This window comes from Ruditapes philippinarum, unplaced genomic scaffold (assembly GCF_026571515.1).
Source record: "Ruditapes philippinarum isolate M1 unplaced genomic scaffold, ASM2657151v2 ctg260_1_1_1_1, whole genome shotgun sequence".
Classification (NCBI taxonomy): Eukaryota; Metazoa; Mollusca; class Bivalvia; order Venerida; family Veneridae; genus Ruditapes; species Ruditapes philippinarum.
The window spans coordinates 90036-324539 of NW_026861537.1; the positions used below are offsets into that span (position 1 = coordinate 90036).

Below are 234504 nucleotides of genomic sequence, written 5' to 3' on the forward strand. Positions count from 1 at the left end.
GTTTAAAGGACATTTTGAAAATTCAAATGTTGCATGATAGATACGGGCTTTAACACATAGGGCATCTAAATTCCATTATGTATGATTATTCTAAAAGATTTAGACAGTTTCTGTCTGTTGATTTGCAATTGTCTATTACTTTATAAGTTTATAGCATATCTTTTTCTAATTTGACAGGCTTTTGTGGAAATATCCCCTACTTACCTACTATATGATTTACAACTTCTCAGACAAAAACCGTTTTCGATTCAACCTTTAATCAAATCCTTTCCATCACAGGCAGGTTCTATCAAAAGGACTTCCTTTTAGCCTGTATCTTGTTTAAAATATTTACATATTCTGACAGATGCCTTCTCTGGGCTCCAATTTTTCTTTAATTTTCTCTGTAGAAAAGTAGACAGGTATGACAAATAACCAGATAATTAATTTAATAAAAAATATGGTACAGTTGTATATGCCATTAATGGAAAAAGAAATCATCATATAGCTTTTCTGTTACTGCATAGAGGTTAGTAGATTTTATTTCCTAATGCTTCTGTGAAGTAAACATTCAATTTAGCAATGAAGAACATTAATGCGACACTGTAATAGAAAGGATCATCACGGTTAAAGAGAGATAACCGTGTCTTTCTCATAGAATCTTCGTGATCACTCTTAAAACTAAATAATGCATAGGATGTGCTACTTCCTGTGTTAAATACTTTATGATTTTGGCATGGAAATCTATTTTTTTTAATGCACAATGTTTACTACATTTCAGCCAATAGTTACAAAAAGAGATCCATCCAGTAAATTAACAAATAATAAAAGGAAAATAATGTGTATAAAGCTTGTACATTGGAATCAATATGTTCAACATATATAAACAAGAGCACCGATAGAATAACTAGCTAGAACAAAAGAATAATTGTCTTCTTATGTTTGTTCTTAAAGTCTTTAGAAGATGTCGTAAAATGAATCTGAAATCCATAATTATGAAGTTGTTTGATGGAATACATAAATATTGAATAATGGACAAAGTATCAATAATTTAATATAGCATTGAAAAAGTGTTTGTTATATTAAGACGACTACATAATTTTTCTATAAAATAAAAATGCATTTTATGAAAATAAAACTTGAAATGCACACCTCTTATGAAGAAAACAACCAACATTTAAAGTTTACCTTGAAAATTCTTAGGATATCAATTTGTTTTTAAATATCAGGAAAGTTATTACAAAATCAAAATAGATGTGAACTAATTAATTCAAAGAATACAGTGCACTCAAATGGCATATTTAACTGGTGGCACCTGCGTTGTTTGTAGTTTTTGTTAAGCACACATGATATATTTTCATTGGTTAGCTTAAGTAAAAGGCCTTTATAAGGTCAAGGTCAAAAGCAAAATATAATCACAACGTGTAAGCCTTGACATACACTACTCACCATTATTCTGATATAGTTTAAATGATCTTTTTACATTTATTTGCAAAGAAAAAAACATTAACACAGTAAAGGAGAGCAAATCACAATACATTTATATCATTTATATTTATCTGCATTATACATGTAGAAAGATGCATTATAACTAAAATTAATTATCTCCGTTTTGTTTAAGTGTTATCCAAAAACTATTTTACCATGCAGAAAAAAAATCCTTAATAAATAGACGATATTGAATGAGTGTAAGTTCAATACTGAATTTATTGCACGAGTTGAATAAAATTATATTATGCGAGCCTCTGGCGAACATAATATTATTTTATTCAACGAGTGCAATAAATTCAGTAATGAACTTACACGAATTTAGTATTCTATTTATCACATACCCAAAATAAAGACCGTTTAAAGTGAAATAAGAGTCATTTTCATTGACGCGCCTATAGTATAACGCTAACATTCAGCGCGTCTTTACACTATGTTTGTACAACGCTAATGACGTCACGTCAAAATATATGCACGGCCGTGCAATACCATTTTTACGGAGTCGCAAAATCGACACGGGTGTGTGATAAATAGCCATATGAGGAAAAATAGTTTGGTATATCAAAACATATTGCCTCATGACTTATTTCATGAGCACTGGTACACTGTAGCCAGGAATCAATTGCATTGGCATATTAGATCTAAAGGTTTTAATGAATAAGGAAAATCCAACTGTTAAAATACCACATAGTGCTTCATGTACTTCCTCCCTTGTGTCACTGAACCTGTAAAATAACACTATCAATGTAAATAAATGTATATTACATGTTAAATTATGTACAATGTATACTACTGTAATGTACATACAAGTATAGTACAATTTATGTTATAACTAAGTAAATCTGTACATTGTACTATGTACATAAAAGTAATGTACAGTGTATTGAAAAATTATGTATTATGTACATAGAAGTAGTGAATGATTTATAATTATGTACTATGTACATAATATTAATGTACATAACAGTAATGTTCATTGTATGGTATCTTATGTACTATATATGTTTAATATACTTATGTACAATTTGTTAGTATTATAGAATGTATATTATCCCAATATTACATATAATAATGTACATAACATATTACATAAGTACTCTGAAAGGTGATGAACCATGTATCTTGTAGTAATATACACTGTCTCACAAAAAACAATTACACATAAAAGGTATTTTTAACCGGGTTTTTTGACATGACAGGACAAGCAATATTTTTTCAAGATTAATATTCTATGTGATGAGGGTCTAGACCAATAACTTGTATTAAAAGATTTCAGATCTTTCCTTCACTTTGGTTTTCCAGAATAATTATTCAAATGTGAAAAATGACCTAGTTGCAATGCTTTTCAATCAAATCAGGTTAAGAATAGCATAAAACTAGAAATGTGTCCATAGGACACGGGTGCCCCAACACGCTTCTGTTCTGTCAATCTTATGACTCTAGGTCAAATATTTTTTTGGGACTACATGTGCCACAAGTTGAAAACTAAAAATCTTTCAATAAGTAAAGGGCAAGAACTTTACAACTACTGAATAAATCCACACGGGTGCCCCCACACGCCACTGTTCTATCAATCTTATGACTCTAGGTCAAATATTTTTTGGACTACATGTGCCACAAGTTGAAAACCAAAAATCTTTCAATAAGTAAAGGGCAAGAACTTTACAACTACTTAATAAATCCACAAGCAAACCCCAAGGAGGTGCATAAGTACACATGCTGACCAACATTCTTGTAAACTTTCAGGCCTACAAGTCAAATACTTTCTGAGCTATGCATGAATAAGCAACATTCCCGTAAGGTGTCATGACTCTATGTCAAATCCTTTTGAGTTACATGTGAGACAAGTTGAAAATTGCAAAATTTTACTAAGTCAAGGGCAATAACTCTAAAAATACTATATAAATTCACACGAAAATACCTAGGTGCACAACAACACATGCTGATCAACATTCCTGTAAAGTTTCATGACTCTAGGTCAAATCCTTTTTGAGTTACATGCGACACAAGTTGAAAATTGCAAAATTTTACTAAGTCAAGGGAAATATTTCTAAAAATACTATACAAATCCACAGGAAAATACACAGGCGCACAGCTACACATGCTGATCAACATTCCTGTAAAGTTTCATGACTCTATGTCAAATCCTTTTTGAGTTACATGCGACAAAAGTTGAAAATTGCAAATATTCATAAGTCAAGGGAAATAACTCTAAAAATACTAAATAAATCCACACGTAAATACTCAGGTGCACAACTACACATGCTAATCAACATTCCTATAAAATCTTTATAACTCTTGGTCAAATACTTTTTGAGTTATGTGCGACACAAGTTGAAAATTGTCAATTCTTACTAAGTCAAGGGCAATAACTCTAAAAATACTAAATAAATCCACACGTAAATACCCAGGTGCACAACTGCACATGCTGATCAACATTCCTTTTAAGTTTCATGACTCTAGGTCAAATATTTTTGACACAAAAGAGAACAGACGGACAAGGGTAAATCTAAAAGCACCCCCACCCCCCTAAAGTGGGGGCACAAATATAATTTTCAATTTATTTCTGATTGTATTTCTTAATAGTCTTTTATATATTTCTGTTTAAATGTCCCAGCTGAAATATATAAAAAATCAAATTTTATGTTTAAGGCTTTATTGACCTCAGTGGATTTCCTTTAACAAGGAAGTTGCTGTCAGAGATGTTTTAAAAGTAAACAACAAATAAGTTTCTGATGAGATGAAAATGAAGAAAGTGTTGTTAATGCCCTCGTTATCAGCAGTCTTTCACTTTCAGAATAAATATGAATACCAAAATTTGGTAAATGTATATCTTTATACAGATAATATATTATACTCAGACCAATCTGTTATGGCAAATGAAATGTTATGCTATAACCTATATCATTCTACATGTTCTATGCCAATATTTGAATGATAACTGATAATATCAGCTCAACCAATTCATCATATAAATATACAGAGATCAAATGTTAGAAGAAATAAGTTTTAAGGAAACAACTCAGCACACACTTTTGCATAAATTCTCTGCAGCCAAAGTTCTCTGTAATCTACCATTTATATTGTAAGGCTTCAAATAAATGCTTCCCTAGAAATTGTAATCATCTTATGTAACATTAATAAGACTCCTTTTTTTAGTTTATTGGATTTTTATGTCGCACCAGCACAGTCTGTGTCATATTGCAACTTTACTGGTGGAGAAAGACCCCAGGTACATGCCTCTCAGTGCATCAATTCGGGCACCTGAGAATAACCTTTCAGGTAAGAACGAGCAGCTAAGTAGAACCACCAACATGCTAACTAGATTCCTTTTTCACATAAAGGAATCCCAAGTCTTTGACAGGATTCAAACGCTTTGGCAGGATTCGAACTTACAACAGTGAGGTATAAGTGAATTCATGTCAACAAGCTTAACCACTCAGCCAAGGACACCTCCAGATAAGATTCAATATGGTTATAAGAATATATCACATCTCAATGGAAAATGTTTTTACTAGGAATACAAAAACATGTAACGGAACACTTCATTCCCACTAAAATAAGGCCCTACATGATAAGTAATATCTGCAGAGTTCAATAGCTTCACACAAACAACAGAGAGCACAAATTTTACATTTGGAAAGAAATAAGCATGTGTACACCTTTAAAAGCAATGAATAATATTAACCTTTGCAGCCAGTATAGAACCAGGCTAGCCTACACTCATGTACAGGCTCTACACTGTTGGAAGCTCAACTTCTCTTCTTTGATACTGAAATCCCTTAAACAAGAGGGACATGATGGCCCTGAGTCGCTCACCAGAAACAACTGCTTTTCAGGGGTGGAAATTATCCATTGTCAATATTTTCTAATATATAATTTGAGCATAGAATATGTTTAAACAATAATTTGAAGAAATGCCATGACCTGGGGCATTTAAGCTTAAGCTTAAACGGCGCCAATCAAATTAATATGAGCAAACTTGATATCAACTGATAATGGATAAAGATAAAATTCAAAACCTATCGCATGTTCGTAGATGTTATCTTGCATATTTTTTAATAATAATATATGCTTTTTCTGTATCAATCATGGTAATTGTTTTGTTTAATCATGGTAATATGCTTTCTTTTTTATCAATCAGTGTCACTCCTTTATTTAATCATGGTATATGCTCTCTTTTCACTGCATTGTTTTAATTATAGTATATACTTTCTTTTGTATTCATCAGTGACACTCCTTTGTTTTAATTATAGAACATGTATATGCTTTTTCTGTATCAGTCATGGTCATTGCTTTGTTTAAATCATGGTAATATGCTTTCTTTAGTATAAATCATGTTATATGCTTTCCTTTGTATCCATTGTGGTCACTCCTTGTTTTAATCAGGTTATATGGCTCATTGTTTTAATCATGTTATATGCTTACTTTTGTATCAGTCATGGTCACTGCTCTGCGTTTTTATCATGATGTATGCTTTCTTGCGCATTAATCATGGCCATTGCTTTTTTGTATTATTCATGGTTGTGTTGTTTTGTATTAATCATTGTCATTTCTCCATCGTTTTTTTGAAGAATTAAGGTAGATCTAAGACATTTTCTATCATGGTCGTAGCACAATATGAATTGTGATACAATTAACTTCATACTCCACTTATGGTCATAAAAGAAGAAAACAACCTGAACAAATATTTCTTTTTCACATTTTATTTTGACAGACAACACCATTTCTAGAAAGTCAAATACAGTAAAACAAAAACATAGAGGAAGATTCGGTGCAGACAAGCGACTAGGCAAGTGTCTTTGAAAACTATTTAAATTATGAAAAAAATACTTTAAAATCTTTTTCTACATCTACGAATTGCCAACATTATTTAGATTTCAAAAGAAAAATAGTTTCATTCTTTAAACCGGTTAAAGAAATGTTTTAGAAAGTTTATGTTCACGTAATTATTTTACTACAGTATTACTACAGTATTAATCACCAATTCATATATTTTTATTAATATACGTCAGTAACAAAGAGAATACAAATACTAAAACAATATTTCATCATAAAAAGTATCATAAAAATGTGTTTATTACTGGAAATGATAAATTAGTATATGGAAAGCACTATACGAACAACCATTATTAATTATTTTGATAACACAATAGTCATACTAAATATATCTGCAAGGGAATAAATTAGAAACGAAATAATATATAATTAATGACATGCGTTCATGTGTAACTTTGGTTTTTACACTTCTTACAAATTCATCTTTGTCGTAGACACTTGTTTGTCTACTTACATAAATATGTACTTTAATTCATTGTAGCAGTGATGTATGTTGGGTACTTATGAACTCTAACTTTTTGTAATTGTATATATATTTATACACAATTCATATAAAATATATAATCACAAAATTTATGTTGGATTTATACATGTTGGTGTGTATTTTCAGCCGGATGTCTATAAGTATTACTTAAAGTAAACATTTGAACATCCTATCAAACTACAGCTCAGTACTTAAAACTTGCAGATGAAATTTTTGTTATGATACAATCAAAGATTAAGGCATAGATACTTGTACTATTTGATCTGCAATTACTCTTATATATCTGTTTTATAATGAAATAGTTTAAACAACGGTAATAAACATGAAACAATCTTAACCTTTATGACATTAAAATGTAATAACAAAATGTTTTAAAAACAATAAATAAAGTGACGTAAGCAACAGGACTTGTGTAACAGACTAACAGTTATGCACATTTCAAAAGCCATATACCACAGGTTTTGCACAATTGTAAAGCATTTATATATAATATCATTAACAAATAGATCACATGTATCGTTATCAGTAAACAAGAGGGCCATGATGGCCCTGAAGTCGCTCACCTGTATATAGGCCCCCGTAGCGGGGCCAGTTTAAACCCCAGGGCTTTTATTTGAACAAACTTGGTAGACACCCATTAGAAGATGTTTCATGCTAAACATCTAAGGTCTAGCTGGTCAAGGTTTTTCTTTACACATATAGTTAAAAACAATGACACACCTGGGGCAGGGCCAGTTTGAACCCCAAGGGCTTTTATTTGAACAATCTTTGTAGACACTTACTAGAAAATGTTTCATGCTTAATATCTGAACTCTTGTTATTCGGATTTTTTTAAGAAGATTTTTAAGTTTTTGCTATACACATATAAGGAAAATCAATGACCCCCAGGGTTGGGCCAATTTTGACTTACTAGAAGATGTTTCTAAACTCTAGCTATTTTGGGTTTTTTCAAAGAAGATTTTTAAGTTTTTGCTATACACATATAAGGAAAATCAATGTCCCCTGGGGCGGGGCCAATTTTGACCCCAGGGCTTTTATTTGAACGAACTTTGTAGACACTCACTAGAAGATGCTTCGTGCTTAATATCTAAACTCTAACTATTTGAGTTTTTTCAAAAAAGATTTCTTAAGTTTTTGTTATACACATATAAGGAAAATGAATGACCCCCGGGGCGGGGCCAATTTTGACCCCAAGGCTTTTATTTGAACTAACTTGGTAGACACTAACAAGAAGATGTTTCATGCTTAGTATCTAAACTCTAGCTATTTGGGTTTTTTCAAAGAAGATTTTATAAGTTTTTGCCATACACACATATAAGGAAAGTCAAAGACCCCCTGGGGCGGGGCCAATTTTGATTCCAGGGCTTTTATTTGAACAAACTTGGTAGACACTCACCAGAAGATGTTTCATGCAACATATCTAAGCTCTAGCTCTTTGGGATTTTTAGAAGAAGATATTTAAAGTTTTTTTCTTTTGGTTGCCATGGCAACCAGAGTTCTGCATGGAATTAAATTCTTTGAACAATTTTCAAAGGTGACCACAAAAGGAACATTCCTGTGAAGTTTGGATGAAATTGGCTAAGTGGTTTATGAGGAGATGTCATTTAAAGTAAAAGTTTACGGACGACGGACGCCGGACGGACGCCGGACGAAAAGCGATCACAAAAGCTCACCCTGTCACTTTGTGACAGGTGAGCTAAAAAGGTAATTAGTGATAGAAATTATTCTTGTGCATTAAAATAAAGGATAAACTACACAAACCACCAATTTCTTTATTAACTTTCTGATGTGTATTAATGGCATTGTATTTTTACATGTAAGAAACAATAACTTAATTGACAAAATATAAAATGCAATGCCATTTTTCATTTACCATTGAATTTGTATGTAAAAATATTTATATCTGACAAATCAATAAACAATAACTTTCACATATAGCAAACACTGTTATAGCGAATTACTGGTTACAAGACACAATTAGTTTTGGCCCAAAATCTTGCACTTCTTTATTTAATGTAAAAAAGAAATTGTTCAAGTGAACACTGTTATAAAGAATTACTGATTATAAGGAACACAAATTTTAGTCTCAATTGACAAAATACGCTGAAAATAACATGTTTATATCGAACTCCAAATAGAAAGACAACTTATTCACAAAGATGTTTGTTTTCACTGACATGCATTAAAACTGGTTGAATGAATTTGCACCGTTTTCAGTAATAACTTGTATATATTAGTTTTTTATTTATAAATAGCCTATTATGTAACGCATAAATGATATTTGCACATTTTTATCAATTTTGATCCTTTTAACAATGGCATCAATCAGTACAATATAAGAAAAATTTTGTAGAGGTGTGTTTAACTTGAAAAACAATGTATGGAAAAGGTGTCATGATTATTGACTGTTAAACATATTCCACATTGAAGATTGAACATTTTCTATGCAAATCATATTCAAACTAATACATATGTAAATACAGATGTAGTATAAAGACATTTCTCTTAATTTTATGTCCTGTGGCTTTGTTTTACACATTCATATAACATAAACAATCAAATTATTTCAGTATTTTCTTTATATAAGAAAGGGAAATGAGATGACAATCACAAACTAAGATGAGTTTCATTGATACATTTGTACCAATACTGGCTTTTGATAATAAACAAAGGTATGATAAATAATGAGTTATTTTTGTTTCAACTTACATCAACAGTTCCTGTAGCTGCTCCACCAGAAACTGTCAACCAATCTTCATCAGCTTGTACTGCTCCAAATATCTAGAAAACAGAACCACACATACAAAATTTGAAGGTTAACTACTTGGTACAAATATGGAAAAGCATAAAGATTAGGATGTCTAATTCAAGCTTCAACCTACAGTGCTTTCTTGAAAGACATTGAATTACCCGATTTACAGCAGGCAGTATCCTTGCAAAGGTATATCTTAACTTATAGACTAGCTTTTAATCTTCATCTGCTAATTACTTCAAATGGACTTAGCTTTTAATCTTCATCTGCTAATTACTTCATATGGACTTATCAATCTATCATTCCAGGGGAAATTTCCAAATATGTATAGACTGAAAAATGAACAGTGCAGACCATGATCAGATGGCATAAATGTGCAGGCTGATTTTGCTCTTCACTGGACACATAGGTATAATCTTCAGCCACTCCATCATAGAGTTATGAATTTTGGTCAGTGAACTTCACTTATACCATAAGGGACACGATAGAAAATTGTTGCAAAATCTTATAAAAAATTCCTACATGTAAAACGGTAAAAACCTTAAGGAAGACCTGTCTGTGGACAACTCGCTCCACTTTTGTCAGTGCAAAATAGACAAGGGGGCATTACTATGCAAACATGCTTATCAGACTTACCTGCCCTTGAAAGGTGGATAGCTTTTTAAGTTTCTGAGAAAGTAGACCTTAACGAAAAGGTTAACCAACGCTGACACCAACGAAAAAGTGGAAGTGAAGCTAAACACATTTTTGTACGAAGAAGTCTTGAATGCAAAAACCTCATTGCAAAATCTTAACTAAGAATGCTTTTGATTCCCAATGGTTATAAATATGTAAAACCCCATGCTAAAACTGTTTGTCTGGGACAGTCATGTGCATTTAAGATAAAAAATTCCTATATTGTGACAATTTTCATGGCAAACACATAGAGGACTTTAACCTGAAATTTTAAAAGTAAAGGTATAAACGCAATCCACCGATAAATTGTTACTGTGTAACACTTTTCAACAATAAATTGTTACACTTCACTTTGGAATGTCTATCAAAATGTTAAAACACAAAATACAACCAATACTCGATAACACCATTTTCATGAAATGAAAACAAACAAAAAGACAATAATCTAACTGAACATATTTCTTACGTCAGCAAAAGAAGAAATATAACATTCAAGGAAGACCTTAAAATACCCTGTCTTGTCAAAATTTGTTAACTTAAAGGTTCACTTTATTTCATTCTTTGTGGTTTAGAAGACATAGCGAAAATTCCAATGTTGCATGATAGATGCGGGCTTTAACATATAGGGCATCTCAATTCCATTATATATGATTATTCTATAGGTTTTAGACAGTTTCTGTCTGTTGATTTGCAATTGTCTGTTACTTTATAAGTTTAAAGCATATCTTTTTCTAATTTGACAGGCTTTTGTGGAAATATCCCCTAGTTACCTACTATATGATTTACAACTTCTCAGACAATCACCATATTTGGTTCAACCTTTAATCAAATCATTTCCATCACAGGAAGTTTCTATCAAAAGAACTTCCTTTAAGCCTGTATCTTGTTTAAAACATTTACATATTCTGACAGATGGCCTCTCTAGCTTCCAATTTTTCTTTAATTTTCTCTGCGGAAAAGTAGACAGGTATGACAAATTACCAGATAATTAATTTAATAAAAATATGGCACATGACATTAATGGAAAAAGAAATCATCATATAGTTCTTTCTGTTACAGCATTTAGAGTAAATATGAAAGTGCTATAGATTTTATTTTCTGAAGTTTCTGTGAACTAAACACTCAATATAGCAATTAAGAACATTAATGCAACACTGTTACAAAAAGGCTTGTCATGGTTAAAGAGAGATAACCATGTCCTTCGTGATCACTCTTAAAACTAAATAATGCATCAGATAAGTTACGCCTTTTGTTAAATACTATATGATTTTGGCATGGAAATCTAATTTTTTGAACTACCTTTCAATAGTTTCATAAAGAATTCAGTCCAGTAAAATAACAAATAATAAAATGAATATAATGTGTATAAAGCTGGTACATTGGTATCAATATGTCCAACATATATAAACAAAAGAATAATTGTTTTTGTATCTTTGTTCTTAAAGTCTTCAGAAGATATCGTAAAATGAAGTGAATCTGAAATCCATGTTTGATGGAATATATTGAATAATGGACAAAAGTATCAATGATTTAATATAGTAGCATTGAAAAAGTGTTTGTTATACTAAGAAGACTACATAATTTTTCTATAAAATAAAATACATTTATGAAAATAAAACTTGAAATGCACATGTCTTATGAAGAGAACAACCAACATATAAAGTTTACCTTGAAAATTTTTAGGATGAATGCTCCAATATTTTCCAGTAGAATTCGATTTGGTCTCCTCTTATTTCGGATTTCAGGGACATATATATTGCAGGCTTTAATTAAATCTTTTATTGCATCACATGTTCTTTTAGTGTCTATAGAATATGTAAAGAGAAACAGTGGGAGTGTCTTTATCATTTACAAAATGAAACTTGAAGAATGTTAAACCATATTAGTATTTAAATTTGTAACTTTATTATCAATCTGTTTTTAAATATCAGGAAAGTTATTATAAAATCAAAATAGATGTGAACTAATAATTCAAAGAATACAACGGCATATTTAATTGTTGGCACCTGGATTCTTTGTAGTCTTTGCTAAGCATAAATGATATATTTTCATTGGTTAGCTTATGTAATAAGGCCTTTATAAGGTCAAGGTCAAAGGCCTAATATAACTACTAACCATTACTCTGATATAGTTACAAGATCTTTTTACATTTATTTTGCCAAGAAAAAACATTAAAGGAGAGAAAACCACAATTCATTTATATCTATTGCATTATACATGTCTAAAGATGCATTTTTAACTGAAATATTCTGCATTATACATGTCGAAAGATGCGTTTTAACTGTAATATTCATCTATCTTTTGTTTAAGTGTTATCCCAAAACTTTTTTACCATATATGAGGAAAAATTCATTGGCATATCAAAACATATTTGCCACAAGACTTTATTCATGAGCACTTAAGTACATTGTAGCGAGCACAAGTTTGAAATTACAGTTACAGGAGTCAATGAATTGGCATATTAAATCTAAATGTTTTAATGTATAAGGAAAATCCAACTTTTAACATACCACATAGGGCTTCATGTACTTCCTCCCTGGTGTCACTGTACCTGTAAAATAACACTATCAATGTGAATAAATGTATATTACATGTTAAATTATGTACAATGTATTCTACAGTAATAAATGTACAATTTATGTTAAAACTAAGTAAATATGTACATTGTACTATGTACATAATATTAATGTTCAATGTATTGTAAAATTATGTACTTTGTACATAGAAGTAGTGTATGATTTATAATTATGTACTATATACATAGTAACAGTATGCAATTCATTTTAATATGATTATGTACTATGTACATAAGAGTAATGTTTAATGTATGGTATATTGTGTACTATCTATGTTTAATATACTAATGTACAATATGTTAGTATTATAGAATGTATATTATCCCAATATTCCATATAATAATGTACATTACATATTACCTAAGTACTCAGAATAGTGATGAACCATGTATCTTGTAGTAATATACACTGTCTCACAAAAACAGATTACACATTAAAGGTATTTTAACCGATTGTTTTTTTGACATGACGGAACTGGAAATATTTTTTTGAGATTAATATTCTATCTGATGAAGGTCTAGACCAATAGTTTGTATCAAAAGATTTCAGATCATTCCATCACTCTGTTTTTCCAGAATAATTATTTAAATGTGAAAATGACTAAGTTGCAATGCTTTTCAATCAAATCAGGCTAAAAAAAGCAAAAAAATACAAATAGTATTTTTCTTAGTTGTCTTTTGTATTTCTTTCTGTTTTAAGTGTCCCAGCTGAACTATGTAAATAAATCAAATTTTATGTTTTAGGCTTTATAGACATCAGTGGATTTCCTTAAACAATGAAGTGGCTGTCAGAGATGTTTTAAAAGTAAACAATAAAGAAGTTTCTGGCGAGTTGAAAATGTAGAAAGTGTTGTTAATGCCCTCGTTATCAAAAGACAGCAGTCTTTCACTTTCAGAATAAATATGAATATCAAAATTTGGTAACTTTATACAGATAATATATTATACTCAGACCAATCTGTTATGACAAATTAAATGTTATGCTATAACCTATATCAATCTATGCCAATATTTGAATGAAAACTGGTAATATCAGCTCAACCAATTCATCATGAAAATAGGCTGAGATCAAAAGCTAGAAGAAATAAGTTTTAAAAAAACAGCTCAGCACTCCACTTTTGCATAAATTCTCTGCAGCTAAAATTATCTGCAATCTACCATTTATATTGTAAGGCTTCAAATAAATGCTTCCCTTGCAATACTAAACATATTACATGTATGCAACATTGATAAGATTCCCATTTTTGTTTGTTGGATTTTATGTCACACCAACACAGTCTGGGTGATATGGCAACTTCACAGCTTTACTGGTGGAGAAAAGCATCAGGTGCCGTTCTATGCACCAATTTGGGCACATGAGAAGTACCTTTCAGGCAAGAGCGAGCAGCTGAGTAGAACCTAGAACATGCTAACTGGAAAGCTTTTTCACATAAAGGAATCCCATGTCTTTGGCAGGATTCGAACGCTTTGGCTAGATTCGAACTTACAGCAGTGAGGTATAAGTAAAAATCTATGTCAACAAGCTTGACCATTCAGCCATTGGCACCCCCAGATAAGATTCAATATGGTCATAGGAATATAAAACATCTCAATGGAAAATGTTTTTTTACTGGGAATACAAAACATGTAACTGAACACTTCATTCTCATTGTAAAAAAGGTACCACATGATAAGAAAACCTGCCGAGTTCAACAGCTTGACAAACAACAGAGGGCACAAACTTTGCATTTGGAAAGTAACAAGTATGTCTTCACCTTAAATTCACTTAACAATGAAGGTGAATTACCTTTGCAAACAGTATAGAACCAGGCTAGCCTGCACTTATGTACAGTCTGGCCAGGCTCTGCACTGTTGGTAACTTAATTTTGTCTTCTTTTGTTATTGAAATCCCTTACACCTTGAAGAACTGTTCTAAATTCAATGCAGTTAAAATCCATTTACAAATGCCTAATGTTGAGCAGGATTTTTTAATACACCTGTGTAATAGGACACAGAATCGGATATCTTGCTCTATTTTACGTCATTGTAGATCATTCTAAATTCTGCATAATACTAATCGTGAATGGTCTAAGACTTTTTATATAAATGTTATCAACTGATATGGATAAAGATGAAATTCAAAACCTATGGCATGTTCGGAGATGTTATCTTGCATATTTTTTTTTAATAATATATGCTTTCTTCTGTACCAGTCAGTCAGTCATTGCTTTGTTTTAATCATGTTATATGCTTTCTTTTATATCTTTTGTATCAATCATGGTCACTGCTTTGTTTTAACTACAGTATATACTTCTTTTTTATTCATCAGTGACACTCCTTTGTTTTAATTATAATACATTATTCATCAGTGACACTCCTTTGTTTTAATTATAATACATTATTCATCAGTGACACTCCTTTGTTTTAATTATAGTACATGTATATGCTTTCTTCTGTATGCTTTGTTTTAATCATAGTATATGCTGTTTTTTGTATAAATCATAGTCACTGCTTTATTTTTATCATGCTATATGCTTTCTTTTGTATCAATTGTGGTCACTCCTTGTTTTAATCAGGTTATATGGCTCATTGTTTTAATCATGTTATATGCCAACTTTTGTATCAGTCATATTCACTGCTCTGCGTTTTTATCATGGTGTATGCTTTCTTTTGCATTAATAATGGCCATTGCTTTTTTGTATTATTCATGGTTGTGTTGTTTTGTATTAATCATTGTCATTTCTCTATCAGTTTTTTTAAGAATTAAGGTAGATCTAAGACATTTTCTATCATGGTCGTAGCACAATATGAATCGTGATACAATTAACTTCATACTCCATTAATGGACATGAAAGTAAAGAAAACAACCTGAACAAATATTTCTTTTTCACATTTTATTTTGACAGACAACACCATTTCTAAAAAGTCAAATACAGTAAAACAAAAACATAGAGAAAGATTCGGTGCAGACAAGTGGCTAATCGAGTGTTTTTGAAAACTATTTAAATTATGAACAAATACTTTAAAATCTTTTTCTACATCTACAATTTCTCAACATTATTTAGATTTCAAAGGAAAAATAGTTTCATTCTTTAAACGGTTAAAGAAATGTTTTTAGAAAGTTTATGTTCACGTAACTATTTTACTACAGTATTACTACAGTATTAATCACCAATTCATATATTTTTATTAATATACGTCAGTAACAAAGAGAATACAAATACTAAAACAATATTTCATCATAAAAAGTATCATAAAAATGTGTTTTTACTGGAAATGATAAATTAGTATATGGAAAGCACTATACGATCAACCATTATTAATAATTTTGATAACAAAATAGTCATACTAAATATATCTGCAAGGGAATAAATAAGAAAAAAAATATTATATAATTAATGACATGTGTACATGTGTAAGTTTGTTTTTTACAATTCTTACAAATTCATCTTTGTTGTAGACACTTGTTTGTCTACTTACATAAATATGTACTTTACTTCATTGTTGCAGTGATGTATGTTGGGTACTTAAGAACTCTATCTTTTTTGTAATTGTATATATATTGTATATATTATGGTACACAATTCATATTAAAATATATAATCACAACTGTTGAACAATTTATGTTGGATTTATACATGTTGGTGTGTATTTTCAGCCGTATGTCTATAAGTATTACTTAATGAAAACATTTGAACATCCTATCAAACTACAGTTCAGTACTAAGTCTTTTATTTTTTGTTATGTTACATTCAAAGATTCAGGCATAGATACTTGTATTATTTCATCTGCAATTACTCTTATATACTGCAATTACTCTTATACATCTGTTTTATAATGAAATAGTTTAAACAAAACGGTAATAACATGAAATAATCTAAACCTATATGACATTAAAATGAATACCAAAGTTTTAAAAACAATAAATAACGTGACGTAAGCAACATGACTTGTGTAACAGACTAACAGTTATGAACATTTCAAAAGCCATATACCACTGGTTTTGCACAATTGTAAAGCATTTATATATAATATCATTAACAAATAGATCACATGTATCGTTATCATTAAAAAAGGTTATTAGTGATAGAAATTATTCTTGTGCATTAAAATAAAGGATAAACTACACAAATCACCAATTTCTTTATTAACTTTCTGATGTGTATTAATGGCATTGTATTTTTACATGTAAGAAACAATAACTTAATTGACAAAATATAAAATACAATGTATGTGCCATTTTTCATTTACCATTCAATTTGTATGTAAAAATATTTATATCTGACAAATCAATATACAATAACCTTCACATATAGCAAACACTTTTATAGTGAATTGCTGGTTACAAGACACAATTAGTTTTGGCCTAAAATTTTGCACTTCTTTATTTAATGCAAAAAAGAAATATTGTTCAAGTGAACACTGTTATAAAGAATTATTAATTATAAGGAACAAAAATTTTAGTCTCAATCGACAAAATACGCTGAAAATAACATGTTTATATCAAACTCCAAATAGAAAGACAACTTATTCAACAAGAAGTTTGTTTTCACTGACATGCATTTAAACTGGTTGAATGAATTTGCACTGGGTTCAGTAATAACTTGTATATATTAGTTTTTTTATTTATAAATAGCCTATTATGTAACACACTTTAGATCATTTTTACAATGGCATCAATCAGTACAATATAAAGCTTTTTTGTAGAGGTGTGTTTAACTTGAAAAACAATGTATGGAAAAGGTGTCATGTTTATTGAATAATAAACATATTCTACATTGAAGATTGAACATTTTCTATGCAAATCATATTCAAACTAATACATATGTAAGTACAGATGTTGTATAAAGACATTTCTCTTAATTTTATGTCCTGTGGCTTTGTTTTACACATTCATATAACATAAACAATCAAATTATTTCAGTATTTTTTTATATAAGAAAGGGAAATGAGATGACAATCACAAACTAAGATGAGTTATAAATATATACCTTAATCAGAAATAGAAAAAAATGGTGAACATTCAGCTCGTTATAAATGTTTTTGGTTCTCTATAAAAGCGTCTGATATACAGAACTGATTTGTTATATGCTTACAAGTTACAAAAAACTATAACTCCCAGAATAAGGAACATGTTTCGAATGTTACAGTTAGTTGGCTGTAAGCAAAGTTTACTGTATATTAATCTTCTGTAACTTTAACAGGATATTTCCTTTCATGGTCTTTATCATTTAAACTGTTAAATAAATACTTTAAGCACACTTCTGTCCCATTCTAGACCTAAATTTTATGCCAGTGTTGTGTAATTATCAACCAACAAAATAGTTCAAAAACTTTGTCAGGCAGACTAGTTTCCTGACTTCTCCGTGAACTCCTTGTATTTCTTTTCTTGAGCCTCGTATAACTTCATATTTTTCTTGAGAGCTGATTTAGAAAGTTCTTTTCCTTCTGCATCATGAGTGGGAAGTCCCTGTAAGATACGTATTTCAGTCATTCAAAGGAAATTGTTATAATATCAAAGAAAACATAACTTCTGTAAACATGCAGTATATGAAAATATCCTAACGTAACAATTAAGGATTTTTTTCTTTTTCTTGTCTGGATTTATGATTTATTCTAGTCAAACTTTTAATCAGAAAAGGTATAACCATGATTAGAATTTCTAAATCATATCAATCAGTTAAGTATTATCACTGCAACCATCTCACTATCTCTTGCAATAAAATATGGCTGAACGCTTATCATGTGCATTTCACGCATAAGTTTAGGAACAATTTGTGTCAATTCTAAATTTACATCAAATGACAATTTTAAAGTGATTCGTGTCTCAGTCAATGTAAAATAACAACATTTTTTAATTCCAAGCTTGAAATCAAGATTTCAACTCATTCCTTTGGGAGAAGCCATCAAATCGTTCTGATTATTTTTTGATGTTATGGTCTGTAAGTAAAGATCACTATCTATGTAATTAAACAAATATTCTATCACCAGAAATTAATCATAAGATATATCATTAAAATACCTTTTTACATTCAGACCTACCTTTTCATCAAACTTTGAGTACTTGTCTGTCTCATTCTTGAAGAGTTCTGATGGAGGTATTCTCTTCTGGGCTTCTTTTTCTGCCTTTTCTTTCTCTGCCTTCTGCTTTTTCAGTTCTTTTTCTTTTCGCTTCGCTTCTTCAAGCTATGATACAAAAAAAAAAATAAACACTATTATATTTATGTGAGTATGGAAAGCAAATATTACTAAAGTAAAACTCAATACTTTGAGATATGTAAATGATACAGAAACAAATTTACATCATACTCAATCACACTTATCATTATATATTATATTTCACAGACAATTGTAAGTAAAAGTTTCTGAATTCATATCATAAACATACATGTGAATATGTGACTTGCAGTTTGAAAAAGTATTTCAGCAAGGAAAGAACTATTCATTAAAACATAACAGACCTTCATTTTCTCTTCCTTTTCTCTGAGTAGTGTTTCTCTATCAACGAGTTTAATAACTGGAGGTTGACCTTCTTTGTCCTCCAATCTCACACCAAGGTTTGGCAATACTTCATCACGTAGATTGTCACACACTTTCAATACTGATGTCACTGTTGTATATAAATGTATTTCTTTAATTAAACACTCATTCTGAGACTCAAGCAATGCTTCAAATTAGCCCTTATTCTGATGAGCAAATTAAACATTATGCTTAGAAGCTTAGTGAAAAGTTCTTTTATCTTAAATAATGGTGCTAAATTCAACATGAGAAACTTCATTTAATCTCTGCAAGAGCAGGAATTACGACACTGCAGACAGGTTTTGCCTTAATTTTACAGCATCATATATATCACCTTTATTGTCAATGCATTATAAATAATACCTTGAAAAACTTTCAGTCAAATCATTAAGGAATATGTTTTTGATTTTTGAACTAGAAAGACACTCTTTCGTTTATTCTAACCTGAACAAAATCTGTAAAATATGGGAAAATTTTACTGAATTTACTCATAAATCATTCGACCTCCACTATGATTATTTCATTTTATAGACAGAAAAAAATCTATATAATTGCAGTAAAATATATCATTTTTTTTTTATAAATTTGTACCTTTTTCCTCTCTTGCAACTTTTCTTATGTCCTCCCTGAAGTTGGCAAATACAGTCAAATATGGCATCACAGTTTCTTCTACCTAAAAATTAATGAATTACAACAGTACATTCTAGTTCAAGAGCTTATTTCAACCAAAACAGTATAACATCATTTAAAACATAAACAGACTGAAATTTGTTATCTGCAGCTTTTGGAGGAAAAACTAACTTTTTTAAAATTAATTTTGTTTTATTGTCAAAATTTAGAAATTGTGAAGTGATGAATGCGTCTGTGTATTTTGTTTAGAATGGCTACTTAAGGGGAACTATTACAAATTCACATTCAAAGTGTTTATTAGTTTGTATAATAGTATTATAGTATTATATAGCATTCAATCTTATCTCTCTACAAGTGCAATTAGCCATTTTAAACAGTTGAAAGCAGAAGTATATATTTACAATGAAATTTGTTTCAAAAGAAATTCAGTTTATAAAATGGCAATTTTTGTCCACTTTATTCAGAAATAGAAATCTTTGTGCAAAAACTATTGAACTGAATGTAAATAAAGATCACCCCATTCTGAACATTATCTCAATGCCCATTAACTTACTGATAGGACTTAAAAATCTTGAACATATGACAGTTATATTGATAAATTTGTACCAATACTGGCTTTTGATAATAAACAAAGGTTTGATAAATAATGAGTTATTTTTGTTTCAACTTACATCAACCGTTCCTGTAGCTGCTCCACCAGAAACTGTTAACCAGTCTTCATCAGCTTGTACTGCTCCAAATATCTAGAAAATAGAACAACACGTACAATAATTTGGAGGTTAACTTACTACTAGGTACCAATATGGAAAAGCATAAAGAGTAGGATGTCTTATTTAAGCTTTAACCTAAAATGCTTTCGTGAAGGACATTGAATGACCTGATTTACAGAGGGCAGTATCCTTGCAAAGGTATATGTTAACTTACAGACTACCTTTTAATCTTCATCCGCTAATGACTTCAAATGGACTCATCAATCTATGATTTCAGGGGAAATTTCAAAATATGTATCGACTGAAAAACAAACAGTGCAGCCTCAGATCAGATGGCATATATGTGCCGGATGATCTTAGCACCAGTAAAAATCAGGCTTAGAATTAATAACCATTCCACAGGGAAATAGTTATGGTTTGGGTAACCATTTAGGATTGTTTAAACTATGTAATATCATTTTACAAAGAAAAATTGCTGAAGAACAGTATTCCTCAGTTATTAAGGGGGTATTATTCAGTAAAACTGTATCCTAGAGTTATGGATCTTAGTTAGTGATCTACAATAATAATACATGCTTTAATATCATGACATTTTTTCAGGGCAAACATATATTGAAACGTAACCAGATATTTTAAAAGTAAAGGGTATAATGCAATCCACTGATGAATTGTTACTGTGTAACACCTATCAATGATGAATTGTTACTGTGTAACACATATCAATGATGAATTGTAACACTTCTTTTTGGAATGTCTATCAAAATGTTAAAACACAAAATACAACCAAGACTAGATAACACCATTTTCATCAAATGAAAACAAACAAATAGACAGTATTCTAACTGAACATATCACTTTCGTCAGCAAAAGAAGAAATATAACATTCAAGGAAGACCTTAAAATACCCTGTCTTGTCAAAAATTGTTAACTTAAAAGTTATAATCTTTATTTCATTCTTTGTGGTTTAGAAGACATACAGAAAATTCCAATGTTGCATGATAGATGCGGGCTTTAACACATAGGGCATCTCAATTCCATTATGTATGATTATTCTAAAGGTTTTAGACAGTTTCTGTCTGTTGATTTGCAATTGTCTGTTACTTTATAAGTTTAAAGCATATCTTTTTCTAATTTGACAGGCTTTTGTGGAAATATCCCCTAGTTACCTACTATATGATTTACAACTTCTCAGACAAAAACCATTTTTGGTTCAACCTTTAATCAAATCATTTCCATCACAGGAAGCTTCTATCAAAAGGACTTCCTTTAAGCCTGTATCTTGTTTAAAATATTTACATATTCTGACAGATGGCCTCTCTAGCCTCCAATTTTTCTTTAATTTTCTCTGCGGAAAAGTAGACAGGTATGACAAATAACCAAATAATTAATTTAATAAAAAATATGGCACATGACATTAATGGAAAAAGAAATCATCATATAGTTCTTTCTGTTACAGCATTTAGAGTAAATATTAAAGTGCTATAGATTTTATTTTCTGAAGTTTCTGTGAACTAAACACTCAATATAGCAATTAAGAACATTAATGCAACACTGTTACAAAAAAGCTTGTCATGGTTAAAGAGAGATAACCATGTCCTTCGTGATCACTCTTAAAACTAAATAATGCATCAGATAAGTTACGCCTTTTGTTAAATACTATATAGTTTACCTTGAAAATTTTTAGGATGAATGCTCCAATATTTTCCAGTAGAATTCGATTTGGTCTCCTCTTATTTCGGATTTCAGGGACATATATATTGCAGGCTTTAATTAAATCTTTTATTGCATCACATGTTCTTTTAGTGTCTATAGAATCTGTAAAGAGAAACAGTGGGAGTGTCTTTATCATTTACAAAATGAAACTTGAAGAATGTATAACCATATTAGTATTTAAATTTGTAACTTTATTATCAATCTGTTTTTAAATATCAGGAAAGTTATTATAAAATCAAAATAGATGTGAACTAATAATTCAAAGAATACAACGGCATATTTAATTGTTGGCACCTGCATTCTTTGTAGTCTTTGCTAAGCATAAATGATATATTTTCATTGGTTAGCTTATATAATAAGGCCTTTGTAAGGTCAAGGTCAAAGGCCTAATATAACTACTAACCATTACTCTGATATAGTTACAAGATCTTTTTACATTTATTTTGCCGAGAAAAAACATTAGAGGAGAGAAAACCACAATTCATTTATATCTATTGCATTATACATGTCTAAAGATGCATTTTAACTGAAATATTCTGCATTATACATGTCTAAAGATGCATTTTGAAATATTCTGCATTATACATGTCGAAAGATGCGTTTTAACTGAAATAAACTATCTTTTGTTTAAGTGTTATCCCAAAACTTTTTTACCATATATGAGGAAAAATACATTGGCATACAGGGCCAAAAAACCCATCTTTATAGAGGCTGAATATAGGCTGCTTCCCCAACCAAACTAGCCTCTTTTTTCCCCCAGTTTGGTCCTCAAAATTCCCATGTCTTTTGAAATTTCCCATAGAAGTTAGAACAAAATTAAGTGATAGTGTTGAATTAAGGTATTTTACTGCCTTATTAGTATTTCCCAGTGGTTTTTGCTTTTCTTTTTTGAAGAACTTGTTTAAAGTTTGCCCCTTTTCCAAAAGTTTGCCAAAATCACGAACATTTTCCCCAAGAAAAAGGCTGAGGCCCCTTCCCTAAAAATGGTGTTTTGGCCCTGGCATATCAAAACATATTTGCCACAAGACTTTATTCATGAGCACTTAAGTACATTGTAGCGAGCACAAGTTTGAAATTACAGTTACAGGAGTCAATGAATTGGCATATTAAATCTAAATTGTTTTAATGAATAAGGAAAATCCAACTTTTAACATACCACATAGGGCTTCATGTACTTCCTCTCTGGTGTCACTGTACCTGTAAAATAACACTATCAATGTAAATAAATGTATATTACATGTTAAATTATGTTTAATGTGTACTACAGTAATAAATGTAATATAATTTATGTTATAACTAAGTTCCTGAGAGGGGACACATTTTCATATCAAAAATCAAAGCTCAAGGCCTTGTACTTTCAGACAAGAAGATTTTTTAGTTTGCATTTTTTATACTCATTTTCTAGCTCCGTGACTTACTTATGCAACAGACCGGAACCATTTGAACAACTTTGGCAGTCATTCCTGTAAAGTTTGGTTTCTTCGCAGTCATCGGTTTTTGGGGAGGTGTTGTTTAAAGAAATTGTTGACGACGCACAAAGACAGACAGTGGGGGATCACAATAGCTCACCATGAGCAAGTTGTGCTCATGTGAACAAACAAATTTTATGTTTAAGCTCTTTGGACCTCAGTGGATTTCCTTAAACAAGTCAGAGATGTTTTTTAAAGTAAACACCAAAGAAGTTTCTGATGAGATGAAAATGTAGAAAGTGTTGTTAATGCCCTCGTTATCAAAAGACAGCAGTCTTTCACTTTCAGAATAAATATGAATATCAAAATTTGGTAAATGTATACAGATAATATATTATACTCAGACCAATCTGTTATGACAAATGAAATGTTATGTTTTAACCTATATCAATCTATGCCAATATTTGAATGATAACTGGTAATATCAGCTCAACCAATTCATCATATAAATACAGTCAGATCAAATGCTAGAAGAAATAAGTTTAAAGAAAACAGCTCAGCACTCCACTTTTGCATAAATTTTCTGCAGCCGAAATTCTCTGCAATCTACTATTTATATTGTAAGGCTACAAATAAATGCTTCCCTTGCAATTTTAAACATCTTAGGTAACATTAATAAGATACCCCTTTTTTGTTTGTCGGATTTTTATGTCACACCAAAACAGTCTGGGCCATATTGCAACTTTACAGCTTTACATGTTGGTGGGGAAAGACTTCAGGTGCCCATCTGTGCACCATTTCAAGCACCTGAGTAGAACCACAAAAATTCTATATAGCTTGCTCACATAAAAGAATCCTAAGTTACTGATATTGAAATCCCTGATACCTTGAAGAACTGTACCAAATTCAAGGCGGCTCAAATCCATTTACAAATTCTACAGATCAGGCATCATTTTTTCTTAAACCTGTGTATGAGGACACAGAATCGGATAACTTGCTCCATTTTTTTGTCATTCTAGATCATTCTAAATTCTGCATAATACCAATAATTAGCTAGTACAAACAGATGTTGGTACATTTTATAAAAAAATCTGCAATATTCTCATAATTTTCATTGTTGTAATTGCTCTCAATGTACCTCTACTATATATAAACCAATAAATTTAAAATCACAGGTGTGTTATTGTGACAGCTGACTATAATAATCTCTCAGTTGTTTTTTTTTTTTTTTTTTATCTTACTGACAATATATCTGATCATTTTCAATTTTCTTAATTGCATTAATAATACCAAAGGGAAGTCATTTTTGCAAAAGATTCACAGCAATATAATTAATTGTCAAAGGGAAGTCACTTTTGCAAAAGACACAGCAATTTCATTGTCAAAGGGAAGTCACTTTTGCAAAATTCATTGCAATAATGGTACTTCTGTACACATGTAGAATTCATTGCAATATTGTTCTAAAGATCACTTTAACAGACATCATTTCAAAATTGTTGTCAATGGGAATCATTTTTTGAAGATTTCATTGCCATATTGCTACTGATGATTTTATCGCATCAATGATGACAAATTATGTCTTTTCTGGTGAATTTTTATCACAACATTGGTGTCAAATGAGTCATTTCTGGTGATTCTATGGCAACATTAGTGACAAAAGAAGGCATTTCTGGTGATTCTATAGCAACATTAGTGACAAAAGAAGTCATTTCTGGTGATTTTATCGCAACATTGGTGACAAAAGAAGTCATTTCTTGTGATTTTATTGCAACATTGGTGTTAAATGAAGTCATTTCTGTTGACTTTATCGCAACATTGGTGTTAAATGAAGGCATTTCTGGTGATTTTATGGCAACATTGGTGTCAAATGAAGTCATTTCTGGTGATTTTATGCAACATTGGTGACAAATGAAGCCATTTCTGGTGATTTTATCGCAACATTGGTGTCAAATGAAGTCATTTCTGGTGATTTTATTGCAACATTGGTGACAAATGAAGCCATTTCTGGTGGTTTTATTGCAACATTGGTGTTAAATGAAGTCATTTCTGCTGATTTTATCGCAACATTGGTGTCAAATGAAGTCATTTCTGAGGAGATTATTACATTCATGGTATCTATTCACAAGAAAACCATTTGATAACAAAACTTACTTTTGGTTCAGACTAAGTTCCTCAGGTCCCCACTTATCAAAAGCGTCTACTCCAACACCTGGTGTATTTCTTTTGATGTCTTTTAACATGTGAAAAAACTCCTGAACAAAAGAAAAAAAAAGAGAAAATTTCAAAACAGATCCTTAAAATAAAATAACAACATTTGTAAATGTTGAATATTAACAGATTCAAATACCACAGTAAAATCATCACCTCAGTGCAGTAAAGTCTTAACTCCCATTAAAATTTAATAGGAGTTAACCCATTGATGCACTATGGTAATGAAACACCCATATTCAAGTGTTTTAATGTTTTCATAAGAACAATATCAAATCATTATTCAAGGATCATTTATGTATGTAATAAATATATGCCTGCTAGTCATAATCAGAATTGATTGTTAAGCAGTTTGATGAAGATGTAAAGAAAAGACAGATAGATGTATCACTATGACAAATGATGATCTTTAAAATAACTTATTCTACTAACAAGAACAAGTAGCCATTTTAACTGTATTACTCAAGATAAACCACCAGGTTCATTTACATCTCAACAATAATATTGCATTACAAACTAAGAGGTCTGGTTTTAGTTAAATGTACTTTCTCACAAGCTTTGTTCTGTTTTCACAACACTAAAATCATATTGTTGAAATGCCATAGAACATTTCAGATGGCATTGTTCATTATAAAACCTGGTGATCATCAATGCATTATCTTAAGTATGAGTTGACTTGTACAAAAAATATAAAACAACAAATAATTTATCACAAGAAACTGTTCAAGACTGTATGATGCATAGAGGAAATGAGCAAAAGGTATGATTAAACATTTCACAACCTAAATAAGTATTCAAACCTGCTACCTACCGAGATCAACTTCTCATATCTAATTGTGCCAGTCATGGTGTCCTTGCCATAGTCCAATGTATCTTTCCAAGAATGAAGCAAGAATAACAATCTCAGCTGCCTGGCTGTGTGTGTCTCCAAAGCTGCTTTGATGGTAATAAAATTCTTCAGAGATTTGGACATTTTGCATCCGTCAATTGTCAGATGACCAGAGTGAATGAAGTATCGCACCCAATGGTCATTTTCAAAATATGCCTGAAGAAAACAAAAGTATTAATTGAATTCTGGATGTATCACATAATGATCTCCCACTGTGTATTGAATAACATGAAGAAGGTATGTAAATAATTTGATTTTTTTTTCAAAGATTATATCCTTTCAACAACAGCACATTTAAATTTCAGGATAACTTGCTGAGACATGCCTATGCACTTTTGTTGTTATTACACAGAATGATATCTACTTGGGTCTTACATTCATGATACATGTATAAGTAAGGTTTTATTTTCAATTTCAGAAAACAGAAAATTTAAGAAAGTTTAGCAAGTAGGGGTCATCCTATCTAAATGCATGTACATCCCTATGTACTTAAAACAGAGAGGGCAATGATAGCTCAAGATTGCTCACCTGAGATGCATTAATAGAAAATGTCATCATTTTTAAATGCAAAATTAGGTAATTAGGATGTTCCATTATTGACCAAAGAACAACATGATTTATTCAGTTCTTGAAGAGCTTTTGCCCTTGACATAGTAAAAGATTTTCAGTTTTCAACTTGTGCCACATGTAGCCCAAAAAAAATTTGAACTGACAAAACAGTGGAGTGTGGGAGCACCCTTTTCCTATGAACACATTTCTAGTTTAATTCTTATATAACATTCTGAAAAGGCAGTATTCACTGGTTAACAAAATAACTTTTGATGTCATCTGAAATTTAATTTCAGTTTTTCATATATATTCCACAAATTAAAGTTTAGTTGTACTTTAATGTAACCATGAAAGATGTTGGAAGACGTGATTGATGATAAAATGTTTCTAATTCTATTCTAAAGTACACATAGGAATAGAATTAATTGAAGTATGCTAAGAAGTAATCAGTAAGTAAAGTGCTTGACTTCATTTGGGTTATGAAGTATATCCTTTTCTCACATGTTTTTGGCTTTACTATTCATAGAATTGTGGGGTATTCAAAGAATCGTGGGGCAATCCCACTCAACTTGGCAATGGTGTGCACTTTGATTAAGTGTTACTTCTTGTACAAGGATTTATCTCAGCCACTAAAGGTTTTTGCTTTTATTTGCTTGTAAGTTCAAATACTAATTTTCACTATGCAGCCAGTATAAGTTTTGACATTTTCCCCTAAAAATTATCAAATGGTTAGGTCCAGTCTGAAAGATAGGCAAGTCCATTTCAAATATTTAGCAGGTTAAATGTAAGACACTTGGGGAATAAAATCAATAAAATTTCCTTTGACTCAAAACATGGTAAGATCACAAATCTATGTTCAACTGAAGATTGTGTAGTATAAGACAAGATGTAATAAGATCCATAATACAACTTGTAATGATGATTTAAACTGGACAATATCATGATATTCATATGTACCTCTGCCTGTGCCAATTCATTGTCATGATGAGGGAATTTGAGATCCACTCCTCCAGTGTGAATGTCTAGTGATTCTCCAAGTATACTGCTGGCCATTACAGAGCATTCTATATGCCAACCTGGTCGTCCCTGTAAATAAATATATTATATACCGTTTTTAATCTTCATTTGGTGATTCTTTTTGCCAAATATGTAAGCTTTGAGTATAATAGTTTCTTAAAAGTTTTTTTTTTATTCATTTCTAAAGTCTTGTTTAGGCTCTTGTGACCTTCCTATGCATCAGATTGGAACCAAATGTATATAACTTTTGTAGAAGTTCACCTAAGAATCATTCCTGTGAAGTATGCTCAAAATCCATCATGTGGTTTAGGAGGTGATATCATTTTAAAAAATTGTGGATAATGATAACCAGCAAACGACAGACAGATTTTCACCACAAAAGCTCATCTTAGCTTATGGGTAGCTAAAAATATTCACAGAATCTGATGAATCAGGAAATACATGTACTTCACATATACATGTATTACCATACAAAATAGATTTACAACAAGCTAAATCACTTAAATCAATGACAATATTCTTGTATATAAAATCATATATTCACCTTTCCCCATGGAGAGTCCCAGGTTGGTTCCCCAGGTTTGCTAGCTTTCCAGAGAGCAAAATCATTGTTACTCCTTTTCTCACTCATCCTATCCTCTGATATACTCAACTCACCTGATAATACAATAACACGCGTGTTAATATATATTGTTTTAATTTTCATTTTGTAAGCCTTACTCTAAGGATTTTAGTCACACTGATATTAAGGCTGTATAGCATTTACAACTCTTCTGGTGGAGAAAGACCTCAGGTGCACTTCTTAGCATTTTTTCAGGCACCAGTTTGCATCTGATTTAAAAAAACAGAAGAATGGACATCCTTCATTTTAAAGTGGGGATATAAGATATATCCATAAATTTTATAGTGTCAGAAATGTTAAGGAAGCATAATGTGGAAATAAATTTTAGCCGCGTCATGACAAAGCCAACATAGTGCGTTTGCGACCAGCATGGATCCAGACCAGCCTGCGCATCCGCGTAGTCTGATCAGGATCCATGCTGTTCGCTATCAGTTTCTCTACTTGTAATAAAGTTGGTAAGCGAACAGTATGGATCCTGATCAGACTGCGTGGCAGCGCAGGCTAGTCTCGATCCATGCTGGTCGCAAACCCATTATGTTGGTTTTGTTGTGACCCGGCTCATATATAAAACACACCTTCTCCCTCTTTCAAAGCCTTCATATCACCATATGCCTCGGGTACCAGCTTTGCGTAGTAATGACTGGGTGCATTGCTAAAAGCAGTTGTGTCAAAATATATAGAACCATTGGACTCATACCTAGGAAAAGGTAATAAAAGACATTAGCACAAAATATAAAGAACTTTTGACTGGTTACAAGGAAATAATATTCGACATAATAAACAAAGAAAGGTATAAAATTAAATTTAATGTTTCTAAGGGTATACATCGTAACAATTTCTTTATTTTTTTTTTTGCACTAGAAAAATTCTAGCCACTTCACATGCCTGCATTTTTTTTTTACTATTTCATAACTAAATTGAAAATAAAAACAGTTATTATTTATTATTATTCAAATAATATTTTTCAATTTCTAAATTCAAAGTCTAAAAGTTGAATATCTTGGTTAAAAATATTTGATTTTTTTTGTTCTGACCTTGCAATCAATTTTACAAAAGCTTACCTTGGCAATAAAGAACATTGAAAGGTGATTGTCATATTCAAATTATCTAAAATGCAAGTTATGTAGACAATCTATCCATAAATAATTAAGTTATAGCCAGAAATAGGAAATATCAAGCACAATTCAATTGAAGGTCAAGGTCATTTAAGATTCAATCTCAAGTTAAGGTCTTGTCCTAAGAATGTTGTAAGCAAGATTGAAGATAATCTTTTCATAAATAACAAAGTTATAGCCCTTGGAGCAAATTGTCAGAAAATTTTTTAACCTTGACCTTCAGGTCAAATTCAGTCTGGCCCACTTAAAAGGTTTTGTCCAGAGGGTTGTTGTGTCAAAGTGTGAAGGCAATCCAAAAACATAACTAAAATCAACTTAAAAGTTTTCAGAAGGCAAGTCAGCAAAGGCAACATTACCATGACTTGAATTTTTTCTCCGAAAAACAGACAGGAAATATATTTGTACTTGTATTTTTATTTTACCACTTACATGAAAAGACAATCATTGTAAGAAGAACACTTATAAGAATGCAAATTACACTTTCCAAAATAAAAACTATCGGTAGGAAATTAAATGAGAAATATGTCTAACCCGTAGCCATTGTCGATGACTTTCTGCACAAAGTCAACCACTTCTGGCACGTAATCACTCACTCGAGTCAATACATCGGCACCTAGCACCTGAAAGAAACATATTGCTTAAGTTAGAAAATAAGTGCTTTAAAATGATTGCTTATCACATTACATTTTAAAGGCTTTTCGTTCTTCAAGTCTAACTGATTGAGTAAGGTTTCTCACATGCCAAGGCTTTTGGAACAAGAACATGGAAACTCATCAATAAAATTAAATTTCCTTGCTTTTCTGCAAGTTTCAACAAAGAAAAATTTCAAGTAATAAGAATTTCTGTCAATTTTAATTGAATTTTTAAATGGTATTAGATTTGGAGTAACATATCTTTCCATCTTGTGCAGCAGCAATTTGTAAACTATATTCTATTTTTTTTTTTATTTATTTTTTTTTTTTTTTTTGGTGGGGGGGGGGGGCATTTATGCATAATATGATTCTTATGGAAAATTTATATTTGAGAAATAAATCTTGAACTTACAATCTTGAATGTTTGTGGTACAAACGGTGATCAATATTAAATCAGACTATATAGATGATTCATTACCTATTTAATGCATTACATAAACAAATAGAAAAATGTATCATATACATGTCCTCTTAATCTTGAAATAGACAACTAAGAAATCACATTCACTCTGTACTTTTAATAAAATATATGAAATGATTACCATCAAAACTTGATTAAAACTGCAATTTCCCAGAACTGACAAATATTAAAATATTCTAATTACAAAATAACTCGGGTGTGCATAAGTGTGATTAAAACACAGTAGGAATTTAACTCCAAACTCTTGTAAGGCAAACATTAGCTCAGGGTCCCGTTACATGCATGGTGTAGATTTACATCAGGTAAAATGATCTCATCACAAATATAGAAATTCCATCACCAAATTGAAAAAAGCTCTAACACACATTTTATATAATTATTGCTCAGGTCATAAATTCTTCCTAAATAAACAAATCTGGTAGAAATCAAGAAATACATGCATTTCATTTACACAAATTTCAAAAGTATTTATTCATCCCCGTAATACGAGTTTTTCCGTTACATTCTATTATTCCGCACTCTTTACGCACAAAAAATTAAATCCTTTCAAGAAATAACATATGTGGATGTAAATTTTATCAATTATCAAAATACAAACAGATTGTGCTTGGGACATAAAGCAGCAAGTAACAGCAGTAGCCTCATGATGAGCACGCAAATTTTCATAACATCAAATATATATAATTATAGTAAACTCTACTTATAATGATATCGCTTCTTATGATTTACTGCTTTTTACAATATACCACTTATTAGGATATACCGCTTTAAAAAATGCTGTTGCAGGGGTCCTAACTCTTGTTTTCAAATTGGTTACCTCTTGAATATAGAGAATACATGGTTGATGTCGGAATGGGAAATGTTTATCTGGTAAGCGAGTTAGTGTATCTTGGTGAGCTTCAGCCAGCCTAGATTCACTTTCACATTGAACTGGACAAAACTTCTCCATTCCTACAATAACCATGCATTTGATTTATCCTGTTTTTGTCTAGTTTAATCATGGCTTTAGATTTTTAACATTTATTCTTACTTTTCCCTGTTAAAACAGTGCCTATATGTGATTTTGTTTTGCTGCTAACCATGTGACATAAACATGTCACCATAGGTTAATCATGTGACATAATGACTGGAGATTGATAAGTTTAACTCTTGTCTGCTAAAATTTTTAAGTTAAAAGGGACATAACTCAAAATAATTGCTTTGAAAATTGTGCTCATTGTATTTCAACTACACCTTGTCAAAATAAGCAAGCATTCCAAGTTTCATGTTGATACTTTTTGAAATGTGTGAATAATGGGCGACATTAAAGTTTTTGCAGGACAAAACCAACAACAATGATGCTGCTACAGCGATCATAATCGCTTTTTTTTTTTTCATAGAATGGTGTAAGATGTAAACAAAGTCACTAATAACTCCAAATCATGTTCAATATTTACAAAATACATGTATAATGTACCAACAATTTAAAATCATTGCAATATAAAAATGGCAAAATTTTAATAAGCAGGTATTTCTAGGAGCAAAACATTTTTTTATCATCTTGTTTCAGGTACACATAATTATGATCCTGTGGTTTAAATTTATCTTTCAATGACATTTTATTTCAGAAATATATTAAAACTGTTATGTGTGGGTGAGAAGCTTTATTAAGACCATGTTTTTCTCATTAAACTCTACAAGTAAAGACGTAGGTTTCCATAATTTACATCATTCACATCAGTTATAGTTAGTCCAGATATAAAACATTTAAAAAACTGGAAAAAAAACCCAACTTATTCATGTATAAGGTTAGAGTTTGTGACTCAGGATAATGAAATTAAAATTGTCTGTCCTGTCACAGGTTGGGCAACAAATTTAATGAAATAAAAGCTGACACTAACGTACTTATTGGTTTAAATTAGGTTTCTCAATCTTTACATAGAACTATTATGATACGCTATTTTAAAGGGAGAGCACTCACTGACAAGTTGTTGCCTGTGAAATCTATTAGATCTACCAAAGGATTTGAAAACAAGAGCCACCGCCGGGCGGGGGCAACGCTCGACTTTTTACTTTTTCTAAACGCAAACATAGAAAGGTTTGAACATATATTGACGTTTCCTTTTTATAAATTTAGTTGGTCTGTCTTGACACATTAGTTTTGTTTATATATTTTGTATATATATATGAATATAAACATTAATAGCAACAGTACGCAATTTCTTAAAATAGCAACATGACGCAATTTCTAAAAATAGAAAAAAATGACGCAATTTCTTAAAATAGCAACAATGACGCAATTTCTAAAAATAGAAAAAAATGACACAATTTCTAATAATAGAAAAAATGACGCAATTTCTAAAAATAGAAAAAAAAATGACACAATTTCTAAAAAATAGAAAAAATGACGCAATTTCTAAAAATAGAAAAGAAATGACGCAATTTCTAAAAATAGAAAAAAATGATGCAATTTCTAAAAATAGCAACAATGACGCAATTTCTAAAAATAGAAAAAAAATGACGCAATTTCTAAAAATAGAAAAAAATGACGCAATTTCTAAGAACAGAAAAAATGACGCAATTTCTAAAAATAGAAAAAAATGACGCAATTTCTAAAAATAGAGAAAAAAATGACGCAATTTCTAAAAATAGCAACAATGACGCAATTTCTAAAAATAGAAAAAAATGACGCAATTTCTAAAAATAGAAAAAATGACGCAATTTATATATATATATATATATATATATATATATATATATATATATATATCTATATATATGCATATATATATTCAAAAAAAAAAAAATATATATATATATATACATGTATATATATATGTATATATATATATATATTTGATATATATATATATATGTATATATATATATATATATATATCTTTGATATATATATACACATGTATATATATATACATGCATATATATATATATATATATATATATATATACAAACACATTCCTCCATTTACGGGGCATCGGTCTATTTGAGACCATACTTGTGGGGTGTATATTTAATGTGGGGCATACATAAGGCCTCGCAACTCTGGCATGTTTAAAACGATGTATGGGGGCGTAGGCTACCCTTCTTACATAGTGCCCGTAGGCCGGTTTTAGTAGTAAATGATATATGTCCCACAAATGTATATATTTAATATGGGGTTTTATGTTATTAGTCAATATGTTTTCACCTATGGTAAAATCAAATATATAGTTTTATATATATAAATTAGTACCCCTTAGTTCTGTTGTATGGAAATGTTCATTATAGGCCTATATAGTGGCGTATATAAAAACTGACTGCATGAAATAATGCCACTCAACTCGGTCTTATATATGGGCCCCGTAAGTGAAGATATGTGTGAATATATATATATATATATATATATATATATATATATATATATATGCATATATATATTCAAAAAAAAAAAAATATATATATATATATATACATGTGTATATATATGTATATATATATATATATTTGATATATATATATATATGTATATATATATATATATATCTTTGATATATATATACACATGTATATATATATATTTGATATATATATATATGTGTATATATATATATATATATATATATATATATATATATATATATATATATCTATATATATATATATATATATATTGCATATATATATTCAAAAAAAAAAAAATTATATATATATATACATGCATATATATATATATATATATATATATATATATATATATATATATATATATATATATATATATATATATATATATATATACACACACATGTATATATATATTTGATATATATTTATATATATATATATATATATATATATATATATATATATATATATATATATATATATATACACACATTTATATAAATAGCAAAGTTACAGTCAGTTACTGCCAAAACAATGAAAATTTCAATAATTTGACCTTCAAAGACAATGTCATTAATGAGTGAAGGTCAAGGTCTTTCGGTATATTTTTAACAGTTATCTTTGAAGATTATTATGTTCAAGTTTGAAAACAATCCATTTAAAAATAACAAAGTTACAGCCAATTATAGCCAAAAAAATGAAAATTTCAATAATCTGACCTTCAAAGTCAAGGTCATTGATGAGTGAAGGTCAAGGTCTGACTGGTTATTTTTAAGGGATATCCTTGAAGATTATTATGTTCAAGTTTGAAGACAATCCATTCAAAAATAACAAAGTAACAGCCAATAACAGCATGAACAAGCAAAAATTGGACTTTTAACCTTGAAGGTCAAGGTCATTTATGGATGAAGGTCAAGGTTAGTGTGGTCTACTGAAAGGTCTTGTCCCAAGGGTTGTTGTGGCCAAGTATGAAGACAATACACCAAGAAATAAAAAAGTTATGATCCAGGTACAAGTTTTCGGACGGCAACGGCAACGGCAACGCCGACCTGACTATAACAATGCCTCTACTTTTTTTTTCAAAAAAAAAAAAGTCGAGCTAAAAAATGGAACCATTTCATTGCATGAAATATAATAAACAACCACTTAATTATTATTGATTAGTCATTTAACTTATTCTCGATAAAAATTTCCAACGCAGTGTATTATTCCTTATATATAAATAGATTTTAATTAATTTTCATATCGGTGAAATTCATTAAAGTACATCTGTTCTTAGAATTCATAACAATTAAATACAATAAATTTTACACTTTGCATTATTGAATGCCCTTTTAAAAGTACTTTAAACGATATATAAATTAGGAGAACCAATATACTTCTAATGTACTGACATTTTTTATGTTTATATTTCTAAAACTTTGATTAAATTAGTTAACAGTGCGACTAATTAGAGAGTTTTAATGCATTGTCCTATACGATCTAAATGTCAAATAAGAAAGGTCGGTGAATAAAAATACTATAGCCAGACATAATTTCCGGGCTTAATGACAAATAGAATAAATTGATGTCTGCGGTAGATAAAAAACCATAAAGGACAAAGGGAAAGCATTAGGCAAATAATGATGAAATGGATGTAATTTAAGCATGAATTCATCGAACAGAAAGTTTAGTTTTAACTTTGCTGTAAATTGCCAGGAAAAACTGTAGTTCTTGAAATTCACAAAATGTCATAAAATTCTAAAAAAACCATTGGTTAATTCCAATTTTGTGCCATAAGTCAACCAATTAGAGGCCTAAATTTTCACCGAATAAAAGAATAAATAAGAAAACAGTCTGAATTCTCAGTTGTTTAGTTGTTTTCATTTTCTTTTTCTGTTGTGTGTGTGTGTGTGGGGGGGGGGGGGGGGTTGGGGGGGAAGGAGGAAGGGGTGCTTTAAAAAACCTTTTATACATACATTAAGACTGTTCATGTCTTCATGATATTCCTGTTCAAAATGCTGGTACAGTTTAGAGAAGATAGATTTATCCGTGACCTCTGACCCATGCTGATTGTCCAACCAATCAGAGAGCACATCCTTTGAGGCAAGTAACAGTTCCTAAAGATAAAGATAAATGATAATACTTTGATGGAATGAAATATAGTGTTATCTATTACTGTCAATAGTGAATGTCAAATTCATATTCATATCTAGTAATTATCCTAAAATATTCTCTCAGAATATGAATATCAATAGAAGCAAAATCCTTATGATACCATTGATGCAAAACATCCAGTTTTATATCACTGCTCCTTTCAAATTTTGCTGATGAATATGTTTCATATTAAAAGAAATGTCATTAAGTCATTTATTCAACTGCTACCCATTAATAAACTTAAGTCAGTTTTGTTTTCAGAAAACTAACATTTAATCAGATCAATATCTGGATCTGAACAGATTTTTCTTGACAATTTTTTTAAAATGGCTATTTGTAAATCATAAAAGGCCATAATTCAACAGCAATGCCCTTGTCACAAATAATGCCTGTCAAGAATGCTCAGTGACAAGTGTATGTGACCTTGACCTTGGCTACAGGGACCTGAATATTGTGCACATCACTCTAACTAACAATGCTGAACATTTGTGCCAATTATAGAACAATCCCTTAATGCATACAGAAGTTTCACTAATCTTGGGTTAGTAAATGTGACCTTGACAAAGAAACCTGGTTGTTCATATGTGCAGCGCTTCATCTTATGATGGTGAAAAAGTAATACTTTCATGCATACAACATTGCTTCTGACAAAATCTTTAAATTTATTCATTTCTGGTGACCTTGACCTTGTATAATTATATTGACCTGAATTATGCCTGCGATACTCGATCTCACGATTTTGAACAGCTCAAATCAAGACTACAAATTTGTCCATATACACATTTTCATATACTTTATCTGATTTTTGACCTCAGTGTGTAACCTTGACCTTGGCCTCAGGGTCCTGAATAATGTGCATCATGCCCACAGCATCATAATGATGAATGTAACAATTACATGTATATTAAAATCCCTCAATGCATATAGACGCTTTGCAACAGACAAGTATTGCATGTATGTAACTTAAACCATTATATATTAACCATTTTTGCCAACATTGTTTGATTTCTTTGCCAAATTTTGCTGTTTTTAACACAACCTAGTTTTACCTTGGTCTTTTGATTTCTTTAGTCACAAAATATATATCATTCTCCCGACTAATCATACCTGTTTTGCTTCAGCAACACGAGATTCCTCACTCTTGTTATTGACTAAGGCCTCCATGTTAGTGATGGCTGCTTCTATGTTAACTTTCATTCTCTGGTACATTGCAAGTTTGTCATTATCTTCTTCCTTCTCCATTTTTGTTTTGAATGGCTGATTAAATAGATAAATATTTATATCAACCCCATCATTCACCAAACAAGTAATATTATACTTGTCGCCAACAAAACCTTAACTTTTCTGAAGATTTCAACCCTTTAACAGTGCTTAAAAAGCACTCCCAATACTTATGTATTATACTAGTAATCTAAGGATTGCTGGCCGTCTAGGTTCAAACCCTGTCAAAGGCATGCCGTTTTTTACGTGAGCAAGAAACTTTACATATATTGTTTAGTACTGGTTGGTTCCAGGAACAGATTTGAGAGTGTTTCAATAAGCTTATAGCTTCCGACACAATCAAACTAAAATAAATTCATATAAACTAAACTAACCAGCATGATTCAAAAGTGCTTTTTCATAGGACCAAATACAAATGTAAATAGGTTAATTCTCAATGTCTTTCTATAATATATATTATCACTCAGACTGCCTCAGAATTGATGGCTTACAACAAATAAATATAAATAACCCTTCATTGTTTATACCTCCATTGCCTTCACATTATCTGCTATAATTGTATTCCAAGGTCGGTTTTCTGCGATATAATTGTCCCATAAATGGTTCTGTCTCGCACGCTTGATAATCTGGTGATAGGAAAAAATAAATATATATATATTTTCCTAAACAAACATTTACATAAAATCATGCATTTATTGGTGCCACTATAAACCTAATATTATGTTCATATAGAGGATATTTTTTCTATAAATACATAATTTATTTGCATCGAGTGGTATGAAAATAAATATTTCATGAGTGGGGGTAGCCACAAGTGAAATATGATAATTTTCATGCCACAAGATGAAAATTAATCATGTATTTATAGAAAAAACTTGAATTTTCTGTTTATTTTATACATATTTCTCTTTTTTGACATTGCAATTTGATAAATTATGTGTACTGGCAGAATTTAAGAGAAAGTAGTCCGGCAAGAAACCAGTGAAAATATGGAAAATATGTTTCACTGCAGTGAAAAATAAATTTTTACAGTGAAAATACGAAAAATGAAAACATGCATTTTATTTCATCAATATTTCTCAATATTAAATTTATAAGTATATAATAACAATATATCTTTGGAGAGAAGTAAAATATCTATTCCTGAGGTAACCACAGGAACCATGCCATATGCATGCTGGATGGTGTTAATTTTTTTATTTATTCTTTTTTTGGTTGAGTTTAACACTTAAACAGCTTTACTGGTGGAAGAAGACCTCAGGTACCCTTCCAAACATCATTTCAAGCACCATAAGCTGGCTGGTTAGCTTCCTTGCATAAAGGATCCAAAGTCCCTGGCGGGATTCAAACTAGGCAAATGATTTAAATTCAACAACCTGAACCACTCCTCCATGGATGCCCCACATATTAATTTAATAGATTGAAACAAATGCTATATTTAAGTAGCAACCAGTTGACTTTGGTCAGTCTATATACCAATTTACTTACTGGCCAGGCTATACCATCATACTGACAGTTTGCCTCTCATATAATTTTGTCATAACAAAATCCTTTAGGTCACTATAGAAGAGCCAACTTATTTCCAACAAAATATTCTTACTACATTTTTAGGTAGCTTACAAATTAGACCTAGTATAAAATCAAATTTTGCCTGTTTATTCTCAATAAAGATTTCAGAGGGGAAAGTTGGCACTGAAGATGGCCCAATGGTTAAGGCATTTGCCACTCAACCCAAAGATTTTTGGTATTTCCAACTTCTAGGTTCAGTACCATGTTTCCTCAGCACAAAGGAAGTATAGACTTGAGATTAGTTCAAATATGTTTAGTCTATAAAGCTTTCACTCCAGCTGAAGCAAATGTTCAAACTAACCAAATAGACTTCCTTTAAATATCTGTTATCATTTTCTGCCTATTATTTTCTCAATTTTCTCTCTTTTATTTTCTCAATTTTCTGTTCTTCATTTTCTCAATTTTCAAAAAATCCAACAACAGACAAACCTTGTCATCAATATCTGTAATATTCATACAGTATGTTATGTTAAAGTTGAAGTAATCCGTCATCACCCGTCGTAAAATATCAAACGAAATATAAGACCGAGCATGCCCCATATGTGACGAATCGTACACAGTTGGTCCGCAGCTGTACCACAGCACCTGGTTCCCATTCTGAGGCACAAATTCTTCCTGAAAAATAAGGGTACCAGTATTAAGAATAAGATCGCTGGTTATAGAATTTGTCTAAAATTATCTACATGCAACTTTTTCAAAACAAATTTTAGTTCAATCACAAGAACATAAAACAATTTTAATTACTTAATATATCTGGAGATCATATTTTTTATAATTTTACAAGCAAATAAAACATTCTTTTTATCCACTTTCATATCAGAAAATGGACAAAGGCAGACAACCTTTGTAGAATTATTCCCTAAATATCTCAGCATCCAGATTAACTCCCTTGACATGAAGAGTACAAACAATTTGATTGGTTCTCCAATGTTGATTGTCAATACACTGTGCTATAATTAACCCAAGCACATGGCTATCTGTCAGTGTATATTGTAGTTGTTGTCTGTGCTTCATTTGACTGGATTTACTGGTTAAATCATTTAAAACATACACTTTATCTCAAAACTTTGTGGACTTATGATAATTTTTTAAGAAAAAATAAATTTCATTGTTACTTTTTACAAGGAAATTTCTCTAAGACAAGAATCTGTGTTTATATATCCCTGAGGTCAAGGGTTATTGCTCATGCATAATCATAGAGGTTAAACTTTTGTTTTAAAATAATATTTACATATTTATACAAATATGTAACAGTTTTGCAATTTTGTTATAGTGTTAATAAACCATTGTGGAAACATGGGAGTAAGCTGGAATAGCATATTTGTGGATTTACCAATTATCTTCATTCTTTTATTTTTAAATTTTGTGGACAGAAGTTCCCAAAGTCGTGACCAGGACAAATGGGAACATATCTCGAGTAAGTATAATGAATTAATGAATTAGATGATTACTAAATATGGATGCAAATATATAATACATTATTGTACTTTAGTGGAATTTATCACTTCCGTAACCAAGAAATCTCATTAGAAATTGTATCTTTCACAAAGAAATGATTAAAGGAGAAGACAAACAAAGTTCCTATGAAAAATAATACAATTATACAAATTTTTCTCTCTCAAGAATTCAATATTTCAGGTTTTGCAATTTTTACAAAACCAACCATTTCATTATATAGAAGGGAAAAAAGATTTGCTGTAGAATTTATCACAAAGTTAAAATCATAATATCTCACGAGGGTTATTGTCTTTTATACAAACATGTCATCAGAAAAGAGAAAAATTTAACTTGATTAACAAACAGAATGTTTGACAGTAAGATTTTTTTTTAAACTGAATATGTCTCGAGAGAATTCTTCTTTTTCATAATCACTCAATCACTCACACATCAATCAGGTTCAACCAACTCTTGACAAAGCTTTGTACAACACAATGGCATTTAACATTGGACAACTATAGACGGTGAACAACGGTGCAAAAAAAATTAAATTGTTTTATCGGAGGCTTTTTAACACCGTATAACACGCATAATGGCGAGTAAAAACTTTTATACAAAGTCATTAAAGTCAGGGGAAAATGTCCAAGTTGGAGAAGAGGAGTTGTAATTGTTTGGGATTGGATTTCCCGAATGAATAATCTACTTCAGTAGTTCCCATTGTGGGCATAGTATTGTTATTGATTCTGCCTGATCACCTGCCTTCGGTTTATGGCGATTATCTATATGACGGCAAAATAATTGTCATTTCTCCTACAGTCCCGTATTCAGCATTGCAGGATGCCGTTTCGGTATTAAATGACCAATTTGACGCATTGTTATTCAAGCTGAGCTTGATTTGAAATGTAATTTCAAGGAAAAGATCAATGTGTAAATGTCTCGTCATTATGGAAAAAAACGGCCTTCTGTAATTATTAAGTGACAGGTTTTTTAAAAAAAATGCAAATAAAAATCGCCATGTTTACACAGCCTTGATTTAACCATGCTGTTTGTTTACTTTAGTCAGAAGAGCTGCCATTGAATCAGCATGCTTCATATGACTTCTTTACAAATACTATTTGAATTAATTTAACCAAACAGTTAAATGTAAACACTAACAAAAATGGCATTTGTACATTTGTAAGCAAGAAATTAGATTTATTGAGCCAATATTAAGTGTACTAATATCTCTGTGAATGTGTACTGTGTAATTTGACAGAGAAAATACTTTATTTAAGTCAATGGTACCACTTACACAAATGTCAAAGTAAGTCAATATACTGTAATCTTTATTTATTAGTAAATATTGTTAAAGCCTTAGCCTTCTGACCGCTATAGATTCTACGCGGACCAAGATCAGTGGGCACATCAGTGCAGATCTGATCATGGTCTGCACTGTTCGCTTTTCAGTCAGTATACACTTAAAATGCAAATGGTCTTGTCCAGATGGAATGTAGTCTATTTCAGATATTTAGCAGGGTGAGTTATTTGTTCAAGTACATACATGTCATGCACTTTTGAAAATCTATTGACTATTTAGTGAAAGAAGATATTGTTATTGTCCATTAGAAATAATATTAGTCACATCTTAGAATACATCACCATACAACATTATTGGAATAATCTAATCTTGGCCAGATAGGATCCCAACCCCCTCACCCCAAACTAGTTGGACTAGTTGGACACCCTGGCTCCTTCCCACCAAGTTTTTCTTTCCTTTTTTTTTATGTTCAGCTTTCACAGCATAATCATCTCTTGCCCAATGTACTGTATTCAAATTTACAAAAGTTTCTTTAGTGATCTTAAATAATTCATTGCCTATTTTTTCAATCACAAAGAAATCTTATCTGTATGTAATTTACTTCTAAGAAACTTGGTTCATTCACTGCTTTATCTAGGTTAGTATTTACATAAAAATTTTGACAGGCAGTTGATTACCCTGACAACCTATTTCTCTGGATACTAGAGTCTTAGAAGAAAATAACATATCATTCTCGGCATACAACAAACAATCCCCCCTACCTAACAATGAGGACAAACAATGATATTGTCTTCAAGAAAACAGCACAAAACTTGATTTCGCGCCATCCCTCGCCCTTGCCGAGATCATGTCTTAGAATGATACTAGAGAAAATTTAATTGTGTGTTACTCGGAGAGCGGCCTTCTATTTGATTACAGATAAATAGCGGATAGATAGCTTTCCATTCTCTGAACAACAATTTCCTTTACGCAATCGATAAATTAAACTTGTATCATTTCTAACTATAGATGGATCCTGGCTTATCAAACTCTTGCATCCAAACACAAACTCCCTTTTAATGCCATTTGAATGGTTGGTAATACCTAATCAATATTATTTCTTTGACAAAAATACAAAGATTCTGAGATTCTGCTATAGTTACTTTGTCTGCAGAATAGCCTTAGATTTTTTTATTCTTTTCATTATTTCTTTCTTTTTTTTGTGTTGCTTTTTGCCAATAGTTTTTCTCTATAGACGATAATTATATTACTATAGACACACTTGCTTTTCTCAAATTGACACGTGGAAATAAAGTTAGAAAATCAGTTAAAATAGAAAATATCACTGTCACGTCTTATTTACGACAGCATTGCAAAAGTCAAACTATATTTTAAGACCATATCAATACATCTTCCTCGACAAGATTATTCGTCTCGAATTCGACTCAATTGAAATGTGCAGCTTATAAAGCACTGCCTGCGAATGATTTATTCTCAAATCGAAAGATGACAATTTCTTTAATGCAGTAACATACACTTTCCATGCTGCATTTCTAAAACTCGCTATTCAATCATTGGCGATAACCATTGATTGTGAACAGAAATAGTTTTTACACCAGCACCAGATTATATCTGGAACAATTTATGGCACGAATATTATCCGAATATTATCCGTCATGAATCTTGCAAATTATTAAGATCAGGTAAACAATTAATGGGAGTGCTTGAACTTTAAATGATGCATTCAAACTCTTTCAGTTCAAAGTCAGTCATGATCTTTTTTTATGAAGCTGTCCGACTCAATGATCAAAAGGAATTTAATAGTTTAGAGTAACAAAATGTCCGAAGATTTTTGTAATAAAATCTATACTTTTGACATGTTTTTATAAGTGTCTTGTAATACCTGATATTAACAATACACCTCATGAACCAGGGTCATTCAAGAACTGAGGAATTTTTTCTCCATTTTTCAATTAATTTCATTCAGAAAAGGTGTGGTAACCAGCATTTTTCAGTTTTAATTAGCAAGTGACTAAATTCATGAGTGGTTGATATCTTTTAACCATGACAACTTGCAATATACCACTCTTTAGACATCACTTTTATCTTGGTAACAAGATAATCACGTGGGTATGGCACTTTATATTAACCTTATATACAATACATGTTGCGCCAGCGTTTGCACCAGCGTTAAATTGAGATCTGCATTATAAATTCTAATTTCCAATGTAATTCTTGGATAAAACTTGTAATCACTCTGTGATGAACTTTGTCATAATCATTGGCCAAGTACGGCAACATTGATTTTCCTTTTGAAAATCGCTTTCTTTAATTGAGTATTCTGTCTACATTTCCTAAGATTGCTTGCCTCTATAAACCGTGGCAATACAGAATGTCACAAAGCAGAAACAGTGTGCCAAGTCAAGATTGCCCGCTAAATAACACCACAAATAATATGAGATTTATATCTGCGATGGTTTTTTTTTTCATTAATCCTAGAAAATATGTCATTATATTTTATCTCGCTATATTGCCTTTCTTTCATTAAATTTACATCAGATACTGTCAGGGATGTAAAATTATACATTTTCTCCGCAAGAATTAAACATAATGATTTACACAGACCCTTCCAAAAGCACTGACTTTTTCACATAAATTTCTGAGTATTCTTTTCTTGTATGTGTCCATATAAATCAAAGATCTCCAATTTTATGTTATTTCATTAAAATTTTGAGTCGTAAAAATTATCGTAAATTAATTACGATCATCACCCTTGTATTATAATAAGTACTCAATAACAATATATCAGATACAATAAATCTAATTTATTCTTATTTAATATCATAGCAATATGATGAAATGTTGAAATACTCTGATAATTAAAGTAATATATCTCCTATGATATCAATGATATCAAAAAATTGAAAAATCATGAATTAATAAATCTTAATGCGCGTTATAATATAATTTAGACTTAGATAAAAACATCTTCCTTCAAACTCAGAGAGTATGTACCTTTCAGGAGACCAATTTTCGGAAAAAAAATTAGAAAAAAAATCTTTCTTTTAGTTTTTCATTCAGCAATTTGTTTTTTCAATGAAATAGACGTATTTATTTGAAACAAAGAATTCTCATGGGAAGGATAGGAAATGATTGTTACAATATTTGAACATTTGATATTGAAGTGCAGTCTCAAATTGATATTCATTTCACATTGGTAAAGAAAGAGACATAAGAATACATTGCATGTGCTTGAAGATATGTCAGAGATGCATTTTATGGTCTTTTTATTTCTTGTTCTTTAAAGCAACTTGCCTGCAGATTCATGATTACATGTATATTATAGCTAAGCTTTAATGAAAATTTAAAAGTTTTATTAATATTGTTTAAGGCACTCAAAAATGAGAAAAAAGTTTTCTTCTATACAAATTGCAATATACATGTAGGGCGACTGTGGCTGAGTGGTAAAGGTCTTTCTTTTCAAACCACTTACCACTCTGGGTTCAAATCCTGCATGGGACTTTGTGGATTCTTTCATGTGAGGAAGTTTTCCAGAAACAACAGTGATACTACTCGTGTTTTTGGTGTCTGAAACAATGCATAAAGGGGCACCTGAGGTCTTCCTTCACCAGTTTAAAGCTGGAAAGTCACTATATGAACTGAACAGAGTTGTTGGTACGACATAAAACCCAACCCCAAATAAAACGTCATAAATGTAGCAAATCGAACAAAGTGATATATTTTTACTTCCATACAAAATACATAATCACTTTATTTATTATCAACAACAACTACGACTGGATATTTTAAAGTGCTCAATCTGTAAAACTGATAGTTTTAATTCTACACAAAAATAATCATACTTTCTGTTTCTACAGAAGCATAAACAGCTATGAAAAAAAATGAAGTGTACTGCCTAAAATGATAAGCTGTACTTTTCACAGCAGTCTTTTTTTTAATCATTTTTTTTGTTCCATTTTTCATTAGAAACTTGAAGACAGGCATTAAACTTGGGATAGACAGATTGTGAAGATTGTGTCATTTTGAATGATGTTAGTGGCAGTAATCACTTGCACACATACCACCAGTATAAAACTAAATCATCTTACACTGTGCACTTTTTTTACTGCCAGTATTTGACCAGACTCAGTTATGAATACATTAGTAGGGGTGTGGATCGTCGGATAAGTGACGATCCGATCCGAACCGTGATTCAGCACTTACGATTCACAAATCGAACCACAAATCTTTTGTTATCAAGACACCCATAAAAACATGTACAAAAGTTATAAAAACATGTTCATTTAAAAAAACCAGCAACAATACTATACATTTAACATATAAAATATAAACTTTGTTTATGTATTTATTCTTTGGATGAGTATTTTTGTTTTGTTTTTTGAAACCAATTACTACCTAGCTCAGCATCATGGTACATGGTCTTTAACCAGGAAATTGTATTTAGGTAAACTTCATATAATTTATACTCGAATTGTATTTTTCTCGATTTGAAGAGTGTGAAAAACAGTGAATGTATATAAAAAAATTAAATCGCGATCCACGATCTCTGGGCTTACGAATATTCAAACTCGATTTTTCACTTTGATTCGTGATTATCCGAGTACTCGGATACTCGCCCCAGCCCTATACATTAGAGCATCATAGCTGAAGTAAGCATTAAAGCAACCACAGCAACAGATAATGCAAGCTTAGAACATAATTTTGATAACAGTATATTGCCAAACCATCCTCAGATTTATCTAAAATGGCACTGCATGTTTCCTTAGTAGAAACAATTTCACTTGTGTTGAGAAGCAAATTTAACTATGTCATCAAGAACATTTGACTTAATGTTGTCAAAAACAGTTTTACTAATGTTGCCAAGAACCTTTTACTGAAATCATCAAGGCACTTTGACTAAAGTTGCCAAGAACCTTTGACTATTAAAAGTTGCAAAAAAACCTTTGACTAAAGTTGCAAAGAACATTTTGAACAACATTTGACTTAAGTTGCCAAGAACCTTTGAATTAAGTTGCTAAGGACCTTTGACTTAATATTTGACTAATGTTGCAGTGAACTTTGACTAAAGTTGCCAAATGCCAAAACGAACCTTTGACTACAATTACCAAGAACCTTTGACTTAAGTTTCCAAGATCCATTGGCAAATAGAATGGCCATCATATTATCTTATTTGAATGATATCTGGTGATAATAATATACACCATGTCAATGCACTATCTGATAAATGCAATCAGTATGGTTTTTACTTACATACAATTATATACATAAATTACACATTCAGTGTATACCATTTTATCTATTAAATCAATATCATTTTACCTATTAAACATACTATGTTTGTAGTATTTCTTGGAAAACAAAAATAAACACTGGACAAAGTGGTGAAAGATATCATCATCTTCCAGTAGATAAGATAATATTTTGTTACATAGAACTTACGCCAGCTTTACACCGACCATCAAAAATATCATGTTTGTAACATAGGAATATACCCTGCATCAATACAAATAAAACATTCCATTGATCTCTGGCTGCCACAAATTAGATTTTCTATCTACTCAGCAACAACTTGTATGGAATCTCCTTTCTACAAATTCATTTTTTATTTAGCGGCAAACATCCTCTCTCCCATACCAATAGCTTAGAAATTGCCGAGCAGCAAAAAGACAGTGCAAGGAGTATAAATAAAGGGGAAGCACTTTGTAATGGTGGTACTATAGAATTATCATGTGTATAAAGAAAGAGTGTAAGGACATGTCATTGACATACTGTACGTTCTTCTAGCAATTAACACTCATTGCCAACACTTCATTATCAACACAGATATGTTTTTATGACTATAAAAACACCCAGTCGTAAAAGAGAAAAACCTAAGTGTTTATATCTTTTACGCATTTCTGTGGCATGTATTGTTTAGAACAGGAGTGTATGATATTATTTTATATAGATATATAAACATGCATATCATGTAACAAGAGAATAATATAAAATAAGAAGCTATTAGTCATGTTAGTATCACATAATAGGATATGAGGCTTTTCAACAACTAAAGATTCCTATACATGAATTAGTTTATGTTATAAAATTTCTACCAATCAAATAGATAAATTTCAATGTTGCAGACAAAGTTCAATTTTAAAGGTACATTATCTTCCTGCAGGCTTTACAACTAAATGAGCGCTGAGTTCCAGCCGTTTTTAAGCCACGACCATGATTTCTCACATGACACTAGTACTAATTTTTTGTTAGTCAAGAAATTTAAGCTAGAGAACGGGTCAAATAAATTTCAAGCTTTCATCAAAACTGTGAGAACTACATAAGCTCATGGTTAAGGAGTCCCTCTCTCAAGTTAGGGATCATTGGTTTGAGCCGAAGAACATGTCTCCTGACATCTGGTAGTAAAAGTTAAACCAAGAACCTGCCCTCAAGTGGTTCAAGTAAATTCCAAACCATAATTTATTACAACTGTCTGACTTAAAATAATAATTATGCTTAATATATTTACTTAAATAACCTTATAGGTGAAATTAGCCAACCCCAATAATAATAAAATACCTACAGTCCCCTTTAAAAAGTTGTATATAACAATCATAATACAAAGTAGCAGCCTAAAACTAAGTTTTGAGAATTTCAGCAGAAAAAAAAGGTACACCTTGGGCAGGACTTGAACACATGCTGCCACAGTACAATCTGTAATTCAATACTGTGTGCTACAGACTTACAAATTGCACTCTCACTTTCCCAATTTACATTTATTTTAATTAAGTTCCCCATTGTGAATAAAAAATGCAAAGTTCTTAAACAAAATGTACCTTGTATGACATGACACAATGTTACTAAGAAAAGTTGACAGGTCCAATATTCATGTTGAAAATTTATATGAAGCAGCGGGCTGCAAAATTTTCAGACAAGACAGAAAATAATTAAAACCAGCATCATTCCAATGTTTCTTTGTTCCTCTAATCATTTCTCATGGTGATCATGTAGGGTATTTGGAGAACAGAATCAAATTTTACTAGACACTCAGGTCAGGTTCAGAAGTCTTTCTGTAAAACATCATAGAGCCCTGTGGTTTTCCGATGGAAATTACAAAAATCTTAGCAGGCAGTACCCAAATGCTTTCGGTTTAAATTATGAAAACCTTTACAGACTGTGTCCTTTCTGGCCCATTATGATTTAAATTTTGAATATTGTCTTTATTATGTACAAGTAGTTCTGGTTCAGAGAAAATCATAGTTAAAACATCACATGATACCAAATTCCTTAGAGACTGGTTCTTAGAGGTGCACAATGTATATGCTAACATATAAAGTGAAAGTATAATAACATTTAAAGTCAGAGTATGATATCATATAAAGTCAGAGTATGATATCATATAAAGTCAGAGTATGATATCATATAAAGTCAGAGTATGATATCATATTAAGTCGGAGTATGATATCATATTAAGTCAGAGGAGTCAATCTAGCTGTTATGACACTACAATAGAAATTAAACTGACCCAGACAAGTCTTTTTCTTCATTCCAATAAATTAAATGACTTTATACCTTGATTCACCAATAATATTGCAAATAAGTAATCTGAGTTAACATGGTACAACACCGTTGCCATTTGGAATTGAAAGGATTCGTATGACCATGCATAATACATAATGTCTTAATGTCAATGTACAACTGGACTGTATTACAGTGACATTTCACCTTGTTTGGAGATCAAGTTTGTGATTTTTTGTGCGTGTAAATTATGTGGCAATTTATCAGCTAGTTTAATAACTATTCTCACAGTCTGTAAGAGTAACTGACCATAGCATTATGGTGTAAAACAAAAAAGTTTTAAACCCTTAGGCCACTCTGACAAAAAAAAAAAACAACAACAAGATATTAGAAGATGTCAGTGACTGATTTGCTTTCAGTCCTATCAAACTTTCACAAAAAGTTTTTGCAAGCACTTCAAACTTCAGCAATGTTACCCAAGAGTATCGATCGTAATTAATTAATTAGAATGTGCCACTTTTTATATTTGCTGTTCAATCTATCTTAATTAGCGGCAAGTAGAAGCTATCCATGGCCTGATAAAAAATTCTCTTTAGAACAAAAACAGTAGCCATATTGTGCTGAAAACGCCATAGCTCTAGACAACGATGAATTAAAGGATTACAATCGGCTGATTTAACAAGGGCATTATGGGTATGAATTACTGAGCGTGTGCAAAGACCACATGCTTTGTTCATCCAATGAAATTTTACGAACATGTGATACCAAATTTGACACCCTACAATCTGTTGTTAGACAATATATTTAAACAAGATCAAAATTACCTTACTGATTAAATAACAATTGCCCATTCATGGTACAACTTTTTTACACATAATATCATTCCCATTTTAAGACAGCATTTGAGACTTATCAGAATGGAGCTCTAAGCAAATCATATAGACCATGTATTGAATATGCATTTTACTGATAATGCAAAAGTTTGTTTTTTAACCTTGACTTTGCTTTTTGTAATTAAGACAGATTTTTTTAAATAAATTCAACCTTAGTATCATTCAGTTTAACATGTTGTCTACCTTAAATAAATTCTCAGATTAGTTGTGGGAATGGTATAAAAATCTTTAGATATTTCAAGATTTTATAAAAGTGTAAAATGTCTCTTATTTTTGTTTGTTGGTGTTTTTTTTTCAGACTCAGGGCAAATTTCGAGTAATTTAACTTCTTTCAAAAGTGCAAAATGATTCCTTTCTTTTTTTTATCTTCACACAAATGCAACTTTTCCTTCAGGAAAATTACATTACCAATGATGCTGTTATTATACTTTCCAGGAAGAAATAAAAAAAACGAGAGAAGTTTTAATATTATAAAATAGCTATCGATACCCGCACTTATCAGGTTTCCCTGTTACTGGCATGTCACATCAATGCAATATCCCACATCGGCAAAATTCGTATTATACTGCTTATTTAAAGTTTTCTCATACTGAAAGCAAAACTTGAAAAGAGCGAACAAAAAACTTGACATTTTTTATTTTCTTTTGTTGTGATACTGTTTCCAAAATAAAGCAATTACTTGCCGCTACATTATTCCAGTCTTTAATTTTCCTCGATCTGCTAAATATGCTGCAATCCATCATCTTTTGATACAAAATATTTAAAGAAGAACTTAACAAATTATTTTACGTATTTTTTTATTTGTGTGTGTGTGTGTGTGTGTGTGTTTGTGTTTCATTTTTATTTAATTTTCATAAACAGCACCCACTCTTTTTCCTGCTGATTCATGAAAAAAGTTAGATTATTCCATAAATCAATGGGTCTGAATTTTTGTTTTGTTTTTTGGTAAAAAATGTCTTTCGTAAAAATGTCTTTATATCGTGACACTTTTACCAGGGATTCAGAATCATGCCAAACTTTCTTCTCTTTTTTCATGAACATTTTACAATAAAATCTAGGGCAATCAGAAGATCAACAAGTGCAGTGTTGGTAGGACAGTGTGCTCTATTATTCTAAATACTTGTTAGTTTAAAAGCAAAAGCCTGGAAAATGTAGAAGTTCAAAAAGGGCCAAAATTCTGTCAAAGTCCATGTTAGCTTCTGTGAATGGTCGAGCTTAAAAAACTGAGTTAAGACATTAACAAATAATATATGATATATTAGTTTCCACGAGAATACACAATGCATGAAAGTTTCAGAAAATCCCAGTAAAATTTCCCTATTCATTCTGCATTTGTAAGTTCTTAGTCATGCAACATTATCTAATCAGGATTTAACTGACTATTACCTAAATATCAAGCATTATATATATTCTTCCTAATTGTGTAACAGACCTATCATTAATGCTACAAGAAGGAGGTTTGGAGCCATAGTAATGTAACAATACTAATGAATATGAACAAATTTCAGCCTTTTAGCTCACATAGTTTTTATCATTATTTGTGTTTTGTTATGAAGGAGCCTGGAACATGAAGCAGGTATGTGATGCTCCCTCTGTGATTTTTATCATGAAGAAGCCATGAATGATAGACCCATGTCTGTTGGAGTCAACAGCTGCATGGACCTAAAATTCCTATTGATAAACTAATTGTGAGTCAGGAGTAGGGGCTTATGGGGTAATTCCTTTGGGGGTTATCAAGAGCATAAAAATTTGGAAAATTGGATTAACAATCTCTTAGGTCCTATTAAAGTACATGGTTGACAAGTTGTAACATAACTAGGGCTCTTAAAGACTTTATTTCCTAGTTTTAGTAGCAGGCACCTTACTGTGACCTTAACCAATTTGCCATCTTATCACTTTGATCTTACACATAATTATGATCACCTTTAGGCTTAAAATTGATTTTCTATTTTTTTTTTTTTACTTCAATTTTTCTACAATTGCAGATTTATTCACTGATTAAACAAGCATTTCTGACAAATTTCATTCTAAGGTATCAATTTGTTATCAATTATTGCACAGAAATCACCCTCTTTTGTAATTCCATCCAATCCAACTTAAATCACCAGAACATCTATTGGATTTTTTTTTCTGTAAAATCAATCGCTATTTTTTGTCCGATTTCAAAATGTCACGCTACATAATTCAATTAGATGTCCGTCCACAAAAACAAATGATTTTGCTAGTGTTAAGGGAGTCATTATTTAAATTAAATTGATCTTTTTTAATCTGCAGTAAAGTTATAGAAATGTCATGGTATTTGAGCAGATTTTTTGCTTGTTTTTTTCATCATAGAAAACTATAATAAACCAATCCAACTGTGACAAGTGTACAGTGTGACAGAGTCTCGGTGACACCTTTAAATAATTACATGCTCAACTTAAATATTTAACATTTATTCAACTGTCTGTACACTAAGAAAGCTGTCCAGTCAAAATGTTGGTATATTAAAGGGAATTTAAAGATATTTGCAGCTGACTACTTGTACTTATTTTTTACTATCAATTCAAAACAATGATAAATAAGAAAACCAGTTAAAGTTTAATAGGTCTCTGAATTGAATGCCTTTTTCTTTATTTGACATTTTTAAAGCCTTAAACTTTTTTTTATTTATAACATGACATAAATTGACTATTAATCTTAGCTCTGTTGAAAAATAAGCATCTCAAAAAACTATTAATCCATTTTAGATGAGTTTAAGTAATCAAAACATAACTTATTTGTAGCAATTACAGTGAAATATTAAAGGGAAGTCTGACTCAATTTATGCTTTAAAAGTCAAAGTGCAATAACTCATGCTAGAAAAACTTGAAATTAACATCTATCAGATATTAAAACTCTCATTATTAAACATACATGCGCTGTATAAATATCTTGTTTAAAATTTTTTTAAACATATAAATATCTGTTAAGTATTTAAAATATTTCACTTATAAAAGCACTTTTAGAAAATTTACAACTTTGCCATAATATTTATACTCAAAAAACTCTAAAAATAGGCAGAATTCCTCAGCAAAAAATAGTAAACGAACTAACGAATGAAATGATTGATGTACACAGAATAAATTACGCCTTAATTGATGATAAAATTATATTAAACTCATCAAATATTTATATGAAGCTATCACGGCCCAGATTACTTCATAAACACTATTGTCATTGATATAGTAACAAATCCACGACTTGAAGCAGTACAGTCGTAACTCGTATGCAATAATAGATTAGATACAATCATTTGTACCGAGCCATCGATTAACAGTTTCAGCTGAAAAAAACGTGTTAAATCTTCATTCTATATCATGGTGCAATTCAGAAATAAATCAATTCACCATGACATTTTTCTTCCATTCTCCGGTTTTTTTTTGTAGAGATAAATTTTTCACAAGAAGAACTAGTATGGATAATTGACAATATTATTCAATTAGGCACAAAAAATTACACTGTTTTGTCACGCACCTTAATAGCGTCCCCCTCCATGAAGAAACATATAAACCACATGATATTGTTCATAATTACTTGATAAACTGATATGATGAAAGGAGACCTTACATAAAACATGATGAAGCCTTTAGATATCATCTCTATGATAAACATATTATTCTCAAGATGTTTAATAATAAACTGTCCCTAATTATTTCAATTAAACAATGCTTATTGCCACAATTTGCTGGCCTAACTTTATATAAACTGTCATTAATTATTTCAAATAACCTGGCTGCATTCTTAATTGCTACCCATTAATTTAAGCAACATTGTATTATGTTTACTTTTGTGATAAGCAAACACATCAGATACTCCAGAACTCAGCAAATGTGGGTTCTTAGGGACTAATTTATAATTGGTAAATACATTATTCATAAGTCTACAACCTTTTGATTATTGTGAACAATACTTTGAAGGTAAAACAGTTAAAGATTCTTTGTTTATACCTACTATGGCATGCCTATTTTACCACATTTGACAAGTTTAGGTTTAAACCTATTTTGGCATGCCTATTTTACCACATTTAGCAAGTTCAGGTTTACACCTATTATGGCATGCCTATTTTACCACATTTAGCAAGTTCAGGTTTACCCCTTTTTTGGCATGCCTATTTTACCACATTTGACAAGTTTAGGTTTACACCTATTATGACATGCCTATTTTACCACATTTGACAAGTTTAGGTTTACACCTATTATGGCATGCCTATTTGACCACATTTGACAAGTTTAGGTTTACACCTATTTCGGCATGCCTATTTTACCACATTTAGCAAGTTCAGGTTTACACCTATTATGGCATGCCTGTTTTACCACATTTGACAAGTTTAGGTTTACACCTTTTATAGCATGCCTATTTTACCATATTTCATGAGTTCAGGTTTACACCTATTACAGCATGCCTATTTTACCACATCTGATGAGTTCAGGTTTACACCTTTTATGACATGCCTATTTTACCATCAGTAAAGAACAATACTTTTATAAATTTAATTTTACTGATTTGATTTGCTGTATTTAGATGATGAAATCCCTAAAAATCAACAGTAGATATTTCCTAATACAAAACATGAAAAATGGACAAGTCAAATACATTTTAAGGGTCAATTTGCTATCTTTTAAAACTGTTTGGCCTAACCCTTAATGTATAAGGTATAATGAAGTTATTTCCCAAACAAAGGACTGTCCAAATAAGAGATGTCAGTGACAAAGGAAGGACAAAGGAAATTTACAGTAAAGCCAAAATAGTGATGTACTTATTAAAATTTTACATCCCTAGGGACAGATGCACATTATCTGAAACACAAACTGTTTCCCAATCACTCCCTCCCCACACTGCCACTTCCCAATAGCACAAAACGTTGTCAGTTATAAATCAGAGGAAGTGGACCACCTAAATTAATCCCAACACCATTTTTATCCTCCAACAAAGAAGAGCTTCACATTCATGTTTCAATCATAATTAAACAACAAGGAATTACCAGGAATTGCTGAAACACAAAAATCCTATTGTTGCAAATAGCAATAGTGCATCTAATCCATGTTTCCATGAAAATCAAATATTAGGAAAAGATACAATGAAAAAAAAAACAACATTTTGAAAAGACCGAGTTGGATTTTTATGAAATATCACATACAATCATGATTGTGTCTGTACAAAAATCTGTTAAAATTGTTTAAAATGCTAAAAGCACATCTCAGAAGCAGCTTCTCTTGCCAGAAATCAGTTTTTTTCTGTTGTTTTTTTTAAACAAATTTGGTTGTGCTGGTTTTTGTTATGATAAAGAAATACATTGTTCATTGGTGCAAAATATTTAGAAATGAAATGCAGTTAAATAAATGAAAATTTCTTTATTATCATGATACCCAGAGGTGCTGGAAAAAGTTCTACCCAAAAGACAACAATTTTGACAGTCTTAAAGCTGCATGCCTCCAGATGAAACAAACTATTTCAAGAAAATTAAACTTGAGAAAAATGTATAAAAATTTTAAGAAAAGTAAAAAGATTTAAGATTCAAGTAATAATTTGCATGTGGATGCGCAATTAAGGACTGACTTTGCAGCATTTATCATTATATTTCTACTGCATTACTTACACAGACTTTTACGCAGTGCTATTTTTGTGTATTTTGACCTTTTTTGGGGGTAATTTACACGGTTTACAAGTGCTGATTGCAATTTGTAAATTATTTTCTTTATTCACTTCACAATATTTTACTTCTAAATACATTTTAAAACTAGATTGCATTTGTAAACAAGAACGTGTTTGTTAAACACAAATGCCCTCGGCTCAGATTCTTGTCAGTAGCAATACTTCGTAAATGTTTACCCATTCACTCAGTTATCGACAGAAAAATCACCAAAAAATTGTAAACACAAGTTTTATAGCTTGACAAAGTCATGGCATTTTGTAATTGTGAAAAATATAAGTTGCCAAGTCATGCAAGTTATCTTCCTACCAAATACGAAATACATCGGTCATTAAATAAAGGCTGTATGGGCAAAAGTGTAAAAATCTATTTTGAGCACTGGTGACCTTGACCAAACTGACCCCTAACTCTATCCAAAAGAAGAATACCATGTAAGTTATCTTCCTACCAAATATGAAATACATCTGTCAATAAATAAAGGCTGTATGGGCAAAAGTGTAAAAATCTATTTTTAGCACTTGTGACCTTGACCCAACTGACCCCTTACTCCATCCAAAGGAAGAATACCATGCAAGTTATCTTCCTACCAAATATGAAATACAACTGTCAATAAATAAAAGCTGTATGGGCAAAAGTGTAAAAATCTATTTTTAGCACAAGTGACCTTGACCCACTGATCCCTACCCCAATCAAAAGGATGAATACCATGCAAGTTATCTTCCTACCAAATATAAAATATATCTGTCACTTAATAAAGGCTGTATGAGCAAATGTGTAAAAATCTATTTTTAGCACTGGTGATCTTGACCCAACTGACCACTAACTCCATCAAAGTTTATGTTTCTATCAATTATAAATAACATCTGTCTATAGAATAAGGTCAATACACCTGTAAAAATGTAAAAATCTATTTTTAACATTGGTGACCTTGACATTGGTAACATTGACCTTGACCCAAATGACCCCATACTACACCCAAAGAAGGAGGTGTTTGTATTAAACTAAGACATCAACTAAAAAATAAAAGCTGTATGAGCAAAAAGGTTTATATTTATTTTTAAACCAGTGACCTTGACCTTGACCCTAGAGACCGCTTACTCTAAAAAAAATTAGAGGACCATCAAAGGTATCCACCTACTAAATATGAAAGATATCAGTAAAGAAATGAAGCAATTAGGAGAAATTTAAAATAAATCCAACTTGCCGAAATAGGTTAACCAGACAAGGCCCTATTTTCAAAGTGAAAAAAGGGAAATAACTGGGAAATATGGATGACACAGTTATATAACTTGGCAATATCATGTGCTTTGTATTGATAAGTAAGAGCCATTAGTATAGATAGAATTTAAGATATTTCCAACTTGCCGTTTTAGGTTAACCATTATTCATTTTCTAAGTGCTGAAAAGGGCAATAACTTGGTAAATATGAAAGCCAGAGTTATGAAACTTGCCCAGATTGTGTACTTTGTATTGATAAGTAAGTGTGTAAACTTAGAAGCCATTGGTACAGGTAGAACTTAAGAAAAATCCAACTTGCCGTTCTAGGTTAACCTCGTACGGACAGATGGACGGACGGTTCAATCACTATATGCCCGGGGGCATAAAAATGCCATGCCACCGCATAAATACAACACTAAATAGTAATGTAGGAACGCAATTTTTTTTTTTTTTCTATACAGATTGCCATAATGCATAGATCACTTACCTATCTGTTATTCATAATCAGATAAGTACTTTCAGACAATAAGATTTTTAATTTTTTACTTTATGACATAGTGACTGAAAATCAATGATCCCCAGAGGCGGGGCCAATTTTGACATAATCTTGCTAGCGGTTCACTACACAATGTTTAATGCAAAATGTCTCACCTCTAGCCTTTGTCAATTCGAGAAGATGATTTTTTAAAGTTTTTACTATATACATGAAAGGAAAACCTATGCTGCGGTGGCATAAAAAAAATCATGAAAATTAGCATGAACCTGAAAGCATGCTGCTTTACACATTACTGTATATACACGTAAATGATATATGTGAGTACATGGAGCAGGTGATGAGACTCAAGGACTGATTGATGTATCAACATCCTCATTCCTGCCACTATCATAGCTGTAATCTCTCATAGAAAAAAAACCCTCCCAGCTCTAAGTCTATCATATCCATCAAAATTATGTCATTTAACAAGTCAATTTGCATGTAAAATTGTTACATAATTGTCTGAGATGTTCCTGTGATGAGGGGTTTATATATTGCTGGTTTAACACAACATTGCCAGTTCCAAGTCAACACACTGAAGTTAAACTGTTGCCTATAATTTCCATGTCATGTCTTTTAACCCCAAATCTGCTGCATTTGTGGCACTTTGAATTTACAACAGTTCTTTCCAATATAATGGGATTTCAATATCAAAAGTACCCCATTTGCTTTTTTTTTTCTTTTTTCGGCATGACAGTGACAGACTACAAATATTTTACCTAGATTTGTGTACAATTTAATGTAGGTTTGGACTCAAGTTGTAGCTTATGTTATGAGTTATGTCAGAGATAAAACATTAAGATTATGCCTGAAAGATATACATTTCTTAAGCAGGTAGACATAATTTTACAACTTAATAATAACAATCATAATGTTCAAGCTGTATTTGAATATCGCAATCTTGTAATGAGGCAGATATCAACTAAAACTTGATATCAACTACTTGACTTCCATAGAGAATCACAGGCATTAAGGGTATCGGCTTTATTCAATGTATCAATTTTGTACCAGTTTGCAATTTAACTTAATTATGTTTACCCGCTTAAACCCATGGCCGCTGCTAATACCTTCAACAAATTCTCCTCATGCAGCTGGTGCAGACCAAGATCAGTCAACACATCTGTATGGTCTAATCATGGTCTGCACTGTTTGCTGCTCAGTCAGCATAATTACAGCATATAATTTTCCCTACAAATACTGAATGGTTGTATCCAGACTTAAAGATGGACAAGTCCATTTAAGATATTTGGCAAGGAAAGAGTTTACCAGTTTCAAAAGTAAAACAGAAAACCAGTTTAAAAAGTATTAAAACAGAAAGACTCATGACAAACCATGATTGCAAGAAGTATAAAATGATTACTTTGGGGGAAAAACCTTTCACATATCAGTCAAATTCTTTTATTTCTCTTTCTCTTCTTATCTATTTTTTTTAGACCATCATTTCTTGTTTGTTTCTAATTTAATAAACCAATTGTATGTAAATCACCAATATGATTCATACTGCATGCTGAAAATTACAACCGCTTTTATAGACAAAAGGCAAACACAATAAATATCTGTAAATATGTAGTGTCCCGATAGAGTAATATAGCTCTATTTAACATGTTCTGTATTGACAAACTTGGGGAATGAGCAGCCTGGTTTTAACTGCCCATATTCTACAGAATGATACAATGCATGCTGCTATAGAATAACTAACTGCTCACAAAAATCTATACATAGCTATAGAATATAGAGTAGATGAAAATTCAGTTTCATCAAAACAGACAATCATCATATTTACCAGTTACCAACATCATATAGAATTGAACTTATATGTGTGCTGCTTTATACACTGAATTCCAAAATATATTTAAATCATTGTCAAAACTAAAGTAATGAGTATAAGGTGATGGAGGTATAAGGCCTTAAGTATTGTGATTGAAGGCAAGTTAAACTTACATTCACAAGTACAATTAGGTCTTCATTTACCTTTTTGGTTCTGGTCTATTTTTGGTGTCCGCGCTGAAGCACGACGCCCTTTATGGAATAAAATCAGATTTTGTGAAAGGGCAATTGCAACATCTCAGGCATTTTCGTCTGTCATAATAGCCGATCATTCTGATTGTGTTCCTTTGTTATAAGGTCAGAACCAACATTCTGATGGTCTGACCTATTTATGAATGATCTTTCACCTAAAGCATGACCGATGGTATGCTGTCAATTAACCTTACTAAATTTTAAAAAGACCATTACCTTTAAACAGTGCTATGAAAGCCAGATCTTTATGATTTAAAGTTTCTTGCAATAGGTCTAAGGAAATAAGGTCCAATATATAAGACATAGGCCTATATAAGCAATTTATGGCACAAATCTTCACAAATGATCTGCTCCATTGCATCTAAGGCTTGCAGTAAAAATAAAATATCTCATAACCAGTCTTTGACATTCAAATTCTCACTAAAATGTATTCCCAATGTTTTAAAAACAATGACATAATCAAGTAGTTTATGTCATATGAATGTTTAATGATTATATAAGATGAAAGGAGTTTTTAACTCCCCAGACATGACTGTCATCATTAATGATGATGGCACAGATTCATTTTAAAATAATTATGTGATTTCAGATCTCATTAGTAAAATGCACCATTTGACATATTCAATCACATGTACAGTAATTAAAAAACAATAAGAATTAATCAGGTCAAATTCTGTCAGTCACGACAAAGGCGACTGTCGTAATCATTTCTATCAGTTGAGGTTTGGATCTCAGTATGCAATGGCAATATTGACTGCTGCATTTGGAACTCAAAATATTTTTCTTATTATCATCGATATTATTAATATATATATGCTCCGAACAAAGAAAAGTAACAAAGGGCCATCACTCTGTAATTAGTCAAGATATAGTTATGGTTCTTGTGCACTGCACTTCCTCTCAATGTGCTTGACCATTGTATGAAGTTGTATTGAAGTTCTGAATGTCCGAGATTGCATGCCACTATACCAATGCTGTATGGTTAATTTTACCATTTCTGACATTAAAACCCCTCATATTATAATGAACAGTTCCTAATTTAAAACAGGGCAGGTCCATTTGTATGGTTAGGATTAATTATATGACAACATTTTAAGGAAGTCAACTTCAGTGTCAAATTAGTGTGATTAAATTTCTCTATCACACCTTCTCAGGTAATAACAGGAGTTAAGGGAAGTATCACATTCCATGTGAATCAGCCTTTGGAGAAGTCACATTGCATCAAGGTGGTCTTTCCCATTTAAGGCTGTCTAATTTTCTCAATATTTTATCACCCATAAAACATCAGGTAACACTTTATGACAATGGACTTATTTTATCCAAAAAAATGATTCATACTTGGGGGAGAAGAAAACATATGTGCAATTCTCTAGAAGGTGATACATTGAACTCTCTGAGTAATTCCTTAATCCTGGAGAAAATATGGTAAATGGCTTTAAGTCACTTGCTTTGTGAATGCTTGGAAAAAGCAATAAGGACCTTTAAGAGAAAACTGATCATGTTTCAAGAATTAATTAACTAAATTTTCTAGTGAACTGTTGATTCTATTCAATATCCATTTGTATAACAGCATTTCGCACCTGCAATAGCAGCAAAAACAACAACAAACAGAACAACATCTTTCTATTATAGTGTCAACAACACAACACCAAAACAATTAATAGATAATTTTTTTTTCATATGCACAATTGCAATTTTATTGATAAGTCATGGGATCAGGAGAGAAAAAAATAACTAAGGAAAGTTGATCATTGTAATGCCTGCATTATCTATTATGTCAACAGCCATCATCTCTATCAATTCCCATGAAAAAAACTATTTCCATTATAACAAAAAATTAGTATCAATTTAATGATAAAATCGACGTGTGATGGAAGACCATGTTGCAGGAAGACAAAGTTCTCCACAGCTTTCATGATTATCCCTATGAATGGAAAGATCATATCAAAATGGTTGCCAATTTCAATAACAATCCAATGCTGTGCTTGTTCCAATAACATTCCTATTCTCTCAAGCCAGTTTTGTTTTCCATAGCACAATATTGTGTTTATCAATTGGTAAAGATTTTACTGTAATAAAGTCTGCTTTTGTTATATTAATCAATTGGTTTGCCACTTTTTAAGATGACTTCAGTCTTTGAGTAATAATTGTGGAATAATATTTTAAATACATATTTGTATACTCTGCTACAGCAATGTTGAAGATGAATATCATCTTTGATTGAGTTTAACTCTTAACATGATTAATATCTTAAATGGACTTATCCAACTTACATTTTCAAAACTGTCTATTTTGGGAATATTGAAATGAATATTAAGAGCTACATCAGCCCACTCCCATGCAATCTGATCAGGCACTTTCAAAATTGTCCATTTTAGGAATACTGAGATGAATATTTAGAGCTTAAGTCAGCCCTTTCTCATGCAATCTGATCAGGCTCTAAAGTGGTGGCATAAAGGCTAAACACTTTTGGATCCAGCATGATAATGGTAAAATTTAATCATATAGTGACTTTGCTTCTGTCCAAAACAAGAATTCTGTTAATGTATGATACTCTGGTGCTAGCTTCCTGGTGTTGCTGAGCAAAGTTGAAATTTTATCTATGAAGTTTCAGCGACCTTGACAAAGATGCTGTCAACCAAACACACTAAGTATCAAAGTAAATATTTAATTATTAAATAAATAAATTAATGTGCTACAGGTGCAACAGAAAGATCAAATGAAGGACAAACCAGTTTCCTAAACTTTGCATGTATATATTATAATACTCTCTAAAGACAAATATCAAGGTGCAAAAAAAAATGTTTATACTTATTTCTGTTAAATGCAAACAAGGGATAAAATCCTATGCCAAAATTTCACTTTTTATTCAAACAATTTTCTGCTTTGTTATCATGCATCATTTGAGTCAGATTAACATCTACAAGTCTCACAGGAAAATTCAAACTTTTACGTAGTGCTAGTAAAACAAAATGTAAGAAATATGGCTAGACAGCTCACTATACAAGAAATACAAACCCATTAAAACAGTATTGATCTTTATATGTATTGTGAAAACGATACAGAAGCTATTTATTTGAGAGCAACTATTCCATGATAATGGAAAACTGTGAGAATATTTCTTAATCATGAATGAATTTACAATCATGCTTGCCGTAGATCGGTCCCCGAGGGACTGGCCCATGACAGATCATGGAGATAGCTCTAGTATTTGCTGAACACATAAACTTCAATAATCTGCCATAGCACATTTGAACAGATATGCAACATTTTTGTTTCTGATGATATTTCTCCTCTATTTACTATTTTTATTTGATAATGGATTTTTTTCTTTTCTATTTTTTATAGAAAATTGTTGCTTTTTGCTAGTCAATTTTTATTTTTTTCTTGTATTTTTTTTTTCCACTAAAAGATTGTCTTTTCAATTAATATCAAACATAACGTAGAAACATTCAATAAATCATCCATTAAATTGTTCATAAAAAGAGCAAAACTATGAGGGGAAAAATTTGATAAAACTTTTTATCTTTTGGAATATGAATAAAAGCAAGACTGCAGCACAATTGTATTTGGTAATGTTTATGTGTTTGCCACACAAAACGAGTTGCCCTGAATAAAAAACAAAATCTGTTTTAAGGACTGCTCTCAGATTTTATGAGTCTGTAATATAAATTGATATAATTATAGCTTTTATTACCCTTTAATAATATAATATTTGTTGCATTATAACATAATGAACTGAAAGGCTTAACATTATTAGCTGACTTAGATAATTCAAGAACGCTTTACTGTTTGCAATAAAGCAATGTAATCATATTTTGTTTAAAAAAAAAAAGACAAAAAACACAAAATAACAAATACGTCAGATTTCAATATGGCACTCAAATTTCATATAGGGGAAAAATTGTTAAAGGAGTTTGTTTCAAATGTGTTATTTGATAAACATAAAAGAAGAATTTTGCTTGTAAATCTTGAAAAATGCATATAAAAAAAAAATTGTCAGCTTAGAAATAATTACAGGTATAATTAATTATACAGTATTTGAGAATATATATACAAGGACCCATGCAAATAAGAGAGTTTAACTTAACACCTAGTAAATGACAATATTTTGTTAATATTTTGGAAATTGTCTTAAAAATTAAATGTCAACATTTTTAAGTACATGTAACACAGAGATGATAATTTCCTCTTGAATCCAAGCAAGGGCCATCTCAGTGAGGTCCGTACATTTGACCTAAAGTGAAATGCAAGGGCTGTTGACAGAACAGCAATTGCTTGCCTGGTCTCAGCAAGTGTTTTTATAAGACAAAACAGAATGTGTGATTATTGTTTGATAGTAAAACAATATCATTATTTAGATATGTTACATCACACACACTAGAATAACTAAGATATCGACTCGCTTTCCTTCAAATTACCAAGCAAAAAATCATTTTAATTACCCAAAATATTTCTACTTCTAAAATCTTGTGAATTCATGGCCGTTGCCATAAATAATGTGCCTAACTGCATAATGATTTATAGCTACTTGCATTATCTCAAATTCTCTCATATAAAAACTATGATATTCTAAGACCTTTGTTTGACAAAACTTCAGAAAGGCTTAATGCAAAAACCAAATCTATCCCATTCTCAACTCTCCAGATGAAAAAAAGACAATCCGTCTAAAATGCTTGCATAATGCGTGTGCATTTCCTTGTTAAATGCAGAATGGTTGATTTTAATGAACTCCTTCATAGCAAAACAACTGAAATTTCACTAACTGCTCTTAACAAGACCTTTAAAGCAATAAAATTAGGGCAGTGTGAGAGTATTTACAAAAGACCAAACAACCTGGGCATGTAATGTGCTAATAGCTGTTCTTTTATTTCAGAACAATTTGTATCATATTCAGGAACAGAAACCCGAATCAGAAAAGTAATTTTACGCCTTTTTTCCTTATATTAGTTACACTGTAAGGAATATGGGGGGTATAAAATTAAGGCATTTTCTGTAATCTTCAGTCTTGCAATAAATCTAACCCACTTAAAACCAGCAAATGAAAAAACTTAATAAATTATTCATATTCTGTGTTTATCTGGACAGATTCAGCAGAAATCCGCAGCTTTCCGGCAAAATGCGTGTCCTATGTGACTTATAAATTCCTTTTAAGGGATTAACTCGTGCTTAGGCCTTTTCTTTATTGCTTTTTGTACATTTCTTGGCTCGTCTCACTGTCCCTTGTGTCCATTTGGATCAGATATAATAGATTCAGTGACCTCATATTTTCTAGTAATATCATCAAGATCAAAAACTTGTCTTCAGTCTTACGAGTGACGTGTTCTGACCGAATGCCAATCAAAAGAATATTTGCATCTATGCAAGAGTTTCATCTTATCTTTTACGGAAAACTCGCTTTTTTTTTGGCTTCTTTTTCACAGAAATTTATTCAAGAAGTGGTATGATTTCTTCATTATATCTATATTATAGATGTTGCAATGTTTCTTAAATGTGTTTGTCATTTCATAACATCATTGCATTTATAGGCTTATGATTTTTAAGAAATATAACAACCTTTAAACAATTTTTTACTTCATTTACCTTCCTCTTCTAAATGTTTGCAATCTTTACTGCATTTAACCCAATGATTGGTTAAGCAAATGTAAATAAAGGCTTGCAGGGTTACAATCGAGCCAGGCCATTCCCCTCACATCTTCATCTAACAAACACTTACAAAATGCCAGAAAAATAAAATAAAGATGTCATTGGTAGAATTGGCGAAATGTTTAATAACAGCCATTATTGCTGGCATTATTACAGGATGTAAGGTTACAGGAATGTGATCTTCTGTCTACAGTCAGTTGTAAATATCAATCTCCATCTTAGCAAGAACAAAAGCTCAGTAATTAAGGTGACAATTTAATCAAGAGGCCGGCCACAAGCAGCTTGGCATTAAAGAGTACTCTGTGGTCACACTTCATGGGAAAATAACTGCCTTACATGACCTTCAGGGCAATCACAGTTTACCGAAAATGGTCAGGATTCCCCGCAGAATATAAATTATACAAATCATTTCTAGATTATTTGGCTTTGCTTCTTTGGCTAACAATTAAATATGGCTAGTAATTATAGAGCTTGGTCACTAATGTCTGATCCCTTGAGCCTGTCACCTGAATATACAATGACTTCTCCCTACAAGGGGTTGCATTTGGCTATAAGAGAATATTAAAGTGACAGAAGTGCAGATCACAATGTATTGTGGAAGGAAAAAAAAAACCTGAAGTTAATTTGATCACCTATAAGAACATTAGGCTGGAAAATGACGACAAAATTATGGCTACAATGCTGTTGTATCAATTAAAATGGTTTATTTGATAACGGGAGATGTCATTATTAGACACCAAAGGTTGACTCATACAGCCCCTAATGGACCGGAAAAAAATTCACTTAAAGAATCTCTCCTTCATCATTACCAACGTCATGTGAGTGGTTGTCACCAACTTGTTGGAATAAGGAGACATTTTCAGCCCCATTTTTTCTCATTACAAACCATAAAAGTTTCCCCAAAATTAGAACTTCTTTCTGACAACAATGTTTCTGTCAACAGAGAAACACTGCTTATGTCAAATGTAAAGCCCATTAGAATAAATGCAAAAATTATTCATAAATTCTATCTCTATTATTCTATTTAGAGTAAAGACTTATAGCACTTTCAATGGATACATGACGGGGATTTTTTTTTTTAATAATCTGTGGCTGAAAATGAAAATACATGTGATTAAATATAGTACACTTAGAAAGATATATACTAGAAAACATATTTATTGACTAACACTATAAAGACTGCAATATTCCATGGACTTAAAATAAGCATGTTGAAAATAAGCATGTTGAAATATACCAATATTTGGGAAAATTGCTGTGAGATGGACTTAGAAGAATTCTAATACTATATATACTTTTAACACTACAATATAATAATCACTTGTAATCATAGTCTGCAACCAATGCCATCCCAAGGAATTGCTAGAGTATTGCTAGGGGATAGCAGGGTAAATGCGTCAAATGAGTACTTTTTCTATGCTTCACTGTTAGGTCAACATAGCTGAGGATTTGAAGAGGATAATTTTAACTCACAGGTTGGGGCATGGGGGGCCAAAACCAGGAATTTTACTTGTTATCTATCCCCAAATATGACATAATATATAACAAGCACTGAGTTTGAAACTCCAAAAGTCAAAAATACCCACTGTTTCATGGAAGTAAGCGGCATCAGCTGCCTTTGATAGCAAGTGGTGCATCAATGATGCATCTGTTACGAACACCACCAGTTTTAACAGTCCTAAATTTCATGTATTATAAATGTACCTCACATTGTTATGGGTAAATAATCACAATATATAAAACCACAGACAAGGTTCCAACAATTTTCTCTTTTTTGTTCAAATTTTGATTATTTTCCGAGACTCATTCTGACACCATACAAATAGACAAATTCTATTTCAAAGGGATTCTCTCACACAATTATATCAATCTTCAGATGAAAAGTGTATGATAATTCAGAATTTCACACTTCCTTTCTTAACAGATGGTAAATTATCTACAACAGTGTACTAGACTTTGGGAAATTGCTTTTTCAACATTAATATTGTTCTATAGTACAATTGTATTTCGACTACCCTTAGTCATAACATCTAAATTTAAATAAATTCTTTTTTTTTTTCTTTTTTTTTGAAAATGAGCATTTACAATTTTAAACCAGCATGTATTCATTTTATAATGTGCAGCTTCTACCAGTTTCTTATTATTGCATGTATGTTTAGTTTGTTTGGTTTCATTACCTCGCCGACAAAAAAACAACAAGCATGTATGTCAATTTTAAGATGTTTAATAATTATTATCACCAGTCTGGACCATTCCAAAATTCAAAGGAGGGCAAGTCCATTGTAAAAATTTGGCAAGATAAAGGTTATATTGAAATTTGATTACAAGTCTAATAGATATAGCTTTAATTGAGTTACAATACTGTTGTGTCTTGTACTTCAAGCTCATTTAATTTTAAGACTGTAACTTATCTATAACTTATAAACTTTTTTGCTCAAGATTCCATACAGTAAGTCCATTTGAAAATTTTTGAGTGATAAACATGCTATATGTTACCTGGTGATTGCATAATTATAATAAATTATTTCATTAAATATCGATTGTATCAATTAAGCATTCGTTCCACATTTAATGTAATGCATTTGAAAGTTGATTAATTCCATATAATACTAAACATAGGGACAAGTGAAAACATCTCCTCCCTTCACCTTAATGCCCCAGCTCCAGTCAGTTTGGACACTATAATGTCAATCAAACAAGACAAAAAATCAATTTAACCCTTCAAACCATTGTATAAAAGAGCAATGAATTACACTGTATCAGATTAACTAGGCGAGAAAAAAGCCAAGAGTATCGAAATAAGCACGAATTGACAGTATGACGGACAGGATACTGTCCTGTTACACGATACAGTGACATCTTTGGTAAACAGACCTCTGTTATAAAGTCCTTGAATCTAAATACAAAGACGTTGAGATCTGTAAAGAATATATTGATTACACTTGACTCTATATGTAAATGTTTGCACTTGCGATTAATAAGAAAAATCATCAGGAAATCTGCCCTGGCATCAACTTAATGGACCGGCAAATTGTCGCAAAATACTTTTCTCTTGAGCTTATAAAAAAAGTTATTGTGTTACATTTATTTTGCCGTCCTTTTTATCTGAGTTCTCTAAATATCTCTAAAAACAAAAAGCAAGATTTAAATAGATCCATGCAGCTTTCAAGTTAAAGAGTACATATTTAAGTATCTTCATAAAAATGATAAGATAATTAGCTTAAAAATCCAACATAATTTTGTAAATTACCCGTGTACATTACTCTGAACTTCCTCACACTTGTCAGGTTTTCAACTTAGATGCCAAATTGACCATTATTCTCTTATATAAATGTTAAAAATAATGGACAATTATAGACAGAAAAGAATATCTGTATTAAAAATTTTGTAAAATTTCTGTGATGTTTAGGAAAAAAAACACTGAAGTAAGTTCTCTGAAATGTATATTTCATAGATCTATCAAAACAGTAAAAGCACTGACATAATAATTGAAGGGTTATCATTAATGGTAGAGATATGTCAATTAAATACGCATGTATTTACAGCCAGTTCTCTGACTGCCTAATGGCCATATCATGATAGTGATGATTTATGTCTGGAACCCGGCCTTTTATCTTCACTGTGCTTCTGGAACCCGGCCTTTTATCTTCACTGTGCTGTGATAGCAGACAGATAGGCCGGGGAAACAGCTCCCCGTAGCTTCTGTATATACAGCAGTTATACAGCAGTAATCTTGTATGTAATACAATGTGTCACTTAAAAGGTCTCGTGCACACGTGTAATCTCTCACTGTAATTAAATGTTAGATATGTTATAAGCCAGATACTTTGTACATACAATTTTGTAAACAAAACTCATCATTAAACCCTTTAAATCCCTTCAAACTATACCCATTCCTTTCCCATCTAACCTCCCTATATCCATACAATGACTCCTTCTTTTATTAATTGAACTTGTCGTGCCCAGATAAATGACTGGCTAGCTAGATAATATAAGGTCTTATTTTGAATTGGTGGCGGTGGCATTAGTGTTCACTTGGCAAATAACACTCAACACCTTCTGAGTAAAGCTCCCAATATTTGTGTTTGTTTTTCTGATATTAAGGCCTTTTGGACGCATTAATGGTCATACCTTGGCCAGGCTGATCCACCTAACCTATTTATCTGGATAACTAACTAGTATCGCCAATGTCTTTTTAAGTAACCAACTACAAGTCCCACTCTGACTTCTGACATATGACCATTACACTCAATGTCTGAGATCAATTGTCATGGATATATTACACCTGGTCCGAGGAGCCACCTCTGGATTACAAATCAGATGTTCTCACCATTGAGATCAGCTGGTGAACACAGTAAAGCTCCAAACAACCCCCATCCAACCCAATAAATAGAAAAAGCAGAATCCCTAAAAAACGCCCAAAACAGAAAAACTGAAAACATAGCAGGCTCGGTTTGATTGAGTTTGTTCATGGACGGTACTGGAAAGTGCAATTTAACGTCCATGCCCTCTAGAACTCAAGTAAGACTGGCTTTTGATTTGTTTTAAAGAACAGATTTACAATTTCTACTTGCTATCAGTGAAATCTGTGAACTGCAGGAATAGCAAGCTTTATGTTAATCTGATCTGGTTTTGATTTCAGGAAATCATTTATATTCATTTATATAATCTGCAAAATTTTGGCATTTTGAAAGGGGACAGAAAGATATCATATCTTAATATATGAACACTCTTCTGTATGATATAACTGAGCTAAATGCAGTGCAAAGCTGGCAAATAGAATCCCTAATACAGTCTAAATAATCATAAATACATGGATAAATTAACATTTATGTAATTTAATGTATTTTAATATATTACATGAGTGTCAATAAACACTTTTCCTCATCCGCCACACAATGAAGCAACAAAATGTTTCCATATCAAACTAAACCAAAAATTTACAAGTTGAAAGAAGTTCACTCATTAAAATGTTACAGACTGAGAACCAGTTAGAAGATACAAAAACTGAAAATCACAAAGACTTTCAAGTTTAATTTTCATACAAGGTCAAAAACATTTATTTCAAAGGTATAAATATTTAAACTCTATGGGCACTATAATTAATTTCAGTACTGAATAAGGTTTTAATATCTTAGAGGTTATAAAACTTGTAAATAATGTTATATTGCTGGGGATTCTGGTTTTACATTGGAAACAGAAAAAGACTACCTCATTAAAACTATTCTGGGTACTGAATTTGGTATAAATACACAATAAACATACTGTGCATTGGTATTTGATTAAGTTGTATTATGAGATCCAATTGTAGGTAACTATATATATATATTCCTAAGTATTAAAATGTTACACACTACATTACACTCTGAACGCTACAAAAAAACCATAATGAATATATTTATACATTTTTAACTCAATGATTTTTGCAACAACAAATGTATTTCTCTCTTAAAGTTCCTGCATCTACCTTGCAATAACTGAACAGTAAAATTTAATGAATTTGGTATTTAAGTCATGATGACCTTCACCTTTGACCTTATGACCCAAAATTCAATAGGGGTATTCTCGGTAATATTAATATTATCAAAACAATAAAGAGTAAAAGGGCTGTTGGTCAGATGACCCACTTAAGATTAAGCAGAATCTGTATTTTATGTTTTTGATATGCTGACCTTGACCTCTAAACAACTTATGGGTTTATTTAAATTACCATGGTCTACTCATGAAGGGGAACCAATCTTTGAAGTTTGAAGGATGCCTGTAAAATATTTTAGCAGCACTGAAAAGACTTTGTAACCTTGACCTTTCAGTAATAATATTTTATACAACAGAAATGTGGGCAAAACAAAATAACCATGTCTCCATAGAGACAAAGACATTACGAAAGCTTTTACCCAATCCAAAAAAAATTAAAACTGCCAACTTAGATTAAATTAGAAAGACCCATAACTCCTTCCAAATACTGGCAAGACAATTACATTTTTGTAATTTAATTACTTGCAGGCAATGACAAAATCAGCACAGGCCATTCCAGCTTCCGAAAATAAACCTACATAGCAGCTTGCATCAACGCTATTGTTGTAATTAGATTTTCAAAAAACCAGCAATTGCCAAATTGAGAAAGAAATTAGTTCCAAGCATCACTTATATATCTCAGGTCCTACTGTTTAATGATGTATCGTAAATCACAATGCAGGTAATTATTCAATTTGCCGGTAATTAAAGTCATTGCAAATCCTCATGGAGTGTGTTTTATTTAATTCCATTACCTACAAGCAGGGTAAAAAGGCAAAAAACCTTAGAGAGACCGAGGAAAAGTAGTTCCTAAATTAAGGATGAAATAAATCACAGGGTGTGGAATTAAAATCTACATACAAGGGAAATTTACGTGGGCTAAACTCAAAAATAAATTGTCTCCTATGTATGTATATTGTCTTCATAGCGGAACACCAGTGCTAATTCATACCTTTATGTTCTTTTTTTTTCTCTTCTTTATTTTTCTTGTCTTTTCTAGATGGGGTCCAATGCCACACCAAAGTTAATCTAATTTACTTAGTTGGTAAACAACCTTCCCTAGAATTTATCTATAAACTGTCTTTAATCCTTAAAGGTGACTTGACTTTTATTACTCCTTAAAGGTGACTTGACTTACACTCCTTAAGGTGACTTGACTTTTACTCCTTAAAGGTGACTTGACTTTTACTCCTTAAAGGTGACTTATGATGTTACCACTACTTCAATAGCCAGGCACAACATCCATGATGCTGGATATTTTTTATTTATGCACTTTAACCCTTCCCATGCTAAATTATCTTAAGACTTGTCCATCTTCAACTGGACAAAACCTTTTACAGTGAAAGTTGAGAAAACCGGACGGCTTTCGGACCGAGGGTTTTGTCCGGTTTTCTCAGCGGTCCGATATTGTCAATGTCCCCTTCAGCTGTTCAGGATCATATAAACCGAGCAATGACTTACAAAGGATGCTGAACGTATATTTGCATTTTCATGATTATGAGTAAGTATATTGCTAAATAAAGAAATGACAATATGTTTTAATTGTTTTTGTCCCATTATTGCATATAAATACAATAAAATTTTGGATTTAAACGAACAGCAGTTACCTCATAAAGATAAAGTCCGATTTCACCCTCATATGTTTATATTTGGGTAATGGATACTGATTTAACGAACATACATGTAGTTTACTTTGTTTGTTTATAATAATTCCCCAATTGTAATATTGCCTATACCATATTTGTCAGATAAAGATTTTGAAAGTAGGTCTCGGCAAAGTTTCACTGTTTTTAATTAATTTGAATTTGTCACTTATAGACAGCTCTCGTCAACTGATTTTAACTTATCAATTCCTCGTGCATTTTGGCATTTATATAAAACGGTAACATCAATACCTTAAAATAAATCAAACTGTGAAATGAGACATAATTAACAAATCAGACAATCATTGTTCCGTTACCGCTCTGTAAACGTATAAGACACAACCAATTGATAAGTACACAAGGTTATTCACACCTTCGTCGTCCGGTATTGTCAGGGTAATTGTCTATATAATTGACATTGTAGTCCCCTTTCAACCGTCCGATATTTGGTTTTTACAGATTCCGGTATTGTCAATGTTTAATACAATAGTTTAAAGAAGGGAAAATTTGGGACTGAATTATTTATCCGGTATTTAGAGAGTTCCGATTTTCTCAGCGTCCGGTTTTCTCAAATTTCACTGTATAATTTTTTTGGAAACAGTGCAGACCATGATCAGATAGCATTGATGTGCCGGTATGAGTAGATAAAGTTGCCACCAGCAGTAACCTCTAAAATAGCAACCAACATATATTTATATTCTGCTCAGTGCAGTGCCATTATACAAATTTTGTGGTGAAAGTAATAATATTAATAATTTAAAGTACCCCAGTTAGGTTTGAAACAACGAATGAACTCATAATTTTAGCTTTATACATACTAGCTGAAGTACATTTATTTAGAAGCCGAGTGACTTAAGACATTTATCTTGCATAATTACTTTAAGAAGTCATTTATAATAAAGAATTTTAAGCAAACAAAAAACAACAACATTATGTTGCAACAGCAATATCAACTTATTTGCATCCTAAGGCTTATCAGTAGAATTATCTAAGGTGACCAGTGGCTTCAAAGATGTAAGAAAACTGTAATAGACTGTAATCTAGCAAGAGCATGCCCTAACATTAATGTTTAAATGGTATTGCCTTTGATAAACAATAATAAAACACAATTAAATTAAAGAGCAGTTGATTACAAAAGCAAACTGATGCCAAAATGTTTTGTTTGTTGGACTGCCAGAGAACGTTAATGTTGTATGCCACAAGTTAAAAACGTTTTTTTTCATGGACATTTTTATAATTTTTGTTAAAGATATCTCGTTCACATGAAATTTTACAGTAGCCAAAAAACGTGATAGATCCTACAATTAGCATAGATCATTTTTGCTTTATTTCTGTACACATTAAATGTTTGATACAAAGTCTTCTTTATGACCAATAAAACTAGAAGTTGACAAAATGTAAGCTAATGTTCGCATCTCTCCATTATATAAGTTACTGTTTTAAGCATGTTTGACAAATGTTTTAAGCATGTTTGACAAATGACGTACACACAATTAGTAATCGTGGTACAAGACGGTGACATGGATGTATCTGGTGATGCAGTAAATAAGCATGTTAACCATTAACCTCCCGGTATTAAACCTGATTAGCCTTTCCCACTAATCCAGATCTGAGCCAAACCAGGTTGAACTCCTGTGCAGTCTGACCAAGCTCTATATTGGTGATAGCTCAGATTTTTTTGTCTTTTTGAAATTATTAGTACTCAGGTTAACAGCTTGACAGCCTGCACAGGAACGATGCGGTTGCTGAACTGTGCTCTGGTAAATTCAATGTGGCATACTGTCATGATCCACAGTAAAAACTACCAACACCATTATGTTTTTGAAATTGAAATCCTTTAAACTTTGAATTAACAGCTCCAAATTTAAAGTAATCGCAAATCTGGAACGAAAATTCAAAAGGTTATATCAGTTAAAGAGTTGAGAGGTTAAAACCGATTTCCCAGGGCATACAGGGTTTTTATCCCACAGCAACCATGCATTAGTTTTAATCGTTATGGTCAAAATGTATTGTGCCATCACCAACGGTTACAGTAATAAATCACAATCATCTAACATGCATCCACGTCAATTAGACCAATTAAAGCAGATATTCCAGGGTAAATGGGGTGTTTACCATTTAACTTCCTGGATCGTGCAGACAAAGACATCATCATCGCCACTACATCATCTTCACCTTGTATTCTACAGTGACGACACTTTTCAAATTTATCAAACGCCCAATCTGTTTCCATATCGTTTCTTCAGTTCAAACTAAATCACATTTGTGTATAAGGATTTACATAAAATTATATGGTAAAATGAAGGGAAGACTGTGGGGTGGTATTGTTGTAACTGTTCGGATGACGTATGGGGAATACTGGACGAAATTGTAGGGCAGATTGTGATTGTTTATTTAATGTTCACGAGCCCTGTAATCTTGTCAGAAATACCATCAATTAAATCATATGAATGAGATGCTATGCTTAATATTTCATTTGTAATCGCATAGGCCCTTGAAAGCAATTTTTTATCAGAAAAATAAATTCATTTCAAAATGTCGTCATGCTGAATTCGCAAAAAAAAAAATTCTCGACAATTTTCTCAGACTACGATCTGAATTTCTCATCATTTGTGCTGATGTGTATTTTTTGTTTACATGATTTTACAAATCATAATTAGTTTAAAAAATTCAATCTTTAATTCACCAATGAATGATTTAAGATATTAATAGTATAGTTAGCAAAACTGAGTTTAAGGATTTTTTAAGTATTCATGAGAAATAAAAATATTACAACAAAATTTCAGAGCAGAATTATTGTCATAGCCTGTGCATGGTCACCAGATATTCTAAGTTATAAAAAAAAGTACCAAAATTCATATGTACATCAGATTACTTATTCAAAATTTCATGTACTTTACCAAAATTCATATGAACCTCAGATAATACTTTACCAAATTTTTTATGTACATCAGAATACAATGCACTTGACTGTACATATAGTAACATTCATACTGTACATTAGATAACTAAGATTCATTTAAGATGTTAGCACATATTGGCAACAATAATAAATTGACATTAGTTTATATAGCCTGGCATTTGCTTGCACATCAATTTATTAACTTATCAGACAATGACATAATTTAACTCATAGACAATTTTAGTATATACTTATGCTGACATCCCTGTCACTTGAAATGGACTGTTCTTATTTAAAAGAAGGGCAAATTCATTATACAAACACAACAAAGAAAGGACAGGAAAAAGTGGTTAATTTACATGTACAATTAATTATCCCCAACCCCCTTTTATTCTGTATTATGGGGTACAACTGAACAGGGGAGTAAATTTGTATAAAAATCTCTGCTGTAAGAGTAAACAAAATCTAGAAACATTATTATAACAAATACTTTTTTTTCTGAGAACTAAATACGATATTTCTGTCATTTAATTATTTCTACAAGCCACAACTATTAGGAAAAAACTATCATTTTACAATAGAGAGGTGAAATGGTAAACCAAATTCCAATTCCAGCAGGCCTTCAGAGAACGATATTGGTATTACCTAGTCTATTGAATGCTTTATTGACTTCTTGATTTGGAAAATCAATGTCATGTCCCGGAAATGGTCTTGTAAGTGCTTACAAGTGGTGGTTAACTAAGCAAAATGTCAACAAAACACATCATTTTCTATAGAGGCTTATAAATCTTGTCATCTACAAGTATATACACAAACAATACAATATCTGACAATACATGATTATTAAGTATGGTTGATGAAAAGATTTGTTTTTTCTTTTGTCATTCATTCTGATTTCTTTCATTTTTTCTGAGATGTTTTCTATTTGGTATACATTGTATTCATTAGGCTGCCAATGGTTTTAAACTTCAAACTTCCAATTGTATAAACATTAAACAATCTGCTCTTGGTATAATAATTAACAGATTTTGTTGGAATATATTAATGGTATAAAAATTTAACTGGCTGTCAAACTGTAAAATTTAATAACCTGCCTATGGTATAAATTATACCAGACTGCCAATGGAGTAAAATTTTATAGATTGCAAATAAATATTTAAGAGACTTGCAATGGTATAAAATTTGACAAACTGCCAATGATTTAATATCTGATGGGCAGCAGTCAATAAAATAGAATTTTGCAGGCAGTAAATATTTCAGTAATATTTAGTCATGAATATAAATTAAGTCTATGACCTTTCAAATTAATTCAATACATTTCTATTTATTCCAACCGCCTCCTTCAAATTTGTTCAAATCTTATCAAAGACAATTTAGATTCAGAATTACTTCCGGGACCTACAATACTTCAATATTCTTACTGAAAGGAAAGAAAAAAATCTGATTAAAATCCTCTTAAATCTTTTTATTCAACACAAAGAGTAATCACCGTATGTCAAATGAGTAAAATAATGTCTTGTTTAAAGCAACAAATGATTTCTGAGAGTTTTGTCATCCAATACCGCCATCACTTGTAAGAACCCGTCGTAATCCATCTGAACGAGATCGAGGGATTTCAAGCATGTCAACGTAGATTTATCAAACAGTGAAAGTGTGTCACTGTCAAATACTCGGGCTCTGTCTGCATTTTCTATACTTCATTTAAATACATCAGCATGTCAATGCGGGTAATTGCGCTCTCCCCCCCCCCCCCCCACTTTAACAACCATTAACACTGCAAATCCACAGGCTTCAAGCTACTAGCTTTTTTTGCTGTTTTCAATTTAATACATATATTTTCATATTTCAATATGGTAAATACAATTTTTTTTTTAAATATTGAAATTTTCAATATGGTAAATACAATTTTTTTTTAAATATTGAAATTAAAATTAAAAAAACAATGACTGCGTTTGTTGAATAATTACAATACTGAAACATGGTTAAACTTGTTTCTGACTTCTTTCTGTCACCTAAAATATCATAAAATGTGGTCAGTGACATAACTATTAATGATTATGTACTCTAAACTTCACTTTTCTAAAACAATTTGACAAAGAAAACTTCACAAAAGTGAGGACTTTTTTCTCCAAAAATATCGGAAAACTGAAAGTGGACACTATTACTGTCTCATCAATAAAAATTGCGGAACATATAAGCTTCCAGGGGGAGAAGCCATTGGAAGTAACAGTTAATGGAATTCCTCGATTTACATACATTCAATCTGCACTAAACAACCTTTATGACATTATGATAGACAAACTCATATGATGATCCCTTTCAATGAAATTACTGCCCATTTTCTATACCACAGCTAAGTGATGTCTCCAGTATAAGTGGAAAATCAAAGAGCTTAATGAAATCTAACAAATGTGGTCTTCCAACCGAATAGAGCGTTTTAGTCCAATTTGTCCACCCAATAACTTCTGATTTATTTTTACTATTAGAAATAATATCTACGCAATAACTCTTTTTTTGTATAAGAAATAATATCTACATTATGAATAATTTGTGTCTAAAGTATGATGGTAGATATTATCTGTGGTAATTTTTGGTTGCAAGTTTCCTACTTATTTATAAAAATACCATTTGGGTATTAAATAACCCCTGACTCCTATCCAATCTAACCCCCCCCCCCCACCCCAACACCCAAAGGACAAAAAATTCTTAACTTAAATTGAGCCATGTCACAACAGCAAACAGCATGGATCCTGATCAGACTGCGCGGATGCGCAGGCTGGTCTGGATCCATGCTGATCGCAAACGCACTATGTTTTGTCGTGACGCAGTTCAATTGTTTACAAACCTGGCACACATGGGGATAAAAGGTTTGTCATTACTCAGGGCTTGAATATAAAATTCCCATATTATAGTATATAACCACTACACTGAAAAATGCTTTTACATAATTTATAAAAAATAGAACTAAAATATCAGACATGCATTCAGATTTCCATTCACCAACAGAAACACACAAGGATTTTAAAAATAAATTCTGTTAAAGCTTTTAATGAATCTGACAAAATGCCATAGTAAATTCAAATTAGTTTGAATGTATAACAAAAGAACATTGACAACTGTTTCTTGTTTTGAAGAATGTAAAGAATTCTGTTAACTTGACAGCATGAAAACCATCGGACATGCTGACATGATAGTTTTACCTTAAAACCCAACTGATAAGCATAAACAATGTACTGTATCACATTGGATTCCCTTATGTAGTATGTTTTTATTTTATTTTTACAAGAGGAGGAATCATTTATGACTAACCGTTTATTACAAACTACAAAATAATTAAGCATTTTATTGATGTAAATAAAGCATGTTTAAATGATGATCAGGATACAAATTGAGATTTTATTATCTTTCTTAATGCTCCTACATGGCACATAATTGGACAACAACATTGATTTACCTAATAAAGCGAACAAAAATCATTTCTCGAAATTCCCTGTGACAGCATTCAAACCATAAAACAAACTATATGAACGAGAAACAAAATGCAATCAAACGACATCAACCAAGCCTTTAATTTGCCAACAATTTCATTTTTTAATTATTTCATACTCCGTGTTTTGCGGTAACTATATCAAATTTGGTTATTACTTCCTCTTAAAGCATCCTGAGTTAATAATCATGTTCAAAGCTATGCAAAAAGACATTTAAGTCAATTTTCCAATTTACATTCAGTTAAATAATGTTACAAATTTGATAAGATGTTCGTCATCCAATGCAAAAAAAAAAGATATCTCATTCTGATACTGGAATCCCTACAACCCTAAATGGACTGTTCCATATATATAAAATAGGAAAAAATTCACAGTCAAAAATACTTAAACTGGGGTAGCCTACAGTAGGCAGTCTGGTTAATGCAGCCATCAACCAAAGGATTAAACTCATAACCTGCTGGAATCCTTAAATGCGTGTGTCCTGCTTACATTTTTGGAACAGTCTTTTATTAAATTGTTGATAACAAGATGAAAATATGATATTGGTCACCTTACAGTATAAAAGCAGTATAAAGCCAGCATGGTCAAACAACATGGAAGCTGACAAAGAATAATCACTTTTGGTAAAACACCTTGCCATTAATGATAAAAAAAAAAATCTAAAAAGATGTATAATTTTTTTTTCCGTCTTTAAACTAAATCATTTAATTTGAGCAGCTAACAAAATAAACAATATCAACCAGCATTATGATTATTACCAGTATTACAATGACAACTGCTGTCAGGCTATAACAAACATCTGTAAACAACTATGTTTCTTGTGTTTTTATATCGGTGCGATTCAATCAAATACGCAAACGCAACAACTTCCAATCGTCTTACAATGTCATCTAATAAGACTTACAGCAGCTCATGGCTGCCACCAATGTAAAGCTGATTATCATACAAATATTGAATTTTTATATTGATCGATCATACGAAAATCAACAACATCATAATCATGAAAAGAAACAGATCTCCGAATTTCATACACTAGATTCAACTAGATAAATTGAACAAAACTGTGCAGAAATTTCACTGTCACTCGAGATAGATAAAATACAATTCCCGAACAAGTTTACTCCGGCAATTGCTGTGGAATGGGATTTTTTTTCTGGCTCGGTGGGAATTTATTTAAAATGTGCGTTGCTAACTTGTTTGATTAAAATCGGATAACGCTGACAACTTTATGTGCAAATGAAATTAAACAATCGCAGAATCATCACAGTTAGCAATTTCTTTCACAGATTACAGTTTTAAAATATATCAATCTTATAAAAGGGAGGTGATTAAAGTGTCATAACTGATTTATTAGCTGAGTTTTTTTTCCCTAATAAATTCTGTAAGTAACTGTCAATCATAAAGTAATTTTTCCTAAGCCAGTCAGCATTATTCATAAAACTGGAAACTCTTAATGTCTTGAATATCATTCTCATGTACAAAAAAATATAGCACTCAAATTATTATACTATATTAACACTTGTGTAAAAGTGTAAAATCAAAATATAACATTGTGTGCAGCTTAATTGATTGGCAGTATTTATTTTCACTATATAAATATTTTTCGGAATCACAAATTAAATAAGTTCACCTAAAACTGCAAAAAAAAGAAAAAATCTTCTTTTTGACAAGCACTGCATATCCAAATATGGATGCTATATACGTAACCATATACAAAGATCAACCAAAATACAACAGGACCTTTGGAGCAGAAAAAAACCCTACAAAAGTCATGAATATAGGTGCAACTATAAACAATAAATCAGTCATTCTAAAAAAAAAAAAAAATAACAGGCCAATTTAAAAACAAATATTTTTCTACCACGTTCTTTAAAACAAAAAACAATGAGATTTTTTTCCACACCACTCTATATATATATCAAAATACAGAGTATACATGTGTTAGAAAGTGTCTATTGTTCTATAATCACAATGTTCATTATTACAACACGCAATACAATCATTGCCGTTTCAATATATATCTTTTTACACATCCGTATCGGTCATCTATCAGAACCTGATATAAATGTGTCTAGATTTGGTTAAAGGCTATCATTTAAGGCGGATAATTAACATAAGAATACAAGTTAATTGTAGCGCCATCATTGTTCATTGTGGAAACAATTCATCTCTGTTACATTTTACGTTACATTTTACACTATGATCGGGCATTTTGTCAATATTTCTTTAACTCTTTGATTAACCCTAATGAAAGGTTTACACTTCCACGTCTCGAAAAAAGTGTTTCGAAGGAAAACGGATGTGAAATTGTGACAGTAAATCACACCGTGAAATGTTTAGATTATTTTCCGAGAAAACTATATTAAGGCCGCGGAAAAAAAAGGTTCCCGTTTTCCCGTATTGTACTATAGAACTGTAATGAAAGTTTCAGGCAAAACTGTCACGCTTCCCTTTTAAATGAATACAAAATCTACTTAAATAGACGGAATTTTTCTTTTTTAATACATTAGATTTGATAAAATTGTGAATTTATTTTTGCACTCAGACATTTCAATCAAATAAGCATAGTTCATTCTAGCAGTTCCAGAAAGAGACACAGTGTCTATTAATATCCTTACTTACATAATGCTTATTTTATGTAAACTTCCTCTGCTAAAATTGCAGTTTTTTATTATTTATATATTAATGGATTAATTTTGTTTAAACATAATTATCTTTTTTAACCCAAATGTGATAATTTATTTTCTGCTTTAAGCTAATCACAATCTATTTGAAAAACTTAAAGAGTTTGATTCCTGATACTAAACAGTGTATGAGAATACATGGTTATAACTTGGGTAGTGCTTGAACCTACAATCCGTGAGGTGAGAGGCATACTTATTTAACCATTATCTTTTAGAGATTGCAAAACCAATATGCATACCACTTGGCATATAATCTGGTATGCAAAAAATAAAGCAACCAACAGCATACAATCTGGTCCGAATGCTTGCAAAAAGTAAAGTACTATCTCGTTTAAGGTTTAAAATGTTAAATTATTGAAAAGAACAAGTTTACTAGTATAAAACCCTTAATTCTGTTTATGTTTTATATATTTTCAGTACGATATGGATTCTGGCACCACCTCCCGCAGTACAACAGGGCAGCTTTTGACGAGGGCTACACACGACTTAATGATGTTTGCAAAAGTAAGTAAAATAGACCTAGATATAAATATGACAGAGGCAATGTCTCAACCATCAAATGATTATAATTAACTTCTTAAAAATGTTACTTGACAAATTTCATAAAGAACACAATTAAGAGGGAGATAGCTATTTTTTTTACTGTGAAAAAAGCAAAGCTGATTTTGCTCATACATGAAAATCATAGATGGCATCAAAAAAAACAAAAACTATCTGATTGTAACAGAAAACATAAAAATGCCTTGACAGAATCAAATTTCTTTCTATACAATGTCTTAATATAAATAAAACATGATTTTTCTAGTCTTACTCCGATTTTCTTTTTCATTTTCAAAATATTGAAATAATTATAAAGAACATAACATTAACAAAAGAGTCCATGGTAAAAACATTGATGTATAATTCCCACAAAACCTGATGATTTCATTAAAACAAAAAAAATCTAAAATTTTACAGCTGAATTAGAAAAAAAAATCCCTGCAGTCACATTTTAAGGGCAGCCATTTTCCTGTGGAGTATTGACAAAAAAAACCCTGTCAGTTCCCTTATCACTCACAGTGACTCAGTATTTAGCCCCTGGTGTAGAGACATTACTATGGAATCCTGGGAACAATTACCCATAATTCAATTGTCAACAGAGTCATTAAGAAGATTATAATTGTTTTATCAAGCTCCTGGAATGTTGTCCCTAATCATTGTTGAAATCTATTGTTTCTTCCACATAGTTGAAAATAATGGGTGTTCAATAGAGCAGTTTAACAGGGGCATAGAGTAATCTACAAATCTATCATGGCAAAAAACACCCATTAAGGAGCATGCATTATTATAAATTACAGCATACGCTGATTGATGTGTGCAGTATGGAAACTGTTTCTGATTCAACTGTAAACTGCACAATATAAATCTTCTCAAATATGTTTCACTGGCTTTAAGCGTATTGATGAGATGGGGGGAAAATTACAATAATGAGAGAGGGGAAATGTCAAACTGTAACCACATAGAATGAAATACTCATCTAAAATCAAAACTCCAAAGATTATGACTTATAAATTTATTTTTAATTTATTAAGGGTCTGAATTTATTAAGGGTCTGTAATCAATCTACATACAGTGTAGGTTAAATTTTAACTTCAAAAAGGGGTTGAACCTACTCCAAAAGATTTTGACCAAAAACTCCAAGGGATTTTGCCTACAAACCACCAGAAGTTTCACATACAAATTCCAAGAGTTTTGACCTACAAAACTGAAACGTTTTCTTCAAAAGGTTTTTACCTACAAACTCTTAACATAGAAAAAGTTTTTATTTTCTGAGACTTCAAGGGTTTAGTGACATTGGCACTCACTCTATTGACAAGACTTTTCCTATTACAGTTTTGTTTGACATCATACATTGACATGATATTTATCTATGTGTACTTTCCTGCAAAAGATGGCGCTATACTCTTAAGCCATGAACGCAATTTGATTATTATCTGTATAATGCCAAGTTAAGTCTATTTAATGAGTACATTTACAGATGAGCACTTCTTTATGAGTCATGTACATAAATCTTCCATTAAACAACAGAAACAATCAAACACTGGCTACATCATGACTAGAATAAAAAAAAATTTACAACACCTATCGTGATGGAATATATTTTCGAGAATTGAAATTTTGTTCGTGTAAGTCCGAGAGTGAAAATCTGTGTACAGGGAAAATCTTAATCACGAGGACAAGGGAGAAGGGATGTACGCGATTGTAATTACCTTTGAAATGTAATTAGATCAACAATAAAATGACAGTAAACCAAGGTTTACACAATCTATACAAGATAGACATGCAAACCACGGCTATAGATGAAATGTTTCACCTTGATTTAATTACGACAGACATGCAGTCAAAAATTGAGACACGAAATTATACGTAGATCACAGATATTAATGCCATTACAAGAAAAGTATTTCCACGATATAGATCGTGATATTAAAGACAAATAAAAGAAATATCGCGAAAATAATTTCAATTGACATGAAAGTCTTTGTAAAATGCATAAGTTGTTTGCATGTCCTATTGAAAATGTTCATTAAAAAGCTGTTTTCACGCAAGCTGTCAATATACATGTAAATGTATATTCTGACCATGTTTCTTTAAAGTAAATTGCTATTTATTGGCAATATGTACCATTAAGTTTCGTATTTCTTGATGAGAAAACGAACATAAAACCTCATACAAAATACATACTTAATACACCCATGCACATTATTCAGCATACTTCTAATCCCTTAATAGGCAGAAAAACAATCTTACCAGCGGGGCAAAAAGTCAACATAATTTAGCGAACTCTTAATCTCTTAATAGGCGGAAAAATATCTTTTCGGTCTCGTGACATTTAGATACACTAAGATGGATTTGATACGGGATATATATAATGTTAACCTGAACAGCCTCATCATACCAATTACAATAAATAAAATATAAGTCGCTACGGTTTAATCGAACCTTTTAATTCCTATCTAACGGAGTTAAGCCAAATGGCAGCATTTGCGGTCTTGCCTTATTTGAGAACTGCAGCGAATTAATCTAGTCTTCAAGATGCCGAATGCATATAAATGAACTCATTAATAACAAAGTACGTCTTCATTAACAAAAAACAATATTTCATCTAATCAGACGTGTGAATAATTGATAAAGGAACGTGGATTATTACTGATCACATGTCAGTAATTTCAGGGTAAAAAACAAATCTTAAAAATGGTTAAGCTATTACCCCTGTAATTCACATGACATTTACATTTTGAGAGGTTAAAAAACAAAAAGAATAATTAGAGATCGCCTTGCGTACAAGAAAATTTAACTGGAATAATTCATAATTACACGATGGTGGGTCTCTATTTTCGAAAACGTATATAATGTTAACTATGGAGAAGATGATTTTGACCAAGCCATATGAGAATATTTGGGTTTTCATTGTTGTTTTTTGAATGATTTAATCTATGTATCAAAAAGCCCCAATTATACAATCCTACTTATATAAAATTCAACAAACATATTACACTTTAAACTTGCAAATACAGTGTATAAATTTATTATGAACATTCAAAATTAAATTTCATTTTTCAAAAAATGAAGATGTAAAATATATCAATTATAGGTCATCATAAGGGGTCATCTGATTGGACAAGGATACAAGGATGGACCATCCCCTTACAGGATGCTTTGTATTTCTTAAGTTAGGGTCAAAAATAAATAGTAGGAAACAAAAACTCTTCATAGTTTCTTGAAAATGTTCTCAAAAATACAATAATAGTAATACAAAATATATAATTCTTTATTAAGATGTCTATGACTTTATGGACAATGAATTTATTATTTATCATAAATTAAATTAAAGTTTAAAAAAATTATGTTTTGTTCTCTATAAAAGTTATGTCTATGTCTTTATTGTCTAGTCTACAAAATTTTTCCTGATTTTTTTTTCTTTTTTGCTCTTTCAATTCACAAATTCAATGTCTAGCCACACACTGGCAAGTAACAAAAGTTATTGACAACACACAAAATATATTATCTTTGAAATTGAATTAGTTTAGCACTTTAAGAATTACCTTTCCAAGTTTGCTTACTGATTGCTTATGAGTGTCAAACTAACAATAACTACACTTTTCAATTTATTTTATGCCAAGGAAATACCGGCAGTTTAAGGCAATTCTTAACTCTTAGCCTGCTGGCAGAAAATGAATATATCTACCCATACAACCATTGCAGACTTAAAGATCAACTAGCCTATCAGGGCTGTCTGATCATGGTCTGCACTGTTCTCTAATCAGTCAGTAAATATTTTGAAAATTTCCCTCTGAATGACGAATGGTTTTGTCCAGACAGAAAGGTTTTGTCCAGACAGAAAGATGGACAAGTCTATTTAAGATATTTAGCATGGCATTTAAAAAAAAAAAATTACAAAATGTCTTCTGATTAAATAAATTGATGATGTGTCTCTTGAGTAGAAATACTATAGTAACAATGTTTAGACATTGTGTTTTGGCCTTTACAATCATATTATTGTTTTCTGAGGGCAGTTGCGTCCAAGTGGTTTTAAGGAAATTCCAGGTTACAATCAGATTGGTTCCTTTAGCTGGATTAGTCGCTAATAACCGTTACCCCATCTAAATTGACTTATTACTCCCATATTTCAATCTGGACATAACAATTCATCAGCAAAAATTTTTAAAATATGTTCTAACTAAATAGCTTACAGTGCAAACAATGATCGGACTGCACAAATAGGCTGACTGATCATGGGCTCCACTGGTCGCATGGGTAGCTACTGGCAAAACTAACCAGTGTGTCAAAAGAATACGTACACAAACATGCACAAACCGCCATAATACTACTATACAATATAAAGTACAACTTAATCAGAAGCAAAACCATAAAAACATACGTTTTAACTCACTGTGCATTTTAAAAGCTGCTTATAGTGATCAATATACCATTTGTATCTAAAGATAAAATTTGTTACTAGCCTTGACGCCAAGAGATTAAGCAATATTGTGTCTTCTAACATTTACACTTCCCAATTATGGAAAGGAACAAGACTTATGATCAAATTGAAAAAAATTTAAGTGCATTTTTAACCGAGGGCAAGATAGGGTGAAACCCCTATAATTAATATATCAATACAAAAACAGTGTGAGATTTCCCTGGAGACATGAATTATTAAGATTTTATATCTAGGTGAATCATTTTCAGCCAGTTTTATCTTTCATCAGGCAAACTTGAAATTAGAAAAAAAAAACTTTCTGTTGACTCAGAGCAAAAATAGTGTAAGTGTTAAGAATAGAAGCTAAGAATAGAAGCTGATGAGGAAATACTTGAGCTGTTGTGACAAAATGTTACCCCATTACCTGCTGAATTTACATAATTGCTCTTAATTTGGAACAGTCAACTTGTAATTTATGGGATTTACATACTTTAAATTAAGTTACCATCAGAAAAGAGTCTGATCTGTTAGTGCAGAAATACAGGTTGGCTTGGCACTACATAGGTGACATAGGCAAAGCCGATAATGCTGCTACCTAATTAAAAAGTTAATTTATTGAGTTATAACATCATCACTCTGTTTCAAACCTTTGAAGTCTAAAAGCAATTAAGACTGTAACTGTTAGGTACTTGGTATAACCATATTAACTAATTGTTCACTTTTAACCTAGAAGAATTATCTGTACAATCAATATCCACTAATAAGTTATGACTTACTTTTATTTACATACATAAAAAAAGATTTGAAAGGGGAATAATTCAGTTATGCTAGAGTTATGTGTCTTGGACAGAACCCAATCACTATGACCAGCAAGACATATGTATCAGGTTCACATTCACCAATGAAATTTTATTTCAAGTTAAAATCTAGATCATGTTCACAAAATGCTCAAATATTTACACCTTCTTGCCAAAAGTTTTTCAATGTTTACTCATTTCTCCATGATTAAAAAAAACAACAACAAGAAAGGAAAAAAACAACAAGACAAGGAAATGCTAACTTGCTGAAGAAATACAACATTCATGTCCCTGAAATGATCCCCACTGTTTCAGCTTAGCTAGACAGAACAATGAATAGTAAATTATTAACAGCCTCCTGGGAACATGCAAGAAAATAAAATCATTAAATCCTTGAGATCTTTTACAATGTCTGAGAGTTGTTTAAGTTTCGAAACACTAGTTGCCATAACGATTCAGCTGTACTTTCAGTTTAGAGCTACATACAATGTTACCAACCAGTTTGATACCATAATCTTTGTTAACCCTTTAATACCAAGATAAAATATCTTAAATGAACATTTCCATCTTTCAATATGGACAATTCTATTCTCATGAGGAAAATTTCGTAAATACTAACTCAAAATACCTAACAGTGCAGACTATGACCAGATGGCACCGATGTGCTGGCTCAGATCTTGGTCTGCACTGGTCGCGACGGTAAACTATGTTGCCACCACCAAGCTAAGGTTAATAAGTCCTCCCTTACAATCACAAATATTCAAGACAATGCAAAGTGTGCTACTTAATATCAGCTGAATAAAGGAAAACAGAAATATTTGTAGCTTGTGAAGAACACTTGAGTCGATGTTTTAACCTTAGAGAAAAATATCATAAAACATAATTGAAGCCTTGATTTTACGACTCGCAACAAGACTGAAACTTACGCTTCATCAACCAGTGTAATCAGTACACATTTATGACGAGCTGAATTATGACAGGATAAGCCCACTGTCGTAAAAAATACACATGATCAGGCCATGATTGAAGAATTTCTAAAAACAGAACACGGAAAAACTTTTAGGAATTATATTGTCGCGAACATACTTTTTAAGTTTCATGTTGGGAAAATCTCCATTGTCGTCAATTTAAAATCATTTTGGCATATGAAAGTATGTTTAATTGACAAGCAAGCTTCTTGGTAGCTTAAACAGAAAAACATTGGTTAGAATGCGAGTGAAATAATTTAAACTTAATTCAATAACATAGAAAATACAGATTTTATGCTGGAACTTCAATTTGTTATAATGTAGCACGATTGCCTCCGTCTGACACATAGCGTCCCCACAATACCTCGCTAACACGCTTATCATAATTACCAATCCACGCCAAATACCTACGTCTGTTACCCATTAAGTTTAATGTGTATACATAACTATGTATTATGTAACAGAGTAAACAAACAGACCGATGCAAGTTTTTCTTTTTTTTCATTTCTTGTCTTAATTGTTTTTAACCGAGCATTAAACATGTCAATTTCGTTCATTGCTTACCCTTAAGTGAAACAAATTTTTATCTTCAACATTTAAATCAGACATTTAGAAAAATTAAAGAATAATTATGTCAAATTTTGTCTTTGAATGTTTTAGTGGAATAAAAGCTAGGTATCTCGGTTCACAAAGAAAAAAAACTTGAAGGTATCTTGATAACTTAAAGTATTTATTACAATTCATAACATCAATGATGGAAACTAAACTAGTCTTTCTGAATAATTAAGCAGTACGTGTTCTTAAAAGCTGAATAGGTACATAAGATTACACATTCTTAATTATTAACAAGGCGATGATCTCTTTTGTAAGGTTGCAATGACTTTTCATCTGATCAACATTTTTCATGATGTTCATATCTTCGCAGATTCAAAATTCATATTACAAAGTTAAATTCACTTAGAAAACGTTATATGGTCTCAAACATTGATCGGCTCTTAAGATTCAGATTTAATACGCCATTTAAACATGAACTACCTTTTGAGGTTTATATTCTTATGTTTCATAATAGTTGCGGGTGTATGTGCGTTAACAAACAACAATTCCATATCATTCCAAATGATAAACAATATAGACTCAATTAGAACGAGTCTGCTTTCCCTATCATTATTGCATCACACTGCATCCCTTTTTCAATTAAATTACTCTAAAACAGTACTAAGTAAATAGTAATTAAGGTGTAAATACTTCTGCTTTATACAATTGTTCTTTTCTCAATGACAAATTACTAGCATTCACAGGAACAAAAAGGCAACACACGAGGACTGCAATTTCACGAATAACTTAATACACATTTTCCCAGCTGCCAACATTTTCTATATAGACAATTTCTATATGATTGATGCATCCATTTTCCTAATACACTCAGAACCACTGCAGAAATCAAACAAAGGGGACTAAATTTAATCAAAGAATTTTTTACGTTTCTATCTCTTTTTCCGCAAATTCTGTCTCTCCGCGATAGAAATATGTACAATATAAGTGACAATTTATGAACCTAGTGCCTAACATGCCAGTACCTTCCTGTTTTTATTTATACCAGATAAAACTTTTATACAATAAGTTCTTGGAATGCAATTTTAGAGACTTTCATAGACATATTACAATAGATTACTGTTTCTGAGTAAATAAGAATGCTGATATGCATGGGCCATGATTATGGGTTATTTCTATAAGATATCGGTTTGGTGAACATCTTATCTTATCTTCTATCATTATTTACAGCCATAAAATAAATAAATATTTTGATATGTAATATCCTTAACACGGAGAGAGAAGCATGTTTTAATAGTTCCGATCAACACTGCTGTATAGCTATGAACTTTAATAGCGAGTTACAACTGTCTCACCATTTAACCACCGTCTGCCGCCTGAAATAGTTAATTCTTTCTTTCCAATACAGAAGACAAATATTTGCACACATAAAATGATTCTGCAGTTTTCATTTAAGGTGTTATAAAATGATTATTTATATGATTATTTAGATATGATCCTGTTACATAATGAACTATAAACCCGTTATAATACTCATTTTATTAGCAAAAACTAATTCATATGAATTCTCTAGACTTACAAAAAGACGTTCAGTTTTTTGAAACCCAAAATAACCATAATTCTAGGATTTCTTGAAATCTCGTTAAAATTTGTGGCTTTTTTTCTTACTATTTAACAAGTACAATAATAGACCATGCTGTTACAGCCTGTTCCGGGACATACCATAATGTTTAGAGATTATGTTTACATTTTACTGTCAGCCGGTTAGTTTTTATGTCTTCCTGCGTAATATTTTTTAGTATTTTCACGAAACAAAGCACTGAAACTCTCACAAAATGAGAGTTATTATACAAATACCAAGCTTAATAATGAGAAATTGGAATTGTTTAAAGCAGACCTGCCTCTTGTCTTCGGAACTTATTCTCTCGTTAGTCAATATTCAATAATAATATTTTAACATAACACCTAATTTTGATAAATTTGCAAAAAACCTTAAAGTTCATGCTTTTCTGTGAATTTCTCAAATTTGTTCTTTAATACCGTTGCATTGGCAATTACATTGCGATGCTGGAAACTCAATAAATTATAAAAGTTACGACACATCAATTTACCATGCCAACTGGAATATATTTCTCACAATAAAGAAAGATTATTTTCATTCCACTTATTATCTTCTTCATTTGAATTTTTCATCTTAATAAATTTACTAAATAGATTTCCCAGTAGGCCCGTTGGAAGTATATACCAGAAATAAATGGCCGACTGATTTTATGAGCAAATGTCACCAAATATATCTCATGGCGTGATGTGATTTTGCAGAGTTATGAGAGCCGCACTATAAGCGGTCGCCCATATCTTTGTCTGAAATTAATTGTTTATGTCATAGAAGCTCGCCTTCTGTCCTCGAAAATTATTACTTTTATATGTGAGATAATCATGGCTAAATAATTTAGCATCTTTTGTTATTTGTATTAATATAAAAGTCTCTATTATACATGACACGGGAACCTACAACTTTTCTATCATACTTCATTATTATCGTTAATAATAATAAATTAATGATTTAATAGCATAATAAAACAATTTCATCATAAAGAAAAAATTTGCCAAAAAAAATTTAATTAGTTGTTTTTTTTCGTACGCCCTGCCAGACAAGAAGGTAACATGCTTCTTATGCTATCAACATGACATCAAAAAACATTCTAATCTTCATTAATTTCAATTAAAAAGAAACACTGCAAAAACAAAGCAACCCCATTTATCTTATTACCTCAACTAAGTTAGTAACATGAATACAAAATTTAATATAGAAACAAACCAATTCCCATTAAAGATATTAACAAAACCACGGGCGGTTTACTTTAACAATTATGTTTAATTTGCGTACTCTAGATATAAAGTTCATAAAAAACATATTTCACCGGCAAGATTTATTTAAATATATCGAAGCGATTTAAAGAGATTATATTTTTTCCAAGTAACATCAGGTTTTTATAAAAATCGAAAATTAAATCACCACACTTCAAAAAAAAATACAAGAGAATAAAAGCATCGAAAGGTTTGATAAAAAATAAGTGTTCCATAAAAATTATGCACTTTATGACTGGTCTGTTACCAGGTTTTTTATGATAATAAAAACCATAATAATGTATTTATTGTTGCCACATTGGCTATGTTAAATAAAAAACTCGACTTATACGAGTGAACATCCTTGCAGACGTATCCAATGAAAATTTCATGATGTTTAAAAACTTGGCAAAATCTCATTTCACATGTCAAAATATTTCAAAATTATTCCACGCAATATTAAAATGCATAGGAAATGCATATCTTAACTTTGCATAACATGTAACTTGACAAATCTTTTTATAAAAATTGTGATTAAGAATTAATACATGTATTCAAATCTCATGTATTTTCAAAATGCAGGATATTTCTGACCAAACCACCAGTCTGATGATAATATTTTTTTGATGTATTGAAAGACAAAAACAATCAAGATTAGTCAATCTACCTTCGATCATGTTTACTGGTATATAAATGTGTAGAACTTAAAAGAGAAACAATTACACTCACAAAACGTTTATCATTATCAAAAATTTCTGGTCTGACAAAAGACACCTTCAATAATTATTGCTAACAGGTGATATTCAATAGACATGAAATTTGATGATAAATATTGAAAATATGTGACATTCAATAGTTAAAATTGCAAATACATTCAATGGTAAATATATTCAATAGTTCAAATAGGTAAAATCCTGACAAATTAAGCTATTTCTGACATGTATACAATCCAATTTATATTCATGTTATCGTAGAATTACTTTCTTTTTTTCCTTCCTGAAACTACATAATTAAATGCCTGAGAAATGATGACATTGCAGTAAATGGAGTGGGTGATAATGATTTTATATTTTCTTTTGCCCACTCATCAGAAAGCTGATAATGTGACCAAATAAAAGACCAAACTCTACAATTCTGGGCTGTACAGTTAATTACAGTAATAACTGTGACCAAAAGGTGGTCCATAAAATCTACCAAGGACAAAATATAATTATGATTTTTTGTTACATAAAATTGAGGCTGTGTTACAAAGATCTCTACTGTGATAATGTCTAATAAATTTTCTAAATTATCCTAAGCTAATAGCATGGATTGCTGCAAAAAATAATAATGATTAAAAACAGAAAAAAATATTTGCTAATAGAATAGAACAATATTGGTCATGCAATGCATAGTGCACATTTTTAAGCCATTTAACCGAGACAAGACATTTTCCCCCTCAAAATGCAGTGGTCAGAGAATAATGATCGGAAATCAGGCATTCAATTATAGGCACAGTTTGTGCGGCAAAGGGCACATAAATCAATTAAAGCCATCAGGATGTGCCCACTGTATGGACTCATTTATATCAATAATATTTTCCAGAATAATTACACCCAAGGCAAGATAGATGTCACCCCATGTAGTCATGGTTATGAAAATCTCAACCTTACTGATAAAATATGGACCAGAGAAAATTATTCTTTGGAACAGAAGAATTATTTCAGAATAAATGGGAAAATGTCTCAGGGCCAAAATTAGAAACATATGAACATATGACAGTGTGATAGGATAAAATATTGCATGCCTCATTAACAATTAAACAAGTGTGGTGTTAGATGTGATATTTATTCCAGCGGCAGGTGGTACAAACACCAGTATCTCTTGTCAGCCATTAAGCAAACATACCCAAGGCAACATCTTCATTAACTAAGTCCATTATAAGAGAGGAATCATGGAGGGTGAGAGAATGTTTTTGCTGTACAATGTATCCCCATTAAGGTCAACAATTTCCACTTTACAAGCCAGGATGTTAATGAGAAAATAAATATTTATTATATTGACCAACAGTAATAATGGTAACACTGAATAAGCTCAGCATAAATAGCTACATGATGATAAGTTCAGGTGCCACTCTATACAAATCAGAACGGTGCAATTAAGGTTTATAGGAGAAATTCTGATATAGCCTTTGACATTTGGTGAATTTCTTAAATTGACTTGTCCAGTTTCCATTTTTGGAACTGTCCATTATCAATTTTTGGTGATATGAAAATATAGTGTTGGTCAGCCAACTGTATAGAGACTGGTAAGACAGCATGGGCTTCAGGCCAGGCCTGCTCTATACTTGTGACAAATGCTTATCCATTTTGGTTCAGGCAGAGTAAGGGCTGGAAAAAAGCAGCCATCAGTATACTGCCTGGTCAAATTGCTGAGAAGAATCATTAAGTCTGGCGCTATATTTTAGCTTTACAAAGTTAATAACTTTGATATGAAAATCCATATGACAGCTCTTAAATTCATTATAGAGTTAGAGTCCATTAAACAAAATCAACTAGGGTGAAAGGTTAAGCGCTGTTTAAGTTATCAAAGACAGTGATGACGGATGGGCAAACTTGACTATACCATATAGTCATAAAAAGATTCATTGGTTTGGTACCAAAAAATTATCATTCATTCAAAACCTTAGCAAAAAAAAATTGTAGCAAAAAAATTGAAGAGGAGTTCATAGTTTCATAAAAAAAAATGACAGTGGCAAAAATCTAATATTACAGAAGCACTTTGCTCTTATTTCCTGGCCCAATTTCTTGTGTCCCGGTAATCAAATGTTCAATACACAGTGTTTAAAGGGACTAAATGAGAACAAATCAGCATTCCATTACAGGGAAAAAACCCAAGAGCACTCCATGCAAATTTCATATAAAATGTTCCCCACATGACTATTCAGATCCTGTTTTCTTTTTCTGTTTTATCAATGTTGTTTCAACTACTCAGAAAGAATGAGAAAGGCAGAAAAAAAGATAAAAAAATCTCAATTCTGGTTTCCTGAAAAACATGAAAAACATATCATGTTGTAATTAAAAAATACAATTTCATTTTCCCAGAAGGTTGTCTCCTGGTATGTAACAGACATTTCTGCATGAAAAAATCATGCAACCTGGCACTCAAAAAATGTCTAAGCTCATAGCACAAGGCAAATTGATACTAGCTTATCACAGAGCCCCACTGTTCTACTGAATCTTTCATTAATCATAAGGAAATGCAAAGATCTTTCTCGCTTTGTTTTAACATATGCTTTGATGCAGGAATATTATTATGGGATCATGCTTGTACAATTCTTAAAATAGTGAAAGACTTGTTTTGTCTGTTTGTTTGTTTGTTTGTTTTGTTTGTTTGTTTGTTATATCTGACTTGCTAATAGCACAATTGTCACAGAACCTTTGACATCAATAAATCCAGGTTTTTGTTATCAGTCTTCGAACATATTCTGTCTAATTTGATAAGGCATGAGCAGCACACTGGGCCCTTCAATGAGACAAGTTTGTGCCATTTTATGATAATACATACAAATATTGTGGTTTGACATGAAACAATTGTCTACCAGTCTTTATGTTGTACACCCTGGCACACATATAAAATTAACTCCCTCAATAAACTGATAAACTGATAAACTTGCTAAATTCACATCACAGCAAAGTTTGATAAAAAATGACAAATGAAAACTGCAAATTAATTAATGAACAAAACTATTCAATCAGAACTATAATATACAAAACTCAAGTACAACATATAAATATTTTGATCTACCGGTATATTGTGTGGAGAGAGAAATAAAAAGCCAACAAAACTTTTGACCATTGTAGGAAATTACTGGTAACATTATAAATCCTGTGAGAGAAAAAGAAAAAAAAAACATCAACAAAAATCAATATATGGTAAGATAAACATTAATAAATCATCAATTATAAAGTAGTTTGATTTCTCCTAATGACACTAAACTATCAGCATGGGGACAGCAAATCATCCAGTTATAGGAAAATAAACAACGGAGCTTGCTTTTTACTCATACACTTAACTGATAATTGATCCAATTTTAAAAAAAACCTTGGAAATGTATATCCCTCGTTTTGTTTTGTTTTTTCTTCTGTGATATAGAGATCACAGGGATAATGTGGTGATTTTAAATATGCATAAAAACCAGCCCATGTGACAAAACAAATTTGTCATCCACTCAAGTACCTTTCAATAATTACTAGTATTTAACAGACAACTGCACATGCTATTGTGAGAGTACACATTTGGTCCCGTAACCCGACCCCACTACACGTCAATTAGACGTCTGTGGCTACTAAGGGACTGAATCGACTCAGATTTTTTGTTATTGAATTCTGTTATGTCATTCAAGATCAGACACTTTGAGATCAAAAGATTTTAAGTTTGAGATCAAAGGGATTCGAGTACTCAGGTGATAGTATGACAGTGTCCAATAATACAGCGGAAATAAATCTTTGTGAAAATAAAGGCATCTTATAACATCAAAAAAAAGATGCACGATAAATTTGCAGAAAATTAATTTTCTTGCCAGACTGGTAGATTTATAGGGAGCTGTATCATTTACAAATTGATTAAAATATTGTGAGAAAGAAAACGATTTGGAGAATGACCAATCAAAAATCAAGTGTATCCTGTTAAAACTGAATCATTGAAGATCAATGCTTTTCTCTTAACTTCTGTTGGCACCTTTTTACCTTATGAAGAACTGACTGTCTTCTTCAGAACACCTTTTTATAATGTGAACACCTTAAACATGTATTTTGTTTGTTAATACCTCTTTACTATGTGGATGCATTATTTTTTGTTTTTACTAACATTTTATCTGAACTTAAACATTTCTTATCTAAACTTGTAGACATCTTTTCCTTGAGAACACATAATCTGTACTTTATGAACACCTCCTTCTCACCTCATGAAGGAAAGATCTTCTCTTTGTAAACACCTCATATGAATCTGACCTTTACTTATATTTGTGAACACCTTATATTCTCTTTGTGAACACCAAGTCCTGTCTCTGTGAACAACTTATTTTATCTTTGAGAACACCTTATTTTTTCATTATGAACACTTTACCAATATTTATGAACACCTGATATTTTCTTTGTGAAAACCTCTTTCCTTTGTGAACACCTCTTTAAAAACATATGACCTACACATGTGTCCTGTCCCTTGTGAGAATCTTATCTTAAGTTAACTTTCAATTTAAATATGCATCACACCAAGCCATGTATTATGTGCCTTACTATAAAATTGTTATATTTTTTCCACACCATGACACTGTGTCACACCACATTCTTGTTTGGCTTAAATACAGCAAAATCACACTTACCTGAAAATATAAAATAAATAGAAAACATTGTTAATTATAACAATATATAACATAAAGCAAGATTCATACCTAAACAAAGAACTTTAAAAGAAACAAGCTGAAAATTGTTTTCATCTATATTTCATCAATTTTAGTACTGAACAAACTGTAGTGCCTACATTGAGTGCATACATTAAATCAGGATATATGAGCCAAGTTTAAACCCCACTTAATGATTGTTTAATCTATGACATTACTATTTTATTAAATGGATGGTGTTATATGGTACATATTAAACTGCACATTAACTATACATGTATATGTATGAGTAAAATTTCTTATGGCCAATGTTTAAGTATGAATCTAAAAACTGGCATTATAACAGTCTCAGAGCACTATTTAATAGAATTTTTCAAAGGTCTACTAGGCCCATGCTTCCTTCAGTTATATATTCACTAGAAACAGTTTAACATTATATTTGTATGCTTGACTATTCTCAGTGCCTGACAGTAAAATAACAGCCAGGATAATGCAGACTTTTCTAACTTCAAAAAGGGCCATAATTTTGTCAAATCCATGGAAGAGTTATGGGCCTTGGCTATTGACCTTCTATTATGATCTCAAATAACTGTGCCATTCCCTTCAGTAGTTTTGGAGATACCAGCTTGTAGGCAAAAACTTTACCAAAATGTGACGCAGAGGCCCATTTTTTAGCTCTTGTGAATACAATAGCTCTTCCTATACTTCAAATAGTTGGGCTACATTTGTAAAAAAAAAAAACTGGTTAGGTTAAGTAATGTACTGATATGATTGACTGGGTGAATTAATTTTGTCAACCTTATATAACCTTATATAACATCTTGAATTGCTCAAATGAATTATATTAACCCTATTAAAAATATTTCAAACCAATAAACATAAAAACCTTTAAATGTTGGAACACTGGACTATCTTATAAACATCATACCTAAAATATGAATCAAACTTATGCTGTAACCATGCCTGACATGTTAAAACCAAAGGCAAGAAATCTAAAATAAATAAAACATGGCTGCTGGCTGCATAAAGAGTATTATTTAAACAGATTCACAATCATTTTGTTTGAATCCAGCTAATGTTTTCAATGAGAAAAAACTGAAACATGAACAAAATGTGTCCAAAGAAACCAAAATTAGCCTAAAGGCACCATAATTACAGGCAAGAGTATGGGTTGACACAAGGGATTTGTGTTATTACATTAATATAGGGGAAATTTAGGTGAAAATATTAGATGAAGCAGCTGTTTTCTATATCTGCGAGGCAAAAAAACGACAATATAATTGTCACTCTATCAAACATCAATATTTCTCGACTCTCTCGTGCTGTAAGCTCAAAGCCACGTGCCATGAATTTATCAATTTCTTTTACATTTATTAGCCTGGAAGTTTTATTGCATTCTGCAGTGCCTATATTATATATACAGTTTAGTATGCTTAATAAAGGGTACACATAAATATTTGGATTGTTATGCAGCTTTCTGATCTAATTACGTTTTATGATAATTTTTGTGGCGCACATATAACATTTAAGTACACCATTATTGCAAGAGTTTGCAATAATGTATACAATCAGCTCTTCATCTACTGGGGTTTTAATATTTTTAAGTATATTTCTGTATTAAATGGCTTTTCAACATGAATTTCCCTGTACAATCTGATTTATTTAAATGATGTATATATAATTTAAATTATAGAAAAATCAACAGATTCATAATTTCATTTTGAAGACAGAGCCTGACTGCAAGTATTTGGCAAGTTATTTACTTTAAATACTGAAATTAAAAGCAAAAAAAGGAAGTTTCATTTATTTTTCTACTGGAGTTAAATACAGTCACTGTGTCAAGCTTACAATAATTATGACTGATTATGTATTTGCTGTTTTATTTCAACACTTCAATATCTCAGTCCCTATAACTTATACAATTCAAGGTAGGATGAAAATACATTTGGTTAAAGCACCCTCTGTGTTGAAACAATGAGTATGTCTATATACCTACGACCCCTCCCTTCACTTCCCCTACCTAACTAGCCTTTCAAATATTTCAGTATATCTTATATTGTACTAATTTGAAATCATAATTATACATAATACAAAATCACTTTGCAAATTTTTTTTCTCCTCTTTAACAATATCTTTTAAATGAGGAACACATCAACAATTCCTTATATTAATGTGTCGTACAAGAACCCTCCTCAATACAGTCATAATTCTCGCATCGCAGCGTTGTTAGGGCTTCGTAAAATGGCGCAGAATCATTGAAGACTGTATGAAACAATAGAGATCAAATGTTGTAAAAATAATTAATCTGACATTCTAGCAGAGCAGAAGGAAGACGTACAGACGGTCTCTGGTGCACGTCTGAGATCAAAATTAATTTTGCTGCAAAATACTGCGGAAAAACAACACATTCTTCCCATTATAACGTTGCCATATAAACGTAGCCATGATACCACATGTACGAATATAGTATTACAAACAAAAGGAGCTCTCAAGATTTTATTAGCTAGTCGGCTCTCTCACAACAAAAATGACAAATCAGGAGAAAATGTTGTCCAATAGTTTTTACATGTCTAGAACATTACGATGATTTTTTTTCTTTTCTCTTTATGTTTCCTTTACAAATTGATACAGTGTGAATATGTGATTGTTATTCTACAGCATTAAACCAGAAATAATAAAGATTTTTCATACTATAATTTTTGCTCCCAAGAAAGGAAAAAACAAAATGGAAGAAAAGTATGATGCAAACTGATTAAAACACTGAGGCTGTGTCATAAATTTTTGACGGCATCTTTACACAAAAACGTGCCAAAAATGAACATTATTTGATTACACCACCCATTCCACCTTCTGGCCGTCTCTTTAAAACCGTTCATTATTCTCTCTAAAGTCATAGAAAATTAAAATTAATTAAAAAATAAGCTATTCTTTAATAAGACTGGCAGAATAACGAATGATAATGAACTTTTGAAGTGAAGAAAAGATTTGAGATGAACTTCACACTTAGGTGTCTAATTTTTCGACACATGCGGACGTAAATATCTGTCATATTTATCATCACTATAATGCCTTTAATAGAATTAAACAGAGGACGAATAAATTAATGTGAATTTGTTGCCGCGGTGCCCATGAAAAGGCCATATGGCACAAGGATAAGAGGTGAAGAACACACGAAAGCTAGGTGGTAAATGATCACAATTCAAATGTAATGAAGGAAGAAGATACAACTATTCTGCTCGTTGGACAGATTTTCCCGAATGATGCGATATTTGTGATGGTATCTGTTCAAATAAGCATGAAATCTGAGCTGTACTGGACAATATAGTGTGACACTCAGAGGTCATCTCGGCACAAGGACAATGCCAAGTTAACTTGCATATTTTCCCAGGAGATACAAACACTTGCAAATGAGACACATTTACATGATTTGAAAGGCCCCTTAATATAATGATCTTCCTCCTATAGAAAAATAAATGAAGAAAAAAAATGGTAATAAAAATAAACTTTCATAAAAGGATATAATTCAAATAACAGACATGAAATGCTAGGAGAAACTGCTGTAAAATTTCAATTAAAAAAACATCAAATTTCAAATATGGAAATTTATCATTTAGCAGATCACAATGATTTGCAAAATTACTCCATGATTTAAAAAAAAACAATACATTCTTTTTTGTTTTTCAGCTGACAACTACCATGGATTTTTGTTTTCAAAGAATGGAAACACAAAAGTTATGCCAATTTATGACTTTAATGGAAACCTGGCTGGAATACAATCAGCTGTAAGTTTGTTTAATATTTATTATATGTATATAATTTTTTAACATTATTCTTTATAATTGTCTGAATTATTAGTGCAGTAATGTGTTAAGTCCTTCTAAATTTAATAAGAGTTAAACAGTTATTGCATTTAGGTGATGATTTTCTTAGTATTATTTTGTTATCAATTAAGTCACCACAAATATCCAACTAGCCACTTTTTACTGGTGATCTATTTAAATAAAGACCTCATGGATTGTAGCAAGTGTATTATTTCTGGCATGAATGAGCGTCTTAGTGGGAACAATCTTCAGTTAGCTGACTGAATGAGGAGCCATTGCAGTCCCTGAGGGTAGATGAAAGACTAAGACTGTTAAATGCTATTTCACTGAACAAAATGACTCTAAAAGCAACAACTACGATAGTAACTTAGTCACATGACTACTTGAAATGGTTCAGATTATACATGTGACATCTATTACAAAGTTAAATTTATCTCTCTTTTTTTTCCATCCTTGAAGATTCTAGCATTTAAAAGAAACGACAAAAAGATAATCAAATCAATTTCCCCAATTTTTCTTTCTTAAATTTCATTTTCTAAACCTCATTAATTTTGAGCTAAATCTTCTATAACAAAGGCGGTGGTGAGGCAAGTGATGTTATTACACACTTTGCCTAATAAAACTAAATGAAAAAGATCCACAAAATTGAAAAATATATCAAAACTTCTCTCCTGCTACAAACACTTTCTATGACCAGTACCACCAGTACAGGCAATTAAACCAACAATTTAATGAGTCATTAATCTAAATAAAACATTCATTAGAAGCATTAAAATGGCTTTTAGTGAGGTCGCCAGATGCTTTTTTCATTTCTAACCATCTTTTTTCTTCTTTTTTCTGCAGAGACTTAACTTGCAGAAACATCTGAGACTTCTGCTCAAGGGATTTTCCTCTCCTTTTATGGATTTTAATGTGTTTCTTTCACATTTCTTCCCTTAATTAGTTCTCGTTTTAACAAAGGACAGCAATCTGATAGATGTCACTAGCAGCCATTGTCCATTTCTCTTACAAAAAATATAACAAAGTTCATAGACGATTTCTTAAAAGCCCTTTCATTCTCTTCTTATGATCGACTGTGATTAACTTATTTACTTCGTATCTATTTATAGAATATATATTGTCTATTTTCAAATGAATACACACGATTTTAGTGGCATGTTTTTGTTCAACTCACGGAAGGAAAATTTGTTAAAACGTAAAACCTCAAAATCAATATTCATAAACAACTTACTTATTTATATTAGCATTATATAATGCATACATTTTAATAGAATAAATTATTTGTCTCACTGATGGGGATGAAGACTTTTTGAAGGTTTTAACACCTTGTCGGTTAAAAAAAATGCACTTTTTCTAATACACCTACGACTTTTGACATTTGTATCAAAGTGACGTAAAGTGGAATGATATTTATTGAGCAGGGAAAACTGTCAAGCAAACACGCATGAAGTATTTCCTATATAATCATGTGCAAAAACTACAACCTAATATCTGCTTCCCAGCAGAAATTACCGAGTTGTCTTTTAATCTATTTCGTAAAAGAAACACAAAATTAACAAATTGTCAGGGGATTTATTTCGAATTACTAAATACAAAATTATTTCTTGCAAAAGGCTACATCACTGATGACTTTATCAATGCTTGAAGGCAAAAAGCTTGCCTTTAGAGTGATCCATGTATGTATTTATCTTCTTTGATACATAATTAATAATTCGTCTGTTGCCAATGACGACACAAAAAATTTCAAATTAGAAAATTTGCCGATACCATGTAACGCAATTTAGATTAAAATGGTGTATTAATTTTTTCACGCCACGCGCATATAGGAAAATAAATTGCTGCTTAGCTTATCCATATAAATGAAAATTTACCTGGTTGCTATGGCAACGAAAATGATGACAGCTACTTTAGTTATTAGCTGCTTTCTCAGACTTTCGCCTGACTAATTCGAGCAGCGTAGCTATTAAGGAAATTGAATATATGTATATGTAAAGTAAAATTATAGCTCTCTCCAGGAAAAAAAGGAGAGAATGGGAGATTTTATTGAAGCACAATCCGTTACTTGATATTACTCTATATTAAAGGACATCATTTATCATAATGACAACGCAGAGCATAATTCACCATTATAATAAGACAAGAAAGACAAGACATTTTCTACTATGAACGTCAAATGACGTTTCTTTCCATTTTTATTCCTTTTTAAAAATGATTTATTTATCAATTTGCCCACAATTCATTCCCGAATGTCTATTGACATTTTGATATTTTGGTCATAAAAGTCTAGTTTGTTACTTGTAAATTCTATTTTTTTCCGTAATTATATAGAAATTGTGCAGTGTCTGAAAATCAATATATTTCATTAGTAACAGAGCTATAAGCTTTAAAGGTCCAGTAATGATCAAATTTCATGGTCGAGTGTAATTTATACAGCATTGATTATATTTATAATTCAACACCTAAGTACCTTTAAGTCTCATTTAATTTTTCAGTTGACAAACAAAATATTAGCAATATTGTTGATATTTGTATTTTCATAAAGAAACATTAAATTGCAGCAATTCTTATCATTATATTGACTTGTGCAGCAAGGTCAGTCAGTTGCATCTTTTCGGGTCTGTCTGTAAATCTTTGGATAAGGACCTGGAACACATAAGTATTTGTTTGTTTGTTTGATTAGATTTTATGTCACACCTAGACATTATAGGTCATATGGTGACGTTCCAGCTCTACTGGTGGAGGATGACCTCAGGTGCTCTTCTGTGCATTATTTCAGGCAGGAACGGGTACCTGAGGTGAACCACTGTGACATTCTGAAAGTTTAAAGCTGAATAGCTTCCTCACATGAAAGAATGCAAAGCCCAAGTCGGGATTCGAACCCGTAGCTATAATGAGGGGCAAGTGGTCACAGACGCCTCACATAAGTATAAATACACAGAAACAGATACAGAATTCGATCAAACCAACACAAGTAAACAGAGAGTAATTGAATGCTAGGATTTGTAAATGATGACTTTCATTTGACTCCGATTGTCTGACTTATTTTTTTCTATCATAACTTTATTGAAATTTGACTCTTATTTTCTTTTGGTTGTCAAATAAATACATTCATTAATCATTATACCAAGATTACTCGCTCTTTTTTTACATCTGAATTAAATGTCTTCTTCAATCCCTATTACTACCTGGATGATTATGAATAATCAGCAAGGAGTTCCGAATGCAAAGCCTCAGTCTCAAATTACAAGCAGTTTGACCATGTCTGTGAATGTTACTAAGGATCTTCAAGATTGATATTTATATCCCTTTAACTATTGAGGGACAGTAGGACATTGTTCATTTCACAAAACCACTCGAATTCCTTATTTGGAATTTTGATTATCAAAACTTTTTTTACAAAATAAAACTGTAGAGTCAGACTCTAATATATTACATACTTCTGATATATTAAATAAAAACAGTTCACGATGATAACAGAGGAAAAGAATTTCAATAGTTTAGTGCCGAGTAGATTAGATGTAGGTTTCTTATTTATATGAAACTTCAAATCTTGTCTGATTTTCAGTTGAAAGTAATATTATACGAAAAGCCAATCTATTCCTGATTCTATTTTGTCCCTTGGAAGACATTAATCTGGCATACAAAACGGCTCGCTTTCTGACAAAACTGACCACATAATACTACAACCATCTATCTGGATAAATATTTTATCGCAAGTGCGTAAGTTTTTTCAATCAGAAACGTCAATACGAAATATCCTCCAAATTTCTTCTGTGCTTCAATTTCTTCAACTGCAGCTATATATTACCACCGAGGCCTGAAATCTCGAAATTGGAAAAGTCATTCAGTCAATGAGCCTAGCTAATGTACAATCCATTGTGTAAATGACACGCATGAATTGAAATACATTGTCGAGGGGACGAGAGCTGACAGCCGGTTACATCTCTATAGAGAGAAAATCTAAACGTTTTTTTCTTCTCCATCGCTTGCACAACGTTCTTCTTCGTAAATTATTCATGTATAGTCGGAATTTCCACAGAAACTCGGAAAACTTTCGTAGATGGCCAGATCTTATCCCAGTACACAATACAATATCATTTGTTTTTCCTGAAACTCTGATTAAATGCAATTGTTGTTTGTTCTTCATAACAAAGTCTATTAGACCTATAGAGGGGAATATTAGATAAACAAAATGATGTGATGAAAAAGACAGATATTTCGTCTCTCCGATCATCTCAGAATCATTGGCTCTCAATATACAGTATAACATTATTCGAGGGAGAAATAAAATGTCATAAAATTTTTGCTAAAACACATACAATATTTATAATAGGCTGATGCATAATTAATATTTATAATCAGTTCTATAAAACCAATAGCCCAATGATAATTTTGCTCGCTACTTAAGGAGTATTTTATGTAAATAATGGTCAGCTGATCACCAGAAAATCAAATTATATACAAATACAGTCATCTGCCTTCATCAAGCATTCAAATGTTCCAGACATCATTATTGGAAGAAAAATACAATCTGGATAAAAACAATCTAGATAAAAAGAAAAAAAAACAATCTTAAGAAAAGCTAAGAGTGTATTATATTCATTCTGTCAGACTAGAATTTAGGGCAATAATAATACTGACATGAGGAGGAGAAAATCCTACAATTCAATAAAATACCATGTCTAAAATTGGTCTTATAAATTCTTAATTCATACACAGGAAGAACCTGATGCTTGGGCACTAAACTCCCCCTTAGCTCCCAACCCCAAACGCTCGCCACATACACAGCTTTCCTGCAACTGAAACTCTGCATGTCAAAAAAGTGTCTGACACATTCTAGCCAAAAAATATTTTACCCAAATGAAGACCAAATACAATTTTGCTGCACATACATTTCTTACTGCTTGAATTTTCATTATTTTGGTTTTATTTAATAATAATCATAATTGTGTAGTTCCTTTAATCAAATTATTAAGCAAACATATTATTGATAAATTTCAGATCCCTGGCAATATGAAGGGCTATAACTCCCTCAACGAGACGATAGATTTACCTCCCATTGAGATTATGCCTCCTGTATTGAAAGGACTCAGGGATGCCAAAGGAATCCTATATTATACAGTCACAGGTAAGATTTCTTAAAATTTGTTTTTATTTTACAATTAGTGACTTTTTTTTCAAAACTGAAAATACTTAAAATTGTTTTAGTGTTTGTATATAACAATGAAATTTTTTGGAGGGCAGTCAATAATTATATAATACACTGTCAGTCTAGAGAATCTATCCTTGAGAATCAAATATTTTTTTTGTCCTAAAGTAAAATACAATAATCTATAGACAAAACTATCATCAGTAGAAATCAGAAAAAAGAAAATAATCCCAATTTACAGTATCTAATAGTCTTAAACTCTATTCTTCTAATAAGGTCACAAAATAATGTGCGCTTATTTTAGAAAAGGCAATATTAAATAATTCATGAATAAAATAAAGGCAAGAAAAATTCATTAATTTTACAAATAAAATCTTGCCTCATTTGCAATAACCTTTAAAGGTCAAATTGTAAACAATTTCAATTATCGCTGTACTGCAAGAAAAGTTTAATGAGTTCAATTTAGTTTACCAAAATTTATACGGCAATTTTAATAAACAATACAAAATTGCCTTTTTTGGTAGTATCGTTTATGAATGATAAGTAAAAATTCACATACACATAATTATGGGTGAAAAAATGGTCTTTGTGATGATAATATGACATAACGGAAGATTAATTTTTCTCTCTGACAAAATCGCTCATTCTCCGAACACGGATGAGAACAGAGGAAGAGGAAAGTTTTAATTTGCACCACAGCGATCATAAATCCAGAGGCACACATGTCCATAATTGTTCCATCGGTGGAATAAAGCGTCCCGACCATGAGATTTGCTGATTTTCCCTGTCCTCGTCCCAGCGTGCGAAAAGTGCCCCTTTGTCCCACACTTTCTCACTTTCCCCCCTTTTCCCCAAGTTCTAAATGCACATCATTAGTTTTAATTGGGAAAATGTCATCTTACATATTTTTTTTACTTTTGGAACCCCAAAATTTGGTAAATTTTTTCTACCAAAAAAAAGTTTTGGGGGGCACCCAATAGAGGGGCTACACTGCATTCCCTTTCGGGGAAATTCGACTATTGGGAAACATTTCATCACATTTTTCTTTTTCATAAAAATTTCCTTGCCTTATTGCTAAATGTAAAAATTAGTTTTTCATATACTTAATAATTTAGTTAAAAATCGGGGGTAAAAATGCTGAATGGCTATTTAATAATAAAAAATGAAAAATGGCCCATTTTATCTTTTTGTGGAATATTTACTAAATTAATGTATATATGGACTATGGTGACTATGATGATGTTAATGATGATTGGGATGTCGTTATTGATGATGATGATGATGATGATGATGATGATGATGATGATGATGATGATGATGATGATGATGATGATGATGATAATAGTGATGGTCACTAATGATTGACAGCTATGGTGATAATCAAAATTATGATTACTAATTGGGGTGATTGAGTAGCAATTGTTGTTCTTGTTGATGATGATGATGATAATCATCATCATGAGACCAATCTATTGCAATCAATCAAAAACTGTCGGGCATTAAACTGGAAAGGGGTAAATTTTTGGTCTGAAGAGTACCAGCTACGATAGAATTTGTTTTGGGTGCATGATTGGTAATCCAATAAACTGGTTCCTTAAATCAAAGTGCATGTTGGGTAATCCGATAGACTGGGACCCTAAATCAAAGTGCATGTTGCGTAATCTCCCCATTACACTAATCATTACCAACCAAAAAAATAGTGCATTTAGTTCTTTGTTTGACTAAAAGCATTGTAATTTACTGAATAGGAAGAATTGTTATTTTCTGATTGGTATTTAAACATTATTACCTCCTAAAGTATCCTGCTTAGGCTGGATTTAACAGATATTGTAGTTTTTTCAACAGCTTTCAGATAAAAAAAATTTTTAAAGTACTTGAGCAAATGTCAAGACATAAAAATTATCACTAACTCTGAAAATACTCAACTCTATTTCAAGGGTAATTTGTCAACAGTTTGACATCTTTGTTGTCATACTCCAAAAAGACTAAAAAAAGTGTGACTGATACAATTTTAACTACTTTTGGTATATAATATGTTTTGGTATAATTATATTAGACACATAGTGTATCATTCTGATCTGTATTTCAGCTTACTTCAAACATCCACGGCTCATCTGTAGTCCTATACCTCATGAAGGTGTAACACCAGGCAGAGGTCTATACATACAAATGGGTTTTAATCCTGAACACGATTTCCTACACATTCCAAAAGAGACGCGACATTTATCTCCCTTGTGGAGACGTGGAAATTGTCTCCCTATGATGGGTAAGTGCAAAACCTTTATTTTCTAGGTCTCAATCTCTGGTATATTAAAGATCTAGGTCAGTTTACAGAAAAAAATATAAAGTACAACAGTGTTAACTAAATGATAAAACTTCTTGTTTTTTCTGATATCCAGTTATCCACCCTGTACAATACATGACCATACCAAATACTTAATGTAATTATCACAAAGCAGAGTTCCAAAACGACAATGCAAAACAGTTACTGTACTGATATCTTTTAATGTGGTAATTTGTTCTTGCTGCTTCTACTGGACACCACCAAAATATACCTCAAATGAATTAGTTCCCTGTAAGCCCTATTACAAAATTTAGGACCCAATCTCAGTTCTCACTGCTGCATAAATGAAGTGGACATACAATAAGCACAGTCCATTAGAAGCTTCAAGGATTTTAAATCATGCCCCAAAATATAAACCCTTAATCTGCTAAATTTCTAAAATGGACTTGTCCAGCTTCCAATTGTGGAACTCTCTATTATTTATTGGGGATATCAATATGAAAATTTTAAGTTGGTCAGCCAAGAGTATAGACAGACCCTTATTCGAGACATGCACTTCCAACATGCAAAGAAGTGCCGACTGGCCAGTGGTTTTATACTGGTGACAAAGGCTACTCCCTTTCAGTTCCAGCAGATTAAGGTGTTAAAAATCATTCTACTCTGAAGGGCAGGCAGGCCCAGCTCTATACTCATAGCACTAACAGATGACATTATGAATATATACAATTATTACAAGAGTCAAATTTTAATATAAAACTGAAACAGTATGCTTCATGGCATTAAATGATTCAGAATAGTTTTTTTGTAGAATAGAGCAGCTAAATTTCTCAATCCAACAAAACCAATTCATTATTCTGCCAACAACTGTGTCACAGTCATGTTCATTTATTTATAGACTGATTGAAAACAAAAGCCTACATAAGCATATTATAATATAAAAGTATTAGAACTTAAAGTATTGACATCTACTATAATCAGAATGATGTGCATGCTGTAAACTCTTGTATTTACTTTATAAAAACAGACCTCCTGTTGAAAAATATTGAATTTTTTTAGTTTTTTTTATTAATCACTTTTAGGAAACACTTGCCATTCTTTGAATAAACAATCCCAGGTTTCTGGTAAACAACTTGATTACAAAAAAATGCTTTTGTTTACTAAAATTTTCAAAATTTAATTAAGTTTTATGGTAAGTAGATTCCTGCACTCCTCTTTGACATTGGTGCTTTGGATTTGAGCGTTAAATGTTATTAAATATCAAATGGAATATTTGGACAAGTACTTATGTTTCCTTTCTTTTTTCTTTTTTTTTTGCAAAACTTCAAGAGTATCAAAATAACATTTCTACTTTGTTATTAAAACGAGTTGCTAAATTAGCTAATATGATATTGAATATTTCAATATGCAAATTTGAAATCCATTTTCTCATCAAATATTGATTTACTCTTGAAATGCTGTTTAACATTTGTATCCTACCGGATTAATAATGCCGAGATTCTATGAAGCCTCAAATTCAAGTGATATTCAGCTTCAGCAGCTTTCTGATTACATAATTTACAAAAAACTATTGACCAATTAATTATTATATACTTTTCATTTTAAAAGGCTAAACAAATGTAATTATTTAAAAGGCTAAACAAATGAAATTAATCTTAAAATTGGTCCAAATATTTATTTCAATTCTATCACTGAAATTGCGGACAAACTTACAAACCGGCTTCATAATTTGCCCTCAAAGTTTATCATGGTATTCTATAATTAACTGGTCACTGTGCTGAACTCTTCTTATACAGACCACAAACCTGAACCTTCTACTTCACACCTGCCATTATCTGTAATTATTCTCAATTAGATGTAGCACAGGTTACCAATTACATCAATTATGGCTAGTGGTTACAAATTACCTGTCCACTTTAGCTACCAGTTGTCCAGGTATATTCTCAGCAGACGCACCAATTTAGCCAGTGCTTCACTGCCACTTACACTCTCTTCACTATATAATTATAGCTTCATTATAATCTCCTCTCTCTCTCTCTCGGTCATTTCGTCATCTCTATCCCTAAAGGCAACACTTTTCAATTTCTTCTTCAATCAGAATAAATGTTTTCCTATTTTTTAATTGTATTTTGGTTTCTTTTAAAAGTGGTCATTTATGACAGGTAGCGCTGCACATTCAACAGACCTAAAAAATACTAAAAAAAAAGTGCAGCGTCTTTAATTTCCTACACTTGACTTATTGGACTCTTTCTTATGAGGAAGTATAAAACCCCTAGCTTTATAGAAGGACAGTAAGTGCCTGACTCAGTGACTGCGCCTGATTGTGCCTGAAATAATGCACAGAATGAAAGACTAACAACCAAGGCCTTTCTCTTTCATAAGCTGGATAGTTGCCTTTTGAACTTCACAGTGTCATTTATAATGACTAAATGAGATTAATTAAAAAAAAAGAGTAATAATAAGCAATATTAGAATTTTAAGACAGAGCCTTTCAAAATGCCTTTCAAAAAAATGAAAAAGTTTATCTTCTATTCTTTATATTAAATAAAGAGGAAAGAACAAGAGCATTGTTAAGCAATGTTAACTATGACAACAAGAAGAAAAGTCGACTGCTTACAAAATTCATTTAATCTTTCAGTTGATTTACAACCCCGATCTATATCGCCATCAGGAGCGATAAATTTTCTCTCATCTGGTTGGGGTGGAAGAGTATCAGATAAGGAAATTACATTAAAATCTGGGTTTATGGAAAATCTTATGCACGGAGATGAAGTTTTGGCTGATAGAGGGTTTCTTCTGTCAGAGGAAATGGCATCACAGGGTGTGGTGTTAAGAATTCCGTCCTTTACAAAGGGTAAGAAACAGCTGAGCGGAAAAGACGTCGAAACATCGAGAAAACTTTCTCATGTTAGAATACATGTAGAGAGGGTGATAGGTCGAATGAGAACTTTTCTCATTCTTGAGTCCAACATACCTCTTTGCCAAGTGCATCTACTGGATGACATAGTAACCATTATAGGGACTTTACATAACTTACTCTCCCCAATTGTCAAAGGCTAGTTTGAAGCAATATTGTATACATGGAATGTGTAAAAAATAAACATACTACAAAAATCAGGTCTTGTTTTCATTTAATGTTTTCAATAATAGCAGGTAAAATATATCGTTTGTACTCTAATGTTAGTTTTTTCAACATTTTATCTATGAAGGTATCATCTTTGTATACCCTTACACCAACACTGGAAGATTTACTCCACAAATATAAGTCACAGTATTCTAAATTGCATATTAACAAATGCCCTTGCACTTGAGTGTAAAACTTGTGTGTCTTTTTGAGCTCGAAATTTTCATTTATAGGATAGTCGGCATTTGATTTCGCTATTAAACTGTCTGGCTGCGGCACTCCGTTCTCGAAGGTCTTCAAGCATTTAATTTCCAGACATCCCTTTCCACAACAAGAACACTGCACAATGCCATCAGGGGAGGAACCCAAATGAGGATATTTTTTATTTAGCACCAATCCACTTTCTAAACACAAAAAATTGTCATGAAGAATAGTGTGATATTTTTGGTAGGTTTTTCTGGCAAATGCCTCCATATCTAAACCATATTTGGTTGCTGACGTAGAAAAGCGTTTATGATGTAATATTTCATCAACCATTGCCGATCTTTCTGTTGTGTCTCGCAAAGTGAAGACACGGTGCATCCTACTTGAGGTGACTCGCCCTTCTCTATGCATTGACCAAAGCGAACTTTGTGACTGTTTAACAGTCATTTGTTCCAAGTTTGAAACTAATTCAATGGAGAGCTGTTCACTCAAGGAAGAAAGTATTTCATCTGGTGTCATTTTGTTGTACTGTAACGATTTAATGCTATCTTTTATAGTTTTCGGGACCTGTGGTGCTACCTTGACTTCCAAAAGAGTAAATATTGCGGCATTAGGCTGGATACGCTTAAGTGCATTGAAATCCAAAGTGCCACATGTGGAAATACTCGTGCTAGATTTAGTCAAGGGCTGCCTTACATCATCTCCATATTTTGGCCTCTTGAAGTCTATGCACGACAATGGTGCTGGTTCTGCCTTTCGCCTTGACATATCATTCCATTTACAAAGTGAGCTCGTGCTTGCAGTGACATTAAGACCCATTCGGATAGCGGCCTCAACCTTGTAAGCTATGGCTGCTGCATGGCTACACGCTTTACCAGCTCTGTAAAATAAAAGGAAAATAATTAGGTTTACATAAAAATTACACCTGTTACTGAAGAATATGACTTTTTTGAATACTCCAGATGAATTAACAAAAATCATGTCAATCTTACTGATTGGCCAGAACATTCTAGCTAAATGTTTTTTTATGGGCCTTGTGTTAGAGCTTAGATAAAACAAATAGGTATAAATCATATAAATAAAAATTTATAATCTTATGAACATACCCTGCCATACAGGTACAATGGGTTGTGTGGATCCGACCATCTTTTCTCAATATGAGGTAAGCCTTGTACAATGTATTTTTTGTACCCTGTCGCTGACTTGGCAACACTTCAGCCATAAGATAAGTAAAATCCTCAATCCCTGTGTCGTAGAACAGAACTGGCTGAACATGTCCACATACAAAGTACTGGTAGGCATCCATAGATTTGTAGCATTTCATTTGCTCATTTGAGTAGTAATTGCTACTTTGAACAAAATAGTTGTAGATATCAGGGTAGCCAATATCTGGCCATAATTTGGGATCATTTATCCAAGACTTTTTGTCAATTACGTAAGGATCTGGAAGTGTTTTGTCTGCAGAAATGGTTAGTTTATCTAAATAAACAACTAAATCAGTTGCTGACAGCTTAGAAGCATAATCCGACATTTTCAACTGAGTAAAATCCAAAGACATGGTTATTTTTAAGCATATGTTGACTCCTTTCTAACTAAATGTTATATGAACTTTGGCTATTAGCAGACAGCTTTCTGCCTCCAGAGATAACCTGTGGTCAGTAATGATATGCAGCGTTCTATTTTTAGTAATTTTGAAAGGCGTCTATATAATTTCATTCCCTCACAACTCTCTACAATTATTTGATTTCATCTACAGAATTCTTCCACAATATAAACAGCCATTTTTACACCCCAAGGGTCACAGTTAAAAAGCCATTCCATAATTTCACAGCAGTTTTGAGATTTTCCAACTTACCAAGGCCTGTGTATGTGCTCTATCAATTTTAACAATTATTGTAAAACAAAAATGCAGCAGAAAATGGGAACTCCAGTCTTCTGGGAGTGAAAACAGGAACTTTTGTTTATGAAGGTAATCCAAGTGTTACAAACTGTTTACATAAGGTCTGAGAGTATAGTCTAACAATGTTTGTATGAATGTAACAATTAGAAACGAAGTTCTGGCAGATGTTTTCCTGGTGAGAAGGCAAAAAATTACCAGATAATGAACATTTTTTTATACGTTTTTTTAAAGCTATAGTGTCAAAGATTGCCTAGAAAAAATGTAATCAAAGAAAAAACAAAATTGCATCTCATAACATAAGGAATTATAAGTATTCTTATATACGTGAAAGTATTTTCTATTACATGCAACTTAATGTAATTGTCCACAACAATGAACTTGTTGTTGTTGTTTTAATTGTGACTAAGAATTTTATTTATGTGATACTGAAGACGGTTTAATGCCAGTATATCAGTGGCATTGATACCGGATGTTTATAGAAATAAAAAGGAGAGAAAAAAAATATTAACCTAGAAAAAAAATTGTTTACAAAGATTACACAAAACACATATTGAATTATTTTTGGTGCTGCGTTTCAACAGACTGAAATCAAATATTAGCAACCAATAAATACAGTATGTCTTTTACTTAAGCTGGAATGTCAAGATTATACAATATATGCATAAAAAATTTGGCATCTATTACTATCTATCAATGGGCCAATTCAAACATACAGGATTTTTTGGAAACATAGACTGTCATAATATTTATGATATTATGCTAACTGGATGAATATTGATATCATAGAACCAGACTTGACAGTTTCGCAGAAAATTTGAAAATATGGTTTTATTGGTCTCTATTTGTTTTCATGGAAAATTAACGAGATTTTAATCACATTTTGATAACATTTTCACAACAAACTTGATTGCCGTTTTATGTTTTTCTTTAATATAAGAGCTGATGCAGTGAAAGATATAAAATGTTAGCGGAACTAAAACCAGTTACAAAATATACTACTAACATGAACAACAGTGAGTCAGAATTAATATTGATGTTGTAACAGTGATGTTAACCTGGCACCATTAAAATCAGTGTTTTATGAAAGTGTTATATGGACTTGTTCAGCTTCCATTCATGTATAAAACTGTCCATTAGTTTGTGTTTTGTTTGGTTTTACGGCACACCAACATAATCTCGGTCACAGAAAAAATGATTTTGGCTAACCTCAGGTGTTACAAACTTAAAGCAACACCAGGAGTCAAAACCACTACACTTGTTGAAGCTAAGAAATAGATAGACTCCAGTAGTTCAAATCCTGTGGCCTGGTATGTTCATGCAGGGATATACAATAGCTGCAATTCTGAAACCTCAACCCATAGAGGCAACCCCTCAGCAACATAGGGGAAAGAGTTGTCCATTAATAATTTTGGGAAAATCAAGTTGAAAATTTAAAATTGGCCATCCAAAAGTAAAGACCCCAATCCAACAGCACAGATGTGCAGACTGACCTGTGTTCATAATGGTAGCAAAGGCTAGTCAATGTCAGTTTCAGTTGCAAACTTCATATTAAACAATAATCATAGTCACTGAGTATCCCAACAATCATTTGCTCTTGTTTTGAAGGGGATAAACTGAGACAATTACATACTTAATCCATCAACCACTTTAATATTTTAAAAAAAAATACAAATTATTTATCTTAGAATTGTCAACAAATCAATATTTTTAGGCAGTCTACACATAATATAGCTGACTGTCTTGTTCAATTCTTTCCCAACCAAATTCTAAATCTTGCACACACAAAAAAAAGCCCATGATGAAACATAGTATAATTATCAATATTACATGGACGGTATTTCTTTAAGAATTGTGTGCATTTGTTCATGCTATCTCTATCATATGATATCTCTGACACATGTTTTTGTTTTAAATTCTTACATTATCCTGGCAATCAGATCAGATCATGATAATATTATAATACAGAGGGTGTAACATCACTGACATGGATTCCATTGTCACTGTAACTTATACTACAAGTCTAATATAATTACTATCTATGACTAACCATATGCCAGAGCAAAGAAACCAGTACATCTTCATGGTGTAATTAAAACAACAAAAGAACATCAATTTATTATGTGCCGTCTCATCCAGACTCTTTGCATTTTGACTTTTCAATTTTATTTATAGTATTTTTAATTGAAATCACTGTGAACTGGCAAACTACAGCGTGACAAGTGCATTTTGGTAACTGAGCTGATTATTAATGTGTTAAATAGAAATGATGTTTAAATAAAAATCTATTTTGAAAGACAAAATAAAAGAATACATAATGCTAAAAAGTACATAAATTATGCTAAGTTTCCAAAATTTAATCCTAATCACTCTACAGAGTTTCCTGCCAGGGGTACAGATGTTGATCAAGTTGATGAGCATGCTGGCCTGTTTTCATACTGGTAGCAAACACTGTCCATTTATAGTCCAGCTTTATAATAACTACCAGTTAAGTCACGTTAAGTGGTAAGATAAGTCCCAGACCCAGCACCCCCTGATAATGTTTATTTTAGAAAACAATGTATAATAATTTGGTAATCATTGTTTGTATATACTTTGCAGGTACCCATTACTTTATGAACCTGTCGCAAAGTCTGCCCTGTGAGAAAATATACCCGCTGTTTCTCATGTACGACAATGAAGGAAACCTTGGAGCATTTGGCTGGGTGTTCCAGGGACGGCCAAATAATCTTTACTCCGAGGGTGGTCGAAGTTGGTTTCACCTTACTCCAAATACATATCCTGTAAGTATCTTTCAAATACTTATATCCAACATAATTATATACAATAAGTCTTCACGCAAAATTTCAACTTTAACTATCAGTCATTGAGTTTCAACTTTGATTAAATTTCAATAGTCTTTTGGTAAGAATCTGCATGAAGTATTTAACATATCATTCCACAGGTGTCTGTAAACTTCTTCACATTTTAGGGCTTGAATTTGTTATGGATTGTTAATAGTATCAGATATTTTTGTGTCTGGGAGCATATCTCCATATTGGGAAACAGTAACTATTATATAATTCAAGAAAGGTAACTAAAGTGATATCTCTACTAAACCAAGAAAAGAAGAGCTTTTTGCCTTACTATAGTTAAGATGTTTGTCTTAACCCTCAAGCCCTTGATTTGGGACATCAAAATTTTTCCTGAAATGAAACCAGTACTGGATACTTCCAGGTTGTTTTTTTGTTTATTGTTGTTGTTTTTTTGTTGTTGTTTTTTTTGGGGGGTGGTTGGTCCGAGGGATGGGGGGGAGGTTGGTTTTATGTTCACCAACAAAGTATAGGTCATATGGCGGCTTTCAAACTTTACTGGTTGTGCTCTTATGTGCAGTATTTCAGGTACAAACATGCATCCGAGTATAACCATTGATGTTCCGTATGCTAGCTGAATAGCTTCCTCATATGGAAGAATCCTAAGTCCCAAAAAAGATTACTTCCAGGAAGCAACCACGAAGATGTTTAAAAAAAAAAATGCTCAAACTTTTTACCACATTATATAGCTTAAATTAATATGTTTAAACTAAAATATATGTATTAGGATTATTTTTAAAGTCCATCAAAAGCTGAGGCTTAAAAATAAAGCTTATATAAGCAAGTTTTTTCATATATTCCTGACATCAATAGGTCATTCGCTCTGGGAATATGTCACACTAATTTAATTACAACTCTCCTCAACTTACTTCACCATAGATAAAACCATTGGCAAAGCAATATGTCTCAACTGATCTTATACTTTTGTGTAAAACTTCTTTTTTAACGTCCTTAAAACTGACAGAGTATCGATCACTTCAGACAACAAAGAAGATATCTTTGCAGAAGACAATTATAACTGTTTGGAAGAAAAACCTGTATGTTCCAAAAATAGGAAAAAGTAAAAGTAACAAATTTATAAAACCATGTCGACAGTCACTCTTTTCTAGACTCGTAATCACACTTGATTTTACAACAAATCATTCTTTTCTTAATTCAGTAGTAACATGTACCCTGGTATATTTGTCAACAACTGAAAGTTCTGTGTCTTCATTTTTAAATTGTCAAGGTATTAAGTAATTCTTTTGTATTTTATATTTTCAGTTCTTGTACAAAAACAGTATGCTACCAAAGTGTATGTTCTATGAAAAGTTTCAAGTATTCGGAATACATATATATCTTCAAGATCCCAAACAGCTCTTGTGTCCAGCCATATCCAACGTTGAACAACCTAAAACGACGGAAACGCCGCAACGTTACACCCTTGCACCTCCGCCGCGGACTTTTATCACTGAGTTAGAAGAGAAAAAAACTAAAAATATAAATTCCGAAAACTATGCTATAGAAGCATATGACTTTAAATCATCCGGTGATGTGACATATTCAAAAACACACGCTTTCACGATAATTTTTATATCAATTTTGAACTTAATATGTCTTAAGTACGTGATTCAAAGATAGGACTACTACAGAGTGTGTAGACTTGTTTGAGATTATTCAAAAGGTGATAAAAAAGGACAATAAAAGCTTTTGAGCATGTACTGTATCATTATATACATGTACTGGGATGGATGTGAGTAAAATACTTTTACCACCTAAAAAAACAACAACAACATGCCATTAAAGAAGTCATAGTGCCATTATTTGCCATTGTTGAATCTAAAATAAAACAATACATATTTTTACCAGAAAAAAATGATGGAACTGAGACAGGGATGTAACGGGGAATGAAATATCTCCTTATCTCCTTCAAACATCACCTCTGTGCAGACAAGACTTTTAAATAGACAAGACATTGAGGTTAAGATTCTGGTGCTTAGGTAAAAATGATATGAAAAGTGTTATAGAAGCCCCAGTAATGTCATTTTTCAGACAGTTTCTAACTAGTGGGAGTTTACTACAATGTTGCTAAGGGAGGCCACTCTAGTCATACTAAATGTCCTTTGTAAGGGCTGAAAAAAACTCTATCATGTAGATAATTAATGTGTTATATAAAACAACATATTACCTTTGATTTCATCCTTACTCTGCAGAGTGTGTAAAATGGAGATTAAAATTGGAATTGTGCCATGTCAATATAAAGGAATTTTGCTTAGTTATGTTGTAAGCAAAAAAAAATTCTTTTATTCATCAGACTGCTAGATTGACAAAATAGCCACTTCATTTGTGTTCATCATCACTTTCAACAATTTTAATAAAAACTCTTCATTATTTGCAACTTTTATCTTTAAAAATCTTAGTTGAGAGAAAAAAATACATGTAAATATACTGTATTGATCCTTATAAACAACCCTGGAGTTTTACCCGAAAACCAACCTTTCTCCCTTTCTTACCAGAGAGTAGTGTCATACCAGAGAGTTATGTAATATATATGTTAAAACTTAACAGTGAAATTTTATATGTAAGTACACTATTGAGTGCTAAGTGTGAAGTGTGTACTATAAACACTGTTTTCTGTGAGACTGTGTGTAGATTTGTGTCTTTTATTTTTGTACCCACCGTATTTGCACTTAGATGAAATAAATGAAATTGAATATCAGCAAATATTATATGTGAAATTATAAATATACATGTAAATGTTGATGAATAACATATGAATATTGTATACTTTGTGTACAGATTAACTGGTATGAATGCATATTTATGAAGGAAAAAACAACTCACGTGGCTGTTATTTCATTAACTTGTTACTGACACGAATGTATATAATACATGTTACTGTATATACAATGCCAACTACAAACTACATGCTAAATCTAGCCACGACCAACATCAAAGAAATCAGTTAATAAACAAATAAATTGTATAAACTATAATATAATATTGTACAATCATATAAAAATTAATTATTGTTAAAAATAATTATTATACAATTATAAATACATAGAAAATGTGTTTTATATTGCAAAAATTGATGTGGAATTGTTTATATGAATAAATGTGTATAAATGTGTATAGTTGTGAATGATGGTGATTTTTGTAAATGATTAATGAACCGCGTCACGACAAAACCAACATAATGGGTTTGCCACCAGCATGGATCCAGACCAGCCTGTCTGATCAGGACTCATGCTGTTCGCTATCAGTTTCTCTACATGTAATAGGGTTGGTAAGCGAACAGCATGGATCCTGATCAGACTGCGCAGATGCGCAGGCTGGTCTGGATCCATGCTGATCGCAAAAGCATTATGTTGGTTTTGTCATGGCACAGCTCATTAATAAATGAAGAGTTATAAATGAGGATGAGTTGCCACTTCCACAAAATGTGATATCTAATCATGTGCTACACAGTACATCTTTTTTATTATTTGTGTACCAAACACGTGTTTCTTGAATAAAATATTTGAAAATGGAGCACCGCTTTGTTTTTCCTTCACTTCCTTATTACAATCTAAGAGAGAAAACCCCTACAGAATTAATCAAATGCAGTTAGATTTGTTACCTCCCTTGGTACCAGAAAAACTGCTGGTCAGTATTTTATTAATAAAATTCTTAATTTTCCAAATATTCGTTGGATTACTCTTCCTTTACATAAAAGAAAAGATGTTGTAAATGGTTTCTTTGATAAAATAGCTTAAAAAAGAAATTTCAAAGAAAAACCTTTACCTAAACAAGAAACATAAATTAATCTTACATACAATTTCACTATTACTAATTTAGATTTCTGTGGAATAGTGGTTAGCCCAACTAGAAGATTTTTCTTAGGATGGGATTTAACTAATATGTAGAGCCTGTACCAATGAGAGATATCACACATGTACTGTTCCTTCATTGTTATCAGTCAATCATATACCAGTCAAAATTTGACCTAACCAGTGTTTCTTTTGTTCTACATATAGCCAGAATAAATGCTTGGAAAAGGGTTATATTCAATCCATACTGTGTTAAATATCTTCAATGGACTTGTCCATCTTTCAATCTAGACAGTCAAAATCATTAATCTTTTTTAGGAAATATGTTATGACTGAAAAGCAAACAGTGTACGTGACAGCACGGATATGTCAGCTGACCACACTGGTCACATGGGTATATTCTGTTGCAAGAAGAAGCTGGTTATAGTTTAAATATTCTCACCTTTTGTCTTGTAAGACTGTTGTACAACTTCAGTTTTGCTGGTTTCCTCTTTGGCTCTGGTGGGGACCAGGCTGGCTGCGTTCTCTTCACCTTTCCTATAACAACAAACAAATGATATTATATCAATATACCCTGTTAGGAATGAATCTGTCTGCCCATTTGTAAAACAGTACAGTTATGAAACTAGGTACAAAATAAACTACAAACAAGAGGGCCATCATGGCCCTATATCGCTCACCAGGGTATATATATAGTCTTCATGGACAAGATTTAATTACCTAGGCATTCCTTTTAATTCAGTTTTATCAAAATAATCCACCAGGTAGAGGAGATGTCATTTAAGACTTATTTCTGTTTAAAAGCTGTATGCCTCCAGATGAGCCAAAATATTTCAAGAAAAATTACATGTAACTTGAGAACAATGCTCTCAAATTTTTAGAAAGTAAAAAGATTTATTTATTAATTACATGTTATGTGTGATTAATGACTGACTTTGCAGTAAACACCACTGCGTGACTTACTCTGTTATGACAATTTTTTAAGTATTTTGCATATTTTTACCTCTTTTTGTTTAGCAAACTAAAACTATTTCAGCAATTTAACGCATATCTGTAGAGCTCTTCCATCAAAATTTATCAAGTGACTGAGGAGATGTCAATTAAAGCTTATTTTTACTCTGACAGTAAAGATTTTACCACATACATTATGTACATGCATAGAAATAAGCAAAGCAACTGGTCCCCAGAGCAGGGCCGACTTGACCTGAGGGCTTTAATTTGAGCAAGCTTGGTAGAACCCTACCAGTTGATGTTTCATGCCTTTACTGTTTCACAGAAGTTATTTTTAAAAGATTATACTATATACATACAAGGAAAACCCATGACACAACTAGGAAGGGCCAATTTTGACCCCAGGATTATTATTTGAATTATTATTTGAATATATTCATATAGTCCATTATGCAATGTTTCATGCCAGATATCTAAGCTCTAGCCTTTATGATTTCAAAGGAGATGGGTTTTTTAGATACATTTGTAATTCACTATGTACATATAAGGAAAACCTACTAGGGCAGGGCTAATTTTGACCCAGGGCTTTTATCTGAACAAGCTTGGTAGAGGTCCACTACATAACGTTTCATGCCAAATATCTAAGCTTTAGCAGGAGATGATTTTTCTTTCAATGGCAAAGGTAACAATAGTTCTGCATATAATGATTTCTTTTAAAGAAGATCACCCTAGCCAGTAGAATTTTTGCTTGAAAGTTTTGATATTATTGACCTTGTGGTCTGATATTATTGACCCTGTGTTCAAAGAAGTGTGGACAGATGGACAGACGCAAAACAGTGAATGATGACAATAGGTCACCTGGAGCATGACATGCTCTGGTGAGCACCTATTTCTGTATTGACATTTCATCATAATTTTGTAACACACAACATGAAACGAAAGTACATAAATATTTTGACCGATAAATACCCGAACAGCTCATTTCTGAAACGAACAGCTCATTTCTAATTTATCTGAAACTTAAAAATCATCATTGCAAAGTAAACAACAGAGATCTGCCGAGGACGCGATTTTGCGCCATTGGCGCTAAAAAAATGAGAATGGCGCAGGAAAATCGGCAGCAAAGGGCCATGGGCGCATCTATAATCTGTGCCAGACTTATAAGAAAACAAAACTGTCTGCTGGGTTATTTAGTCATCCAGTCAAAACTGGTACCAACAGCAACATGCTACCCATGCTCCTGTAATTACACATATTCTTGAGTTTATCCATTCCCCTATAGCTTTTGTCCATGTTATCTACTTACCGCATTTCTTCTCATAAACCCTTTCCCACACAGATACTCATTTCTACTACCGTAAATTTAATCCAATAAAACAAACAAACAAATTATACAACTACTTAATATTTAAAATGATTATCGGTAACTGAAAAAAAAAGTGTTGCTATTTTAAGAAATGCTGTAAGTTACAGTTGTTCAACTTGATCAACCCTAAGGTCACTCAAGTTCACGCAAGTTTTGGCTGATGAAGTGTAAAAAAAGATGTATATTTCGTCATCAGAATATTTGACAGGGTGATTAACCAATCAGAGAAACATTGTGCATGACTTTTTTCATGATCAAAAGGTCTGTCGGCAAATGTCTTTGATGTATGCTGTCTACACAGAGGCATACAAGGGGCAATTAAATTCGTCAATATACAGTGGTAAGGGACATTTGGTGCAAAGTATGAACAATTAAATGGATAATGCACAATATAGGACATTACAAGTAAGAACTAGCAATTATGTGAATAAATTTGTATATCAAATTTTTGAGCAGCCATTTAAAAAATATTTTGCCTGCAATTAATATTAGTTAGAAAGTTACCATGTAGGCATAATTTTTAATTATAGGTTAAGTACTGAATTATAAGTGAACCACTTGTCATAAAATATGATTTAAGTTTTATTACCAGGGAAATTCAATTATCTACAAACTTTTTAAAAGTTATTTTGGTCAATGTTTACTTATTTTCCCAAGGCCCATACTTTGGTAAAAATGGCCCATCATTTTCAGACCAAGTGGGCCCAGGGCCCAGTACTTTCAAATTCTTGGCAGATCTCTGAAACAACATATTGATTACTGATTTGCTGCCAAAATATGTGAAACTAACAATTCAGTGATATAAAAGCAATTACTTTGAATGAACTAAAAATTCCAGTAATTTCACACTTCATTATTATAGTGTTGCCAAAAATAAAAAGACTGCAATGTCAAGTTTTGAAGTAAACAATATACATGTACTGAATTGATTACATCAGTACTTTAAACAACTTTGATTTTATCTTCCGGCTTGGAAAATTGCAACAACTCCAACTTTAAAAACTTTAAATATTCAATGTGGAAATTGACTTTTATTTACAATTTTTGGATGTTTATTGCTGGGACTTTCAGATAAGGGGTGTACACTCTGAAGGGATGTAATATAATATTGAATCTTTTTGTTCTTGTTGATGTCCATGAAAGAATGTCAGAGTGTAGAATGTTCTGAAAGACAAACTATCACACACGGCAAACATTTCAAACCTTTGAGGGACATAAAAATATTGATCATCGATAAGAATTCATTACTTGTAATAAAAATCAAAGAACCCATTTCTACATTGACAGGTTTTAAATAATTTTTGTTAGTCTCAATATGAAACGAAAAGTACATAAATATTTTGACCTATCTAATTTTTTAGAAATGTTAACAGCTCATTTCTATTTTTAGGAAACATAAAACTCAGCTTTTCTGATTTCCTGCCAAAATATATGAAACTAACAAGTCACAGATAAATACATGTATAATTTCTTTGAAAGAAATAAAAATTCCAGTATGATTTTAAACTTCATGATGTCGCCAAAAATAAAAAGATCGATGATCAATCAAATAAAACCCATATCTGAAAGTCAATTGTTGATATTTTTTTGGGTAGTTTGTGTTTTTGAGTATTATTTTATTTATTTAATGATTATTTAAAGCAGCTTTCAGCTTTTATTTTCTGCTTGAAAAACAATTCTGTGTTGTTTCAAACTAAGTATTTCATTATTTTTTTCTTTGAAAAGTGCATCATGTTAGTGCAAAGCCTTCTTTAACCCTTCAATAAGTCATATAGACGTGTTTTGACGTCTTTTTACCCCGCCCCCCCCCCTTTTTGAGGCCTCAAATAGTGCAAGAATGCCCTATTTAGGCCCCACAAACTGTCTTTTGTTTGAGAAATGTTGTAAATGAAGTGATCACTTTTTTCGGTGCCGCCCCCTAACAAAAAGATACATCAAGGGGATGCCAGAGGGGGGATGTGCCCCCTTCTGTTTGGGGGTTTGAAGGAGGCATTAGCCCTCTCATTGACAAGAAAATTTTGGACTTATGAGGTGTTAAAACTGACCTCAGGTCAATCTTAAGGTAACATGTAACCAATGCTGAAAAGCCTTTGACTCTATCTCAATCCATTGAGAAGTTGCAGCACTTTGATGGTAAAAAACAACGCAAAATAGTGATTTTTGGCAATTTTGAGATGTTCCCCTGTTGCCATGGTAACAGGAAAAACCTTGAGCATGCTGTTACAAAGGCTATGGTCCAGTCAACATTTGTGCCAAGTTTCATCAGTATTGAAGCATTTGTTATAGTGTTATAGAGTTTGAACTTGTAACAGGAGGCTTTTTAATAAAAAACAGCCATTTTTTACAAAATGCTCATGCAGTAATGGGTTAAAACAGCACTCCAAGAGCTATTAATATTATGCGTCAATGATGTTCGTTTCTAAAAATAGAGAACGCGAAAGGATTTGTCCTCTTTACTAATTTAAATTAGACCTGTAGATTTGAGGTATTGATGTTTATGTTTGTTGGTTTGTTTGTTTGTTTGATTGGGTTTTACGTCACACTGACACAGTATAGGTCATATGGCGATGTTCCAGCTTTATTGGTGGAGGAAGACCTTATGTGCCCTACCAGGATTATTTCAGGCACGAATGGGCACCTGGGTAGAACCACTAATGTTCCATAAGCAAGCTGGCTAGCTGGATAGCTTCCTCACATGAAAGCATCCAAAGTCTCAGTCAGAATTCGAATCCACAGCAGTGAGGGGCAAGTGGTTTGAAGTCAACGACCTTATATTGTTTATGTATTTTATTGTAAACAAATTTCATTTTCTTAACCTCATTTTTTTTTATTTGACAATTATATGAAACGATTTATCTAAAAATAACATATTTAACCTTAAGAAAAACTGAAGGTCACTTTGGGACTCTGCTGCCTGTGAATGAAGGAACTTTATAGAATGAGCTTATTCAAATTGATTAAGCCCCTAAAAATGATTGCTCAAAGGAAAATATTTATGATTCATTTTTCATAATTTGTAAAATTTCAATCAATCAGTACTTTCAAAAACTTTGATTTTTTCTTAGGACTTGGAAATCAAACAGTTCAAACTATCCCTCCAATGTTTTAAAAACAGGGTTATAAAAACTCAATGTGAAATACTCAATGTGGACATTTATTTTTTTTATTTTTTTTTTTATTTTTTGGTTACAGTAGAGACTTTCAGATAGGGGGTGCACACTGAAAGGATGTAATATAATATTGAATCTTTTTGTTCTTGTGAAAGAGTGTGAAAGTGTAGATCAATCAGGACAACTTTTCTAACAGACAAACTATCAGACACAGCAAATACTTTAAACTTTTGGCGGACATAAAAAATAAAAAAAAATATGTTTGTAAAACATGTATGCCCCCTATTGACAGCAAATTAGTTATGTGGTCAGGTGATTATGACTGACTTTTGACCTAGTGACCAAAATTCAATAGGGGTTATCTACTGGTCATGAATAGTCACTAGGTACATGTATCTGTGATCATAAAGATTGTGTGCAGCAATTTTATGACAAAGTTATCACAAACCATACCAAATAATATATGCACAAATTTTATGAATCATGTAGGCCTCCTAAATGACAGCCAATTTGTTTACATAAGACCTCAAAATGTGTGTAACAAAAGCATTTTTACTTTAAAAAAAATTATCAACCAAGGCAAATACAGTTGTCAAGTTATTTGTCGGAAACTTTGTTTACCTACAAGATCAATGTGATCTTGACCTTTGACCTCTTGACCCCAAAATCAATAGGGGTCATCTACTGGTCATGTACAATCATCATACCAAGTTTGAAGTTCCTAGGCCTAAGCATTCTTTAGTCATTGATCTGGAACTGTTTTTACCTACAAGGTCAATGTGACCGTGACCTTTGACCCCTTGACCCCAAAATCAATATGGGTCGTCTACTGGTCATGTACAATCATCATGCCAAGTTTGAAGTAATCCTAGTGCCTAAGTTTTCTGAAACCGTTTTTACCTACAAGTTCAATGTGACCTTGACCTTTGACCTCTTATCACCAAAATCAATAAGGGTCATCTACTGGTCATGACTTGTACAATCATCATACCAAGTTTGAAGTAATCCTAGGGCCTAAGTTTTCTTTAGTTATTGATCGGAAACCGTTTTTACATAAAAGGTCAATGTGACCTTGACCTTTGACCCATTGACCCCAAAATCAATAGGCGTAATTTACTTGTCATGTACAATCATCAAGTTAAGTTTGAAGTTCCTAGGCCAAAGGGTTCTTTAGTTATTGATCGGAAACCATTTTGTCTACGGACCAACCAACAGCAATATACCTCCACTCCTTTGAAGGGGGCATAAATATTGATAAGACTTTATTACATGTAATAAAAATCAAAGAACCCATTTCTGCACTAACAGTTAAGTCATAACATGAAACCAAAAGTACATAAATATTTTGACCTATTTCATTTTTAAGAAATGTTTGTGAACAGCTCATTTCTATTTTACCTGAAACATAAAACTTAGCCTTGTATCAATAAACACTGTAAGTAAACAACATATTGATTACTGATTTCCTGCCAAAATATGTGAAACTGACAATTCGCTAATACAAAAACAATTTTCTTTGAATGAAGTAAAAATTCCAGTATGATTTCACACTAACATGACTTGTTGACAAAAATAAAAATACCACAATTATGACAAGCTCTAACAAGATCTGAAAAATACTTCCTTGATGTGTTTTGTTTATGCCTACATGTAATACAATAATTATTGTTCTCCAAATGGTTAAAAACTAGAAACAGACAAGGGAATACATTTTTCAAAATCTTTCTGTTACACTCAATTATTTGGGGGAAAAACAAATGATCTAGATTATTTAATATTATATCTATTATATTATAATAAGAAATTTCCATTTTTTGAGGGGACGAAGGTTGGGTCCACAAAGTAGGGGCTGAGCAAACTTGATAAAACACTACCTAAGAATGCTACAGACAAAGTTTGGTGATCATCCATCTATTTATTCTGTAGAAGATATCTAAAGGTTTTTCTAGTTTTAGCTCTAGAGACCCCTAAAAGGGGCCAATCAAATTTAAATAAGCAAATTTGATACAGGACTACCTAAGAATGCTACAGACAAATTTAGTGATCATCCATCATTTAAGATGTTTAAAGGTTTTTCTATTTTTCGCTCTGTTGACCCATAAAGGGGCCAATTGAAATGGCTTGAGCAAATTCAAGTGTGATTGTCGCAAGGATGCTACAGACCAAATTTGAGGTAAATCTTCCCAGCAGTTTCTGAGAAGAAGATGATTGTTGACACATGATGCCAGAAGATGGATGCCGGAGCATCCCCCTTTGATACATGTACTAATAGCTTACCCTGAACCTTCAGTTCTGGTGAGCTAAAAAGTTAGTTTTACATATCAATTTTGATCATGTTGATTAACAAGCAAATGAAAGATAACATTAAACAAGAACTTGTTTGTTAAACACAAATGCCCCCGGCTCAGATTCTTGTCAGTAGCAATACTTCAAAAAATGTTTACCCATTCACTCAGTTATGGACAGAAAAATCGCCAAAAAATTGTAAACACAAGTTTTATCACTTGACAAAGTCATGGCAATTTGTAATTGTGAAATATATAAGTTGCCAAGTCATTGCTCTGACTTGTGAAGTTGAAAAATATTTAACTTCATGCAAGTTATCTTCCTACCAAATATGAAATACATCTGTCATTAAATAAAGGCTGTATGGGCAAAAGTGTAAAAATCTATTTTGAGCACTGGCGACCTTGACCAAACTGACCCCTAACTCTATCCAAAAGAAGAATACCATGTAAGTTATCTTCCTACCAAATATGAAATACATCTGTCAATAAATAAAGGCTGTATGGGCAAAAGTGTAAAAATCTATTTTTAGCACAAGTGACCTTGACCCAACTGACCCCTTACTCCATCCAAAGGAAGAATACCATGCAAGTTATCTTCCTACCAAATATGAAATACAACTGTCAATAAATAAAAGCTGTATGGGCAAAAGTGTAAAAATCTATTTTTAGCACAAGTGACCTTGACCCACTGATCCCTACCCCAATCAAAAGGATGAATACAATGCAAGTTATCTTCCTACCAAATATAAAATATATCTGTCACTTAATAAAGGCTGTATGAGCAAATGTGTAAAAATCTATTTTAGCACTGGTGACCTTGACCCAACTGACCACTAACTCCATCAAAGTTTATGTTTCTATCAATTATAAATAATATCTGTCTATAGAATAAGGTCAATACACCTGTAAAAATGTAAAAATCTATTTTTAACATTGGTGACCTTGACATTGGTAACATTGACCTTGACCCAAATGACCCCATACTACACCCAAAGAAGGAGGTGTTTGTATTAAACTAAGACATCAACTAAAAAATAAAGGCTGTATGAGCAAAAAGGTTTATATTTATTTTTTAAACCAGTGACCTTGACCCTAGAGACCGCTTACTCCAAAAAAAATTAGAGGACCATCAAAGGTATCCACCTACTAAATATGAAAGATATCAGTAAAGAAATTAAGCAATTAGGAGAAATTTAAGATAAATCCAACTTGCCGAAATAGGTTAACCAGACAAGGCCCTATTTTCAAAGTGAAAAAAGGGAAATAACTGGGAAATATGGATGACACAGTTATATAACTTGGCAATATCATGTGCTTTGTATTGATAAGTAAGTGTGGAAATTATAAAGCCATTAGTAAAGATAGCACTAATGATATTTCCAACTTGCATATTATATTGAAAACTTTCTGCTTTCCCGATCATAGGTAGCACCTCATATTATATTAATTAGGTAGTTCCAAAGGCCCCATGATGGCTGAAGCACTCTTAGATAACATGTATGATGCGTATTAATTCAAATTAGATCAAATTAAAAGTAAATGAAAATTTCAAAAAAAATATATATCCTATACCTAATAAGCTGTGAAAAAATCCTTAGTTAACTGGGCGCCACCATTTTAAAATCCTTTTGAGCTAAACATAGATATCAGAGCGCTTTTAATGAGCGGCTACATAATTCAGAATATTGCTAGCAGACGCTTGCTAAATAACACTTCCGGTGAAAGAATGATGTATAAATCAGAAAATAAACATGCATAACATCGATAAGAACTATAGCCAGGGCTCTAGCAACTGGGCGATTTGAGTCGCCTAAAGTTTCAGAACTTCGCCGAGTTTGAACGCCAAAGCGAAAACGACTTCGCCGCGCTTTTTTACTGACCACATGTACATAGAAATATCATACAGCGCATGTTAATTAAGTTAATCCTCGCCTCCAGGCATGAAACAAACTGAATTAGTGACGCACAGTTACTGCCGATAATTGACATCAATTAACACATTCAAGTGACATGATATGCAGATGCATCGGACATTACAGCGATGTAAACATCACAATTTTTAAGCATAATTTTACGACACCTGTCACTATTTTATCAGACTACACCCGGAATTGCTCTTACCATATTTGACAGTAAATACACGCAACCTCACACAGACCGTGTAAATTTACTTGCATATACATTAATACACACAGAAGCACAAGTAAATGGTTTGATACCTGTTTGATAGTAAAAATGAAATTTGTTAAAGAACTTAAAAAATATTGACCCACATTAGACCAATTTTAGACATGTCAAAAACAGCAGTAAACTTTGTCTCTTCAAAAAGTTACATAAACGTCGGTAAATTATGCGGTAAACTACAAATTTGAAAATTTTGTTTTACAATGCCTGTTGCAATAGCGGATGAATAACAATATAAAAATAATCATTGGATATTTAATCTAATATAATCAAAATCAACAACAACTAGAATTGTAAGTGTTTCTGCAGGAAACAAGACAAATTTTCATTTGTCACATATTTTCGCGATGCCGATTTTTACGATGAAAAAATAAAGTTACCAAAAGGAAAATTTGTTTTGTTAAAATGTGTCCAATAGCACTTAAAATGTAGTTTATTAATGAAAATTCCTTAAGGTATTGTTTACATAAATTTTGATTGAGAATTTTTTTTTCCAGTATGTGTTTTACAATGAATATTTTCTTAAGGGAGGGGGGTGTGTGGAGTTAATCAGGAAGAAATCATTATAATGGTCTGATGATAGAGGGTTTTAGAATTTATAGGCCTACTTCAAATATCACTATCAATAAATAGGTAAAACTCCTTTTTATAGATAAAATCAATGTGCTAAACACTTTTTCACTTCTCCTTATGTCGTCAAACTTCTCCCTGAAAGGAGCTGAGGGAGAAGTCACTTCTCCCTAAAATTTTGGTCTAGCTAGAGCCCTGATAGTATTAGTAACGATTATAAATATAAAAAGTTACTTTAACATATCCTTTTTGATAAATTAGCACATTGAAAAATAACGTTAAAACAACAACTGGATTAGAGATTAACAAAAATGGGGGACAGGATTTATCCAAAAGCTGTGGTCCCCCTTCACGAGCTCCGATGATAGGTTGAACACCACCAATTTATTTGTTTTGTTTACGGTACAAAATACCTGCATAAAATTTATTTATAAAATTTATTTATGAAGTGCTTACATGTACACTAAACATGTTATGCTAAAATCATAATTCATAAGAGCTTTCCGCGGAATAGGTAGCACCTAATTTCATATTAATTAATTGTTTGTCCCATCATATTATGTCCAAGATTTTATGAAAAATCAATCTGTAAAAACTATTACTACCGATGCTGGGTTGTAATAGAATGCGAAATGGACTCCATTTCGCGAAATGAACTTACCGCCTACGAAATGGACATTTGTTTGTTTGACAGCGATGAGTAATATTATTTTTATTAATTTATGTTTAACCTTTGACATAAAACTACAGATTGAACAAATTAATATTTCTATTTTCCTATTTTATAGTCATATCTATGAAAATAATCTGGCCTCTACGAAATGGAGTTTTCGGCCACAAAATGGAGGTATCGCTTACGGAATGGACATTTGCTTTACAAATTATGGTGTAACTGACATGTCACAAACTTCAAAGGGTATCTTTTCTATTCACTTAAATTCAATCTGGGACGACAAAAATATTTTTGTCCCAGGTTAAACATATGATATATTACAGAATTTTTCTATTTGAAAGACCATGTATAAAACACTTAACTATGTGACATTATTATACGATTATTTTCAAATGTAGATCTACAAGCATAAATAATGAAAAAATATTACAAAAATTGTTTAAATAGTAATCTTATGTCATATATCACTTGTTCATTATTAAAAAAGATATTAAATAGTACACTTAAACCAAAATTTAAGAAACAAATGTCCATTTCCTAGTCGAAAAGTTCATTTCGCGAAATGGAGTCCATTTCGCATTCTATTACTACCGATGCTTATCTACAGTAGAGAACTGAATCAATGTTTATGACAAGTGAGTCAAGACAGTTATAGTTAAGGAGCTACCCAGCAGGCACATCAACGTTGTTTCAACGTTGAATTATGGTCAGATTTCAACGTTGAAATAAGGTTGGATTTATATTCGGATTTGAAAGTTGAAACAACGTTGAAATTTCAACGTTGATACAACGTTGCAGCTTCAACGTTGGTACAACGTTGAAGTTTCAATGTCATTTCAACGTTGAAAACCCACCATACTTTAATTTTTGGATATAAAGCAAAGTTACCAAGTTTAACAAAATATCAAGACAATATTAAATACTTCAGATATTTTATTTAAAAAATACAGTTCAAGTGCAGCTTAAATTCACTTTAATAGTTTTAACAATTATGCTACAATCTGTTCCAATCTTTTCTTCTAGATCTTTCTGGGTATGTCAGGTGTTTGAGTACTTCTTTGGCTGTCTATTACTGCTTCTGAAAATAAAAATAAGAAGTTGTTGACTTGGTCAATCTCAAATTATACATATAATTACTCAACTTAGTGATTTGTTTTTATCTTAAAATGCTTTTCTCTAAGATTTACATTTTAAAACAGCATAGAAATTGAAACATAGCTAAGTTTCATATTGACAGCAAATACTGTATATAAGACAACAAAATCTTTTTAAAAAGAAGCTATTTAAAAGTCTCACCTATAATTGGTAAGAAAAACTGCTCCCTGTCAGTTCCTTGCAGCATATTCCCAAGAAATTAACATTCTAGGCTCTAGCTAAGACCATTTTATGCAGCATCCTGAAATCAACAAACATGTAAATTTTATATTAATAATGTTACAGGAATATTCAGAAAATAATATATTTTAAGACAAGATAAATATCCAGTAGTTGAAAAATTTATACTTTGTATTGTAAATAAATTCAAATATATAAATTAATAAGAATTAATTTCAATTTAACAAACCTGACAGTCCTTTTCATGTTGAGTGTATGGTATACAGACTACAGCTGCAATACTCTAAATTTCAGCCAGGACCAGGATCTAGAATATAAAATAATATATAATAAAATAGAAATAGATTTATTATTCCCTATAAATGTACGACTATTCAACTTTAAAGTTTAACACTCAACTTTGTTATTTAACTTAATAATAATGTTTTTTTTTTCAAACTAATTAACACTGTATTATACTATCACTAAAACATAGACATAACTATATATATTGTCTTGGTACGTAAATTATGTGGGCCGAACTACTTAATAATAGGTTTCAATTTTATAATTGATTAAATTCTAATTAGGATATAGTACAGACAAATGTTTAATAATATGAAAAATAAATTAAAGTTCTAAAGACAAGATTTGTAAAATCATAAATTGCCAAGCACATAAATAACTTCATGCTTACAAGGCCTACCGAACACAAATCATTCAATTAGGTCGCGAAAACGTGTCAAATCAACTCAATCATGTGTTTTCATCTCTCTTTTATTTCATATATTAAATTAAAGTAGAATTTTAAGAATAAATAATAATATTTTAGAAAATAATCAGTAAACTAAAGTAAAACATTACGGTAATACCTTCGAAATCCAAATAAATTGCAAATCGTGTTGTTTTCAAATTTTCCAAACAGCGCCACCATTTGCACGAACGATAATCATAGACAACAAACAAAATCATAGACCGCAACAATTACTTCCCCTGACCAGCGTTATTTTATAAACGGGGTTTTGACTAATATCACTTTATTAATTAATATTATTAATAAAGAACTAAAAAATAAAACAACAAACAACAAAACATATTAACTAACATTTAAAGCGTTTGTCACAGGGTCAAGTATACATTGTCCGTCTTGCCAAGTGCTGTATATTTTTGGTCTGTTCGTGACCATGCCTGTCTCTGTATATTTAAATAAATATAAAGTGAAAAATTATTTCCAACTTTATTTGTTTAAGCGCTAATTTTGAATATACGGAAAAAGATTGTAACGCAAATTTTACTGACAAAGATCACTTTGTGACTAATTCATTAAAGGAATAATAACACAAAATTAGTGGTATAAAGGTTTATATAATGATTAAACTAAATGTAAAACTTCGACCATAAACAACGTTGAATCAACGTTGTATATACATTGGCAATATATCCGTTTGGTCGTCCATAGTTGAATATTGGTTGAACAACGTCACGACCATATTTCAACGTTGAAACAACGTCGAGTGCCTGCTGGGTATTTTCCCTGAATAAATGATATCATCACAATGGCATGAATCCCGACTTAAGATTTCCAAAACTAAGTTAAATTTGAAGTTCCATACTGTCTTTTATCAATTATTAAACACTTAAAATAAAAGTTATCTTATAATTGCCAGTGAAAATATCAACGTCACCAACATGTTTTGATAAATCCAGCAAGCCGATAGTGTTTCCAGATAAAAGTAAGAGGTGATTACCTGAAGTTTCCGCCATTTCAGATCAAATATTCAATGTTGAATTTTCTGACAGAAATATATCCCTTGACTGTGCGTATTCAATGCTTTCTGTTTCGTTTTTTAAACATTAATGATGAAATTGTTGGTGTCAGTGTTCTGAGAGTAACCTCCCTTGCTAACGGCGGTGTTTATTCAAATCGATATTTTTGTAAAACTTGAACTGGTAAACGAACACTAAATTTTGAGAAACTAAAATTACACAGTTGCGTATAGCCTGGGTTCCAGTCTGTCTATTTTTTATTTGCTTCTGTTCTCCAAATCGACATTGATACTATCAAAAACACAAACGAATACGAAACAACACGTATGTTATTGTATGTAATTGATAAGTGTTTCCCGCTGGAATATCAATCAGTAATACGACGCCTGTTCCGTTTTGTTTCACGTTTTCTCCAGGTTCTCTCTCTCTCTCATTGCAGTATTTAATATCCCTTTTTTAAATAATTCAATCAGGTTGTAACCCGATGATTATAAATATACACTTTTACACAGGTATACAAGTATTTTAAAACGGTCTGGTTTGTTACAAACTTGTAAAAAAACAATGTTTACAACTTGACAAATTTACATATCAATGGGAGAATTCATTGGGGTTAAATACACATTTATTTTAAACTTATCGTGACATTTGTCTGTCCAGTCTTGTCCAAATATAATATGTGTTATCATAACGCTTCAGAATATAGCGACTGTGAAAAGTCATTTACACATTTACATAAAAGAACATATTTATAGGAGTTAATCGTAGGTGGGGCTTAGTAATAACTGTTGATGCAGATGCTTACCATATTTAATAAAGAATCTTTGGAACGATACTATTACTGTCACAGCAGACGTTTACTAAATTTCATTAGGCAATTTATGACAATGACTTTTGTGAAATATCACAGGCCTAACTGTAACGGCGTCATTTATGCGGCAATCTTTAACAATGACTTTAGTAAAATATTATAAATAAATTCAACATATTACATGAGGTAATCACGAAATTTAATTCATTCTTCATTATTTCGATGTTTGCTTTATTGTAGTTAAATTTTGGTACTTTATCAGTTCAAGTTTATTTTCACAGACACTTGGGGTTTGGAGCTCAAAAGACCTTTAAAATCCAAATGAAATGTGTATTTGTCAATCCCCCAGCACATGTACTTATCAAATATATCAAAAACGTAAACAATTCATATTTCAACGTCTATTGTATAACATTATTATAGTCGTCGAAATATGATTTTTTTTTCAAAACCGTAAACGGTTTATTTGAAGTTTTTTTTAATGTATATGATAACAGAGTCTAGTCTCGAGTCACGGTCGGCCCTGGTACGGTCCGCCCTGTCTCACGGTCCGCCCTGTCCTGCAGGCATAACAGAGACATAGATGTTATCGGTGTCTCTGATGATAAGTATATTTGCTGGGTTTGACAAATATACATTTTATTTGAATTTCAAGGCATTTTGAGCTGCAAACCCTATAGTGTCTTTTTTTTTTTTTTACAAAAGACTAATTTAAAGGTTAGAACTTCACGATTACTTTTACCTTAACTGGCTAGATACTTTAGATCACTAATAACGAATCGTCTTCGTTAGTAAAGTCCAATATTGCTGGTTCTTGTTCTAATCGGTATCATGTAGGTTCTTTTAAATGTTGATGTAAAAATACATTCGTAGCTCCATTATACATTCCACGAACTCTGATTCCAATGTCATTTCATTTGTTATATTCGACATACTTGTCACAGTCTATATTTTTTTGTTTTGTTTTTGTTCTGACAATTAAGAAGAAATGGGTTAAGTCAGTTGTTACTTTATTCCCTGTTATTGTGCAAAATAGACGGACATATAAAATAAAAATCTAATATAATACATATAGTTGCTTTTAGTTTCTTCAAGCTATGCCCCAGTCTTGAAGAAACAGGAGGGCCATGATGGCCCTTATATCGCTCATCTGACTATTAAGGCTCTTGGTGCCTCCAGGGTGCACCTCTGTGGTACCTTATTCGTGTCGGGGGGGGGGGGGGAGGCGCCCTGTGAACGTTGCCTTTGCCTTGTGGATCTGAATTCTCGTCTTTTCTTAATATTGTTAGCAAGGAATGAAAAGCAGATAAAATGTCATACTCTTAAACTGATATAACGTTCATACATGTATCTGCCCCTGAAGTAGTACAAAACAAGGCTTTTTCATACACTTAGTCTTTGAACTCAAATGACTCATTTGAACTTGTCCTAGAACACCGCTATTTAACCTATCTTGCTGCCTAATTTCAAAGTTATTTGGGCAGAAAATATTACATTTAATGTGCTAACTAGGGTTTTCCATATTTGGGCTCTTTTACCTAGTTTTTGACCAAAGATGATCCCCTTTTAAAGTTGAGCTTGAAACAATCTTTCTGACCAATATCAGGACATTCTCATCCCAGTTTTCAAACTAGTATGAGCCATTACTTGTACAAGCAGCCTGACCAAGTTTGGTGAAAACTGAGGTAAAAATGTGACAACTAGAGTGTTGAAGAGCTAAATGTGGACATCCAACGATGCCCCTTTTACTTTTTTATCAAAAGATTTAAATCTAATTATTTTATGTTGACTATTACACGATAAAATGAAATGATTTCAGCCAGACAGTTGATGGCACTAATCTACTTAATTTAGCATGAAGTTTTTTCCCATCGTATTTATTACTTTTGTTACCTAATGTTAGACTGTATCAAACATTGCCCATTAAAAATGTTCTCCATATGTTACTTTACCAAGTTAGATTTGGACTAAACTACTGTTTCAAATTCAAAGCAGACCATCATATAAATTCAGCAATTTTATATAAAATCTTAGCATTTTGCTATATCTAAAACCTTCAACATTAACAATGCCCCAGTTTCAACTTAAATTAGGACAATTTCATTTTAAAAAAATACATGTATAATGCCATTAAGATTGAACAATTCAAGGAACTTAATAGAAAAACACAGGGAAATAATCTTCTCTAACTTTATTTCTAAACACCAAGAAAATTATGAGTTGTATAAACAGTTTCAATAGCAAATGGATTTCAGAATGACAGTGTAAAATAAAACTTTAAAATATATAACTACTAAACACAGCTAAACAACATTTATGATAAATAAATAAATATGACAAACAAAAACTTGTGCTCCCTTAACTTCGAAAGTGCAAGCTGGAACTATGGAAGGCCAAGTCAGCCCATATATCCATAAAGTGTTACCAAAATCTAAAATGTTGACGACTAACTTTTTGTTAAATAAATTAACACTGCAATCCCCATTGAATCGGTATAGAGTTATATCATAGCCATCTGTAATTGGCATAATATTTGTCTGTATTTTGATCAAGTTGTTTTGTTGTGTTTTAAGGTATACCAACATTGGTAGCCATATGACTACTTTCCAGCTTTATTGGTGGAGGTAGGCCTCAGTGGTCTCTTTGTACATTATTTCTGGCATTTACTTAATATAAGCAACCTTCTGTAATTATCTGTACAGAACCAAAGTTCCTAAACTGAAAGAATAATGCTTGTAAATTTACTATTAAATATTGGTGGTATATACAGCACTTGTTTTATGATAAACGTTTGACACCACCTGAAAATAGTGTTAAGGAACATTATTTTCATTCTATATCAATATATAATTTATCAATTAAAAAACAAGAACATTCTTTGCTAAACTCTCTCTAGATTAGACTATGAGAATATCAAACCTTGTGGCTGTGTGGTGGTTTTGTTTTAATTTCCATATTATTATTATTATATTGTATATTACTAATATTTATATTACGGTATGCCAGTTACATTTTTGTACCCTTTACACTTTGAAAAAATGCAGGCAGAATGACTTTGCTGATCAGTACACAGTAAGGCAAGCATGTATACATAAGCTCTTGGGGCAAACTTCAAAAATGTGAACACATATTGTCAATACAGTCATGTCAGTGTAGTCACAATGTTTCAGTATATGAACACATATTGTCACCTCAATACAGTAATGGGTTAACTCTTTACATAATTTAATAGGAGATAACTCATTACGGCATTGAGGTGACTATAAACTCTCCTACCTGTGACGGACAGTTCCAAATTCAAAGCAGGCCAAATCCTTAACAAAAACACAGAAATCTTTTAACTAAATATATTAAAATTAGATCGCAAATTTTTTTTAAGGCAAAATTAGTGCAGCAATTCACACACATGAAAATTTACAACAATATTTGTTCTCAATCTTCTAGACATGAAAACAGTATGATCAAACAGTTTGTTCTACACTGAAACAACTTGCATTCCATTTCTTAAACAATAAAATGCCAGAGATTCTATGAGTTAAACTATGTTAGACAAATAATATAATTAAAAATAACTGATGATAAAATCTTAAAAAAAGAAAAAAAGAATAACATAATTTCACATGAACACAGGATCAAAATTATAGCTATCCTTCTGCTTTTATAAGATGTAGTTGTTTATTTTCTGTAACAAATATGTTAGATGAAGAGTTTTATCAGATTTTTGAGGGAATATACACATATGTATTAGATACCACTGTAAATTTACATCAAACCAGTGTTAAGAGGAATTAATTTCCTAATATTCATAAGTATTATAGAAAATCAATAAAATATGGTAAACAAGATCAACAAGGAAAGGAGGCGTTCAATAAACGCAACCCCCACACGACCATCTTGTCAATATATCCATATATTTATCAAATACACGTACATTTTGTATATCTACTCTCTCTTTTACTTTCAATGCTATGATAATTTAAGTTGAGCTAGACATGCTGTAAAAATCTGATCCAACAGTGAACAAATTATTTAACAATCAATAAATTTGATTTTGTTTTGTTATGATGCATAGTATTATAGAAAGGAAGACAGTTTTTCAAGGAAAGAATACAGATTACATGTAGTCTACACTATATTCAGAAGCTTACGTTTTATGCTTGCCGAGTAAAAATAAAAATTAGTAATATGCTATCATTTACACTTAATATTGCACAAAATATGAGTTTGACCTTTGGGAAAAATTACACATTTTTTAAATTTATATATCATTATCATGCATACAATATTCCCATTTTTCGTACTTAAAGCTACATGCTTCCAGATGAGCCAAAATATTTTAAGAAAATCAAACTGTACGTACTTAGATTTTAACAAAAGTAAAAAACTTCAAATTTCAAGTAATAATTTAAATGTTTTTTGCCATTAAGGACTTATCTTCTAGTATTTATCACCATATCTCTACTGTGTGACTAACGCAGTATGGGCTGTTTTTGCATATTTTGACATCTTTTCGGTAATTAATGTAGTGCCATTTGCGATGTATAAATTACTTTCTTTCTTCACTTCATAAAAGCTTACTTTTATATACATTTTCAACATTTTAATGAAAATTATCATGAATCTGGAGGCAAGCTACTTAAATGATTCTTTTACAACTAATGCTAAGAAAACAACAAAATACAAAACTTTGGCAACTTAATGATTAATATGCAATCTGCAAGAAAACAGGTAAACTTTAAATAAAAAAATTACAAGGTCAAAAATGTGAAAATCTTAGAAATTCATACTCTATATTTATTATAACATAAGCTGATAAACAAACAAATTAATGTCCTCAGAATGTCTTCAGTGTTAGGTAATTTCAAAAAGTACCGGGAAAATAAAATTTTCAATATAACTACAACATCTAATGAAAGAACATGTATATTAAAACTTTTATATACTACAGCAATAAATTTTTTTTTATAAACTAACACTGAACACAACAAATAATAAAGGATAATGCTTGTGCATTAGGAGCAAAGACCAAGGAATCATAATTCTTAAGTGTAATAGTGTTATGTCTTATAGAATGTAGAGGAAATGCTGTTCTATAATCCACCATAGCATAACATGGTTACAATTTCAGAATTCTTTGGTTAAACATATTTATGTCAGTACGATGAAAACTTGAGACTATAAGAACTCCTGGAACTAACCAATTTTTGTTTAATGAGAAATCATGATTGTCACCCCTATAGGGCTTGAAACCATAATCCCTGGGGTTGAAAGGCAAATACCTACACCACTAGTCTACCTATCGCTACCCATTCAAATCTTTGAAAGTAAAATAGAAGTTATCACACAAGCTGCACAAGTCTGCATTTTTAAAAATCAATCAATAATGCAATATAAATGATTCAATAATCATGTAAAAAATAAATTATGACAAAAATGAACAAAAGAAGTGCACAAAAAACAAACACCCATTGAGATTCTAAATATTGTAAAATTATTCTACACACAGTAATGTTAAGAGATTCTGGGACTATTTGGGAAAAATAAAACTAAACATAAAACTGTAAAATGAATATAACTACCGCAAAATCATTATTATTCATGGAGTAATAATTTTCATGAATAGGTCAAGATCCAATAAAATTCAATTTTAACTCCCGTAAGATTATTTTGCATAACATTATTTGCATTTTTCTTTCTTTTATTTTTGCAAAAATAGAAAACCATGAATCAAGGAACAATGGAAATTTGTCTTTTTTTACATGTCTTTTATATATTTTATATATATTTTTTTTTTAACAAAACCACAAAATTTCATATCCACAAAATTAAATTATTTTACAGCATTCTGTCAGTAGTAAACATGATTTGTCATGGAAAGTGCTAACAATATGAAAACTATTAAGTGCACATATATAATAATAATTATGCATTTTTACAAATATCTGTGAAAAGATATTTAAACCCTTAACCTGTCATGGCAATAGATTCTACCTATGCCACCAGTGCAGACCAAGGTCATCTGACACATCTATGCCTTCTCATAATGGTCTGCACTGATAGGTACTCATTCAGTATATGGTAATTTAATTATTGTTCCCTATTCAGTCACTACAAGTCACAATATATACTGATGAAGATGCTTCGTATACTAAGACACTGAACTGTCAGTTTGGTGTGAATCAAATTTTGCAAAACATGTTTTCTCTTTAATATTTTAATGACATAACAGAATCTGTAAAAATCAAAATGAAAATTTTTATCATTGTCAAAAGAGCAAACTAAAAATGACCATGATATTTATCCTACATTACCCATACTTACTGATGCTAGAATGAAAAACTGACCGCAAAAATAACATTTTTGTAACAGTTTTATACCTGACCTTTACATAGAGCAAAAATAAGAGATTGATATTTATGGCGAATATATATTTTTGATTCCACTATATTCAGTTAAAATACAAACAATCAAATGTATAGGCCCTAAAAAATGCAAAATAATTGCCAAAAGAGTTCTTAAATACTTTATATCATGTGTATGCATCTTACTTTCATGATATAAAAAATACAAAAGTTGGTCAACAATAAATGTCTTAAGTGGATATATTAAAGCACATTTCTCATTTTCATCAAACATATAGTACATACCCCATTTGAAAATTAAAACAGTAAATATATATCACAATGTTTAAACAATGATCAATTTCATGATTCAGCCTCTTTCTTTGTTACTCGTTTTCTTACAGTCTTTGCCTCATCTCCTGAATTTTCTTCTTTATCCTTCAGTATTTCTTCTTTCACTTCATCCTCTGTGAAAAATAAACAAACATGATTTAATTAAATGTCATCACTTGCCAGTAGCTATTCATGTTTTCAGAGTGTTCATTTACATATTTAGATAAAGGGTCCAAAGTAGTGTTTAGGCCAAACATATATTCCAGCTACCAGCTAGCAACACTTTAACTATTATACATCCAGACACTAGAAATTTATGGAAATCACCATATAAATGCTGATAATAAGTGATATTGAGTAGATTGAATCCATTTTTTTTCCAAATATTATCAGAGCATGTGTTCCTTCCCTACATTCTAAAAGACTCAAGCTGGCACATATATAAAGCTGGTGAGCTTTTGAAGGCTTGCTGGATATTTTTGTGACATGACAGAATTATGAAGTCCCTGATGCGTTTAAACTCACAACATTGAAGGCAATTGATTTAAAGTAAGAGGCCTTCACCAAGCCACAGAGGACCTGACATTTGTCGGTAATTTGTTCAATTGTAAATCACTTTTATCATTATAAAAAGCTAAGTCAGCATTATACTTGGAGCCGTAAACTTTGTATAATAATTATACAGAATAAAAATCAGATCTTAAAACAATACCTTGACATTTTTCATCTTCTTCTTGTTCCACAATTTTGTTCTGATCACCTTCAGATGTCAGTGTTTCTACCTTGGTTGGACTGTTTTCATCACAACTAGACTCACGATCAGATTTGTTTATAATCTCATAACTCTCTGACTCCTCCGATGATCGATCACCACCATTAGAGGGATCCTAATAATATACAAGTTTAATAACATTAGAGAGATCCTAATAATATACATCTTTTATAACATTAGAGGGATCCTAACAATATACAAGTTTAATAACATTAGAGGGATCCTAATAATTAAAACTTTTATAACATTAGAGGGATCCTAACAATATACAAGTTTAATAACATTAGAGGTATCCTAACAATATACAAGTTTATTAACATTAGCGGGATCCTAATAATATAAAAGTTTAATAACATTAGAGGTATCCTAACAATATACTGTTTGTTTCTGTCTGGGTTTTACGTCACATCGACACAGTTTAGGTCATATCGCGATGTTCCAGCTTTACTGGTGGAGGAAGACCTCAGGTGCCCTTCCGTGCATTATTTCAGGCATGAACGGGCTCCTGAGTAGAATCACCGACATTCCGTAAGCTAGCTGGATAGCTTCCTCACATGAAAGAATCCAAAGTCCCTGTCGGGATTCAAACCCACAGCGGTGAGGGGCAAGTAGTTTGAAGTCAACGACCGAAACCACTCAGCCATGGACGCCCCTCCTAACAATATACAAGTTTAATAATGATAATAAATTGCACTTTAACGTTCACATTCTTTGCAGTTTTGGGAGACTGTATCACAGTAAAGATTGAAAATGATGCATTTTAAATAGATCAGCTGATTTTATAAACATCATATTTTGCATCAGATAAAACCATATCATCTACATATACTTAAGTGCATCTTTTTACTATGCAGTACTAAATTCTGCTCACAAAACCCAGTAGTTACTTCTTACACTTATGAAACCTTTTTAAGAAAAGAAAGCATTCATACCGATAGACTGTCATATATACAAATGCATTATACATTTTAGACTGACACACTAATGCACTAGTGTACATACTGAACCATATTTGTGGCAAATGAATTAAGTGAAACACAATCAGGATTACCAAACAAGAGGGCAGCCATGAATTTCAGGGTTCCCGCTGTTGCTCGCCAATGGCGCCAAATGCGACAAAATATTAATTCTGGCGCATAAAATCTTTAATTGGCGAATTTAACTGTCGCCAATGTAAGATAAAAGCATCCGACAACTAGAACACTTAAATATCATAAGCGGCCGCGTCAATTACAGAAGCGGCCCATATGTGAAAGGTCACGCGCTATTAGTTTGTTTATCAAACTGTATAATCAATTATGTCATCAATTGGGTGAGACTTCGGGAATATGTGAAGATGAAAGCGTCAATGTGTTAATTGGAACAATTTACGTGTTTCATTCTCTGACTTGGGGCACTGATAATTACATGTGTGGTCAACAGGTGTTAGTAGCATACAGAGAAGTGAAAGACCGTGATGTTGACAAACATAATTTGAACTTAAGGTAAGTTGACTCTAAACTGATTAAATATAACTACAGTTTGAAATATTAAATCGGATGAAAATTAAAAGAATAATTTCACTAATGATTGATCTAAAGCCACTGTTTACTGCAATGTTAATATTTTCATATCTGAAATATTATGTAAAGTGCTGAGGTGTCTATTCACATGCAAACCCTATTAAAATAAATAATATTCTTCATTGTTAAAAATTATTAACTTAGTATCATTCTATTTCATTTTTTGTTCTCATTGATTTTTAGATGAAGTCAATTTATAGTATTTTTTATTTTTTTATTTGTATCTGTAGATCACCAGATTGTCGGGTAGAAGCTGGGAAAGATCTTGGCTCAGTCCAGCCTGTGAGAAGAACTGCTATAGGCAAAACGGTGGAAAACAGGACCTCCCAACCTCATGACTAACTTAACATGATGTTTTTGATTACATTTATGTTGCCATGTGTATTTATTTAAATGGAATTTGAAAACCACATAAAACTATGTCTATATTTTAGATAATAAACATGTGCAGCTGTAATAAAATGAAATATTATAAATATGTGTTTGTAATCATAGTGATATATAACTGCTAGCATATCTTAGCAAAGATAGGCATGTCTCCCTTGCAGAATTATTGGCTCCAACTTTGGAGCCATTGGCTCCAACTTTTTCTGATTGGCGAATTTGGTGGCACAAACTAATTTTGACCCAGAGGGAACCCTGAGTTTAACAGTACAGTTGAGTTTAACCAAATATATCGATGCTCCAAAAAGTAACACCTAAGAGTAGAAAAAATGTGCAAATATTGAAAGTTGAAGGGGTAAAGAGTCAAACTCAATGAGATCATAAATGATACAGTGTGTTAGCATTATCAACATGCATTTTGTGAATGAAAGGGAGATAATTGCATGTAAAGTAGGCGACCAAAACTACAAATACAAACAGCACACTGTTTGTTTGATTGCGTTTTACATCATACCGACACAGTATAGGTCATATGGCGATGTTCCAGCTTTACTGCCCTTCCATGCATTATTTCATGAATGAACCATCACACGAGTAGAACCACCAACATTCCTTAACCTAGCTGGATACTTCCTCACATGAAAGAATCCAAAGATTAGAATCCACAGCGGTAAGAGGCAAGTGATTTGATTTCAATTCAGCACACTGTACAGACATACCATAAAAAGTCAACTGTTCTGGAGAAGTAGCCTAAAGACAAGACAGACAAACAGATGAAGCATAGACAAAACATTCCCAATCCCAAAAGTGTACATATTATAGGATTTGAACAGGATTTTGACTGCAGGGATTACCTTTTTATCTTCAGTTTTCTCTGTAGTTTTTTCTTCAGGTTTAACATCTTTACTAGTTTCTGTTTTGTCAGTGGGAGCATCAACAACTTTGGTCTGTACAGCTTGCATAGCAGCTAATATCTTGGTCATTTGTGCCTCGGTCTCCGCAAGTCTCTCTTGTAACTTTCTCATGTCCATCTCCTCTGTTAACATAAATATATTATAACATTTTATTTAGTTAAACTTCCTAATAAATAGTCATTTAAAATAATTAATTATCACTGACTGATATAATTATTTATATAAATACTTAATAAATTAGTTTATAAACTTGTACACCATTTTATTTGGTTTGGTTTTCAAGTATTTTCATACTAAAGTTTTTGGAATTCATAGTGAAAATTAATTTCTTAAACCTTCTATTATAATACATTATGGTTTCATTGATAAACACAAAACATTGAGACAAAAAGACAACAATTTTAAGTCACTGTAAAACAAAATAAAAATGTTTGATATCTTTGAGCCATGTAATAAATACTTTTATAATATTATAATTGGACAAATTCAATTACAACAAGAGTGCCATTGTCACAAAAACTCCCTTCATGCTTGGAGACAAAATATTAAACTATTACATTAAAATCCTTTATCACACACCCGTGCCAATTTTGCGACTCTGTAAAAATTGTATTGCATGCCCGTGAATATATTTTGACATGACGTCATTAGCGTTATACAAACAGAGTGTAAAGACGTGTTAAATGTCAGCATTATACTATATACGAGGGTTGTTCGGGAAGTTCTGGGAATTTTGTCATATCTCCTATATTTTTTGTTTCTAAGACGTAATATTTTGCACATACTAAGATTAGCATATCACGGAACTATTCCTAAAAATTGAATAGAATCAGACAACAATAGCCGGAAATAGCAGTAACCATAGCAACACTATAACGCCGCACCGGAGCAGTCCGACTCTAAAGAAAGGTATAACGCGCTACACTAATAATATTTCGTAATTTTGATAACGTAAAAAATGCGCGAAAACGCTGGTCAGCAGCGGAACGTCATGACGTCATTTCCTGAAAATATCATAACGTTATTTAAATTCTCAACGGATCAACATTGTTTTAAAGTTGTTGCCCAGAGCCACTGAGTAAACAACATGACATCGATAGGTGACGTTGAATTGCGAAGCATCGTGAAATTTTGTGTTGCGCTGGAAAAGTCTTCCACAGAAACAATGAAAATTATCAATTCTACAGGAAAAAACAAGAAATGCAGTCCGGCTACAGTGTGTAGATGGCATGCTCGTTTTAAAGAAGGAAGAAACCCTCCATACAGCCCTGACCTCGCTCCGATGGACTTCCGTGTGTTCCCGGAGCTCAAATCACAGCTGCGTGGAAAACACTTTGACTCAGCTGACAATCTTGTTAAGCATACGCAAGCTATAGTCTCGTCCTTTACCGATAGCTGGTACGTGGAAATATACAATAAGTGGATCAGCTGACACAGGAAATGCATCGAAATTGCAGGTGACTACGTTGAAAAGGTGCGACAATCGATGGACTTTAACGTCGCATAACGTTGCAAATGACGTCGGCATGCTCCGGGTGTTTGTTATATGGTTATTTACTATTTTTATTATGTTTTAGTTTCTGTGTGTATGATGATGATATTTTCAGATACTGTACAGTATATATTGAAATAAATGCGTATATATTTATATGTACGCTTACCCGACTACAGCGTGTGCTATAAAACAATTCTCAGAACTTCCCGAACAACCCTTGTATAGGCCCGCCAATAAAAAAATAACTCTTTTTTCACATGGTCTTTATTTTGGATATGTGATAAATAGAATATTATATTTGTGTCAGTTCATTTCTGAATTTATTGAACTCGTTGAGAGGCTCGCATAATATAATTTTATTCAACTTGTGCAATAAATTCAGTATTGAACTTACACTCATTCAATATCCTCTATACACTGCATAAAGTCTAAATGATCAATACTCATATTGTCGTTTTCTTATCTGACCTTTGAGTCTTCGACCTTTGTATATGACCTTGAACTTGTTTAAAGGAACCTAAATATTGTTCACCAAGGGGCAGGAAAGTGGTTGCACACTTGGTCAAAGTGAGAAATTTGATAGCAAACTTGACACAAGGGGTACCTAGTCATCAATTTTCATAACACTCATACTTATTTTCTTAAGGTAAGTGGGTTTGTATGTAAATTTGGAATTTTTAAATATGCACCTTCCTTAAAGCCATGTTTATGGCACACTCAGTTTAAGGTCTCAGCTTTCTAGCTTTTGAATTGATGAAGTTATTGAAGATATAAATTGGTCGTATAGATATCTTGAGATTTGACAAGTTACAATCCAGGGCGGTTTTTATGCTCATTTATTCACAGCTGTAAGTTTTATAGTTCACCAAACAAGACAAAATAAGTATCTGTCAATTATGTGTTAATGATTTAACTTGCATGTTTCACCAAAAGCTTCAATACACAAAAATATCTTATTCAAGCGCACTTTGGTTGAAAACTTGTACACGTAAGCATTTCTGGTTGCAGACTTAATATTCGTCAAATTGGAATTTTCAGATATTTATCAGGTTAAAGACAATCCATTTATTATCATCATTTGTTCAATGTGATTTGTATCAATGTAAACTGACAGTCATATGACACCTGTGTGGACAATCTAATACAATTCATACCATACAATCTCTTTATTAAATAAATATAAACAGTCATCTGTTTCTAATTGCATTTCTGATAAATCAATTTATTTCACTCCCCATGGTAAAATTGTCCATTATGATTACATTTAAAATTTACAATTCATATCTGAAACATAATCAATATTGGACTCCATTAAGTTACGTATTGGTTTATCATACTTGGTCTTCTTTCACTAATATTGACTGATATTGTAACACATACTAACAGATATCCTGTCATAATTTCAAAGCTTTATTTGAAGTATGCTTACAAATCTAATGCGATTTGTTGGGCTTTTTTTTGGTCGACTGTGTAAATGCTAAATGGCAACTTTCTAAATTTACTGGTGCAAGAAAACCTCTGGTCCCAGTTTATGTATTATCTCAGGTACAATAATTAGTATTTGAGTAGAACAACCCAAGTGTGAATAAATCTAAGAGTGTTAATTATACAATACTGCATAACCAACATATACTATCTAAATGCACTAAATTTGGCATGAACTAAAATTCAAATTTAATAATGAAATTAATAAATCTGTGTCTGTAAAAGCAACTTAGGATAATAAAACATACATAAAATGACTTGGTTAATAGTACTATTAAAAACCTTTCAAAGGTTGAAATATCAGTACAATTGTATGATTTCAAAACACTTGAATTGTTGAATGATATAAACATATGAGGCATTGATATATGAGCCGCGTCATGACAAAACCAACATAGTGCGTTTGCGACCAGCATGAATCCAGACCAGCATGCCCATCCGCGCAGTCTGATCAAGATCCTTGCTGTTCGCTATCAGTTTCTCTACTTGCTATAGGGTTTGTAAGCGAACAGCATGGATCCTGATCAGACTGCGCGGATGCGTCTGAATCCATGCTGGTCGCAAACCCATTATGTTGGTTTTGTCGTGATGTGGCTCATATATTGACTGAAGTTTCACACAGAGTATCATATTGATAATGTAAGCAGCAGTAAGCTTGTAACAATATGAACATTGTTATCTATTCATCTCTACTGACAATTCTGGAATTAAAGTCACTCCAATATTCTAATGATAACATGGTCATATTGATTTTACTTGCATCACACATTGGGATTCTACATTAAAATGACAGATAAAACATCATAAAATGCTTGAATACCAATCAAAGAATGTAGAATAGACTACAAACTACAAAATGCCACAACATTAAATGTGAGGTACAGGGCTTTTTTCCCTTCTATAGTCCACCACAAAGGTTCTTTAAAATCATGCAGTTTTTCCCAAAAAGGCAATTTAAAACAAGTTTTTTTTCCCCTTTTGCAAAATTACCATATAATTTCCACTTAATTAAAGGGTAATGCCCTTTCCTCTACCTGTGAAAAAAAAAGCTCTGGGTTATATAAAACACCATGCAGGGTATGGGGGATTGGGGGTTGAGGGGGGATATTTTAAAGTAGGATATAGACAATGGTAAGAAATAAAATGATTCTGAAGAATAAGTCCTGCAATTATCAGAAAACACACTGAATAATGTTACAACATCTAAGATGAAAGTAATCAACAGATTTACATGTAATATTCTACACAATTCTACAGTGTTAAAGGGGCTCCACTGAGGTTTAAAAGCCTAAAAACATAACATTTGAATTTCTTACATAATTGAGCTGCGGGACTTTAAACAGAAATATATGCTAAAATAGTTAAGAAATATAGTTTAAAACAAATTGAAAATCATATTTTTATGCTTTTCTTAGCAATGTGTTTAAACGCTTTTCATTTTGGGTCATTTTTTTACAATTTGAATAATTATTTTTGAAAAACGAAGCGTGCGAATGATCTGAAATTTTGCACAAAGATTTGTGGTCTAAACCTACATCAAATGGTACATTTAGCTGGAAAAAATATTTTCAGTCCCATCATGTCAAAAAACCTCAGTGGAGTTCCTTTAACCCATTACCCCATGAGCATTTTGTGAAAAATGGCTGTTTTCATTGAAAAGTCTCCCGTTACAAGTTCAAGTTGCTATAAAACTATAAAAACTGCTTCAATACTAATCAAACTTGGCACAAATGTTGACTGGACCATTGCCTTTGTAACAACATGCTCAGTCTTAAATTTCCTGTTACCATGGCAACTAGGGGACATCTCAAAATTGCCAAAAATCACTATTTTGCGTTGATTTTTTCCATCAAAATTGATTTCAAAGTGCTGCCACTTCTCAATGGATTGAGAAAGAGTCAAAGGCTTTTCAGCATTGGTTACACGTTACCTTATAATCGACCTGGGGTCATTTTTAGCCTCTCACAAGTCCAAAATTTTTTTGAACAACATTTCTAAAACAAAAACAAGTGTTTGGGGCCTAAAATAGGCATTTTTTCACCATTTGAGAAAGCAAAAAGGGGGGCGGGGTGAAAAAGGCTAGAAAGGCGTATATATCTGGTAATGGGTTAATAGGGATAAAAAATCAGCAAAATAATAATGTTGTGGAATTACGTGCAAATATTTAAACAAGAAGGCCATGATGGCCCTGAGATCGCTGACCTGTATATAGGCCCCCGGAGCAGGGCCAGTTTAAACCCCAGGGCTTTTATTTGAACAAACTTGGAAGACACCCATTAGAAGATGTTTCATGATGTTTAGTTTTTACTACACACATATAATGAAAAACAATTACCTTTGTGACAGGTGAGCTAAAAAGATTAGGGATTTCAAACTATTTTATAATTAATCAGTAAATAGTGATTTATATTGGATAATATCATAATAAACCCCTCTTGTCTTTTTTAGATAGTTTTCATAATACCTAGTTTTGGTACATTATAGTCATGACTCATGTGAGAGAGTGTTTACTGTTATGACATCATCATTTGAGGAACTATGGCAACATTGGCTATACAAATACCACTCTCATAAGGGTCTACATATCAACATACAAAAAAACAAAACAACATTAAACAAGTTAATTGTTACAACAATTAATAAAAGGAAATATCTAGGTACCTAAAAAAGAAATTGCTGAAACCATTCAGAAAAACATGCGGATATAAGTAGAAATACATTTTAATGTTTTTGATATGGGAACAACACTGCAAGTAGGCTGGAGATATGAGTAGAGACACGACACTAGGCTACATACACACACCACTCAGCAAGCTTACTCATATCATTGCCTTTCACAGTATTAGCTAACGAATGAAGCTTCTCAAGCTGGCCTTTTAAATCTTGTTCTGTTAAAGTATCGCCTTTCTTCCCCGATACTCTACCTTGCTCATCTCCTTGTTGTCCTACGTCATATTCTGAACGTGGCTCTCTACTAGGGCTGCCTCTTCTACTACCACTCTTGTCATTCTTTCCAAACACCTTTACAAAATAATCAAATGTATTAGTATAAAGCTACAGTGTAAATATCCACATGCATTTACAGAGACATGTGAGCTTTAAGATGTATCCCTACATACAAGCTTGCAGGGATTGTACATTCAAGCCCATACTTTTAGAGCTCTTACATTTGAGCCCATACTTATAGGGCCCATACTTATAGGGATCATACATTCAAGCCCATACTTATAGGGGGCATACACTAGAGACAATACTTGAAGGGATCAGAGACTCAAGCTCATACTTGGGATCCAATCTGATTAAAATTAGCTCCTAATTAATGCTATGCATTATGCTATGGATCTAATGGAAACTAATAGGAGGTCATTTTATGTGACCTTTCAAAGAGCCAATCATTGGCAACCTTTCACAATTTTGAAAGCAATGCAGTTTCTAATTTTAACCCGCTGGAAAACCAATTACATTTGTATACTGAGTAGGTAATTTGCACCATCTCGAGAACAAATATGGTGTTGTCCATATAGCTGGCAGGTAAACTGGCAAAACAATTGGAAGGTATAGTACATACAAGCTTTTACTTGTAAGGTTCTTAGATTTGAGCCATTTTCAGTCACATCAATGTTTTCTAGTGAGACAAGACCTGGTAAATTCTAATCAAAGAGCTACAAAGTAATTATAGTTACAAGAACTCATAAATTTCACAGTCAAGCTTATGTAGTATGCATGTTTAACCTAAACATTAACAAAGATAATGAGCTTAAACTCCTAAATAAGATTAAAAAATGTCCAAACTAGAGTTACATGAAAAAAAAAATGTTTTTGAAACATCGCTAAAGTCTTGCTTGAAGTACTTCTAAAATCCACCAGACTATAGGGTATTTATCTTTACTTTTAGTACTCAATCACTCATAAGAATATACATAAATTTGTCAAACAAGTAAGCTAAGAATAATAAACATTGAAACATTATCATATAAAATTTATAAAATCAAAAAATATTTAATTACAGTGATTCTCATACCTTAAACAGGGTATAGACAAGATAAACTACTATTCCAACAGCGTACATAGGTAGTATAACTCCCATCATGCCTCTGCCTGAACCTTTTGTCTGTTTAGATTGTTCCGCTGCCGCTGCTCTCATTCCAGGATGAGGACCATGCTATAATCATATTTGCAATTAAGGTTAATAACTAACAAGAGGGCCATGATGGCCCTGAAGTCGCTCACCTGTATATAGGCCCCCCGGAGCGGGGCCAGTTTAAACCCCTGGGCTTTTATTTGAACAAACTTGGTAGACACCCATTAGAAGATGTTTCATGCTAAACATCTAAGGTCTATCTCGTTGGGTTTTTTAAAAGAAGATTTTTTAAGTTTTTTCTTTACACATATATTTAAAAACAATGACACCCCTGGGGCGGGGCCAGTTTTGACCCAGGGCTTTTATTTGAACAATCTTTGTAGACACTTACTAGAAGATGTTTCATGCTTAATATCTACACTCTAGCTATTCGGGTTTTTTCGAAGAAGATTTTTAAGTTTTTGCTATACACATATAAGGAAAATCAATGTCCCCTGGGGCGGGACCAATTTTGACCCCAAGGCTCTTATTTGAACAAACTTGGTAGACATCCATTAGAACATGTTTCATGCTAAATATCGTAGCTCCAGCTCTTTGGGTTCTTTAAAAGAAGATTTTTAAGTTTTTACTATATGCATATAGGAAAATTCAATGACCCCCTGGGGCGGGGCCAGTTTTGACCCCAGGGCTTTTATTTCAACAACTTGGTAGACACCCATTAGAAGATGTTTCATGCTAAATATCTTAGCTCTAGCTCTTTGGGTTCTTTAAAAGAAGATTTTTTAAGTTTTACTATATACATATAGGGAAAATCAATGACCCCCTGGGGCGGGGCCAATTTTGACCCCAGGGCTTTTATTTGAACAAACTTTGTAGACACTCACTAGAAGATGTTTCATGCCAAATATCTAAGCTCTAGCTCTTTAGGTTTTTTAGAAGAAGATATTTAAAGTTTTTTCTTTTGGTTGCCATGGCAACCACAGTTCTGCATGGAATTAAATTCTTTGAACAATTTTCAAAGGTGACCACCAAAGGAACATTCCTGTGAAGTTTGGATGAAATGAGAAGATGTCATTTAAAGTAAAAGTTTACGGACGCCGGACGGACGCCGGATGGATGGACGGACGCCGGACGAAAAGCGATCACAAAAGCTCACCTTGTCACAAAGTGACAGGTGAGCTAAAAATATATAATTTGAAAATGTTATGGTGTTATGGCTGTTATGCAATTCACTTCTCAATAAGATGAAAAGATTTATGACTGTGAATGTTTAAGATACTAATAATTACATGTATTCAAGTTTTTTTCCATTGAAAAAATGGGGAAAAATGAGATATTAAATGATATTTTGACCTTTACCTGTGCACTTCTATTTACACTTTGATGGGTATAATGACCAGAATAATAGAATAATGCCTCTTTTTTTAAAATTACTCTTGCTCTTACTTTTTAAGTTTTTGAATCCTACTGGCAGCCCTGATTTTTCAACACATAAAACAATAACAACAGTAAGGGAAATCTAGATCAATTAAATGTGCAATGAAATAATGACATAATTTTCCCAAAAAAAAAACAAGAGGCTAGCACCTCTTCCAAATTAAGTGAGAAAAATAACTGAATGACAATACTCACTCTCATTTTCTTTATATGATCTGGCAAATCTCCTCCAGGACCACCCATACCTGGCCTGTCTCTCAAAGCAGGTGGAACAAAATCTGAAAATAAAAATGTTTAAATGTTTAAAGGAATGTTAGATACATGCAAAACCTTGATAGAAACACTGATTTTTCAGATGTACTTTTTGAAAGCTTACCATGCATACTGAAAAATTTAAAGCTCTTCAACAATTTATTTAAATCACTAAATATGTTCTCTGTTCAAAAACTTGCATTCAATAGTGATGGGAGACCAGTCTATTGTCTATAGAAATTCTTCCGCTTAATAAATCATTTTTGGTTTAGTCAGGTGTTCCATTTAAATTTTGAACCTATTCCATCTGCTATGCATACAAAAAAACAATAAACAAAATTTATGTCCCTCCTGCATTTCAAACAGTTCATTTATACCATTATAGTCAGATTTCTACAAAAAAAATAATAAAGTGATGATAGTGATCTAAATATCTGTTTAGCAATAATTCAGTGACTTAATACACATAGGTGCTTTTACCAATTTTTGCATAGCGTGCCATCATTTAATTGCTGATTGCCTTTAACCCTCATCAGCAGTAAATGTGCGTACTTGCAAGCATGAACTTTGGAAAAAAATCATTTTCATTGTAATTTCAGCATGAAATACATTTGTATGTAGGATTGTGCATGACTTGGCATGCTGGTTTAATGTCAGTTCCAGACCTACAGTTGGTTAATTATCTAACCGATCTAAGGAATAAAGAGTTGCTACTCACTTCTGGCTTCCAAAACTTTATAAGCCGCTATTTAACATTTTTGTTTTTCATCTGATTCTGATGCGGCATTAAAGTTTTGGATTAGACCCTTTTACGAAACCTAACCAGATTAACATAAGTTGTTTAACCTTATTTTTCACTTACAAATACACTTGACCCAATCAATTCTTGTGCATTTAATGATAAAACAATTATTTTAACATTGTTCTATACCAAGTATCAAAATATTAATACCGTCATTAAAATTGCCTATTTAACTGTAAAACATCAATTATGTTGATTACAGTCGGCCATGACATTTAGGTGCCACGTGTCGTAGGGAAAGTCAACCAATAATCATATTCAATCATCGAACATGCCATGAAGTAAAGTGAAGCATACCTTGATAAAACTATATATAATCTGTTGATAAGCCAAGGATGGACAAATAAAAACCTTATTACGAACATAAACTACCTAATAGTTTCCAACAGGTAAAAATTTCGGCACTTGGCCGCCATATTCAGGGCCAAAATACCATTTTTGGGGAAGGGGCCTCAGCCTTTTTCTTTGGGAAAGTATGCGTGATTTTGGCATACTTTGGGAAAAGGGGTCTCAAATTAAACACAAACTTTTAACAAGTTCTTCAAAATAGACAAGCAAAAAGCACTGGGAAAACTAATAAGGCAGTAAAAGCTGCGACAGACTTAAAACCTGTGACAATTTAATGAAAATGATTACCTAAATACACAGACGCTTGGGGGTCAGATCCTGCCCCCCCCCCCAACGTGATACGCCCCTGTAAACACTCTACCAAAACTATTTTAATATCTAAACACGAATAGGACATCTATTACAACGATAAAAATGGTTTTCAAACAATTTTTACATATATGAAAAAAATACCGTATACCATCAAGTCTCAATAAAGTAAAGATTGCAGACTCCAAAATGTAAACACGATAACCCTTGTATAATAAAACCTTTATAAATCATTATTAAATGAACCTTACCGTGACTTTTCCGGTGTAAATCAATAGAAAATAGAATTATTTCCTAGATGCAATCAGAATAAACATTTATACATCTCATTGTAATATGAAAATTAACATTTAATTAAAACCGAAAGTAAATTTTGCGTTCTGTCCAACCAATACGAGACCTGAACCCGGCTCTGCGTGGAGCGCTTGTCAAGCCGGTATCCAAACGGTGTACATGCTTTCGACTAGATATCTACTCGAGTATTATATCCTCATGTCCCGCGTATTAGCTGTCTGCAAACGCTCGTTTAAAAGACATTTATTTGTAATAAAACTATTACCAAGATGCACAGTGTGTTGTTTCCCAAGTTTTTTTTTTAATCTTTATAATGTACATTTTAAATATTTGAATTTGGACATGAGGATAAAATGCTGGAGTAGATATCTAGTCGAAAGCATGTACACCGTTTGGATACCGGCTTGACAAGCGCTCCACGCAGAGCCGGGTTCAGGTCTCGTATTGGTTGGACAGAACGCAAAATTTACTTTCGGTTTTAATTAAATGTTAATTTTCATATTACAATGAGATGTATAAATGTTTATTCTGATTGCATCTAGGATGTAATTCTATTTTCTATTGATTTACACCGGAAAAGTCACGGTAAGGTTCATTTAATAATGATTTATAAAGGTTTTATTATACAAGGGTTATCGTGTTTACATTTTGGAGTCTGCAATCTTTACTTTATTGAGACTTGATGGTATACGGTATTTTTTTCATATATGTAAAAATTGTTTGAAAACCATTTTTATCGTTGTAATAGATGTCCTATTCGTGTTTAGATATTAAAATAGTTTTGGTAGAGTGTTTACAGGGGCGTATCACGTTGGGGGGGTGGGGGGCAGGATCTGACCCCCAAGCGTCTGTGCCTAAATATCATGATACTGAAAATTCCAGCAGAATCTGGTCGCGAAGATTACTGGAGGTTACGTACCACGGAGGATACGTACCAGGAGGTTACGTACCATTTTTGGAGGTTACGTACCACTTATATATTTTGGAGGATACGTACCATATATATAATTTATATAAAATACAAATAATATAGAGCATAACAATTATAAAAAAAGACCGAATTTTAAAACTTTATTATTACTTTTTAAAAATCACATATGAGCAATTAATGTAAATGCAAACGTTTTATATATGATTATCACACATTCAGAAATGAGTAATCTAACAAATCACAAACAAATTGCAAACTATTGACATTTGAGTGAATCAGTGTGGTATTAATTATTTATCACAACTCTGATCCGGCTTTGACGTGTAACTCAAACTTTAAATGAGTGAACTCTAATAAACATATAAATATACTGCAATTCTTGTCCGATATCACAACTGTAATTACTTACAGAAAGCAGTATGACGGAATCAGCCCACTGTTTAGTTTGTTCTAAAGAAGTTACAAGAAAACAACATGCTTTACAATGCGACCAATGTAATAATTGGCAGCATCGTTTATGTGGGACAGGTAGTCTTTTTAATTTTATTAATTATTATAATGTTCATAAAAAAATAATTACCCTCTAATAATCCATTATTATGTAAAGATTTAAGTAAATAAATCAATCTTCTTGATGATTATTTATATCATACTATCATACAATTGAATAAAGATTCTGTTTACGTTTCATTTTTTCAATTTATAACTATTTATATAACTTTATTTATTCAGGAATAACACAGTCAGATTACAGGATGATGGTGCGTGGTGTTATTGAGGTCGAGTGGAGCTGTAGCATATGCAAGTCTCCGGTAAGTAATACTGATGAATTTAATTTAATGAAATTTCGCGGCGATCAACTTTTACACAAAACATGCATGCATAATTTCTTTCTTAAAACCTATTTAATTTAATTTCAGGTTGTTGACAACTCACAAGAAGAAGAAGACCACCTTCAAATTCCAGCAATGTTACACGACATTACGAGTGCTGAATCTGACCTGATGGAAGTCGAGCAACGGGTGACCACAGATGAACTTGAAGATCGACCACTTAATATACCTGATAGGGATGTTCAACGCCCTGCTAGAATACTAGATGTGTAAGTTTATTCTTATATGTGAATTTCTGAAATGCGAATCTGAAATTATAATCGAAACAAATAAAAAACATTTTTTTTTTATTCCAGATCAGTACGTGAACCACATGGATGATGACGTCCCAGAAGAACATGACATTCAATATGAGCTAGTGGAAAAGGGAACCAAGAAAGGAGGGAAAATGTTGACCGCAAAAAACGGGTATTGTTTTAACGTAAAAGTGAGTATTTATCGTCAAAAGAAAAAAAATCAAAAATCATCAAAATTTTTATCATAATATCATATTATTAATATTAATATTTTCAGAGAGTATTTATCGTCAAAAGAAACAATCATCAAGATAATATGTTTCTATCATAACATATAATATATCATATTATTAATACATGTATTAATATTTTCAGAGAAAGAAAGACAACTTCACATACTGGGTGTGCAGCGTGCGAAGTTCCGATGTCCAGCATGGGTCAAACAGTACAGCGATACATATGTAGCATCTAGCAGCGGTCATGAACACCCCGCCGATCCTAGCATTAGGGTTAAGGTAAAGGTCACAGCGAAGGTAAGTTTATCATCGGGATGATTTTTTTGAAATATCAATTTCTATTGACGCATCGCGAATATTTATGTAAATTCGTGTTCATCAATTAATTTGGTTGTTTTTTTATTTCTGGCTGCAAGAAATATCCACGTTCCTGCTGCTAGACTAGTTCAGGAAGCTGTCACAGAGGCTGTCACATCTGACCTACCATTTGTTCCAAACATAGACAACATAACGAGGGCAACTAACTTATTTCGTCAGAAAATGCGCCCATCTGAACCATAATTATTGTTATTTTCATTTTATGCACAGTTCGGTTAACGTGTAAATAAAACTTGTAAATGTAAACTTGTCATCGTTTGTTCGTTTCAGTTTTGTGTTGTAAATAAAACTTGTTTATTATCGTTAATTGGTTTGTTCTTTATTCTTTTATATTCATACATATTTAATCTCATTACAAAATTAATACAATTAATGCGCGAATTTGAACAATAAACCTGATAGTTTCACACCTTATCCCTTATTATCACTTTATTATATATTTCTATAGTGGTACGTAACCTCCAAAAATGGTACATTTATGCAGTGGTACGTAACCTCAGAGCAACAGATAAGGTGCGTATTTGCGTATTTACGCAATTAATTTTACAAAATACGCAATTGGTCATTTTAAGATGCGTATCAAAACTCATTAAAAAAAATAAGATACGCAATTGTCTTTAAGATTAACGCGTATTGACATTTTTGTCCCTGCTGCCGACTAAAGTTAACTATAGGGATGTTATCCGAGAATTCCCAAATATAAATAAAGGCTTACTCAATGACTATTCCGGTCTTCGACGGACCCCGGTCTCCAAAGACCACCGAATACTTATAATACTACGGCGCCTAAGATCAGCGGTTTTTGTATACCGGCAGAGACCGTTTATTTTGAGACCGTTGATAAGTAGATATTCATCTGTATCAATAGAAGCATACAAAGCAATATGGCGGCGTATTTACGAGGACGAAAAAGAAAACAACAAGATTTGAAGCAGAACAGTTTAATTACTAAATTCTACCAAAGTAGCAATTTCATTTCGCAGCGGGAACAAGATGTAAAAATTATTTTGAACGATCTAGTATCAAATTGTGTCAAAATTCCGCCAGAACAGGACATTGTTGGAAATATTTTAGACGATGTATTGAGTGCAATATTTCAGAACGTTAACAAAAAACTGACACATTCGGGCGAACGCGTGAATAAAAAAACACAAATGGAATGGACAACTAAGTTTCCATGGCTACTTATTGAAGGCGAGTCAAGTGAAATGAAACTATTTTGCAGCATATGTAAAGCAAAGAAAGACATATTAAAACTAGCTAGTGTATGGGCGAACGATGGCTGTCCTAACATACAAATTTCAAGTATTGGAAGACACAATCTAAGCACTGAACATAAAAATGCATGTAGTTTCACTGAAAAGGAAACGAAAGTGAATGAAATTATAGAAGCTGAAAAATTGGATCATAGTAACAGTAATGTCATTATTTCACCTGAAGATAAAAAACTTTTCAATACAATTTATTTTGCTGCAAAATCAGAGTTACCATCAGCATGTATTAATGGATTACTTTCCTTACAGTTACTTAATGGTGTGGACATGAAGTACAGAGATCTGAGTTGGGACACGATAACTGAAATTCAGAGTTCTATATGTCAGGTTTTAAAAGATAATGTTGTTACTGAAATTAAACATTCAAAATATTTTGGATTGATGTTAGATGAAAGCACTGATGTAACAGTGGATAAAAGGCTTTCCATATGTATTCGCTATGTTAAAGGAGGGGAAGCAGTGACAAAATTTCTTTGTAATGTTCCTGTTGATGACGGCTGTGCACATACCATAATGAACTGTGTAGCAGACACAATGGATCAACTAGGTATACCTCTTCACCTTTGCACATCACTTTCAACTGATGGTGCTGCAACCATGATAGGAAAACGTACCGGTGTTGGTGTTCAACTCCAGGCCAAGTTCTCCCCATTCTGTGTCCAAACTCATTGCGTGGCACACAGACTTAACCTTGCCTGCACTGATACAATCAAGAAAAGTGAGTATATGGTTAAGTTCAGAGATAAGTTTAATTCCCTCTACTTTTTTGTGAGTGCATCTAGTTTGCGGACATTGGCTCTGAAAAGAATTCAAGAAGTCCTACAAGAGCCAGAATTGACAGTAAAACAACCACATTCTATAAGGTGGTTAGGACTGAAAAATGCAGTTGAGGCAGTTTTCCATTCCTACTCGGCAGTGATTGCAACTCTATCTAAGTTTGCTGCTGAAAAGAATCCAGTGGCAAAAGGTTTACACAAATACTTTAACTCTTATAAAGTTGCACTGGTAACTGCATTCATGCTAGATGTCCACAGTGAATTAGCTGTACTGAGCTGTCAGCTGCAGAAACAGAACCTATTGTTCAGTGAAATAAATCCATTGGTAGATGGTACTCTGGCAAAACTTAATAGCTTGGTTTCTTCTGATGGAGAAGCACTTCATGAAATTAAACAAAAAATCTTAATTGAAAATGATGAGGCTAGTTATAATGGAGAGAAATTGTTTTACAATAAGAATATGGAAAAAGAGTTTGAATCATTAAAGTCAGAATATCTAAAGAAAATGAAAAAGAATATTAAAGAAAGATTTAAGAAGAAAGATATGGATATATTTGATGACTTAAGTAAAGTGCTAGAGCCAGAATTTGTGGTTAGTGTAGACAAAAGTGATACAGAGGGAGCAGTACAGCACCTGGCTACATTCTATGGCTATGAGAAAACAGTGAAAGTTGTAGAAGGTAACTTGATAGAGGGTACAGTTGAGCATGAAACTATTATTGAGCCCCTTCTAGATCCTATCAAGTTAGAACAAGAATGGCAAAGGCTGTATGGAATGATTAATGGGGCATATGCATCTCTGACACCACATAAATTGTGTAAAAGAATAATTCTTCTCCATTCAGATTTATTACCAAATTTTGCAGCTCTTGCATCTATTGCATTATGCATGCAACTGACAAGTGTGGAATGTGAGCGCAGTTTCAGCGCTCAAAATCGTTTAAAGAATAAGTACCGGTCATCTCTTGGATCAGAAGCATTAGACACTCTTTTGACAATCAGTATGTTAGGACCATCTGTGAATGATTTTGATACCAAACCAGCCATCACCCTTTGGCTTAAAATGAAGAAAAGGAGGAAGGGAAGATTGTTCTCTGAATATAAGCCAAGAGCTAAAAAGCAGAAACTTTGTTAAATTAGTATTAGTGTTTCCTTGATCACTCCAGGCTTTATAGGAAATAAAAACATTGAGATGATTGCACTTTCAATAATTTGATTTGAAATGGACAATTGTACTTAATTGAACTCTAAATATCATTTGTATGCTATATGTTAAAACAGGTAGTTTTTACAAAGTTACTTTTAGTCTGGCATAGATCTGATTTATGCATAGTTAATAAAAAATAAAACAGTTGTGAAAAGTTTTAGTAAACAAACGTTTTAGCTTCATTAGTATTGAAACCATGAAATTCATATCTTCATAATTAAATACCCAATTGATCTTAAAATCATAGGATAACTGGTTTTAGAATACCCAATTAAATAGAGCCAATACCCAATTCCAAATGAAATGATGGAGTAATACCCAATTCACTTCTAAAGCTTATCTGTTGCTCTGAACCTCCATGGTACGTAACCTCCAAATTCCGTCGCGAATACTAATGACAAAAAAGCTGTCAGACAAAATAACGGAACTTACCATCCGCCTTTTGGTCTTTTGGCGAGGTATTCATTCCAAGTAATGTCATGAATACAGGATGCAGTAACTTTGGGTAAAGGAATAGGAAACATCCTAGTATAACGGCAATAGAGCCATAGATACGAATCGTCTGAAAATCCATTTCTGTACACAAATATTGATTTCTCGTAATTTCCCGTTCTAGTCACGTGACATTAAAAAAGAATTAAAAAATAAACAGTTTAAAGAATAAATTTCATTATCTGTTCATATGGTCCCTTTTTAAAGATTTCGTTTATTTTTATCATAGAAAATAAAGAATTGAAAAGTGCGATATTTGCCATTACTTATCAGAAAAATTATTTGAATAAACTCGAGATTCAAAATGGGATCCAACATGGCGCTCTCCTTGAAAGAATTAGCATCTCTTTTAAGGTCTATTTTCTTCAAAATATCTCAATAGTTGATTGATCTAATTTAAGTTTGCTATTGTATATGCTAAAATCTAAGTAGGAACACTAATGTCATAAGATATTTACGTACATATCATTATTTTATACGTATTTGAAAATTTCAATTTGAGTTGTTTCATTCAAAATTGTGGGTGGGGTAATTATTTCTTATTATTTGTCATTATACAGTGGTAAATCGCGTTAGCTACAAATGGTCCAAAGATCAGTATCCACCAGGAATTTATCATAATGTGAAAATAGGCATATGGGGAAAGAGATAATCAAAGTGCTGCAGCACTGAATGCGACGGACATGCAACCGGAGAGACATTAAGGCTTTTTTTTAGAAAATAACAACAAAAATAAAACACAAAATATATAACACAGAAAATTTGTTCCATACAAGTTCGAGATTTGTAGAGCAATACATGTACATTTTGTGTCCCAATCTGATATAATTCAGATATTCTACTTTCAAGCATTTAAATACAGAATGAAATTTATGCCTAAAAACTCTAATCAGTGTCCTTATCGATTTATTCCAAGAAATGATATGTAAATAGAAAAAAAACTGTCAACGAAATATTTCTAAAATAAAACCATGCAAATAAACTTCAAGCATAATACATTATACATGTGAGAATGTTAAATTTAGAATTGCTTCGTGTTATAACATAGTGGGCATATAGACAATAAAATATAAGTCATTTGTATTTTTATTTCTCTTGGATATGTCTCATTAAAAATATTTTTGGTTAAAATCATCAGCAATTAATAGTGTATTTTTTAAGATGTTTTTTTATTTACAAGGGCCAGAGCACATCGTTTTTATTTTAATTTAAATGTCACTTAAGCACTACGGTGTTTAGTTGTCCTTTTCATTTTCACACTAAATTCAATTTTCAACTTGTTTGCTTCTTACAATTGTATAGAATTTCTAAAAGTATTGCATGTAAACAAAGTAAGTATCCGCTGGTTTATTACATGTACTAATCGCCTGTCCGAAAATCAGCACAGGTGCAGCAGAATCTATTTTTAGAATAGCCAAGGTTAACTCATATCGTGACCTAGAAAAATATGTAAACAAACCACAAGAATCGGAAGTAGAACTGATATTATAACTTCCTTCAATAAAGATTACAATGAAAGACTACATGGTGGAAAAGTGTTGAAAAACCCTCTTGTTACATGCATTTTCAAAAATAGATATTTATGCTAACCATTGTACTGTATCTAATTTATTAATAACTGCTGAATATTCAGCGAAACCCGCTGTATGAGTCACGAAAATAGTTCTTCTTTTATTAATGCGCGAGTTACTCTAGAGTCACGAAAAACTTTTGATTTGTTAATAATAATGTTTTGTATAATGTAGAAATATTTATTTCCTACTAATAATTTCTTGGAACTCAGAGCTTACACCTTTATTATAGTATTATTTGCTGTCCTACTTTTTCGACAGCGGTAAATCGTTTCGGCAGTAATTTGCATATTGGGCAATAATACTACGGGACTACAACGTTTTTATCAATCATTTACGTTCATATTTTAACTTGGATAACTTAATTTGAAATTGAAAAGGCTAAATATGGAAGATTTTAAGATATCCCGACAAAGTATGGGAGTTTTAAAGGATAAAATTCATGTACTATTTCTTGGGCTGTTAATCGGTTCAGGACACATTGCGCGATTGTAGCAGACGAAATCCCATGTGTTGATGACTTAGCTCTGAACGCGCCTGAGGGCGCGTCCGTCGCAAAAATCATCATATTTTATTTTACATTCTTTCGTTTCAAAGGTGCTATTCGGTATTTCATGCACCAGTTCTGATTTCAATCAAAATATCTCGACGGTCATATAATCATATGGAAGTGGCTAGCCGTGAGGGCCCGTATGGCTAGCCAAAAGTTCTAGCCGTACGTGAGTCACGTACGACTAGCCAGGACACACTGTATTGGCTAGCCGTACGGCACTTTTCAAAATTATATGGAAGTCGAAAATGCATATGTTATTTTATGACTTTAAGCGAGGATTTGTACAAGACACAGCAATTGTCTTCGTATGTTTACTTTTTAGAGATTAATCGCCTTGTTGGCTACAGTAAAGAAAGTATACGAATACAGTATATATTTTTGTCATCTCAAGACGTCGAGAAAAAATAGCGTTTGGTTGCAGTTAAATAACATCAATTGAAATAGTTTACAAAACTTTGATAATTTTTTTTTGTTTCATTTAGTTTAATTTTCAAATAAAAAAAAAATTAAAAAAACGCGGAAATAATTGTTGTTGGGCTCTGATAATTGCGTCAATTACCGACGGTATAGAAGTTTGTCCATCATTAAGGAAACTTTGCCTTAATTAAGGCTTATCAATTAATTGTGCTTTGATGTCCGATATTTAAAATTATCTATGCTGTATTTGAAAATTATTAAATTATTTTTGCTTTTCACCGGTTTTTTTCAGTATTCTTTTTATTTACTTCTTTATTTATTTAATTATTTATTCCCCTCCGATCTTTATTTATTCGATTATGTGCTTAATTAACAAAAATGATTTAACAATTCATCTTTCATACAAATAAAACAACAAATCATAAGCATGAAAATCAAGGACGTTAAAACTTATGACACTTTTATCAAAATAGATTATACAACGCTTGTTCGTATTCATTTTTTTACAAAATGGCGGAGCATCTTTATTAAAGTGAACACGCTAGGACAAATGCGGAGACTTGATTAAAATCCTCGTTTAAAGACACAAAATAACATGCATTTTCGACTTCCATATAATTTTGAAAAGTGCCATACGACTAGCCAATACAGTGTGTCCTGGCTAGACGTACGCGACTCACGTACGGCTACAACTTTTGGCTAGCCGTACGGGCCCGTACGGCTAGCCACTTCCTAATCATATAGGGAAAGTCACATTGACAATTGTTTCATTACAGGGAAACCGAACTGATTTTCAATAAGTGAAATTAAAAATGATGGGACCAAAAATTTTAATTATAGGTATCTGGTATAGAAATCTTTTGAGCGTTTTATAGCTTAATTTTTTTTTATGTTTCTTTTTTAATATACTTATGTAGTCTGTAGCCATGCAAGTGAAAGCAACCTTTGATTTCCCTGCATGAACAGGCTAGTATCAGGCTTATGACCATTCATGCCATAATTTTTAGGCTCATTTCCGAAACACTTTTCATTTGGAGGTGGGGCATTGATCAGCAACCGTAATGTTTCTAATATTAACAAAGCAGGGCTGGCAAAATCAATTGTCCATATTGCCCAGGTTGTCACACAGCCTGTACGGACAAGTGAAAATTTTCAAGAATAAAGTATGTAAATATCATACATACAAGTTAAAAAATGCTTCGCTAAAAAACGGACAAGTAAGTCAAAATCAGATTTTGCAGGCCCTGCATAGTAGCATACAACCTATATTACCGGTATTTACAACTTGCAAATTTATTGACAACATAAACAAGACAAATTGTCTACAATTATTAACAGTTTTTTCTATCTTTTTTAAAGTATTAAGGCATCGTATATTCAATCAGTCACATAATAAGTGGTAATTTTCACGGTGTTTGACCACTAATAATTGCCTGCAGGTAGAATAGATTAATGCTAGCCAGTTTTTAATTACAGTTTATGACACCTTTGCTTAGGAAGCCGCAGGGGGTAAATGATTAATCTTTTAATTGATCAACATTATTGCCAATAATTGTTAGTTGGAAGGGGCATCAAAGGATTAGTGTCGCCATTTACTGTATATTGCAATGTGCTGTATGGGGATAATTTTTCGTTGTTAGCATGCTAGAATAGTTAATAATAACTTGTCAATAAGATTATATAAAAAATGTAAAATTTCTGGCTACAAAATAAATTATTTTAGATTTTTTTTATCGGGACATAAATCATCTCTGGGACACCTCCGGGACAGACACCTTATTTCCGGGATTTTCCCGGATGTCCACGACATTATGGCATGTATGCTTATGACATAAAAAATCATATTTATAGAAAAATAACAAAGATGTTTCTTTTAAACTTTGTTTATTGAGCATAATATATGACATAAACAGAAAGAAAAAATATTTGGTACAGTGACTTTATTAAGAATTATTTCTAGTGATGAAACAATAATCAAATATTATCGAAAAATCGTTGCTGGGCCTCTCATGTTGACGACAATCGATAGCAAATCAGTCAGCTCTATGTTGCTAACAAATTTTTGGTACTTGGTGCTTTTCTGTCTTTGCGGTATTTTTGTTTGTTTGGGTTAATATAGATGAACAAAAATGACTTTTGAAGTTTTTTTAATTTCATATCCAAGGCACTCAAGATTGTCAATATGAAAGTTCTTTGGTTTCACTAAAAAGAATATCGGACCACTGACTTAACACAATTTTAACATGAAGCGCGTGATATGCAAACTATGCCTAAAATCTGACACAAATAAGGGTATAAAGAGATCAAGTAACTTTGTTAGCTATTTATTGTAGAGCTGTCATCGATAGAGCTGATATCAATGTATCATTGATATTTTTCTGTCAATCAATAATCGATACACAATTGAAAAAATCGATTATTTTGATAAATTATTTAAATGTCTATAAATTATGAAAATTCACTAAGAACATATACAAAAGCAGGTGGCCATATCTAACACAAATATGTTGTTACATAAAGCAGTCATGACAAAATATGGTCAGAAATAAAATCATGCAAAGGTCATTTAGAAACGGGACACAATATATTTGCATGAATAGAACATTAATTTTACTAAAATCATTTAAACAGGTATGAAAACAGGTATATACAACAAGAAATTTGAAGTATTTATCGACATATCGGTATATCGTCAATATGCCTTGCACAGAATCAATTTCAGCTTTAATATATTGATTCTTAATCTTTATAAGATACTCATTCCTTATATTGGTTATAAATAACCTTGGATATAGATGTACAAAATGTCAAGATCCCGATGAGTTTGCTATATAAGATTTACACTGTACAGGGCTCACCCCCTTAATTGTGAAAGGGCTTTGGCTTTTTGTTTGATTGATAATGATTGCTTGAAACTGCTCATTTTTGTCATATTTATAATATTATTGTATGAGATACAAGTACATAATACATGTACTTAGAAGTATTTTAAGGAGTTTATAGTCACTGATATTGTTTCTGCATAGACAATTAAGTTGTTGTACCAAATCCAAAATCATATGTCATTATCAAAGGACTAGAGCTAACATTTTCCTGACCTTTTTAGTTATCCCCCGCCGATGGAATCGGGAGGGGGATATAGTTTTGGCGTTGTTCCGTCCGTCCGTCCGAATTTCGTTTCCGGAGTAGTTCTCTGCAACTACTGGCTGGAATTCAACGAAACTTTATGGGAACCTTCAATACCAAGAGGAGATGTGCATATCGTCGGCTTGTTCGGGTCAGACACTTTAACTCAGAGTTATGGCCGTTGATTAGTTATGCAATATGCATATGGAGTAAAAATCGTTTCTGCGCTACTTCTCTGCAACTACTGGCTGGAATTCAACAGAACTTTATGGGAATCATCAATATCAAGAGGAGATGTGCATATCGTCAGCTTGTTCCGGTCAGTGGAACCTTCAATACCAAGAGGAGATGCGCATATCGTCGGCTTGTTCTGGTCAGATACTTTAACTCAGAGTTATGGCCCTTGATTAGTTATGCAGTATCCATATAGAAAAATATTTGTTTCCTCGCTACTTCTCTGCTACTACTGGCTGGAATTCAATGAAACTTTATGGGATACTAAGAGGAGATGTGCATATAGTCGCCTTGTTCCAGTCAGATACTTATTACTCAGATTTATGGCCCTTGATTAGTTATGTAGTATGCATACATCTCATTGGCATTTCCAGATTTTACTATTTAACACAAAGTTATGGCTCTGTTGTTGCCCTGAATATTTATCAAGTTCAAAGAATATTACTGTTTATGCCATGATTAATATATAAATAAAGCCTTATGTCTTCAGTTGTTGTGTTAATAATAACCAGTACTCGGCGGGGGATATAAATTCAACGAATTTGCTTGTTTATCTAATGATAGTTTCAGCTTTTACTACTCTCAAGTCTATAAAGAACATTATAAATTAAAATAAACTTGTATCTTTTACTCACCCATAACCTGCTGATATTGACGTTTAAGGTATTTAAAATTGTTAATATCAAAATACAAAAATTGAGCTACAATATAAAGCCTGGTCAGGTGGCATGGCTTTGCTCTATACTGGTTAGCAAAGGCAATCATTTTTGTTCCGGCAAATTAATGTTTTAACTTTAAGAAATTTAAAACTATTATTGTTAATGTTTTCAGTGTGCTGTCAGAAGATACTACCCAGACACAGGCCTTTGAGTCAATAGCCACAAGTTTTCATCATTACTTCCAGAAACAGGACCATTTTAAAGTTGGAAGTGCATTGGTATGTTAACTTGTTATTTTCCTAGGTCCATACTATTGTCTTTACAAAAAATGGACAAGGAGTATGATTTTTTTTTATTTCAGATTTTGAATGTATTGTACAACATACATGTATACAATGAGTAAGTAACATGAAGCATATTTGGTAGAAAGACTGACAAAACCCTCCCTCTTAAATTTTCATAGGTGGACAAAAACACCCTTAACTTTTGCTACATGTAGGTTAGCAAAAATCTGTTTAGACAAATTTTAAGAGTGGGTTTTTGTCTGCCTAGGAAAATTTCAAGGTGACTTACAGATATTGTCCATCAAGGAAAATTTCATGTTTTTGTCTGCCTTGGAAACATTTGCAGGAAGGGTATTTGTCTTGTTTCTTTTCATAATCTTATGGTTACTTTAATCAGTATAAATATTATTATTGCTACTTTAGTTTTAAATGCATCCCAATAAAAATAGGATGAATATTTTATGATTTTATTAGAAAGATGTCAAGTTTTGATATAATTATGTTAAAACTATAATTAAAAGTGTCATGAATTTGATTATATACAGTTAGTATGTTTATCTCAGAATTATCTTTGAGTAATAGTAATATATATCTAGGATGACAGATTAGATTATGATGTTGAAAGGATATCATTGTTCACACACAAATATATACAGCTAAAATAAATCAAGAAAGGTGCTGATGCTGATAATGTCAGTGTTAATTGGTAAATTAATGTGTTATTTCAGGTCTTGTTGCTCCAGAACAGAGATCTTCTCCCTCACCCAACACAAAAACTAGCAGCCATCTTCCTCTTGTATGAAATGTACAGAATTGATCAACCAATTGCAGCCAACCCCTTTGCTTCAGTTTTTGTTCATCTTTTGGTATGTATAAAAAAATGCTTTCTAGCTATAAATTCTCAATATCTCATTAACATTCAAATGGTATTGTTTGATTATTTGAAGACTGATTAACTCTTAAATCACAAAAAATCACATAACAAAAGGTGTTCCGAAAAAACATGCATGTAGTGCATTTATAAATGCTACACATCATAACATTGTGCAAAGAACATGTCTGTATTTTACTGAAACTAAGAAAACATGTATGAAAGTGAAATGTAGATAAATAATACTTTATAATTGGTGTTTCATTGATTTTTTTCATCAGATGTTTATACATTGACTAAATCAATGTTTTTTTAAGCTCGATTATGAAACAAGTTCTTGCAACTTACATTAATCACTTTCGAGTTTGCTTCCTGGAACCAACCAGCTGTGGTGTCATATGAAGAAACATAGCTGTAATCGGAATAGGACTCTAACCCATGATCCCCAGGTTGAGAGGAAGACACCTTAACTACTAGGCCACTAGTCCCCTTATATAAATGATTGATATCTCTTCTCTCTTTAATATTACAGAACCCACCAACAGAAAACCAGGATGAAGGTCAGTACAATCTACACTGGGCAATACCAGCTATCTCACCTGCAGAGAAATATTTCCTCTCACAACTTATATCAAGTCCCACTAAAGAGGTACAGGAACTTATTGCTACTGCACGCATAGAAATTAACTTTTATAACATGCATTTTTTTGCTGGTTAAAAAAGTTTTAACTCTTAAAATATACTGGTCAGGGACCATCAACCGGACACTTTTTGAACATTTTTCTATACAAATTTCATAATTTTAAAGCTAGAGGTACGAAAATTTGACACAGTACAGCTAGGTTCTTCTCCTAACTAACAAACTAGTTTGTTTTTTCTGATTATGTTGACACTTATATCCGAGGCCCGTCAAGGAGGGTATCAAAATTACCTAAATTGTACATACTACAGTACCATGTGTCCGGACAGATATGTAATAACGTTGATTTAATTCAGATAAAAGCTTTGGTGTTCTTTTTTTTATTTTTAACATGACACACAATATTTCAGCAGCAAATGCTGAAGTTTTGAATATTCTATTGTTTACTTTGCAAATAATTATTGCTGTTATATGAGGTCAGGCATTGCTTTCTTGACCCCCAAATTTCAACGTCAACATTCTTGAAATAGACATTAAAATATTACCATTTACGGAGGTTGAAATAAATTTATTTACTTAATTATAGAAGAAACATGCATTTATTGTTGATTAAAAAGTGACTGACAACCACTGAACAAAGAAAATTCTAAATCAAGCATTTTCGGGGCCGTCCGGGTTTGGTGGTTGTCCGGTTTTGGTGGTCCCCAACCAGTAAATGAATATTTTTATAATGTTTTTTGTCAACATGTTATTAGGAAGTAGGGTTTATTGAACTCACCCTGGCATTGGCATCACACTGTGGTCAAATTTTTGCAAGCAAAAGACTGCAAGTCTCCAAAAGTACTGAATGGTAAGGTTTGAAACTTCACACACTTATTTGAGAGCATAAGAGGAGGTCATTGTCCAAGGTACCTAACTCTAACATGTATTTTGACAGAAATATAGATCTTTGAACTTAGAAAATTCTACATTATCCAGACTCTTGTTTACTCGTAAGCATTCAGAATAGTTGAGCACCCTGTCCTACTGACATCTCTTGTTACTTTAATTTTGCCACAGTTAAGTCCTGTTTACTGACTTTTAAAGCATTTTTACATTCAATTTTGAATTGTTATTCACTATTGGGGTTACTAAAACAAAAAAAGACACATTATTAAACATGGCTGAAAGTTAGACTGACAGAATGACTAGTTGGCATGTTTTGTATTTTCAGATGTTCAAGAAAACACCAACACAGATCATTCAGATGGATGTAGGAAATATGCAGGTAGACAATCTTTACATACACTGGAGCCGCGATATAGCGCTCATGTTGGGGTCCATGATCTCAAGACAGCGTTGTAACGAGTAACTTTTTATAACGCTCATTTTGTAATTATAGCGAAAATATCGCATTACCCCACCCACCGCCGAAACATATAACGCTTGTTAGTGGAATTGATTGTTTACAAATTTAAAAATATAAACCACGAATGAATGTTTATAAATTTGCAGTAAAACAGCGGTGTTAACGTGAGTTATGTGTGGTCATGAAAATTGATACCTAGTGGATGGGACTAAATTAATCGTCTTTCCTGCTGTCTCTTGTGAAAAAATCAGTCATCCTCAACAACTTTTTTGCAGATAGATCGAAAGTGCATGCTTTTTAAAATTAATTGTATGCTTGGGTGATTTACTTAACTCGTCGGTGTTTGCATGTCTTAGCTAACAGTTTGATACCTGACTGATCAACAGTTCAAAATGAACAAAAGAGCGGATTAACGCTTACCTGTGTATGACTTCACACCTTCTTATCATGAGTGACGTAATTATGACTGTTTATTGCACTCGACTGACACATTGAACAAGCGTTATAGTGGATAAGGTGCGGTATTGATATACATGAAAAAAAAATTATAATGGGCGAAAAATACGATTTTTTTTTTTGGGAGCCAAGGCATATGAGCGTTCTACTGAGATAAGCGCTATACCGATGAGCGCTATATCGCGGCTCCAGTGTACATGTGTAACTGATAAATATGTCACATTGTGTTGTGCTAAACCTTAATGAGTGTTTGAGAAATTTTGTTTCTTTTGATATTTACAAAGCTGTTTATATATAAAGAATAAAGCTGACATACATTGGTCAATTATTGATTTATCAAATAGATGATTTTGTATGCTAAAATGGTTTACCTATTTATCCACTTTGCGATATGTTAGAAAAATTGATGTTTCACAATATTGACATATTTGCCACAAAATACATAGAAAGCAAAAGCAACCATAAAATAAACTTATACCATTCTATTATACCAGTCACATGATGTTTATTATTTTACTTTGATTCCAGAACTTTGATGTGAGTGGTCTTATGTTGGCATTGACAGAGAGACATTCAGAGATGCCGGCAACTGACAAGTCAGCGATGCCGGTTGTTGTACCGGATCCTGACAATAAACCTACCACGTAAGTGCTCAAAACTCGCAGTGAAATGTTCAAAATGAAGTAATTTACACCTCAAGTTTAGTATTTATCAACAGATTAACTTCATCATGAACAGAAATTTCTTATTGTTTAAAAAAGAAGCTTGATTAAAGTGATCAATAAAAGTTGCAAGAATTTGTTTCGCAATCGAGCTTAAATAAATATGTTTTAAATCAATCAGAAGCTAAAAGTACCTGATAATCATAATGCTTTTCCTGTATTTGCATAAAAGGCAGCAAATCTTAACACAAATGTAAAATCATGTTTGTTATTTATACTTTCAGATTTGAGCAGTTTGGTAAACCAGGTGTGATAAATCCCGATGTACAGAGACAGTGTATAGAAGCTTTACTGACGTCAAATAAACCACCTGTAGAGAATTGTATGAGACCAGAGTTTATACGTCTAGCACCACCATTACATATAGCTGAAGATGAGGTGAGATAGAAGTAATAGTACTAAAAAACATGGATGGTGTCCGTACTCCCAGTGCCTGAATGGGCGAATGGACCATCATTAAGCCTAGAATATATACATTGATAGATTAATGTGGAAGAGTACGTTTTGTCTTTGTCCAGTTTTTGCTTTGCTGGAAATCTTAATTTTTGACCATAAAAACTGTTTTATTCTGTCTGTAAGCTAGAGCCTTCATACTTGGGCGAAACGCTTACTAGGTAATTGGTTTATAATTATGTTTTAAAACATGAACTGTTAGATGACCTTCATGACCTATACATGTTTATATATCTTTATTGCTGAATATTGTGTAATAGATTTGCTCAGCTTTGGATTAGTCATTCAAAGTTTAAAGGATTTCAATATCAAAAAATAAAAATGAGCTTCCTTTAGTATAGAGCATGCAATCAGATGGCATGTAAGTGCTGGCTGACAGGGTTTTATACTAGTAGGTGGCAGACAACTGAACTTAACTATAGGACACTGCTGACCTCCTCAGTCTCTTTGAACATTCTAGGTGCAACTCCATATCTTATTAACTGCTTAAGTTATTTACTATTAAGTGTCATCATAATGATCAAAATTTTACTGTAAAGACTTTCTGTCGTAGTTGTATGTCTTTGTGCACACAAAAAAAATCTTTTTAAGAGAAAGAGTGCATGGCGTGTTTATTATGCTCCCCGAAAAATTTCGGGGGAGCATATAGTCGGCGCCTTGTCCGTCTGTCCATCTGTCCGTCCGTTGTCTTGTCCGGAGCATAACTTGAAAACCCTTGGAGATAATTTGTTGAAACTTCATACAGTGGTAGAGGGCATTGAGGGGAAGTGCAGTGTCAAAGAACCATAACTCTATTTTGCCCGGTTTTTGAATTATCTCCCCTTATAGAAAAATCTTGTCCGGGGCATAACTCTAAAACTATAAGAGATATCAACATGAAACTTTGTAGGTGAATAGATCTCAATGGGTAGATGTGCAGTGCATAAGAACAATAACTCTTTTTGTCCTAATTTTGGAGTTATTGCCCTTTGTTAATTTTAACACTTTGAACTTTGTCCGGAATATAACTCTAAAACTATAAGAGATATCAAGATGAAACATTGTAGGTAGATAGATCTCATTGAGTAGAGGTGCAGTGCAGAAGAACCATAACTCTGTTAAGCCTCATTTTTTAATTATCTCCCTTTTTAGAAAAATCTTGTCCAGGACATAGCTGTAAAACTATAAGAGATATCAACATGAAACTTTGTAGGTAGATATATCTCAATGGGTAGATGTGCAGTGCACAAGAATCATAACTCTGCCTTGCCTAATTTTGGAGTTATTGCCCTTTGTTTATTTTTACTTTTTGGAACATAACTTGAAAATCATAAGAGATATCATCAAGAAACTTTTTAGGTTGATAGATCACATTGATTAGAAGTGCAGTGCAAAGAACAGTAACTCTGCCTCGCCTAATTTTGGAAGTATTGCACTTTGACCTTTTTCGAGGGACATAACTCTGAAACTACAAGAGGTGTACTTTCCTGTGTCCAAAAACCTATTTGGGGAGCATCACCCGGCTCAAACCGGGCTCTTGTTTAATCAAGCACTGAGAATAATCACAGTCTTCAAATTTAGCACTGGCCTGGTGGCCCAGGGGCAGTGAAAATTAGTTCGGGCAAGTGTAAATTTTAAGAAAATTTAGTTAAATATATAGTTGAATAAATTCAAAACTGGAATTCGGGCTAGTAAATTCAAAATCTTAAATTCAATGGCGATAAATAGGCTTAATGTCTGTATGATGACTTGTTTCAGATACTTTTATCTGTAAATGCTCACTCAAGTGTTTTGAATGCCATCTATATTTGCAGTTAGCTTGGTTAAACCCAACTGATGTAGAGTACAATATAGCCTGGGATACAACAATGTGTGATAGTAGTTCTGTGGGGACTGAGGTCAGACGTCTGATGACCAAAGCATTTAAGGGACCATTGACCCCACCTCAACAACAACAGCTCCTTGTAGAATTAGAAAAAGACCCGAAATTAGTTTATCACATAGGGCTTACACCAGCAAAGGTATGTATAGTTTGATATTTATTTGTTACAGCATAAGGGAATCAGAATGGCTGAGTGGTTAAATTCGTTGCTTTAAAATCACTGGCCCCTCAGGCCCTCACCACTGTAGATTTGAATACCACCATACACTATGAATTATGTTAAGAAATTACCCAGCTGGCTTCGGGAAGGTACATGGTTCTACCTAATTTCCCACTCGTGACTGACATTATGCAGGCTAGAACACTGCCATATAATCTTTTCAGTGTAGAACACTGCCATAAGATCTTCTAAGTGTTGATGTGCCTTAAAACTATAACCAGATAAATTAATTTAAACATTATTAAATCATTATTTTAATTTATTTTAGCTTGATTTCGAAAAAAGTTCTTGCAACCTATAATAATCACTTAAGAGTTCCCTTCCTGGATCCAACCAGTACTGGTGCCATATGTGAAATCATGATCGTGACACAAGTAGGGCTCAAACCCATGATCCCTGGGTATAGAGGCAGACACCTTAATAACTAGGCCACTGCTCCCCTTTCATAGCAAATCATTTTGCATATCATTTTTAAACGACATAATTCCAGATGGGTAAACAAATATTTAAAAAATCAATTTAAAGATATATGAGTTTGTATGTTTTTTGCAGATTTACTTTGTTATTTTTTTGCAGATTTACTTTGTGATTTTCATAACCATACACAATCTACTATCTTACAAACATGGTCACTTATGTTATATTATTGTATTTTTTTATTTATTTTTTTGGACATGTGACGACAGCAAGCATAAATCACTTACTGAGATGTAATAGGTATCTTTAATGAGATATTTATATGTATGTTAGAATAATACATGTATCTATATTTGTCATAAAATTTGCATGATGAATCTGTTGAGGAGCTGCTTTAATCATGTTTCTAATGTTAAAGGATGAAAAATGTTTAAAAAAATGAAATTTGAATTTTCTGCATGCTGTTAAAAAAAAAATAGGGAAAAAAAAGAGCAAAACAAATGTACTATTATGGTCAAAACAGATATTTATCTATTGCAAGATAATCTATTTATATAAAAAGTAATGGTGTCACATGATAAAGAAGTTTAAATAGAATTAGATATAATTAACTTGTTTTTTACCTTCCACAGTGATAATTTGTCTAGTGCGGAACAGTTCCATTCATTACTATCTTTTTTGTAATTACACGTAATTGAGTTAAATGAAAATTTTATGTAATTTTTGAAATAAAATATGTTAAAAGATACAGTTAAATTACATGTGATGGATATGTTTCACTTAAGATATATGTTACATGAGGCCTTCCCCGTCATGCAGGGCTGTGAGATAATACATTAATGTGTAGTGTTATATCAGTATATAATGCACCTGCAGGGTGGCGTGTACTCATTTATTATGTTAGTCATGTATTACACATTTTTCTATAATGAAGTACGTAAATTTCAGTTACCAGACCTGGTGGAAAATAATCCAATAGTTGCAATAGACGTTCTACTCAAACTGATGCAGTCAAATCAAATTACAGAGTAAGTATTCATATAATTATATGAATTTTTGATATAATAATATAATTACACAGTGACTAGTTTTGTAAATTTCACCTCCCCACCTCCTCTGGCATATATAGTAACTGAACAGCCTGTCTGTACAAGGTTAACATTAATGGCAAGTTGGATTTATCTTAAGTTCTACCAGTAACGATGGCTTCATAGTTTTTTACTTTAATCAACAATACAAAGTACATGATCTTGGCAAGTTACATAACTATGGCTGCTAAGTTATCCAAGTTATTGCCCTTTTCAGCACTTAAGATCTATCTAAACTATTAACAGACGAGCGTTAACATCGCCTGTGGGGCTCTTGTAAAATGTAAGATCATGTATCATTCTCAGAAAATATGTGCTTGCAAGATAAAATTAATATCATTCCATTACTGATCAATTTATCATTTCATTGTGGATATTTATTCGCTAAATTTAATAATTTAAGTGGTAAGAGAAAATGTATAGGACAGCAAAAACAACAACAAAAACTATAATTACCTCAGTGAAATATTACTACATACCAAACTGAGAAAGAGCCCGAACAATGTTTGATATGGGCTTATATAAATTAACTTCTAGAAGTCTCTCTTTCATCAAAATGAACAAATAAGCATTTACTTAATGATAATAAATAGTTTAAAGTGTTTTAATATCTTTTGATAATGACATTCATTTATTATCAAGAGTTAACCAGAGAGTTTACTATCACTTTTCGTAAATAAAAATCGTGATATGCGAGTTCTTTGCCTTCTATGTTAAAAGCAAGTATATTTCATGCTATTTAAAGGGAACAAAATTATTCATTGTACTATTAAATTTCCAACTAATTTGCATCTTAAAACTAGTAGCTGAAAAATGTATTTTTGGGGAAAATTTTTTTGGTGCATTGCTTTCTGCTTCAGTCACTCTGGATAAGCTCAAAGCCTTATTAAGTTGCTCAGTTGCTTAGTCTAAGTTTCGTTTTTCTTTAACATCATGAAACAGGCTTGTCAACGCATACCATAGGTCAGATTTATTTTACAACATTTTTTACACCATGACGATCCATTCCCGACCTATGTTACAATTTAAATGCGTGGGAAGTGTCTGATTTCCAAAGCCTGTCATTACCACGGCAACCTGATACTATTGCATGTTAAACTTTCTGTAACTATCATCGAGTTTGCAATGGACTAAAGGAGAAATTATTCAGAAGAGATCTATGTGCGTCATGATATAGATATATAATATGTAAATTTTGTCTGTACTTGTTCCCAGCTTGTTTATACAGTGTATTCAGCATTTACTTAATGACTGCAGATCTATTGTTATTTGGTTTAATTTAGATAATAAGAAATAATAAGGAAGATAATTGAATGTATCTCATAATCTGCAATGATAAGATTTGGAAATCAACTCTCTTACTGGTAAAATACTGGAAGCAAATTGTCTTTGTCACCAGTATAAAGCCGAGCCAGTCTGTACATCTGTGCAGTTTGACCAGGCTCTATTGTTGGCTGACCAACTTCAAATATTTATTTTGATATCCCCAAAATTGATAATGGATTGTTCCCAAATGGAAGAAAGTCAGCTGGTAATGGGTTAATTTACCTTACTGAATTAGTGGAATAGAATTGTTCTGCTTTGAATTTGAATTTTCCTTTGCAAGTTTTAATTGATTTCATTATAGAAATAATGATATTGGGCAGCTGATGTTATAGAGCTTGGTTAGACTTACAAGAATTGTAGACTTGCTTGGCTTTTTACTAGTGGTATAGATAAGTCATGACAACGCACTGTAAGTTGGACATATCTGCAGATGTTTTGTCACTAAAACAAAAGCATGACATTGGCTCATCTACCCCACTATCCCTTGCACTGCCCTGGAGGTTAGGAGGCTAGGTATACTATTTGCTTGTACATATATATATGATAATTAAATAACGAGTATTTGGAACCTGTGGAATTAATTTTATAGTATTTCATCTTTGAACAGTTTATGACCTAAACTTTATTTTAAAAGGTTAAACTTTCGTCTGCAGAATTAAAGGTCTACGGTATGTATTCAGAAGTTATCCAGTTTTCCATGCATGAATTTTTTTCCTTCTTTTTCAGGTATTTTTCAGTACTTGTCAACATGGAAATGTCATTACATTCAATGGAAGTTGTAAACAGATTAACAACAGTAAGTTTGCTTTAAATTTGTTTTTAGCACAACATGCTCAAGGGGAGCTGTTCTGATTAAAAACAAAAACAAAAACAAAAAAACTGTCTTAGTGAACCACTTCAGAACATCTTGAATAGAAACTACTTTGTTATATAAATACTTGGTTTCAAGTGGTCACTTGCTTCATACTGTAGACACCCACTAATTTTGTTTACAAATAGCAAAATTTGCAATTCAGGAATCAGCAAATTGCAAACATTAATACATAGAGTAAATGTTATTAGCTACATTTGACAGGTGATATCAGAGTGAGTTGAATGGTTATATATCAAACAGTTTATCCAGGGCCTAATAAATTAACCTGAATAAAAGTTCATTAATTTTCAGCAGTGGTGTACATGTATATTGATGATATAAATGTTACAATTTATTGTCGTCTGAATATTGACTTTGGCAGAAACAAAATGATCCGGTTCCGGTGTAAATCATGAAATAATTTTTCTTTTATGTAATTATAGGAGTTTGAACTTGTGGTAAATTTATTTCAATGTTCTGAATCATTTGTTTGTCAGATCTACAAAAATTTTGTTATAAATGAGTAAGGTCAATTCTTCTGTGCAATTATTTTGATGTTGTGATTTTAGCTGTAAAAATATATTTGTGAGTCAGTGTTTAATTAAAAAGTTATTTTGGGCTTGATATAAAAGAAATGTTTGGGTTTATTTACAGGCTGTTGAGTTACCATCAGAATTTATTCATCTATATATATCAAACTGTATAACAACATGTGAGACAATAAAGGACAGATACATGCAGAACAGACTTGTGCGACTAGTTTGTGTATTTCTACAATCTCTCATTAGAAACAAAATTATTGATGTTAAGGTGAGAGATTTATTGACTATTTTCTTATGTGATTATAAAAATATTTAAGTAACCTTGGCCAAGTGGTGGTTTTTAATCTTATTGCCCCTCTTAGCTCATCATGGATGTTAGAATAAATATGTTTATTTTAGCTTGATTATAATGCAAATTTAAACAACTCGGGAGGAGACTGCCTGTAAATGACCAGTACTGGTGTTGTATGCAGAAATATTCTTGAACCCTCTATCCATAGGGTGAGAGGCAAACATTTTGACCATTGACTTAACTACATGTATATAAGTATTATGTCTACCTGTCTTGCAGATCTATGGATTCAGGCCTAAGATAATACATGTACATGCATAGGAGTCTCGAGTCTTTCTCCTCTAGTAACAGTTGAAAAAATTGCCACATGACAATAACATGACTGTAAACAAATACAAGTAAAATGACATTTGATTTGAAACCTGTTTGTTTTTTGTTTCTGATAAAAATCCTGATGGCTCTACTCAGGTATCCACTAAACTGGGCATTTGTACACAGTGCTTAAGTGCGAAAGTCGCAAATCATCTTTACCTTAATATAGTAACAGTGTTGATGTGACTTACACATAAAAAAAATCAAGAATGCAAACTCTGATTCAATAAAAACTCTGGGATTTACTTAGTGAGTCTTAAATACTGACTTTCCATTTTCTCAACAGAAAGAGACAAATATATAAAAACTGCATTTTCAACATGTTTTAAGATAGTATTTATATATTTTCAGGACATATTTATCGAGGTTCAAGCATTTTGTATAGAGTTCAGTAGGATACGTGAAGCAGCAGGCTTATTTAGACTTCTTAAATCATTGGATAGTGAGGACCCTAAAGCCGTGGGTCAGGTGAAAACTTCATAAACAACTGTGAAAATATTACAGAATCTTGGATGTAAAAATTTTGAATAAAGTGTTGTAGTTGACATGGTGAGAGCATATTTGGAGAGGAGCATGATTTACCAGATCTGATCTTAAGAAGGGGTTTGAGCAAAGTTCACAATCTGGAGCCACACTCAGCAAAAAGTGTTAAGAACCATTTTTGAAGTGAATGTTTAAGAATTTTTTTAGGCATATAGCTTTTTATTGGTTCAATGTATGAGCCTCGTGTTGAAAGCTTTATATAAATAGCATGGTAGCCACTCTTCTGACATAAAAAAAAAGTGATATAGAATAGTGTGATAGCAATCTTTTAATGTTGCTTTATGTGATGTTGATTTAAGATCTGTACCGTGTGTGCTTACAGGAATTATGAGTACTTGACAAATGTTGCCATAGAAATGTGATTTCACAATGACAAGTGAGAGATGTTTATAATTTACTGTTATTATAATCTTGAAGATAATGAAATGAAAAAGAAAAAAGTATAGGATGCTGAATTAACTTGAAAGAATTTACTTGAAGATATGCAACTCCAGATGAGTTAAGAATAATTTGAAAAAATGAAAGTTGAATCAAAACAACAGTTTGCATGTTTGAAGCAGACTTTATAATTTTATCACTGTATTTTTACTGTGTTGTAATATAGTAAGGTCTGCATATTGTTGCCTGTTCTAGGTTTCTGTGGATAGTGTCTTTGGCTTCATTATCACACACATTATTTCAACATAACTTTTTGAACATATTTTTAAATATGCATGAAATTTAACACAAAGCTTGAGTTGTGCAGTGCTGCTAGTTGTTTATCTTCCAAATAGACACTGAATAAAAGTTACTGTTTTTTTATGTAAACCAATAAGAAAAATTGGAAAGTGAACAAAATTTATTTCCATAACATGTAATTATAAAACACAAATGCACTTAATGTCATACATGTATTGTGATAACTTACTTTACAACAGATTTTTAAAGCTCCTACAGGTATTTGTATTTTTTTCTGTATCAAAAGTATGTTGTTACTGGACATCAAATGCAAAAATTTTAGTTCTTATAAACAGCATGTTATTCATAAGCCTGTCCCATTGTCTTTTCATGCTTGAGGTTCTTTGAAAATTTGGCCGCTATCCCAAACAGTTAGATATAAGCATTGTTTACCAACGGGTAAGATTTGAATGGTTTTACGAAGCTATGAGCATGACAAATGTTATTCCACCTGCTAATAAGCATATTACGGCTTAGTAGTGGTTATTGAAATGCCGGGGTATTTCCCAATGATTTTGTAAATTTATAATTAAAATCCAATGATGTTTTTATTGTCTCCCTTTGTCACAATATCTTTGGCTTGCATTTTTGTATTTTATGTAATTTACCTACCATAAATACATATAGAGGCTTTAAAGGCTATGTACTATCTGGAATGCCTTTTGACAACAAAGCTGTTCTGTTTTAAAATTTGAAACTTTAGGGTTTTTAAAAGTTTATTTATGGTGCAATTGTATGTTAGACATGTCATGTTGTTTATTATTGACTGTATGTTCAAGATCGTTTAGCAGGTTGTTTTTTTTTATGCCCCCACAATGTGGGAGCATATAGCGTTGCACTTGTCCGTTTGTCTGTCTGTTCGTCCGTCCCGAAATCTTGTGAGCGCAACTCCTCTTAAACCAGATGGCAGATTTTGCTTAAACTTACAGGGATGAACAACCTTAATGTGTAGATGGTAGTAAAGGAAGTAATCTTTGCTGCGACCAAATTTAACAGAATTATGGTCCTTTGTTGATTTTTTCACTATATACTTTGTAGAAATTTTGTGAACGCAACTCCTCTTAAAGCGGATGGCAGATTTTGCTTAAACTTCCAGCGATTAACAACCTTAATGTGTAGATGGTAGTAAAGGAAGGAATTTTTGCTCTGACCAAATTTAACAGAATAATGGCCCTTTGTTGATTTTTAGTTTTCAACTTGTGGCACATGTAGTCCAAAAAATATTTGACCTAGAGTCATAAGATTGACAGAACAGTGGCGTGTGGGGGCATCCGTGTCCTATGGACACATTCTAGTTTATTAAAGCATTCCCCTTATTTCTGGAGTAATACTGTATAATGTACCATGTTGACTGTTCTAAAAATTCAACTAGTTATTGTGTTGTCATAGTAATATTATAAGAATCTTACACTGGCTGCTGGTACAGACCGGAATATCTATAAATCCGGAATATAAACAGTTACCCGAGAGCTAAATATTCCTGTCTGCGACGACAGCTGGTGTTTGATTTTTTTTTCTTGCATATTACATTATCAATTATTTTCAGAACAGAAATAACGAAAACCGATATTCTCATTACGCACTTTTAAGCTCACTTGAGCTTGCTCAGGATGAGCTTTTAGGATCAGTGAATGTCCGTCTGTCCGTGGTACGTCCACAATTGCTTGTGAACACTCTAGCGTTCGCATTTTTGCCTCAATCATCATCAAACTTGGTCAGGATGCTTATCTAGTTGAAAGCTCGGATGAGTGCGAACATGGCTCATCTCGGATGAAAAACTAGGTCACAAGAGCTAAAAATAGAAAAACCTTGTGAACACTCTAGAGGTCACATTTTTGAACCAATCTTCATCAAACTTTGTCAGATTGCTTGTCTAGTCAATTGCTTGGATGAGTTCGAACATGGGTCATCTCTGATGAAAAACTAGGTCACAGGAGCTAAAAATAGAAAAACCTTGTGAACACTCTAGTGGTCACATTTTTGACCCAATCATCATCAAACTTTGTCAGGATGCTTGTTTAGATAATAGCTCGGATGAGTTTGAATATGGGTCATCTCGGATGAAAAACTAGGTCACCAGAGCTATAAATAGAAAAACCTTGTTAACACTCTAGCGGTCACATTTTTGCATCAATCATCATCAAACTTGGTCAAGATGCTTGTCTAGGTGATAGCTCGGATGAGTTCGAACATGGGTCATCTCGGATGAAAAAGTAGGTCACCGGAGCTAAAAATAGAAAAACCTTGTTAACACTCTAGCGGTCACATTTTTGCATCAGTCATCATCAAACTTTGTCAAGATGTTTGTCTAGGTGATAGCTCGGATGAGTTTGAACATGGGTCATCTCGGATGAAAAAGTAGGTCACCGGAGCTAAAAATAGAAAAACCTTGTTAACACTCTAGCGGTCACATTTTTGCATCAATCATCATCAAACTTGATCAAGATGCTTGTCTAGGTGATAGCTCGGATGAGTTTGAACATGGGTCATCTCGGATGAAAAAGTAGGTCACCGGAGCTAAAAATAGAAAAACCTTGTTAACACTCTAGCGGTCACATTTTTGCATCAATCATCATCAAACTTGATCAAGATGCTTGTCTAGGTGATAGCTCGGATGAGTTTGAACATGGGTCATCTCGGATGAAAAAGTAGGTCACCAGAGCTAAAAATAGAAAAACCTAGGTCACAATTTTGACTCAATTGTCATCAAACTTGGTCAGGAAACTTGTCTAGGTCATTGCTGGGAATAAATCGAACATGGGACATCTCGGATGAAAAACTAGGTCACAGGAGCTAAAAATAGAAAAATCTTGTTAACACTCTAGTGGCTACTGTTGTGATCCAAATATTTTGTTAATTGGTCTGAAAGTTTGTTTTGATGATTCCTAAGTCAAGATCGAACATGGGTCATCTTGGATGAAAAACTAGGTCACACCGCCCAAATATGGGAAAAACCTTGTTAACATTCTAGTCACATTTTCGACTCAATTATCATCAAACTTGGTCAGGATGCTTGTCTAGGTAACTGCTTGGATGAGTTCGAAATCGCATGTGAAACTAGGTCACCGGAGCTAAAAATAGAAAAATCTTGTTAACACTCTAGTTGCTACTGTTTTGATCCAATTATCCTGGAAATTGGTCTGAAAGTTTGTTTTGATGATTTCTAGGTCAAGTTTGAATATGTGTCACCTGGGTAAAAAACTAGGTCGCACTGCTCAAATATGGATAATCCTTGTTAACACTGTAGTGGTCACATTTTTGACCCACCTGTCATGAGACTTGGTCAGACTGCTTGTCTAGGTAATTGTTTGGATGAGTTTGATAAGTCAGGTGAGCGATCTAGGGCCATCATGGCCCTCTTGTTTCTTATAGTAGCGTATGAACGTACAACTCCATTCATAACGGTTAAGTGACGTCATCCTAACATAAAAGGCGCGCAGCAATGACGTCATTTTAAAGCATACATGGGGGGTGTAAGACAGGGTTTTCTAGCACCGGTGTAAACGGTAGATAATCCTGTCTGATATGCAAGAAATATGGATCTTACACCAGCTGCCAGTACAAATTGGAATATCTTGCTTGAGTGTAATTGTTTACAGCAGTAACAAGACTCTGCTGAGTTTCCGCAAATAACGGCCTCCGTGGTCGAGGGGTTAGAGGCGATGACTTCTAATCCAGTTAACTCTCTGGCATGGGTTCGATCCCCGGGAGATGCTTTGGTAGTTTAGCACGGTGGAAGGTAGTCTACTACTGGTGTAACTCACCAGGAACAATGGTTAGGAAACTACCCGCCTATATGACTGAAATACTGTTGGGGAAAAGGCTTAAATTGAAACAAACAATCAGTTCCCGCTAAACAGTTATCTGAGAATGACGTTATTAACAGAACGCGACTTGTCTTACATGGGGGATGTAAGACTGGTTTGGCTAGCACTTGTGTAAACGGTAGATAGTCTGATATGCAAGAATATCAAATGTTTCAGTAGAAATAGGAGTTTTTACTCTGTCGGGCACACTTAAAAGCATGTTGTTGTGTTATATTCAAGTTCATTGAATAATTGAACTAAATCATGTTTAATAAAAAAGATGTTGAAATAACATTAGATGTAAAAAGCATGTTGTTGTGTTATATAGAATTAAATTATGTTCAATAAAAAAGATGTTACTATAAAATAAGAATGTGGAGAAATTTTTTGAAAAAATGTTTGACTTGTTAAGAAATACAATATTATATATTATGAGGTCTCTAAGATTAATAAAAATATATAAACATTTGAAGGTGTTGTGTATGATGTATTCCTGTAAACAATTTGTATACAGTCTCAATAATGATTTAGAAGTTGATCACATCCCTACATCAATTAATATGAATCAAAGGGCATAATGACTTGTGCACTTGTTTGAGGTTGCAGATAATTTTAACCTGTTTAAAGGTCAATTTATTGAATTTTGCTTTTTTTTTTTTTTTTTTTTAATTTGCTATAACTGTTATTTTTGAATGGGTTGTCTATATACTCCTTTGGACATCACCTAAATAATGAAGACAAAATTGACTTTAACCATAGCTCATCAATGAACTTGACCTTGAAGGTCAAATTACTGAAATTTGCTTAATTTTTGCTATTATTGGCTATAACTTTGTTATTCACAAATGGATTTTCTTCTTACTTAAACACAATAACCTTTTATTAGGACAGTGTCTTAAAGAAGATCAAACTAAATTTGACTATGTCTCATCAGTCATCAATGACCTTGAAGGTCAAATTATTGTATAATTAGCTATAACTTTGTAAGTACATGAATGTGACCTTTAAAGGAGCTTGACAGTCAAGATGAAATAATATAATTTTGGTTAAGTTGTCAAAAATTCTTTACTACAATATTCTTCATTCTATGTGGATACTGGAAAGAAAATGTTGAGCATGTGTCCTGCTTGGCAGTGGTTCTTGTTAAATGGAGAACAGTGTTTAAAGCATACTGGATAAATTACAATGTGTTCCCAATGTGTCGATTAAATACACTCAAGCATATTTCACATCACCCATTTTATTTAGATATTTAAGCAAGGAAAGTATGCAGAATGTAGTTTTAAAGATTTGATGTATGCCACACATATTTTGATAAATCATATATACAAGTACTGGTTTGTCTGGATGGCACCACAGTATCATGGGGTGTTAGTATCATGGTAAAATTGTTTACTGTTAATACCAAGCACCTTTACATTTTTGTGCCTTTTAATGATATAAGATTTTATACGATGTAATGAATATTCATGGTTATTTTATGCTTCAAATGAAAACATTTTCTTCTTGTCCTCAGAAAATATTTTAATTTTACTTCAAAGGAATTCCACAGAGGTCCAAAAAGCTAAAAAAATAAATTTTGAATTTCATACATCGATTAGCTGGAGCACATAAAACAGGAAGATATGCAAAAGGTAATTGAGAAATATACTTTTAAAAACATGGAAATCATGTTTTTGTGCTATTTTTTGTCATACATGAATATCAATTTTGGTTCATTGTCTACATTTGGAATAATTGTTCAGGGGAAAACGGAGTGAGTGAATGATCTGAAATTTTTCACATAAGCTATTGGTCTAGACCTACACCAAATGGAGCATTAATTTTGAGGGGAAAAAAACATTTAAAGTCTAATCATGTCAAATAACCTTAGTGAAATCCTTTTAATTATAAAAGTAAGCGCAAACCTTAAAGATATATTTTTTTAGCTGATGGCTATTCCTTACTATATAACAATTCCCTCAACTCATAGTTAACTGTTGAGAGAAGTACGATTATGACAAAAAGTAAAAACAAGACTTCTGTCCCTTTGACTATAAAACTGATGTATAAATACCAAAGTTTTGCTGGTAAAATATATCCATGGTTAGTAAAACTCTAAAATATTTCAGTTAAGACATCCGTTACCAATTAATCACCTAAATATTTGTGAATGTGTGGCTGGGCACCTTAGGAAAGGATCAACTAGTCCTTGTTATTGTAATGATATTGATTATAGAAATGTTGCAAATATTCCTTCTTAAAAATAAGCGACTGAAATTGATTGCAAAACATAAAGGGTCATTTGTGTTTGATTGTTTCAACAGATGTGTGTTTAAGATAATGTTTTTTTAAATCAGTTAAATTTCTGTAAGATATTCTATTTAAGCATAGAATCAATTTAATTGCTCTAAATATTTATTGTTGTTACAAATAAAAGATAACATTCTGAAAAAATATTAAGAGGTATGTATCAAAGTTGAAAGTAACCCAAAAAGCAAGTCTATCTATTCAGTATTATTTGTGGGGTACATTCTTTAGTGAATTTAGAGGAGCACAAGATAAAACATTTTTCAATTGTCAGGGAAACCTGCTAAAGTCATCATAAGGTATCCCATGAATTATCCAAAAATAGAGGTGAATGTTTTGTATGCTATTTTCGTGGGTACCAATGTTTTTTGTAATTCTCAACAATTCATCAATGTAGACTCAAACTGTTACTTTGTATACTTCTCACCAAAACTTTGCAGACAAAATATACAACTTACTGGTAATGCAAACATTTTTTTTAAATTTCAAAAAACAGAAGTGGTGATTGTATTAAGGATGTTTTTTGGGAGTTTTTCATATAGGCTTAATTAAAACTGTTCAATAGAATTTCTTTAAACTTGGCATGATTTTAGGATATGATAACAGAAACATTTTAAGCTTAAAAAAAATTAGGGTCACCATACTCGTATTATCTGCCCCTGAATCAGAATTTTCTACTTATTTGAGGTCATTTCAAGGTCAGTGTAAAAATAGTTTTAAATCTGCGCTATACATCTAAGTATTTTGGACTAGTAATTTTACAATATATTTGTAACTTTTTAAGTTCAGTGTACATTAAAAGACCCTATTTAATCCTGGTCTCAAGCAGGCCTCAGCAATTCATTCTTGACATTTCAATCTCCTTACTTGATGATCAAAGGCACACGAGAACTAGATGTTATCTTCTCCCACCCCAAATGCATTTGAAGTACTTGCAAAGGAAAACAAAACATGCATCAAATATATGCAACCAACTTATGTCATATTAACACATACTCATAAAAGCAAAATGTTGCGCACCTTTGGAAAACAAGGGCTTATTACAGCAAATTTGGGGATTAAGTTCACTTACCACCTACCTCGCATTTGATAAATGTAAATGACTCATTTTCTAAAGTTGTATTTTTATTATTAAGTGTTACACATTTTGTTTGACTTAATATTACTTTATTAATGCCTAATTAACTTATTTAAAAGATAATGAAAATCCATCAGATTTTATTTTCACACAAAGTTTTTTCTCAACCCCATTTTCCCATCTGTGCATTATTTCAGAAACTGGCAGGTGACTGGGGTAAAATATTGATCATTTAACAAATTTACAAGACAGTCAAATAGTATTTTCTGTTTAAGATGTTTTCATCCCTGGCTGGATTTAAAGTACCAGCAACATCAACAACTCTTTTAGTCCACTCAAAGTTAAACTATTGATTTCAATTTTAAAATGAAAAAAAAGGGTTTTCATCAGTGTTGAGCCTGTTCAGACTTCCTGGACTTGCAACTAGCAATTAGGTGAATTTGTAAAAAATAAACTAGAACCGCCACTGTCATGGCGTAGATACCCCCGCATACCACTTTGACAGAATTAACAGTGGCCATAATAAAATTAGAGCTCAAGGACAAACTGCCTGCCAAATCTGAGGTTACTAAGCCAGTGCATTGCTAAGTTATGTATTCTATATGCTTGTATTCTATATGCTTCAAATGTGAAAATGTCAAAATCAATACACTGGGGACAGGCATTCTTAAGCAGACAAGCTTATTATAGTAAAATCTCTGTGACCTTGACCTTTGACAGTCACCTAAAAATCATAGGGGTCATCTACTAGTCATAAACAACCTCAATAGCAAAATATGTCTGCAAGACTGTTGACCAAAGCATTCTTAAGCAATTGAGCGGACAGGCATTTTTGGTCATGGCCCCTGTGACCTTGACCTTTGACCCAGTGACTTCAAAATCAATAGGGGTCACCTAAAGGTCATGCTCAACCTTCATGCCACATATGAAGACTGTGGGTCAAAGGTTTCTTAAATGATTGGGCGGACAAACTTTTGAAGTCAAAGTCCCTGTGACCTTGAACTTTGACCTCAAAATCAATAGGGGTCATCTATTAATCAAGACTAACCTCCAAATAAAATATGAAGACATCTGGTCAAAGGAATATTAAGTAATTGGGAGACAAGTTTTTTTTAGTTAAGGCCCCTGTGACCTTGACATTTGACCCGGTGACCTCAAAATCAATAGGGGTCATCTATTAATCATGGCTAACCTCAATGCCAAATATGAAAACTGTGGGTCAAAGGAATCTTAAGTTATTGAGCGGACAAGCTGTTTGAAGTCAAGGCCCCTGTGACCTTGACCTTTGACCCAGTGACCTCAAAATCAATAAGGATCATCTACTCATCATGACTAGCCTCCATGCCAAATATGAAGACTATGGGTCAAAGGAATCTGAAGTTATTAGGCGGACAAGCTGTTTGAAGTCAAGGCCCCTGTGACCCTGACCTTTGACCCAGTGACTTCAAAATCAATAGGGGTCATCTACTCATCATGACTAACCTCCATGCCAAGTATGAAGACTGGGTTAAAGGAATCTTAAGTTATTGGGTGGACAAGCTTTTTTTAGTCCAGGCCCCTGTGACCTTGACCTTCGACCCAATGACCTCAAAATCAATAGGGGTCATCTACTTACCATGGCTAACCTCAATGCCAAATATGAAAACTGTGGGTCAAAGGAATCTTAAGTTATTGGGTGGACAAGCTGTTTGAAGTCAAGACCCCTGTTACTTTGACCTTTGACCCAGTGACTTCAAAATCAATAGGAGTCATCTACTCATCATGACTAACCTCCATGCCAAATATAAGACTGTGGGTCAAAGGAATCTTAAGTTATTGGGCGGACAAGCTGTTTGAAGTCAAGGCCCCTGTGACCTTGACCTTTGACCCAGTGACCTCAAAATCAATAGGGGTCATCTACTTACCATGACTAACCTCCATGCCAAATATAAAACTATGGGTCAAAGGAATCTTAAGTTATTGGGTGGACAAGCTGTTTGAAGTCAAGGCCCCTGTGACCTTGACCTTCAACCCAGTGACCTCAAAATCAATAGGGGTCATCTACTTACCATGACTAACCTCCATGCCAAATATAAAGACTGTGGGTCAAAGGAATCTTAAGTTATTGGGTGGACAAGCTGTTTGAAGTCAAGGCCCCTGTGACCTTGACCTTTGACCCAGTGACTTCAAAATCAATAGGGGTCATCTACTTACCATGACTAACCTCCATGCCAAATATAAGACTGTGGGTCAAAGGAATCTGAAGTTATTGGGCGGACAAGCTTTTTTCAGTCCAGGCCCCTGTGACCTTGACCTTGACCCAGTGACCTCAAAATCAATAGGGGTCATTTTCTTACCATGACTAACCTCCATGCCAAATATGAAGACTGTGGGTCAAAGGAATCTAAAGTTATTGGGCGGACAAGCTTTTTTCAGTCAAGGCCCCTATGACCTTGACCTTTGACCCAGTAACCTCAAAATCAATAGGGATCATCTTCTATTCATGACCAATCTAACTACCAAATATGAAGACTGTGGGTCAAAGATATCTTAAGTTATTGGGCGGACAGGGAAAAACCGACGGACGGCCGGACGGACGAGCTGATTCCAGTATACCCTTCTTACAACTTCGTTGTGCGGGGGTATAATAATTTCTTGAAGGTAAAATTAAATGAAAAAGTTCTTTTCTTAATTTGAGTGAAATATGGTATATATTTTCACAAACCATGATAAAATTCCAGACATCTTCACGAGCTCAGTATGTCTAGAAAATAATGTGAAACATTTTGGAATGTTAAATTAATATGGCAAGTTTTGTTGTTAGTCAACTTATGTTGCTTTACAATTCAATATGTCAAATTCTCAAGGATATGCACAAGTAAATTTATTGACAATAGATATTCCAGAACTTGGATTTTTTCCCAATCTTATCCCTGGGCACAAACAAACAGTTACCAATTGGTAAATACATGTATATTGTTAATAAGCACAACACATTGATTAACATTTTGTGAACCCCAGTGCACCATGAAGCTTTGATGGTAAATGTTTGTTTGAACCCCTTAGGATTAGATGGGGTAACCCATATTTGCCGGGTTCCAGATAACATCTGTTACTTCTTTTAAGTTTTTTTTATTATAAATGGTTGAACTGATTTTTGAGAAGCAAACAGAAGATTGTGTCTTCCAACATCCATGTAAGACAGACATTTCTACAAATGGACATTTATTTTTGTACTTCCTTTGTTAATATGTATTGTATTCTACTTATCGTGTGAATAGAATTTATTGTTATCTATTGTTCCTGGTATCAAACAAATGCCCTCTTGTTTACTTAGCCATATAGACTGCCACAGTACATGTATACCCACTCACATATATCATTGTGCAGGGTATAGTAATTATCAGTTATATACATCAAATATCTCTTTTGAAATAAAAAAAAATATTCCAAGTTAAAACACAAGTATAAGATTTTTTTTATATATATATTTTATGAAATATACTATCATTAATCACTGTACATGTAATAATTTAGTATGCATGTAGTATAAAGCACAAAAAAAACCATAAAAAATCACAGTAGTTTCCTCAATGGTTAAATTGTTTTTTCTCCATCACAGTCTCTTTCCAATGAATTATACATTAAATAAAATGTTCAGATAAAATGTTTACTAAAATACTTGGTGAAAAAAAAAATCCTAAACATGCTGGGTGCATTTTAACATTATTCCGTCAATTTTATAAAAAAATCTGTTACTTTCTGTTTCTTGTGAAGTGCCATCTTTATTTACACACCAGCATCTGAAAGAAAATACAAAATACGATATGAATTTATACAATTTTTCATCAAATGAAAGACCAAATATGTTTTTCCAGTGCTTATTTTAGGTGATTCAGATATCATAATATTGAATACATACATTACACAAGCACTAATAAATGAATATTATACATTATATTTATGACTATGAAGTTATTATATAATCTTAAGTACAATACTGAAATCCTTGGGACAAATTTACATAGATCTGTTAAACCTATATTGTACTACATTTGGCAAGCAAAATTGTACGAGTCCAATAGAATCAGTATGGTACTCAACAATGTTTAATGAATTCTTTAGTTCACACAGCTGGAATACCCATAGATTAATTGACAAAGGATATCCCAGGATTTACATAAATGCAGCACAGTTACCAAAAATTAAGGGTTCCCCAACATTCAAGACAAGAGGGCCATGATGGCCCTGGATCGCTCACCTGACACAACCGCATCCAAGCAATGTCTTAAACAAGCATCATGACCAAGTTTGATGCGACTGAGTCAAACATGTGACCTCTAGTGTGTTATAAAGATTTTTTTCCATATTTGGGCAATGTGACCTAATTTTTGACTGGACACGACCCATATTCAAACTTGACCTAGAAATCATCAAAACAACCTTCCTGACCAATTTCCAGGAAATTTGGATCAAAACAGCAGCCACTAGAGTGTTAAAAATATTTTTCTATTTTTAGCTCCTGTGACCTAGTTTTTGACCAGACATGACCAATCTTAGCACTTGACCCAGAAAACATCAAAACAACATTCTTGACAAATTTCCTGAATATTTGAATAAAAACTGCAGCCACTAGAGTGTAAACAAGCTTTTTCTATTTTTAACTCCTGTGACCTAGTTTTTGACCTGAGATGGCCCATCTTCGAACTTGACCTAGAAATCATCAAAACAACCTTCCTGACAAATTTCCAGAAATATTTGAATCAATACTGGCAGCCACTAGAGTGTTAACAAGCTTTTTCTATGTTTAGCTCCTGTGACCTAGTTTTTGACCGGAGATAACCCATCTTCGAACTTGACCTAGACATCATCAAAACAACCTTCCTGACAAATTTCAAGAATATTTGGATGAAAACTGCAGCCCCTAATGTGTTAACAAGCTTTTCTATTTTTAGCTCCTGTGACCTAGTTTTTGACGCGGACATGATCCATCTTCGAACTTGACTTAGATATCATCAAAACAACCTTCTTGACAAATTTCCAGAACATTTAGATGAAAACTGCAGCCATTAGAGTGTTAACAAGCTTTTTCTATTTTAAGCTCCTGTGACCTAGTTTTTGACCTGAGATGACCCATCTTCCAACTTGACCTAGAAATCATCAAAACAACCTTTCTGACAAATTTCCAGAATGTTTGGATGAAAACTGCAACCATTAGAATGTTAACAAGCTTTTTCTATTTTTAGCTCCTGTGACCTAGTTTTTGACCAGACATGACCCATCTTCGAACTTGACCTAAAAATCATTAAAACAACCTTCCTGACAAATTTCCAGAATATTTTAATCAAAACTGCAGCCACTAGAGTGTTAACAAGCTTTTTCTATTTTTAGCTCCTGTGACCTAGTTTTTGACCGGTGATAACCCATCTTTCGAACTTGACCTGAAAATCATCAAAACAACCTTCCTGACAAATTTCCAAAATATTTGGATGAAAACTGCAGCCACTAGAGTGTTAACAAGCTTTTTCTATTTTTAGCACCTGTGACCTAGTTTTTGACCGGACATGACCCATCTTCCAACTTGACCTAGATATCATCAAAACAACCTTCCTGACAAATTTCCAGAATATTTGGATGAGAACTGCAGCCACTAGAGTGTTAACAAGCTTTTTCTATTTTTAGCTCCTGTGACCTAGTTTTTGACCGGACATTACCCATCTTCCAACTTGACCTAGATATCATCAAAACAACCTTCCTGACAAATTTCCAGAATATTTGGATGAAAACTGCAGCCACTAGAGTGTTAACAAACTTTTTCTATTTTTAGCTCCTGTGACCTAGTTTTTGACCGGAGATGACCCATCTTCGAACTTGACCTAGATATTATCTAAGCAACCTTCCTGACAAATTTCCAGAATATTTGGATGAAAACTGCAGCCACTAGAGTGTTAACAAGCTTTTTCTATTTTTAGCTCCTGTGACCTAGTTTTTGACCAGACATGATCCATCTTTAAACTTGACCTAGATATTATCTAAACAACCTTCCTGACAAATTTCCAGAATATTTGGATGAAAACTGCAGCCTATAGAGTGTTAACAAGCTTTTTCTATTTTTAGCTCCTGTGACCTAGTTTTTGACCAGACATGACCCATCTTCGAACTTGACCTAGATAAAATCAAAACAACCTTCCTGACAAATTTCCAAAATATTTGGATGAAAATTGCAGCCACTAGAGTGTTAACAAGCTTTTTCTATTTTTAGCTCCTGTGACCTAGTTTTTTGACCAGACATGATCCATCTTCAAACTTGACCTAGATATCATCTAAACAACCTTCCTGACAAATTTCCAGAATATTTGGATGAAAACTGCAGCCTATAGAGTGTTAACAAGCTTTTTCTATTTTTAGCTCCTGTGACCTAGTTTTTGACCGGAGATGACCCATCTTTGAACTTGACCTAGAAACCATCAAAACAACTTTCCTGACAAATTTCCAGAATATTTGGATGAAAACTGCGGCCACTTGAGTGTTAACAAGCTTTTTCTATTTTTAGCTCCTGTGACCTAGTTTTTGACCGGAGATGACCCATCTTCGAACTTGACCTAGATATCATCAAAACAACCTTCCTGACAAATTTCCAAAATATTTGAATAAAAACTGCAGCCACTAGAGTGTAAACAAGCTTTTTCTATTTTTAACTCCTGTGACCTAGTTTTTGACCGGAGATAACCCATCTTCGAACTTGACCTAGACATCATCAAAACAACCTTCCTGACAAATTTCAAGAATATTTGGATGAAAACTGCAGCCCCTAATGTGTTAACAAGCTTTTCTATTTTTAGCTCCTGTGACCTAGTTTTTGACCGGACATGATCCATCTTCGAACTTGACTTAGATATCATCAAAACAACCTTCTTGACAAATTTCCAGAACATTTAGATGAAAACTGCAGCCATTAGAGTGTTAACAAGCTTTTTCTATTTTTAGCTCCTGTGACCTAGTTTTTGACCTGAGATGACCCATCTTCCAACTTGACCTAGAAATCATCAAAACAACCTTTCTGACAAATTTCCAGAATGTTTGGATGAAAACTGCAACCATTAGAATGTTAACAAGCTTTTTCTATTTTTAGCTCCTGTGACCTAGTTTTTGACCAGACATGACCCATCTTCGAACTTGACCTAAAAATCATTAAAACAACCTTCCTGACAAATTTCCAGAATATTTTAATCAAAACTGCAGCCACTAGAGTGTTAACAAGCTTTTTCTATTTTTAGCTCCTGTGACCTAGTTTTTGACCGGTGATAACCCATCTTCGAACTTGACCTGAAAATCATCAAAACAACCTTCCTGACAAATTTCCAAAATATTTGGATGAAAACTGCAGCCACTAGAGTGTTAACAAGCTTTTTCTATTTTTAGCACCTGTGACCTAGTTTTTGACCGGACATGACCCATCTTCCAACTTGACCTAGATATCATCAAAACAACCTTCCTGACAAATTTCCAGAATATTTGGATGAGAACTGCAGCCACTAGAGTGTTAACAAGCTTTTTCTATTTTTAGCTCCTGTGACCTAGTTTTTGACCGGACATTACCCATCTTCCAACTTGACCTAGATATCATCAAAACAACCTTCCTGACAAATTTCCAGAATATTTGGATGAAAACTGCAGCCACTAGAGTGTTAACAAACTTTTTCTATTTTTAGCTCCTGTGACCTAGTTTTTGACCGGATATGACCCATCTTCGAACTTGACCTAGATATTATCTAAGCAACCTTCCTGACAAATTTCCAGAATATTTGGATGAAAACTGCAGCCACTAGAGTGTTAACAAGCTTTTTCTATTTTTAGCTCCTGTGACCTAGTTTTTGACCAGACATGATCCATCTTTAAACTTGACCTAGATATTATCTAAACAACCTTCCTGACAAATTTCCAGAATATTTGGATGAAAACTGCAGCCTATAGAGTGTTAACAAGCTTTTTCTATTTTTAGCTCCTGTGACCTAGTTTTTGACCAGACATGACCCATCTTCGAACTTGACCTAGATAAAATCAAAACAACCTTCCTGACAAATTTCCAAAATATTTGGATGAAAATTGCAGCCACTAGAGTGTTAACAAGCTTTTTCTATTTTTAGCTCCTGTGACCTAGTTTTTGACCAGACATGATCCATCTTCAAACTTGACCTAGATATCATCTAAAACAACCTTCCTGACAAATTTCCAGAATATTTGGATGAAAACTGCAGCCTATAGAGTGTTAACAAGCTTTTTCTATTTTTAGCTCCTGTGACCTAGTTTTTGACCGGAGATGACCCATCTTTGAACTTGACCTAGAAACCATCAAAACAACTTTCCTGACAAATTTCCAGAATATTTGGATGAAAACTGCGGCCACTTGAGTGTTAACAAGCTTTTTCTATTTTTAGCTCCTGTGACCTAGTTTTTGACCGGAGATGACCCATCTTCGAACTTGACCTAGATATCATCAAAACAACCTTCCTGACAAATTTCCAAAATATTTGGATGAAAACTGCAGCCACTAGAGTGTTAACAAGCTTTTTCTATTTTTAGCTCCTGTGACCTAGTTTTTGACCGGAGATGACCCATCTTCGAACTTGACCTAGATATCATTAAAACAACCTTCCTGACAAATTTCCAGAATATTTGTATGAAAACTGCAGCCTCTAGAGTGTTAACAAGCTTTTTCTATTTTTAGCTCCTGTGACCTAGTTTTTGACCCGAGATAACCCATCTTCGAAATCGATCTGTATTTCATTGAGACAAACATTCTGACAAAGTTTGATGATGATCCAATCAAAACTGTGACTGCTAGACTGTTAACAACCCAATTATTAGAGTGTTAACAAGCTTTTTCTATTTTTAGCTCGTGACCTAGTTTTTGACCAGAGATGACCCATCTTCGAACTTGACCTAGATATCATCAAAACAACCTTCCTGACAAATTTCCAGAATATTTGGATGAAAACTGCAGCCTCTAGAGTGTTAACAAGCTTTTTCTATTTTTAGCTCCTGTGACCTAGTTTTTGACCCGAGATAACCCATCTTCGAACTCGATCTGTATTTCATTGAGACAAACATTCTGACAAAGTTTGATGATGATCCAATCAAAACTGTGACTGCAAGACTGTTAACAACCCAATTGTTAGAGTGTTAACAAGCTTTTTCTATTTTTAGCTCGTGACCTAGTTTTTGACCAGAGATGACCCATCTTCGAACTTGACCTAGATATCATCAAAACAACCTTCCTGACAAATTTCCAGAATATTTGGATGAAAACTGCAGCCTCTAGAGTGTTAACAAGCTTTTTCTATTTTTAGCTCCTGTGACCTAGTTTTTGACCCGAGATAACCCATCTTCGAAATCGATCTGTATTTCATTGAGACAAACATTCTGACAAAGTTTGATGATGATCCAATCAAAACTGTGACTGCTAGACTGTTAACAACCCAATTGTTGACGACGAACGACGCACAACGCACGACGCACAACGCACGACGACGGACGCCGGACATAGCCCCATCACTATACCTCACCATGACCACTTCGTGGTCAGGTGAGCTAAAAATTGAAAAGCACCATCACAGATGATAAAAGTTGTTTTAACTTTTACAAAATTTCATCAAGGAAACTTGGGCACAGTTTGGTTAAATGTTTTCAGGTAAATAATACTAATATGACATGAGTGTCATGCCATGTAGGTGAAAATACGATATAAGGTCATGATCTTGTGACAAAGGGGGAGTTGTTTAGACTTACGAGTGGACAGTTTTCACTTGTAAATATCTACCATAGTCTCGTTGTTTAGACATCAGAGCTGCCGTTCCCAAGATTCAAGTGTTAAATTGAATTGTATATAATCCCGACGTTGTGAAAATTGTTACGTTCTGATCAGTACGGGATTAAAGTTAATCTTTATTTTAGCTTCTTTTAATGTATTATTACATTCTTAGTGTGATTTAATAAATATGTATATCACCAATCGTGTCATCTATCATTTAGAAGACAGTGATTATTCTGTTTATAAATCTTTGTGAAGTTATATTTGATAGTCTGACAAAATTCACTTTCTCTTTTGGTCAAATGAGAAAATATCTCAAACATGAATCATAGTACAATAAAGGACGTTTTGTAAGGACATTGACATGAATTTATGTAATTCAGTATTTAAGTATTTTTCATCAGATAGATCTATTCTTTTCTTAGAGTCATAATTTTATTCTAAAATAATGAACTAAAATACTTTACAATGGCAATAAGATGGCTCATGCTATGACCATTTAGCCAAAATAAATTGACTAACATTGATCATCAAAATTTCATGTCATTTCAGTTGCAAACAGAATGTTTGTAAAAATAAAGAATTATCTGGGCACACCACCTGCATTGGGCTAAAAGTAAGGAGTTTGGTGGTATTTAAAGACAAACATATTGACATATATCTGCTGCAAACTACATATTACATCCTTTACATTAATATTGCTTGAAAAAAGAAATGTTGATAAAACACTTAGTGATTCAGTTTTTACATTTATCACATGAACCGTGGCGCAGGTATGTAATAAAGCTATTTAATAAAAACAATTTATCACATAAACCGCGGCGCAGGAGTGTAATAAAGCCATTTAATAAAAACGATATTACACTAGACGATATTACACTAGTGTAATAACACTTTGACGTCACGTCATTGCACTATAAACATAGCGTTAAAACGCGCTAATGTTAGCGTTACACTTTTATAATAGGCGCGTCAAAGAAAAATGACTCTTGTTAACCGTTTACCGTTTTTATTTTATATATGTGATAAATAGAATATTTTATTACATGCTTTTCGATGGTTTATAGAAATATATCAGTGATTTAAAACTGGTAATTTCACTGTTTGAAACAGTGAAATTACCACATTGATAATTTCACTGTTTTGAGTTTAAGCCCATTACGTTGTTTCAGTGAAATGCCAGCGTGCACAGTACTGGGTACCAACTTAATGACGTGACATCGTAAATGACGTCACGTTATATTATTATTTGGCGCGCTTTTAATTCAATATTAGGTTTTATGTCTTTTTAAAACGTTTCTTTGCATATAATAAAAAGAAAATTTGTTTAGTTTAGTGTAAGATCAAAATATATTTCACCTTGTGAACACCAAAAGTTCATATTTCACTCGTGGCTACGCCACTCGTGAAATATACCTTTTGGTGCTCACTCGGTGAAATATATTCCGATCTTACACTGAACTAAACAAATATCCTCTATATATTCGTGTAGATTCAATACTAAATTTATTGAACTCGTTGAATAAAACAATATTATGCTCGCCAAAGGCTCGCATAATATGATTTTATTCAACTCGTTCAATAAATTTAGTATTAAACCTACACTCATTCAATATCCTCTATATTACACTTAGTCTAGTGTAATATTAACTGTGACTTTGAAGTGACGTCATTTGTGCTATATATAAACATAGCGTTAAAGCGCGAATACGACAATGAAAAATGACACTTTTTTAACAGTTTACCGTTCCTATTTTATATATGTGATAAAAAGAATATTACAAATGTATATTTGTGAAGATTAAATACTAAATTTATTGAAGTCATTGAATAAAACAATATTATGCTCACCAGAGGCTTGCAAAATATGATTTTGTTCAACTCGTTCAATAAATTTAGTATTAAACCTACACTCATTCAATATCCTCTATTTATACCATGAAAAAAAATTTGTTTAGAACATTTAATTATCTGCTATATAAATATATGTAATCTCACACTTGCCACCAACACCCATAATTAAAATACTTTCATAGTTTGTACTAAATACTATCAACTTTATTATTAATTGTATTACAGACCTTCTATCATACACCAATTCACTTTAACCTGTATGGTCCATGCTTTATCACTTACATGCTTTATCAAGTCTAAAATTAGGGATCAAGGTCTTAAAAGACGAGAGTAATTTATTATACTGTAATATATCCACTGTTTGACTGTGTCCTCAAATAACTTATCAACTATCTAGTATTTATTGACATACGTATTTATTTTGGTAATTGTATTCATACTTCCTCTGTGATAAGCCAAGGTTTTGGAATTTTAACTGACCATCGAGATATGTTTGGTCATTATCCTCAAGTGACCTTTCACATTCATATAACAAGTGTATTTGGTAAACAGAGCTTACAAACCAGATGGTACGTTGGTTTTGTGTGTTTGACTTGGTTTTACATCACACTGACACAGTATAGGTCATATGGCCATGTTCTAGCTTTATTGATGGAGGAAGACCTCCGGTGCCCTATCATGCATTATTTCAGGCACGAACGGGCACCTGAGTAGAACAACTGACATTCTATAAGCTAGCTTGATAGCTTCCTCACATGAAAGAATCCAAAGTCCATGTCAAGATTCGAACCCACAGCGGTGAGGGGCAAGTGGTTTGAAGCCAATGACCTTAACCACTCGGCCACTGACGTCCCTAAGTTGGTTTAGATTAGAAATGAAAATGAAGGGTTGTGCATTTAAGAACAACAATATTTATGCATAAAATAATTTATGTATGTTGTATAAATTGCTAAATATCATTTTTTTAGGTGATAAATTTAGAATTTTCTATTCACAGAATGAAAAATGGTTTTCAGAAACATGTGAATTGTCTTGTTTTGATTATATGCAAACATCTGTCACCAAGGACCCACAATTATGCCCGTCCCCTGAGCCACCAGTCCACATTGTATATCCCCAACACCCTAATAAAATTTCACCTTAGCATTTGACTTAAGTTTATCTCAATTTAGCCATTTTTATGTAAATGCCAAATCCTAGAAATAAAGCTCAAAGAAATAACTTACTTTTTCTTATAAACGGAAATTACACCCAAGGTTGATGGGCACCATTTATATGAGCCATTTCATCTATAACTAAAACATGAAGATATTGTTTTACCAACAAACCTATTCAACAATTATCTACACAGCTGACTTGACTGACTGATTTGACTGCATGCCTGACTAACTAACTATTGTTATACGCTTCATTTGACTCCTGAACGGGATGGGAGAAAAGAATGGACCTTAAGGAACATGGTGAAACAGTAAGAAATATGCAGAAGTTTCACACTATTCCAACTAAACAGCTATGGTACAATAAATAAATATGTAGTTCTGAATTGGAACACATTTAATTGGAGCTCTTCATCAATTTAATTGTAACCAGTAAAGAGCAGAGCAGCCTCAGTCTAAATGATTTTTAATTCTGTTGCTAGAAATGAATGAACAACAGTTGTTACTCCATGAACATATAAGATGCCAAATAATTCCTGCATAAGCAATAATCTCTTGCTTCGTCATATTGGTCCAAGCTAAAAACCTCTAAAGTTTCTTAGTGCATATACATGCAGGGAATGACTTTAGAGTTTTGACTAAGTCTTATAAAAACTAACGGTATGGGCAAATTGAGCCCAAAAATCTTTCAGCAAAAGAGAGAGAGAGAGAGAGAGAGAAAAAAACACTACTATTCCTTATTCCAACAATGACAAGAAAATAATCTTAGAGATCTATAAGACCTATGGGCTCTGGGCTACAAAGAAAGATAAAAAGCAAAATGGCAATCAGAAGATTATGCATAAAATCTGGGGTCAAAATTGGGCATAACAAATGAAAGTATGCGTGAGTTATTGAAGATTATTGTATAAACCCGTGTAACTAAATCAGTGACAACTTAAATCTGATCATCAGTCTAACACTATAATCCCAAAGTTTTCTTTGGTCAAGTGCAATATTATAGTGGTTAAAGTTTTACGAAATATTTTTCGTAAGATTACGATGAAGAAAAAGAATCGGAAAATGAGATTGTATGTTTTTTTTGTCATGTTCTGTTACAGGCCATCCAGGAAACAAAGTTATGTTAGAAAATCTCTATTCAATACAGTTAGTTAAAGTAACCTATGTTCTGTATTATGGGGACTGATAAAAGATATTGCAAGGTGGCCTTTGTGGAGCAAACAAGGGTCTTAAAGAGTTATTTCAAGAGAGGAAGCATGACTTAGCAAATATTTTAGGAATGAGTTGTATATAAGTTATTGTACTACTTTGTTTGACACTTAGCCCTACTTGAATACAAAAATTTGAAGAATAATGTTCAATTATTTTTAACCAGGCCAAATCCAGATTTTTTAAAATATTAATTTTTGTTTCTATTCTTTGAAGACATTGGCATTCTTATCTAATTAAGATTGATGTTTATTACATGCTTTTCGGTGGTTTATAGAAATATATCAGTGATATAAAACTGGTAATTTCACTGTTTGAAACAGTGAAATTACCACTTTGATAATTTCACTGTTTTGAATTTAAGCCCCTTTCGTTGTTTCAGTGAAATTCCAGCGTGTACAGTACTGGGTACCAACTTAATGACGTGACGTCGTAAATGACATCACGTTATATTATTATTTGGCGCGCTTTTCATTCTGTATTTATTAATTTAGGTTTAATGTCTTTTTAAAACGTTTCTTTGCATGTAATAAAAAGAAAATTTGTTTAGTTTAGTATAAGATCGAAATATATTTCACCTTGTGAACACCAAAAGTTCACATTTCACTCGTGGCTGTGCCACTCGTGAAATATACCTTTTGGTAATCACTCGGTGAAATATATTCCGATCTTACACTGAACTAAACAAATATCCTCTATATAAATATCATTTACAACATGTGTAAATTTTCCGGTTGAGAGATCATTGTTTCATTATTGTCTAACCATATTTCACACATAAAAAATCTTTTTACACCTTGTGAACACCAAAAGTTCATATTTCACTCGTGGCTGTGCCACTCGTGAAATATACATTTTGGTGCTCACTCGGTGAAATATATTCCGATCATACACTGAACTAAACAAATATCCTCTATTTATCTTACTGCTTTTACATTATGATGAATTTATAATATTGCTTTTACAAGAATTTATCATTTTGCTTTTACAAGAATTTATCATACTGCTTTTACATTATGATGAATTTATCATACTGCTTTTACATTATGATGAATTTATCATATTGCTTTCACAAGAATTTATCATTTTGCTTTTACAAAAATTTATCGTATTGCTTTTACATTAATTCATCCTATTGCTGTTACATAATTAATTTATCATATTGCTTTTACATGATTAATTTATCATATTGCTTTTACATGAATTTATCATATTGCTTTTACATGATTAATTTATCATATTGCTTTTCATGATTAATTTATCATATTGCTTTTACAATTTTTACCATATTGCTTTTACATGAATTTATCATATTACTTTTACATGATTAATTTATCATATTGCTTTTACATGATTAATTTTTCATATTGCTTTTACATGATTAATTTATCATATTGCTTTTACATAAATTTATCATATTGCTTTAACATGAATTAATCATACTGCTTTACATGAAATTACCATATTGCTTTTACAAGAATTGAATTGTATTTCTACATACATCATTTACAAAGTTGATGTTTAGAAAATTAATGGTCTTCATAAACCCAGTTGTTTATACTACTGCATAATGCTATAATGGGACAATAACTTTATGCATCTGGTATTACTCTGATATGAAAAAAAACTAGTTTGGCTACAAAGTTACCTTTGTAAAAAGCATTGTTTTGGAGCATAAGAACCGTCGTTGTGACACATTGGTGAGAAATCATGTGAATGTGCCATCATAGCTGTGACCCAACAATTACTGTAAACCAGTGGCTCTTTCCATGCTACATCAACTGCAATTAGATAAAAGCAGTTGAAATAGATTGGAAATTTGCTACATATTTCTTTCCTTATTAATTTGATTTTTTTTTTCTAAATGTTTAAAAATTGGATGAATCTGTTTAACTGATGTAAAATTACTTATCAATTCTTAATTTTTATCAAAGATTCCTTTCATTTGTTTGTACTAAAATGACATCTTTCTAAGAAAAAATATATTGTTCAATCAACCATATGCATTTATGGTATTTACTTATCTATCAGCCTTTGTGTTAATTTAAATGTAATTTTTTTTTTTTAGAAGAAGCTGCGCGTCATAGAAAGTCCTAGGTCTGAAATCAGTCAAAAGACCAAAACTAAGATAAATTTGCATTCAAAGAAAATGTGACTTAAGACTCCTTTTTTATGACTCTTTTATTGCTGATTGGCATTTACACACTACAAATAAAAGGGTCTGTTATTGTGTTTCGTAACTTTTTTTCAGGAGAATGAATTAATTTATTTATAGTCTACAGTATTTGACTGAAGATAAAAATGTTTACTGAAACAGTCTAAAGTTAGTCCTAAAGTTGGTTTTATGGCCTAGGACTTAGGATACTGTTAGGACTTTCTATTGAACGCAGCCCCGGAACTTTTTTGAAAAAAGTTGAATGGATTTTAATTGAATTCAAGTTCAGAAACAATGCACACCTATTGGCTTGTGTGCGAAAAGTTTTCCAAATTGTTGCTCCAACTGTTCTTTTATAGCTAATGGTCCTCGTGGTCCTCCACCTATTGGTCTTATAACTGGACTGGTTTCTGATAACTTATGAGGACTTTCAACCAATTTTTTCTTGTGTCGATTTTCAACCAATTTTTTCATGTGTAGATCTCTTGAATGTTTTTGTATTTTATTAACATCTGTTGATACAGAATAAGTTTTAGGTGTTACATGTTTTATAATGTTACTATTTTTATCAGCAATAGCCACAAAGGTTTTAGGGCCTGATTCACTTATCTTAAAACTGAAAGGTTGGCTATATCTGTATTCTGTGATTTCTGGTGTTTTTGAAGATTTAGAATTTGCTGAAAAAGAATTACATCTTAAAAAGGCATACTAATTTGCTCTATGTGACAGTAAGAAGTAAAAAAAAAAGGATCTCAAATAGTTGGAAGAGGTTGGATGTTGAAGAAGTTTATATAATAATTTATTATTTACTGACTAGAACAGAAAGTTAAAAGCCTTAATGCCCATAAAAGAACCAGGCCAACCTGCACATTTGTGCAATATGACCATGCTCTGTACTGTTTGTAAAAATGTAGCTAAAAGACAGAAATCCTTTTTAACTTTAAAATCAAATTTTCCAAATTCAAAGCAGGGAAAATCCATTATACAAATTTATACAAATCAATTTAGGGATATTTTGGGCCTAAAATAACAGAACATAACTTTTGAAGGGTGTACAAAATTATATCTGTAAGTTTATTTTTCATTTTAAAAATGAATAAGATCTAAATATGAAAATGATTTTAAAAAACATCACAAAATTAGCTATAAAAGAAGAATTTAGCAAGAACACTGCCTGCCTTTTTAACACACATCTATTTAAGGCAATGTCTATCATAAACCAATTTTGACAAAGTTAAAAATGGGCAAATCTTGTCTAAAAATTATGCCAGGAGTTTAAAGACAAACAAGTATTCCAAGTTTCACATTGTATCAAAATGTTTGAATAAAGGGCCCCAATCAAGATTTTGCAAGAGACAACTACACTGTGATCACAATAGTTTGACTATTTCTTAGAAACAGACAAGTTGTAAATGATTATTCAATTCAAGCAGTTGATCAGTCAGTCAGTCAGCCAATCTGATGAATTTAAAACTTAACATTCATTACAAATTGAAAATGAAATTTTTAAATACATGTATGTTATTTCAAAACTAGAATCATATAAATAGCTTTATTATATACCTATAAATATTCTCCCATAAATACACGCACATCTTGAAGTGCAAATACGCTTCAACGGATAGAAAATTCCGTATTATGTTAGTGACAAATACGGTACCATATATGGAAATTCCGGACTATTTTTGACGTTGGTTCCGATCTTAGCTGTGTATAACGTAGCATTTGGAAACGGGAACAAAAATTATTATTGGCGTGGCCAGTGTTAAGAAAATTACGTATTCATCCGTCATTCATGAATTAATTTCTTGACAGCTACATTTCATTTCCTGAAATTACTAATACAAGTGAAGTATATTGAAACTACTTTTTACTTAAAACGATAATATATATAATAAAAGGAAAATTATGTTGTAGCAGCTTTCTGGGGCCATGTATTTTGCTACTCGCAACGTTGGAAAATTTATATCTCACTCGACCTTCGGTCTCGCGAGATATCAATTTTCCAACGCTGCATGTAGCAAAATACAAAGCCTCAGAAAGCTACTACAACATAATATTCCGTATGTATAAAGATCATCTAGGATAATAATAATACAACAAGACATCTTCATTTTAACAAAACTGCTAAATAATATTTTATTTCCTTATTGATACGATGTGCAAAACATTCCAGCCTGACCTGTATCTTTAATTCAAAATATTCTTATATATGACCCGTATCTTAAATTGTAAAAACTTATTTGAAATTATTCCTATATATGATGACGATGTTTTACATTTTTGTATTTGGCTTGAAGTCATAGTATAAGTCACATGACCAACAATCTCCATTTCTCTTTCGTGCTTGATCTTAGGACCGTATTTCAGGTATTGCTGATAAATGCTTTTAACATGTGACCAACTTTAAGGCAGCTGTGTATGTCTTTGTTTCGAGAACTTTTAAATTTTTTGGATCATCATGATCCAGGAAAGTTATTATATATATTTCAATCAGAACTCAACACATATTCAGAAATACTCAATGTTAACAAATATGTAAAAGCATTAAATTTAAACATACCTTTCTCTTCTACATTTTGATTTGAATTTTGTTCATCTGTGACATCATCATCATGGTCATCTGTAGTAAACACATGTGTTTTAGATACATTTCATACCCTACATTTTACCTATAACAAGTAGAGAAACTGATAGCGAACAGCATGCGGATGCGCAGGCTGGTCTGGATCCATGCTGGTCGCAAACGCATTACGTTGGTTCTGTCTGCTCATATTTAGTAATCATTCACTCATAAATCAAAGTAATGTGGATCTGTTATCAATGTTCATAAAAGAATGCATGCACTGACACATAAACTCAAATGTGTATAAATTCCTCGAGCTGCATTTAATCTTGCATCTGCCAAGTCTTGAACATGTTAACTCTGGGCCTACTGGCAGCAACTTAATCTTGCCATGCACCCAGTGCAGACCAAAATTAGCCAGCATCCTCATAAAAAATGATGAAAGGTTTTGTCCAGATTGAAATATGGTCAAATCCATTGAAGATATTTAGCATAGTAAAGAATATACTAGAGGTGTCACGTTAAGAAAAAATGCTAACAGTTTAAACGGTGACGTAATAACTGTGTTAAACGTTTTAACTGATCGTATTAATAAAATCCTTAGATTTTCAACATTTACTTTATTTCTTTATGACAAGATATGCCATTTTGTTAATATTTTGTTGTACTCAAAATGATAACAATATATATCTGAATATGGAGTTACTATTTTCCGCTAGGGTCGTACCGTATTCGATCAGATCAGAAAAAATACATTGTTAGCTTGTTTTTAGCTAAAAACCGACCGTCCCCATTTAAACAGATAAACATGACACCCATAGTTAACACAGAAAATGTATGTTTTTTGGCCTAAAGCTTAATTTACCAAACAGCTTGGAAAATATAGACTTAAGAGATACAAAGTTGAAAATATAAGCTTTCAGCATCTCAGTACAAATGCTACACAAGTTTCATGCTTTCCAACAATCAGCCAGTTTAGTTCAATCATATGTTTCAAAATTACACTTTATCATTATGTTATCATAAATCTTAACATTCAAAAACATATACAACTGTAGATAGTGAAAAGCAAAATAATTGGTCTTGGACCCCATTATCTTACATGTTTATAATAGTCATCTTTTTTTTTTAAATCAAATTTTCATTCAAGGTGAACTTAAAAGCTTAATGCAAAAATGTCTACAATGTTTTAACACTTACCATCTGATCTTTTTTGTAATCTAGATGCTCGTTTTTTTGCAGAACCCTTTTGAGATACTTTGTCATCATCATCATCATCATCATCATCATCATCTTGTTTAGGATTTTTTTCTGCAAAGTTCAGATATGTATTGTTTTAAAATTTAGCCTTTTGTTTTCATTATTGATGCAATGTTGGTACATATTTTGAAATTTCCCTCAAAATGGTGAATGGTTTTGTCCAGTTTGAAAGATGAGCTAGTCTATTCATAATTTAAATTTTAAGCAGGGTTTTAATAATATGTTTTATCATATGCCTGTGCTGTTTTTTCGACTCCGTAAAAATGGTATTGCACGGCCATGCATATATTTTGATGTGAAGTCATGGAAAATATAGACTTAAGAGATACAAAGTTGAAAATATAAGCTTTCAGCATCTCAGTACAAATGCTACAAAAGTTTCATGCTTTCCAACAATCAGCCAGTTTAGTTCAATCATATGTTTCAAAATTACACTTTATCATTATGTTATCATAAATCTTAACATTCAAAAACATATACAACTGTAGATAATGAAAGCAAAATAATTGGTCTTGGACCCCATTATCTTACATGTTTATAATACTCATCTTTTTTTCTTTTTTTAAATCAAATTTTCATTGAAGGTGAACTTAAAAGCTTAATGCAAAAAAGTCTACAATGTTTTAACACTTACCATCTGACCTTTTTTGAAAATGAGATGCTCGAGTTTTTGCAGAATCCTTTTGAGATACTTTGTCATCATCATCATCATCATCATCATCATCATCATCTTGTTTAGGATTTTTTTCTGCAAAGTTCAGATATGTATTGTTTTAAAATTTAGCCTTTTGTTTTCATTATTTATGCAATGTTGGTACATATTTTGAAATTTCCCTCAAAATGGTGAATGGTTTTGTCCAGATTGAAAGATGAGCTAGTCTATTCATGATTTTTAGCAGGGTTTTAATAATATGTTTTATCATATGCCTGTGCTGTTTTTTCGACTCCATAAAAATGGTATTGCACTCATAATGTTTTAACACTTACCATCTGATCTTTTTTGAAAATGAGATGCTCGAGTTTTTGCAGAATCCTTTTGAGATACTTTGTCATCATCATCATCATCATCATCATCATCTTGTTTAGGATTTTTTTCTGCAAAGTTCAGATATGTATTGTTTAAAATTTAGCCTTTTGTTTTCATTATTAATGCAATGTTGGTACATATTTTGAAATTTCGCTCAAAATGGTGAATGGTTTTGTCCAGTTTGAAAGATGAGCTAGTCTATTCATGATTTTTAGCAGGGTTTAATAATACGTTTTATCATATGCCTGTGCTGTTTTTTCGACTCCGTAAAAATGGTACAGTGAAGCTCACTTATAACGAACACGGTTAAAACGAAAAAATGGTTATAACGAAAGGAAATCAATTCCCCGACTTTAACCTTTCTTTATTTATAAATTGCCTCCTTACATGCTTAGAACGAATTTGGATACAGCGAAAAAACGGTTATAACGTAAGGATTCTGAGGTCCCATGATACATATTTTAACGTAAATCAGCACGGTTATAGCGAAATCGATTTTTGACAGTACAACAAAGAGAAGACAAGTGATTGCCTACAGGTGTTAATTATAACATCTCTATTGATCATGCGTTGAAAAAAGGGCTTAATATGTTTTCACATGTTTTCTCATGACAAGTTTTAAAAGATGTTAAAAAGGCGTTATAATAATTCGATTGTTAAAAGTATAATCATTCCCATGAAATGTGACTTGAGCTGATATATTTCTAGACATACGTGTATAACAGTTTTTATCATGATTATTTGATTAAAAATGGATAGAAGTGTAAAACGAAAAGCTATTACTTTGGAGACAAAATTTGAAATTTTAAGTGAAGTGTAAAAAACAGGGAGATTCCGGATCGAAACAACCCAAGATTAGTGACTTCTTTAGGAAAAACTAACTTTAATTTAACATCGTAAATTAATGATGTTTAGGAAATAGATATCAATTCTGAGTGCATTGTTGTAGAATAATGCACGGTTTGAGTTCAATTGCGTAGTAATATAATCACGAAGGCCGATAGGCCTGAGTGATTAATTTACGTAACAAAGCATTTGAACGAAAAACGTGCATTATTTAAGAAATAATATATCCCAAACTGTGATTTTATCGCTCAATAACATCACTGTTTGGAGTTCGGATGCGAGGAATTATATCACGAGGGTGTAGCCCGAGTGATATAATGATGCGCATCCGAACGACAAACAGTGATGTTATCCAGCGATAAAATCACCAATTTGGATATATTATTTCGATTCTAATAGACATAAACAAATAAACGCTGCCGTACCTGCTATTAAGCAAAATTGCGCCTGATTTGTTTCCGTACTTATTGTCAGCGCGTCGGATTTTATAGTGGTTACGTCACATGTATAATGATTACGTCACATGTCTAAATATAGAACGTCAAACAGTGACTCTATTGCATAATAACACACACTTTCGGTTCTTCTATGTTCAATAGGGAAAAATGCGGGTCGTGTTAGAATATACAATAATGCACGAAGAATTAATATCTATTTCCATTCTAACACGTCAAGAAATATTAGAATTATTATTATAAAGTTGGACTTTATGTTTGGTGGTTAAATTTGTTTTCGCCTGAGAGTTTCCCATAGAAATGTTCTTTAAAGGCTGTTCCAGTGGGTTGAAAAAAACTGTCGTTAAATCTACCGTGTGTAGAAACATTTTGAGAATAACGAATTTTGAAAACGTTGGAAAAACTTTGTTTGTTTATTTTATTTCACTTTATAATTTTTCAAGCGAAATACAAATTATCAAAAGTGAAATAAATGTAAAACTTAACTCGTTTGCGACATTAAAATAGCGTACTTGATTTGATTGCTTTGCACGTGCTGTTTGGCGCTACATTGTGACGTCACGTAAACAACACTTAAAACGTCTGTACAGCGTTAACGACTGAATTAAAGATATTGGTGTTCCGATTCATTTTCTTAGTTAGACCATTTTCTTTTATTGTAGATAGCTTTCACAACAAAATTCGACAAAAAATGTTTTTATTTATCAGATTTTTTAAACAAAATGGCGCCCTTCATGTGAAAATACACAGGGAGGTAATAAGAACGGCGAGTGCATTGATGAAGAATAATGCACACTTCGGGCCTTCTTTGTTTATATAGAAAAAAAATCCGATAGTGTAAGAATGATATACTAGCCAGTTCGTATTGACGTAATTTTGTTTTTTTGTAATACCATATATTGATTGAGATTATCACCATCATTGATTAAAATCATATCATTATTTTGTTCTGTTTTTCATTATCTACTTTATACATTTTTAATAAAGCAATTTTCTTATAGATTATTGGATCTTCTACTATAGCGAAAAATACGTTATATTCAAGTACTTATAACGAAATTTCGTTGTATGGATACAACAAATTTCGAATATAACGAAGTAATTTGCTAGGTCCCGAGAAATTCGTTATAAGCATGTTTCACTGTATTGCACTCATAATGTTTTAACACTTACCATCTGATCTTTTTTGAAAATGAGATGCTCGAGTTTTTGCAGAATCCTTTTGAGATACTTTGTCATCATCATCATCATCATCATCATCATCTTGTTTAGAATTTTTTTCTGCAAAGTTCAGATATGTATTGTTTTAAAATTTAGCCTTTTGTTTTCATTATAAAATTTCCCTCAAAATGGTGAATGGTTTTGTCCAGATTGAAAGACGAGTTAGTCTATTGATGATTTTTAGCAGGGTTTAGTAATATGTTTTATCATATGCCTGTGCTGTTTTTTCGACTCTGTAAAAATGGTATTGCATATATTTATATATATTTATGCATATATTTAGATGAAAGTCATTTGCTTTATATAAACATAGCGTTAAGACGCGCTAAATGTTAGCGTTACACTATAGGCGAGTCAATGAAAAATGATTCTTTATCCCTCTTTATTTTTGGTCAGTGATAGATAGAATATTAAATTTGTGTAGGTTTAAGTACTAAATATATTGAAATCGTTGGAGAAAATAATATTATGCCTACCAGAGGCTTGCATAATATGATTCTATTCAACTTGTTTAATAAATTCAGTTTTAAACTTACACTTTTTCAATATCCTCTATAAGTAAAACAAAGAAAATTAAAAAGGAAATATCATCATTTGCCAAACCACTTAAGCAGGACTCAATTGGATTTTAATAGACTTAGTGACACTAAACAATCATGCATCACTTTACCTTCCAATTCCTCCAAAAACTAAATCTAAGTTCTCGATCAATCTTATTTATAATAACTTTATTATGCTTATTCCGAGAAAGAAGACATTTTTAGTCATGGTAATGATGTAGGGGCACTTTTTAGCATTGTGAACATGTGAACCCAGTCAATGAATTTAAGATTTTGAATTTACTCGCCCGAATTCAAGTTTTGAATTTATTCTACTATATATTTAACTAAATTTTCTTAAAATATTCTCTGGCCCGAACTATTTTTCACTGGCCATGGACCACCGGGCCAGTGCTAAATTTGATGACTGTGAACCTGTCTTACCATTTGATCTTTTAGCTTTATTGATTTTTTTAGCTTTATTAGTTTTGTCTGCTTCTACATCATCATCCTCTTCAGAATCACCTGTGATGATAATAGGTTATATGACAGATGATAGTTAATTAGGAAACGGATATCATTTTTGAGTGCACTATTGTAGAATAATGCACAGTTTCAGTTCAAATGCCCAGGAATATAATATTGACTAATTACGAAGCATTTGAACAATATATTGTTAGTTTTTTTTTCTTGTTTCTTTTATTTACTTCTAGATACAATTGTTAGTTTTTTTTTCTTGTTTCTTTTATTTACTTATAGATACAAACCATTGTGCAAAGTAACAATTATATCTTTCTTCATTTCACAAGTGGCTGCATCACTCGTGAAATATACCTTTTGGTGCTCACTCAGTGAAGTATATTCCGATCTTACACTGAACTAAACAAGAATCAGTTGGACTGAGTGATGCTCCCAGAATAGGTTTTGGACACAGGAAAGTATACCTATTGTAGTGTCAGAGTTATGTCACAGACAAAGTTCGAAGTGTAAAAATGAACAAAGGGCAATAACTCCAAAATTAGGCAAGGCAAAGTTATGGTTCTTTTGCACTGCACTTCTACTCAATGAGATCTATCTACCTACAAAAATTCATGTTGATATCTCTTATAGTTTTAGAGCTATGTCCTGGACAAAGTTCAAAGTGTAAAAATGAACAAAGGGCAATAACTCCAAAATTAGGCAAGACAGAGTTATGGTTCTTTTAACCTGCACTTTTACATAATGAGATATATCTACCTACAAAGTTTTATGTTGGTATCTCTTATAGTTTTAGAGTTACGTCCTGGACAAAGTTCAAAGTGTAAAAATGAACAAAGGGCAGTAACTCCAAAATCAGGCAAGATAGAGTTATAGTTCTTTGACACGGCACTTTTACCCAAAAATAGTTGCAAAATCCGACTTCAAATAATGAAGTTATGGGCCGGACATGATTTTGCTTCATGGTCATGCTGTGACCTTGACCTTCAAGGTAGCGACCAAAATGTTACAAGCGACACTTCAGATCAATATGGTGATCATTTCTGTGAAATTGCTGTAAAATCTGATTTCAAATAACAAAGTTATGGGCTGGCCACGAATTCGGGACGTACATACGGACAGACTGACAACCTGGCGACTGTATACTCCCCCGGAGTTTTTCGGGGAGCATAACAAATACATGTAATTGACTATTCTCTATTTATTACATGCTTTTCGGTGGTTTATATAGAAATATATCAGTGAAATAAAAATGGTAATTTCACTGTTTGAAACAGTGAAATTACCACTTTGATAATTTCACTGTTTTGAATTTAAGCCCCTTACGTTGTTTCAGTGAAATACCAGCGTGCACAGTACTGGGAACCAACTTAATGACGTGACGTTGTAAATGACGTCACGTTATATTATTATTTGGCGCGCTTTTCATTCAGTATTAGGTTAAATGTCTTTTTAAAACGTTTCTTTGCATATAATAAAAAGAAAATTTGTTTAGTTTAGTGTAAGATCGAAATATATTTCACCTTGTGAACACCAAAAGTTCATATTTCACTCTTGAAATATACCTTTTGGTGCTCACTCGGTGAAATATATTCCCATCTTACACTGAACTAAACAAATATCCTCTATATATTTGGTACAATCAAAAGAAATATTCAGTATGAATAAAAGATACATCTATAGGTTAAATTTTTTAAACATAGCAGCATCATTTAGATTCAAGAGACTTTAAATAGGTATTTCAGTCAATGAATTTAAGATTTTCAATTTACCAGCTCGAATTCCAGTTTTGAATTTATTCTACTATATATTTAACTAAATTTTCTTAAAATTTTCATGGCCCAAACTAATTTTCACTGGCCATGGGCCACCAGGCCAGTGCTAAATTCGATGACTGGTATTTTAAAAAAAAAATAATTTCAATACCCTTTGCATCTCTTTTTTTCATAGCTTCATTATGTTTAATATCAACATCCTCGTCATCATCATCGTCATTACGTCTGTTCCTGCCTGCCATACTGTCTTCATCAAGATCATCATCATCTAAACATTCAATAAACTTTATTATTAGACCAGTATTAACAGTACATAATTTGCTTAGCATTTCAGGGATTTTTTTTGGCTTATTTTATAGCCGTTATTGGGTCATATTCCCAATTGAAAATAGTATATTAATTTATTTTCCCAATCTGAATCCACAGGAAAAAATTCCCATTGAATTGAAAGTTACAAAATAAAAATGTTGAATAAAAATTCTCAAATCTTTGCCAATAAGGGCTCCTTCACTATAAAAGTGCTTAAATCTTTGAAGATGCCATCCTAGATAGTAATTGTTTGCATACATTAATCACTGCAAAATTTCAGTAATGCATTTTTTCCCAATTTTACAAAACACCACTGAAATTTCCAATTCCATGGGTATGGGTCGTGTTCCCAAAAACGTGGAAAAATCCCTGCATTTGTATCAATTAATTTATAATTTATGATTTGGTGGATGCCTAAATTTGAGGAGCTAAAACTTTAAAAGAACACACATAAACAGGATGAATCTACACTGAATGCAGAGGCCATTTTTTAAGTAACAACATTTGGATTCAGATCGAGATTGAATGTGAATACATTGTACTTAAGTTAAGTTATAATAATAATTTAAAACATTTCAAAGTCAGACTCAATTTGGTATGTCCACACCAACTACTAATTGTTTTACGGGTATCTTTCATATGATTAAAACTTTTTACTCTAAATCTTCTCCACCAACAAAAAAAAATCCTTCATAATAGCTAATTTGTTAACTAAAATGCTATGTTTTTGCCCAGGCGGCTAATAATATGGTATAGGACTATCAAATTATTACGAAAAAAGAACATATGAGCCGCGTCATGACAAAACCAACATAATGGGTTTGTGACCAGCATGGATCCAGACCAGCCTGCGCATCCACGCAGTCTGATCAGGATCCATGCTGTTCGCTATCAGTTTCTCTACTTGTTATAGAGTTGTAAGCAAACAGCATGGATCCTGATCAGACTGCGCGGATGCGCAGGCTGGTCTGGATCCATGCTGGTTGCAAATCCATTATGTTGATTTTGTCATGAGGCGGCTCAATTATTGTTATTTAACACCTTTATTCTCATGAACCCTAACCCTGCTGGAAACAGAAGTAGTTATCCTAAAGTTCCTACTTTTATTCATGTATAGCTAGACTCTATACTCTTGGCTGATCAACTTCCATTTTTTTATGCTCACAATGATAATAGCTCAGTTCAAAACTGGACAAAATTTTCAGCCATGTTTAGCTTTAATATGATCAATCTTTCCTATTACATCATGGAGATTCTTTAATTCATTTCACTTACCATCAGCATCTAAATCTCTTGCATGTCTAAACCGAGTATAAACATCGTCATCATCATCTTCATCTTCATCAAAGTCCTCTGTGTAAAACATATTTTTGACAAACTTGAATTAATTTTGCTGCATCAATAATAGTATGAAATAAAAAATGTCTTAGAAGTAAGCAATGATTTTAATTGAAGTGTTGAGCCTTTAGTGACAAAAATCGCTTTAAATTTCATGTCAACTTTTCCAAATCAATTCAGGGCAAATCAATTGTACAGGTTAAGTAGATTATGGGATATTTTTGTGCCTATAAGTAACATAACATAACTTTTGAAGGATGTACACTATCTGTGAATTTACTTTTCATCCTAAGTAAAATCTATACAGTACAGCATCGTCTGCATGACTTAGTCCATAACCCCCCTTTACACCCTATCCCTTACCAAAACTCTTTGGATTTATATGGATCTCAAAAGTACTACTGGAGCCTCCATTATCCAGATTTCTGCAATAGTCAGTAATATTACGAACCTTAAATAATAACAAAACCATGGTCAATTTTAGCAAAACACAATATTTTGACCTTAAGGGTCAAGGCCATTTTAACATCAAGGTCGAACTTGTGTTGTTCAACATGATCATTTAATGTTAAGTTGTTTTTTTGTCAAACTATGAATCAAATCCACTTGTTAATAATAATTTTATAGCCAATTTTGGCAAAATTAAAATAGTTTTCCATGAAAGTCATATACAGGTAAAGGTCAAGGCTGAATTTAACCAAGTCCAAATGTCAAGGGATTGTTATATCCAAAAATTATGAATACAAACAGCCATTAATTATAAAGAAATAGCCAATTTTAGCAAAATTTAATGAAAGTCAAGGTCTGATTTATGATCAAGGTCAAACTTTTCATAATATACAAAAGTAGACATCATGACAATTATTCCTGTCAAGTTTTATTATATTTGTTGAAAGCTTTTAATGACGTGACAAAGACAATCAGACAACCAAACTGCCCAGTATACCCCTTACAACTTTCATAATTTCATTCTGCTTGGGATAAAATATTGTCCAGAAACGGCAGGAAGTAAATAAAGATAACTAATGTATTCAAGCTTTTCAGTTTGTTTTCACTTTGTGAAATATACAATATTTTGATCCCTCATGCAAAACTAAAAATTCTAACACAACCGCATTTTTCACTATTGAACATAGAACTTAAGAAGGACCAAAATTGTGTGTTATTATGCAATAAAATCACTGTTGACATTCTATATTTAGACATGTGACGTAACCATTCGACATTATGACATAACCATTAAAAGTGCAAAGTGCTGAAAATAAGTACGGAAACAAATCAGGCGCAATTAATTATTTAGCTTGATACCTGGTACTGCAGCATTTATTTGTTTATATCATGTTATAATCGAAATAATATATCCGAATCAGTGATTTTATTGCTTGATAAAATCACTGTTTGTCGTTCATATCACTCATTATATCACTCAGGCTACGCCCTTGTGATATAATTCCTTGCATCAGAACTCCAAACAGTGATTTTATTGAGCGATAAAATCACTGTTTGGGATATATTATTTCTTAAATAACCTCCTTTTGTTAGTCATAATATCTTGCACTTATAATGTATGAATGAACATGTACATTTTTTGTTAAACAGAGACACATTTATATCCAATATATTCAAATTCAAACTTGAAACTTAGACCATAGAATGGTAATATTTTGTAAAATCAACTTAAAATATGAAGTCCTTACCATCAACATCCCTTCTCTCTCTGTTAGTGAAATCTTCATCGTCATCATCATCAGCATCATCATCATCAGCATCTTCATCAATGTTTTCATTTAAATTTTCTGAAGTATATTGTACATTAATATTTATATTTAAAACTGCTATTAGGTTGTTATTTTAACCTTTACAATGAAGAATAGCGAGTACATTGAAGGCACTAATGCCAAATAATTGCTGGAACTTGCATTGAAAATTTTGTAACTACTCTAGAAAAGATATTAATTTTTCCAATGTATGAACGACTTAGCACAAAACTGTTTAAAACCACAAAATAAAGCAGATATAAATTCCATTTACTCATCATGTTAATGTCCCCATTCAGAGAAAAAGAAAGTATTCATTTTACACCGATAGTGAAAGCCTCAGGCCCTTCCCTTAAATTTTGGGGAAAGTAAACCAGTATTTTTCAAGAAGGGAGGAAAAAACCTTGGAAACTGCATTAATTAAAGAATTTTTTGTTAGTAGAAGCAGCCCTGATATTGGAAAGATGAGTGAATCTTCAATGCAGCTAGTAATTTTATTATACTGTATACACAGAATTCAAACTGTTAAAGAAAGGCAGAAAATTGACCAAGACCTGGAAAATGAACACAAAATATTTTCCCCCGACCTTACACATCTTTAACTTATTTTGACAAATTGCAATTGCAAGATGTAAACTCTACATCAGTAAGAATTATAACAACGCCATCACAATCTTTGGAAAAATATTGATGTAAAAACTACCTGCAAGACTTCTCCTTTTTCTGGAATGTTCCTTAGCCTTCTCTGCAGTAACTGGTTCTTTTGGTGTTTCTACTTCAAGATCATCATCATCAGCATCTAAATCCTCATCGTCATCAGCTGCAAATAAAGGAATTTATTGAAGGTGTATCGAATGTGTATTACAGAAACTCTAAGTTATTCTGTTTCAGCTTTTTAAAGCAGCAAAATGCATTCACAGGCTTGTTTGATTATCATCAAACACTAAGTAAAAACTGCTGATGTAAACTTAAACAAGGGCAATAACTCTCCTTAAATTTCAAGCATCATAGTGATCGTATGAATTCTTTTTTGTTTTTTTTAATTAATGTTTACCATGATAAAATTTCCCAGTCTAAAAGGCATTAGGAAAAAAATGGTGGAAATAACTATTATATTTTTACCTGCAAGATCTCTCTTAATATTTCTTCCCTCAAAGTCATCATCCTCTTCTTCTTCGTCAGCATCAAGATCTGTAACAATGAGAGTATTTTAACTTAGAGCATGTCACTAATATTATTATTTCTGTTTTATTTTATTAGAATTAGATTCCATAAAGTTGTTCCTTCTTCGGACTAGTCCATGAAAAATTCCATTTTTTCCCAATATTATAACAAAAATTTTTTTAGATTTCCATTTTTGCTTTTTTCAAACAAGGTTTTTTCCCTGTTAACCTTACCTAAAGTTAACTATCAGGACAATTACCCTTTTGCAATTTCCCTCAACATTTATTTTTGACAATCTCTCCTGTTTTGTTTTTTTTACAGGGTGGAAAATTCCCCTTAAATTGTTTTATCACAGCAGACAATTACCCTCCTTTTTCTTATTAGGGTGTTTCCCTCCGGTTTTTATTTCACCAAGGACAATTTCTACATTTGTATAAGTTGTATATCTATAAAAATAAGAAAAAGTAATAAAAAAACAGTATTGATCTGTGTCAATAAAACCTAATATGAAGAAAAGTATTTAGAGTTAGTGTTACTTATCCCTTTCCCTCATGAGCATATTGTGAAAAATGGCCGTTTTCATTGAAAAGCCACCTGTTACAAGTTCAAACTGCTATGAAACTATGAAAAAGCTTCAATACTAATCAAACTTGGAACAAATGTTGACTGGACCATTGCCTTTGTAGCGACATGCTCAGTCTTAAATTTCCTGTTACCATGGCAACGAGGGGACATCTCAAAATTGCCAAAAGTCACTATTTTCCCATGATTTTTTCCATCAAAATTGATTTCAAAGTGCTGCAACTTCTCAATGGATTGTGATAGAGTCAAAGGCTTTTCAGTGTTGGTTACACGTTACCTTTAATATGATGAACCTGGGGTCATTTTTAGCCTCTCACAAGTCCAAAATTTTCTTGGCGATGACGGGGACTGCCGCCCCCCCCCCCCACCTTCAAACCCCACAAACAGAAGGGGGCACATCCCCCTTCTAGCAACCCCCTGATGTATCTTTTAGATGGGGGGCGGCGCCAAAAAAGTGCTCACTATTTTTAGCAACTTTTCTCAAACAAAAACATGTGTTTGGGGCCCAAATAGGACATTTTTTCACTATTTGAGGCCTAAAAGAGGAGGTGGTTGAAAGTGCGTTGTTTCGCGTATATATGAGGTAAAGGGTTATAAAGATGTTTAATTATCACCACCCAAATAAAAAAAAATCACTAGATATAATTATTTAAGCCTATAATTTACATTGTCTGAGAGGTATTGTCTGCCCTATCAAAAATACAAAGAGGAATAGTCCTTGTTGTCAAAAATCACTCAGAATGATTGGGAGGGGAATTGTCAAGGAGGAGAATTGTACAGGATTCTTAAAATTCAAATTTGGACAGACACAGATTGATCTAAAATGGTAGAAATACCGATAATTAACAGATTTGACCATGAAGAGGCAGTTTAAAAGAAAATGTAATCAATAGATATGCATGTATAAAATGTATTTAGAAATAATCAGACCTCCAAGTTCTCTTCTTAATCTTTCCAAGTCATCATCATCATCATTATCATCAGCTTTCAAATTCAAATCATCTGTTAACATATGAAATACACAAACTTATGGTAGCATTATTAAATTCAAAATATAACAAGTTTTTTTTTCTTTTCAAAAATCGTAATATAGTAGGCTAAATGATTTTAAACTTGGCTACTTGATAACATAAGTTATGAGCTATATAAGTTAACTGAATTTTCAAAATTAATTCAGTAGATCTATATCATATCTGGATAACATTAATATTAACTCAGCTGAAAATTAAGAAATAGATATCAATTTTGAATGCATTGTTAATTTGGTATAGAATAGCACATGGTTCGAGGAATATAATAAAGAGGCCGATAGACCTTAGTGATTAATTAAAAAACATTTGAATGGTAAACAGTGCATTATTATACTGCAACAAAAAATGTCTCTTTTAACAGATACAACTAGCCAAAAGATAATTATAGCATTTTTCACTCGTTCTGCCGTTGATATACTTTGGATGACCTGGATCTTATCACATGGATACTGGTCAGGGACCATCAACCGGACACTTTTTGAACATTTTTCTATACAAATTTCATAATTTTAAAGCTAGAGGTACGAAAATTTGACACAGTACAGCTAGGTTCTTCTCCTAACTAACAAACTAGTTTGTTTTTTCTGATTATGTTGACACTTATATCCGAGGCCCGTCAAGGAGGGTATCAAAATTACCTAAATTGTACATACTACAGTACCATGTGTCCGGACAGATATGTAATAACGTTGATTTAATTCAGATAAAAGCTTTGGTGTTCTTTTTTAATTTTTAACATGACACACAATATTTCAGCAGCAAATGCTGAAGTTTTGGATATTCTATTGTTTTCTTTGCAAATAATTATTGCTGTTATATGAGGTCAGGCATTGCTTTCTTGACCCCCAAATTTCAACGTCAACATTCTTGAAATAGACATTAAAATATTACCATTTACGGAGGATGAAATAAATTTATTTACTTAATTATAGAAGAAACGTGCATTTATTGTTGATTAAAAAGTGACTGACAACCACTGAACAAAGAAAATTCTAAATCAAGCATTTTCGGGGCCGTCAGGGTTTGGTGGTTGTCCGGTTTTGGTGGTCCCCAACCAGTAAAACTGAATTAATCTAATAAATTATGTTAAAGATAATTCCATACCTGCTAATGATCTTCTAGATTTACATCCCATTGATCCTTTAGGTTTTGCGGGTTTTTTTACGGGTTTTTTATCTCTCTTTGAGATGATATGCTTATTTTTAGCATTAGCAGTGACATCATTTTCAGCATTCACCTCTCTTAAATCTCTTCTTTTCCTGCTATGGGTTTTCCCATTTGAATTCATGTTTTCATTCACATCATTCTCATCACTTTCTGCTCCTACATCTCTCTTTTCTGGTCCAAAGTTGTCATTATCTAAGTCATCATCATCATCAGCATCATCATCATCATCAGAAGCACCTCTCAAAACTCTGCTTACATGAACATCATCATCATCATCCTTCGCATCAAAGTCATCATCATCATCAGCATGTACATCTCGTTTATTTCTACTATAAATGTCATCATCATCGTCATCATCAGCAGCATCAAAGTCATCATCATCATCTTCTACTCCCCGTTTATTTCTATTTGCAATGTCATCATCATCATCTGCTGTAGCATCGGCATTATCATCATCAGTATCTCTCTTTTCTTTCTCAACTTCTGATTTGTCATCATCCTCATCATCTGTTCCTCGGGTTTCTCTTTGTCTATTCATGTCATCATCATCGTCAACATCATCATCATCATCGGATTCTGCACCACGAGATTCCCTTTTGTCATCGTCATGTTCCGCATCGTCATCAACATCGACTGTATCTTCTTTTTTATTGGATTGCAATTCATTCAACATCTTCTCTATTTTGTTCAAATCGTCGCTTCGCTTTTGCCTTTCAACATCATAGTCATCATCATCATCTGCTTCTACACTTCTTTTAGAAATATCTCCAGTATTTGCAATGTCTAGAGCGTCGTCAAAATCAACATTTTTTGTCGCAGAAGCGTCGTCTTTCAAAGGTATACCCGATGTGTAAACAATAGTAATTATAAGACAGAAAAGCAATCCACAATATTTCAAATACATACTTCAAATTCTGACTTTTACGAACTCTTCTTGATTAAAATATGAACGTTTTAAAAATCGTTTCGTCCTCCGTCCTCGGCGTTTTCCGCTTGTAATGTTTACTCAGTGACGTAACAAAACTTTCGCGTCATCAAAAATCTATGACGTCAACAAATGATACAATCTTCCCGCCATTTTACGCCAATTACATTATATAAAGAAGATAATTCTTGCAAGTTTAAATTTAGTCTCTTTCCTTTGCGTTTTCAATTTCAGATATATTTTATCATTATTTTATTTCCATTTTAATTACACTAAGATAATTAGATCTAGCTTAGTCCATTTAAATGCATGATGAAATAAGTACACCTATTAATTGAAGCATATACTCAACATCACCAATTCCGCGTCATCACTTATTTCACGGTAGATCTAATGGCATTTTTTTTATGTGACCAGTGTTAAAATTGGTCAGAATTGACATATTTTATTCAAACACCTTAACAACAAAGTTTTTGTGCAAAATATTTTAAATCTATAGATTTTTACGTAAAACAGAACAACATTTTTCAAACTTCTGCATAAAGCAACAATAGTCAATTAGATTTGTACATACATCTGAAACAATCATCATTTTCAAAATGTTCTTGTTTGTTGAAAAAATAATTTTAAGTTACAAAGTCAAGATACTTTTAATATTTAAAATTATGCAAAATAACATGTTGATATTTTAACTGAAACATGAAAAACTGAAATAAAACACCATTACCGCAATTTTAATGATGACATACTGTTTTCAAACTGGCCGACATGTTGTCTTCGTCTGGCTCATTTAAACTGATTTTGACTAAATATGTTGTTGTTTCCCTGTGTCATACAACAGAAAATACCTATATGTTACAGCTTATGACAATTTTTGTACCATAAGTTTTATGTGTTGTTTTCTTACTTGCTTCATCTGAAGCGTTAAGTACCATGAACTAAGAGGAGCACAGCCTAAATTAAACCGTGAACGATTTTTCTATGATAGGATGTAACTTTAATGTTATCTATGAATGGATTGTCTTCATACTTAGACATAACGATCTTTTGGACAAGACCATTAAGTAGACCAAATTAATTATGACCTTAAACCATCAATGACCTTGACTTTGAAGGTCAAATTAATGAATTTGGCTTGATTTTTGCTATAATTGGCCATAACATTTTTTACATTTAGCTATGACAAAGTCTTAAAAATTATCAAACTTTATTTGACACTGAATCATGAATAACATTGGCCTTAAAAGGTCCAATTATTGAAATTAAACTTGGCCTTTATTTGACCGTCAATGTCAAATAATTGAGGTTTGCTTAATTTTTCATAGTATTGTTATCACGGGGCGTAATCGTTTCGGACTGATTTGGAATATTTTCCCGTTCCTGAACCGATTCGGATTTTTTTTTCACCGGATTGATTCAGATATATTTGATTTTGAGCTTGACAAGGTAAGAAAATATATAAAATAAACATATTTACAACTGTGATTCTTTGAATATTCTACTTGCACGGAACATTGCAATGTTAAAGGAATTCATGTACAACTTTATAAGGTTTGTTAACGTTTGAATCGAAAAACAAATTTCACATGTCAGTGAAGTAGTCGTAAACACTAGGATAAAATTGCCAAAAAAAATCATTATTATCCTTATTTTTTTCAGGTATTGCATGATTATATTATAGAAAAATCATTCCGCAATAATTTAGTGGTTTTTAGTAGAATGATTTGTCCGGTTATGAATTGTAGGACAGCGCTTTGCCTTGTTTTCCTTAATACGGATCAATTCGGTGCCCTTAAAAAATTACGGGGTTGACATAAAAGTACGTCCTACAAATTCATTACTGGACAAAACATTTTAGTAAAACCGCTAAATTATCGATGATTTTTTTCTATAATATGATCCTGAAATCTCTGAAAATCAAAGATAATAATGACTTTTTGGCAATTTTATGCTAATGTATTCTTCTACTTCACTGACATGTGAAATTTGTTATAATATTGTTATACGGATTTGATAAACTGTTACCAATTTTGATTCAAGAGTAAAGGGCTTTTTTTTTCAGTGGAAATAATTCATTCAGCGGATTAACCTTTTAATTAAATCAGAGTAAATTTCATTTCATTAATTATCTTTGTTTATATTTTTCATTGTATTTATTTATTTTATTTTATTGATTCCATTTTTGCTACTGGGAATGTTCTTTACCACTGCCCCATTGAAGCCTCTGTGGGAAAAAAACTACATTGATATATACAAGGTGCGAAAAAAAACACGACCGCTATATAGCAGTCCAGATTTTTTCCTATATGAATCAATGAAAAAACTGTACTGCTATATATCATTACAGTTTTCAAATGCTCATTGAAGTGTACTGAGTATAATGGGTTAGTAAGAACAAACGAAAAGTTCCAAGCTATGCGATAATTGGTTAAAAGAGCCCTTAGATCTATGACAAAGCAGACATGCTGATATATTCTGATATGACCCTGACCTTTATCTAACTTTGACCGTCAAGGTCAAATTAATAAAATTTGCAAAAATTGTCACAACTTTAAAAAAAAATATATGAATTTGATTCATTCTTGTACAAAAGAGCACACAACTGTTATGGTGATTAATTTTAATGTGACCTTGACTGACAAGGTTAAATATGAAATTTGAACATGAAAATTATGTTTTCTGGGAGCACTTTACTAGTCTGTCTCTGATGTGTTTGGCTTTAGAAATAAGAAAAGGTCAAACGTGAACTTTTCAGAAAACCTGTAGAAAATTTACCAAATCTTATAGATCTCAAACTGTTTATTAACTACTGGAAGCTGTTGTCACAATATTAATCGTACATTCTCTTAGACATTTACTTTGCCATTGACATTCGTACTGCAGAATATATGCAGACTTGAACTTAAACAGAGAATGTTAAGTATTTAAATGAGCCGCGTCACGACAAAACCAACATAATGGGTTTGCGACCAGCATGGATCCAGACCAGCCTGCGCATCCGCGCAATCTGATCAGGATCCATGCTGTTCGCTTACAAACCCTATAACAAGTAGAGAAACTGAAAGCGGACAGCATGGATTCTGATCAAACTGCGCGGATGCGCAGGCTGGTCTGGATCCATGCTGGTCGCAAACGCACTATGTTGGTTTTGTCGTGACGCGGCTCAAATATCCGGCATTGCCTTCAATCAAATGATGAAATGTTTTCTATTGATATTTATAATTATTTTATACAATTTTTTTTTGTGTATAGAAAAACAATACAATAATATATTGGTATCTTATTTCAGGATGACCAACTATGTATATGCAACATGCATACATTTGAACAGTAATCGATAACTGGTGAACTATATGTTTTGTAAATTAGTTCGTACTTTAAATACTGCTAACGTTAGTGCTTGCTTTATACTCAAAGTGCCCTTTCGCTCTTTCTGAGGAGATGATGACAATTCAAAAAGTGGTTCACTTATCTCCCTGTATAGAGGTCATAATACTCTGCCTGGGAGTCAATATTCTGGAGGAAAAAACAAACAAACAAAAAAAACATCAGGGGTCATTTTGATTAAATCATACGGACTCCAGATTTTGAGGGAGGAATGACCACTTTATCATAAAGTACTGACTAAATTTAATTATCATAAGATACTGGCTTAGCTGAAGCATAATTATTTATTCTATGAAATCTAGATGCTTATTGGGACAACTCTAAAGACTGTTTCCCCGAACCGGTGTCACATGAAGTAATAAAGTCATGACTGCAGTTAGACTCAAACTCACGATCCCTGGGTTGAGAGACGGACGTCTTAACAACTTGACCACAGCTCCCATTGATATATTTACATGGATCAAGATATATTTCCGCCTTACTTTATACAAAACGTATATCACACACCCGTGCCGATTTTGTGACTCCGTAAATATGGTATTGCACGGCCGTGCATATATTTTGACGTGACGTCATAAGCGTTATACAAACATAGTGTAAAGACGCGCTAAATGTTAGCGTTATACTATAGGCGCGTCAATGAAAAATGACTCTTATTTCACTTTAAACGGTCTTTATTTTTGGTATGTGATAAATAGAATATTAAATTCGTGTAAGTTCATTGCTGAATTTATTGCACTCGTTGAATAAAATAATATTATGCTCGCCAGAGGCTCGCATAATATAATTTTATTCAACTCGTGCAATAAATTCAGTATTGAACTTACACTCATTCAATATCCTCTATTTATTGAACAAGTTGGAACGAACTGTAGATAAGAAATGTGTTTTTCCTACTGAAAATAGCAAAGCATTTAACCTTCTAATAGCTAAATGATTCGAAAATAATGGCTTTGCGCGTAATTTCTTTCGCACATTTGCAGCTTTTGTAGATCATTAGGACTGACAGAAAATGTAAATCAAACCATCATCTGTATTCTGGATCGTTATTTCTACCTCGCTTAGAGAATCGAACATACATACATACACACAAGAAACTTTATTTCAGACTTTTTTTGTAGTGAAAACTCATTAAATTTACGAGAAAGCGCTTAAGATATAAAACATTGTGCGTTATATGTGCTTTACATTTTAATAGTTTTCTTTTTTCTCATTTCTTATGTGATAAACACTTATCATACCAAAGAATATGAGAGTACCTTTATAGGAATGTTATACTGGTATAGCATAATTTTGTATTTAACTAGTATTTGATTCTCAGAATTCAAGTAAATTATTACCCCGACGGGACTTCTTGCGATAGATATTCAATGAATGCTACCAATCAATCAACAAGCAAACCCCGAAAAATTTAGAACCCCCTAATTTGAACCACCTACCGTCCGCCCCGCACCCCCGCCAAAAAAAGAAAAAGAAAAAAAATGAGACACCCCTACATCTGCCTCAGTAACCGAACCTCATTGAAAGATTCTTTCATTGGAGTGAGGTATTTGTGAATGAATTATGAATGAATTCCAACAAAAATCTCTGATGAATTGGAATACGCAGACTTCCTAGAAACGTTTCCAAGTGGAACACTCAAATGATCTTTTTGCAACATTATTTAACAAGAAATAAGTGTTTGTTCCAGTTATCGCCCTTGTACTGTAAAACAGGTATTTTAGTTATTCTTCACAGAGATGATAGCGGTCATATCGGCTAGGATTAGTTTAAATATGAGATCTTTATTTGATTTTACCCATGAAATATGGTGCTATATCAGTTAAATATATATCATATTTGTTTAAAAAAAATATGAAAAATAAATATGAAAGTGGGCGGAGTCAAATGCTTGATGAAAATATATTCCATATTTCACTCACACTTATTACTTTTTGTTTCGTACATTCAGTATCAGATATGTTCCAAACAGATGTTTACATGATCTTTTCCCTCCCTCAAACCAGCGCCGGAAAATAGTTTGACATCTGTGGATGTTAATTTGTGTGCAAAGTCTGTGTACTGGTTTCGAATCTCTCTTCCCTCAGTACGTGCATAACGTTAAGAGGGACAGGGTACCGGAAGAAGATTTGAAGAATTTGGGACGGCGAAAGACAATATAAACCGAAACTTGTATCCTGCAGACCAGCTGCCCATGTCTGGCTAGAAGTGGCCCTACATATAGTAATAGACAGGGGACAACAAGGAAGGGTACTGGATGCGTAAGCCCCTAGCACGAAGTGATTTCTTTGTGGTTAAGGTGCTTATTGACCGCTGTACAGTTTCCTAACTTAATCTTAAAATAAATATCTTTGGCTAATTAATACTCTGTGGAATTTGCACAGAGGTTAATTATTACCACATTGTACTTCGAAGGGTATGGCTGGTGGCATGTCCGGGGTCCGCACTTTTTTCTGCCTCATGTTCGGATGTATCCTAATAACTGCAAAAAAGTCTTTGAAGGAGACGGGGCGTGTAAAGGTCTTTATCTTTAAAAGAATTATACTTCTCTATTTACTTTTATTTATTTGTGACAATCGAAATTCCCAGCAAGGACTTGCTAGCTATTTTTATGATTTGTATCTTCACATAAAGTAGTTTATCCTAAACCGATTTTACAACTTAAAAAAACAACATTGCCCATAAGCACAGGTGGCCAACAACAAACGACTTTACGTATTGCAGTGGTAAAAAAGAATGTTAGCGCAGACGACATTAGTCGCAGGCTTTCACAAAAGATCAGTCATTACTCTCATCGTAATTTCATTTAAATGAATTCACTTATTTACTAAATATAAGTTGCTTGAAGCCTGCTTTCATTCACATCAAAGGCTCATTTATACATCCAATTTGATACTATCAGAAAAAGCCGAGCTCACTGGTGCATCATTAATTGTGCATCGCATTATATACACACCTACGTCGAATTTCATCCCATAGATTGCTATCAGAGAAAAAGAAAAGACTTCTTTCCATAGGATAATAAAAGATATGCATCTATCTACATCTCGATTGCACTAAAGAATTAATCGCCGATTTTGTCGTCTGCTTAAACGACCATAAACTTGAAAAAGGCCCGCCTTAATTATGGAGTAGTCCGATTAGCGTTCAACATCCGGTACAATCATGGTATGCGTAGAGTCAAAAGTTGTATTTTTAGGAGATTTTGATTGAATAACTCATTGATTAACTTTAGATATTTTGTCGAGATAAAAGAGAAGTGCACTTGATTTTTTAGTTACAACCTGCTATTTATAGTATTTCAATTAAGCTCTAAATATGTATAGATAAATTGTTGATAGTTAGCTTGTGCAAACTTGGGGGTTTTGTAGTACAGAGGAATTTTTTTGGAGGGACACTGGTATCAAATACTTGACTACAGCGTCTATATGACTATTTATTGTGTCTAACACGATCTTCAGATTACAAAATGATATTTTTTGTTAAATTTTATATAACATGACTGCGTTTTTAAGGCAAGTTCCGTACAATAAACGCACTTGTAAATAAGGTTACATAACATGACCTCTTCCATTTTGACCCCAATATTTCGTAGCATTCTTTTTAAATGGTTATTAATAGCTTCTTTTTTTTCACTGACCTCCCCGCATCATATGATATGAAGCCGTGACTTGGTCCTTTAATCAGTGGATTTAGCGTCATGCATGTCAAGAACCCATTACTATCAGAGACAATTTGATAAAACGGGTGACACATTACCATTGTTCGCCTAAGGCGTTAAAAAGTGGCTTGGTCATCTACGGACCCCACCAATGTCGTGTGCAATTAATTATGGAAACAGAACGGCATTCCTTGGTTATCGTCTGCTTCCGTTGACAATTCCCATAATGCTTGGATTTGGGTTTTATCCTTTTTGAAACAAGTCATAAAAGAAAGTATAAATTTAAGACAGACTCTATCAATTAGGAAATTAAGACAATTTTAGAAGTCAAGACTACAGATTCAAACTGTCAATTCATTGACCACGATAAAATTTAACACCATTCTTGACCGCAAATTAAGTCGCTCTCAAATTCCCAACATTCCCGTTTCATCGTTTCCTTTGTCGGCAGTCTTTAAAATGACCATTACTCTGCTATTATTAAGTTTCAATAGACAGATGAATTATGTATTAAGTGAACTTTTTATGTTTTTATTTATCCCGCGACACAGGCGGTAATGCGGTCCCTTTTAAGTTTAAAAGTTCAGATTTTGGTTTAAAATTTCAAATATGTCATGGCATTAAGTTTTGTGTCCGTGCATTAAATAGCTTTATCCTTTTTGTTGTCAATTTTCGATTCACCCGTATCTTGATTTCAGCACGTGATTTATATTAACATATCATATTTTATCACCTCTTTACATGATTTATTGTTCTATTCTATTATTTCGCTTTGGACCCGATCAATTTACGGTGCAATTCAATACTGAAACTTAAGATCAACTGTTTATACTTTAGTGTTGATTTTAATTTTTTTGTTGTTGTTTTTTTCCTGTTGGTAAGGCATTAAAAATAGTTACAATATTATATTTTTTCAAATTATTTAACCTTAAAATGGCGCGCGAAAGTATGCATGGTCTTTGGCGATTAATTATTCCGACTATTCAAAGGGCCATAATCTTACTATCACGTGATTCCACCATTGCCCCAGAATACAGTGACTAAAATCCTCGGACCGACTATCGCAACTACATTGATATTGGACAGAACATTCTGACTAGTTATATGGCAATATATAGTTTTGTAAATGGTTGCATGGGTTCTACGCAACAGTTGTAAACATATGTTAAATACTGCCATATAACCTGCGAAAAGTTTTCAAATAATGAATCTATATTTCTGGTTGTCAATTTTAACGCCATGTGTACAGAAAACGGCTAAAACTTTTGGAATTCTAATCTGAAGGATGATCAACTATTTACATGCCATTTATAAGACGCTTATAATTTAAGTGTCGCGTTCTACAAAAAACAAATGAATTATATATCAATTGAAGGGGAAATGTGTCTCAAATAAGAAAACAAAAGAAAAAGCCGGCTAACTGGCGTGTCGTGTAAAAGAATGGTCATTAAGTTACCTTAGTAACGTAATACCGGCGCACGACAAAAATTGGGTTAGTTCATTACTGTAATTGTATTAATTGTTTGTTGCTTTTAAAGTGGCATTTGCTTTTTATGTTATAATTTGTTTTACTGTCAAAAGAGGAATGATTGATGCAAAGTATTTTGTAGTTTTTATTGTTCTTATGCAACGGACATGTAACATATCCCACCAGTGAACGAATATATTGGACAACCCTCGTCACATAGTCCGGCATTACGGACGGACATCTGCCTGACCGGTTGTCATCGTCTACCGACTCGCCCTTCTACAGAACCTTTGTGCCATTTAAAAACCAGTCTTCGTAACACGGATCTTGTCCCCGCTTGCCCTTTTAAGTTCTTTGTAGGTATCTGTGTGTGTTTTACCAATATTTGCACAAAATTTAATGATCGTCCATATTCCAACCGTTTAGCGACTGACATTTTCACGTAATTACAATAATGACGACCTCACACAATGTCTGTTTACGACCGTTACAATAAAGCAAATGACGTCAAATTTTCTAGTGACGGTAGGAATACGTACACATACTATTCCCTGAATTTTAACGTTTATATGTAGTGTTTAAAGAATACCGTGATGCATAAAAGTAATGAACTAACCCAATTTTTTGTCGTGCGCCGGTATTACGTTACCAAGGTAACTGTATGACGATTCGTTTTCACGACATGCCGTTTACACGTTTTTTCTGTTGTTTTCTCAATTGAGACAGATCTCCCCTTCAAGTGATATATAATTAATGTTTTTCTATCAATAACTCTCACGACAATAACTGCAGTGCACGAATTTTTTGGACAGCCCTCGTATAACCCGAGCCGCTAGCCGAGTAGTATAAAGTAGACACGTGGAGCAGTTTGCTAATTTATGACGTCTTGTATTATAATATTGATAGAACAAAAACGTTTCCTTTTTTAACAATACATTAAATACTGCATGCAACATTAGCTTACATAATTTGTTTACGATTCTACAAGGGTATTACGCCACTATAGGAATCTGTTAATTCTATTAGAAATATTGCAATTCGGCACATAATTTCATGGTGTTTTACCGCCATAATTAAATTTTGTAAATTTACTCGTGCAACGGTAACGATTGTCTGCCGAAGGCACTATTTTATTTTTAAGCTGTTTAAACATACAATATGCATTTTAAATGTTTATTCGGGAAAAAACAACACATACACTCTGCATGGCAATCTGATTTGTGTTCAAACGCTCACGATTAATTACGTACACACTTCTCGAGAATTTTAACGAGATTTTGGTGCTAATGATATATAGATGTTTTTCTACACTACCCTGAAAAAGTTCGCAAATGTCTGGTTACATAAAAGGACTAACGTGCGGGATTTTATACCCTGTCCTGAAAATAACTTCGTAAACGCTGGGTATACATTCATTACATTGGGTTCAAACCGAGGCGAACATCTGCACCGTTTTGAATTATATATTTTCTACTTTGGGCCCAAATTAGGCCACAGTTATGACGTACATGATTTCTAAAATATAAGTTTGTAGTACTCGCAGGCATTGTCATATATCTGAATTATTACTGAAAACGAGACGGTTTGTTTTTATCAATAATGGCAATGAATCAAATTCTACAAAATCGAATACAAAACCTTAGGAAACAAATCTTTGAAATGGAACTTAATGCATAAAAACATACTACAGTTGTATTATTTATTCCCTTAATCATGCGATATATCAATCTGCTTTCACAT

At 32.3% G+C, this 234504-nt stretch overlaps 7 protein-coding genes and 2 long non-coding RNA genes across 14 annotated transcripts; 5 read left to right on the top strand and 4 right to left on the bottom strand.

Moving 5' to 3' along the window:
* Positions 1 to 7179: 7179 nt before the first annotated feature.
* LOC132715978 (uncharacterized) lies at positions 7180 to 8641 on the top strand. Its single transcript, XR_009623756.1, has 2 exons — positions 7180 to 7315; positions 8487 to 8641. It is a non-coding gene; the product is annotated as an uncharacterized LOC132715978 (long non-coding RNA).
* A 7009-nt stretch (positions 8642 to 15650) lies between these two features.
* On the bottom strand, positions 15651 to 135114 carry LOC132715979 (cysteine--tRNA ligase, cytoplasmic-like). The gene is made up of 19 exons (XM_060699097.1): positions 134845 to 135114; positions 121083 to 121177; positions 40006 to 40191; positions 38535 to 38633; positions 37894 to 38043; positions 36609 to 36749; positions 30684 to 30772; positions 29613 to 29734; positions 28960 to 29072; positions 28356 to 28484; positions 26772 to 27005; positions 25904 to 26004; positions 23500 to 23540; positions 22300 to 22445; positions 20592 to 20663; positions 19882 to 19963; positions 19233 to 19381; positions 18814 to 18957; positions 15651 to 18241 (listed from the first exon to the last, which is right to left on the bottom strand). The coding sequence occupies exons 1-19, from the start codon at positions 134858 to 134860 to the stop codon at positions 18119 to 18121; spliced, it is 2232 nt and encodes a 743-aa protein (XP_060555080.1). The 5' UTR covers positions 134861 to 135114; the 3' UTR covers positions 15651 to 18118.
* LOC132715980 (uncharacterized) lies at positions 40467 to 120362 on the top strand. Its single transcript, XM_060699098.1, has 7 exons — positions 40467 to 40993; positions 82435 to 82521; positions 101206 to 101303; positions 106344 to 106470; positions 108581 to 108757; positions 116599 to 116780; positions 118113 to 120362. The coding sequence occupies exons 1-7, from the start codon at positions 40873 to 40875 to the stop codon at positions 118467 to 118469; spliced, it is 1149 nt and encodes a 382-aa protein (XP_060555081.1). The 5' UTR covers positions 40467 to 40872; the 3' UTR covers positions 118470 to 120362.
* On the bottom strand, positions 132698 to 134139 carry LOC132715989 (uncharacterized). Its single transcript, XR_009623757.1, has 4 exons — positions 133969 to 134139; positions 133347 to 133424; positions 133079 to 133178; positions 132698 to 132860 (listed from the first exon to the last, which is right to left on the bottom strand). It is a non-coding gene; the product is annotated as an uncharacterized LOC132715989 (long non-coding RNA).
* Positions 135115 to 137850: 2736 nt separating the features above from the next.
* Positions 137851 to 162988, bottom strand: LOC132715983 (resistance to inhibitors of cholinesterase protein 3-like). 2 transcript variants are annotated; one of them, XM_060699103.1, is made up of 7 exons: positions 162847 to 162988; positions 154674 to 154756; positions 152982 to 153122; positions 151885 to 151981; positions 145921 to 146102; positions 143061 to 143235; positions 137851 to 142482 (listed from the first exon to the last, which is right to left on the bottom strand). In XM_060699103.1, exons 1-7 carry the CDS (start codon positions 162986 to 162988, stop codon positions 142379 to 142381), a joined length of 924 nt encoding a protein of 307 aa, XP_060555086.1. In that variant the 3' UTR covers positions 137851 to 142378. The 2 variants fall into 2 exon arrangements, with proteins under 2 accessions (XP_060555086.1, XP_060555085.1); XM_060699102.1 differs by having other exon boundaries at positions 151780 to 151981.
* Positions 157386 to 159182, top strand: LOC132715984 (uncharacterized). The gene is made up of 5 exons (XM_060699104.1): positions 157386 to 157942; positions 158147 to 158226; positions 158335 to 158516; positions 158604 to 158734; positions 158919 to 159182. Exons 1-4 carry the CDS (start codon positions 157834 to 157836, stop codon positions 158626 to 158628), a joined length of 396 nt encoding a protein of 131 aa, XP_060555087.1. The 5' UTR covers positions 157386 to 157833; the 3' UTR covers positions 158629 to 158734; positions 158919 to 159182.
* On the top strand, positions 159656 to 162750 carry LOC132715981 (zinc finger protein 862-like). The gene has a single exon (XM_060699099.1). The coding sequence runs from the start codon at positions 160042 to 160044 to the stop codon at positions 162340 to 162342; it is 2301 nt and encodes a 766-aa protein (XP_060555082.1). The 5' UTR covers positions 159656 to 160041; the 3' UTR covers positions 162343 to 162750.
* A 73-nt stretch (positions 162989 to 163061) lies between the features above and the next one.
* LOC132715982 (CCR4-NOT transcription complex subunit 11-like) lies at positions 163062 to 186745 on the top strand. Its single transcript, XM_060699100.1, has 12 exons — positions 163062 to 163260; positions 169639 to 169744; positions 170479 to 170616; positions 171154 to 171270; positions 172475 to 172528; positions 173594 to 173709; positions 174012 to 174165; positions 176034 to 176240; positions 177687 to 177766; positions 179879 to 179948; positions 180660 to 180815; positions 181563 to 186745. Exons 1-12 carry the CDS (start codon positions 163211 to 163213, stop codon positions 181692 to 181694), a joined length of 1380 nt encoding a protein of 459 aa, XP_060555083.1. The 5' UTR covers positions 163062 to 163210; the 3' UTR covers positions 181695 to 186745.
* A 6494-nt stretch (positions 186746 to 193239) lies between these two features.
* LOC132715985 (serine-aspartate repeat-containing protein F-like) lies at positions 193240 to 224333 on the bottom strand. 5 transcript variants are annotated; one of them, XM_060699105.1, is made up of 16 exons: positions 223261 to 224332; positions 222056 to 222127; positions 220502 to 220570; positions 220083 to 220199; positions 219320 to 219418; positions 217560 to 217637; positions 216127 to 216243; positions 214168 to 214248; positions 213137 to 213244; positions 210623 to 210730; positions 210270 to 210383; positions 209576 to 209686; positions 208373 to 208432; positions 206112 to 206321; positions 205303 to 205435; positions 193240 to 193426 (listed from the first exon to the last, which is right to left on the bottom strand). In XM_060699105.1, exons 1-16 carry the CDS (start codon positions 224225 to 224227, stop codon positions 193324 to 193326), a joined length of 2547 nt encoding a protein of 848 aa, XP_060555088.1. In that variant the 5' UTR covers positions 224228 to 224332; the 3' UTR covers positions 193240 to 193323. The 5 variants fall into 5 exon arrangements, with proteins under 5 accessions (XP_060555088.1, XP_060555089.1, XP_060555090.1 ...); XM_060699106.1 differs by lacking the exon at positions 214168 to 214248 and having other exon boundaries at positions 223261 to 224333; XM_060699107.1 differs by lacking the exon at positions 210270 to 210383.
* Positions 224334 to 234504: the final 10171 nt, after the last annotated feature.

Excerpts from the sequence above, each read along its gene's own strand:
- LOC132715980 (XM_060699098.1), top strand. The coding sequence starts at position 40,873 with ATGGGAGTAAGCTGGAATAGCATATTTGTGGATTTACCAATTATCTTC. Across the intron at positions 40,994-82,434 it reads CAAATGGGAACATATCTCGA|TACGATATGGATTCTGGCAC; the intron begins GTAAGTATAATG and ends ATATATTTTCAG. Across the intron at positions 101,304-106,343 it reads TGGCTGGAATACAATCAGCT|ATCCCTGGCAATATGAAGGG; the intron begins GTAAGTTTGTTT and ends GATAAATTTCAG.
- LOC132715979 (XM_060699097.1), bottom strand. Across the intron at positions 38,634-40,005 it reads TTACAGATATTGATGACAAG|ATTATCAAGCGTGCGAGACA; the intron begins GTTTGTCTGTTG and ends TCCTATCACCAG. Across the intron at positions 23,541-25,903 it reads GAACTTAGTCTGAACCAAAA|GTACAGTGACACCAGAGAGG; the intron begins GTAAGTTTTGTT and ends GTTATTTTACAG.
- LOC132715984 (XM_060699104.1), top strand. The coding sequence starts at position 157,834 with ATGACGGAATCAGCCCACTGTTTAGTTTGTTCTAAAGAAGTTACAAGA. Across the intron at positions 157,943-158,146 it reads GCATCGTTTATGTGGGACAG|GAATAACACAGTCAGATTAC; the intron begins GTAGTCTTTTTA and ends TTATTTATTCAG. Across the intron at positions 158,227-158,334 it reads GTAGCATATGCAAGTCTCCG|GTTGTTGACAACTCACAAGA; the intron begins GTAAGTAATACT and ends ATTTAATTTCAG.
- LOC132715981 (XM_060699099.1), top strand. The coding sequence starts at position 160,042 with ATGGCGGCGTATTTACGAGGACGAAAAAGAAAACAACAAGATTTGAAG.
- LOC132715983 (XM_060699102.1), bottom strand. The coding sequence starts at position 162,988 with ATGGATTTTCAGACGATTCGTATCTATGGCTCTATTGCCGTTATACTA. Across the intron at positions 151,982-152,981 it reads TTGTCTATACCCTGTTTAAG|GTGTTTGGAAAGAATGACAA; the intron begins GTATGAGAATCA and ends TATTTTGTAAAG. Across the intron at positions 143,236-145,920 it reads AGAAAACTGAAGATAAAAAG|GATCCCTCTAATGGTGGTGA; the intron begins GTAATCCCTGCA and ends GTATATTATTAG.
- LOC132715982 (XM_060699100.1), top strand. The coding sequence starts at position 163,211 with ATGGGATCCAACATGGCGCTCTCCTTGAAAGAATTAGCATCTCTTTTA. Across the intron at positions 173,710-174,011 it reads CCTGACAATAAACCTACCAC|ATTTGAGCAGTTTGGTAAAC; the intron begins GTAAGTGCTCAA and ends TTATACTTTCAG. Across the intron at positions 179,949-180,659 it reads TTGTAAACAGATTAACAACA|GCTGTTGAGTTACCATCAGA; the intron begins GTAAGTTTGCTT and ends GTTTATTTACAG.
- LOC132715985 (XM_060699105.1), bottom strand. The coding sequence starts at position 224,227 with ATGTATTTGAAATATTGTGGATTGCTTTTCTGTCTTATAATTACTATT. Across the intron at positions 213,245-214,167 it reads TAAAGCTAAAAGATCAAATG|AAAAAAATTCTAAACAAGAT; the intron begins GTAAGACAGGTT and ends TGAACTTTGCAG. Across the intron at positions 208,433-209,575 it reads ATTACAAAAAAGATCAGATG|ATGACCATGATGATGATGTC; the intron begins GTAAGTGTTAAA and ends TGTTTACTACAG.